General features: G+C 37.4%; 7 protein-coding genes and 2 long non-coding RNA genes across 16 annotated transcripts in view; 3 read left to right on the top strand and 6 right to left on the bottom strand.

Annotated features, from left to right (window-relative positions):
- LOC145988197 (uncharacterized) overlaps positions 1–15,977 on the bottom strand; it is a 33,202-nt gene extending 17,225 nt beyond the window's left edge. The window contains exons 1-6 of one of the 2 annotated variants that reach the window (XM_083123033.1): positions 15,837–15,977; positions 11,495–11,546; positions 7,994–8,050; positions 6,577–6,624; positions 3,517–3,579; positions 2,341–2,534 (exon numbers count right to left, since the gene is read on the bottom strand). In XM_083123033.1, the coding sequence (XP_082979159.1) occupies positions 2,524–2,534; positions 3,517–3,579; positions 6,577–6,624; positions 7,994–8,050; positions 11,495–11,546; positions 15,837–15,872 (267 nt within the window). In that variant the 5' untranslated portion in view covers positions 15,873–15,977 and the 3' untranslated portion in view covers positions 2,341–2,523. Of the gene's footprint in view, positions 1–2,340; positions 2,535–3,516; positions 3,580–6,576; positions 6,625–7,993; positions 8,051–11,494; positions 11,547–15,836 lie in introns of those variants that run through there. The other variant, XM_083123031.1, reaches the window with a different exon arrangement.
- An 8,856-nt stretch (positions 15,978–24,833) lies between these two features.
- Positions 24,834–35,958, top strand: LOC145988195 (uncharacterized). 3 transcript variants are annotated; one of them, XR_014441705.1, is made up of 7 exons: positions 24,834–24,974; positions 26,982–27,039; positions 27,640–27,687; positions 29,616–29,660; positions 31,013–31,066; positions 34,579–34,612; positions 35,854–35,958. It is a non-coding gene; the product is annotated as an uncharacterized LOC145988195 (long non-coding RNA). The 3 variants fall into 3 exon arrangements; XR_014441703.1 differs by having other exon boundaries at positions 29,607–29,660; XR_014441704.1 differs by lacking the exon at positions 34,579–34,612 and having other exon boundaries at positions 29,607–29,660.
- A 19,366-nt stretch (positions 35,959–55,324) lies between these two features.
- On the top strand, positions 55,325–76,008 carry LOC145988196 (uncharacterized). 2 transcript variants are annotated; one of them, XR_014441706.1, is made up of 7 exons: positions 55,325–55,416; positions 66,935–66,992; positions 68,068–68,106; positions 70,674–70,724; positions 71,032–71,085; positions 74,563–74,596; positions 75,895–76,008. It is a non-coding gene; the product is annotated as an uncharacterized LOC145988196 (long non-coding RNA). The 2 variants fall into 2 exon arrangements; XR_014441707.1 differs by lacking the exon at positions 71,032–71,085.
- Positions 76,009–77,911: 1,903 nt separating this feature from the next.
- Positions 77,912–96,647, bottom strand: LOC145987570 (uncharacterized). Its single transcript, XM_083121918.1, has 6 exons — positions 96,638–96,647; positions 92,951–93,060; positions 87,536–87,673; positions 81,003–81,105; positions 79,640–79,778; positions 77,912–77,927 (listed from the first exon to the last, which is right to left on the bottom strand). Exons 1-6 carry the CDS (start codon positions 96,645–96,647, stop codon positions 77,912–77,914), a joined length of 516 nt encoding a protein of 171 aa, XP_082978044.1.
- Positions 96,648–103,974: 7,327 nt separating this feature from the next.
- LOC145988194 (lactosylceramide 1,3-N-acetyl-beta-D-glucosaminyltransferase B-like) lies at positions 103,975–107,146 on the bottom strand. Of its 3 annotated transcripts, none has more exons than XM_083123030.1 (2): positions 107,083–107,146; positions 103,975–104,829 (listed from the first exon to the last, which is right to left on the bottom strand). In XM_083123030.1, the coding sequence occupies exon 2, from the start codon at positions 104,807–104,809 to the stop codon at positions 104,075–104,077; it is 735 nt and encodes a 244-aa protein (XP_082979156.1). In that variant the 5' UTR covers positions 104,810–104,829; positions 107,083–107,146; the 3' UTR covers positions 103,975–104,074. The 3 variants fall into 3 exon arrangements, with proteins under 3 accessions (XP_082979156.1, XP_082979153.1, XP_082979155.1); XM_083123027.1 differs by having other exon boundaries at positions 106,812–107,108; XM_083123029.1 differs by having other exon boundaries at positions 106,816–107,108.
- Positions 107,147–110,809: 3,663 nt separating this feature from the next.
- On the top strand, positions 110,810–147,622 carry LOC145988193 (uncharacterized). 2 transcript variants are annotated; one of them, XM_083123026.1, is made up of 5 exons: positions 110,810–111,087; positions 142,345–142,533; positions 143,156–143,323; positions 145,029–145,307; positions 147,089–147,622. In XM_083123026.1, exons 2-5 carry the CDS (start codon positions 142,414–142,416, stop codon positions 147,194–147,196), a joined length of 675 nt encoding a protein of 224 aa, XP_082979152.1. In that variant the 5' UTR covers positions 110,810–111,087; positions 142,345–142,413; the 3' UTR covers positions 147,197–147,622. The 2 variants fall into 2 exon arrangements, with proteins under 2 accessions (XP_082979152.1, XP_082979151.1); XM_083123025.1 differs by lacking the exon at positions 110,810–111,087 and adding an exon at positions 138,633–138,804.
- Positions 147,623–151,387: 3,765 nt separating this feature from the next.
- Positions 151,388–177,942, bottom strand: LOC145988192 (uncharacterized). Its single transcript, XM_083123024.1, has 5 exons — positions 177,760–177,942; positions 174,739–174,924; positions 173,376–173,546; positions 171,276–171,569; positions 151,388–152,252 (listed from the first exon to the last, which is right to left on the bottom strand). The coding sequence occupies exons 1-5, from the start codon at positions 177,805–177,807 to the stop codon at positions 152,094–152,096; spliced, it is 858 nt and encodes a 285-aa protein (XP_082979150.1). The 5' UTR covers positions 177,808–177,942; the 3' UTR covers positions 151,388–152,093.
- A 2,818-nt stretch (positions 177,943–180,760) lies between these two features.
- LOC145988190 (uncharacterized) lies at positions 180,761–194,948 on the bottom strand. Its single transcript, XM_083123023.1, has 5 exons — positions 194,783–194,948; positions 191,855–192,040; positions 186,652–186,822; positions 183,743–184,036; positions 180,761–181,247 (listed from the first exon to the last, which is right to left on the bottom strand). Exons 1-5 carry the CDS (start codon positions 194,828–194,830, stop codon positions 181,101–181,103), a joined length of 846 nt encoding a protein of 281 aa, XP_082979149.1. The 5' UTR covers positions 194,831–194,948; the 3' UTR covers positions 180,761–181,100.
- Positions 194,949–204,083: 9,135 nt separating this feature from the next.
- LOC145988189 (uncharacterized) lies at positions 204,084–220,409 on the bottom strand. The gene is made up of 5 exons (XM_083123022.1): positions 220,188–220,409; positions 217,168–217,356; positions 211,991–212,161; positions 207,220–207,489; positions 204,084–204,509 (listed from the first exon to the last, which is right to left on the bottom strand). The coding sequence occupies exons 1-5, from the start codon at positions 220,233–220,235 to the stop codon at positions 204,390–204,392; spliced, it is 798 nt and encodes a 265-aa protein (XP_082979148.1). The 5' UTR covers positions 220,236–220,409; the 3' UTR covers positions 204,084–204,389.
- Positions 220,410–240,717: the final 20,308 nt, after the last annotated feature.

Genomic DNA, 240,717 nt, shown 5'->3' with positions numbered 1-240,717 from the left:
AGATGAGTTATAACTGAGTGAATTACTCTCTCCACACTTATCATACCTGCCCGATGTTCTTGAATAATCCTGTCCTAGACGAATACGCAAGTCGTGTCCACAACTTGTCAGAGTCCGCGCTTCGATTCTGACATGCGCTCTTCCCGTTATCCCGTACTAAGTATATCGATCGTAGTTGTAAGTTGACTGAGAGCGATGTCCTTCCGGACCTTATGCTTTATACTCCTGCCGGACTAGAGGATATTACTCCTCCAGTCCTCTACCGGCGAGGTGTACTTTCGTCACCTCCCGTATAACTCCAGTACAGAGGCTTTATGAAATGCAGCGCATTCCTGGGATAACTTAGAGGCAGTCGACGTAGACGACAGGTTAATGAACAGTGTAAAGAGATCATGAAACGAGCCTCTTCTCTACTTCACTCATTATATCTCATCAATATATTAATTCAATGAATCAATGTAAAAAACTGATACGCCATGTTTCCCCCGCAGGGTTGGCAGCGTTCGGAGAAGTCACATGTTGTAGGAAAAACATTGCGGTTAGTGAATATGGAGCGCTAGATGACGAAGGAGCGAGTGACGATCATTAAAATTCGTTAAAAGTACGGAAACTGTGGGCAAATTACCTGACATTTTTGATAGGAGAAGCGCCCCAAATGAAACAACTGGGCGACCTCACACCGTGCGATCTTTCTCTTCTGGGGATTCATTAAGTCCAAAGTTTATGCTGCAAAGACAACAAGGATTCCTGAATTGAAAGCAGAAATTCAATGAGCTATCGACGGCATTGAGTCACAGTTATGCGAAAAGGTGATTCAGAATATTGTAAAAAGAATTTGTGGTCAAATGTGTCATGGAGGACATTTTGTCAGATATTCTCTTCCACATTTAATGGGAATGTTCACTCTTTCATATAATGTAATAACTTTGCCAACAAATACATATATGAAATGTTTTTTCCTTAAATTAAATCCTCAGTTACTTTTGGGACACCCTTATTATAATTATAATTATATATGAAAGTGAAGTGTTACTACAAAAATTACGATATTGTCAAATGCCCATTACCAGTCCTGTGCATTTTTTCATTGAAGCAAAATTCTTGTGTGCTAGTTTGGCCAGGTCTAGTATTTGAGCCAGATTGCTCTCACTCTGATCATTGTGCTTCTCAAGTAATTTTTAATGAATTTTAGCTTGGATAATCGACAAAGCCAATATCTTCCGCCATTTCGTCGAAGAAGATTTAAAAAAGAAAAAAACTTTTCTTTTTCGTTTGGTAGAAATTGTAAGTAGGGGCGGGCACCGGTGATGAAATTCAGCATTGCCAGCGCTATTCTTGCCTCTCGTCTACCCTTCGGCAACGTAAACCATTCACCTAATAGTTTTTTTTTTCTAATCTGGTAATCCACTTTCTACTTGTGATTAACATTTTCTGTTTGCAGTTGTATGGTCATAAAAATGGAATATGTTCGGTTGAAAATATATTTTAACGCCGAAAGGAAAACTTTGTAAACTATTGGTCCTTCTTAATGATTTATTTGAGAAGAAACAAACTTTTACCAATCTACACGTGGGACAGTTGTGAACGTTTCAGTATGGTTCAAACACACAAAAAATAATTAACTACTCTGTTAAAAAATTGAAAGAAAAAATGTCTGCAAATGGACGCACTTGCCCCTCCGGGCGGAGCAAATGAGACCAGACAGATACAGAAACTGAGCACTGAAAATGGCAAATAACTTTCACCAGACAAATGTTCTAAATCACTTAAATCGTGTGTTCAGATTAGTGGCAATATAACTGTCAAAAACCCTTACAGGAAGCTGATTTTATCTGCAACTATGACACAAAATTGTTTTGTCCAGTTTTCTCCTTTTCCATTTCAGCTCCCATATCTTGTACCCTTCCAAAAGTGCCTCGATTTATTCTAGAGATGGAAGTTGTATATCTATAAAATCGTATATTTTCAATGGAGCGTACAACTGCTTCACGCACAGCCTCTCCAGCTCCTATGACACCAACTATCTTCTTCCGGGGTCATTTCCTGTCGTGGTCTGCAATTTAGCTAGGGTAGACTCAATTGCCCAACCTGTCTCACTTTTCTCACCTCCTCTATTTTACTGAATTACATGTTAGTGTTGTAATAGTATTTTGTATTATTATTATTATTATTATTATTATTTCAATATAATGAGCATTAAATAGCATGAAAATAGTCATGGACAATGTTCCAAGCAATACATATGCATCGCACTGTACATTTAAACTTCAAACATTTCCTTTCACGCCATGTTGCGAGACTACACGTTTATCATGTTACTGTTTAAAAAATTGAGTGATATTTGCTGTTCAAAATATTCCTTTATTAGCACATTGTTGTACAACTCAAAATTAAGAAAAAAATTAATTTTTCTTTGGAATAGATTAATTTGTTTCTTTCCCGAAGAAATATAATTTATTTTCACATTATAATATCTTCATCATCATGCAGAGTAGCAGAAGTGTCCTCCACATTGCATCTGCACTATTTGTTATCTAAAATATAAAAATGTGTCAAGTGTTATGAAATATTGATTGATTGATTGATTGATTTGCTTCATTTTATTTCGCTTTTTGTGCCACTTTTGGCTGATTTGCGTAAATGGGGATGAGTGATGATATGATGAAATTGATGAATGGATACTCACAAACATCCATGCCCAGGCCAGGATTCGAGCCCGGGACCCCTGGCGTCGTAGCGCGATGTGCTAACCACTCCGCCACGGGGTCCGCGGTGTTATGAAATACCTATTATTGTATGTACACATTACATATTCAAGTTTTAAACACAAAATCTGTATTTTTGACAGAATAAAAGAAGATTTATAACTAATATTCTGTTGATATTTGTATTATTTATAATAATATGTCTTCTAAAATGATCTACTATAATTTTAAAGTATTCAGTTGAATTTAAGACGTTGCTTAATTATTGAATATCTGTACACAACTTCTAATTTCGCAATTATCTTTAATTAATGCATTAATGTGATTAAAAAAATAATTGTAACATACGTTGTGGTAATTATTAACTAAGTTAGCTTTTTAACTATTTCTGGAATAAAATTTTAATTTTAGAATATATTAATCGAATCACATACATGCGAAACATATAAAAATGGTTGTAAATATTGTATTTATTGATGGGAAATTTTTATATATCTCATGCTGGGTGGTTTCAATATTTTATTAAGCCATTTTCTTTTAAGGAATATATTCTATTACATTGTAAATAAACCTTAGAATCGAGAATTTATCAATATATAACTCAGTACTGTAATATCTTCATATTGCATAAAATCGTATCCGAATTTAGATAAAAATGATTTTATTATCTAAAGTAATTATGCTCAGTGGAGAGGCGAATTTTAATCTAAGTCAGTGATGAAAACTGTTCACTCATATAGTAGTAAAATATGTAAATTTAGATGATACTTTTACATGTAAAGAACATTAATATCTATTTATTAATACTTACTGTGTCCCATAACGTGTTGGTTTTTTTTAGGTGAATGAGGATCAGCAATAACAATAATAATATCTGCAAGTAAATATAAACATTATGAAATACGAGTACTATCAGATATTAAAGATAAACTAATCTACCCAAAATGATCCGTTTACTTTGTTACCTGAGACATTATTGTGAAAATTTTAGAAAAAGTGGGGTGTTGATCCTAAATTATTACTTCAGGTCTATAAACAGATGTTAAACTCAACACTAGAGTAAGGTTTCTTTATGTACAATGATAATCTAAGTTGGGCTTTTAACACGCTATCTTCTATCCAATATGTTTATGCAGGATTTATGGCCTTTGGAAAGGAACTCCAAAACAAGCAACTTTCGTAGAAGTGGGATATCCACCATACAAACTTAGAGTTAAATATCTTGCGAGCAAATTTTCACTTAAGAAAATTGTCAACACAACATCTCCAATCATACCAAAACTTTAACTGTTAGACGTCAACAGACGTAGAGTAAAATATAAATCCAGATTACCTATACTATATTATGCTTATAAGGACATTAATAAATTTCATGCTAATATTATTTGTTTCCCTAATGCACCATACTTCATGACAGATTACTTTAATTTGATATCATCTCCCACGAGAATTCATTTTCCTGCCTACCCAAGTAGAGATTTCAGGAAGATAATCCCTACAATTTCAAATAATATATATCAAGACTACATACAGTCAAAATTACAATGTGAATATCACATATATACAGATGCTTCAAAATCAACGTCTGGAAAAACAGGAGCAGCATTTTACTGTGATAATTCTGCAGAATTCAAACTTTTTTCCTTTGCCATCGTATCTGTCCATTTGCACTGCAGAACCTTTCGCAATAACGACAGGCATTGCTTTATGTACAAGAGAAAAAAGTTTAATTCTGTTATAATTGCAACCGATTTAGCCTCTGTGCTAAATTCTTTACAGTTTGCATCATAGTCATGTCATACGGAATGGTACATTGTTAACATAAGAAACCTCACACTGAAATTAACGAGATTGGGATATGATATCAACTTTATTTGGACACCTGGACATTCTTTAATAGAAGGGAACAATATAGCAGATACTTTGGCAAAATATGCAGCGAATCAAACAATCCAACGGCCGCTTTCAATAAAGTTTCCGTCCGTAGTTTTGGAATCACACTCTAAAGAAATACTATTTACTGACTGGCAAAGCTTGTGGATACATACTGGCACTCAATGCGGTAAGGCCTCTTATTCTATACAAGAAAGAATTCGAAAGGAATGTTGGTTTAAACAGATTCAACTCTCCCGAAGTTCCCTCACAACTATAATGCTCTGCAGCTGCAGCTCTCCTTTACAAGAAGAATTTAGTGACTTCACCAGTTTGTTTATACAATGTATATGCTGCAACTCCAAACCACATTATATTTCAATGCAAACTTTATGAAACTTACATAGAACCATTTTTACAGGAATTGTACAAGAGTGGACATCAAGCGGCACTGACACTGCCTTGTTTACTGACTTCACCTTCATCCTCGGTAATCTATAATCTTACAAAATAACTTAATAGGTCGAATATAATTCTGTAAAAGTGTAATGCAATTTGGTAACTATTTATTATGAAAGGAATAATTGTGAGTAAATATTATGTGCATACATGTATATAATACCAATTGATAAATTGTTAACTGGTGCATGGATTTTGTCCACAACCAATAAATATTTTATATATAAAAATATATACCTAGGTATATTGTGAAAATTTTACTCTCTCCAAATGTGTTATTTTCACTTAGTGTTATATTTAATGGTATATGTTTTTTTTAGTATACATGTTGCCTTCTGAAAATGTACTCTACTCGCTTTGACTTAACAACCAAATTATATCGATGGAGCTCTAGATTTGTATACAGGGCGACCTATAATTCAGTTGACATAACATTAAGGTAAAACAGTTCTGAAGTAAAGTAGGCGTGTATTGCCTCAAATGGAACTTTTTCTGCATCCTTTGCCGTCTTGTTCTAGGTATGTCATGCTCTAGGATACCTTTTTGGTGTTGATTTTCTTGGAGGTTGTAAGAACCTTGAGCTATAATCTGAGGATTTTCTTCTTCAGTGTAGATATAAGTCTACCTCAAGTATGAAGATCCGTTACCAATCCTGTCTGTTGTTCAAAACCTTTTGTTAAACTTGGGAGTACCTTGTAGATAAAGAGGTAGGTTCTTTGGGAAAACATTACAGAAATGAGTCACCATCATCATTGTAATTGTGGTCATTACTAACTTCTATTTTTTTGTAAATAATCAAATAAATCCTTTTAAATGAATAGAAAAAGATTCTCGTTACTTAAGAAATTGACTGACAACATTTTATATAGGTTGTGTTCAGTATATGATGAGACGCAACTAAGCTGTGTACATCTAAAGAAGATAAACATTAAAAATAAATATTAACCCTGCCTTATTCATGGCTAAGAAGAAACTTACTTAACTGACACTGGAGAGAGAGGAAAGGGAATTCGAGGCCACAATTATTTTTATCACTAAAATTCAATATACCATTTCGTTATTGTTTAAATGATTTCTTTGTTGTTTGTATAGAGCTACAGATACATAAAAGTTACAAAAACTTCCATAATTAAAAGAAAACAATAACTAATTATTCACAGTCACTTCCATCACTGCTTGTCGGAACACACATCCTTATCTTTATGATTTTATGAACAAAATTAATACAGGAACATCATAAACACCATAGGGAACCATGTAATTGATCCTCATTTTTTATACAAATATGTTGATAGTTGAAAATCGAAAATAACAAATCGGGTAAGAGAGGGTTAATGTTATCAAAGAGAAACTGGAAAAGTTGCCTACTTCCAAATTGTTGAACTTTTTAACACAAAATTTCAAGTGTCTCATCCTGCATAAGATAGTAGCTCGAGCAATACTGAACCTCATAATAATATAATTCTAATTTCATTTGTAGTCATACATTGAGAAAATAAGTCAAAGTATGATACTTTATATACGAGAAAGCGCTGCTTACCGTCATCTACAGGTATGACCCTATTTCCGATTCTCACAAAGCTGCGTCCTATAATGGAAAATTTACAACGTTTCAAGATTGAAAATTTGAAGAAATCTATCCAAAAAATAACAAAAGTTATTGTACTCAAAGCATCATCCACACTGATCGCATATTTATCTGGGATTTGATCCTTGTTGTGAATGAATGAAAAGGTGAGTTTTTCATAATATACAAATTCTAGGTGCCGGCATCGAAGGCACCCACCAGTATGTTCTATATTGTTATGTTTTGGAATGAAGAAAGCTTACAGCCTATAAAATTCTTTTTTCCATCCAGTGCCAATAATAACTCTATGGTAACAGATCGTTTATGTGTGTATAGGGAGGGGGAGCATATATGCTGCGATACTACACGTTTATCATATTACTGCTTCAAAAGTTGAGTGATATTTGCTGATCAAAAATATTCATTTTTTCAAACTTTTCTACATTATTGTACGTACAAGTGAAAAATCAAGAAAATATTGAATTTATCTTTAGAATACATTAGTTTGTTTCTTTCCTAAAGCAAAACAATTTGTTTTCATAGAATATCTTCAGCATCATGGAGAGTAGCAGATGTGGGCTACACATCGCATCTGCACTATTTCCCATCTAAAATACAAAAATACGATATGTCAAGTGTTGTGAAATATGTGTTTTTATGTACACATTACGTATTCATGTTTTATAAACACAAAATTTTTGGGAATGTTTTTCTGACAAAAAAAGAAGATAGTATATAATTATCATTGTGCTGATATTTGTATTGTTTAAAATAATAACTCTTCTAATATTATCAACTATAATTGTAAAGTATTAAGTTGAATTAAACATTTGATATGCTCCTTAATTTGTGTATATGTACACAACTTCTATGATGCAATTATCTTTAATTAACACATCAATGTGGTTAAAATAAGTATTGTAATACAAATATTTGTGTTATACATTAAGTGGGTTAGTGTTTTAAAATATTTCCGGATTTAAATTTCAATTTTAGAATGTATTATTCTAATCACATAAACGCAAGACGTGTGAAAACGCTTTCAAATATTGTTATTGATGGGAAAATCTTATAGGTATATCTGATGGTGTGTGACTTTTCTAATATTCTATTGAACCATTTTATTTAAAGTAATTTATTCTATTAAATGTCAACAAATCCTAGAATCGACAATTCATCAATATATCAGTGAGTACTGTAATATCTTCATATTGCATTAAATTGTAAATGAATTTAGATAAAATTGATCTTATCATCTAAATTAATTTTGCTCAATGTGAAAGGTGAGCTTAAATCTAAGTCATTGATGAAAACAGTTCACTCATATCGTTGTAAAATATATAATTTTAGATGATACTTTTATAGTTAATGTACATTTATTAATACTTACCGGACTCAAGGTAACGTCCACATTTCGTACATTTGTTTTGAATATCAATATCAACATCTACAAAGAATTATAAACATTGTAAAATACTATCAGATATTTAAGATAAAATAATTTCCCCAACATGCTCCATTTAGTATGTTACCTGACATATTACTGGTAAGAAACTTTACTTTCTCCAAATGTGTTAATTTCACTTAGTCTTATATTTAATGGTTTATAAATTTTTAAACATATTCATGTTGCTTTCTGAAAAACTGCTGCACTCACTGTGAGTTACAACCTAAGGTATATCGAAGGAGATGTAGATTTGTATACAGAATGATCAGTTGATATATCATTAACGTGAAACAGTTTTGAAGTAAAGTAGGAGTGTATATCCTCAAATTGAACTTTTTCTGCATCCTTTGCCGTCTTGTTCTGGGAATGTCATGTTCTCGGATAGCTTTTGGTGTTGATTTTCTTGGTGCTACAATCTCAGGATTTTCTTCTTCAGTGCAGATATAGGTCTACCTGAACGATGAAGATCCGTTACCAATCCTGTCTATTGTTCAAACCTTTTGTTCAACTTGGAATTACCTTGTAGATAACGAGCTAAGTTCTTTGGGAAAACATTCCACAAATAAGTCAACATCATCACAATCTTTGTGGCTATTACTAATGACTAATTTCTAAATGTTGCTAATTATTCAAATATATCGTTTTGGATTATTATAAACGAATCGTTTCTTTAAAATTAATTGACTTTAATGTAGGTTGTGATCAGTATCTGGGGACACAACCAACCTGTGTACAATTAAAAAAGAAAGAACATAAATAATAAATATTAACCTTGCTTTGTCCATGCCTAACATGGAGGAGGGTACGAGTCCATTCATTTTTATCACTAAATTATAAGAAACCATTTCGTTATTAATTCACAACTTTCTTCGTTGTTTATATAGAACTGCAGATATATTTAAAAAAATAAAAAAGTACTATGTAATTATTCACAGTCACTCACATCCTTACCTTTATGATTTTATGAACAAAAGTAATACAGGAAAATTAGAAACACCCTTTGGAACAATGTAATTGGTAAGGTAATTATAGACTATTTTGATAACTTATAACTACCGGGTGTCCCACGAACGGCGCAACTGGGAATTAAGAGTGGCGTTACTTTGTAACCGAAACCTGTACATACATAAGTCATACACCAAATGTTAGCCCTGTACAAGTAGATATTTTTAAACATAGAAACAACAAAGGGGTGCAGTGCTGTTCATGCACTATTGCCAAATGTAAGTGAAAGTGTAAATTTATTTTTCCACAAAGCATGGAAAATTGCATGTCAAACATTCGTACGGAAATTTGGACGTCAATTTCCACCTTGGGTAGGTGGACTATTTCGCCATCTATAGTTCAGAGAAGAAAACCGATCGTTTTCGCGTATAGCCAATCCTGAAATGCCTCGTAAAGGCGTACTGGTCCAAATGGGTGTTTTAAAAAAATTATGAGGTACAGTTGCAACACTGTTGATGTTTGAAGGCAACAAAAGGTGTGTTTAGTGATGGTCTATGACATGGAAATACTGGAAACAGGAAAAAAGAAAATGAAAATTATGGTGAAAAAGTTGCCAGGAGTAGGTAAGTAACAGCACTGCACCCCGTTTGTTGTTTCTATGTTTAAAAATATCTACTTGGACAGGGCTAACATTTGGTGTATGACTTATGTATGTACAGGTTTCGGTTACAAAGTAACGCCACTCTTAATTCCCAGTTGCGCCGTTCGTGGGACACCCTGTAGTAACATATAATAAAACAGCATTTCATTGAAACTCAACAATGGACACTTGCAGTGCATCGGGGATTTATTGTAATGAATTTGAACTTGTTGAAGCTATTTTATCGGTTAGTCAATCAAGAGTTTGCTGTGGAATGGTGGTCCCCTGCTTTTTTGCAGTCTTATCGAAATTTAAACTTAACTTAATTGCATATCAGAGATAAGGCACAATTTTAAAATATTAGTTTTGATTTTACAATTTGATGTCTATGACATTCCTGCACGTGAAGTTTGACATCCTAATCGCAGGATAGTGACTCGATTCACCACTGATTCTACCGTTACAGTTTACTGTATTCTACGATTACAGTTGCGTGCACAATAAATAATTTTCTAAAAACTGAATCATTAAAATTACTTTAATTAGGTTAATTATGTAATGGCCGATACCCAAAAAAACAGTCGGGTCCGTTTCGAAATCCTACAACCTCGATTTCGCAGGTGATTTTTTTAATGAAGATTATATGCTGCTAATTGTGAATAATAACATTTTGGAGCGCGGAAACAAGTATTTACGACTGTACAGCCGTTTGAATTTGAGATGTAGCTGTTTGAAGTTGTGAGGTGGTTGCTGTGTTCAAATTTCCCACCGATTCCGGGCTCCGCCCCTGGGGTAATTAACCTACCGCCTCCTACCGCTACCGCGGCCCCGCCTTTCTATATAGAGTCCCTTTTGAAGGTATGTTAGAAACTGGCAGGAGCCACCTGCCCCCAATACTATTTTTCGCACTGACACATTTAGGTACCAAAGAAATAAGGCTGAAATTAAACCTCAAATGTAACTTGCCTCTTTATCTCATGTACAGACTGAATTGCGGGTCGAAGTTAATTTGGAAGTCCAAAAGAGAAGTAAGTTGTATGTCAAAAGTCCTTGTTGTCCATTTCCACAGAATACTACCCTCCCCGACCCGTGCCGGGTCTCACTTATTGCACAACACATGAGCAACCTTGTGTACTGACGTCACGGGATAAATATATTTAATTGTAGGCTAGATGCCTACGTTGTCAGGTTAGGCTAGCTAGATTTAGTTCTCTTAGCCTAAATAATAATTTTTAATTGTATTTATGCTAATGGAACCTAACCTAACAGGCCTAACCTAACCTCGTATGCATTCCTCGTCTGACGTCAGAACACAAGGCTGCTCAAGTGTTGTGCAATAAGTGTGACCCTACCGTACCATCATACAAATAAGAAGTTGCAAATTATCCCATCCCATAAGTATCTATTATGGAAGCCCTGAAAAGCCGTATAGACGTTACGTACGTAAGGAACTTCAGTATCAAGAAACGTAAGTTTCGTAGCCGTAGATGTAAGAAAATACCTTCCGCGCTATTTAGAAACTCCCTTTGTTACAATTAACTTATTTATTTGACGAAAATATTTTAAATGTTTGTGAAATCGAGAGTGTAAGATATCGGCACGGAGCCAAACAGTCTTTACGGTAGTTGAAAAGCAGTGGAAATTGACGGCAGTAAGAAACCATTACTTCAATTTGACTGTTACATTGTAGGCTAGAGTAACATAATTCCAATAAGCTCACCACAATTAATGTATGCCAAATATTTATATAATCGATATAACATTCCATAGTTAATATTTTTTAAACGATTTAAAAAAATGAAAAGTTTAAAAATACACGAATAAAGAATTACGAAAATACTAAGAGACGTTTCACTAACTTCCTCCAATTTGTGCTTCAACATAGAAATGGCTTAGTCCAATCATGAAAACCTAAAATAGAGAAGATAGTAAAACACTTAACTTTCACAAAATATTATCATAAGGAGTTAATTTATTCAGTTGTTTGTATGGCAATGAATGAAGTACAAGATGTTTATGAATTTTTTAAAGTTATTGTAAGTAAGATGATCAGTAGCTTACAATATCTATTGTCGTGTCTGTTTAATGTCCTCTTATTGCAAGGCCAGTGAAGGGATGATTTACATGCAACACCGTTATTGGTAGGTCATGGATCGCAACACATCGGGGCCTCCCCGATGGCGCAATGGTAGTGGTAGCGATACCCGGTGGAGGCACAAGTGGTTCGGATCCCACTTTAAACTGTATGTCCAGTCCCTATTAGCCTTACTGTGCATAAAGTGGACTTAAAACACCAACTCAACAACAACAGCAGCAACACATCGTTATCATAGTCGCAAATATGTTGAATGGGCTGAAGATTGGCACTGTTTGAATGCGTGTGCGCAGATGAAATATATTGAAATATGGTGTTATCATCTGACTGTGGTGCTGATATAATGTTGTGATCCATGACCTACCAATGATGACGTCGGATGTAAACAGGCTCTCTACGGGCTATGTTAAGAGGTGGAACAGGTCTGGTTGATGAAAACGCAATGCAAGTTGTGCATTCAGAATCATATTTATCTAGTCATGGCAATACATTCCTCAGATTTACAGATTAGACTTCACTGGTCGACAATAAACGAATATTTTATCTATTTCTTATTCCTTGAGCCTGAATTAATGTGTAAACTCCAAGGACGGCGCAGAAGACTGATGCACGCGCATTTAGTGCTCCGAAATTTAAACTGTATTCGGGTTGTTTGCGTGCTATTATGTTTGTGTTATTTGTGACGTGGATTCGTTTTATTGCGAGACATGAAATACCGGATAACTGCAAGTGTGTGGAGGACTGCTCGTTTAGTTACAGGCGATTTTCTTTCTCGTCCATGAGTTCGGATCGGAGCCTCGTATGGACAGTTTCAGGAAGCCGCAAGAACAAGGCTTCCCGCCAGCCACGTGGTTCGGCCCAACACGGCCTCTTGGTAGCTGCGTTCACCCTTCTGCTAGCAGGCGACATTCATGTCAATTGTCAACCCCGGTCCCCAGGTGGCTTCCCGTGATGAGTCTGGTTTGAAAATATACTATCAAAATGTGCAAAGCCTAACTAAAAAGCTACCGACTCTACAAATGTTCTTTAGCGAGTTTAACGAGTACGATGGGATTGGTTTCAGTGAAGTGTGGTTCAGTGAAATGATCGGCGATAATGAAATACCCCTGACCGAATTTCAGGTATTCCGTAACGATAGAAGTTCACGTGGAGGCAGAGTTATGTTACTCGTAAACAACAAGTGGCCCTCCATCAGACGTCTGTATCTCGAAACGTCATGCAAGTTAATATGGACTCAGGTAAATATAGGCTCACAAAAACATTTAATCGGTTGTTTTTATAGACCCCCTAAATCTGGGACTGCAATCTTGTCAACATTATTGGACTCTGTGCTAAATGCTATGAAGGAAACGGACATTATTCTTATGGGTGATTTTAACCTTCATATAAAATGGTCATCATTGAACTCTGGCCTCTGCACAGACAATGACGACAGGTTGTTTCTCGACCATTACATCAAGGCGATCGGACTTCAACAATTTGTAGATTTTCACACAAGACGCACAGAAACACTCGACCTGTTGCTGTCCTCGCACACAAAGGTCAAGGCCACTCCCGGTGAGCAATTCATCACCTCGGACCACACCCCCGTGCATGCCGAATTCCAAGGCCCTGGAAAAGCCCCCAGGCCCTCCCCCTCCTCCAGACCTGTCTGCAACTGGAAAAGGGTCAACTGGGAGCAGCTTTCTCTTGTCACCAGCCTTCTACCGTGGACAATGATGGACCCTCTCCCAGCAGAAGAAGCAGTGGAGTTCCTCGTGGACTGTGTGCAGGCTGTAATTAAAGACCACGTGCCCCTAAGGAAAACAAGAACATCCCGATTACCAGTTTTGTATACTGAAGAGACTAATCTTACGCTGAAGAACAAAAAGAATGCGTGGATCCTGTGGAAACAAATTCCGAACGTTCATACACTGAACACTTTTACTTACTTAAGGAAGCATAATTCAAAGGGACTATAATAATTATATTCAAAGTGTAACAGAAAGTGCTGCTAAAAACCCTAAAACATTCTGGACGCTAATTAACTCATGCCGGCAACATGACCGTATTCCCCTTCAAGTCTCCTGGAACGGTAAGTCTTCTACAAAGGATGAGCATTCATCGCTTTTTAACTCGTACTTTCATAGTAACTTTACAAAGAACGCTGCTACCACACTACCGGAAGTCAGGTCCATAATTCTTTACACACTCTTTCAAATCTCAACTAATTGCAATGAAGTCCAAGAATTATTAAAATCTGTTTCAAGTTCCAAAGCTACCACTCCTCATGATATTCCTGCGATATTTCTGAAACATTTAGCCCATATTCTATCCAAACCAATAAGCACAATCTTTAATAAATGCTTTTCCGAAGGTGTGTTTCCTCGTACATGGAAGCAAGCAAATATAGTACCTATTCTCAAACACGGAAACAAAGCTCATGCTACTTCCTATCGCCCGATTTTGTTACTTCCTGCACTTGCACTGCTAGCCGAAAACATCATTTCTAATCGTATCCTTGCACATGTTTTTTCTTTCCTCTCTCCCACTCAACACGGATTTCTCCCTCATGCTTCCTGTGACACAAACCTTGCTTGCTTGCTTACCAAAGTGGTCAATTGCATGAATGCCAAGCAAGACATGGATGTCGTATACTTAGACTTTTCCAAAGCCTCTGACTCTATCTCTCACACGCAACTCATCCACAAATTATCAAATAGATTCAAACTACTTTCATCTTACTTGCACAATAGAAAGCAAAAGGTTATCATATCTGGTTGCTCTTCGTCGTTTACCTTAGGTTTACCCTAGAATCCAATAGCTCAGCGCCATCCTACCAGTTATGCAACCAGGTTATTCCGTTCGTACGACAGCACAAGGATCTTGGTGTCATTTTTGATAGCAAACTGACTTTCAACCATCACATAGACTACATGACTTCGAAAGCGATGAAAACACTTGGACTAATTTACAGATTTACAGACATAACACAAGTTTCTGCCCTCAAAACCTACTTTACAATGTGTGTTGTTCCTATTCTTGAATATGACTCCTGTATTTGGTCAATGGCATGTGAAAGCAATTTAAAGAAAACAAACAAAGTAGTCAGAATCAGATGCCCAACCCTTGCAAACTTCTCCAAGCAAGAAATTCTATCCCTACAAGTTCATGACGTTTCTCTTTGCCGTAAACTCTCAGATTTAACACTACTCTTCAGAATCATGAATGGACAAATTTTCACCAGCGAACTCTTGCCACTTCTTAATATCAGAATCCCACGTCCCAACAGTAAATGCAACAACTTCTTTTACATTAAATCTTCAAAGCTATCTTTAGAACAAAGATCACTTCTCTACAGGCTACAGTGGGCCTCCCCCATGGCGCAGTGGTAGCGTCATTGCCTTGTAATCGAGGGGTCCCGGGTTCGATACCCGGTGGAGGCACAAGTGGTTCGGATCCCACTTTAAACTGTAGGTCCAGTCCCGATTAGCCTTACTGTGCATAAAGTGGACTTAAAACACCAATTCAAACCAATTCTACAGGCTACAAACCATTTACAACTCATTAAAAGACGCTCCGGGCTTCCATTTATCAAAGCAGACTTACAGAACGGCGTGCATAAAGCAGCTGAAGTGTAAATAATATTATTTTTGCCCTAGTTGTTATTATTCTTGTTATATGTGTATGTGTGTGTGTGTATGTGAACATCTTATTATTTTGTTTATTTCTTTTCCGGTTGATGTCCTGACGTAAAACGGATTTTTCTGTATTCAGGACTTTTAAAATAAATAAATAAATCAGGATAATTTTACCCCATCAGGTTTGCATAAGTTGAGGCGGCATGCCTGATATGAAAACATTATTGTTGTTTTCTTGTATATTCTTACCACAATATTATCAGCAAATATTATTTGCACGTTATTAATTATTACAATTTATAAGTAATTTTGAAAAATATAAATCAGGCCTGATCAACCAATCTACCCAGGAGGCTTCCTGGGTCGGAAATAAAATATTAACCCAAGATTATGTTAATTCTAACAGTGCAATATGAATAGAAGCTATCACAATGTTGCTTCCTCTTATTAAGCAATAGACCAAGAATTATGAAGTCAGTACTTTACCGTTAGAATCAAGAATGAAACCATTAACTTCGACATGATGATCGTTCTACAACTCAGCACAAATCTGCACCAAACCTCAATCGAACGTGAGTGATACAGGCCTGGTTGTTATTATACTTATATGCTCAGGATAATTTCACTGTTTTCAGTTCCGCCTGTTTGCGTTTTATATCATGAAAAATTCTAATACACTGTTCATCCTAAGCAACTTTTTAAAATATAGAGTTCACGGTGTGTTTCTAACTAGATTAGACTCTAATATATTATTAGTTAATTATCGATCTGCTCTCAAAAGTTCATGTTCATTTGCAACAGCTAAAATGCATAAAGAAGGAATACCCGAAGAAATAGGCTATAACGCCTTGCCGAGATTCGTTCCGTAGTAAGAAATTTATGTTCTCACTTATTTAAAAAAATATTTTCACTGTTCACCCACATGCGTGGTTTAAGTAATATAATAGTATAGTAAGATTTCTTAACGTTATATTTTGCATATTATACAAGTTTTAACTTTTTTCTATCTAGCGTTACAAATTCATTGTGTGATTTGACCACTGAAAGAACTGTATATCTAAGGATTTGTTTTCTATGTGGTTTCTATATTTCAGTGACTTAGATAGAATTTTGGAGAAGCGATATTAATCTGATGGGGGTTGGGTCTCAATTTGTCAGTCACTATTAACATTTTCCATATTTTACTGTAATGTTCCTTTATTTATTTCATTTCAGGAAATCTATACCAATTGGGGACTTAACCCTCCCCACGTAGAGAGAGAAAACTAAGAAAGAGGGAGAAAGAACTACAGAGAAAGAGAATGAAATAGAAAAAATAGAAAAGAGGAAGATGAGTAACAGAGAAAGTGATAGAAATAAAGAAATAGGAAGTAAGTAAGAGGAAGAACGCAACAGAGAAGGAGAGAGAGAATGAAATATGAAGGAGGAAAAGAGAGTGAATGGAGCACAAAGAAAAAGGAATGAAGAGAAAAAATAATGATGGGATAGACGAAGAAACAGAACGATATAAAGGGGAGATAGGAAACGTTTTAGCGTAAATTACTTAATAATTATAAAGTCTTATTAAACATTTTGACTTTATAATTATAGATCGTTTTTACAACTTTACAACGGTGCCTGGATCTCTTCTCTACCATTTACCACATAGTTAATTTAGTGATTGTTTTAGCTGTTATACAGCACTAGGAGTGCGGTTGAAAGCAGGATTGTTAAAGGTGATGATGATGATAATAATAACAATAATAATACTTTGCCTAATTCATATACAAGAATTTAGAGTTACCAAGAGCGTTCCACACGTTTATTTTCTCCAACATTATTAATGAAAGTGACGATAACAGGATGGTATCGACTGTCTAGAATGTCCGTTAATATCTTCACGACCACTGTGCCAAATATCATAGCAATTGTTACATTCATAGAAATGCCTCATGTAAAATAATCAGATGTTGCAGCGGAAACTCCATTCACTTCCATTCACTGGTCAACAATGAAAAATTTTCAAGAATAGAAATGGGTGTTTCTTATGTATTTTCACCCCCTAAGCACGAAAATGTTATTAGTTTCTGTGTAGCACCCACAGTTTTAAAAATATTTCATTATATAAGAATTGTTATAATAAGCAATGCTATACATACATATTATGCTTGACAGGAAGATTGTGTCGTTTGTTCCCGCATGTTAAGTTCCCCCAACTGGTACTGTTTAATACTGCGGGCTCGAAACGAATGCACTGGAGTCTTAGGCTCACAGGATCAGCCAACCTCCCCCCCCCTCCTTTTCTTTTACTCGACAAATGTTAAACTTACATGAGAAATGTGATATGAGCCGGAGAATTGGTACAGAGTACCTTGAAAGAGCTTCGTGCAAGGCGTATCGATTGTACACAACATGGCAACAGTGCATCTGACTCATTGTCTATTGTTTCTGAACACCATGTTCTCAGTCGTGAGGAAATGCTTCCTTTGTTTGACTGTTCATTGACGAGTGTGATTAGTGCGATGTAAATATACCTTGTGCTGAGTGTTTCGTTGTCTATTTTTTATTGGTTTAGTTGTGTTAGTGTTTGTACAATGTCACGGGAATGTTTAAATCATCCAAATAACTTTTGCTACATCTGTGGGGAGTATACTATTAAATCATGCAGACGACATGTGACACCCGTACTTAAGAAATTGTATGATCTTTATTTCGGGTGCAAGTTAGGTGATCAGGATCCAAAATGGGCACCACATATTGTCTGTGTGAACTGTTCGTCTCGTCTGAATGGTTGGATGAAGAACAAAGGTAAAGTTGCAATGCCTTTTGCTATCCCGATGGTATGGAGGGAGCCGACTAATCACGTAGATGATTGCTATTTCTGCATGATTAAAATAGCAGGGATGAAGGGCAAGGATAGAAAGAAGATCAAGTATCCCAACATCAAGTCAGCTATTCGACCCGTAGTGCACAGTTCCTCCTTACCTGTCCCCGTTCCTCCAGAGACATGGTCATTGGAAGATGAAACCCAGGTCGATGCTAATACAGACACGGAGAATGAAAGCTCTGATTTCGATTACGAAGAAATGACGCCACATCTCCTGACACAAAACGATTTGAATGATCTTGTTAGGGACCTGAATCTTTCTAAAGCACAAGCTGAACTTCTGGGTTCGCGTCTGAAACAGTGGACTTTACTACAGAAAGATGCTAGGGTTTGTTTCTTTCCAAATCGTCAGGATGCCTTCACACCATTCTTTGTCATGGAAGACTCACTCTGTTACTGCAATGATGTGAATGGTCTATTTAATGCTATGGGACTGAAACATATACCAGTGGAATGGCGACTATTCCTTGATGCCTCCAAAACTAGCCTCAAAGCAGTAATCCTGCACAATAGCAATGTTTATCCTCCTATTCCCGTAGCTTATGCCACTAAAATGAAGGAAACTTACAGCAGTATGAAACTTTTGTTGAATAAAGTTCAATATAACATCCACAAGTGGCAAATCTGTGCAGACTTTAAAGTAATTGGGATACTTACAGGATTACAATCTGGGTATACAAAGCATTGCTGTTTCCTTTTGTGAGTAGGATAGCCGTGATCGAAAAGTCACTACGACACAAGGATTTGGCCTGCCCGTACACAAATGGAACCTGGTTGCAAGAACGTAGCAAACGTTCCATTGGTGAACTTGAAATACATTTTGTTACCACCACTTCACATAAAACTTGGACTTATGAAGTCATTCGTTGTTGCAATGGACAAAGATGGACCTGGTTTTATGTACTTACGTCAGAAATTCCCTGCGTTGAGTGAAGCCAAAGTAAAAGCTGGTGTGTTCGTTGGCCCTCAAATTAGACGGCTTCTTCACGATCCTGATTTTGTCACAGCTTTGAGCCCTCTTGAACTGGACTGCTGGAATTCTTTCAAAAAACTGTGTTCTGATTTTTTTGGAGACAAGAGAGCAGACAATAGTGATGTGTTTGTCAACGAACTACTACAGTCTTACAGTAATCTCGGTTGTAACATGTCTTTAAAAATGCACGTTCTCCACTCACACTTGAATTCTTTTCCTGCTGGTGCTCTTGGACAAGTCTCCGATGAAAATGGGGAACGATTTCATCAGACCATATCTACATTGGAGCAACGCTATCAGGGGCAATGTGCAACAAGTATGATGGCTGACTACTGTTGGACACTACTGCAGGATAGTAGTGGCACCCATAAGAGGTGCAGCAAATGTCCAAAAGTAATCTAGGTATGTATGAAAAATATTTCACTAGCATTTTATGGACTTTTGTGTTGATATATTAGTATTTAGAGACAAAATCATATTGTTTGAGCATCATAGAAACCTAATAGCATTACATAGCGAATAGTACACTTTACACAAAAACTGAGGGTGCTGTGGAGAAACCAATGCCAGATTCGTGTTCAGCAGGTCGAAATACATGGGGATAACCCATTTTGGTGCTCGAAAATTGTACAAAGTTGAATTTTGTAGACCAGTGTTATAAGCAGACGAATACCAAGTAGCGGGGCCGACATCAGCGCCTCTAGCGGATCATAACGCAGAGGAACCGCCAGAGACCGCAGAAACGTGCAGATTTCCACACTACGTATTCAAGGCGCTGTAAATAATTAGTGAAGCGTTCAAGAACCCTGGGTTTATTCTTAGAATGAGGAGGGATTTCAAGAGTATAGAGACACTAAACGTTTTGTATTATTCATATGTAAGACCAAAACTCGAATATGCATCTGTTATATGGAATACAGACGCAGCAAAGTACAAATTTCAGAAAGTTTACCCCACATTTGAACACTACGACTACTAATATATGAATGTCGGTTTACAAAGCTGTGTCACAGAAGAACGTTACATGAAATAGTATTTTTGTGGAAGTTCTTAAATCATGAAGTAGATGCTGAACATTTACTCTGCCAGATTAATTTTCGAATCCCGTCGTCGAAACCTAGACTCAAAAATGAAGTTTTTCTTATAAAGAAGGCTAGTTCCGAAATTAAAAAGAAATCTCCATTGTGGAGAATGTTCACCAGTTAAGTCAAGAATAACACCATTGACATCTTTTCATGAACCTAAGGGAGCTTAGTAAAGTCACTAATTAGACAATGGCTTAAGATTAAACACATTATTTACTAATGAAATGGTGTGATAAAGTGTGTATGTATATGTATATGTATATATTTATTATATGTGTGGATATATATATATATAGGTGCGTGAGGCACCTAAAAGTACCACCTGAAATAGCGTAGAAACCAGAAACAGTAGCGATGTGAGGTGTGAGGTTTGCGGGAAACAATAATATCAAATGGGGCTCGTAAATCGGAGGTATGGGGTGGGTCGAAAAATATCGACAAATGGGGCATCTGGAGCAAAGTCATATTTTTTTTAATGGAACGATATACAATAACATGCATAATATAAAAGAGCACACGCAGAGAAACACAACGCCGTTGGTCTCATGCATCTACTGCACATAGGAACGAAGATATGGCCATGTGAAAATATGTAAACAAACTAACAAGTGGCCCACTTGACCGTCAGTACCACGGCATGTACAAGTATGAGATGTCGGAAGCCATTGAACAAGATGAAGACAGAACGTGTTAAAGGAAGAAAAAATACAGTAGACATCGTCAGCACCATGTATTTGGCAGTGTTACAGCATAATGAAAATGACCATTGCAGTATGTCGAAGAACCACTGCGTAAGAAGCGAAAACCTGTCAAAGTGTGTGTTCAAAGTGGTGGCCGTCAGCTGCGATACAGGCAACGAGGCGCCCACGCAAAGATCGTTGCACAGAATGTACATTGTAGCATTTCGTAGGGAATGTCCCTACAGGCCGCAGTAATGCGGTGTTGCATATCCTCTGGAGTTGTTGGCACATCCCGGTAGACAATGTCCTTCAGCTTTCCCCACAGGAAAAAGTCTAACGGTGTCAAATCTGGGGAACGAGCCGGCCATTTGACAGGCCCTCCACGTCCAATCCAACGATTTGGAAATGTATTTTCCACACATGCTGTAGCGCGTCTTGCACTGTGAGCTGGGCACTCGTCATGTTGGTACCACATGTCCCTCCTTGTCTGAAGTGGTATGTCTTCCAATAGTACAGGCAGTTCATGTTGTAAAAACTGTATGTATCGGTCAGCATTCAGTGTCCCTTGTATAAAAAAAGGGCCAATGAGATGTTCACCCACTATACCACACCACACGTTCACACTCCATGGGCGCTGGCGTTCCACTTGGCGAAGCCAATATGGATTTGTCACCGACCAATAGTGCATGTTCCTTAGGTTCACATTTCCATGATTGGTAAAAGTTGCCTCGTCAGTGAAGAGGATACGTGACAAATCGGGTGTGTCGTGTCGTAACAACCATGTGCAAAACCGAACACGGTCCACAAAATCATTCCCGTGAAGTTCCTGATGGAGGGAGATATGATATGGGTGAAACTTGTGTGTGTGCAGAATGCGCAATACACTTCGCTGACTCATCCCAGCATCCCTGGCAATTTCACGGGAGCTAACGTGCGGATTCACAGCAACAGCGGCGAGAACATTTGTTGCACCTGCCTCACCTGTAGTTGGCTTGTTCCGCACACGTGCTCGTGGTGTTACACTTCCGGTGTCTCTTCATTTAATAAATAACTTCAGATGGCTGTCGTCTGTCCGGATATCTCTCTGCGTACACACAGTAGGCTTCTGAGGCATTCTTTCGGCATTCCCCATAAAACAGGATCATGTCCGCTTTTTCTATGTTTGTGAACACCATAATCTTCGCTCTTACCACTACGACTGCTTGCTATGAACTAACACGATCTCGTGGACCTGCTATCAAAACTTGCTCTGCGTAAAGGCAGTTCTGTCAGGCACCTGAGAAGTCTTACATGCCGTGGTACTGACGGTCAAGTGGACCACTTGTTAGTTTGTTTACATATTTTCACATGGCCATATCTTCGTTCCTATGTGCAGTAGATGCATGAGACCAACGGCGTTGTGTTTCTCTGCGTGTGCTCTTTTATATTATGCATGTTATTGTATATCGTTCCATTAAAAAAATATGACTTTGCTCCAGATGCCCCATTTGTCGATATTTTTCGACCCACCCCATACCTCCGATTTACGAACCCCATTTGATATTATTGTTTCCCGCAAACCTCACATCGCTACTGTTTCTGGTTTCTTCGCTATTTCAGGTGGTACTTTTAGGTGCCTCACGCGGTATATATATATATAAATTAATAATTTAAAATATATGATTTTGCATGTATATATTTTTCTTATTTCAATATTACAGAAATATATGTAACTGTATTCACTATGTATCCATTATATGGGCTCTGTAATTAGGTATGTACCTGTTGAATTCAATAAATAAATAATAAAAATACCAAAGCTAAAGTCACGAATATAGTCCAGTCAAGGTCACGCCGTCACCTACAGTGTTACCATATAAGCAACAATTTCATCAAACGAAATCAGCCGCATACATACAGTCACGGGCACTTCTGGGTTGTAACAATCTCATTGACTTTCAATGGGATCATTACAACCCAGAAGTGTCCGTGACTGTACAACTCGCGAAGTGTCGACTGAGCAACTCAGAGGAAGTGTGGCAACCCTGGAGGGACAGGGGTGTGGAGAAGGGAAGGGGAAGCTCCGACCTTGACTGGTCTATTTTCTTGCAGAGAGGAATACCATGGTATGAACTCACGCAAATTTTTCTTCTAGACCTTATAGTTATTGAGAAACAGGAGGATAAAGTTTCAAAATTTTGTACGGATCAGTAATTGCCGAGGCCATGGGAGTAGCCAGCAGTGCTTACCAGAAAAAGTTACATCTCAAAGACAAATCGACATATCACTTTTACTTTTTTGTCTAAAGCTCATAAATATGTGAGCACATTCCATTGAAAAAGTTTGTCACCAAGATTCCTTTGTACTAATAATTATATTGTATATAATCTTGATTATTTTTTGTCAACTTTGACGTTACTAAAATTGCATTATCACTAAAAGGCAGAGCAATTATCATGTTTTCTTTCAAATTGAATCTTAAAGTATATTTCCGAAAGGCTATAAAATAAAATTAGTGCAATTTTCACTGCTTCTATTAATAAATCTTCATTGAAACAAATTTCATATACATACATATACCAAATCATCACAGAAAATCAGAAACTTTTCAACTTGACCGTTTCAGATTTTCATGAAATTTGGTAGTATAGTAGAAGACATGAAGTACTCATAACTTACATATGTAAAATTTTAGCTCTCAGTGATACACGGTATTCATACAGCAGGGTTGCCAATATTATTAAAAAATGTAATATTTGTGTGCTTAATAGGTCAAGTAAAACAATTCATAAGTTTGCTTCCAATTATGGTATAATTTTCATCTTGGGCTTATTTTGAAGCTAAGGGAGCATAGTTTTCATAAAAAATGTCCTTAAATGAAAACATTGAAATTTTCACTTCCAGGTCACATGATGTAACCTTTGACCTTGCATAAATAAAAATTTGTATGTTCAATTTTGTGGCGAATGTAGTATGTTACACAGTTAAATGCAGTCTCTGTTTGGTGTAAGTTTGATTTTAGGATGACTTTGGAAACCGGAATGAAAAATAATCTGTCATAGTATATGCTTCATTCAATGAAACACCATATATCCCAGTCAATGAAGGGGAAATAACATGGAATGTGCGGAATACTTTCGTAAAAGCTGAATCTTTGTCCAATTACGCAAAACCACTGACATTAACAAGAAAATCAAACTGAACCTTTTTTTATAGTTCATCGAATGAGAATCATGACCAAAAAATTGTCTGTTTATTATCATTAGTTACGGGGATACAGGTCAGGAGCTGCGGTTTCAGGAAGAGAGGGATGGAAATTTGTAAGATTCCCGGTTCGAACCCCAATTTCTATTTTGAGATTCCGTTATGTCCCATATTCAATCCACTTCGTTCTAAGAAGGCTGAAAATATATTAAGAATTAGAAAAATGTACAAAACAGAAATGTTGGTCCTTTGTAAACATATTTTCACATTTTATGACAGATGTGTTTTTTGCATTACAAAAAAAGAAAATGAAGAAAGTATATGCTATTTTGAAAGATACGCATTTTATAATTAAAAGATCTATAATTTTAATGTTGGTTTTCCAACGTTGATAACGTTTTTGTTTTTTTGCATAACCGGTTACGGATAATTTTATAAAAAAAAATCAATTATTGTCGTTTATTGTGCGTCACAGTTCATTTAACAAAGGCGAAGATTTATTCTATCTTAGCTGAGTAAAATTTAAATATGGTATTAACAGACCACACAGTATATGTTCAATTAGTTGCAGAGCATAATTGTTGCCTGTTGCAAATCAATAACGTACAATATTGCAGCTTATATAATTACATAATATATAGATTATGTACTGTGCTTGTAGAATATAAATCGTGAACTTCTATTAACAATTGATTACGTAGATTACGAATTTTACTTTCCACGGTATATTATTAGTGCATATAAAACAATATTTAGACGCGAAAAGCAGTTTTGTCAAGACATTGTTCCCGGACTGTCGCAATGAAGAAGTTAATGTTTTTCATCTTCATTCTCGCGGTAAGTTTTGTTATAAATTATTATATAATTGCATTGTAATACATGTGTAACTTTTATGTATCTAATCAAATCATCTATTATATCTTCATCATAATAAATACTTTATTTTTAATAATAATATGTATACATTTGTTTGAGAGACAATTTTGTTGTGTCATTGCATTTTAAAATTGTTCAATGCTGATATTTTCCAATGCCTTTAATGGACGATATTCAGGTAACAATTTCCCCCACAATTCATTGCGCGAAATCGCCATATTTCGGGCAAAGAGATCAGATCCTGCTTTGGAAATATGCGAAGTAAGCATTGTGCGTGTGGTCTTTGCTGAAGTGATCCAAGATGTGGTTATGATGATCATATGAGGAATGTGTACTTATAAAATACCGCATTTTTTTCTGTAAGAAAGTCTCTCGTAGTGAATCTGTTTGCCATACTTCATGCAGTTCCTTCCCAAAGTGCACTGCATGATGATGACGTCATTGTGAATGTCGTAGAAAGCATGCTGAGCACTTGAATAAGTAGATGAAACTTATGTAAGTTTCATCAATTTTAACAATTACCCAATTTTTGTGATATGTCTATTCGGATAAAACATACATGAAAATTAAATGTTTCCTATTGGAATTTATTTTAAGTTAGGCTACTGATTATCTCATATTTTTCAGACATATTTGTTTCAGAGATTAATTTATATATTTTTATAATATTACTTTATAATTAAATGGTGGCCGCGGTGGCTCAGTCGGTAACGCATCTGACTACCATGCTCAAGGTCCCGGGTTCAATCCCCGGCCGGTTCAAATCCGGGAACTTTTCTAACGTTGGAAGCGGCCCTGGCATTCACCCAGCGTCGAATGACATGGGTACCTGGGGAAAGCCCTGTGGCCAGTAAAATTCTGTGTGTTACCCTGTTTTCTTTTAATTTTTTCTCTATTTTCCTTATGCATGCTAAGTATCGCTTTACAGCCACAACTATTAACCGAAGTCAGAATATTTTAAGATTTTAGTTATGCGACATTATAGTTAAGTTTGTTATGGTAAGAGGCTGGACCCCGTATAACGTGACGCGTGCAAAATAACCTAAGTGCTGACGCACCCAAAGAAGAACAAATTCAAATTCAAACAAAAGTATAAAAGCCAAGTTAATAAAATGTTAATAAAACAAATTTGATCGATAGTGATTCGAAATTTTAATTTTACTCTGATATGAAGTCATCTTACTTTAATTCCTCCTTGGCATGTTGGATATTTAGATAAAGGGTTCATTTTCCTGTACAGATGACCATATGTGCCGACAACCCCCTCCCCAATATTAATTCGTTCCTTCTTCAGTGTCGATATATATGGCTATATTTATGTACTAAAATTGAAAGATTTAAAAACTTCAAAACGTGATCATTTCTGCAAATAGGAAAAAGTTTACAAGCTCATATCAATTTGTGCATCGTGTAAAACCACCTCTCAATGTGTTTGTGTGCATCAGGAAAACTGTACACGTACAACCAACGGCAAAAGAAACAGTAGGCGAATTGTCCATCACCATTTTCATTCGGTCTATATTGTACAATATGATGATAATGAATTGAAATAAAGACGTCAATAAGCAAAGGCCAATGCCTGTTTCGCAACACAATTAAATTCCTTAAAACAACACAGAATGTAGAATAAAAAGTAATGAAAATAACGATGGACAATTTGCCTACCATTATCTTTGCCGTTGACTGTACCTGCTTTGCAATGCATGTTGTTTTCCTTGAATGATTGAAAACAAATTAGTTTTCTAATTTAGCAATGTTCATAGCTACTAGTTATGATTTTAAGGTAGTGAAATCTAGCGGAGTAACAATGAATTTCCATTCTCGACTTGGTACTTGACTGGTTTTTCAAGTCCAATTTATGACCAGAAAGGCTAATCGGGACTGGACCCACAGTTAATCCGAACCACTCTTGCAAAGGTTTGGCAACGGATGTAGAACTGAACAATCTTTCAATTATTCGCATTTCAGATTTCCCTGAGTGAACTGAAACAGTTTAATGTTCTGGCTCAGATTTTTCCAGAAGGAGGTAAGTTTGTTAATTACATATTATATTAATAATTATTATATATTTATATACATATATTATCCTTAACGAGTTATTTAACATATTATTCGATGCTCAATTAAATGGTCACCTATGCTGTATCTGAAATTTTCTCAATAAATAAATAAATTTATTGTCTGCTTCTACATTTTCAATTGCATTTACTTGCATTAGCCTATTTCTTCATTTGTTTACATATGCCACGTTTATTTACAAATCAGTATTTTTTATTATTTTCAGTGTTTCGCTGACGTATGTTCCTCTGTAATTACAAAACAGCCTCCGGCAATTGATATTTCAAATCATATTGTATTAATTTATCCTGTTTTTATGTAGACTACTTAAGATATATCAGTAAACTTGAATTCATTAGCCAAACTCTCATTAATACTATACGTATAATTGGCAATTTAGGGAAACGAGAATACAGTATCCTAAGAAATAATACAATATTTATTTTGTATACGTTTACTTTACAAATTATGTACAATATAAATTTATTTAAAAATTTCAAATTAATCTCTGTCTATGAAATGTCTTGTAATGTGATTATACTTAAAACGCACTCATTTATTTTTATAGATTATCCAGGTGACATCGAATTTCATGATAACAGAAACAGAGTAGCGGGTATGTGTAAATATGTGTATATTATCCTTATCTTGGCCAATGTAATTATAATTACTGTTAACATTTAATTGGAAGTTTCAGTAGCGAATTCTGGTAAGAGCTGAAAACATTTTGATGTTTACCAAGTATCGAAAATGAATTCCAAAGACTATTTGATTTTCGTTATTTTACTTAGCTTTTGTGCCAATTTTTGGCTAATTTGCGAAAATGGGGATGAGTGATAATTAGATCCCGGATTTGTATGTAATTACATATTCTATTTCTTTCTTGATACACACCTTCAACAGTAAAATGTCAACGAATTATATAACTGACATGATTTTGCCTAAGTTTTATGTTACATATTTTTACATATTTTCCAGGATATTACATGTTTTACATATTTGCTAATTTACTTTACATAAAACAACATATTTCGGTAATTTGTTTCCTATCTTCATCCTTTTTCTTATATTTTCGATCTCTGAAACATGATGAAGTAAATTTGTAGCTCATGTGATGTCATATTTTCTAATCAATGAGATTCTCCAGCCACATGTTGTTACACAAAATAATTTAGATATGAGTAACCACTGGCGTCATTCCAATACAGTATCGAGTTATATTTATTTTTCTATTGTACGAAGAAAGCCTGCACGACAAGTCGGTAAGTACAAAAACAGGCCCATTATTTGTAAAGTTTTATTGTTCAACACAAAAATAAGAGATATCAATTAATATTTGAATCAACTTTAAATCATTGAACCAATTTTTATGACATATAGCCTACACTCTAAAATTAATAAATATGCACACGTTTTCTGCAATATAAATTCACATTTCATTTATATAATCCAACAGATATTTGGTATGTGAATATAACACAAATCGCTTTCCTTACCTGTGAAGTGTTCAGGTGAATTTGTCTGGTAATGATTTAATAGTACGTGTGTACCTGTACTAATTGCATTGCCTCGCCAAATATGGTAGTTAAAGCACTTGGGTAGACTATGAAAATAGATAACTAACTCTTACTTGGATACAACTCAGAGTAAGAGGAGAAGCTAGGTGACCGAGGGATGCGCCAGCACTTATCTCATCTTCCTTCCGGCTTCACTGACTGCTACTGTCAGTTATGCGCTTAGTAAATTGGAACTGAAACAGATGACTGCCTCATGACAGCCTTTGCTTATGTAGTAGCCTTTTCGCCGTAATCTGTAATCTCCGTTTACTGTCGAATTCTCCTATGCAAATCGGTGCATTCCAGGAGACAGAGGAAACCGGATGTGACGTACACCAGGGACCAAAAGTTCTTCTCCAGCATCCCTGGTCATCTACAATATGAAAAATCTTCTTTTCAAAATGATACTGTAAGGACTATTTAATTAAAATTTTCCAAAAATGCGTATCACTACGTGTGTCTATATATATATATATATATATATACTATATATATATATATATATATATATATATATATATATATATATATATATATATACTGTATATAAAAGTTCACATTTGGAAGAGACACATGACTCGTTGAATGAAATTCATTTTGTAATGAATTTTCTAAAAGAGATTAAATTAAAACACCTTCGAGTTAGGTGATATTACAAAGAAGAGAACGTCACAATTGGCATCCATACTCAGAGAAACCGCCAAAATATACTTACATTACAAAATGAACTCCATTGTACCAAAAAGGAGAGGACGTCAGTAGGAAAGGGGTTCCTCCGAAAGTATTACCTACATGAATAAAGCTGAATTGCATCAATTTATACTAAGAGACAGTTATGAGAAGATTATTAAATTAATTCATAGTTATCTTGAATATACCTTATACTCCACTGCTGCTAAGTATGCACTATTTTACATATCTACATATTGTCTTGAATTCAACGTAATTGTGTTGTTTTCTTACAATTATCACTTTTCAAATGTTGCAGGAAGATCACTTCCTGTGAATGGGCCATTGGATTATAACTATGATGGTATGTTACAGTCTCCACACATCACGCTAAATATTTTAACCGAAACAAAAATATTATTTTACTTTAATGGTATCAATCTTGTTAGTGCACATCCTTCGTACATAATGAGGGATTTTAATCGAAACAGTGCACTAACGCCAAAGGACTAGTATGTGAATGTATTTTAGTGTGTTGGTCCTCTCGATGGACGTTGAGAGTTGGCCTTGCCATTTCGCTACAGGTCCCTGGTTCGAATCCTGGCGTGGGTATAATACAGGGTTGTTAAAGGATCAGGAACCAATAAATTCTAATGGGTTCTTTTGAGTTCCACTGGAGGAACAGAACCTTTTTTCTCGCACATTTTAAATATGTGGTCCAAGTTGCTCATTGTTTCATTGACAAACGGTTCCTGGACCGAATTGAAATAATGTACAGATAAAAAGTTTATTTAAGGTGCAGAGCCCGTTTATGCTTGCTGATTCTTTCTCCTTGGCCTGAGTTGAATTTATTTAAAATTCCTGGATCTTTAACAACTCTGGTATAATGTGTTTATCGGCAAATTACCGTTCATTCCTATCGCCACGCGTAGTCAAGGGTGTCAGAAAAGCCACTTAAATCAAGAATATAGAGAGAATACATTAATGCGTTAAGCAAAATTTAGCATAATTACTACGAGGAAATTAAACCAACATTTCTCGATTAAAGTAAATATCATTTAGTTTACCTGCACGTGTATTGCAAATAGAATTACAACATGAAAACGGAAATTATAAATTGAAGAATAGCGTTATATCCACAACTAATATAGTAGATAGATTAAACATCCGTTTAAACCAGTGGCTCTCCACCGAAATATTAATGAACACAGGTTGGTTTAAAACATATACAGGGCCTCCCCAATAGTGTAATTGAAACGTCGCAGCCTGGTAATCCGAAGGTGCTGGGTTTGATACACGGTGAGGTACATAGTGGTTCGGTTTGCAACTTAAACTATAGATCATGTCCCGATAAGCCTTTCTGTGTATGGTCTCAAATTATATTAGTTTAAATATGCAATTAGCTATATTATGAGAACTTGAGGCACTAAATATGTTCTTTCTCTCCACACATAATGTGTGTGTGTGTGTGTGTGTGTGTGTGTGTGTGTGTGTGTGTGTGGAGAGAGTGATAGAGAACGGGAGAGGGAGAAAGAGAGATGGAGGGAGAGAGATAATTAATCACGGAATTGTCTATAACAGAAATTAAATATATACAAGACGAACGAAGCATTTTGTGGTTACACATACTAGAGTTAAACAAAATAACGTTATCTAATACGTTTAACATTTTTAAACATGTAATTCGGTTGTTGTTGTTGTTGTTTTTCTTTTTAGGTATTAAATGGGAACAGGATCACGTTACCGCCCGTTCGATGAACGTTGGATATGGTACGTATAAAGGAGATAATATTAAGAATTTGAGACAACCTACAGAATTTTGAACTTTAAATAATAGTTGTTCTTGATATAATTGCACTTTGATGATAGGCATTCGTCATGAATCCAAACTTAAGTGTATATATTAGGTTTCAACCAACGCCATTTCATACCTTTGAAATTAATGCTATAATTGTACTTTTTATTCTAGAATAAGAATGTTCGTAAAATGACATTGGGGCATAGAATCAAATGGATCGGTTGATGATAGTGATCATAAGGCATACATTAGTTCTCATTGAGATCAAACTGCGATGAGGGTATGGACTAGATGGTGGAGAGATCAGAACGTATACTCTATCCCTAGAATCTGTGGAACAAGGGTACGCATAACGGTAGATAATGGGAGAAAACGAAGCAGCACACGCTGCTGCAAAATACTAGTAGCTGCAGTCGCTTTTTCCCCTCCACGTAATTCCGTTCCCTCTCACATGTTCATTGGTCGGGTCATCTGGAGTCACTACTTGCGCAGAGACTTGTATTCGTTCGCTCGCTCCAGAGGTTCCCGGAAGTGGCGTAGCAACGGTTGTCCTAATTGCGAACACATAAAAATGAGAAGTAATTCCATGTCCTAATTGCGAACACATGGAACTGAAAAACCTGTTTTCAAAAACAAATAAGGGCAGTGTCCCAGAGAGGCAGCTGGTTTGACAACAATCGTCAACCTGATTGACCTATCATGGTATTCTGCATTATAAAAGTCATTTCACCCTTTCAGTTCGATTGTCGTAGTCTGACTTTTATTCGTGTGTTAATATCTTGAAAATCCAGTGCCAAAAGAGACGTGGAACTGCTTCAACAGGAGGCAGCATAGCCGCCGACTACGGGTGGGGGATGGCAAAGCTTTTTCTGCCCCCCAAAATTCACGTAGAGGGACATATATTATATATATTTACATACATAAAAAAATGTTTATGCCAAACTTGCCCCCACCCCCCAAATTTATTTTAAGTTGACGTCTCTGGGCACCGGACAAATAATGATTCAGTGGAGGGATGGAACCACAAAATCAACATTAAGCTCGAAAGACTAGGGAGAAATGTGTAACGACATATTTCTTAATATGGTAATGAACCTAGAAGGTATAAAGCAGAAGAAAAAAAGGCATTTTGTTTTTTTTTGGAGGAAGGGAAGGTGAGGAGCACATATGTTTCGAATTTGAAATTTAGGTAAAGTTAATAATCTCTTTTCAGTTAAGAATTGTGCAGTATTTAGTCGTGTAAAAAATAGCCCACACTTTTATTATTAAATTACATAAAATTTAGCGACGGCTTTAATCATGTCGAATTTTCTGTTCCAACTGTGACAGGCACTGACCAGTTTCAAGTGTGGTACTGAGCTCCTTTTGAAAACTCGTTAAAAGAAGTTGTAGGTCCATATAGGCAGAAAAAATGTGTTCGCGATTAGAACAGAGCTTTTGAAGGTAATATGGTGTTATTCCTGTTAAGGAAGCAAGTGTTCGCAATTAGGACTGTTCGCATTTACGACGACACCGTAGCAACATATCGCGAGGCCCCCATCCGTTCTTTGAATTTAAAATATTCAGGGATACTTCATCAAATTATCATATTTCATTAATAATAATAAATTACTGAAGAAAACTATTTAATAATTTCATTCACGCTAAAAATAGTTTTTCTCTGTTTTCCGGGAACTCAAATCTCAAGCTGTAGGAAGGAAAGAAGAACAGCTAATATTTATTATCCATGCATTCCTTGAGTTGAAATCATCGCAAGCATTTAAATGCCTCACAATTGCTTCGTGGCAGTTTATTGTTAACATATTAAAATCGGGAGTCCAAGGTCGAGAGAAGGAAGAAAAGACAAGACAAAGTGCTTTTTATTTAATAAATGAATAAATGGGTAAAAATTTCCACGCAAGTTATTGTGGGCAAATGTTTCACATGAGAAATACGACAATAATTTTTTTCAGGTAAGTCTTGAAGCTTTCCTAGCGACGAATGATGAACAGATTCTCTCTGGCTTGGAATCTTTTCCACAACTCACCTGGTCGATAGCCCGACAGAATCTTTTCAACGATACTTCTTGGGGGGGGGGCTTAGGATTAGGGCTCGTTCACCTGATTACCTGTTATGCCTCTGATTTGATGTATTCATTCAAACTGTAACGATTAACTAGAATTTAAAGCCAGATAAAAACAAAGTGTTTTAATTTCACTGCCCACAAAAAATAGCATTTTCCATCTTTTTCTCACTTCTATTATTACATTTTTCGTATCAAACCCATGAGACGCGAGGCCCTGGACGGTTGCCCACTTCGCAGAAGTCAAATGAAAACTTCAGGTGTCGGACTGCTGGGTTCAAAAGGTTACATAGAAAATGATATAGGGATGGACAGACTTCATTAGTTCGTTTTCGCTCTATGCTTTCTGCATACATTAAAAATAAGCGTGTCTCGTGACAAGAATGTGAACATGGAAGGCAAAAACACACAACAACTGTCTATTTTAATATACGTTAATTAATCAATCCAGCAACATGGTAAGTAGTTGTTTTTAAGAAAACAAAATATCATTGCACGGTATTTACACGAATATTCATGTGGAAAATTTGGACATGGAATTTCTTTTCTTTAATTCATAGTTGAAGATAGAAAAGTCAAATCTTACATTCCTTCACTTGTAATTCTCTCTGGGTCTTCCCGATGAAGTGGAAATCAAGAGGTCCGGTGATGTACACAGTAGTTCGATCGCACATTAAACTGTAGATCCAGCCCGATTTGGCTATCTGTGCATGAGTGGACTTAAAACAGAAACTCAAATTTGTAATTCCCTTACTTGATTCTTCAAACAAGATCCTTTGAACCGAATATGTAGCTCCTTGAAATATAAGCTGCTGATCTATTAGAAGCACACACACAAAGCGAGAGTTTCCAGTTAATGCAGAATCTCCGTACAGAACCACGAAAACAGTGTCTTCCTACTTTTATCTCATTACAATATTTATACATATAAAGCAATTGTCATATTTGTAATAAAGCCTGTCACTCAATATAACATTCTCATTTTTCATTCATATATATTCGAATATTTGGTCAGTTCCATATTATTCTTTCATAAACATTTTTTGCATTTGTATTTTTTGCATAACAATACAATTTCGCTTATTTATATGTTCATTTTAACATTTCGCTTTTTACCTTGCGTCGAGATTAGGTCCAATATTTAATGATGATATTTTCTTTAATAATTTTGAACTTCATCTCCACTTACTAATACAAATGCTTATATTACTTCGAAAGGTGTTTCTATGAAACTAATCCATCACCAAACTATTTTTTTCACACATTTTCAATTCCTTCCTTTTTTAAAATTAATTTGTAGATTTTACACTCTCAACAAATATATTATGTTAAACAAGATATTTTACTTATCAGTAAGCACTGTTTTAAATCCAACACTATAATATTATTATATATCGTAGTATGTTTATTTTTCTATTGTAGGAAGAAGATAGAAATTGTAATGTAAGACATGCCAGTAAGTACATACAGCAGACCATTATTTAAACCTTTTCTAGTTAAGCACCATATATCAATTAACATTTGTTTAAACTTTAAATCATATCACATGAATTTGGTATGTAAATTTCACACCTGCCAGCGTATTGACTGTCCATGACCTCCTCGTTCGCCAGACCTTGCTTATTGTGATTCCTTACTATGGGGATACGTCAATATTACAATTATCAAGGGGACGTTGATCGTGAATAAACCGCACACACCAGTTGAAATGAAGTTTGCTAGTCATCAGTAAAATTACAGCAATATCTTAAGACATGGTGCGACGTGTATTAGAGAGCTTCTAAATTTAGTTTGAATAATGTGCGCGACAGAATTTGAAGCACTTGGATTATAAATGCCCAACAATCGACTCCATGATATCTGACTATATACACGATGCTTTATGCAAATATATTGTATGTGTAGTAGATGAAACTTTTTGAATGTGAGTACAACATAAGATCTTATCTGCTGGAATTATAGAAATTTTGTTGTTGCTTTTTTCACACGAAAATAATTAAAAACACTATTACAGATAAAAATTATATCAATATAGAAGTTAATAGGCCCTATGGTATGTAAAGAGGAATTAATATTAACGATCATTGCTTTTATACAGGGTGTCCCAGTTAAAAGTAGCCTCGCTATGATCAACAGTTGCATGCCAAGGATCATGAAAAGAAGTGAAGTGGTGCATGTAGTGATGAACTTGAGTACCTACCACGGTTCACGTTACAATTGACTATTCCATTTTATTGGTGCGATTTAGCCGTCATTTGCCTCATAGACAAATGTCTTCGAGCCAGGCTACTATTGACTGGGACACCCTGTAGAAACCGGCTCATGGTTTAAATTAACAAAATTTCTTCCAAAGTTGAGTGGAAGTTGTTATTGCTCTTGACACATCTCTTTCTATAATGGGGATGGTTTATGATTCATTTCTATCCAAAATGAGATAGTTACTCTGTCTGAAAGGTTATTATGTGGTTTTGACTGAACGTAAAAAGGACATTTGTCTGTAGAATGTCATGTTATGTTTACACAGAAGGCTTCAATTACTGTACTTGTGAAAGTTAATTCTGCTCTGATTCATTTGTCTGTGCTTGAGTTTATTATGACCAAGTTGTAGAATTATAATACAATGAATTCATAATCCTAATTTAAATATAATCATTCCTCGTCGATTTATCAAGTTGAGTTCTATTTGTCTATTTACAGGTTGACTGTACTATTGAGGATTCTATTGCTCTTACGTATGATTGTCATCGTTTCCAAAAACTTTTAAGTTGTAAGGAAATGCAAGAAGTTAATAAATACAATATTAAAAAGTGTGTTGTTAATTTTGCTTATTTTCATGACGTTTGTATTGGGAACCCAACCCATTAATACAAACAAATTATGATTATTTTGAAGATATGTTTAATATGCACCTGTTGAAAATATTCTACATAGTGAATACACAAACAGTAAACTATGTTATTGGCATATTTATTTAGCACTGAAACGTGCCATCCTAACCGTCGTTTATCCATCATTTCTCAGTTTTCTCGAGGGAAATACTGGTATGGTAACTTAAAAAACACTTCCGCAAATTCTATATAATTTAGTAGATGGTTGAATATTTAACTTGCCATATGTTCATATATTCACATAGTATATTCACATGCTATGTGAATTTCATCTGCAAATGCCTCAATTTATGACAGTTATCACTATATTTGATTCTAGCCTCCCTTTTCCATAGTCTCCTGGGTCCCAGAAAGGAGAGCGTAAATACAACAATGTGGCACCCCCACTCACCTCTGCCTTTGAAACAGAAACACACCCATTTCCAATAAAAATTACTATGATTAATTGAATCAATTAATAACAACCAGGTCATTATATAACTATATATATATATATATATATATATATATATATATATACAGTAAAACTACAGCATTTATAGTACAATTTGCCACGTCCCGGAGAGGGTGACACCAGTCCGGCTTAGGCCAGGGTAAAGCATGGGACACTCAGGGCTACCAAAACTGAATGATAACTTATTTGAGGAAAAAACGAAAGGAAACAACTTGTTTAACCTACTACAGAAGGTACAATGCACCGTATATTCTTAATTTTTCAGGCTACGTTAAATTTATATACATCATTGCATTTGAAGCTGTCTATTTGTTTATTTATCACATATATATTTCTTGTAAGTATATGGGAATGTATCTACTGGAAAGCTTCTTCTTCATCGCTATGGAGATGTGAAGGGCTTCTTCTTGACATCTGGTTATCGATAGGTGAAGACTTCTTCCTCTTCTAAATATATATGTATTTCTTCAAATTAGAAATCCACTGGCTTCTTCTATGGACTAATGGGCTTCTATTAGACTTTTTCTTCTATTGGCTAATAGACTTCTTCTTCTATATACTAATGAGCTTCTATTAGGCTTTTTGTTCTAAATATGTATATATATATATATATATATATATAATATATTTATTCTTTCGTACATGAGATTCAACAGGCTTCTTCTTCTATGGACTCATAGGTTATTTTCATATATATATATATATATATATATATATATATATATATATATATATACTTATTCTTCTAATGGATATATTTCTTATTTACAAACTTCTATATACGCGTACAATTCCTTCATCTATCCAACTTTCTTCATTGGACTGCCAGCCTCTTCTTCTTTTGGCTACTATGCTTCTAATGTAAGATAATAGTATTTCGGGTCGCTGCCTTGCTGCGCCACCGCCTAATACAAGCAGAAAAAGGGGTTAATCAAGGGGAACCGCCAGTCCCGCGCTCGACCTTGATCCGGGTCTGCAATATATGCGCCGCAACGGAAGTGGGAGCGAATTTACAATATAGAGAAAGTCTCCAATTTTTTTAATTTTCGGTTTACTAACTAATTTTGGCCTCCTAATCACGAATCTGTTGTTAGAAATCGGGGGCGAATTCGAAAATTTGAAAAAAAAATATTTTCTATCAATTTTTATGAAGGTTTAAATCCGTAGATTTACGAACGAAATTTTATAAGTTTTACAAACGAAATGTTATAACTATGCTTGCCTAACCTAACTTAACCTAACCGAACCTTCCGTGAATGGTTTTTGGGCGAATAATCACTTTGAATACGGAATTCGTAGTTTTGTAGCACGTAAATGACGAACAATGTTTCAAAAAACGCGCCATTTTTCCTGAAATCAGCGGTGGAGTATTTGCGTATTTTTACAAAAGAAATATTATAACTATGCTTGCCTAACATAACTAAAGCTAACCTAACATTACCTGAAATGGTTATCCGTGAATGATTTGTGGACCAATGATCACTTTCAATAAGAAATTTATAGTTTTGTAGCACGTAAGTAGTATAAAACTACCTATTACTATCTCGAGAAAGTATGAGCCCCCCTCAGGCAGATTTGGCTACACTTAAAACTAGCTCAAGATGTGCATATGAGCTTATTGCTCAAGTGTGGTACTCTGTCTAACCCAAGATTTTTGTAAAAATGCCCTCGGGAATTTCCCGGGAAAGTATGACCCCCCTCAGATTGATTTGCCTACACTTACAAAAGCTACATCTGTGAGATTGTTGTCCATAAGCTTGTTAAATATATGGCCTTCTTGATATTGTTTTTGCTACACTTAAAACTAAGCCAAAAATGCTCATAAGAGCCACCCACACCCACCCACATACACCCACACCCACCCACACACACTCATATTTACTTCCGGTCCACTTCCGGTTTAAGTTCAGAGAATTAATATGTTACCTGGAATATGCTCAATATTTTAATTGGACACCAGGCCCAACTTGCATATCTAGTACTAAGACAATGTAATATGCAGAGGCTTTCTAGAATTGCTCTGTGACTCTCTCATTTCTTACATCATAAACATATGATTTTTCACCTATAAGAATAACACTACATATAGTGTCATCAGGGAGTGTATCATGGAATTCACAGATAATTTTAATGTTTGTCCTGTCATTAACCACAACTTGTTTCCTTTTTGAAGTGTTGATTACAAACATGGATCTCTGTGCTTTGAATTCATCTGGTGTGTAATACATGTCAGTATTGCCAGTAGTGACCCTTTTGTATGCTGTAAATGCTTCATATAATTTAAGAAAATCATCCTTGGACATGTTTAAATTATAATTTTCTCTAGGGAACACCTCATTTCTGCCATTTTTAAGATATATGTTCTTGATGTTGCAGTTATCAAATTTACTTGAATTTTTTTCCTGATTCTTGTGTCTTCCACTCTGAAACAGTACCACCACAAAATCTGGCATGTCATATTGTATACTGGAGAATGAGTTTGTAGCATCAAATTCATAATAGCTACCAGTGGCAGGCTTCTGCACACATTGATATGTATAAAATTGTAAAGGCACCTGTGGATTTTTGAGGATATCTGCTTTATATTTAAGAGCATAACTGGCTTCATATTCAACAACTGGAATTCTTAGCTCCGTAGTCTGAATAAGGCACTTGCCTTCATCAGGTAGGGTATTAGGCAGAGCTGCCGCAAATTCCAGCAAAACATATTCAAATACAAAACTCAGTGGTACAAGAACAGGACACTGCCTGGAACACCTGTGGCAGTAACTAGGGAACATTGCAGTAGGTTTTTTCGAAAATATGACATACTCCAGCACCTGAAGGATGCAGATGAAGATGTCAAGGATAAGTTTGTGGAAGATCTGCTGTTAAAATCTGTAAGAGATTACATGGATGAGTGCAACATAGATGAAAGCAGGTTGCAGCTTTGAAGAGTTACATGAATACTTTCTTCAAGCTGCTTGCTGACAACAAGTGCCCTGTTAAGAATCAGGAGAAGAGAATTTTAAAGCACTGGAATATTGCCCATATACAGAATCCATATATTGATTAATATATATAACTCTGAGTACTCAGCATTGAACTTTACATGTTTTCTGAGCAGTTTTCCTGTATTCAGATACATGTGATCAATGTTTTCTAATTACATAGAGTGCATTACATGTCTTCAAATACAGAAAGCATTCATTTCCTAAGTACTTAATTACATAGAGTGCAAATGCATTTATAAAGTAAACATAGAGTGCCTTCAGATAGAGAAAGCATTGATTCCCTAAGTACTTAATTACATAAAGTGCCTTTAAATACAGAAAGCATCGATCTTCTTACATGGAGTGTATTACATGTTTTTAAATAGAGAAAGCATTGATTTTCCCAAGTACTATAGAAAAGCATTGCCTGTCTTCAGATACATGTACAAATAGAAGGCATTACATGTCTTCATAAAGTACTGAGTCACATTGAATAGAAAGCATTGACATTTGCATGTTATCCTGAATATTTAGAAAGCATGTAATCGAGTGAATAATACAGAGCTAGGGTTGTATGGATTCACTTTGCCACAATTTTACCTACCAGCTGCTATTGCCTTGTTGATCCTGAATCAGGAGAGTCTCAGTGCAGTTCTACAGTTTTGAAAGTTATGCTGATATTCTTCTCTGTGCTGTCACTGCTTCTAGGCCACTTGTATTTCTGGTGACTGGGCTTTGATTGTGCATACTTATGGGTTGCCCACATGCTTTTGAATTGCTGCATGATTGTAAATATTGCTTATTTACAGCCTATTCTGTTTAGGCAGGCAGACCCTGTCAGAATAGAAAGCAGTCAAACATGGCACAAAGTGAACAGCAGTTAAATTTATAGACAGTTGTCAGTATAAGCATTCATATTAGTTAAATTCTGTAAAAATATGTATGTATTACCTAATATAACATTTATTTTTGTTTAACAGGTATAGCAAGTTTCTGAGTGCATCGGCAGTTGCTGAGAAATATAAGGCAGCAGGTAAGATCACTGTCAAATATTTATATGCTAGAGTGTAAATAATATTATCTTAAGCAGTGACATATGCATCCTATCTAATTGCATGAATAATCCTGATACTGGATTTTTTGAGAGAAGATGCATTTCAAAGTACATAAAATCCAAGTCTCTTGTTGAGGATTTCAGGATCACATTCTCTGGCCTGTCTGAGTATGACCTGTTTGCCGTACAGAATGAAACTGAAATGCACTGGGTGCTTATCAGTGACAGGATTTTTAAATATTTGTGCTTGACGCTTCTTAGCAGGTTTGAAAGATTTGTATACAACAGGAGTATGAGGATTGTTGGGTTCTTTGTCAATTTTTATACAGACAAGTGTTATTATCATTGCGGGTTGAAATTGTTTGATAATTGGTGGTTCAACAATAGGCACAGGTGGTGTTTTGAGTACAGAATGCACATGATTGCATGTCATAGTTCAAATTGGATGCATTATAAATTTTTAAATAGAATACTTGGTTTTAAACTGGAGCACAGTGAATTTATCACCACAGATGAGGGGAATTTGTATAGTAGGGCAGATTTTGATCCTGACAGGGTTGAGTACTCAAAGCACACATACCTGAATGAGCTTGTTATGTATTTTCTGAGGCAAAAATTTAGAAATTGTAGCCATGAGTGTCTTGCCCTGTCACTAGAGGAGAATAATTGGAGTGATGTATGTAACTGTGGAAAACAATTATCTAACCTGCCAATAATACATACATAGGGTTGGAACAAAGATTTTTGAAGCCAATCAGACATCATGTATTTAGGGCACAAGGGTTTGGAAATAAACAGGGGGTATCAGCAGCAGAGGAATGATGTGCTCAAGCAGAGTATCCATCATGCCCTCAAAAAATTGCAGCATTGTATCTTTGAGTGTGTTGTTGTCTTGGAGGGATAGCTATATGTGCCTAAAACACAGAACAATTCTAGTCATGCACCTGTTTCTATAGATTTGTTACCCAGTACTGTTCACACTATACAATAATGTTTTTTGACAGGAGGAATCTTTCAAGATACATAAAATCAGAGTCACTATTGAGGGATTTCAGGCTTGTGTTCTCTGACTTGTCGGAATATGATCTGTTTGCTGTAAGAAATGAAACTGAGTTCAGGTGGATGCTTGACAGTGAGCATCAGTTTAGATACATGAACCTGGGGTGCCTTGGTGATTATGAAAAAATTGCATATCTTATACATAGGAGAATTGTTGCATTTTTTGTCGGTTTCTATAATTTCTTTAGGATCAATTACTGGTTCACAACCACAAATTTCACAGCACTGTACAATTTTTATATGCCCTTTGACCAGACTTCAAACTGGAAACATTTCAATTGTGATATTGTGATCCAGCATAGGATACAGAACAACATACTCAAATTCTGAAAAAAAAATCAATAATTTTGTTTCTCTGATATCTCTGAAACTATTGATGCTAGAGACATGGGGCTTGGTGATTTTTCATATGCATGCCAAAATGCAACTTTTTGATCTCTAATAATTTTTCAAAAAAATCTTGTTGTTCTCTAGATCCTGAATAACTTGCCTATTTTTCAAGATAGACTCATGGGAGTTGTGTATTTCAACTCTGTATGCTGTTTAGAAGTTTTGTGAAAAAATCGATAATTTTTTGATTTTGTGATTTCTCAAAAACCACAAGTGCTGGAGACCTGGAATCTTTTCAGGTGGATTCTGTGCATGATTCTCTATGTTTTAGGTCTCTATAATTTTTTTGATAGAAGCAATATTTAAGCTGCAAATGTCCAATTTATGTCTGTTCTATAAATAGAATTTTATGAAAAGTGCAGTATTAACAGTATTTTGAGAACTATGCATTCTGTGCCACTCCAGCAGGGAGATATCAACTTGTGGTACCCTACTGAACAACATACTCAAAATTTGAAAAAAATCGATAATTTTTTGAATTTGATTATCTTAGAAACTATAGGCGATAGAAACCTGGAATCTTTTCAGATGTAATACACATACAATTCTCTATATTTTGTGTCTCTATAATTTTTTCAAAAACTTGTAATTATACCTATCTTCTTGAATAACTCAAAAATGATGTATGTGACAAGCAAGGGGTTTAAGATATAAAGTTTCCTGGCTGTTATACATATTTTTGAAAAAATCGATAATTTTTTGAATTTGATTATCTCAGAAACTATAGGTGATAAAACCCTAGGATCTTTTCAGATGTCATACACATACAATTCTCTATGTTTTGTGTCTCTATAATTTTTTTCAAAAACTTGTAATTATACCTATCTTCTTGAATAACTCAAAAATGATGCATGTGATAAGCACGGGGGTTTGAGATTTGAACTCTTCTGGGTGTTATACATGTTTTTGAAAAATCGATAATTTTTTGAATTTGATTATCTCAGAAACTATAAGTGATAGACACCTGGAATCTTTTCAGATGTTATGCATATAAAATTCTCTATGTTTTATACCTCTATAATTTTTTCAAAAAACTTGTAATATCTATATTTTACAACTGTACAGGCATATGACTGCTTAAAACTGTACAGGCATATGACTGCTTAAAACTGTACAGGCATATGACTGCTTAAAACTGTACAGGTATATGACTGCTTAAAACTGTACAGTTATATTAGGTAATACATACATATTTTTACATAATTTAACTAATATGAATGCTTATACTGACAGAGGTTCAACTGTCTATAAATTTAACTGCTGTTCACTTTGTGCCATGTTTGACTGCTTTCTATTCTGACAAGGTCTGCCTGCCTAAACAGAATAGGCTGTAAATAAGCAATATTTACAATCATGCAGCAATTCAAAAGCATGTGGGCAACCCATAAGTATGCACAATCAAAGCCCAGTCACCAGAAATACAAGTGGCCTAGAATCAGTGACAGCACAGAGAAGAATATCAGCATAACTTTCAAAACTGTAGAACTGCACTGAGACTCTCCTGATTCAGGATCAACAAGGCAATAGCAGCTGGTAGGTAAAATTGTGGCAAAGTGAATCCATACAACCCTAGCTCTGTATTCTATATATTCAGGATAACATGCAAATGTCAATGCTTTCTATTCAATGTGACTCAGTACTTTATGAAGACATGTAATGCCTTCTATTTGTACATGTATCTGAAGACTGGCAATGCTTTTCTATAGTACTTGGGAAAATCAATGCTTTCTCTATTTAAAAACATGTAATACACTCCATGTAAGAAGATCGATGCTTTCTGTATTTAAAGGCACTTTATGTAATTAAGTACTTAGGGAATCAATGCTTTCTCTATCTGAAGGCACTCTATGTTTACTTTATAAATGCATTTGCACTCTATGTAATTAAGTACTTAGGAAATCAATGCTTTCTGTATTTGAAGACATGTAATGCACTCTATGTAATTAGAAAACATTGATCACATGTATCTGAACACAGGAAAACTGCTCAGAAAACATGTAAAGTTCAATGCTGAGTGCTCAGAGTTATATATATTAATCAATATATGGATTCTGTATATGGGCAATATTCCAGTGCTTTAAAATTATCTTCTCCTGATTCCTAACAGGGCACTTGTTGTCAGCAAGCAGCTTGAAGAAAGTATTCATGTAACTCTTCAAAGCTGCAACCTGGCTTGCATCTACAACCTTAGTGACAATGAAGTTCGACCAGTCACAAATATAGGAGTGCGTTGTGAAAGAAGGAGAACACATGCATATGCTGAACATATTTTATTCAGCAGGCTACATGGAACAAAGGAAAACATAAATTTCCGCTGCAACGCAGCAATGTATGGTGTCCACACAAAATAAAACATTTTCGTCCATCTACACGTGACATTGAAGTTCGACCACTGTTAGAGGGGATCCTGTTTACCATGGTGTGACGCCGCCCCGTCGGCGAATAACTGTGGCAATGCGTCGGGGCATGCTGCGGACGAGTCATTCAAGGTATTCCACATCGATGCGGTGGGTGGCTCTTATGAGCATTTTTGGCTTAGTTTTAAGTGTAGCAAAAACAATATCAAGAAGGCCATATTTTTAACAAGCTTATGGACAACAATCTTACAGATGTAGCTTTTGTAAGTGTAGGCAAATCAATCTGAGGGGGGTCATACTTTCCCGAGAAATTCCCGAGGGCATTTTTACAAAAATCTTGGGTTAGACAGAGTACCACACTTGAGCAATAAGCTCATATGCTCATCTTGAGCTAGTTTTAAGTGTAGCCAAATCTGCCTGAGGGGGGCTCATACTTTCTCGAGATAGTAATAGGTACTTTTATACTACTCACGTAACTGACCAACAACGTTTCATCAATACAGGAGACGCCATACTTTCCTGAAATCAACGTTAAAGCACTGTTGCCAAACTTACCTGTAATAAAAGCCCGCATTCCACATGTTCCTCTACCTCGGGGTTCTCAGGGTCAACATCGTCATCTTCATCTTGCAGGTTGCCGTTTGTAGGATTGTATAACATTCCGGCAAGCTTGAAGAATTCTAATGTACGGTCACATTGTAACTGAATGCACATTTTGATGAACATGTATTTGGCGAGGTAACCGGAGTAAAAAATTTTCTTTGTTCCACTAGCATTTAATGTGACTTTCGCTTGCCTCCACGTCGATTCTATACTGTTTGTATGTGCCCCTGTTTCCTCATCCACAAAGTTGATGCTGTGATTGACTTTGAGGTGTTGGTATCCTTCATCCTGAAGTTTATCATATGCCTTCCAAAAGTCGGATATGATAGTAGTACCTGGCAAAATCCATTCTTTAATCAAATTAATCAAACCTATCAACGTATCCGCATCCCTTTTTTCGACAGGTACTAGGAAACATCGTCCGCTTCCTCTCTCTATACCCCCGAAAACCCACTGTCCCTCCACACGATGCCCCCGGTGGTTCTTCCTCTTTCCAAATTTGGATTTATCGATCTCCACGATTTTACCAACACCTCCTATCTTCTGACGGTTGTTGTAGAAGGAATGTTCTAAAACTTCCCGACAGAATGAACCCCAATCAACTCCTGTCTTGTAAGAAATGCCAGAGCCTCATCGCAAATGATATTTAAACAACAATTGCTGACCCAAAGTCTTACGAAAATGCATACCTGTAAGATCGACAACTTCGATCTTGCAAAAAAAGTTCCTTTCCGTAGAGACACAGAGTAACCACATGGCTTTGATTTTTTCTTACCGCACTGAACACTTTTTCCACACTTCCATGAGAACTTATCGAGGGAGGTACAGTTTTTATACAATTTCAATGCGTGCCCGCGAGGACACATGTAAGTGCCTTCTTTTGGCAAGGCACCGACATCCATTAACTTGTTTATCAGACCGCGACCCTCTTCCTCCATACTCCACTGAAATAATTGTACGACATTAACAATCTTGTCACTCCTCTCTCCCGCCATTCTTCAAGAACCTTCTTTCTCCACACTCCACTGAAATAAGCACATACCACGTTAACAAACTTGTAACTTTTCAACGACTTTCCACTTTAATAATTTTCTCTCCCGCCTAAATTATCACTTTCAACGACCAATGCTCTGAACAGTGTGGCAACGCTGTAGACGGCGCAAGGAATTTCGAACGTCATTTGTTCTGACATGGAAGATGGTGCCCGTGTTTCTTTATGGATAATTATCCATATAAATAACAACGTTATTTTACAACTTCTACAAATAAATATACAATTTTAACACGCGACCCCCGTCTCGTAACTCGAGATACGTCTGTAGGAGTGCATAAGAAGTAAGTATAAGAAGTATGAAGTGAATTAGAGACTTTCTTTATATTGTACATTCTAGCCCGGAAGTGCTTGGGGGCTGTCACAGAATTGGCGCCACACCGGCGAAACAACCCAAAATGTTTAGCAGAAAAATTCGTTCCTACTAGAACAATACAGATATAAAATCGTAATCACTTTCTGACTTCATTAATCTCTGCATATAATCACATAGGCTATACATGGCGATCATTTCTTTCTATCGCCTTTATCCTTCTCCATTATTAAGCTAAGTTCAGAAGTTTAGCTAAACACAATTAGTTTCAGCATTCCTAAACAATTTCATTCAGTTCCCATTCCCATTGTTGCTTTAATCTGCGATCCTAATATTTCTTCCGCGTGCTGCCATCTATGATTCGTTATTTCATGCGGGCACGTAACAAAAGAAATGACACATGTATTTTAATCAAAGTGAACACACTCATATGAACGAACCAAACGGAACATTTCTAAGAAATTAAAATATTGATTTTTTTTATTCATTATTGTAGACGGTTAAAATATTTAATGAGTAATACCAAAACTGCTATGTGCTTCGAAATTCTTGCATGTGTTCTTCGTCCATTTTACAATACTTCTACAGCAGGAAAGTTGCATTTATATTCTACAAAAAGATAAAGGAATGAATAGTAATGATATTTTATTCAGTATAATACAAAGAAGCAATCACTTAAAATGTTTTCTATGAACTTAGAAAGTAAGAGTTCAGTTGTTGTTTTAAGTGCACTTTATGCACAGATAGGATAAACGGAACTGGTCCTACAGTTTAAAGTTGGATCCGAACCACCATGTGCCTCGAACCCTGGCAAACTTGATTACAAGGCGATGTTCGGAAGTAAAAATAAGACCAAGCGTTTGCCAGCTTGGGCTGCAAGTAGGTTCACCCTTCCAGCCTCCCTCGAGAATAACCGTGAGTCAACATCCACATTTGGAGGCGGGAAACAACGCATCACCTGGTTAGATTGTTTGATCCATCACACCCACAACTGTCGCAAAAGGATTTTCTGTTATCGCACTTGAAATTCGAAAGAAACAAATGGCCATTTTGAAGCTGGTTGCCAGCTTTGGCTGCAGTCGCTTCATCATTCTCGATAACGGCATATACAGCGTGTATCATAATAGATTAAACAACTTATCAGATTTATTAATTAAAAAATACAACAATAATAAAATCTTCAAGTTTTGTTTGCATGCCAAGACTTTTGTAAGCACTGTCATTGTGGTGCTGGTGTAGTGTTAAGGACCTTGCACCCCATAGACTTCTGCATTTGGATGTATGTACCACCTATGCCGCAGAATGTGAAACAACTAAAGGAGAGAATAAGAAACGCCCTTGCTTTGGTGGACAAGGAGTTTTTGGGAAAAGTGTGGAAGCCACATTGAACATTTGTAGACATTCATAGAAAATTGAAGTGTTACTTATTGATGCACAACAAATATCATTGATGTATTCCATATAGTTTAGTCGTAAAGTTCTTTATTGTATTATGATACACCCTGTATATGCAAGCGCACTTTAAAAAAACTAGAACTTATAGTATCTTCGCGTCTATCTTGTATCTTTCCTCATGAGTTATTAATCTGTGCAGAGATAGAACGCATTATCCAGTTTGAAAATTAAAAATGGTCCCTGCGCTGCTATGAAACAAATAATTGATATTCCATATATAAGTGCATACCGCACGGAGACCCAACAAGGTACACCGCATCGCCACACTTTTCGGCAGATGGGGCTGGTGCAAGGAGAATGAAAAGATTCGTGTAATTCCTATCGTTCACTCGGTACTGCGAATATCCCCATCCAATTTCTCTCGTTGTGGCAAATAGCAGCTTGTAGAATAAGAGTATGTCGTCTTCGAAACTGTAAGAAATCGAAAAAATATTTTCTTGAATGTAGCGGTAATTGTAATCACAATTGCAAATCGCTCACTTCCACGAGAGTGTGTGTGTGTGTGTGTGTGTGTGTGTGTGTGTGTGTGTGTGTGTTTGTTTGTTTGTTTGTTTGTTTGTTTGTTTATTTGTTTTTTATATTGTGTAGTAGTTGTGGTGTGTGTGTGTTTATATTGTGTTATAGTTGTGATGTGTTTGTGTGTGTCTTGTGTAGTAGTTGTGATGTGTTTGTGTGTGTCTTGTGTAGTAGTTATGCTGTCTAATGTGTTTGTGTTCGTCTTGTGTAGTAGTTCCTCCATTCATATCGGGGGTTAGGTGTAGAGCTGACAACTCTGCACTGTAAAAAGACATGTCAAGAAACAGAAATATAAGGCCATGGATGCTCCCAAGGTAAAATATTCCGGAGGTAAAATAGTCCCCCGTTCGGATCTCCGGGTGGGGACTACTTCGGGAGGTCCCTGGACTAAGGATAAGATCTACGTTAGGAATAAGGATATTAAATTAGGCACCTGGAATGTTCTGAGCCTTTACCGGCCTGGGGCATTTCAGTGTACAGTTAATGAGATAGTCAAGTATAAATTAGATGTAGTAGCTGTCCAGGAAGTTAGGTGGCCAGGAGAAGGGAATTGTAAAACTAAAAATTATACTTTTTTCTATGGTGGTACTGAAAATCATAATTTTGGAACAGGCTTTTTCATAAATAATAGAATTATCGCGGCTCTTAAAACAGTAGAATTTATTAATGATAGGATATCATATGCAGTTTTACAGGGTAGGTGGTGTAAAATTATTTTAATAAACATACATGCACCAACGGAAGATAAAGATGATAATACTAAAGATGATTTTTATACAGAGTTAGAACAGGTCTTTGATAAATTTTCTCAGTATGATATGAAAATTCTGTTAGGTGACTGTAATGCACAGATTGGCAAAGAAGATACATTTAAACCCACGATTGGTAAAGAAAGTCTTCATGAATTAAGTAATGATAATGGTATAAGATTGATTACTTTTGCAACCTCAAAGAATTTAATTGTGAAAAGTACCACTTTTAAACATAAAGATATCCATAAATATACCTGGTCTTCTCCAGATGGTAAAACTCATAATCAGATAGATCATATTCTCATTGATAAGAGAAGGCATACTAGTATAATTGACGTTCGTACACATAGAGGTGTTGACTCTGCCAGTGACCATTATTTAGTAATTGCTAAATTAAGAGAAAGACTCTCAGTGATAAATCATAAGCAACAAAATCTAAAAGTTATAAAATTTAATACAGGAAAGTTTGCTGATGAAAGAATTAAGAAAGATTACCAAATTAAACTGTCAAATAGATTTGATGTTTTGCAGGATTTAAATGATGATGAAAATATAAATGAAACAGACGTAAATAAGAATTGGGAGCACATACGTAATGCAATAGAATCAGCAGCTAAAGAAAGTATAGGATACCATAAACCGAGAAAAAGTAAGCCATGGTTTGATAATGAATGTCATAATCTAATAGAAATAAGAAATCAGGCTAGACTTAGGTGATTAAATAACTCGGATGATACAAATCTAAGCAATTGTAATAGAATAAAGCGAGAGTTAACCGCACGTTTAGAAGTAAAAAAAGAGATTACTTGAAAAGCAAAATTAACGAAATTGAAACAAACAGCAAAAATAAAAATATCAGAGATTTATATAAAGGTGTAAATGAGTTTAGAAAGGGGTGGCAACCTAAAGTAAACTTGATAAAAGATAAAGACGGTGATTTTCTAGCTGACCCAAGCGATATTCTAAATAGATGGAAGAACTACTTTAATGACCTTTTAAATGTCCATGTAGGAGATAAATCAGAAATAAATGAAGTACACACAGCAGAACCTTTAGTTCCAGAACCAAACTTGACTGAAGTTAAAGATGCTATTAAAAGGCTAAAGAATAACAAAGCACCTGGCATTGATTTAATACCAGCTGAGTTAATTAAATATGGTGGAAATTCATTAATATGTCAAATTCATAAATTAATTTGTTTAATATGGAATAAAGAAGAAATCCCTCAACAGTGGAAAGAATCCATAATTGTTCCTGTGTTTAAAAAAGGTGATAAAATGAACTGCAATAATTACCGTGGAATTTCTCTACTCTCAACAACATACAAAATATTGTCTAACATTCTTTTAACAAGACTAACCCCATATGCTAATGAAATTATAGGTGATTATCAATGTGGATTTAAACGTAACAGATCAACTACAGATCAAATTTTTCACATCAGACAGACACTTGAAAAAAAGTGGGAATATAATCAAAATGTCCATCAGCTATTCATTGATTTCAAAAAAGCATATGATTCGGTCAAAAGAGATAAATTATATAATATATTAGTAGAGTTTGGAATACCTAAGAAGCTTGTTAGTATGATAAAAATATGCACCAGTGAAACAGAAAGTAAAATTCGTGTGGGTAATAATATGTCTGACAAATTTATAATTCATGATGGGTTAAAAGAAGGAGATGCATTATCTCCATTGCTCTTTAATTTTGCCTTAGAATATGCTGTAAGGAAGGTAAAAGAAACTAAAGAAGGACTAAAATTAAATGGTGTGACTCAGTTGTTAGCATATGCAGATGATGTAGACTTACTGGGGGATGATATAAATACGATTAAGAATAATGCTAAAATATTTTTCAAAACTGCTAAAGAGATAGGTTTGGAAGTTAACAAAGAGAAAACTAAATATATGCTTACAGGCCGAAACCAAGTGTTAGGTAATAATCAAAATCTAATTATTGATAACAACTCGTTTGAACCAGTTTCCAAATTCAAATACTTAGGAGTAATATTAACAAATGAAAATTATATTAGAGAGGAAATAAAAAGTAGGCTTAATTCAGGAAATGCATGTTATTTTTCTCTTCATAAACTTTTGTCTTCTCGTTTTATATCTATAGAAACTAAAAGTTAAAATATACAAAACAGTAATTTTGCCTGTAGTATTATATGGATGTGAAACTTGGTCCCTTACATTGAGAGAGGAACATAAATTGAGAGTATTTAAAAATAAGATCCTTAGGAAAATATTTGGACCTAAAAGGGATGAGGAGACAGGTGAGTGGAGAAGGTTACATAATTTAGAACTACATAATTTGTATTCATGTCCAGATATTATTAGAATAATTAAATCAAGAAGACTTAGGTGGGCAGGCCATGTGGCACGAATGGGAGAGGAAAGAGGAGTTTACAGGATTCTTGTTGGGAAACCAGATGGTAAGAGATCTGTAGGAAGGCCAAGACGAAGATGGAGGGACAACGTTGAGATGGACCTAAAGGAAATCGGTAGGGATGGAAGAGAGTATATAGATCTTGCTCAAGATAGGGACAGATGGAAGGCCTGTGTTGCTGCAGCCATGAACCTTCGGGTTTAAGAAGGCTAGAGAGTTAGTTAGTTAGTAGCGGTAATTGAAATTATGGAAATCTATCTTAAGATTATGAATGGGAAATACATTACATTTCTCTAGATAACACCATCTGCGCTCAAAAGTCTTGCTCCTTTAGGAAAAGTTATTCCCCTGTCTATTTTCTCCTTAGTTCTTGCTTTGCTATATTCCTTCTCTTTTAGTGTCTTCAGGTATTTCTCCTCCTCTTCCTGTCTGTATTTCTCTCCTATTTTCTTTTACCTTTCTTACTTACTTATCTTCTCCTACTTTAACGTCTCTTCCCTCTCTTCTTTCGCCTTTCACTTCACATCTCTCATTCTTTCCTTCTCTTTTCTTCTTTCTTCTACTCTATTTTCTTCTCCTCTCTATCTTCCTTCTTTGTTCTCTCCTCTTCTTTGTTCTCTCTTCGCTTTTCATGAACTTCTTTCTCAGTGTTCTTCCACTCTCTTTGTTCTCATCTTTCTCTCCGTTTTGTGTCCTCGCATTTACGGGTTGGTCGTGGTAATGTGAGTAACAATTTGCTCTTATTCTGTTGTATACGTACATTTTTTTGCCTGAACCTGCTCCCCAAATAGCGTTCCACTTCTACCCGTCACCCCCAATTTTGCTGTACGGTCCAGGAACGTTTTTTTTGTTTTTTTCAATGAAAGACTACGCAACTTGTACCGAATTTAAATTATGCGAGAAAAAAGATTCCAATCCTGCAGGGGAACCCCATAGAACCGATTAGATTTTTTTTGTTCCTGAACCGTTAACAACCCTGTATAATAGCTTAAATAAACAAAACTTAACCTGCCTCGCTATTATCATGCTTATTTCTGCAATTATACGCTTACGTGGAAATTAGGTTGGTGCTCTTAGCACTATCTTCCGAGTTGGCAAGGCTGCCCCTAGCCGCTCGTTGGATTAACAGTTTAAAGTGTCATTCGAACCACTATGTAGCTTCATCGGGATTCGAACCAGAGACCCCTTTATCCCACTCTTCAACGAAACTCGATTGAGTTTGAAGCTCACGTCTTCCAGCAGATAGTAAACTTAACGAACTAGAAACTCAAATCACCCATCAAAATTTCAGAATGACATCCACCGATTCAGATTTCAATGAAACTTGGTGTATTTAATAATAGTAAAGCTAAAGTCATGAAAATAGTCCAGTCAAGGTCACGCCGTCACCTACAGTGTTGCCAATAAGCAACAATTTCAACCAACGAAATCAACAGCATACGTACAACGGGCGAAATGTCGACTGAGCAACTTAGAAGAAGTGTGGCATCCCTGGAGGGCCAGGTCTGTAGACGTCCTGAGAAACAGGAGGATAAAGTTTCAGAATTTTGCACGGATCGGTCATTGCCGAGGCCATTGGGGTAGCCTGCATGCACTGCTGTACAGAAAAAGTTACATCTCGGAGTCAAGTCGACATATCACTTTGACTTTCTTTTCTAAAGTTCATAGATATATGTGCATATTACATTGAAAAGTTTGTCACCAATATTCCGTTCTACGAGGGCCGCACTGAAAGTTTCAGGAATCAGGTACTGGCGAGTATGCAATCCTTTAGATTTTGATATATTTATAAACTGTGATATTTGTCGACTGTAAATACAAGGACTGATGTAACACGGATTCTTCTTAGTTTCAGGATAGAAGTTTGAAGTGAGGTGTTTGTAAAAAAAATGGAATTAACAAGAGAGAACTTACGTGCCATGATTTATTATGATTTTCGGCAAGGTTTAACACAACAACAGTGTGTTACTCGAATGATCAAAACTTTTCACGAAGATCAAAGACGACAATTTATCGCTGGTTTCAAGAATTCAGATGTGGCCGGGTTAGCCTTAGTGATGAAATTCGTGAAGGCCGCCCATCGACAGCCATTGTGCCAGAAAACATTGATGCAGTTCGTGAACTAATGAACAGTGATCGACACGTGACTTATCGCGAAATTCAGGGTTCTTTAGGTATTCACATGAGTCAAGTACAAACAATTTTGCACAATCATTTAGGTGTGAAAAAGCTTTGTGCCCGTTGGATGCCACACAATTTAACAAAAGCACAAAAAGACGACCGTGTGAAGTGGTGCAAGGCTATGATCAAACGGTTCAAGTCGGGATCATCAAATCTTGTGTTTAACATCGTCACAGCCGATGAATCATGGATTTACTCTTTACAATGCCAGCTCGCCCACAGCATCTGAAACAAGTAACTTTCTGGATCATGAACAAGTTGAACTCATGACTAATCCAGCTTATTCACCTGACTTAGCCCCATGTGATTCTTGTTTGTTCCCAACAATCAAGAACAAGTTCCGTGGTCAGCGATTTTTCACTCCCGAAGAGGCTATCGAAGCATACGAAATGCATGTCTCGCAGGTACCAACTTCAGACTGGCATAACTGTTTCAACAATTGGTTCCATCGCATAAAACAATGCATTGCTGTAAAGGGTGAATATTTTGAAAAGGAATAAAAAATTTATGTACTTTCATTCTTCTTCTTTATGTCATTTTCCCGAAACTTTCAGTGCGACCCTCGTATTATTACCAAGATCATTACGCTGTTTACCAATATGTAATCAGATTTTGCTCATCACTTCTGAGTACTTTAACATTCTCACATTTTATTAATAGCTATTCTCATAGATTCAACACTTCTTAGTTTCCATGATTATACCTACTGCCTCGTCACTTTTCTCATCTAATTTATTGTTTGTTAATGTTTCAGTGTTCAGAAACAGAAATAATGATTTGTTGCCATATTTCATACGCACAGATTCTGATATCTGTGATGTAAATGCCCTGATGTCAAGATTAATTTTCACATATAATACTGAACAATAGCGATTCTTTATTGATGCTTCTGAAATGAGTTGAAAAACTGTTTTCTTACACAATGCAATACCTGTGGCATATTCTGTAGCAAAGAAGGAAACTTGTGAAAATATGTGTCATTTTCCAGAAGCCATTAAATATGAAAACTATAGTTGACATATTTGCTGAGACATTAAGGTAATTGGTCTTGTGCATGGTATGCAGAGTGGATTCATGAAACATCCTTGATTTCTGTGCCTATGGAACAGCCGGTTCGAGTCCCGATTTCGTCCTTGAATTTCCTTTGCGTCCCATATTCACTCAACTTCGTACTAAGAAGGCTGAAACTATATTTTTAAAATAAGAAAAATGTACAATACACAAATATTGGTCCTATAGAAACAATTATTAACATTTTATGACAAATTTCATTTTTTTTTTTCATTTCAAGAAAATAAAATGAAGGAAGTATGTGCTATTTTATACTAAACATATTTTTAAATTAAAGGGTCTGCAATTGTAATGTTTGTTCTTTCAACGTTGATAATGCTGTTTAGCATAACCGGTTACGAATAATTTTATCAATTATTGTCGTTCGAACAAACAATTATCGTCACAGTTCATTTGGTCAAAAGCAAAGATTTTTTCCCTTTTCACTGAGTAAAATTTAAATATGGTATTAACAGACCACACAGTAAATGTTCAATTAGTTGCAGAGCATATTTCTTGCCTGTTGCAAATCAATAACATACAACATTGCAGATTATAATTATAAAATAAATATGTAGAGTGTGTACTGTGCGTGTAATATATAAACCGTGAATTTATATTAAAAATTCAATACGTACATGGCGAATTTTAGTTTCCACGGTATATTATTTGTGCATATAAAACAATATTTAGACTTAGAAAGCAGTTTATTCAAGACATTGTTCCCAGACTGTCGCAATGAAGAAGTTAATGTTTTTCATCTTGATTCTCGTGGTAAGTTTTGTTACAAATTCTTCTTTAAATTGTATTCTAATTCGTTAATATCTTTTATATGTCGAATCAAATCATATATTACTTCCTTATTACAATGAATACTTTACTTTCAATAATTATATACACACTATTATTCGAGAGACAACTTTGTTGTGTCATTGCATATTTAAATTTTTTAATGCTGAGATTTTCCAATTCGTTAAATGGATGATATTCAGCTAACAACTTTCCCCAAAATTCATTGCGCGAAATCACTATACTTTTTGCAAACAGATCAGATGCTGCTTTGAAAACATGCCATGTAAGCATTGCGCGTATGGTCTTTGCTGAAGTGATCCAAGGTGTGGTTATCATATTGATGTGAGGAATGTGTAGGGGAAGGTGGGGAAAAGTGAAATAGCTAACAAATAATAATATTTGAAACGCATGTAATTACAGAAATAACAAATCTAAATACACAGTGTAATACCTACATATGTTGACTACATGTAATAAAAACAATGAGATGTAGCCATCTTTACTTTAGGAAAGACATGCAATATTTATAAACACTGCAAAAATTTCACTTTGCCCCATATACAATTCACCAATTGTGAAACATTACAATTAATTATGTGTTACAATTGTCACAAATGTAATGGTTTTCATCATCAATCTCATTATCAAATGTTGTGCATTCCTCATGAGCCCATTTCTTGCACTTGGAGCACGTGATCCATCCCTCACCTGGCTTCGATCTTGAAAAGGGCTCACTACAAAACATGCACTCTTCTTCGTCACTCTCATCGGAAGATTCATCATCTAGGCCTACTGGTAGTTTTGGTTTTTTGTTCTTACCCTTGCTTAGAGCTCGACCCCCAAACAATTGTTTACGCGCTGGCCTCTTCTTACATGATGAATCTTTGCTGTTTCCTGTAGCTGAAGAGTTATGAACCTTCAGCTCTGTCAAGTAAGGACTAGAAGTCAAAACTGCTGTCACTCCTGTCTTTCTCGATGTTTTTCGGATACTGTTGTCTCTTATCATAGCAGGCAAAGGCAGGATGTCCTTAGGGCTCACCTGTTTACACACTTTTGATGAAGTGCTAAGTTGTGGCTGTACCGTTAGGACGTCAAATGGACGAACTTTTGGCTCATCGCGAACTATTTGTACTCCTACTCCTGATGGACCAGCTGATGCCTCTCCTGGAACTGCCGATTGGTTTGGAATTACATCGTCCTCACCTGGAGGTGGTCTGTTCGTCGTTTCTGCAGCTACAAAAGCCTCTTCCGGAAAGATGTTGGGGTCGCAAGGACAGATTCCAGTTGACCTGAATCCATTTACTGCGGTCACTGTGGTGGCTGCCTTCATGTACGCTTTCCCAAATAGTTCACCAACTTCAGTTATAGAGACTACCTTTCCTGGGTGATTACGTAGCCACGTTGCACATTCCTGAGAATAAAATGTGCTTAATGGGCCCATGAAGGCAACATCTAGAGGTTGGAGTTTATGACTCGTGTGAGGAGGGATACACAAGATATGCACGTGGTTGTCGCGTGCCTTTAGGACCAATTGAAGGTTCTTTGTGTGGGTCGCGTGGCCATCGAGATAAGGAGTGCAGGATCATGAACGGAAGGTTTGGTACAATGGATGAAATGATCAAACCACTTTGTAAAAATATCTGTCTGCATCCAGCCTGAAGGGTGGCAATGAACAATCGTATCTGGAGGTGTTCCATGGGAAAAGGCTGGATTATTTCTAACACGTGGAAAAATAAGAAGAGGTGGAATGTAGTATCCTGCTGCACTAAAGCAGATCACAGCAGTTGTTGTTGTTCCTCTTTCTGCTGATGAAATTTGTCCAAATTGTCTCCTACCCTTTAAACTGATAACCTTGGAAGTTTTATTGGGAACAGTGCTCATACCCGTCTCGTCGACATTATAAATGCGACTAGGAGAAAACTTGTGGGTGTCGATCAGTGCTGTAAGGAGATCGAAATATTTAGCTACAGTTACCTTGTTGAAAGATGAGGCTCTAGCTTGAGAAGTAGACTCTGGAGTTAGAAGTGTTAAAGCAGGATGACGTTTCAAAAATCCATACAGCCGGTCTACACCAGCCATTCCAGACTGCTTAGAGAATGAATGTGCAATATTATTATATTACACTCAGCATACTGAAACGCCAGGCAGCGAAGATCCTTCGTCGTGAGTCCGAATAGTCGTGATTCCATAAGAATGACATGTTCCTCTAATTCTGCCTCCTGAGATTCTGTGAAAATCGTCCTGAATCTTCCTAGTCGTTTCTCACATGACTGGTCAACGTCCACTGCAATAAAGAAAAAAAAGTGTTAATGCAATTAGTATCAGCCTATTGTATGTAATTACGTTTGTCACTCGAACCTTCAAATATGTCTATTTTGGTTTACTTTATTTCTCTTTATACTCATAACAATTCAATTTTCACAACAAGACTGAAAAGTTTCCAAACATTATCCTGTGTTACAGTGTAGGTCCACACGTCTAGGTCCTTTCAAATACGGATGGAATGTTTATAGCCTACTGACCATTCATGAATCAATTTATACAATGTTAAGAGCTAATTTTTAATCAAAAACTAACAGTCCAATCAGCTGGGATTTATGAGCTGCACAGCAGGCTTCATGGCACAGTGGTTAGGAAACTAGTCTCTAAATCCGACAGTCTTGGGTGCGGTCCCCACGCTGGGTTTCTGATGTCAAAAATGGGGGGAAAAATATAAGTTTTATTAGCTACAGTATTCATCACATGTAGGCCTTTTATCAATAATTTGTTTAATAATGTTAATTAATAGCAGATAAAGTAATAAAAATAAAGTTAATATATTCATTATTTCTTTTTTCAATCCAATACTGTTTCAAATTAGGTCACACCTTTAATGTTTTCAAGTTGGTATCACAGTGAGGATAAATGTCTTCATAATTGCTTAAGCCTACTTAGGCCTTCTGCTCATTCACAATACGATTTGATTTAAATTAAACAATGAGAAACTTATTAGCCTACACACTAAAATGCACTAGGCTATATCCATAAGCTGCAGTTCTACAAAAATAAAATGTATTAAATAATACAAATTGAAACTCTTACCATCTCGTTTTACTCGACCGTACAGCGTGGCAACAGGAACGGCGAATGAGTCAGCAGCCTTCTGAAAACTCATAATATTATCTTTTACAGCTGTTACAGCTAGAGCCATAGACTCCTCTGTCGAGGATTGCTGATTAGTTGTGCGTTTGTAATTACGTACCATCTTGCCTGAAACAAGAAGATGTAACATAAATAATACACAATTTTATTGGAATTGTATTAAAATCTAACCATTACTATTTAGATACTTCGAGAAACTGTAGCCCGGGGCAAAGTGGAATAACATTTCTCTTTGCCCCTTTCATTTTGTCCCTGGCACACAGTACAGGTTTATAAATTATTTGCATTTAATTTATTTCGTCTTTACACATTTTGCCATTGCCACATGATGCATGATTTTATAAGTAATGATAAAAATATCAAGAGAATAATGTTAACAAAATACATACCTCTCAGTGTGCAACGAAGCAGGGCGCCAATATTACAAAACCATGTGCTCCAAACACTTTCTTTGTTACTGAAGCCGGAGGAAAAGTTGTCGCGTGCTACCACCTATGAGGGAGATGCACCTGTACGTGATGGTGACAATATATCGACAAACCAAAAGGTGGCGCTGCGTGTGTGCTTGGCAATTCGATCATTTCACTTTGCCCCTTATTTCGCTTTGCCCCACTTTCCCCTACGTATAAAATATCGTAAATCTTCTCCCTGGAAGGTCTCTCATAGCGAATGTTTCCCAGACTTCATTCGGTTTCTTCCCATAGTGCGTTGAATGTTGACGTCATTGTGAATGCCGTAGAAAGCATGCAGAGTACATGAATAAATAGATAAAACTTATCTAGAATGTAAGTTTCGTAAATTTTAAGAATTACATGATTTTTTGTGATACTTGTATTCACATAAATAGCATACATGAAGATCAAATGTTTCTCATTGCAACATTACTGATTGATTCATATTTTTCAGCCATATTCGTATTACACACTAATTTATATTTATTATAATATTAGTTTACAAGTAAATTAAAACATAATTCTGAGCAATTTTGCAATAGTTCCACCAAATAATTACTCGGCACAAAAGTATAAAAGCCAATATATTATAATGTTAATAAAACAAATTTGATCCATAATAACGAGAAATTTTACTTTTGCTCTGACATGAACTCATCTTACTTTAAATCCTCCTTAGCGTGTTGGATTTTTAGATATTTTCTTGGTCTTACGTCATCCTTATGTCGCTTCAACCTGTCTTTCAGTCTCTTTTTTTGTTTCCACTATGTACACGCTACCACAAGAAAGAGACTGGAATGGGGGACTGAAAATCAACAAAGAATGGAAAGGAGTGTAAGAAAGAATGGAAAAGATGGTAGAAAAGAAGGAGGAAAGAAGAAGGCAGAAAGAAAAGAGGAGTGAAGGAGTCCAGGAGATAAGGAATCTGTCCACATCCAGATGTGGAGGAATTGATAAGACACAGACTCTCACCAGTGTCAATTACCTGTCAGGAGATTCCACACTCAGGAATTCTGGACAGAAAAAATCTGTACCCGTGGCCGTAAAATGGCAAATAATTGGTATGTACAGATGCAATAGGTCTCACAGAGAAATTGCAGTCGCATTGAATGTGAGTAAAACCTGCGTGGCGACCACAATAAACAAATTTGACCAGCAAGGTACAGTGGTTGATAAACCACGTTGCGGCCGCCCCAGGGTAACTTCTGTACGCGAGGACCGGATTATCGCGAGACTTGACACACGTCAGCAGCAACAATGACTTGGATTCAAGCGAGGGAAATCCCATTGTTGCCTTGGCCAGCACAAAGTCCGGACCTGATTCCTATAGAAAACCTATGGAATACCATTGGTCTTCGTGTAGCCAGACGCCAGCCAAGGAATGTCCAGGAACTTCGTGAACAGATCTCCGAAGTATGGAATGAGATTACGCCCCAAGAATGCCAGAAATTGGTCCGCAGCATGAGAAAACGTGTGCAAATGTGCATGAAACTTAAAGGTGGACCTATTGACTATTAAAATTTCACACTTCGTTCATCTAATTTCAGGAGAAATGTTTGTTTCCAAGTATATTTTCAAAGTTCAGATTTAATGATTTTACAAATTGTACCTTTAGTTGCATCTATTAGTTATAAGTGCATTAATACGCCCTTACACTTTCTTGATCTTGATGTACCTTTCAATAACATTACATAATAATTCTTATTTTGCATTCAAGTGTTTATTTCATGAAAAGCACTCGCACGTTTTCTGTTTGTCTGAAAAACACATGACAAGGTGGTCTTAAACTTTTGGTAGGTACTTTACAATACATTTTGCCTTTGTCAGCATTTGAAAGTTTTATTAACATGGAAACAAGAACTAAATATGCTGACCAAGGCAGTAATTTATTTTATTATAAAACATAAACTAACGTAACGTTTCAACCTTCTAGCAAGGTCTTCTTCAGACTCTGTATCAAGTACAAAAGTAACCAGATACAACGAGAAGGGTAATATATATACACAAACATTACTCCCTCCAGACTATTTAGAAAGTTGTTAGGAACTTTCTAGCAGATGACTTTCACTTTCCAACTTTACTTTCACCTAAAAGGCTAAACACAATTACTTCCATATAGAATGTGGTTGGACTTTTTAATCTCACGCTCTTTTCCCTTCATTTTTCTTCCTTTTCCTCTCCTCTTTTTCTCTTGTCCTTTCCACTCTTTCCAACATCTTCTTCCATTCTTTGTTTAACTTCAGTCCCCCATTCCAGTTCATTGTGTCTTCTTCGCCTTTCTTCTCTATTTCCTTGGCTTCCTTCCATTTTTTCACTAGCATTCTCTTCTCCCTTCCTATCTGCTTAGCCTCATCCCACTCTATGTCATGTCCTGTTTCTCTCGTGTGTTTAAATATTGCATTTCTCTCTCTCTTAAGTCGTACATCATCCCTATGTTGTTTCAACCTGTCTTTCAGCCTTTTTTTCGTTTCTCCTATCTACACACTCTGACATTCTTTACATTTTACTTCGTAGATAATCCCTTCTTCTTCCTCTTCTCTGTTTTCCTTTTTCTTGTTAGCATTCCTCGCTATTCCTAAGATGCTTCTCCCTCCCTTCCTGTAAGTTTTAATTCCTGCTTTTCTAAGCACTTTGCATATCTTTTCTGTGGTCTTCCCCATACTCCTTATTCCAAACCTTCTCTCCTCTTTTTCTTTCTCTTCTAATTCTCCCCTGCCCGTTTTCTTACTTCTTCTGTTTATGTCCAGTCTATCCTGCTTCTCATAGCCATTCTTTTCCAGCTGTTTCCATAGGCTATTTATTTTGCCTTCTTTTTCACATTCTTTCATGCATATTTTCTTGATTCTGTCCTCCATATTCTTTATAAAATTTATTTTTGTCACCTCACTTACATCACTTCTTTTGTGGCAGAATACCCCTGCTGCACACTTCTTCTGATACCAAGCGGTTTCAATTTCTTGTCCTCTTTCCCTTTTCATCAATATATCTAGATAGCTTAACTTGTCTTCTTCTTCTATTTCAAGTTCCAATAATATCCCTCTTTCTTCATCTTGAATTTCTTTGGCAAAAATGTCAAGCTGCCTCTTCGTTCCCTTCCAAATGCCAAAACAGTCGTCCACATATCTGCAAAACAGAACCAGGAGGTGACAAAATGGTTCTGTTTTGCAGATATGTGGACGACTGTTTTGGCATTTGGAAGGGAACGAAGAGGCAGCTTGACATTTTTGCCAAAGAAATTCAAGATGAAGAAAGAGGGATATTATTGGAACTTGAAATAGAAGAAGAAGACAAGTTAAGCTATCTAGATATATTGATGAAAAGGGAAAGAGGACAAGAAATTGAAACCGCTTGGTATCAGAAGAAGTGTGCAGCAGGGGTATTCTGCCACAAAAGAAGTGATGTAAGTGAGGTGACAAAAATAAATTTTATAAAGAATATGGAGGACAGAATCAAGAAAATATGCATGAAAGAATGTGAAAAAGAAGGCAAAATAAATAGCCTATGGAAACAGCTGGAAAAGAATGGCTATGAGAAGCAGGATAGACTGGACATAAACAGAAGAAGTAAGAAAACGGGCAGGGGAGAATTAGAAGAGAAAGAAAAAGAGGAGAGAAGGTTTGGAATAAGGAGTATGGGGAAGACCACAGAAAAGATATGCAAAGTGCTTAGAAAAGCAGGAATTAAAACTTACAGGAAGGGAGGGAGAAGCATCTTAGGAATAGCGAGGAATGCTAACAAGAAAAAGGAAAACAGAGAAGAGGAAGAAGAAGGGATTATCTACGAAGTAAAATGTAAAGAATGTCAGAGTGTGTAGATAGGAGAAACGAAAAAAAGGCTGAAAGACAGGTTGAAACAACATAGGGATGATGTACGACTTAAGAGAGAGAGAAATGCAATATTTAAACACACGAGAGAAACAGGACATGACATAGAGTGGGATGAGGCTAAGCAGATAGGAAGGGAGAAGAGAATGCTAGTGAAAAAATGGAAGGAAGCCAAGGAAATAGAGAAGAAAGGCGAAGAAGACACAATGAACTGGAATGGGGGACTGAAGTTAAACAAAGAATGGAAGAAGATGTTGGAAAGAGTGGAAAGGACAAGAGAAAAAGAGGAGAGGAAAAGGAAGAAAAATGAAGGGAAAAGAGCGTGAGATTAAAAAGTCCAACCACATTCTATATGGAAGTAATTGTGTTTAGCCTTTTAGGTGAAAGTAAAGTTGGAAAGTGAAAGTCATCTGCTAGAAAGTTCCTAACAACTTTCTAAATAGTCTGGAGGGAGTAATGTTTGTGTATATATATTACCCTTCTCGTTGTATCTGGTTACTTTTGTACTTGATACAGAGTCTGAAGAAGACCTTGCTAGAAGGTTGAAACGTTACGTTAGTTTATGTTTTATAATAAAATAAATTACTGCCTTGGTCAGCATATTTAGTTTTTCATAATCATGGAAACAAGGCTTAATGGAGTTATAAATGGAAACAAGGCTTAACAGTGTTATGATTGAAAACAAAATAAGAGTTTCTAATTTGCCAACCTGGCGTTGTATTATTGGTAATAATCATTATTTCAAGATAGCTAAATTACAGTAACAATGGTCGTGCATTCTTATGCAAATATATCAGTGTACCCCCTAAATCCGTAAATCAAGTTATACACCCTGTACCCTCCCCCCCTTTAAATAAATTTACATAGGCTAGGTTCTACTGTTAGAAGAACCTATTTCTAATTCACTCAAAAAAAAGTTTATATTGTTTATAACTTACAAGCATTATATTCTTTATCACAGAAATTCAAACTATTGTAAACTTATTTTACTACATTGTGCTTGCTACTAGTTAGTCCATTAACCTGTGTTCGAGGTTTGGAAAGCTCTCTAAGATGAAATGGTTTAAAATATGTGTGGAACGATGGAATCGGGTAAAGTTTACTCTCAGAAAATCACACTCCAGGCGACTGCTCTTTTGCATAAGAGGGATACACTTTTCTATAGAAGTGGTCGCATCAATTCGAAGATAAGATACAAATCTTCTTCAGAGTAGTAAACTGACATCGTATTCCTTTGAGTTTTTCAAATGGAATTTTCCGAAACAAGATACTTACACAAACGAGACAAAACACGACAGACCAACTTGCAGGGTACAATGTACTCCTGTACCTCACCGATAATTTTCACACCCTTGTAAGAGAGAACTATACTTGTTAAATATTGAGAGCTTTTTGAAAATAGAGATGGTACTGAGACAAGAAAAGTCTGTGTTTCCTCTCAATTTTCTAGACGAGACTGAAATAAATCTCTGCAAAGGTAAAGCGAGACGATCCTTGATGTTCGAAACTCTGATATCATATTTTAAGAAATCACCTACAATTAATTTAAATTACTATGTGTCTTATACAGACATGCCAAGCTTATATCTTATTGATTTTTTTCAAATAAGTCGTATATTTTGTTTACTGTAATTGCAAAGTTAATCCATTAGTGACAATTACGAACCTGTGCTGCCGGTTTAATCTATTCAGGATAAAATTCCCTATTTCAACGGTTCGCAGCGTCAAAACAAAATGTAAAGCAGAAAATCGTTATAAAGAAAAGTTTTTGCTTTAATGACATCTTGTACGTTGTGAAAGTTAGAGTGGTGACACAATGTACGTGTTGCTTATACTAAACATTTCGTGGGTCAGGACGAGATACCAAGCCTTGTAATTAAGGGGTCCCACATGCACAGTGCTTTGGATTCCACTTTAATTAAACTGTAGATCCAGTCCCGATTAGCCTATCGGAGCATGTAGTGAATCTAGAATAAGTTTTAATAACTTCTGAATGGAAACCGAAACAAAAATAAACACAAGCGAGAATGAGAAAGACCTCACCACGCAGAAGACGAGATGAGGCTGTGACAATTCTCGACTCTTCACATCGCGATATCATTCCTACGTGAAATTAAATGTTTCGTAGACAATAAAACAGGGATCAATTTGTGATTTTATAAAAATGGGGGGCGGAATTTAGTTTTACCTATGTGTTAGGTATACTTAGAATTGGACATTAATTGCTTCAAATCTAATTTTGATATTGAATACAACACAAACACAACGCCATTTTAAGTTAAACTCTAAAGTCAAATGTGAGAAAATTACAGTAGTCAGATGAAGATAAAGGAGTCTGACTGCAGGTTCTATGGTTTGCCAGTTGGCTTGTCAAGGGTACTGTGATACTTAGACTTGATCTAATTTCTTGGATTTTTTTCAGCACGAAAACAATGCACTGGGGATCTAAGGAAAGGAAAAATAGGTTTAAAACTTCTAAATGATTTCTCTAATCAGTTAAGTTTAGATTTGTGGCATTGAACCCACTTTCACATTCCGCTATGGATATTGGTAGTTTTTGGATTGGATTCACAAGATCTTTGAATGAGATGGGATGGTTTGATTGATTCATTTGGTTTATTTTACTTCGCACCTTCCACTTTTGGCTAATCGCGAAGATGAGGAGGAGTGATGATATGGTGAAGGGACACTCACAAATAACACCCATCCCAGGCCGGGATTCGAACCCTGGACCTCTGGCGTCGTAGCGCGTTATGTTAGTCACTCCGTAACGGAGGCCGGCGAGGTGGGAATGTGTATTGGATTTTCTTTGTAGATGCCAAAAACCTTTAACTGTGACGCGCACATGCTTTTGCTTACAATAAAGTTCACGTTTTCACATAAACGAGGAATTGACATATCACGCTAAAGCACACGCATGTATCTGCTTTTAATAACACTACACACGAAAATAAATCTTGGTCGGCTCTTCAAATTGGCCACCAAAGATTGAAAAGAAAATAAAACTTTCGAGCGTATGGTTTTCCTTGCTTGCTCTGAGATCTAAAGGATTTCGGTTTTGTACATGAAATGAATGATACTGTATTACTTTCAGTGCTTGAAAAACGTCAATACGTAGAGCTAATTACCGTATATTTGCCGGCTTATAAGACGCACTTTTTTCCTTTAAAAATAGGCCTTATACGACGATACTCAATTTTTGATTGCCTTCATTTCTGGAAATTTTCTCTATTCTGAGTTAGACGATTTCTTTCTTGATTTCTTACGGTGTTTGACAAAGAAGATTAAAATATATTCCATCCTTGTTAGAATAGGTAAGTTATTTGTTGAAGATATACCGATAGGCTATATTACTTTATATTGGAAAGACTGTAAATTAAATATTAATACAGTGATAAAGTTTTTTCCTCAAATGTGTTCTTATACGTCGGTGCATCTTATACGCCGGGAAATACGGTATCCGAGTATTACAAATAACTGCTTTCTCAAATGTTTTACAAATATTCCAAAGTTAGACCTCTTACGAGTTAATCGGGTACCATCTCAACTATTTTTTTGTTATATAATACAACGTCCTCTAGATGTCTTAGAAAATACAGGTTTCTAAAAGGCATTGGATGTGGTACACATCGGTCAAAAATTGTTTAAATATATTTTTATGTGTAGCTATGGGACATTAAAATTAAAATAAACTGAACTGAATGGAATTCTGTAAGTGTGATATATTCAATAATATTGTTTCTATATCCAGTGGGTTGGAGATGATTATTCCTGGTTGGGATGGGTCAAGATAGAGGAGACGAAAATCCTCCATACCCCCTTTAATCTCACCATGCATTAAAATGAATGGATGTATCTTTGTTCGCAATTTTCACATTTCGAACTCTTGATTTTCCGTTCCGTTAAATTCAAAATGAGCCCAGAACAAGGTCCAGAGCTTTATACGTTTTGGAATTGCTATCTGGTCTTAGAAGCTGTTTTTAAATAACCATACATTCTAAGAAGAACAAAGAAATCCCATACCACCGAAAGGTATGGTAACGGGTGTTGAACTGTACAATCTTTCAATTACTCACATTTCAGGTTTCCCTGAGTGAACTGAAACAGTTCAATGTTCTGGCACAGGTTTACCATACAGGCGGTAAGTTTAGTAAATATGTATTATCCTTAACGATTTATTTAATATGTTATCCAATGCTCAATTATGTCAATAATATTTCTGAACTGACATGTACGGTTGGGAACCCAACTATCACAATTGATCTCGTTACAGGATTCCCTCATTATATAGTTTTCATCTCTTGTATTTTCTAAACTTACAGACTGCATACCAGCGCCGTTTGCAGAATAATTTCAATTATTTATACAAAATTGTTAATGGCAAATCCGCTGCGACACACTTCTTAAGGAATTTCACTTTCGAGTACCTGTGCAAACAACACGGAACACAAGCTTATTTTGCATAAGAAAACCATGACTAGAAAATTCAGAAAAGATCCCTCTTCTACAGACTTCCCACACAATGTAATGACCTCCCATCAAGTATTGACATATTTTCCTCCAAGAATGTCTTTCCATCTTCCATCAGAATAAATGTTTGTAAATAATATCAAATAGTAACATCTTTTACATTTTCTTTGTTAATTTGCTATTAATTTTTGTTATATTTTGTAATTTTTATTGTTTTACTTCTTCTTATTGTTGAAAACTTTAGTGTAAAATGCACATCTGTGATATATCTGTAATTTTCTCAATAAATAAATAAATAAATTGCGTGTTTCTACATTTGCAATTGCATTTCCTTGCATTATTTCTTCATTTGTCTACATATTTACAAATGAGTAGTTTTACTCTTTTGAATGTTTCGCTGGCGTGTCTCTCTTCGTAATTACAAAAAACCTACGCCAGTTGTTATTTCAAATCATATTTAGTGAATTTATCCTGTTTCTATGAACACTACTTAAATATACTTCACTAAATTTGCATTCATTTGGCAAACTTACATTAATACTGAACCTTTAATTAGCAATTTTTTAAAACGAGAATGCAGTATCATAAGCAATAAGGCAACATTTTTTTGTGTATATGTTTACTTTACAAACTACATACATTTTATATTTATTTTAAAATTCCAAAATAATCTCTATGAAATGTCTTGTAATGTAAGTGATTATACTTAAAACGTATAATATAGTATTATTTACTTATTTTTATAGATTATCCAGGTAACAACGGGCACGATAACAAGAAAGAAGGTGTGTGTACTGTTGTGTGTGTGTGATAATGTAGTATAAATGCTTGTCTTGGCCAATGCAATTATAATTACTGGCAGCATTTGATTGGTGGTGATTTCAGTAGTGATTTCCGGTAAGAGCTGCAAAAATGTTGGTGTTGACCAATTATCGAAAATGAATCCCATAGAATATTCGTGTACAGATGTTTGTGATGTCAACGTTTTCGTCTTGGTGAAAAATTTTCAGAACATTTTTCTTGCCATTTCGAAAAATGTGTCCGAAGCTCCAAAATGCTAGATTCTAAATATTTTCCACATTACAACGTTTCCATTTTATCTCCTAAAGCACAGGACGAGCAGAACACGTATTTAAACAAAAATAAACATTCCACATGCAATTCTCTACATAAAGGTTATTTGACTCATTTGATTATCTTATCGTTTAACTGATATAACATAAATGTAAGTATTTGTTTCTCTTGAGGAAGTTTAATTTCGAAATTGAAAAATAGATCTTGAATGTCAGTAATTGAAGTATTATTACAAAATGGACAACATAATGCATTATCAATAACATTAATATTTGTTTCAAATTTAAATCATTGAATCATTTTTTTCACATAGTGAGAATAATACATGTGCACGCGTTTGCCGTAATATAAATTCACAATTAATTTATCTAATCCAAACAGATATTTGGTACGTGAATATGACACAAATTGCTTTCCTTACTTATGAAGTGTTCACGTGAATTTGTCCGGTATGATTTAATAGTGCGCGTGTATATTTAATACTTTACTCTCATCTTAATGTTACAATTTAGATGAAAGTTTTCTTGATAAAGTTCATGATGGACGCAATTTAAACAACTGTGAATGATCCAAAATTCCATTCACAACCATTAGGTTTCCCAACCATATAGTCGAGTGGATATCTTAAATGTGTAGCACCTCCTTCCATCCACACTTCCACCACTTAAATTGCCTAGCCGGCTATGGTAGTTAGAGTACTTGGGAAAAATAAAAAGATAGATAACTTTAACCCTTACTTGGATAGAACCCCGAGTAGGAGGGAAAATGTAGGTGGACGAGGAATGCGCCAGCAATTACTTGTGGTTCCTGGTGGCGGCACTGGCTGCTACTGTCAATGAAGAAAAGTGAAGTTATTACTGAATAGGAGATCTTCTTCAGAGCACCCTTCGCTAATGTAATATGCGTATACCCTTCTAACTGCGTTTCCTGTCGAATTCTCCTGTGCAAATCGGAGCATTCCAGGGTAAAGTACGCCATGAAGCAAACGTTCTGCTCCCACATCCCTGGCCATCTACAATGTGAAGAATCTCCTTTGCTAAATGATACTATAAGGACTACTTTATTAAGATTTCCGTGAAATTTCTTTTGTAGAGAATTCAAGCATGGATAGGAATTAAAATTTTCCAAATATGCGTATCATTACGTGTATATATACAGGGTGATTCATAATTCCTATTACACACTTCTATGGGTTGTAGAGGGGACTTAGTAGAACAAGTTTTGACAATAAACCCACGTCCGGAAACGTACCGTTTTGGTACTACAGAGATGATAGGATCACATAATTTCACATCTCCCGCTCTGCATACAGACGTTGCACAGCTCTACCATTACGTCCAGCTTCGTAAATTAACAACATGTCGATGTTCTCGGCAAATGTGTATTCAACCATACTGTACTGTCTTCCGCAACGACTGAATAGAAACTGACGTGAAGGTCGAAACACACCTGATTGTAAACAGATGATGTTGGAAGCAGCACACATGACATCAGGTGACAAGACGTCGTCCTTCGTCAATGTGGATTGCCTACCGTGAAGCGGGAGATGTGAAATTGTAATCTTGTCATCTGTGTAGTACCAAGACGGTACGTTTCCGGACATATGTTCCTTATCCAAACTTGATCTACTAAGTCCCCTCTACAACCTCTAGAAATATGTAATAGGAATTCTGAATCACCTTGTGTATATATAAATATATATACTGAATCATTAATAGTATGATAATATTAATTATACTAAGAATCAGCAGTTAACGCCTTAAATATGGCCATGCTAATTTTTAGTATATTAGGGTCATATCTTGAATCAACGTCTTATGTGGTGCAAAAGTTCACATTTCGAATAGACACATGACTTGTTGAAGGAAACTCATTTTGCAATGGATATTTCAAAAGAGATTTAGTTAAAACACCTTCGAGTTAGGTGATATTACAAACAAGAGAACGTCGCCATTGTTTAGCATCAGAATTCGGTGTGTATATATACACAGAGAAACCGCCAAAATATACTTACATAACAAAATGAATTCGATTGTACCAAAAAGGATACCGAATTTTAACCTACATGAAAATAGCTGATTTGCATCAATTTATACTAAGATGCAGTTATTATAAGATTATTAAATTATTTCATAAAAAAATAGCATTAACAAAGGAATAGTAATCTCGAATATACCTTTTACTCCACTTCTGCTCTAAGTGTACACTATTTCATACATACCTACATATTGTCTTGAATTCAACGTAATTGTGTTTTCTTACAATTATAACTTTTCAGTTGCAGGAAGATCACTTCCTGTGCATGGTCCAATGGATTATGACTATTATGGTATGTTGTGCATAATTATTTCTCTAATATTATATTAGTTTGAATATGCAATTAGCTATTTTATAAGCACTTAAAGCATGTGTGCTTGCGTGCGTGTGTGTGTGTGTGTGTGTGTGTGTGTGTGTGTGTGGAGAGAGAGAGGGAGAGAGAATGAACCAAGGAATTTTCTATAACAAAAATTAAATATGTACAAGAAGAACGAATCATTTTGTGGTTACACATACTAGAGTTAATCAAAATAACATGTTATCTAATACTTCAAATATTTTCAGTACAAGAACATGTTTTTTTTTTTGTTTTTTTTTAGGTGTTCATGATGAACAGGATCGCGTTACTGCTCGTGCGATGCCCGTTGGGTATAGTACGTAGAAAGGAGATAATATTAAGAATTTGAGGCAACCTACAAAATTTTGAACTTTAAATAAATCTTGATTTAATTGTATTTTAATGATAGGCATTGGTCGTGATTTAAAACTTAAGTGTATATATTACGTATCAACCAACGCCATTTCATAAGTTTCAAATTAATGTTTTAATTTCAGTTTAGAAAGATTTGATTTTACGAAAGATCAATTAAATTGTTAGTTTAGATATGTCACTTTTTATTCTAGAATAAGAATGTTCGTAAAATGAGAAAAGGGACATAAAATCAAATGGATCAGTTGATGATACCCATAAGGCATAGATTAGTTCTCATTGAAATGTCACCGCGAAGAGGTTATGGACTAGATGGTGGAGATATCCGAGAGGAAAGTGATCAAGTCGGGCCCCCAATTGGTTTTTCTATTATACATTTCTTAATATTAAAGTTAACAATGGTTTTTCATTGTTAAAATACTCTCTATTAAGTTGCCGAAGGGCTCCCTCTGTTAGAGTCCACTTTAGAAACACTGCCAAGAGAATTCTCAATTATAGCATAAGGTTGCAAAAATGAGCGTTTGGAAAAAATACTCCAAATTCCAACCCCCTACTAATATTTGTAAAACAAATATTATAAATGGCAATTTAATAGTAATTTAAAGTAGAAAATCTAAATAAACTGAGGTTATGTTATACGTATTATGATGATATTTTTAAAAAGAGTTATATTTGAGTATTTACATGTAAATTCATAGTGGAGTGGATAACCTACAAAACCATGTTTAGTAGTCGTCTGCCGATGTACAGACAGTATCTTTTAAAAGGATGGTCAATATTGTTCCGTTCCGTTGATATGCCATGCGTCTTAAATCTGAACGCGTTAGACCAAACAGCGTTCCCTCCATCGCTAAAATCGGACGACCCTTTTTTGTCTGGGACCTTCAGGGTTCCAATGTCTGTCACTGGATAAGACGTTGTTTTAGGGGAAACAAACTATTAGCAGCTTTCTTCCAGCCAATTTTCTTTGTTCTCATTGCATCTATATCGCTCTGGCCATCGACTCAAGGAACCAGGGCCTTTTCATGTTGCTTCTGCCTTTTCCTTCCAACCTATAAGTGACCGAAGATAATCAGCCTTCCTCAAAATATAACGGGAAACATGGGGGTCCGACTTATTAGCAAAAGCCTATTGTCTCGAAATATCGCCATAGCCACTTCATACCTTTATGAAACTATTATATAACCACATAGTTGTTAGATCTACTCTATATTTACATATTAGTAATGAGTAGAGGATTTTCATGATTTAGCAAATTTTCTTTGGTAAGGGTGCTGTGTTCCCTAAATATATGTACATAGAAATTCACACTGTGAAGACACTAATTGAATTGAGGAGCTTTTTAAGGACATGCTTTAGCATATTTGGCCATTTCTACCTGATAGAGCATATTCTGATGGATTTTTGGTCATATTCAGCATATTTTTGCTTTTTCAAGAAATATAGCCTACAGTCGTTTTCGAAGTGGATTCGTTCTTACTTCCAGGTTCTCTGGAGTTTTTTTTTTAAAACTGCAGCAAGATCTTTTCAATTTTATTTGAAATTTTACAGAAAGTATTCATTGTCCATTGCAACTCAGGGCCCATAAAGTGAACTAAAAATAGTACCTATGTGAAAATAAGTTAGATATTCATGTTTGAAAACAGTTCAGTTAGAAGAGCATATTTTTCAAATTATAGTGCATATTTTGTAAAATTTTAGGTCATAAGAGCATATTTTATTTAGCATATTTTGGTGATTTTAAGGTCATAAAAAGCCTAGCCCTAGTGATGAGACACAAATTCTTAGAAGTCGAAATATGATGAAATTGCTGACAGTCGAAACATTTTCACTTCAGCAGGTAAAGAGAAATCTATGCACCACACGCTCCAACTAAAAACGAAATAAAAATTGACTAGGCCACTGGCTCGCTACGTCATTCAGAATAATTATTCCTACACGTCGCTTGTCTGCGGTGCTTCCTTGAAAATAAATGCTGGGGGTCCGCGGAGGTGGGGTCCGCCTTTGGTCACTTTACTCTACCCTATCGCGGGAATCTGTGGAGCAAGGGAGATGTGGGGAAAGCGAATCGACGAAGCGAAGCAGTACACGCTGCTGCATGTTCTTTGATAGAGCCGTCTCGAGTCACTACTTGCAGATATATTTCTTTACGTTCGCTCGCTTCAAAGATTCCTGGGACAGGGTATATATACTTGCAATTCTTGTTCTGCTCGACTCAAGTGTCAAATGAAATCTTCAGGTGTCGGACTGCTGGGTTCAGCAATGTAAATGCATGATGCAGAAATGGACAGACTTCATCAGTTCGTTTTCGCTCTTTGCTTTCTGGGTACATGTATAAATAACTGTGTCCCATGACAAGACTGTGAACTTCGAATGCCAAGACACACAACAACTGTCTTATTTTAATATACGTTAATTAATCAATCCAGCAACATGGTAAGTTATTATTGGTAAGAAAACAAAATATCATTGCACGGTATATATACGAAAGTTTGGATATGTAACTTCAATACTTTAATTTGTAATTAAAGATATAAAAAACAAATCTCACATTATTTCACTTGTAATTCACTCTGAGCCTTCCCGATGTAGCGTAGTGATGATCAACAAGTCTGGATACCCGGTGGATGCACATAGTAGTTCGGATCTTACGTTAAACTGTAGATCCAGTCCGATTGCCCTATCTGTTCATATTTCGACATAAAACAGCAACTCAAATTAGTAATTCTCTGACTTGACTCAATAAAAAAGATCCTTTGAACAGAATATCTAGCTCCTTGAAATTTGAACCGCTGATCTAACATTTATTGGAGTATAGCTATACACAAAGCGAGAGTCTCCAAGTTAATGCTAAATCTGCGCACAGAACCACGAGAACAAGGTCTTCCTACCTTTTTTTCTCTTTACAATTTTTTATAAACATTACGCAATTTTCATATTTGTGATAAAGCCTGTCACTCAAAATAACATGCTCGATTTTGATTCGTATATATTGAACCATTTGTTCAGTTTCATATTACTCTTTGATAAACATTTTTTGCATTTGTATTTTATGCATAACAATACACTTTTACTTATTTATGTGTTGATATTAACTTTGCGCTTTTCATCTTCCTTCGAAATTAGATCGAATATTTACAGATGATGTTTTCTATAATAATTTTGAACATCATCTCCACTTACTAATACAAATGCTTATATTACTTCAAAAGTTGTTCCTGTGAAACTAATCCATCATCAAACTACATTTTTCAGACATTTTCAATTCCTTCCTTATATCAAAATTAATTTGAAGATTTTACACTCTCAACAAATATATTATGTTAAACAAGATATTTTACTTATCAGTAAGTAAGCACTGTTTTAAATCCAACACTATGATATTGTTATATATCGTAGTATGTTTATTTTTCTGTTGTAGGATGAAGATAGAAATTGTGGCATAAGACATGCCAGTAAGTACACAGAGCAGACCATTATTAAACTTTTTCTTTTTCAGCACCAAGATATATAAATTAACATTTGTTTAAACTTTAAATCATATCTCATCAATATGTGAATATCACATTTCCCAGCCTGTTGACTGTCCATGGCCTACTCGTTCACCAGATCCTTCTGATTGTGGTTCCTTCCTATAGGGATACCTCAAGGGGAAATTGCCCGTGAATAAACCGCACACGCCAGTCGTCAGAAAAATTACAGCAATATCTTAAGACATGGTGCGACGTGTATTACCAGGGACAACCCGTTCAATCGCTCGTTCCTGGAATTACACAGCTTTTTAGAAAAATGTGCACGATAAAGTGGGAAGAATTTGGATGACGTTTTCTCTAAAACAGAGCAAACGGCAGACATTATTCTGTAGATTTAATGTATTAATGTGCAACAATCGTCTCCATGATATTTGTTTATAAGTCTTTAGGTTTCGCTACCGGACCATAGACATAATGCTTTAAGTAAATGTATTTTATGTGTAGTAATAGTAACTTTGTGAACGTGAGCACAATATAACATCTTATGTGCTGGAATTATAGAAATGTTATGGTTGCTTTTCTTTCGCACGATAAGATATTAAAACACTATTACAGATTTAAGTTATTCGAAAATAGAAATAAATAGATCATGTGGTATGTAAAGAGGAATTTATATTAACGATCATTGCTTTTATACAGGGTGTCCCAGTTAAAAGTAGCCTGGCCCTGATCAACAGTTGCATGCCAAGGATCATGAAAAGAAATGAAGATTGTGTACTGATGACCTTCAGTACCTACCACGGTTCACGTTACAATGGACTATTCCATTTTATTGATGCGATTTAGCCGTCATTTGCCTCATAGACAAATGTCTTCGAGCCGGTACTATTGACTGGGACAGCCAGTAGAAACCGGCTCATAGTTTAAATTAACAAAATTTCTTCCAAAGTTGAGTGAAAGTCGTTACTGCTCTTGACACATCTCTTTCTATAATGGGGATGGTTTATGATTAATTTCTATCCAAAATGAGATAGTTACTCTGTCTGAGAGGTATATTGTGTTGTTTAGAGATTCATTTTACTAAACGTAGGAGTACATTTGTCTGTAGAATGTCATGTTATGTTTACACAGAAGGCTTGAATTACTGTGCTGGTAAAAGTTAATTCTGTTCTGATTTCTTGTCTGTGCTTGAGTTTATTATGACCAAATTGTAGAATTAAGGAATTCATAATCCTAATTTATCCTCGATTTATCAAGTTGTCTTATTTGTCTATTTACAGGTTGACTGTACTATTGAGGACTCTAATGCTCTTACGTATGATTGTCATTGTTTCCAAAAACTTTTAATTTGTAACGAAATGCCAAAAGTTAATAAATGAAAGTATTAAAAAGTGTGTTGTTAATTTTGCTTATTTTCATGATATTTGTATTGGGAACCCAATCCATTAATACAGCCAAATTATGATTATTTTGAAGATATGTTTAATATGCACCTGTAGAAAATATTCTACACAGTGAATACACAAACAGTAAGTCATGTCATTGGCATATTCAATTAAGACTGAAACTTACCATCTGTTTTTTGTCCTTTATTCCTCAGTTTTCTCAAGGCAAATGCTGGTATGGTAACTTGAAAATCACTTCCGAAAATATATATAGGTACCTAATTCAGTAGATGATTGAATCTATGAATATGTTCACATCGTACCTAGGTGCTATGTGAATTTCAGCTTTGAATGCCTCAATTTATGACAGTTATCGCGATCACTATATTTAATACTAACCAAAGGAGATAGCAAATCCACCAATGTGCCTTCCCCCACTCACCTCCACCCTTGAATCAGAAACAAAGCCATATTTATAATTAAAATTACTACCACTTATCTGTTGAATCAATTAATAACAACCAGGTCATTATAAAACTATATATACAGTAAAACTACAGCAATTATATCACATATAAATGGTAACATCAAATGGAAAAATACATTGCACAAGTCACATTATTTATAAGCAGACACATGTCTTTTAATCGAAGCGAACACACTGATGTTGACGAACCAAACGGCACAAAATTATATAATTTCTAAGCATTTTTTTTTTTTTTTTTTTTTTTTTTTTTTTGCCTATTATTGAAGCCGGTAGAAATATTTAATTAGTAATGCCAGAACTGCTGTGCGCTTCGAAATTCTTGCATGTGCTCTTCGTGCATTTGACAATATTTCTTCAGGAGGTAAGTTGCATTTATATCCTAGAAAAAGATAAAGGAATGAATAGCATTGTTTTGCATAATAATGTGAATTTATTCAGTATAGTACAAAAACAATCACTTAAAATGTTTTCAATGAACTTAGGAAGTAAGAGTTAAGTTGTTGTTTTAAGTGCACTTTATGCACAGGTAGGACAAACGGGACTGGTCCTACAGTTTAAAGTTGAATCCGAACCACCATGTGCCTCGAAACCGGAAACCCTTGATTACAAGGCTGATGTTAGGAAGTAAAAATGAGAAAAGGCGTGCCAGCTTGGGCTGCAAGTAGGTTCACCCTTCCAGCCTCCCTCGAGAATAACCGTGAGTCAACATCCACATTTGGAGGCGGGAAGCAACGCATGCCCTGGTTAGATTGTTTGAGCCATCACACCCACAACTGTCGCAAAATGATTTTCTGTTATCGCAGTTGAAACTAGAACGAAAAGAAAGGCCATTTTTCAAGCTGGTTGCCAGCTTTGACTGCAGACGCTTCATCTTCCGGCACCGACTCTGTGTGCAGATAGTACACACAGAACCCAAAACGTGTCAATTGACACATATATTTTGACTTCAATAACACGTTAACGTGCATAAACTGCAAATGATGCACCTTTTAGTGTCTCAAAATAGGCTACACAAAGGAATGTATTAAACGGTATTTTTATGAGATGAAGTTTCGTGTGATGCACTAAAATGCATCAATTTGGGAGATCCAAGAAGATCATTTCGAAGATGACAAAATTACACATTTAGCTGTGTCAATTGATGCATTAAAGGTGAAAGTTTGTTATCCTCTAAATGATCTTGTCTGATCTTCCAAATTGGTGCATTTTACTGCATCACATGGAACTTCATCTGATAAAAATACCCTTTAATACATTCCTATGTGTATTTTGATACACTAAAAGGTGCATCATTTGCAGTTTATGCACGTTAACGTGTTATTGAAATCAAAATATATGTGTCAATTGACACGTTTTGGGTTCTGTGAGAAGGCATTAACCAATTTGACAAGAGTAGCATTCATAATCTTAATGAAAATAGTGCTCTTACTTTGACGCTGCTCTGAAATAAACAATAATATATCAATTAATAAATATAAGTGCATACCGCAGATGTTTCCAATGCAATTTTTTCTTCCAGTGGGGCATCTGCTACATGGAGGCCCGACAAGGTACACCGCATCGCCGCACTTTTCGGCAGTTGGGGCTGGTGCAAGGAGAATGAAAAGATTCGTGTAATTCCTATCGTTCACTCGATACTGAGAATATCCCCATCCAATTTCTCTCGTTGTGGCAAATAGCAGCTTGTAGAATATGTCTTCTTCGACGCTAAAAAAATCGCCAAATCATTTTCTTAAATATAGGATTAAATGATATTATAAAATGAAGACCCAGGGGGAAAAACGATGAATGTCGATTTTTCGCCCATTTTGAGATCGCAGCGCCATCTGATAGCTCAAAAGCTGTACTATAAGAATGAGAACGGCCTTGGTTGGGAAACGGTGAGAAGTGCCTGAAAAACGCATTATTATTTTGGCATATATTAACGTATTTATGAAAGAGAAATATTTGTTTTTCATTTCCTGGCAAATCGTCTCGAATGAACATTCATCGTTTCTCCCCCTGGCCCTTCAAATGTATTTTAAGATTGTGAACGGAAAATACATTACAGAAGTGAATACATTTCTCTAGACTGTGATCGATGCCTTGTAATCAAGGGATTCCAGGTTCGAACCCGGTGAAGGCACATAGTGGTTCGGATACCACTTTAGACTGTAGGTCCAGTCCCAATTAGCCTTACTGTGCATAAAGTGGACTTTAAACAGCAAGTCAATCAATCAATCTAGACTGTGCTCGAAGTAGGTATAGTGCCGCCACATTACAGAAAGTTATTTTCCCCAATTGAATTTCTGCTTAGTTCTGGTTTTCCTATACATTTCTTCTCTTTTCGTGTCTTCCCTTCCCTCGTACATTTTCTTTTCTTCTCTTCTCTTTCTGTCTTTGCTACTTTAAGGATTGCTACGCATCTATACTAGAAAACTTGGAAAGCAGAGAAATGTCAATGAATTTGGCTTGTAAGGGAAAAGTCAGGTAAACGTCAGGAAATTTTGCAGATCATCTTTGCATTTATGTGCATCTTGAACTCTTAAGCAAAAATGTTGCAAATTTAACAAGAGGTTCATTTACACTTCCGGTTTCGCTTCTTGTGATTCCACTCCCCGAAAAAGATTCAGTTTACAAACCTGTTCCTCTCGTCCTTACGATTCTCAGTCTGGTACAAAAATTATCGTTACCTTGAATTTCGGTCCTAAATGCACTCGTAGATAATTTATTTAATTACAACTTTTTATACTAGGTTTTAGAAAGAATATCAAAGTAAAAGTTCTAGTCCAGCTATATTGATAACTAAAGTAGGTTGGCAATATGATCGTAATTATCGGAAAAGTGTGTGAAGAAGAGGTTATCGTCAAGTGTTTTATAGATCTTGGTCTCGTTGGTATTTAAATTTTGATGTAGCTAGAAATGAAATTTTGTTAGCAAGATTATAACACTAGTACAATTTTACGTTTGATGCCGATTGTAATTTTATTCTTCAAATTTTCACGTGTTTTTTTGTGCGTTTAGAATGAAATTTGCTTTAAAATTAAATTTGTCTTTAAATATTGATAATGCTTGTGAAACAATAATAATGTTGGCTGATATACCAACGTTTGACGTGAAATATGTGGAGGTTGTGTCTAGTAGTATTGTTGTTTTATTTTTCTAAAAACTTACCTTGGATTTTTCTGGTATCTTCCATCCTTCAAGCAAGGAGACAGCCTACTGTAGATTGGGTGGAACATATCATACAGTAATCTGTAATCGTCGTTTAAGCCATTCACCGTCTTGTGTATGATTGAAAATGGCATTCCATCTGAAATGTGGTGTAAGGTATACATAAATTTCCATCTCTTTGTACTCATGTTTGTACGCCTTATTGAGTCAAGGGCCCCGGGTTCAAATCCCGCTTGGGCATGGTTGTTTGTGAATGTCCATTCATCAATTTCATCATTTCATCACTCATCCCCATCTTCGCAAATTAGCCAAGAGGCACACAACGCAAAGTAAAATAAAATAAATCAAATCAAAACTTTTAGGATGATCGCCGGCTTAAACTTCTTGGCTGCAAGAGGAATGGAATAAATTACCCTCATTGCCCTTTACAAATATTTAATAGAATCCGCACAAGTGAGGGAGGATGATCACACACGAGCCAGCAAGATCTCTAAACATTGATAATGAGAAACCCAAAGTGTCACCACTGTACCTGGTTTCCTTCGTTGTTCCTCGGCTGAATCACTGTATCGGTCCATCGAAGTTGTTCTCAGTGGGTTCGCCCAAACCTTTTAAACGGACCGATTTAACACAGTCATTCGCAACACACTTCACGCTTCGCTCTCTCGATCAAGACTCCCCCGGCGACCTTTCGTCATCCGGGGACTTCTGGCGTTTTTGATTACACAGCATTTTATTCGGCTCGTGACACAGATACCAAATACACTACAACTACAATATTATTATATATACACTGTAAAAACTCCAGGGGTCCCGGGTTCAAATCCCGGCCTGGACATGAATGTTTTGGATGTTTGTGAGTATCCATTCATCAAGTTCATCATATCATCCCTCATCCCCATCTTCGCAAATTAGCCAAAAGTGGCACAAGAAGCGAAGTAAAATAAAGCCAATCAATCTATTGTGAACCCGTAGTGTGCTCGGGTGTGTTTTGCGAGTTTCCTGGAAATATAGAGCTTTGACTGTGTAAGAAAATAAGCTTTCCTCCAGTTTATTTCAAATTCCAAGAAATTTTACTGACCTAGAAGCAGTTATGGAAGGTGTTAGTCATCCCCCCCCCCCCTTAGATCATCTCCAGGCGTTCCGGGTTCGACACACAGTAGAAGCACATGGTAGTTCGGATCCCACTTTAAAGTTTAGGTCCAGTCCCATTTAGCTTTTCTGTGCATTAATTGGACTTGCTTCAAGCAAACGGGCATTATTTTCTACCGCCTGTCTATCACAAACGTCCGCTTGCATAACAAATCTATACGTGCCTGTTATAGACATTAAAAGTATGCTAATTGTTATTGTGCTAATTTACCTCTTCTTTTTAAGCATATTTCTGCAAGTTTATGTTCTTCTCCTGGTAAGAAACACTGGTTTGAAATCGTCTGTGCTATCGTGTTCAGTTCGAAGTCAAATTCCTAAAGAACAAGCGACACTTATTATATTGCCCAAAAGATATGAAACCCAAAACAAAATACTTTCGAAAGTATTTGAGAAGGTTTTACTAATAGAATAAGCATAATGGGAGTCACTAATGGTAAATACGGTCATTTTGTGAATCGTACAGTTGGATGCACAAATATTGCTGGGTAAATTGTCCATGATCATTTTCGTAAACTTTTTCTTGCATCCTTATTTTTTTAATTAATGATATTTTTTGGATGCTGGTGTAAAAGTTGTTGGTAGCTTGTTAGCCGTTTCGTTTCAATCCTTGAACGTGTCAGTGTAAAAAGCAAATCGAATTGCGATTGACAATTTGCTTGTGCATCTCACTTTACGTACACTCACATGCAACTTGACAACTGAGGCAATCCACCTTTACGTGTGTGACATGAATAGCATTTATAGCCCCTTCTAGTTGGCTGCACTTTTTGACTCTCTTTGCACGGTGCAACACCAAGTCGTCTGGTTCGTTGATTTTGAGTCAAGTAGTGTATTTGGTGTCTGCACTACCTTCCGGACCGGTGTATGTTTGGTGTATGGTCACGTGGTGCGTGCCAACTAATCAAATGGCCGTTCAAAGCAGCAGACAGGCATTTGTTGAATCATCTTAACTCGAACACCGGTTTCGTGACACCTGCACTGCACCGAGTGTCAAAACCTGCAGCCAACTAGCCGGGGGTGACACTTTAAGAATATAGAGAAGCTTGACTTCAATTGTCTGTGAAGCATATAGGCTACAGATGAAATATACAAATTATATTCATTCACAAACATTTAAGCCATAATGCAACAAAGAAAACTAATAATTTTCAGATTAATTCATTTTGTTACGTACATGCAGTAGGACCACCAATTTCGTGGAATGTCCCGCTGAGCTCATTAAACACAACACGAGTCAACCAATGCAAATTGTCACCATAGAAGACTGGCGAGCTCATGGGGCTACAGCCCCTCCCGAAATTTAGACAGAATAAAGTTTTTAACATGAAAGCCGTTAAGAGGGAGGTGGAGTTTGGCGAAGGTCGCCGTGGAAAGCGCTTAAATTTAACATGGGCTTTTTTGCATTTTGTTGAATATAACGTTTTAGGGCAAAAATTTGCCGGAAAACACGCAGTGGATGTGAACTTAGTTTATGAAACTTTGAGTACATGACACATTTATGCAATTTCAGTTCGTTAAATGTGCACAAATTCCATTATTTTTTTTCAATTTCCCATAAGGAAATACGTAAATAAGCACAGAATGGTTATAGGATTTGTGGGTAGCACCAACGAAAATGGCCATTATGATGCATACTAACGTAATGCTCAGTCCTTTTATGACTGAGCTAGGGAGGGCTTTTCTTTCAAAAGTCACTTGCACGGCCCAAAATGATTGTTTAAAAATGTCATGTATTATCGACGGCGAAAGATACGGCCGCTTCAGCCGAATTTCATTCATCATAGTTCGCCACTTGGCCACTAGATGTCTCTGTTCGAAAATTGCCCCAGGGTGACGGGAGGGCTATTTCGCGCGGGTGTTTGAATCCTCTGCACAGATGGGTTCCGTCCCCTCCTCAGAAGGTCCCGTAGCTGTCACAGCTTGATTTATTGCCTCCTTCCCAGGCAAGAAACCAAGAAAGCAGGAAGGCCATGAGTTTGTGTATGTTTGAGTGTAGAGAAGCAGAGCATATTTACCGTGAATTGGAACCAGTGACAGTAAATTTATCTCGATCCCTACCGCGAAGGACGTATTCAGGGGGGTCCAGGAGTCCTAACCTCCCCCCGAAAGACTTACCAAGTACAAAAATTAATGAGATCATAAAATAACTTCAATTAAGTAATGAAAATAAGGTTGTTGTCTAATCGCAATTTGTTTATTTCCGCAAAAATATTGGAAAGCAATACGACTTTGAATGACAGTACCAAAGAAGATTTATGCAAGAATTATTACTACTTATGATAACATGCAAAATATTACCAGGAATTTTACTTTCGTCAACTGGATCTAACATCATTTTTTCATACTCAACAAATATTATATTCTTTATCTATTTGGCATTAATTTCCTTGCCAGGGCAGTTTCTATTTATTTACAAATTTTGCCGACCTTAACTACACGTAAGCTAGATAATGAATACGTGATGTTATACTGTATCACTGTTGTTATATCGCCTTCTTATCTATTAATGTAATAAAAATACGTATATTAATTAATTTAATATAATTATACTTATTTTAATTTAACATTATTAATATTATTATTTTGAGACATTACGTTAGGACGCCCCTCCGAAATATATATCTCGATACGTGCCTGGTGTTCGATTTGAATAAAATGTAGAAAAGGCGGGGAGGGTGGTAGCGCTTCCTCTTTTTACATTTCGATAGTTTTACCTCACATGTAGTACTTTGTGAGTCAACGGTGCAGATAGGAAATACGTGTACACACACACACATAATTGATGATTCGCAAAGGAACTTCGTTAAATTCCCATGCTTGTTCCGCTCACAAATCATATCCTCTCCAAATTACAATAGCCTACTATCGTTGTTGCTTACATATGTGTGTGTGTGTGTGTGTGGTTCCTAGAACTTCACTATTCCCAAACATAAACTTGATGTGACTCTTACAAAACATTTGTTTTTGGAGTGGAAGGATCATGAAAAGGTCTACTGTTTCTTTGCAAATCTTCAATTAATCTAAAATTTAGTATAAAAACATAATTTTGGCTGACTTGCTAACTTGAGATTTAAAGACAAATTATTAATTTGAATTCTCCATAACAATAACAAAAGTGACATAAAATGTAGAAGGACAAGACTAGTGTTGCCCACGGGACGAGACGGGACAGGCTTTTAAAAATTCGAGACGAGATGAGATTGATCATGTGTCCCGAGACAAACGAATATTTTCGAGACGAGACAGCATTTCACAGCATTTCCACGAGACGAGACAGGCCAAAGTCTCGTCTCGTGGGCAACACTAGACAAGACTCTTGGCTTGGTTGAGAATTACATTAAGATGGGTAATACATAAACTGTAAGTTCAATGTTTACCTATTCGTTACCTTACATCATTGCTACTACTGTAGTTGTACATTTTGTTCCATTGGTTTGTCTTTCGCCTCTTCTGATTATCTTTAGGTCATTCCACATATCCGAGACTTTTTCCTTTAAATTCGAAATAGTCTCGCTCCCGTCCATCTCGAATTATTATCAGCACTGTTCGTAGTAGTTAAAATAATAACTGTTACTATTTTTTGTACTTATTACTATTAGATACAAATTTTGTATCAACACGAAACCCCCTACAAAAGAAAAAAGAAAATGGCGACTAGTATGCCTCTGCCTTGTTATCACTGCCACTGGTATGCTATACATTTACACAGCGTACTTTCAATTAGTTATTCTTACTTGATTCGTCGTTACTTTCAACTGATAATCTCTACCTCCTTCTTTACTATCAATTTATAATCTCAACCGCACAAAGAGAAATTCCACATAATTATAGCAGCCACTGTAATCAACAACATTTATTCAATCCAAATCTCATTTGTGAAGGTCCTGACTGTTTGCCGTTGCCACTTCCCTTGCAGTGAATATTTTGCCAGTGGAGAAATCTTGAAAGAAGCTTGTAATATACTGAGAAATTCATTTTCAGGGGTTCTATTCCCCACTTTTTCGCCCTTAGATGGCAGCTGCTGATAAGGGATGAGCCTTCCCCCCGAAATAAAATTCTGGCTACGGCCCTGCTGTTCTGCATCGTGACTGTATGGTCCGATGCATCATGGTTTGAGCTCCGTCTACGGGACGCGCGCAGGTTCGAGTCTCTTAGGGGAAACGTATCAACTTTTCTCCTGAGATTTCGGCCTGTGTATAGGGCCGGTTGCCACCCACCATCGTGAGGAGATTGGGAAGCTATGAATGAGTCACGGAAACGTACAACAAAGATTAGGGGTTCGTCGTGCTGACCGCACATAACTGGTTGGACTGGAAGTGAGGCCTACAGTCGGTAGGTGGGCTCTGGCCCTCAGGGGCTGTAGCACCACGGGTTTACTTACGTATATTGGCGTAACCAAGTGTGGGTCCACAGAGGCTCGGCCTCTCCTCGAAATTCTGTCACTTTATTTTGACCAATTCACTGGGATTTTTTTAAGAGTACTTTGTAACACGTATAGTGCTGATCTTGAAGATCATACTATAATTAGTTGGACTGAAATTTCACTTGGCAAGCAATCAAGAATAACACCATTGACATCTTTTCTATGAACCTAAGGGACTTCAGTAAAGCCAGTATTAACACAATGGCCTAAGCTTAAACACATAAGTTCGTATTTAAATTGTGTGATAAAGTGTATATATATATAAATATTTTTAATATATATATATATATATATATATATATATATAATTTCTATATCTATATTACAGAAATATATGTAATTGTAATGACTATGTATCCTTCATATGGGCTCTGTAATTAGGTATGTACCTGTTGAGTTCAATAAATAAATAAATAAATAAATAAATAAATTAACATTGGGAAAAATCACAATAGGAGAGAGCAACTAATGTGATGCAGGAACTGGTCATATGTTTCCACAGGGGATTCCCATCATCACTGAGAGTTTGTCCCCACCCTTGGCCGATTAGCCGGCCCCGTGGCGGAGTATTTATCTCATTTCGCTACGACGCCAGTGGTCCCGGGTTCGAATCCGGTCTGGGCATACGTGTCCTTCGTGAGCGTCTCTTCATCGATTACATCATATCATCATTAGCCAAGAGTGGCAGAAAGGCGAAGTAAAATAAACAAAATCAATCAATCTTGGCCGATTAAAGCTGCTGTGAACTCCAACGATGAGAACTGTGCAAAGGGACTTAATTCAGATCATAACAAAGAAAACTACTTCATCAAAGTGTATGTTCAATATTATACTATTGTTTCCTGACATCTTTGTTACTACTGTACATTTTGTTACATTGTTTTGTCCGTCTTTCTCCTTTTCAGTTTTTCCATATGTTATTACGCATGTCCACGTTTCCCCTTTTTAAATTCCAGGTAGTTTCGCTCCTGCCCATCTCTAATAGGGACTCGATTCGTTAATAGTTGAAATAATAATTGTTACTAATTCTTGCCTTATTATTATTATTATTATATTGATTTTGTATAAAAAAACACCCCCTTCAAAGAAAAATACTTTCTTTCAACTGATATTCTCTACCGCCTTCTTTACTCTCATTTGATAAAATTCCAACCTCAACAAGAAAATTCAACATAATTATAGTAGCCACTGTAATCAACCACATTTATTCAATCAAAACTTCAGTGATGAACATTCTGTCTCTGGAGCCTGCCACTCGTCTCGCTCCATGCAAGAGTCAGCCAGCAAGCAGAGAAATGCGAATTGCTTTGCCAGTGGAGAAATTTTACCCTCCGAAACCAGAATTAAAAGAAACAGGTGGGTGTCCTTTTCCTGGAAACCTCGCTGCGGGAGTCACGCGGAGGGGAGGGGGTGGTGAAGGAAGGAAGGTTCTCTGGCCTCAGGCTTAGGACAGCCGAAAAGAATTCCTAGTCCTCTGATATGTCGCTAGGTGTCTCTGTATCGCATCGGGCCAGGAAACTACTTTCATGCCAACCTCCAGCCCACTCTTAAGAACTCAGGAGAAAATCAAAGTAATAATGCAAACCTCCTAAAAATGGGCCCCCAATTACCATTGTTGTCTCTGAATAACTTGTAAAACGAAAAGTCAAAATGGTCATTACAAAATACGTTATTGTGTATCCCGCTCCTATAAAATTCAAGCCCTTTTCTGCGTACGCAAGTGTCCTAGAAATAAAAGAAACAAGTGTAGCAACCCACATATTTGATCTCTCTGCTATACACATCTTTATAATCTCTGAACTAATAGAGTTGCAACAATGCATAACTAACACCATACAAGATATTGCTATAATTAAACGCTACACACACATACACCCACATCTCACATGCGCATACTCACACACATCTATATATATATATGTATATATAGACGTGTGTGAGTGCGGCTTGTAATCACACATTCGCGATTATCTCGAAAACGGCTCGTTTGCAGACCCATGTTTACTGAGACTTTTTTGCTTCAATTATCGTGTACTTTACCTGTGTCAGTTTGCGCTATTACTTATGAGACACCCTGTATACATCGTCAATACATTCGTAGTCTCTGGTGAATGTAATTTTCCTTTTAAAGGAGAAATATCTTTAAAGAAAATACTCCTGCATAAACAGCGACCGTACTATTTTTCGGATTAATAACTTTTAAACACAGTAAAGGAATTAATGTGTAACACAGTTCAAAGATATTTATCATCGCAAGGAAAACTTAATAAAATAAACGATATTAATGAGTTCTCTTGCTCTAGTATGACAAAATGACTCACCACAAAATTCATGTTTGAAACGTTACACAAGCTTGCGTATTTTCTTCTCATGTCTTGGAAGAACAAGGTAAGAGTGAACCTGAAGCTTCCGTTAGGATCCTGTAATCTGTACAGGGGGTAACATCTTGGTCCTCTGTACTGCAAACAAAAGTGTACTGGATTTAAAAAAAAAGCTGTTTGATTGTCGTAACGTTTCTATCTTAGGAATAAATATGTGATTTGTACACTTACTTTTATAGTTTTTTTTTCCCTGGCACGTATTTTGTGTCAACCCAATGTTTCACAGTCTTCATTTAATTAATAAATTAAGCTTATAAACAGTGCATTTTTCCGTCGCTTGTGCCTCCTGTCACCGGTCGCTTAGCGCCCGTCCCGAAGGCAACTCCCGCCAAATCGCGTGTGATATAGTATCTCCGCTATGGAAACCGTTGGCTTCGAAATGACTTCAAGTTCTCCGAATTACAGTTACAATTACATTCAAAATAAGCACGTTAATTGTCGTGGGGATGTTGGAAACGTTGCCCTCGTGCATCCATATATTTCTGGCATCGTTTTAGGAAATTTCGCTTGCTTTGGTAACAAGACACGCTAGGTCACTAAAGTTTCCTAACAGTTCGCTGTGCCAGAGGGGCAATTGAAACACATGGCTTTGCGCATAACTTGCGAATTTCTTAACTCCATTCCATATCAGTAACTTCCCGATTTCATTCCAGTTGAATTTTTAACGTGTTTACGTGTTGCAAGTGTTCTTGTGATTTTCTATTGTTTTTAAAAGTGTTTATTAAGTATTTAGTGATCCAAGTGTTATTTGTGTTTTGCTATAGTTTTAATAGTGTTACATACGTACACATTACAACAAAATAAAGTATATGCAACACACCCCCACACGTTACAAAAACTGAAGGAGAATATCAGGAGAGAAACTGAAGCAATTTCAGAAGTTGAACTGTTGCGTGTAAATGGAAATTTTCTGGAAAGATGCCCGAAATGTTTGGATGCAGGAGGACACCATTTCCAGCATATCTTGTGACAAGGTATGTGCTTATTTTCATTGTAATTGTTTGAATTTGAATTAAAACCTTTTGGGTGCGTCAGCAATGAGGCTATTTTGCACCTATCACACTATACGGGGTCCAGCCCATTATCATAACAAAAATAAAAGCGTTTCTGAAAACTAAAATTTCCTTACCTTGATTAAAAGCTGAGGCTAAAAAGGGCGCTCAGCACAAATAAGGACAAAACACAGGACGACACAGAATTATACTGGCCATGGGGCCAGTCGCCAGAACCTCGTTAGTCTCCAGTCCAGGGTGTACTACGTGGAAGTGAGGTTGACTAGTGGGTGCACTAGGTGAAAGGAGCACCCCTTACACCCCTCATTGCAATTGTAACTGTAATTCTGAGAACCTGAAGTCATTTTGAATCTATCGGTTTCCATAGCGGAGATATCAAACGCGATTTGACGGGAGTTGCCGTCTGGCCAAGCGGGCCGGCGACAGGCGGCACAAGCGACGGGAAAACGCACTGTGTTTTATACCTTCATTTTTCTTCTATTTGTATAGATTCTGTTCTACCAAGAGAAGAAAACCCCCTGTGAACTGCCGTCGAATTATCAACCCTAAGCGAGCGAAGACAGCGTCGGTGATGCAATCAGCTGCTTGCCGTGTAATCCTGCCCTTGCATTGCCAAAAGGTACAGCGTTCTTCAACACATAGTCGTCACGTTTAATCAGAGTCAAGTGTTTGTATCATTATGAAGGAGAAACTATACGCAGTGAAGCAGAGGCCTAATATTTAACGTTGTCGAGTTTCTTGATGGCGAAGCTAAGGAGGGTAGTTGTACAAATGGCAACACGGGGACACTGCAAGAAGAGTAACAAATAACTGTCTACTTTAGTTTAGGCCGCTATCTTTCTCTTATTGGTACGACTGTATTATCTTGAGTATATTATTTACATTTCTGTCAGTCATAAAACTTAGGACTAACAATAAGAGTTTATTATTTATTAAGGGGAAGAGTGACAATTTCGAACCCATTGTGCATTTATTTCAGTATCGTCGGAATGGGAACTACTACTAACAGAACTTTCCCTATACAAGAGAGTATGAATATCTCTCCATGTTGCAACTGGAAGCTGTTTTTTAAGCGATTATTAAGCTAGACACGATGTTTGAAAAATATGATGAATAAGTATTAACAGAATCCCATGTATTCCTTATGGGGAATCAACTTCAACATCTAGTTACGGCTAATCAAATGGGAGTTTGACTTTTCCTATGACTGATGGCCGTGTGCACGAACGAAGATCAAATTTTAAACTCGGATCGGGAAAGGATCACTGGAAAATTCCATTGCACGAAGACGGTTCAACACTTGATCGCGATCTAGGAACATCAAAACGAGTTTATCTTCTGATCGGCCATTCGCCACCGTTTTGGTGTCTGATCCTGGTTCACGATACTGACGCTTCGACTGCAGGCAGTTGTTTTTTAATATAAAAAGAGCGGAAAGTGATATCGAGGGCGTGCAAACGCTAGAGATGTTGGATGTACAATGCTGATAAATCGAGAAATGTGTAAAGTAAACTAAAAACTGCCAAAATAATAATAATAATTTGTGGTTCTGTGGTGCAAAGTCGAAATGTTTCTAAATACTGTACTTTCTACCCCAGACACAAAACATGTGCAAGTGCAAGGTAAATTAGAACAGAGCAATGTTACGATATTGCTACATGGTGTTGGAAATATGATTGTATAAATTTACGAAAATACATGTTACTGGCTATTTACACGACACGACAATATAAATATATAAGAATTAAGAAATGAGAACTTCAAATACTTACCACAATACAGTAATAATAATAATAAAATATCTTTATTGAGCGGGCAAGGTTCAGCGTACGCTGTTCTCGCGCGAATGCATTTTGTAAGGCATTGAAGTCCCGTAGAAGAAGGTTCCATGCTTTCTCCTTATCCTTTTGTCTTGTGCCGTCAGTTCTTTTTTAAGATTATTATTTCTTTACACCCTACTACATCCTTGTACTCGTCGACAAGGTTCATCAGTACATTTCTCAAATTCAGATAAATTTGCGACCCGAATTACTTTCCTCTCCTACACGTTGATACTTTAACACATCACACTACTCTGTGGGGTTCTTGATTGTCATTTGTTTTAGCCAACCAATCAAGTATAGCCTTATAAATTAATCTCGGATCAGTTGAACGGAATCTTGTGAACGGCGTTTTTCGTTGGTGCAATGCAAATCTTTAAACCAAGTTCGTATAGAGTGGATTACAATTGATCTCGTTCATCTGAACTTCGAAATAATCGGCGTTGGTGCACGCGGCCATGAGACATTGTTCAACGTGTCCTTTTTCCGTCCATGTACTTCTACGTCATTGGATGCTTGATATTTCCGAGAGAACGAATAAAGTAATGCTCCAATAAGCGTAATGTATTTCTTCTTGCCTCCTACGGCCATCCTAGCAGTGTTGCCAAATCTGATACGCATAAAAGAGCTAAATTTAAATTTCACCTTAAATGGAGCTAAAGTTGACTTTCAAGGAGCCAGATTTAGGAGAGCTGGATAAAGTGCCTCCTAGGGAAATTTTAGTTGTCAAGGCGGTGGGGGCGCTGCTATTACCGTCAACTTTAAAGTGATGATAATGTATTCTTAGTTTTCACCGTCTAGATCCGGCAAAATCACCCATCTAAATAATCTACTCACGGCCGTATGAAATCGAAAATTAAGGATTCCCGGATAACAATATTGTCATCTTCAGCTCAGCCATACATGTAGCTCGGAAAGTAAGAGGGGGGGGGGGCGACGCAGCCAATAAAATAATATCACGTCACGTGCTAAATGTATACTCATGGCAAAAGTTGGTCTATGTGGGCCGGAGGCGTATTTCACATGTGCACATTTAAATAGATATTGGGGGCGTGGTTTGTAATTGAGAAGTTTCTGGTTGGCTGGAGTGACTTTTTTTTATTTTGTTGAGTATTTCTATGGCGTGCCTTACAATTTGACTATAGTCTTGAACTTGTTGAAAGCTTAAAACCACTTATATTTTCCTTTCCCATCTATCATCTACTTTTAATACATTGCTTTCATCTTTTCTACGTGTTTCTATTACAGCTTTACTTTCAGTAAATCGATAATTATCCTCCAACGATTTATTTACATTCTATCATCCTGTGCTGCCATCTTCATTTCTTTATCGAAACTCCCTTCTTTTCATTTTGTGTTGTTATATCTGGTTTGTAACAACTCTTTTTAAAACAAATAGGCGCGCGCTTATACAGTCAAAATTAAGGTTTTGGCGCTAAACAAGGGTTTGATAGATTTTTTAAGTAATAATTCAAAATGTTTCTTGCTTGCATCTGACGAAAACAGGAAAATGTAAGAATTGTGTAAGAATTTTTAAAATTATTTCCAAAAAGAAAGTCTATTCGCTTTCCGAGTATTGATTACTATTCGAGTTCGTGTCTTCCCCGACCACATGGTTCTGCTTGTGCTGGGGTATAGTAGTCTGTGGTTTACAAAAAGTGTTCGCACTAGTCAATGAAAAAAAATGCCAGTTTCCTATCATATAATAGATTATCATTGAGACAGTCTGCTAGCCAATAGGGAGCATTCATGCACAAACCACGCCCCCAATCTCTATTTCAATGTGCACATGTGAAATACGCGGGCCGGAGTCAGTGATGGCATCATAGTGGGGAAAGGAGGCTGGTGCCGCAGTTCACAGACAAACGAGTGCACAAAAGAGCCAGATCTGGCACCAAGGGAGCTAAGTTGGCAACAATGCTCCTCCCCAGCTGCCTCAGAGAGAAGGACCTCGGGAAAATTGTCCCTCTTCCCCTTAAGATTCAGTTTCATGTAATGGATTTCTCCATTTCTTTTGTTAGTAAAATACTGAAAGACTTGTTTATCTTCGGTTCTATGATTCTATTGCAAAATTTATAAAATTACATTCTCTTTGATTACTTTGGCATACAATTTGGTTCACGAGGATGAACTCTTCAGTGACTCTAGATATCTAGCGACCTCTTAATGATCTACACCCTGTCTCAGGAACCTGTGGAGCAAGGCCACGCAGAGCGGCAGAGAAGAGGAGAAAGCGAGTGGACGGTGCAAAAGAAACGACTGGATGCAGAAGCCACGTTTTCCCGTCCATGCACTCACTTCCCTTCTTGTGCGTGCATTGGTCGAGCCATCTCGAGTCATGCGCAGAGACTTGTTTTCGTTCGCTCTGCACCCAGACTCCTATGGGACAGAGTGTAAGTATTCTGGTTACATGACAGTAAATAAATCAGTTTTCATGTTATTGCCACAGAGCACCAAAGATTAGCTATATTTCACAAACAGCAGCGTAGTACAATCTAATTTGAAATAATTCGTGCAGGTACCTTAGAAAAGTAGCACATTGGTGTTTTCTTCCCACATTCACTCCAATCACAGTAACTGTCATATCTATGGATTTTCACCCCAATCACTGTAGCAAATAGAAAAAATAATTCTGAAAAATAAGCACAAGCGAAATGGTTGGAGGATTGTCACTATCATATATTAACTAATATCTTGATTATAAAAATATATACAGGGTGACTGGTAATTAGATGTATTCCCTGAAAGGTGTTAAAGTAGAGACAATTTGCAATAAATTTGACCATATGATACCCCGTCCGAAAATTAGTAGTTTTCGAGATAATCGAATTTCAATTGTTTTTTTTAAAAAATGACAATTTTCCACATAAAAAGATGAATTGAGAAAAAACTGAAAAAACTTATTTCAGCGTTTTCTGATAGCTAACAAATAAGTGGTTCGTTGGAAAAAAAAAGTTTTTCCCAAATAACAATCACATGTAAGTAACGGGTGGGTCTAAACTTACAAGTGATGATTAGGGCCTCTCCGATGGCGCAGTGGTAGCGTCGTCGCCTTGTAATCAAGGGGTCCCGGGTTCGATACCCGGTGGAGGCACAAGTGGTTCGGATCCCACTTTAAACTGTAGGTCCAGTCCCGATTAGCCTTACTGTGCATAAAGTGGACTTAAAACACCAAATCAATCCAATTACAAGTGATGATAAAAAAATGCACTCTTAGTTTACTTGGCAACGTATTAATAACAAAATTGGTATGACACGATGCGTACAAATTACTTAAATTACTTCCTTGTGACATCTGCTATCCAACAAGGTACAAATGTTGCTAACATTCACATTTGTGTACGAGAAATAATACTTCATTCATCTTCATGTGAAAGGAATCAATGAACAATACAATTAAAGAACATTACACGTCTTGATCAAATTGGGCACCTCCGTTACGAATGCTGGCACGCAGGTTTTTACGGACATTTGGTCTCGTTACTCGTGATGTGATGGTGTCCTTGATGTGTTGACCAGCTGTTAAGATCCTCTTCCTGAGCTCTTCTTGCGAGTTTACCGGTGTTTTGTCATGTGGCTCCAAATGTAAAAGTCGCAAGGCTTCAAATCGGGGGATCGAGCCGGCCAGGAAATCGAGCCGCCTCGGCCAATCCATTTCTTTGGGTAATTTTCATCCTGCAACAGTCGCACGCCCAGGCAGAAGTATGGATGGGCGTAATCAACAATCATTTAATCGAGCCATCTTTCCTGCCCCAAATCTTAAAAGGCATCACTTATGAACATTTCTTGAGGAACGGGATGGCAATGTTGTTGGAGGATGTGCCTCTAGCTACAAAACGTGACATGATTTATCAGCATGATGACTGCCCAGCTTGATCCCCCGATCGATTTGAAGCCTTGCGACTTTTACATTTGGAGCCACATGACAAAACACCGGTAAACTCGCAAGAAGAGCTCATGGAGAGGATCTTAACAGCTGGTCAACACATCAAGGACACCATCACATCACGAGTTAAGAGACCAAATGTCCGTAAAAACCTGCGTTCCTGCATTTGTAACGGAGGTGCCCAATTTGATCAAGACGTGTAATGTTCTTTAGTTGTAATGTTCATTGATTCCATTCACATGAAGATGAATGAAGTATTATTTCTTGTACACAAATGTGAATGTTAGCAACATTTGTACCTTGTTGGATAGCAGATGTCACAAGGAAGTAATTTAAGTAATTTGTACGCTTCGTGTCATACCATTTTTGTTATTAATACGTTGCCAAGTAAACTAAGAGTGCATTTTTTTATCATCACTTGTAAGTTTAGACCCACCCGGTACTTACATGTGATTTTTATTTGGGAAAAACTTTCTTTTCAACGAACCACTTATTTGTTAGCTATCAGAAAACGCTGAAATAAGTTCCATACAATGATCAGTTTTTTCTCAATTCATCTTTTTATGTGGAAAATTGTCATTTTTTAAAAAACAATCGAAATTCGATTATCTCGAAAACTACTGATTTTCGGACGGGGTATCATATGGTCAAATTTATTGCAAATTGTCTCTACTTTAACCCCTTTCAGTGAATACATCTAATTACCAGTCACCCTGTATATACGTAAAATTACCGTATAGGTAAATTGTAGATTTTGGTCACCTGTCCAATCAGTTGCATGACTGACTTTCACTCGGATTAGATTTTCAGGAGGAATTTGTTGGCAATCTACCACAACAAATAAGTTGAATTTCACCTACTCCCTCAATAATAGGAAACTGGAGGCAATCCCACGCACCAAGATTCTGCAATTCGTGTCGAAGCCCTAATGGCTCGGCACTCGCTCGCTCATGTCCCCCCAAAGGACTGAGTTGAGGTACAAACCTGACGAGATTAAATGACGAAATGAAATATGTCTTGTATGCCCTTAACCGTCGTGATTGAGAATGGCAGGCACAAGGGAAGATGGAACTTACCCTGTTCGGGCACCCAGAGCCTCGAACCACTCTCTCTCAAGACCTCCAGCTCTTTTCTCAAAGCGATCTGACCCTTTTCCAATCACTGCCGCCCCATTTTGTCCTCTCGTTTTTTGCAATTGCATTCCGTTCACCCCGGTAGTGACCGGACATTTATCTCAGAAACTCCTGTCTCATCATCTTTGAGTTGCGATACTCATGCCTGCACCGACATACATTCCACGAATTTGATGCTGATCACATCACCTACGTTATGCTGAAATCGAAAATGTGTAAGGCACTTCTACAACAGTCCCCTCCCCCACATTTAGCTTCTTGGAATGGTGCAAAGCAAGCTTCATTCTCATTCCTTCTTTTTCTATATTGGACTTTCGTTTTGCACAATTGAAAGAAAAGAGCAAAATAAAACTTTTCGCAGGAGACCAGGGATGAGAAATGTTCTATTCCATACCCTTCTTAGTTTCAAACAAACATTGTCCGTATCACTGATTTGAGCAAAGATTTATAATTTGAGTTTTCATTTGTTTAGTTTGTGTACGCTTCATCTAATCAATACTCACCGTCGTGGTTAACCCAAAGTGGCAGAAAAGACACAGTATATATTTTTTCACATCGGTTTAAAAATACTTAATCTGTATGTAACAATTTTTTCTCTGAAATTCAAAAAAATATTAGGTACTACTTTACTATACCAGAGACACCTATCAATGATTTATTTCGCAATTTTTTACATTGCTAACGTACTATTCTGCATTGTGGAACATTTATTTGGTGAAATAATCAATTTATAACGAAAATAATGTATATTTCTTACATTAACGAGTACTTACTGTTGTTCCTTATTTCCCACAAAACCATCCACGGGTAGCCCCAAAAACCATTGACATTAGTCCAAATATTCACTATAGCCCCACGAATCATCACGGGGACGAGGTATGCCTACTAGGTTAGGTTAGGCCTGTTAGGTTAGGTTCCATTAGCACTCCTTTCGTTCAATTTAGCATATACGGACATACGAGAGCGTATTGTGCTCTCGTGCAGAAAGCAAATGGCGGCAGCAGCAATAGCGCGTCGGAAATAGATTTTCGTAGAAAACCACATGCATTCGCATTAAAATGGATCAAAATTACATTCCCGAACATCAACAACGCTACAGAAAATGATTTGCGTAAGTACTTTCTCCTGTAAAATTGAAGAAATCCGTCTCTGGTATAGTAAAGTGTTACCAAATATTATACTTGACTTACCTTTAATCATATTGAATGATAAGAACAGATCTCAGGAAATAAAAACATCATTGCACTTCAACGAAGTGAAATTGATAATCCCATTATTCAGTAAATCTTGACCAAGTTGTAATGTTTAGAGGTGGACCCGTCGGCGACATTTGTGTTCCGTAATTTGCTTGGAGAGACTAAAACAAATTTGTACAAATAGTGAAAAGACTCCTTTCCAATAAAGACTTTCCGAGTATGCTTCTTAATGCATACGTTGGAAATTAATTGCATCAAACTATAAAGTTCTACTCCCATTCTACATAAATAACTCCACGTGATGACGTCATCTATACTCCAACAACCTGTATGCCGTAATATTTATCAACACAGGAATAATATTTACTTAGATTTTTGTTTAGTTATGCCAAAATATCTTTTAATTTTGTGCATGTAATTCCATATATATTAATTAAGATTCTATTAGATAGTGATTGTATTTGTTATGATACAATTGAACTAAACTATGAAGCCCTATGTAAGGCTTACGATTGTGCTTTCATACTTTATTCTTTTCTACTTGTACTTCAAATTGCTTTCGCAAGACTACAGAGATGAATCTCGTCCAGGTAATTTCAGGTTATTAATTGGTGAATATTTCATTTGTCATCGTTCAGTTATTTTTTTATGAGCAGTTTGTAATGTTGTGCAGGTTTAAATATGAAAATAAGCTTTGCGTATCTTAACATTACTTTTAAAAAAAAAATATTAGTTTTTTGCATACAATGTGTCGTTTTATAAGTAATAGATAATCTGAACTCCATGATCCACGATGCAAGTGGCATAAAATTCTGTACTAAAGTGCTTATTATATCTTGCCTATCTCGGATTCAAAGCCATGTGTATACGAGTGTACCAGGTTCCAATTTGAAGTATAGTACAATAGACTAATCTCCAAATATTCTACTCCACATAAAAATTAACACTATTTACAATCTATATTTTATGCAAATGATACTTAATCTACCTCGTGCGGCTTAACAAACAGAGAACAAATTAACTAAGTTGGACTATTTAATGCAGGAAGCATGTTCTTTTTATTATGAATACCTTATCCAGAATTATCTAACTGTAAATGGAACTTAGAGTTACTTTAACATAACGGTAGCAGTAACTAAGTTATTTTGCAAAATTATTAATGCACATGCACCATAGTTACTTACAAGTTAATTCGGTTACATTAAAAAGTTTACTTATACTCAATGATACAAGTGTTTTTCTACTTATTCCTTTGAGACTCTCCTACAACAGAACACACTGTTGTACTAAATGTCAACCTCATAGAAGAATAAATATCATTATTATATCTGATTTCCTGGAGATATTCCTATCTTATAACATATGGGTAAGATTTCATGCTCTAAAGATAACAAAATTACAGTAATTTCAATATTGTTTTATTTTATTAGACACACATTAATATAAGGAAAACCTTCGGAGGGCGAAGTAACACTTGATCGAACCCACAATTGGGTTACATTTTGAAATATGACAACAAAACTATTTTTTGGTTGATTTACCTGACCTTTCGTATTTATTTGAGTTTAGATTTTGAGGTTTTGAGTTGATAGGATTCAGCACTGTTGCTTCTTTTTGGATGAAAAAGGAGTATGGATATTGGATTACATGTATTTTAGGAATGGCTGGATGCATGAAGTTTTAAAGCACGTTGAGCTTTATTGTAACTAAAATCATCAATGAACACACATGCTTTAAGCGTTAGATAATAAAATACTCGTATAACTATACCTTGTCCCAGCTAACTCTAGAGCAGGGATGCACATAGCAGGAGAGAAGAAGGAGGGAAACGAGTGGGCAAAAGCGCTGCAAGGAAATCCTGTAACTCCAGTCACACCCATTATGCAATCCCGTTCCTATCACTGTTCATTGGTGAAGCTGTCTCTACTTGGCCAGAGACTTGTTCTTGTTCGCCTGCTCCACAAATAGCTTGGATAGAGTATAGCACAATATGACAACTTCAAAACGACACAAGATAAACACCCTGGGTAGTACAACAAACGAGACAAATAACAAAACAATAGTTTGACAGATCTTTCAGATCTGATGTAGGAAGTTACTGAATACTACAATTATCATATTCTTTGGAATTGAACTTTCTTATCTTCTTCCAGTATATAGTCCAGCACCGACACCACAGAAGCTGTGTCCAAACAACGGCAAGGACCTGAAAATCATCATCCTCATTAAATCGGCTCCAAAGAACATCGAGCGACGGAAAAGCATTAGGGAAACGTGGGCCAACGTGCAGAGGATACCAGAATTCGTCAGAGTTGCTTTCGTCTTAGGACTGGGAGACAACTTTCTAGACACCACCACGCAAGAGTCGGTGACTCACGGTGACATCATCCAAGGGTACTTTATTGACACTTACTACAACCTAACTCTTAAAGGATTCCATGCCTTTTCTTGGCTGAATATCGTCTGTCGAGAGGTTCCGTATGTTCTGTATTGCCACGATGACATGTATGTGAATGTGTCGTCATTGTTGGAATTTCTTGACCGGCGTGGACAAACTCAGAATACATTTTTTGGGTACGTTGTCTCAAACGCAATTCCAGTGAGAGATACACACTCAAAGTACTTTGTGACGATGGAAGATTACCCTGCTTCAATATACCCAAATTATACGATGGGCAGTGGGTATGTATTAACAGGTGATCTCATATTCAAATTGTATTTCGCCGCCGCTATGTCAAAGTTGTTCAAACTTGATGATGTTTTCTACACTGGACTCATTGCAAGTTCTTTGAACAGCAGTTTAGTGCATGTACCCGAGTTTTGCATTGTTTATGAAAAGCTTAATAACAGTAATTGCATTATACGTTCCACATTTAATCAGCCGGCCAAACAATATGAGTTTCACTTTCACTAATAATGTAACCTTCGGATCAAAGTAGGTTTGATATATATCAGAAAAGTTAGATTAATAATTTTGGTTGCATGGTGGCAACACTATAGGTGTTGCAAATATTAGACGTATAAGATGTAAATTTAGAAACGAACTGTCTCATTGTATATATTTATCTTGTTTGATTCGAGACCAATAATTAATACTTATATGTTTATACCTTATTCATATGTTTATATGAATTGTACCCAATTCATGTGTTCATGATTTGTTTAGTAAACTCAGCATGTATGAATATAATAAAGCAAACAGTACATGAGTATTTTTTTGTGAATGCATAAAAGATTGAGGAGTAGCATTTGATAGAAAGTTCATATTTGGTAAACATGTAAATGACTTGTGTTTATTGCAAATTTTTAATATACTTCCAATTTCTTATTTTACGTCGCTTTCCTCCTTCTATTGGCTAATCGCTATGTTTATCCCCTGTGGAAACTAATGCTTAGGGAATTTCCAGGTTTTCCAGAGTACATAAGTGAATGGAAAGATCCCTTTCTCTATTAATGTACTTTTACTTCTTTTTAACTCGTTATTTCTTACTAGTTACTATCTTAGAGTATGCAATATTTCTATTAGTACTGATTTTCACTCCCAGTAACTATGTTTAAAATTTTAATGTGAATATGTTTAGCATGAATAGCAAAATGTTCGGAATAAATTTAATATATACTGCTGGACAAAAAAAACCGGACACTTGCATTTTTTGTGATAACGCAATGGGTCGATAAAAGCTCTGGTACAAGGGCTAACTAAATGTTGCAGAAACTGAATTAAGTACGAATGCATAAACAAAGTCCGAGCCTATGAATGGTGCATATGGTACTACATGACCTGCCGAACATTCTGTAATATACCTGCGAGCTGTTTTTGCAATTCAGATGTCAAATATTAAAGTGTCCGGTTTTCATTGTCCAGCAGTATATTAATATTAATTTCATATAGAAATAAACTGATTTGTAACGTTCCTACGACAAACAATTTAGGAGATATGACCCCCTGTTTGGAGAAAAATCTGAATTAAAGACCCACGAACCTTCATGAGTTCGCCAATGCGTATATAACAAACAGAAGTGAATTAATAAACGTTTAACGATCAATATATATTGGTCGTTTGTAACGCCTATTGGTAACGCCGTCGATTTGTACATAAATTCTCCGCTGCCGCGTGCAAGATGTCTTCTTCAATCTTGATCTGGTTTGAATGCTGGTCGTCAGGACATGCAAATTTGGATGATACAGTTGTGCCCTTTGAATTTGTCACCCATTCCCTAGTGGTGGTAGCGTGGCAGCATGAACTGACTCACGATTTGGCGATGTTTAAAAAGTGGGGCAGATTTATAGTGAAGATGTTGATCTTAATTCTCCATTTGGTATACTCATTAATATGGACGTGTATTGATCGCCAGTTTATTTTAAGTCCACTTCATGCTCAGATAAGCTAATCGGACTGGACCTACAGTTTCAAGTGGGTTCCAAGCCACTGTGCGGCAATATGCCCCCACCGGGGATCGAACTAGGAGCCTCTTGATTGCAAGGCGATGACGTTACAACTACGCCATCTTCAATGCGTTGTATACTTATCGTAAAAGTTTCTCTCCCTCTCGTGTCCAGTATTTTCCTGCATTTGAGTCAAATGCAGGAAATTTAGTGTGAGTTTTGTTGGAAGGCCCATTTTCTAATAAGTATATGCAACTATAGATCTGATTTTCTTTCTATTTCCTCGTTTCCTCCCTACTTGCTCTTCACCCTTCAACCAGCCGCCGTTGCACTTGACACATTTAGATAACACCCGAATGTCCCACGAACCTTCCTTTGTTAGCCACTGTGCACATAATACCAAAAAGTGAATGATGATGGGAGGGTTTTGTGGGTGAGGGGGGAAACATAATTATATGTTTGGTGTTTCTCAGCTTAAACGCAAATAACCATGTTACAGTGCCATTACTCTCCCGAACAAATATGACAACAAGTTTGGGGCCCACAAATAAGTTCCTTGCTGGCGATTTTTGAGTGATGAGTCATGACATGACAAATGCTTGCCAATAATGTGACGCCATCGGCGAGAGGATTCTATGGGAGAGTTGCAGTACAGAAGCCAATGATTACTACCCAGAACGCGGCACTTTGAGTACTACGGTGATGCAAAGAACGTCGCTAGTGGTAAAATGGAAAACATTCTGTGGAGTGGCTAGTCACGCTAGTGGTGACATCTGATGGAAGTGTGTGGAAGTGGCGAATGCCCGGGGAGCGGTTGTTACCGGAGTGTATTGTCCCCACCAGTGTTGCCAACAGCACGAGAGAAAAACGGGCTAAATCGCACCCAAAATGGAGCTAAAATTCACATCCAAGGGGCTAGATTTACAAAGGTGCGTCTGCGCACTGAAAAAAAAAACTGGTTCTTAATTCTTGGGTGTTTTGGTGCAAACTTTCTGAAACTCAAGAACCACAACTAATCAACTGTCAAGATGAGGGGCATACGCTCAACTAAATTAAATTTTCTTAACTTAAATAATGTATTTCCCCCTTAAATTGTGGTGCAGTATATTACACAAAAGCATTACACATTTTCGGCATATTCCTCCTTCATATATATGCACACGTACACTCACACACACGCACGGCCGCTAAACACGAACTAGTCTCTGGGTGAGCCTCACTGTTACGAACGATTCGTCGATTCCACACCGCACTCCTGTGAACTTTCAAGGACCAGATGCAATGCAACTGAACAAAGATTCGCATTTTCTGGAATCGATGTTATCCGTAATTCGCCTCGGGCTACACAGCATACCAAAACCAGAAACAAGGGGATAAAGTGACAATGTGCACTTGCTACCGGCTCCCCAGGAGGGGTCGCAGGACGAGCTTGCAGGTGCAGAGGAGAGTCGGTTAAGTGAATTCTTCTTTGCAGTTTACTGAAATACCAATAAACATTTCATTACTGAAAGGGCTAGATTTGTAGCAAGATTTCTCTCTGTAGGGCTAAAAAGCCCCTTGGGGCTTTTGCTGAATTTTGGGGCTGAGTACGTACTCAAAAGGGCCAGTTCTGGCCCCAAAAGGGCCAACTTGGCAACACTGGTCCCCACCGTCAAATTCAGCGGGGTGGAATCATGGTTTAGACTGTTTTTCGGGGTACGCTGTAAGTTCTCTGATTTTGTTGCCTGAAGCCATGAATACCGATGCCTGTCGTACAATATTAGACAACCCCGTGTTCCCCCTCACCTTGTGGCAACAGTTTCAAAGTGGCCCTTTTCATTTCCAGTATGACGACGCGCCCGTCCATAAACCAAGGACATGGGAGTGAATGTACTCGACCGGCCACCTCAGAGCCCTGATCTCAAACGCCATTGAACATCTGTGGCATGAGTTAGAGAGCTGGTTGCGATCCAGACAAAACCGCTCAAACACCACCATGAAGCTGTTCGCCATTTTGCAGGAGGAATGGAAGCGACTACCGACCGACATTTACCGCAAAGAGGCTGTGACAGCGGCGAATGGCGGTCCTACCCCGTACTGACACCAGACCAACTCCAGGTAGAGTCGAATTACTTTCGGAACATCTCCAGCGGACTGTGCGAGCCTAGTGGGCGTGTAGAACCTGAGCAAGGGGCTTAGCGATAGGTTCTGGGTTGAGTTGACGTCAGCGGCTCTAATTTTTAGTATTAAACAGCAAAAGGCGTTACACATTGGTATGTACAATTTACATATACCATTCTTCTTCTGTTAAGTTAGTATTTAATTTCTTATTTGATTGATTGTATATAACTTATCAGTTTTTCCTTTGTACCATACTCTATATATAAGAATAGCAACAAGTGTGCGTGCGTGTGTGTAGGGGGGGGGGGGGTATGTACACAGCGCTGGGAAGAAAAGTTCCGGTACTCTTCAAGTTCGTTTGTTTCTTATAGTTTTCGTCACAAGTACTACTCAAAGTACTGTGGTTTGTTCATAATTGATCATGCATCCATGTAGTTATATATATACACACACATACAAACATAATTTCTTTCCATATAATAAACTTTTATTAGTTTTACTCTTAACTTTAAAAAGGTGCCAATTCTGCGTACCGTTGCGTACCGCCGCAAAGGAAAAGAGCACTGTGTGTCTGTGTGTAAATGTATACATTTAACTTATATTTAGTATATATTTTCATTGATATCATTGCCATTCTTATTAGAGATTTTATTTCTCTGTAGATGTCAAATAAACAAAATTCATTATATTTACATAGATAATCTATTCACAAAGTGCATATAATATAGAACATAGATTATTGATTTCGAAATATTGCTTTCGAACATAGTCTTGCAGGAAGGGCAAAATTCACTTCATATGCATATTGTACGTATATTCAACATCTATTCAGCTAATCGTAGTGATGGAATAAAAAAAAACATATTAGCCTCCGTTTCCTGCTTCCCATTTGAGAACAGTATGAATAAGTAAAATATAATAAGCCTAGTGATCTGAAGGTTAGATTACTTTATGGAATGAAACTCATATTGTTTGGACGGTCTATTAAAGGTGGAACGTATGATACACTCGCCCTCATTAAGCCTATCATAAAGAATGCAAAACTCTTGTACATGCAACAACCGTATGTTCAAAGACCTTGCCAGGAGTCCCGTGAAGAAAATATCATCAATTTTGAAGAACTTCGACATAGCGGCGGCATAATATATCTTTGGTATGAGATCTCCCGTTAGAACATACCCACTGCCTGTGGTATAACTTGGGTATTTGGAATCGGCGTATTCCTCCTTGGTAACATGATGCCTGGACTCTTTGAGTCTCGCTGGAGGTTTGTTTGAGAAGACATACCCAAAAATCGTATTCCGAGTGTGTCCACACTGGTCAAGAAATGTCAGCAATGACGTCACGTTCACGTACATGTCATCGGCTATGTACAGAACGTACGGGACCTTTCGACAGAAGAAATTGAGCCAAGAAAAGATGTGGAATCCTTTGAAAGTTAAGTTGTATGAAATGTCAATGAAGAACCCTAGGATGATGTCACCGTAAGTTTCTGATTCTTTCATGATAGAGTCTAGCAACTTCTGTCTAATCCCCAGGACGAAAAAAACTTTGACCGATTTGGGTAGGCTCTGCACGTTATCCCATGTTTCTCTTATGCTTCTCCTTCGTCTAACGTTCTTCGGAGCTGATTTAATGAGGATGATGATTTTCAGGTCCTTGCCATCGTTTGGGCACATAGTTGGTAGAAGATTATGTTCTGAAAAAGAAGAAATAAATTATAGTCGCAATCAAGTGATACCGAAACTCATCAACTCTACAAATTCAAAGAGCGAAACTACAAAAGAATATGATAGTTCATGCCACCAAATCCTACATTTGAAGCATTCCACCGAATAATGCTGTATGGCATATTTCAGTGAATGCGAGAACAACGGATAAAACCTGTTGTATGTTACTAGACTATAGTAGAAAAAACATAAAACCTTATGCAAACACAGTATCAATCTTTGAGCAACATCCGACCTTATGACTGGCCAGCTTGTAGCTTGTAGAAGCAAGACCCCAGCACGATTTCACTGGTAACTCAGCACATTCCCAAAAGTGCCATACAGCGTTATTCGGTGGAATGCTTCATTTGTTGAATTGTAAAATAAATTTCTAATTATGGTTTTAGCGGTCGGGCATGTTGGTCCAGTTAGGACATGGTCCATTCAGTATGTTCAATAAATTTAATGTTTAGCTCAAGATTTTAACACAAAAATCTATTGTAAGATCTTTATATTCTAAGCTTGTAATCATCTAGTTTTGTCATTAATCACGTTATAAAATACGAAATATATTAATCAGATACATGCTAATTTTATTACATTCACCTATGTGTCTATTTTAACTATCTCAAAGAAGTTCTTCTTCGTAGGAGATTCTCTGAATAGCTAGTGTAAGCACTAGTATTATTCAGGGGAGAGTTATGATAAGCAGTAACTTTTTTAAAGTAATAGAATTACAGTTACTGAGCTCAAATCAAATTGTGTTGTTGTTGTTAGTAACTTTTAAATATAGGCTCAGTTGCAGATTCCGTTAAATTAAGAGTAAAATGTGTTACTTTCATAGTTATATTATTCTAAATATGATATATTTAGAATGAAACATGTTTTATGTAACAGCCATTAAATGTTACTTTTTTTGTTCTCTGTCGTTACGCGAGATAAGATCTTACGATATACATGAGAGATCATGAATGTGTTAAATATTATATTTATATTGTAGAGTACACTTAAAATTGCCTACTTATACATCGTGTATAGGTCTATTAGTATATGCCGGACCCCGTGGCTGAGTGGTTAGAACATCGCGCTGCGACGCCAGGGGTCCCAGGTTCGAATTCCGCTCGGGCATGGTTGTTTGTAAAATGTCCATTCATCAATTTCATAATTTCATCATTCATCCCCATCTTCGCAAATTAGCCAAGAGGCACAAACCGCGAAGTAAAATAAAACAAATCAATCAATCAATCAAACTATTAGTATTATGTTCGTATTTAGCGTGATAGGGAAGAGCTCGCAAGGATTTTTGAACAAAACATGATGTCACATGGATCGTAGCTATTTAGTTTGGAATACAAAGATTTTTGACTTCTCGATGATACCTCTTGTAATGTTTATATTATTATAATATCTGGAAACTTGAATATATAACCACTTAAATGTTAAGGTTATATTCTTTACAACTTTATTTTTTTGGTTCAAGTTGACATACTGTTAAATATTCTTGTTAACAATCTCAAATTCCAGTGTGTGGTTATAACATATATGAACTATACAGTACATAATTTTTACTATCTACAATGTGATTTGATTTTTTTGATTTGATTTGATTTATTTTTATTTTACTTCGCGTTTTGTGCCTCTTGGCTAATTTGCGAAGATGGGGATGAGTGATGAAATGATGAAATTGATGAATGGACATTCACAAACAACCAAGCCCGACCGGGATTCGAACCCGGGACCCTTGGCGTCGCGCGCGATGTGCTAACCACTCGGCCACAGGGTCGGGCTATCTACAATGTGAGTTTAATATAAAATCAATATTTTTAAAATTACGTTCTAATACTCAATGTTTGTTTTGATGTAGATAAATCTGTATAACATTACTTATAATGAAGATTTCTTTAAATATTTCTTCTCAAGAAGTGAATATATTATGATAAAAGAAATATTCAACAAGTAATAGCATATTTACCTACACGCAATTCATTTTTGTTGTCTGGTGACCGTAGGTTTAAATACAGGCATAAAATAATGATATATGGAATCACAATCATAAGTTTTCCAAAGATCTTCATATTTCCGTTCAGTTTAATACACCTACAGTTCAACACACACACGCACAATGTAATGACGTTTTAGTTAAATGTGTCCAATTGTATAACTACATTAATTTCAATTAAAATGTCTTAAATGGCCAAAAAAAACATTCCAGAACGTTTGTGTAAATTTGTAAGAGCTCCAACCTATATAACCTTGCAACCTATGTTATACGATTCTCAGACACAAAGTTACCCACTGCCAACTTCCATTTATGTCAACTCAAATCAACAATGTTTTATTGGACTTACAGCTTAACATATGGCTGTTTGTGACCAGCATATTCCATTTATGTCACCTTTTGATATTTTGTACTAAATATACACAAGTTTTGTTTGTGCTTGCAGGAGCATACTTGTTCGCTGTTACAACGACGTCACTGCATGCAACAATTACGTCATCAACAACTGTGTTACACTTGGTACGTAAAAGAGCTTTACATTCACAATTAAGTCCCACCTTCACTTCTCGTCACAGTACAATCTAACATGGTAATAATTTATCACAGTCCATCTATTGATGTTGATTGGAAAAAGTTAAAGCTGTATTTCAGAATTATATTGTGAAGAAACCGACAAATTACACCGCCCCCCCCCCACACACACATACACACATGTTATCTTCTTGACCTTGATCTTACTTTCCACCCTACCACGCTCGCAACTTTCTACCCTGATCTCCCTACTTTAAACCTTCCTTCAATAATAACATGGCCATGTTACACGTATATTTACTGTTTAAAAAAACATATTTTATTATAAAACATAAACTAAACGTAACGTTTCAACCTTCTAGCAAGGTCTTCTTCAGACTCTGCAGCAAGTACACATGTAACAAGGTACAAAAGCAGGACGATATATATACACAAACATTACTCCCCTCCAGACTATTAGAAAGTTGTTCTGGAACATTCTAGCAGGTGGCTATATATCGTCCTGCTTTTCTACCTTGTTACATTTGTACTTGCTGCAGAGTCTGAAGAAGACCTTGCTAGAAGGTTGAAACGTTACGTTTAGTTTATGTTTTATAATAAAATAAATTTCTGCCTTGGTCAGCATATTGTTTTTCATAACATGGAAACAAGGCTTAATGGTGTTATTACTGTTTAAATGAAAAATAATAGTCTTATTTTTTTTAAATACTTTAAGTGTTACTCTTAAAAAACACGGTTTTTGAAGGGTTTATATGATACCTACAGCCGACCTCCTTTGCCGAGTGGTTATCGCAGTGGCGTTACGACACCAGGGCTCTCGGGTTCGAATCCCGGCCTGGGCATGGATGGTCTTTGTGAGTGTTCTTGCATAATTTTCATCACTCATTCGCATCTTCGCGATTAGCCAAAAATAGCAAAATTCGAAGTAAAATAAAGCGAATCAATCAATCAATAATACCTACATATTAACTTCAAAGTAACAGCAATCTTAAATTGCTTTATGATTTTGCAATTAACTTATTATGTTGTGCAACGTAAACTTCAATTATTTATTGTCTACTCAAATCCAACTCTTTTCAAAACCAGCAGACGCGTTATTATAATAAGAAATAAGGTTTTGGGGCCACCCGATTTGGGTCCCGAGAGTGGGACCCTGGGAGTCGCTTGGCTCTTAAGCCGCCCCTGTTGTCAGGAATATTAGACTTTATTGATTGAGTGAAAATAAGTGATAATATCGATGGCAAGTTATAAACATTGCGAAGAAAATGGGGGGAAATTCTTAAAACCGAGGTTTATACCAGCCATAAATTTTAAAAGTTAGTTAATAAGTGGAATCCTGCTAAATTTAAAAGTTCAGTTAGAGGTCATTTTGGAGGGGGATAAATTATGCGACGAAAGAAAAGAGAGTGCATTGCACACTCAAATGAACATCAATTTAATGTGTGAAAAGGATATCTACAAATTTCCCCACATGAAATGTCTCCCTTCAACTATGATTACACCCTCGTGCGCAGTAAATTTCATTTGATGTGGCAACACTGGCCACAAGTATGACTGTTCACTTCTGTGGATCACTTCATAGGCGAAACGGCAAGGAAAATAACGCCGCACTTACCGCCTCCAAGATTTTCAGCTTAAATAATATGTAGAAGTTAAGGAAACTTTTGTTAACCTCCTGAGGAGCGAAGTAATAAAGAGTACTTTTTTATGATTACTCAAATATAACAGTTATTTAGCAAAATAGTAGTGGGTTTTTCGATTCTACTCCCCGCCCTCCAAAATTAGGCCCAGTTATACGTATCTGGAACTATATTTCTGGATGGTGCGAACCAATTGTGTTACATGTGATAACAAGAAGATTGATTGATTGATTGAGTTGGTATTTTAAGTCCACTTTGTGCACAGTAAGGCTAATCGGGACTGGACCTACAGTTTTAAAGTGGGATCCGAACCACTATATGTGGCCTCCACCGGGAATCGGACCCGGGACCCCTTGATTACAAGGCGACGACGCTACCACTGCGCCACCGGGGAGGCCCTTCATAACAAGAAGAAGAATTGCGTTCATAATAAATACATTAATAAGATTAGAATGTTATTTTTAAAATAGGTAAATTTATTATTATAATTATTAATTATTATTATTCCATGGACAGATAAGAAGAAGCATATATGAAGGGTAAGGGGAAAAAATAAGAAATATCCATTTTTTTCGATTTTGTGATTTGCAGCTCATTCTGTTGGTTGGAATTTGTAGTAAACAACTGTACGCTACCCACTGGAATGAAATGAAGACTAAAATTGGTAAACGCTGTAAGTGCCACAATAATTCCAACACCGTTTCCCACGTTAAACTGTGAAATGTGCCATGCTTTATAATGTGGTAAACGTGAAAAGTGGCTGGTAGCCTTCTAAGTAGTTTAAAGGGCCTGTAAAGAGGTCACTAGTTTGAACGTTCTTACGGGTTGATGTGCGGAACAATGCGATATCCTAACACTTTCGGTTTTGGCACTTACAACGTTTCCCACTTTTAGTCCTCAAATGAGAAATGTGCGTGTAAGAGACGATCGAATATTTGAGGTACTGGAAAAGAACATAGGAAAGATTACTACTAAAATGTCGTTTTCTCCGAAAATTGTGACATTCCTTGTTTTTTCCCCTTACCCTTCATATTCATTATCTGGTTTTTGAGTAGTTAAGATCACTAACATAACAGCTGTTCTAACAAAGAAATTAATGTCGATTTTTTTTAAAAAAAATTGAATAACAAAAAACTTCTTACTCTTAGGTCCAGCTGATGAAAAATAAAGTTATTTATCGATATTGTTATGTGTATTATTATTAGTAGTAGTAATATGCATACATTTTCACAGGCACTGCTAACGCAAGGCTAACAATGTAATCCTTGGTCTGTGTAAGTTCTGCGGAAATAGATCAGTTTGGTATTATACAGCAGCAACAGGTAGTTTTCCTATTGAACTTTGTACTTGGTTAGTCTTTCGGTGGGATCCGTACCCCTTTGACCCTCCTAAAATAGTCCTTGCCATGATTACTTAGAAAGTAACCTGATAATGACGGGGTCTCACTTTTCGCACAGTTCCCGAGCTCCGCCCGGTCGACTTGTGACGTCAAACAAAATTGCAGTGTGGCTAACATACCAACGAATGCACTTGACCCTGACGTGAGAACCCGCAGGGCAGGGCTTGACCAGGTGATTGGGAACTGTGCGATGAGTTACACCCTTACCGCTGTGGAGGGGAGACAGGTAATGTTCAAGTGAGCACGGGAGTTCTTAGTGAAAGAATGGAGTTACTGACGTTTAAGGTTTCCAGTGTCTTGATGACGTGTTTGTGCACCTTTATTCACACCGACACACCGTGCTTTGTGCTATGTTTTGTAACATTTGTGTGCTTTTAGTGTAGTTTTCAACCGGGCATGTTTCATTGATGTAAAGCGATAATAATCGGTGTTGCTAGCAAGACTGAAGTTGTGCATCGCGGGGGAAAAATACCTTAAACGACCATTTCAGATCTCGGCAATCTTCTAGTGGTAGAATCTCGAGTGTATAAATTAATGATACAGGAAATTTTATTTGGACATTTGTGTGCATTCTTTCATAAGAATGCAATGCTTTGACGTATCGGTTTTACTAAATTTTTGATGGAACTTTCTTCCCTTTTGGGCGGATGACCTCGTAGGCCATTGAAACTAGATTAAGGTAGGTGCAGAATTTATTTATTCTAGAGCTGAGTCGAAACCACGCTGAACCGATAACGATATCGATTCCCACCGATATCGATGCTGGAAAATTGTAACAATTTGTTCAAAATAATGATGAATATTAGTTGCATATTTTAAGCATCAATTTACCAGAGTTATGCTTTAAAATAACACAAAAATGACATCAGAATATAAAAATGAATTATCTAATCGCAAAATACAGTTTCTTCACATAATATCGGTATCGGCTCGGCCCTAAATGATTTATTTATTTATTTTGCATGTGTTAAGAGCATCCACATCAGGTTCATGTAGTTATGTAATATTCGAAATTGTTGAGTTGGGTGAGGGGGATGTTTATATGAGCATTGAAGCAGAAGTGGATAGGTGAGTGGATATATTATGCACGTGTTTGTGGATGAGAGGAGGGGGACATATCCCATAGACTATCTCTCACTATTTGAGCGCTGGTCTCGTCAATCCGTGCCCAAACTTATCTTGACTTACTTACGTCGATCACGTGATGATTTTGTGTCATTTATGAAGATTATGTTCTATACGAACGATTTGCGTTGTTTTTAGCTTTAGGAGATGGATTATAGTGGATTAATGAGAGTTTTTTGATGGGACTATTTATGACGTCATTTTCATCATTGCCATCTGCATGTGATATGAAGGAACATGTTGTTACGTTATTTGTGTTCTGTAGCTTGGGGCCGTGTTGGAAATATCTGAGATTGAAGGTTGGCAATCCTGGTTTTACGTCAGGCCGCGCGAGATTTACTGTAGACGATGTTTCGGTTTATGTCGCATGGTACTGGGATTTTGTTTGCAAGGTGGGCGTGCGTTTTTAGTGTGGTAAGTGCTATTCATTGAAAACGCGCATTGGGGAGTGTATCGACATTTTCAGTATCGTGGCATTCTTCGGCCGGGAGCTGGAGGTGTATATCCGTGAGTTGCAGGAGGATGGTTTAGTGACCGGAAAAAAATAAACGTGTTAAATGCAGTGGACGATATCGCAGGAATGTGTGGATGAAGTTAAAAATACGGCACCGAGCATAAAAAAAATCGACGTAATTCTCGAGGGGGTACAGTGGGTCGACGGCGCCGTTAAAATTTGGCGCTGACGTCATGCACGGGTGGCCCACAAACCATTTACAGATAGCCCCACGAACCATGCACGGTAAGGTTAGGTTAGGTAAACATAGTTAAAATTTGGGGCCGTAGTATTGTCAGGATACGCCAGGAGTGTTAGTTTTGCTGCAGTTTGGGAATTTTTTACGGGAAAAATGAGCGTTAGTAGTACGAAATAGGAGTTTCTTGTGCTTACGCGGGTCATACTTTGCTATCAAATATATCCATTATTTGTGGTTTCCTAACGCTGGAACCACTTTTATATTACGTAGAAGGTTTAAATCTGTCGATTAAAAAGAATCGACGTAATTCTCGAACGCGGAACAGTGGGTCGACGGCCCCGAATTGACTTCAGTCGTGACGTAGATACAGGAATCGTGCCCTGCAATTTTATAATGTAGTGGACACGGTACTCTTACCCTCTGTACACCTGATAGAAAATGAAATATTTTTGCGTAATTTTTGAAGATTTCTGTTGCTTTTAGATCGCGGAGATGTATTACAGCGGAGTAATTTAATTTTTTTGTGGTAATATCTATTACATCATTTTCATCGTCACGATCGCCTTGTGATATGAACTTAATGAGTGGAATTTTGTATTATTAATAATATATATGTGTAATATATGGAAATAATTATATGTGAAAAGAAGTTGAGATGCAGTTATGTTATGTTTGTGGTATATATTCTGGAGCGGTATTGGAAGTACCGGATATTGAAAGTTGAAAATGTTGGTGTGACATCAGTGGGTCCGTGCATTGATGCAGACGATGTTTTGGCGATTTTCTTGCTTTACAAACGTTCGGATTGATGCTAGTGGCATTTTACTGCGTTCTTTCGTTTCATGGATGTCTTACGAACGGAATTTTTTTACGGAAAACTGAGTAACTGTAGTCCGGAGAAGGGGTTTTGTTTCTACTCGCTCTGTCGACAGTTTCCGATCAAATCTCAGTTGAGTGTGGTTTCGGAGGCTAAAACCAAAAGCATCGAAGTCTGTCAATTAAAAAAATAATCCACGTAATTCTCGACGGGTCATCCTTTTCTTTATTTAATACCCATTCATTCTTTAAGGCAAGTTAGGCCAAAAGTGGAAGAGGTTATAAGCCACAAAATCCAATTAGGTACGTACGGCATGTAAGCCCATAGTGTACGATAGCTCATGGATGACGTATTGAAGACTCAATATACATGTGACTAAGGTGGGGTATGCCATTGGCTGAGCTGAAATTTATCGTGGACCACTACTTTTCATGTTTGCAAAAACATGCCTCTAGACTTAGTGCTTGGTGTGAGATTTCAAAAACAGTGCCACATGGTGATTAACTATTTACGGAAACTATGGTTTTTACGGAAGTGATGAGAAAATTCCTATTAAATGGACATCTGAAAGCTTATGCAAAGATTTTCGTGTTATACAGAATATAGGTCAAAGACAAGATCGTCCTTCATTTCCTGGAAGTTCTTCTGCCCAGGGTTCCGCCAGCACGGGCCGAGGAGTCAGAGCTCGGTCTTATCAGCGCACGAGAACTGACCAAGGTCAACACGCAGCTTTCCAGCAGGCAGCAGGTGCGAACCAGGAAAACTTCGTCAGAAATGTAAACATTGGTGAGAACTCCTTTCGTATCCAGTCTAGGACTTCGTGGAGGCCACAAGTGAGAAGGCGTGGACTCGAATCCAGATCTTCTGATGTTTTTGGCGCATCTTTTGGACAGTTTGCGTTAGAGGATACTGAACAACAGTTATGTAAGTTGAAAAGTGAATTTTCTGATGTTATTACTTCTAAGCTAGGATGTTTAAAGAACTTTTCGTATAAAATCAAATTATATGACAATTTTCCTGTACATCGGAGTCCATATTTTGTTTCACCATCTAAACAACAGGAACTAGATGGAGTGATTACTGAATTATTAGAATAAAACATTATTGAAGCATCTTCGTCACCGTATGCAGCACCTTGCTTTGTAATTCCTTCTTCAGGGGGGGACTAAAAGACTTATTTGTGATTATTCTGCAGTGAATAAGAAAATAATGTATGATGCACATCCAGTGGCTAATATGGAAGAAACTATGGCTCAATTGAGTCAGGGGAGAGTATTTTCTGTTATTGATTTGAAAAGAGCGTTCAACCAAGTAAATTTGGATGAATCTAGTAGATGTAACAGCCTTTGTAACTCCTAATAATCAGTACAGATATAAGATCATTCCATTTGGCATTAGTATTGGGCCAAGTTGCATGTCACGAGTCATGAACAAAGTTTTTCATGATTATAATGGAAGGTTTTTACATTTGTTTTGTGATGACATAATTGTTCATAGTGCTAATGAGAAAGAACATCTGGAACATTTACGTTTAGTACTGCAGAGATTACGAGAATATGGGTTAACGATTTCCCCCAATAAAAGTTGTTTTTTGAAAAGGAGAATAAAATTCTTGGGATTTATTGTGGGGCAAGGAAATTGTGAAATGGATCCAGACAGAATTGAAGCTATTCAAAATCTCCCTTCTCCAAGAAATTTAAAAGGATTATTAAGATTGTTGGGTACATTAAATTTTATTCTAAATTTATTCCAGAGTATTCTACTGTACTAGCACCCTTAAATGAAATCCGAACACCCAAAATAAAGTTTCATTGGGGTTCTAGGCAACAAGAGGCACTAGAAAAAATTAAAACTTTATTTAGAGAACATGTAATTTTGAAATTGCCTGACTTAAATAAACCAATGTGATGGGTCCTTGAGAGGATTCGGCTCTTGTCTTTTGCAAGCTGATGAAAATAATAATCTGAGACCAGTGGCGTTCTTTTCTAAAAGATTAAAGGAAGTTGATAGAAAAAGAACAATTTATGAGATTGAACTTATAAGTTTAATGCAAGCCATATCACGTTTTGAATACCGTTTGAAAATTCAGCCTTTTATTATTCAATTAGATAATATGAGCCTGAGTTATATGGTTAAACAATCCAGGAAATATTCCAAATATGCGAGATGGATGGAAAAACTCTCTTGTTATAAGTTTGAAGTGGTGCACATACCCTCTAAGCAAAATGTAACTTCTGATTTATTATCTCGTATGTATGATTGGAGAGAATATCAGACGAAAGAATTAGATTCTGATTATGTTAGTAATGTTAATTTGGCCATGTTGGTGAACCCATTTCATGCCGATACCTTGAAGAAAGAAATGTTGAACGATCAGGAATTGGCTAATATTATACGACAAATGGAGCAAGGTATAAATTTACCAGATTATAGATTACATCGAGGTTTCTTGTACAAAAGAACTAAAGCCAAGAATTTTCCTTATAGGATATGTGTACCAGATAATTTGAAACATCCTTTAATATTATATTATCACACTAATATGCGAACAGGATCTCATGGTAATTGGTTGAAAACACTTAAGCGTCTACAGAGACACTTTACTTGGGAACATATGTCTCAGGATGTTAAGGATTTAGTTCAATCTTGTGATGTATGTCAACGAGCTAAGTGTAAAAACACAACCCCTGAAAATATATTAACGACTGAAATTGTAACAATTCCTATGAAAAGGTTGTACATAGATATTTGTGGACCATTACCTGTATCTAATGGTTATAAATATATTTTTGTTCTGGTAGATGGAGCATCAAAATTTTGTATATTTGAGCCAATTAGGAAATTGAGTTCAAAGGTATTGATTGATAAATTAGATCATATTTTTATGACTTATGTCTATTGTTATGAGATTGTATCAGACAATGCTTCATATTTTGTATCAGATGCATTTGCCAGTTATTTATTTAGCCATGGAATTCAGCATATTAGATTATCTGTTGGCAATCCTCAGGCCAATTCAAGTGAAAGATATATACGTACCTTGAAAACTGCCTTGAGATGTTATTATTCAGCAGATCAAACTAAATGGCATGAAGGTTTGAGAAAGATACAGTATAGTTTAAATTGTTCATACAATCATACATTGAAGTATACTCCATCGGAATTGTTTTTGGGAAGACAATTGTGGGATCCATTGGAGGTCCAATGGCAATTGTCTGATTTGGATTTTAATGTATCAGATGGTAATTTGCAAGATAAATGGAAAAACGCTATCAGAAATATGCAAAGGGAATGGGAAAAGAGAAAACAATTGTATAAGAAGCGATATGCTCCCATAACGTTTCAAGTCAATGACAAAGTATTGGTTAGGACTAAGATTAAATCTTCCTTGGAGGACAAGATAACTAAAAGTCTTTCTAATACGTACGAAGGTCCATATTTCATAAGCAAATTTCTAACAGAGAATTCAGTTCTGGTTAAGAAAGTTGATGATGAAAATGTATGTTCCAAAGTACATGTGAATAAATTGAAAATATATTTGGAGCCCAGGAGAGGCAATAATAGGTAATTTTACTACATGGATCGGCAAGATCTCAGAATTTATGTAAGGTTAATTAAGAATTCTCCCAATATATGAATGTAAATTATTGTGGATTTTGTGTATGTTGTCTGTTAGTGAGAATGAATGGTTTGTTTGTAAACTTGTACTGGTACCAGTTTGTTTTCTTTTTCTTTTTGAATATTTACAGGCGATGGAGTTGGAGGGATGACATGCGCAAACGCCTATAACTATTACGAAACCTCGCTCTAAAGCTTGAATCTTTGTTGTATATGAAGAGTATGTTCGAAATGTGAATTCTGAGAAGATATCTGTAACTAGGAGTACACTATATGCTGGAAAATTGTATTTTGGGGGGAGAGGTTGTTTTGTAAGCCCATAGTGTACGATAGCTCATGGATAACGTATTGAAGACTCAATATACATGTGAGTAAGGTGGGGTATGCCACTGGCTGAGCTTCTGTGCGGGTTGAGCGAGGAGTTTGGCGTGGCAGATCCTTGCCGACTGGGGGAGACGGAGGACTAACTGGACACAGGCTGAGTATACTGTATTTCCGTGTATCACTCTTTTGGGCCTGCATGGCCAGGTGTAATTTGCCTAACGTTAATATAGTTATTTCGACTTCTTAAAAGTGCTAGAGAAGGAATTTTTTTTTTTTTTTTAAGGTAGATTGCTCCGGGTCATGTTGGCTGTGGGGGTTTTGGGCGGGGCTGCAGATGACTCGGACTCGTATAGCCGTTACGTACTGACTTATGACAATCTAATTGGACGGACTGTTATAGTTTAATTGGGAGATAATACATAGTTATTTTTGTTGAGTTAACTAAAATGTGGTTCTTAGGTGTTTTGATTGGGTATGAATGAACCATGTGATGCATATATAAATTTGGTAAGTATAATTAATTATATGATTTGTTAATAAAGATTATGGTTGAAAGAATATTAAGTTTAAATTAAATAGTTTAATTACCTACTAAATGATAATTGATTTGATTTGATTTAGTTTATTTTACTTCGCGTTTTGTGCCTCTTGGCTAATTTGCGAAGATGGGGATGAGTGATGAAATGATGAAATTGATGAATGGACATTCACAAACAACCAAGCCCGACCGTGATTCGAACCCGGGACCCTTGGCGTCGCAGCGCGATGTTACTAAATGATAATTAACTTCCACTGCGCAGATAATATAATCCTTGTGTCACTTCTTTATTATTTATAAAGGGGAAATAAGAGACGTATAGGATTATAAGAGCAGAGCATGGCTACATGGTTGTTCTGTCTCTGGTACTTGTGTACAATTGGCTATCAATATTTCTAGTTTGGTTAGACTGTAAAATTGTGCGGTAATATGGCTACCTCTCGGAATTATTATACAGTAGATATTACGGGAACAGTGGATGGGAGGAATTTAGTTCCGCCTTTTCCCCCACTTTCATCAACTCGTAAAGAACAGTTGTTAAATGAATTCGTTGGACCCTTTCAACACACTCCAGAAAATGCCCACGGACGACAAAGGGAGGTGGAAGATGCAGAAACGTACGTAAAGGTACCTTGTAAACTCCGGTGGGTGAATAAACGCCCAAGTAAGCCTTTGGAAAGTTCGTCTGATGAAGACGAACGAGTATTATATAATAGGTCCGATTTGAGAAAGTTAAACATGGAAATGGCTAAAGAAAATTTGACTTAATTAATAGCTACTGTACCTATAGTTAAGGAAAAATTATTCTGAAAGCCTGTATCGATTTCTGTATGTATTGCAGGGTATTAAAGACAGAAAAATGTTTCCTTGTCACGAGATTAAGCTCGCAGTATTACCAAAATTAAATGCTGAAATGGGTAAATTATGGATGAAATGTATAATTGAAAATATCCCTTGGAATGATGTAGTTCAAATGATCTTAAATAAGTATGCAACTTCTATTGGGAGGCAGTATTTATGTAATAAGTATGTAATGGGTAATCAAAGAGACAATGAAACTACCTTAGAGTATTTCGAAAGTAGAGTTCGAGCTGTTAAGATTTTGCAGTATGATATTGATGAAAGTACATTTGTAAGTTATCTTGTGGATAGTGTTCCGAAAAATTGTATCTAAAGGGGATACCTAATACTTTAAATGAATTGCAGAACGAGTTGAAAGTTTTAGAAAAACTTTCTTATTTGTCCAAGGATTTTTTGGGATTGCAAAATATCGAACGACAATTCAAGGCTAAAGGTCATGCATTCAAAGACTATACTCCCAAATATTGTCGTAAATGTTCAGCAAGTGATCATTTTGAGCGATGGTGTCCGATGCAGGTGAGAGGTGCTCAATTTGCTTTGCAAGGATCGCGTAGTGACATAGGACCCAGACAAGGTGGTGAAACTAATGTGACTGCTGTGTTTGTTGACTGTAAAATCAATAATCTGAATTTACTGGCATGTTTACATTCTGCGTCAACATATAGTTTAATTAGTGAAAGTCTATTGGAACGAATAAAGACTAGGGGAACTGTTCGAGAATGGGATCTTGATATGCGAGTGATAGTTGGTGACAATAACCTTATGAATATTAAGAAAGGAGTTATGTTACATGTTATTCTTGGAAATTTATCGTGGACCACTACTTTTCATGTTTGCAAAAACATGCCTCTAGACTTAGTGCTTGGTGTGAGATTTCAAAAACAGTGCCACATGGTGATTAACTATTTACGGAAACTATGGTTTTTACGGAAGTGATGAGAAAATTCCTATTAAATGGACATCTGAAAGCTTATGCAAAGATTTTCGTGTTATACAGAATATAGGTCAAAGACAAGATCGTCCTTCATTTCCTGGAAGTTCTTCTGCCCAGGGTTCCGCCAGCACGGGCCGAGGAGTCAGAGCTCGGTCTTATCAGCGCACGAGAACTGACCAAGGTCAACACGCAGCTTTCCAGCAGGCAGCAGGTGCGAACCAGGAAAACTTCGTCAGAAATGTAAACATTGGTGAGAACTCCTTTCGTATCCAGTCTAGGACTTCGTGGAGGCCACAAGTGAGAAGGCGTGGACTCGAATCCAGATCTTCTGATGTTTTTGGCGCATCTTTTGGACAGTTTGCGTTAGAGGATACTGAACAACAGTTATGTAAGTTGAATAGTGAATTTTCTGATGTTATTACTTCTAAGCTAGGATGTTTAAAGAACTTTTCGTATAAAATCAAATTATATGACAATTTTCCTGTACATCGGAGTCCATATTTTGTTTCACCATCTAAACAACAGGAACTAGATGGAGTGATTACTGAATTATTAGAATAAAACATTATTGAAGCATCTTCGTCACCGTATGCAGCACCTTGCTTTGTAATTCCTTCTTCAGGGGGGGACTAAAAGACTTATTTGTGATTATTCTGCAGTGAATAAGAAAATAATGTATGATGCACATCCAGTGGCTAATATGGAAGAAACTATGGCTCAATTGAGTCAGGGGAGAGTATTTTCTGTTATTGATTTGAAAAGAGCGTTCAACCAAGTAAATTTGGATGAATCTAGTAGATGTAACAGCCTTTGTAACTCCTAATAATCAGTACAGATATAAGATCATTCCATTTGGCATTAGTATTGGGCCAAGTTGCATGTCACGAGTCATGAACAAAGTTTTTCATGATTATAATGGAAGGTTTTTACATTTGTTTTGTGATGACATAATTGTTCATAGTGCTAATGAGAAAGAACATCTGGAACATTTACGTTTAGTACTGCAGAGATTACGAGAATATGGGTTAACGATTTCCCCCAATAAAAGTTGTTTTTTGAAAAGGAGAATAAAATTCTTGGGATTTATTGTGGGGCAAGGAAATTGTGAAATGGATCCAGACAGAATTGAAGCTATTCAAAATCTCCCTTCTCCAAGAAATTTAAAAGGATTATTAAGATTGTTGGGTACATTAAATTTTTATTCTAAATTTATTCCAGAGTATTCTACTGTACTAGCACCCTTAAATGAAATCCGAACACCCAAAATAAAGTTTCATTGGGGTTCTAGGCAACAAGAGGCACTAGAAAAAATTAAAACTTTATTTAGAGAACATGTAATTTTGAAATTGCCTGACTTAAATAAACCAATGTGATGGGTCCTTGAGAGGATTCGGCTCTTGTCTTTTGCAAGCTGATGAAAATAATAATCTGAGACCAGTGGCGTTCTTTTCTAAAAGATTAAAGGAAGTTGATAGAAAAAGAACAATTTATGAGATTGAACTTATAAGTTTAATGCAAGCCATATCACGTTTTGAATACCGTTTGAAAATTCAGCCTTTTATTATTCAATTAGATAATATGAGCCTGAGTTATATGGTTAAACAATCCAGGAAATATTCCAAATATGCGAGATGGATGGAAAAACTCTCTTGTTATAAGTTTGAAGTGGTGCACATACCCTCTAAGCAAAATGTAACTTCTGATTTATTATCTCGTATGTATGATTGGAGAGAATATCAGACGAAAGAATTAGATTCTGATTATGTTAGTAATGTTAATTTGGCCATGTTGGTGAACCCATTTCATGCCGATACCTTGAAGAAAGAAATGTTGAACGATCAGGAATTGGCTAATATTATACGACAAATGGAGCAAGGTATAAATTTACCAGATTATAGATTACATCGAGGTTTCTTGTACAAAAGAACTAAAGCCAAGAATTTTCCTTATAGGATATGTGTACCAGATAATTTGAAACATCCTTTAATATTATATTATCACACTAATATGCGAACAGGATCTCATGGTAATTGGTTGAAAACACTTAAGCGTCTACAGAGACACTTTACTTGGGAACATATGTCTCAGGATGTTAAGGATTTAGTTCAATCTTGTGATGTATGTCAACGAGCTAAGTGTAAAAACACAACCCCTGAAAATATATTAACGACTGAAATTGTAACAATTCCTATGAAAAGGTTGTACATAGATATTTGTGGACCATTACCTGTATCTAATGGTTATAAATATATTTTTGTTCTGGTAGATGGAGCATCAAAATTTTGTATATTTGAGCCAATTAGGAAATTGAGTTCAAAGGTATTGATTGATAAATTAGATCATATTTTTATGACTTATGGCTATTGTTATGAGATTGTATCAGACAATGCTTCATATTTTGTATCAGATGCATTTGCCAGTTATTTATTTAGCCATGGAATTCAGCATATTAGATTATCTGTTGGCAATCCTCAGGCCAATTCAAGTGAAAGATATATACGTACCTTGAAAACTGCCTTGAGATGTTATTATTCAGCAGATCAAACTAAATGGCATGAAGGTTTGAGAAAGATACAGTATAGTTTAAATTGTTCATACAATCATACATTGAAGTATACTCCATCGGAATTGTTTTTGGGAAGACAATTGTGGGATCCATTGGAGGTCCAATGGCAATTGTCTGATTTGGATTTTAATGTATCAGATGGTAATTTGCAAGATAAATGGAAAAACGCTATCAGAAATATGCAAAGGGAATGGGAAAAGAGAAAACAATTGTATAAGAAGCGATATGCTCCCATAACGTTTCAAGTCAATGACAAAGTATTGGTTAGGACTAAGATTAAATCTTCCTTGGAGGACAAGATAACTAAAAGTCTTTCTAATACGTACGAAGGTCCATATTTCATAAGCAAATTTCTAACAGAGAATTCAGTTCTGGTTAAGAAAGTTGATGATGAAAATGTATGTTCCAAAGTACATGTGAATAAATTGAAAATATATTTGGAGCCCAGGAGAGGCAATAATAGGTAATTTTACTACATGGATCGGCAAGATCTCAGAATTTATGTAAGGTTAATTAAGAATTCTCCCAATATATGAATGTAAATTATTGTGGATTTTGTGTATGTTGTCTGTTAGTGAGAATGAATGGTTTGTTTGTAAACTTGTACTGGTACCAGTTTGTTTTCTTTTTCTTTTTGAATATTTACAGGCGATGGAGTTGGAGGGATGACATGCGCAAACGCCTATAACTATTACGAAACCTCGCTCTAAAGCTTGAATCTTTGTTGTATATGAAGAGTATGTTCGAAATGTGAATTCTGAGAAGATATCTGTAACTAGGAGTACACTATATGCTGGAAAATTGTATTTTGGGGGGAGAGGTTGTTTTGTAAGCCCATAGTGTACGATAGCTCATGGATAACGTATTGAAGACTCAATATACATGTGAGTAAGGTGGGGTATGCCACTGGCTGAGCTTCTGTGCGGGTTGAGCGAGGAGTTTGGCGTGGCAGATCCTTGCCGACTGGGGGAGACGGAGGACTAACTGGACACAGGCTGAGTATACTGTATTTCCGTGTATCACTCTTTTGGGCCTGCATGGCCAGGTGTAATTTGCCTAACGTTAATATAGTTATTTCGACTTCTTAAAAGTGCTAGAGAAGGAATTTTTTTTTTTTTTAAGGTAGATTGCTCCGGGTCATGTTGGCTGTGGGGGTTTTGGGCGGGGCTGCAGATGACTCGGACTCGTATAGCCGTTACGTACTGACTTATGACAATCTAATTGGACGGACTGTTATAGTTTAATTGGGAGATAATACATAGTTATTTTTGTTGAGTTAACTAAAATGTGGTTCTTAGGTGTTTTGATTGGGTATGAATGAACCATGTGATGCATATATAAATTTGGTAAGTATAATTAATTATATGATTTGTTAATAAAGATTATGGTTGAAAGAATATTAAGTTTAAATTAAATAGTTTAATTACCTACTAAATGATAATTGATTTGATTTGATTTAGTTTATTTTACTTCGCGTTTTGTGCCTCTTGGCTAATTTGCGAAGATGGGGATGAGTGATGAAATGATGAAATTGATGAATGGACATTCACAAACAACCAAGCCCGACCGTGATTCGAACCCGGGACCCTTGGCGTCGCAGCGCGATGTTACTAAATGATAATTAACTTCCACTGCGCAGATAATATAATCCTTGTGTCACTTCTTTATTATTTATAAAGGGGAAATAAGAGACGTATAGGATTATAAGAGCAGAGCATGGCTACATGGTTGTTCTGTCTCTGGTACTTGTGTACAATTGGCTATCAATATTTCTAGTTTGGTTAGACTGTAAAATTGTGCGGTAATATGGCTACCTCTCGGAATTATTATACAGTAGATATTACGGGAACAGTGGATGGGAGGAATTTAGTTCCGCCTTTTCCCCCACTTTCATCAACTCGTAAAGAACAGTTGTTAAATGAATTCGTTGGACCCTTTCAACACACTCCAGAAAATGCCCACGGACGACAAAGGGAGGTGGAAGATGCAGAAACGTACGTAAAGGTACCTTGTAAACTCCGGTGGGTGAATAAACGCCCAAGTAAGCCTTTGGAAAGTTCGTCTGATGAAGACGAACGAGTATTATATAATAGGTCCGATTTGAGAAAGTTAAACATGGAAATGGCTAAAGAAAATTTGACTTAATTAATAGCTACTGTACCTATAGTTAAGGAAAAATTATTCTGAAAGCCTGTATCGATTTCTGTATGTATTGCAGGGTATTAAAGACAGAAAAATGTTTCCTTGTCACGAGATTAAGCTCGCAGTATTACCAAAATTAAATGCTGAAATGGGTAAATTATGGATGAAATGTATAATTGAAAATATCCCTTGGAATGATGTAGTTCAAATGATCTTAAATAAGTATGCAACTTCTATTGGGAGGCAGTATTTATGTAATAAGTATGTAATGGGTAATCAAAGAGACAATGAAACTACCTTAGAGTATTTCGAAAGTAGAGTTCGAGCTGTTAAGATTTTGCAGTATGATATTGATGAAAGTACATTTGTAAGTTATCTTGTGGATAGTGTTCCGAAAAATTGTATCTAAAGGGGATACCTAATACTTTAAATGAATTGCAGAACGAGTTGAAAGTTTTAGAAAAACTTTCTTATTTGTCCAAGGATTTTTTGGGATTGCAAAATATCGAACGACAATTCAAGGCTAAAGGTCATGCATTCAAAGACTATACTCCCAAATATTGTCGTAAATGTTCAGCAAGTGATCATTTTGAGCGATGGTGTCCGATGCAGGTGAGAGGTGCTCAATTTGCTTTGCAAGGATCGCGTAGTGACATAGGACCCAGACAAGGTGGTGAAACTAATGTGACTGCTGTGTTTGTTGACTGTAAAATCAATAATCTGAATTTACTGGCATGTTTACATTCTGCGTCAACATATAGTTTAATTAGTGAAAGTCTATTGGAACGAATAAAGACTAGGGGAACTGTTCGAGAATGGGATCTTGATATGCGAGTGATAGTTGGTGACAATAACCTTATGAATATTAAGAAAGGAGTTATGTTACATGTTATTCTTGGAAATTTATCGTGGACCACTACTTTTCATGTTTGCAAAAACATGCCTCTAGACTTAGTGCTTGGTGTGAGATTTCAAAAACAGTGCCACATGGTGATTAACTATTTACGGAAACTATGGTTTTTACGGAAGTGATGAGAAAATTCCTATTAAATGGACATCTGAAAGCTTATGCAAAGATTTTCGTGTTATACAGAATATAGGTCAAAGACAAGATCGTCCTTCATTTCCTGGAAGTTCTTCTGCCCAGGGTTCCGCCAGCACGGGCCGAGGAGTCAGAGCTCGGTCTTATCAGCGCACGAGAACTGACCAAGGTCAACACGCAGCTTTCCAGCAGGCAGCAGGTGCGAACCAGGAAAACTTCGTCAGAAATGTAAACATTGGTGAGAACTCCTTTCGTATCCAGTCTAGGACTTCGTGGAGGCCACAAGTGAGAAGGCGTGGACTCGAATCCAGATCTTCTGATGTTTTTGGCGCATCTTTTGGACAGTTTGCGTTAGAGGATACTGAACAACAGTTATGTAAGTTGAATAGTGAATTTTCTGATGTTATTACTTCTAAGCTAGGATGTTTAAAGAACTTTTCGTATAAAATCAAATTATATGACAATTTTCCTGTACATCGGAGTCCATATTTTGTTTCACCATCTAAACAACAGGAACTAGATGGAGTGATTACTGAATTATTAGAATAAAACATTATTGAAGCATCTTCGTCACCGTATGCAGCACCTTGCTTTGTAATTCCTTCTTCAGGGGGGACTAAAAGACTTATTTGTGATTATTCTGCAGTGAATAAGAAAATAATGTATGATGCACATCCAGTGGCTAATATGGAAGAAACTATGGCTCAATTGAGTCAGGGGAGAGTATTTTCTGTTATTGATTTGAAAAGAGCGTTCAACCAAGTAAATTTGGATGAATCTAGTAGATGTAACAGCCTTTGTAACTCCTAATAATCAGTACAGATATAAGATCATTCCATTTGGCATTAGTATTGGGCCAAGTTGCATGTCACGAGTCATGAACAAAGTTTTTCATGATTATAATGGAAGGTTTTTACATTTGTTTTGTGATGACATAATTGTTCATAGTGCTAATGAGAAAGAACATCTGGAACATTTACGTTTAGTACTGCAGAGATTACGAGAATATGGGTTAACGATTTCCCCCAATAAAAGTTGTTTTTTGAAAAGGAGAATAAAATTCTTGGGATTTATTGTGGGGCAAGGAAATTGTGAAATGGATCCAGACAGAATTGAAGCTATTCAAAATCTCCCTTCTCCAAGAAATTTAAAAGGATTATTAAGATTGTTGGGTACATTAAATTTTTATTCTAAATTTATTCCAGAGTATTCTACTGTACTAGCACCCTTAAATGAAATCCGAACACCCAAAATAAAGTTTCATTGGGGTTCTAGGCAACAAGAGGCACTAGAAAAAATTAAAACTTTATTTAGAGAACATGTAATTTTGAAATTGCCTGACTTAAATAAACCAATGTGATGGGTCCTTGAGAGGATTCGGCTCTTGTCTTTTGCAAGCTGATGAAAATAATAATCTGAGACCAGTGGCGTTCTTTTCTAAAAGATTAAAGGAAGTTGATAGAAAAAGAACAATTTATGAGATTGAACTTATAAGTTTAATGCAAGCCATATCACGTTTTGAATACCGTTTGAAAATTCAGCCTTTTATTATTCAATTAGATAATATGAGCCTGAGTTATATGGTTAAACAATCCAGGAAATATTCCAAATATGCGAGATGGATGGAAAAACTCTCTTGTTATAAGTTTGAAGTGGTGCACATACCCTCTAAGCAAAATGTAACTTCTGATTTATTATCTCGTATGTATGATTGGAGAGAATATCAGACGAAAGAATTAGATTCTGATTATGTTAGTAATGTTAATTTGGCCATGTTGGTGAACCCATTTCATGCCGATACCTTGAAGAAAGAAATGTTGAACGATCAGGAATTGGCTAATATTATACGACAAATGGAGCAAGGTATAAATTTACCAGATTATAGATTACATCGAGGTTTCTTGTACAAAAGAACTAAAGCCAAGAATTTTCCTTATAGGATATGTGTACCAGATAATTTGAAACATCCTTTAATATTATATTATCACACTAATATGCGAACAGGATCTCATGGTAATTGGTTGAAAACACTTAAGCGTCTACAGAGACACTTTACTTGGGAACATATGTCTCAGGATGTTAAGGATTTAGTTCAATCTTGTGATGTATGTCAACGAGCTAAGTGTAAAAACACAACCCCTGAAAATATATTAACGACTGAAATTGTAACAATTCCTATGAAAAGGTTGTACATAGATATTTGTGGACCATTACCTGTATCTAATGGTTATAAATATATTTTTGTTCTGGTAGATGGAGCATCAAAATTTTGTATATTTGAGCCAATTAGGAAATTGAGTTCAAAGGTATTGATTGATAAATTAGATCATATTTTTATGACTTATGGCTATTGTTATGAGATTGTATCAGACAATGCTTCATATTTTGTATCAGATGCATTTGCCAGTTATTTATTTAGCCATGGAATTCAGCATATTAGATTATCTGTTGGCAATCCTCAGGCCAATTCAAGTGAAAGATATATACGTACCTTGAAAACTGCCTTGAGATGTTATTATTCAGCAGATCAAACTAAATGGCATGAAGGTTTGAGAAAGATACAGTATAGTTTAAATTGTTCATACAATCATACATTGAAGTATACTCCATCGGAATTGTTTTTGGGAAGACAATTGTGGGATCCATTGGAGGTCCAATGGCAATTGTCTGATTTGGATTTTAATGTATCAGATGGTAATTTGCAAGATAAATGGAAAAACGCTATCAGAAATATGCAAAGGGAATGGGAAAAGAGAAAACAATTGTATAAGAAGCGATATGCTCCCATAACGTTTCAAGTCAATGACAAAGTATTGGTTAGGACTAAGATTAAATCTTCCTTGGAGGACAAGATAACTAAAAGTCTTTCTAATACGTACGAAGGTCCATATTTCATAAGCAAATTTCTAACAGAGAATTCAGTTCTGGTTAAGAAAGTTGATGATGAAAATGTATGTTCCAAAGTACATGTGAATAAATTGAAAATATATTTGGAGCCCAGGAGAGGCAATAATAGGTAATTTTACTACATGGATCGGCAAGATCTCAGAATTTATGTAAGGTTAATTAAGAATTCTCCCAATATATGAATGTAAATTATTGTGGATTTTGTGTATGTTGTCTGTTAGTGAGAATGAATGGTTTGTTTGTAAACTTGTACTGGTACCAGTTTGTTTTCTTTTTCTTTTTGAATATTTACAGGCGATGGAGTTGGAGGGATGACATGCGCAAACGCCTATAACTATTACGAAACCTCGCTCTAAAGCTTGAATCTTTGTTGTATATGAAGAGTATGTTCGAAATGTGAATTCTGAGAAGATATCTGTAACTAGGAGTACACTATATGCTGGAAAATTGTATTTTGGGGGGAGAGGTTGTTTTGTAAGCCCATAGTGTACGATAGCTCGTGGATAACGTATTGAAGACTCAATATACATGTGAGTAAGGTGGGGTATGCCACTGGCTGAGCTTCTGTGCGGGTTGAGCGAGGAGTTTGGCGTGGCAGATCCTTGCCGACTGGGGGAGACGGAGGACTAACTGGACACAGGCTGAGTATACTGTATTTCCGTGTATCACTCTTTTGGGCCTGCATGGCCAGGTGTAATTTGCCTAACGTTAATATAGTTATTTCGACTTCTTAAAAGTGCTAGAGAAGGATTTTTTTTTTTTTTTTAAGGTAGATTGCTCCGGGTCATGTTGGCTGTGGGGGTTTTGGGCGGGGCTGCAGTTGACTCGGACTCGTATAGTCGTTACGTACTGACTTATGACAATCTAATTGGACGGACTGTTATAATTTAATTGGGAGATAATACATAGTTATTTTTGTTGAGTTAACTAAAATGTGGTTCTTAGGTGTTTTGATTGGGTATGAATGAACCATGTGATGCATATATAAATTTGGTAAGTATAATTAATTATATGATTTGTTAATAAAGATTATGGTTGAAAGAATATTAAGTTTAAATTAAATAGTTTAATTACCTACTAAATGATAATTAACTTCCACTGCGCAGATAATATAATCCTCGTCTCACTTCTTTATTATTTATAAAGGGGAAGTAAGAGACGTACAGGATTATGGTCACTATCCGCAAAACGTACGAAGCATGTTCGTAATCTTTATCAAAAACCTATTTTTTAACTAATTTTGGAGCTAAATTTCCAACTCCCAATCCGTGTAATCTTTCCTGTAGAGGAAGATTACTTCCGTAACATCTTTGGCTCTTATGCATTTGAAGCATCGAAACGAGTCGCAACTCTCGAAGCAGCCAATTAACCAAGAAAGCCGCTGACGTCATGTTAACCCAGAACCTATCGCTAAGCCCGTCGCTCAGGTTCTACACGCCCACTAGGTTCGCTAGACAGATTCGCGCAGTCCGCTGGAGCTGTTCCGATAGTAATTGGACTCAAGAGAGCACAAAGCGACATAAAGTAACAAAATTCAAATGAATTTAATTCGACCTCAGATTGAATACTCTTTGTAATAGTCATTGATCAATGGTACATGAGAATTTTGCACACATTTTTATTCGTTTCAATGTTCCAATAATAATACAAGAATATCCTGGGTTTGATATCCGGTGGAGGGACATAGTACTTCGGATCCCAATTTAAACTGTAGGTCCAGTCTCGATTAGCCTTTCTGTGCATAAAGTGAACTTAAAACAGTCCACTTTATCGTCGCTACGTCCTTCCAGGAAATTGTAAAACGAAACTAAATACGATGAGAGCAGTGTTTTGTAAACACAGACTTTGTGACCTTAGCCTGACGTCACGTGTTGCTTTCGTGAATGTGTACGCTTGTTCCAAGTTGTGGTATCTGGCAAGCGTTCTTTCGATGTGCAAAACATGTTCTCAGTGTGAGTCGCGTATACTCTTTGCCTACCTGAAACTCGCGGAGGTCTGACCTTGACTCATGCCGAATACAAAACTATGCTCTACCCATGCAATCTGACATCGCAATGTTGGTTTATAACCCACATAGAAAAAAGCATTTGCGTAGCACCATATCGCGGGACCCTGGGCGAGAGTAGAATGCGAGGCCCCAATCCATTCTTCAAATTTTAAATAATAATTTTGAATTGATCCAAAATCTTCAGACATACGTCAGCAGAAGTATTATCAAATTTAAATAATAAAAATAATAAAACAAAAATTAATGATTACAATTATATTTAATAATTTCACTCACCCTAAAAACAGACCAAAGTCTCGTCTCGTCAACAACACTAATTTGAGATAAGTTGTAGAAAGCATTTTCACTGATTCAATTATTCAATTATATAAGAGCCGGCCCCTGTAGCGGAGTGGTTAGCACATGGCGCTACGACGCTAGGGGTTCTGGGTTCGAATCCTGGCCTGGACATTGGTGTTTGTGAGTGTCCATTCATCAATTTCATCACTCATTCCCATCTTCGCAAATTAGCCAAAAGTGGCACAAAAAGCGAAGTAAAATAAACTAAATCAAATCAAAATTATATGAGAAATTAGAGTTTATAGTAAAAATATTTCAAAACGTATAAGTGTAAGAAACGGAAGAAATCCGAATAACAGAATATTTTTTTTAATCAAGAAGATAGGATCGTCCTATTCCATAATATCTGGACCTTAAACATCAAAGGGTTGTTTATAGTTTATACTTTATTTGAATTAACATGAATCGACAGGCGGAAGAAAACTTATTATGTTGTATTGTGCTGTGAAGAGAAAGTGAAAAAATATTGTATGAATCAAGAACGCACAGCTGTGATCGATTCTAACGATTACTTATTTATGACGTAATTTCCGCGTTTAGCGACACAAGAGTAACAGCTATTGAAGGCTCTTCTACACGCTGGGATCTACCCTTTTAAACAAATCTTATGAATTGTATAGTCTTGTTATATTCGAAGTATGCTGGGCATAAACAGCCACATGTAAAGCTGTAAGTCCAATAAAATGTTGTTGAGTTGAGTTATATTCGTAAAATCCAAGGTGAAAATTTTGAATTTGAATTTTGATTTTAAAATTTTGGGTGCGTCAGCACTTAGGCTATTTTGAACCCGTCACATTACACGGGTCCAGCTCCTTACCGTTCCAAATAACAACTCTAACGTTGCTTAACTAAAATCTTAAAATCTTCTGACTTCTGTTAAAAGCTGAGGCTGTAAACGGGCACTCAGCACAAATAAGGACAACACACACAAAATTATACTGGTCATAGTGCCAGTCGCCAGAGCCTCGTTCTTGTGCGGTGTACTACGTGGACGTGAGGTTTACAGTTGAATGTACAGTGGAATCCATGAGTATTACAGTGCAAATTGTCCATGACTATTTTCATTAATTTTTCTCTTGCAACCTATGTGTTTTAAGCGATGGATTTTTATGTATGCTTGTGAAGAAGTTGTCAACAGCTTGTTTTGAGTTTTCTTTTAATTCTTGAAGCTGTTATTGGGTCAAATAAAGTGCACGAACATGGTGATGGACAATTTGCAAGTTAATACTCATGGATCCCACTGTACTATGTGGAAAATCACCCCTTACACCCCTCCAAGGTGAAAATCACACAGATCGAACCGTCAGACATTTTCCTATACTTGGGAATTGTCGTGCAGCATACGTTAAAGGTCTTCGCATAACAGCAATTCGGGAGTGACTTGTTTTTCAATTAAGTCTGAACGATAATTTATAATATATATTTGCGTATGTACCAAATTGATTACATATAACTGGTATTCCACAAATAGTGAATGGCCTCTGCATGACGTCAATTGTGTTCATTGAATATCCTCGACTGGTCCACCTTTATGCTAATGGAAGAAATATCAACGTTCAGTTTAGTTACGTAAAGGCTCACCAAGCAAATACGGGAAATGAACGTGTGGACGTATATGCCAAAGCTGCCCGATCATCGGAATCTTGCGAGACTTTCATACACGGATCTTCTCCCAAGAGTTAAACATAAACTTCAAGATAAATGGAAACAGTGGTGTATAGAACAATTCCAATACGCGGGCAATACATATAAATGGTTTGCAGAACATTCACAAAATAAACCTTGGTACTACTCATATAATCTTCCAAGATCAGTTATTGTTTTTATAATACGTCTACGTACAGGTCATGTTCGCACTAAGGAACATTCAGCACGATTACATATTACAACAAAACAAGCCTGCACATGTGGAGAAGTTAATCAAGATGCCGCACATCTTTTTTACAATGTCCTAATGTCGACAGAGAACGAGATAAATTATATAATGGTTTGCGTCGCCATGGAGTTCCATTCCCTACATCTCTAATTGCCCTGCTCACGGATCCTATTCCTCCCACTATATGGCTTCTTTTATGGATATGCAAGAAGATGTAATTTGACGATCTAGCAAACAGTATATATAATTTTTTTGTGTGAAAAATAAGTGCATAGTGAACTAAATATATTTTGCAAAAAACTCAGAAAGATGACTAAAATCGACTAACAGTTGTTAGGTCAGAAAAAAGAAGAAGAAGAATGGTCCATCTTTATTTTACATGTACAGTGGGATCCATGAGTATTACCGTCCAAATTGTCCATGACTATTTTCACTAATTTTTCTCTCACATCCTGTGTGTTTTAAGCGATGGATTTTTATGTATGCTGGTGTAGACGTTGCAACTGCTTGTTTTGAGTTTTCTCTTAATTCTTCAAGCTCTTATTAGGTTAAATAAAGTGCACGAATATGGTGATGGACAATTTGCACGATAATACTCATGGATCCCATTGTACAATGCGTTAACCATACACATTTACATGCCGTAATATGCATGTTAGAAAATGAATAATATTAATATTGAGTTTAATTTAGATATTTCAAAGCCTATTATTTTATGTGCATGCACTTGGATGTATTTAGGCTTTATTATATTGTGTGTATGTGACTGAATGAAAATATGAAATTCTGTGAGAGACTTACGATCGTGTTTTTGTCGTTTATTGTTTTTTTCTTATATTTAAAATTGCTTACGCAAAACTACAGGAATGAATCGTGTGGAGGTAATTTTATGTTATTACTTTATTCAATTACTTTCTAGCACAATTCTGTTCAGTTTTTGACAACCTGAATTAATTTCTTTATTATGTTACACAGATTCAACAATGTAAGAACATACTTCCACTTTCGTAACGTACTCTATATTTGCACAAAACATGCACCAGTATCTAAATTGTCGTCCATGAAGCCTTGAAGTGGAAATAGGATGCTTTAACCGTGGATCAATTTGAAACCAAAAAAAGAAATTGTAGACCAATTTGCTATGGCTCACTTCGGTGACATCACATCCAATTGTCACCGAATTCTGTACCAGGTCACAATTTAAAATATTTTGGATTAACTAACTAACTAACACTCTAGCCTTCTTAAACCCGAAGGTTCATGGCTGCAGCAACACAGGCTTTCCATCTGTCCCTATCCTGAGCAAGAACTTTATACTCTATTCCATCACTACCGATTTCCATTAAATCCATCTCAACGTTATCCCTCCATCTTCGTCTTGGCCTTCCTACAGGTCTCTTACCATCAGGTTTCCCAACAAGAAAAATAATATTTTGGATTTGATTAAATAATATAATTATTTGTATACATGATAGGCTGGCTATAAGTTGTACTGATGTCTCTCATATATAATTATATTGATTAATCCAAATAATCTCGCGATTTGATTTACTAACACAAAAGAAAATAACTAACTTATACTAGTAAATACATTAATTAAGCACGTTATATTTGAGTTATGTATGATCCCAATTATTCTGCTAAAGTAACTTTCAAACTTGAAAATCAAGGCAACTGTTACTGAATTACTGTTCAGAATTAGTAACTGTTAATTTAGCAGATTAGCTTTGATCTAAGCAACTGCAACTTGGTTACTTTTAAAAATAATTTTCTGAAGACTGTTGATCACCTTACTTTAGCCCTGAATAATATTACTGCTATTCTTCTATTAATTTCCCCTCAAACCAGAGCTCTATAGCAATAGTTAAAATAGTCACATAGACGAAAGTAGTACAATTACCATTTATTTGTTTCAATTTGAGTATACTTCGTATTTTATAATATACGGTTACGGAAATTTACTATATGACTACAAGCTTTAAAAACACGCTTAAAAATGTTTACATTAACTTTAATTTTTTTTTTTAAATTGTGAGACACAGCTAAAGAAGTGCCACTAGATTGTCATTTAAAATAGGATAATAAAATATTATTTGTTTGCATGACGTTCACATTCATTGCATACGTAGAGTTGTCTTTTATTTTATTTTTATTTATTTTCTTTTATTTGGGATTACCGCTTAGCAGTTTTTCCCATATCTATCTATGTACTGTACATAAACTTACATTTTTTAGTACATTATTATGAAAGAAACACTATCAATAAAAGTATTTTCTACTGAATTGTTAAGTCATATTCTAAAAAAGATAACAATATATATCCAACTGTAAGGTTAGGTTCACAAACCAAAGTTTCCAAACACTGAGGAAAGGAATTGCGTATATTGTAAGAGCTTTGTAGAATGTCTCTCTTTCTTGAGTGTATTGCACTCATATGATATGGTGTATATCTTCCTTATTGTAACATTTACAGTTTGGGTTTTGTACAATACGAATCATTTGAAAATGACTTTTAGTAGTTGAATGACCTGACCTAATACGATTTAGCAATACTAAATTTAGAGTTGTCACTTGTTTGAGATTGTAATTCCTTTTTCTTTTTAAGGGTATAGTCCATCACCAAAACCGTGTCCAAACAACGGTAAAGAAATCAAAATCATCATCCTCATCAAATCAGCACCGAAGAACATCGAACGACGGAAAAGCATAAGGGAAACGTGGGCCAACGTTGAGAGGCTACCGAATCCAGTCAGAGTTGCTTTCGTGTTAGGGGTTAGAAAGAATTTTCTTTACGCTGTAATGCAAGAATCGAAAACTTATGGTGACATCATCCTAGGATTCTTTATCGACACTTATCAAAACTTAACTCTTAAAGGATTCCACACCTTTTCTTGGCTGAATTTCTTCTGTCGACAGGTCCCGTATGTTCTCTACTGCGACGATGATGTGTATGTGAATGTGTCGTCGTTAGTGACATATCTTGACCAACGTGGACCAACCAGGAACACAATTTTTGGGTATGTTTACGTAAACACACCTCCTTCGAGGAATGTACGGTCAAAGCACTATGTTACCAAGGAGGAATACCCTGCTTCCGTGTACCCTAATTATACCATAGGTGCTGGGTATGTTCTAACCGGGGATCTCATAACCAAGTTATATTACTCTGCAGCCATGTCAAAGTTGTTTAGAATTGATGATATTTTCTTCACGGGACTCCTTGCAAGGTCGTTGAATATCCGGGTGTTGCATGTACCAGAGTTTTGCAGAAATTATGATTACGGTGAATGCATTATACGGTCCACAGACAATCAGCCGTCTAAACAATATGAGTTTCATTCCATGAATTAACCTAACCTTCGGGACAGAAAGGCTTGATGTTTTTACTCACTTATTCTAGCTTGTTCGCAAAGTGAATTGAAGAAAAGTGAGGTTAATAATCGATTTTATTCCCGCACCATGCTTGGTGTGGTTATTGTTGAATATGCAAAATGGAAATTAATTGAATTCCTACCTCCACTGTATATATTGATCTTGCTCGTTTCAAAACCCAAATTCCTGAATACTATTTATGTTCTGTATTTATACTTTGTTTTGTAAACACTGAATCTATGTTAATATAATGAATATACAAACGAACCGTTGCACGTGATTATTTTATTACGAATAATATACCTGTACTGCAACAAAAAATACACTTTCTAGAAACTACTTTTGATACCTTTTGGTACACTTTTCACACCTGGAACACATTTTGAACAGTTTGAAAAACATGCTTAGAACACTTTAAGGACATATTGAAAATACCTTTTGCACATAATGAGAGATGATAATCATTTTTCATGCTGAGAAAAAAATAAGAAAATTGATTTTCCTTCCGACTTCATCAACAACTTTCAATTATCAAGAAAAATTGAGTAATGCAAGACTAAACCGTAAAAATTCAATATCCTGTAAATTATAACACCATTAAGCCTTGTTTCCATGATATGAAAAACTCAATATGCTGACCAAGGCAGTAATTTATTTTATTATAAAACATAAACTAAACATAACGTTTCAACCTTCTAGCAAGGTTTCGTATCCTGTAAACTTAAATTAACATAAGCAACATAAAACAGAAAAACTACTAATACCATTTTCAATAATGACTCATGTTGTCAGTGAACAATAAGAGAAATTTAGGTACAATTCATAGTAACAAATGATACAGAGGATCCTGCGACAGAATATTTATTGTTTGATACAGATACACTGGCGCTTACTGCATATTCTGCTTTAAACTCTTGAACTTCTCACATTATATAAATGATTCAGGGCGACAGTCTGTATTTATGGCCGAATAGTATATATTCGACTATTGCCATAAATGTAGCACATCTATTGGGGTAGTCAAGTTCAAAAATATTGTGTACGCCAAGTGCATAAATAAATGTTTGTAAATTGGCACATTGTTCACGTTCAAGCATCCAGTTACCAGGACAGCATTCCTTCCACTAATTCCTTGCTTCATTAAATGGTAATTCATCCTGAAAATAAATGTATAAAGCACTCATAAATATCACATTCCTTGAATTTTATTACAAAATATCACATCTATTTCTGATCAAGTAATATCCCATTAAAACAAGCTAAAATTGGTGGAAAGAAATCCTTTCAGTTGCACCACCCCCCCACCCCCACCCACACACACACTTTTTGCTACTTTTGTCCCCCGCACTATGGCCTATTAATGCTAAGCTTTTTCTACCAAGGAAGAGGAAACTGTTTTGCCCCTCCCCCCCCCCCCACCAACTCCACCCAAATTTTGGCACCCGATCATCGCCACTGTCTATTATATATGGTTGCTTGTTTTATTTGGTGTTTTAAGTCCACTTTGTGCACAGTGAGGTTAATTGGGACTGGACCTACAGTTTAAAGTGCGATCCGAACCACTAGCCCCGTCTTTGACTCTCTTTGCACCGAGGCGTCTAGTTCGTTGATTTGGAGTCGAGTAGTGTATTTGGTGTCTGCACTACCTTCCGGATCGGTGCATGTATGGTGTATGGTCACGTGGTGCGTGCTAACTAATCAAATGACCGTTGAAAGCAGCAGACAGGCATTTCTTAAATCTTCTGAAGTCGAACACCGCTTTCCGTCTAGTTGGTTGAACGTCATTTTCTTGCACCACCCTGCCACTGGATACACCTGCACTGCACCGAGTGTCATAAAGTGCAGCCAACTAGACGGGGCTATTACGTGCCTCCACCGTGAATGGATCCCGGGATTACAAGACAACGAGAATACCACTTTGCAATAGAGGAGGCCCATATATATGTTCCTGCCAGCGGCGGCAATTACAGTGGCTGTGGGGGCTGTTGCTTCCACATTTTGTATCCTTTTGTCCTGTTACTCTTAGATTCTGCTAGTCTTACATTCTTTTACCTCAATGTTTGTCCCAAAGAAAATGGTTTGCCCCTTCTAGAATTGATTTCCGTCCAAGGTTGGGGATGGGCAATGCCCATTGCACCCTCCTGTGGTTGCGCCACTGCACCCCCTTCCCCCGTAGTTGCTTTGAACTTTAATCGCTTGAAAACACTTGATTATCTTTAAGGGTATAATGTCGTTTTATACCGGCGATAAGATGCCTCTACACTAAATTTCTAGGTGAAAGTATAATAATGTAGGGACATGGACGTCTGGAAGGGGGAGGGGGACAAGAATGGTCACCACCCCCTTAGAAATCGAATGTCACCCTAAAAGGATATATTTAACATATATAATTTGATTTCAGTCGTAGTAATTTAAATTGAGGGGGCAACACCATTATCGGGGTAATAGGGCGTCATGAAAAAAATCCTTGTTTGTCCCTCCGTGGAAAAAGATCTGCAGACGTCCATGATTAGGGGGGCCAATTGCGCCCCCCTGTGCGCACGCCTATGGTCAGCAGTCTGTTTGGCGTTTTATTTTAATTCTTGAAGTTTCCACTGTATAAAACAAGGAAAATAAACATGCTGATGGACAATTTGCTTGGTAATACTACTCTACAACCCCCTTCCATTTGGCCTGGTCCAATGGCCAAACCTAAGTTTCTGAAAGCATCGTTAGTAAAAGTTTTAATATGCTTATTAAATTTGAGTTTAGTATCGAAAGTCACTCCGAGGTCTTGAATTTTATTTTAAAGTAATAAAAATATCACTCCATCACGCCTCTGTTTGATGTAAATAAACTTTGACAGTATGTTTCTGAGAAATACCACACGAATTAAATACTTTCAGAATATTGATATTGATTCTAACAGAAAATAGAAATCTTTGCATTACCCTAATTTGATTTTGATTTTAATTCTTCTTACTATCGCTACTATTACCCATTTCACAACATCATGGTAATGCCGTCATCGCTTGCTATCTGAGTCTACCTGTTATGTGCGCTTCTTGGAACGTGAAAAACTTCACAATGTTATCGGACTATGAAACATGCCTCTGTATTTCTCAGCGTGGTAAATAAATAAATACCAATTGTGAAGAAACGAAGGTTTGAATAAGTTATTAAATAGTGAACATTATTTAAGATGGTTACGCCAACCAGTAAGCAAGCTTTTGTAGCCACCAACTACATATTAGGGGTAAGTTTGTGTTGTATTTTCCATTATACATTTATGAACAATCGGGTTTGAGTGTGGAATTTTAATAATATCCTTTACTCAGATCATAAAATTATCAGTTCTTTTTTCATTGTTCTGTTCCTAATTACGTTAATTACTGATGATAAAATAATTAAAATGAACGAAACAAATTATAAGAAGTTGAAAAAGAAGATGCTTATTCTTGTTAGGGCTATGATGTCCTCCATGAAACTATTACGATTTATAGAGGACTGTAACATATACGACGTTCCCTCATTTTACCAACTTCATCGACATTTATACTAAAAATAACTATTGTTTATTACTTAGTAAAAACACGAGAAGTACTCTGATTTATAGTAAAGTGCTTTAAAATATATAATTTCTGTTCTTCAGCGAAGTTTTAACATATTATAGTAAATTGCTTTAAAAAATATATTTTCTGTAATTTCCTCAGCCAAGTTTTAACATATTTTTCTATAGTCGTTTCTCGCTGATATGAATTAACTAAATAGGTCTCAGAATTCGTGTGTAATATTTTTATGGCGTGAGGTGATTGTAAAGACGAGTGCAAACTGCAGGCTCAACCAGAACTCGATCACGTGTGCCGGCCCCCGTGGCAGAGTGGTTAGCACATTGCGCTATGACGCCAGGGGTCCCGGGTTCGAATCCAGGCCTGGGCATGGCTGTTTGTGATGTTTTTTGTCCATTCATCGATTTCATCATATCATCACTCACCCCCATCTACGCAAATTATCCAAAATTGGCACAAAGAAGCGAAGTAAACTAAAGCAAATCAATCAACCCATAAATCAATAAACGAGTCTGGCATGCCATGCCATTGTAATATTTCTTTCATAAGCCATAGGGGCAGTTACATTCATCACTACGGTGATCCAACAGATGAAGTAGGGGGGGGGGGCAGAGAATCGCCCTTGGATTTTTTTTCTGAATTCTACATTCTCAGTAGAGAAATTAAAATGTCATCCCCTTTAAAATAATTTGTTCTGTCATATTTATTTAATACTCGAAGTATCCATCAACCCACCCACCATCGTGAGGAAATTGGAGATCTACGCATAAGTAGGGTAACCCCGTCATGGGAAGACTACAATAGTAACTTGGGGTTCGCCGTGCTGACCACACGTCACTCCGTAACTGGTTTGATGATCACCCACCTCTGCATGTGGGGATGAGGCTTGCAGTCGATGTAGGCCTTGGGCCTCACAGGCTGTTGCGTCACGGGTTATGTTATGATAGTAACAGTTTTCAGGATTAAAATATAATTTAAATGTGGTAAAGTGATTATTGATCTAGAGTTGTGTCAAATCTTTATTGAAGATTAAAATCCTTGAACAGCAAATTAATGCAAAATTCACACAAAATACGTATAATGACGCAATTTTAAAATTCTCACTGCTATTACGTGTGTTATAACTAGAACCCGGATTTGAATGTAATTACATATTCTATTTCTTTCTAGATGCATACCTTAAACAGGAAAAGGACAACGAATTATATAACTGACATGATTTTGCATAAGTTTTATGTTACATATTTTACATATTTGAAAGGATATTACATATTTTGCATATTTGCTAATTTACTTTACATAAAACAACATATTTCGGTAATTGTTTTCTTATCTTGATCCTTTTTCCTATATTTTCGATCTCTGAAATATGAAGAAAATTTGTAGCAAATGTCATGTCATATTTTCTAATCAATGAAATGCTTAGTGCTTGCTTACGGTCACTTAAAATTGACTTCCAAGCCGAAAGACAGGCTGAAGATATATATACACACTAAACTGTTGTTTATCGAAAGATGCTGGAGTCTCTCCCCCCACCCTCATCCCTCTGGTTATATATATTCGTTTCGCTTTTAGGTTTAGGCAAAGCAGCTAGAAACTTGCATCGGTGGACAAGAAAGCTACTTTCCTGTACGTAACGAGTAACACAATATGTTTCCTTCTATGTATTTTCATTCGATTTTTCTGTCTATAGATTATTCTTTTTACAATTTGTTTCGAAAGTTTCAAAGAGCTCTCTTACATATTCACATATTGTACAATAATTTGCGATGTGAAAAGTAATTAATAGTTGAAAAAATTGATTTCTTAAATATGTACAAGTTCCTGTGCTTTATTGAGTTTACTAATTTGACACAAATTTTAATTTGAACAATTTATATCATTAAAATGATCTTGAATATGTTCAAAAAAAAATATCTAGCATAATTCTTGAAATTGTTTGGATACTCGATTGTTATTAATATTACATTAGCCTTGATACTACATATTTTTTTGATCATACATATCTATATTTCATCAATTATTGTTACATATTTATGTTTATATTTTGTACTTTGATATCACATAAAATCCGTGGTCTAGGTTTAACACTTAGGCCTTAACAATATATTTATATGAAAATAAATTATGTACACCCACCGGCGAAAGAAACAATAGGCGAATTGTCCATCTCCATTTTTATTCAGTTTGTTTTCCACACATTGATGATAATGGAATAAAGACATTAGTAAGTAGAGGCGAGGCCAACACCTGCTTCGACAGAATTTCATTCCCTCAAACAACACAGGATGTAAATTAAAAATAATGAGAATATCGGTGGACAATTCCAGTACTATTATCTTTGTCGTTGGCTGTACTTTCCTCATCCAACTACATTTAAATTCTAATTGGATTACTTCAAAAAGTAATTTTCTGAATAGTGTAAATTTGCGAAATCCCCTTGAAATATGAACGCATCCTGTGACCACCAATTTGAAGGTTGGAAAATGTTAACAATTTTTCCATTGAGAATGCAAATGTTATATCGTCAAATTGTAAACAAATTGAGATATTTTAGTTCTGGTCTATTTAGGATGCAATTGTTTCATCTTTGGTTTCGTCTGATGCCTACATGCAACCAATATTGATGTACTGATAGTGTTTGGAAACAATTTGGAAAATTTGGGAACAGCCACGAAAATGGAAACTTCAACACCCAATGAAACCTTAACGACAATTTACCTCAACCAACAACAAGCGCCATCTGAGTATCAGATAAACCACTTGCATTGTAACCTAAGTCACTTGTGGGAGCTGCTTAGAAGTAGCAGTGGACTTTGGTTCTTACTTTTCTTGTTAACAAACAAAAATTTTGGGTAAGAGTGCAGTCAAATTAGGTGAATGATTGAATTCATTTATTTTACTCTGCTACCAAATGACAAATTTATGATGATGGAACACGCACTCTCAAATCAATCTTAGCGTTGCCTGCGATTGTTCTATTTGAAATTTCAAGAATTAATTACAGCATAAATATCTAACCAAAGAACTATTTCCTCTTAGAGAGGTTTCAATCCATGAGCCTGTGCAATGATACAGGCTCTCAGCGCATTGGCGACAAAGGTCCAATAAGTATACCTTGTCAAACTTTAAAGGTCTTTACTGAAGAAATGAAAAATTGGGACACACAACATTCACATTCTTAGTGGACGAATAATATTCCGTTGTTTGTTGAATTTCCTTTCCAGGGGGGAGGCGTTGCGTATTTTGTCTTCGCTGTCTACGTCCAAGCGTACTATGGGAGCGATCTCCAGTTCATGATGTGGGGAAGCGGGTTCCCCTCCAAGATGCTCATGATACTCGGAGTTGGTATGATGCTTGTAATGGTCCTTGGGATATACACGTTCTACAAACAGAACTACTACATGTATGAAGTTGTAAGTATTCGATTTCATTCAGAGTGAATGATTTATTTTACTTCACGTTTCTACCACTTTTGGCTAATTGCGAAGATGAGGATGAATTGGGATAAAATGAAATGGATGAAGGGACTGTGACAAGACACAAGTCCCATAGAGGATTATACTGTCCTTAGATCCAGACGCCAGAGCCTCGTTAGTCTGCAAAATGCAGTCCAGGGTGTGCTACGTGGAAGTGAGGTTGGCATTTGTGTGTCTTGAAAAAGGGTCACCCCTTACACCTCTAGTTTCAAAGTGACGTTAGCCATAGGAACTATAGTTTGAGAAGGGTTTACTTTTTACATTATGGTTTCCAATAAAGCCTTCTGTAATATGTTTCATTAGGAACGTAAATTCATTTTATTTAGTTATTAAGAGGTTCCTAGGCGAGAAGTTTGGTTCTTCTATTAATCTTTTCAGTTTGATTTAAGTCCACCCTATGTGCAAAAAAAAGGCTAATCGGGACTGGATCTAAAGTCGGATCCGAACAGTGTGCGTAAAGTAGTTTATTGTTTGTGTGCGCGCGTTCTGTAAAAAAAATCCTATTGCTAGAACTCGAGATATTGTATTATTATAATTACATTCCCTTTACTTTTTTCAGTTCATTGCTTTCCTTGTGGTGGTATTGATATTTCAAATATCCGTTACCGCTATTGCATTCCATCGCAGGATCAGATTCACAGAATATAGTGGGAAACTAATGAGAAATATGCAAGAAAGGTTTAAGGACCCTGGGAATCTTGAACATGTTTTCGCAATGGAAAATTTGGTGAGTGTATAGACACAACATAATTGTGTATTAATATATTTCAGTATTAAAAGCACTTAAGCACATGCGCATAACAGACACAAACAAAATACTTATTTTCCAATAACGCTTCTGCATATTATTAAATTGTTTTTCGACTTTTGTGTTAAATACTGGGTAATTCAAAATTATGCATAAAATTTAAAACTTGCCATATATTTTTTTTGTGTTTACAAGCCTATCCTGGCAAAACAAACAATAAGAAAACTCATAAAATTTCATGTCGCGACGTGAGATACAGCCACTGACACAATTAGCAGTGCAAAGAAAATGGCGACAAACAACTAAATGCTTTCCGTGTGATCCAGTAGGCTCTCCATCCAGGTCACCCAATATTCCGATATTTGATTTTTACCTGTGGGGCTACATTAAAGGTGATTTATACGTGTCACCATTGTCCACAGTTATGGAGCTTATACTGTAAAATTCCCAAAATTTCCCGCTAAGGAAAATTCAGGCGTCTTTAAGACATGTCAGCCATATTGTATTTTGTTAATTCGTTCAGGGTTTCTTTCATATTGGATGTAATGCAATGCAAGAAAGATTTTTCTTTTCAAAAAAGAAGGGCGAGATAAATTGCCTGTGTTGAATAGAGAAAGTTATGGTTTAAAACCTGAGGTGATGCTCCAGCATGGCTGAAGTTTTTGTTTAAAAAAATAGCAGATTTTCCATCAGCGGGAAATGTTGGGAATTTTCAGGATAAGTTCAGGGATATTCATGGACGTTCACAATTTTTTGTTTCCAGGTATGAATACACATTTTCCCCCATCATAGTGTTGCCTTTTACCCCCAAAAGACCCTTTTTTTTAAAAAAAAAAAAAAAGGTTATCATGTTCCTGCAACACCCATCCAAATTAATATACATTACTGTGACTGAAATGGATGTATACCCTGTCTCAGATATATCTGAAGTAAGGCAGCACATAACGGCAGAGAAGGGAAGGCAATTGGGTGGGCAGAGCGAAGCAGTACACGCTGCTGGGAAGGCTGGTAACTGCAGTCGCTTTTCCCCTCCACGAGATCCCGTTCCATCGCACGTGTTCATTGGTGGAGCCGTCTCGCGTCACTACTTGCGCAGAGACTTGTTTCCGGTATGCTGCTCCAAAGATACTTGGGACAGAGTGTATATAATTGTAAGGTAACAATCATTTTCCAGAGGGACAAAGGGCCCCTTCACCGCCTTAAATTGACAACCGTAGATGAATCAATGGGTTTCGGGTTCTTCACCCAGTAGAGGCAATAGTGGTTCGTATCTCACTTTAAACTGTAGGTCCAGTCCAGATTAACATATCTGTGCATAAAGTGGGCTTAAAACCATTGTTGTTAAAGGTCCAGGACCGAAACCTTTTTTTTTTAGCACAATTTAAATTCGGTACAAGTTGTGTATTGTTCCATTGAAAAAAGGTTCCTGGACCGAATTGAAATACTTTACAGATAAAACTATTCTTTATGGTCCAGAACCCATTTATGCTTGCTGATTTTGTCTCCTGGACCGGAATTGAATTTACTTAAAATTCCCCGACCTTTAACAACCGTGATTGCAACAGCTGGACCATAAGTGAAGGTCAACTGGTGCATATGATGAGGCGAAACGGGAAGTCACGCTTGCTTGTGTTAAAATCGTCATCATGACAATGCAAAAGCCTCATTACATCTTCCTTTGCAGAACAAATGTTGTGCGGTGTTGGGAGGCCGTGATTACCTGCTTCTCGGAGGACTCCTGGGCGACTTCTGGGGAAAGGTAGACGCCATATTTGGAAAAGGGTGGTTCACGGACTCCATCAAGCAAATCGTCGGTGGCAACGTGTCCGAGACTTGTGAGGAAGCTGGAGGTACCCTCCACGACGTCACCACAGCACGGGGATGCTTCACGGTGGCGCGCCGTCTGCTGAACCAGTATTGCTTCTTCGGTCAGGTGGTGGGATTAATTATGACTGTTAATGTGGTAAGTTTTAGACTCCCTTTAGACTTAGGACAATTTCTATTTCTGTTTGTTTTTTGTTGTTTTTTCAATTGGGGAGACGGGCATTTACATATCCTCAAAGGGTGGTATTTTGTAGGGTTGGACGATAACGGAAATTAAATTGATTGAGTGATTGATTTGGTGCTTTAAGTCCACTTTATGCACAGTAAGGCTAAGTAGGATCCGAACCACTTGTACCTCCACCGGGTATCGAACCCGGGACCCCTTGATTACAAGGCGACGACGCTACCCGGAAATTAGATATCGCGACATATCGTCAAGAAAGTATTGTCATAGATGATACGATCATATATTTTTCCGTATCAGATATCGCCGATATATCGTCTCCATGATATATATCGCCAAATATCGTGACCATACATTCCTGACAAAATTTATGTCGCTAAAATATCGTGAAGATATATCGCCGAAATATAGCGATATATCGTATGGACGATATATCGCCCAGCATTAGTCTATTGTCATGCTTCCCTCCAAATTTGGTCCACCCAACGTCCATTGGACCGACTCTAGAAGCTAAATTCCGGATTTTCTTTCGAAAGCTGGCAACACTGCCTCTTATATTGTTGTTATATTTTTCCCAAACAGTGTCAATCTGTTTTCTACGAAATTTTGCACAGTTGTAGGAATGTACCACTGCTACATACAGTTCCTAGTGACTTTGGTCTATTATGGTGGTCACAGTGGCGTGTCGGATACCAATTTTGATTTTTTCCCTTCTTATCCACATCGTCGCGATTAGCCAAAACTGGCAGAAAAGCGAAGTGAAATTAACCAAGTCAATCACTCGATCATGAACAAATCGTAGTTGAGCGGGCAATATTTTTTTTTCGTTTCATTCTGTTGCAAACTGGGGTGTAATGGGTGGCCTTGTGGTGAAGCACCCAAATGTCAATCTCAGGTAAGAAAAAAATAATTAGGCTGTACAATGCCTGTTTATTACTATCCTCGAAACTATACAATTAAGCGAAAATAACTATATAGTTTATAAATAACTTAAAAGTATTAAAATTATGAAAGGAACTACTTTTGCTTCCCGAAATGATCACAGATAAGGTATAAAACAACAAATAATGAAATATAGAATTTTGGTAGTTGTACACCTGTACAAGGTCCGCTCCGCTCACGCTACGGTCAAATATTCTTTCCAGTTGATCAAGAGCTGAGCGGACCTTGACCTGAGCGCTAGGTATGAGTGCTTTTATTTAATAATCACTCAACAGTATTCGAGAGGACCTTGACCTGAGCGTTAGTTGAGCACTAATGTGAATCAAGCCTTAAGCTTAACGCCCACTGAGAAGCCACCCCGAACCTCCGAGTGGAAAATTCCATGTGCCTTTCCGAGGTTAGTTCGTCCATGTACCGCGCAGAACCACGGCGCCACGCGACACATTTCCATGCCCGTCTACAGCGGGGCCGAGCATGACGCTTGCCGGACCTAAACGAAGAGACGCGGAATTACACGAGAGGCCATCTGGAGATGCGACCAACGGAAAATTTCCACCCTAGAAGCACGCAGACTTCTGGCACGGAAATTCCGCTCGTTTAGCTGTAGTGGACGTTACACCATTTGATTTCAATAGAAGCAGACAACAGAAGTTCTGTTACCGCGTCTCAATGGGCGATATGCTTAACACTTTTCTATTTTTTTTCTGTTTTTGCTTGTTTTTCAACCGCCCCACAGGCCCCACCGTGGCTACGATTCTGTGAAGGGGTTGATGAAGTTTTCTTGGTCTTTGCAGATCGCTGAGATTGTGTCGATATGCGGCATCTTAAGCGGGTGGTGGCCAGTCCCCATGCTGGCACCCACGTACAACGCGCCACCTGATGATGATGATGAAGAAGAATGACATGGCATTCCGCATAAACAGCCGTTAGAAAAGATAGACATTAATTTTAGTATCTATTGAAAAGTTATTTTTAAAAATAAGACATTTGTTGAATGTTATTCAATTAAATACTGCTGTCGTATTTAAATATCCTTAACGATATTTGTGTTGCGATGACTTTAATTTTAGTAACATTGTGTAAATTTTGGGAGATTTGAAACAAGCTTTACTTAATGCGTAAAAATCAGGAAAAAATTACCATTGTATAAGTTGTCTAGCTGTGAAAGTATCTTTAAGTTTCTGTTTCATATGAACCATTCGGAATCTATCAATATAGCATTGTACGAAACAGTACAATCAGGTTAAAAATCGTTTCACAGCGTTGTAAAACATGTAGAAATTTTAATTAGGTTCTGGAATATGTAATTTGGAAAATAATAAATTGCTTTAAAATTATATTCAGGAATGTGTTTCGCAGAATAGAAATATTATTATGTTTATTTTTCATATTAATAGACCCAAGCAGTTGAATACAGCCGAGCTTCGTGGCGGAGTGGTTAGCACAGCGTTCTACGGCGCCAGGTGTCCCGGGTTCTAATCCCAGGCTGGACGTGGGTGGCCTATGTGAGTGTCTCTTCCTCATATCATCATTCATCCTTTTCGTCGCGATTAGCCAAAAGTGGCAGAAAGGCGATGCTAATTAACGAAAATCAAAGCGAACAGTTGAATAGATACATACTGTGATTTATCTCCTACCCATCCCAACACTCCCCCAAAATTTCCTCAACACCCCTACCGCAAAACATTTTCACAAGGTGCCAATTTATTGTTCTTTTGGCTCTAAATTTACCCTTACACCCTCTAAATACAAACTTACGCCCCTGCAATGTTAAATTCTGGACAAACCTCTAGATTTGTAAATAAAAGTGTTTTTACTGGAGGTTTTGTACAATGAAACCGTATGATCTTTCTTCTGTAACACATGGTTAAAGATTTCAACAAGAGAAAAATAAACATTGCATCATGCTGTGTATAGTCGGAACAGTTATTTGATAAGGTACATTATTGCTACTAAATATTCGTCCTGGACGATATGTGGGTATTGGCTAAACAGCTTTGCCACTTGGTAGATGGATTCTGTTGTTGACCCGAAATAGATTGTTAAGGATTGTCATGACTGAGTTTGTCCACGGAAGAGGTTGATTCGGTGCTTGTTTTGCTGTGATTAATAAGCCCTCGGGTTTAGGAGTGACGGAGAACTAAACGCACGCCCATGAAAATAGGCGGCTGGGCAGAATTGCGCTGTTGCCACATATGGGAAAAGCAAAGCGAGAGCGGGACAAAAGTCGCTGCTTCCCGCGCACAGTGTGGCAATGCCAACCGGGCTGCGTTGCCAACCTATCTCCCGGGTACTTTTGTCTCATCCCTGACCTTTCGATGAAATACGGTCAGTTTGTATCACATGGATTACAAAGACCAACTCTACAACGAGATCTTTCATTCACTTAAATCTAGGGTGACCAGACGTCCTATTTTGTCGCAGGACAGTCCTTTTTTTGAGGGTCATGTCCTGCGGTCTGCGATGATACTCCAAACAACCAAATATGTCCTATTCTTCAACAGCGTCCTGCAGAATGTCCTGCCAAACATCCAGAAGTATTGTTTACCTCTGTGAAACTGTTAGTGCCTTTTAAATTAACAGTACTGTTAGTTTGCAAATAAATACTTGTAGATTCAAAAGTTTTCGCGGTTGTTTCGCTCGCGACCTTAGTCTTGCTGTAAAGCTTATATTTATTGCTTAGAAGCAGATATTGCATGCAGTCTCTTCGTGATATGATATGAAAGGTACCGAGTGATGACTTAAAGTACGCGTATGTGCAACTTCGTTTTGAAAATTAAAAATAGCCCAATTCTGGGGATTTTCATGTTTGATACATTGATGAGATGATTACTACAGCTGCGGAAAGAGACAAATATATTCTCAGTGTTGATTAATATTTAAATATTATTTCACAATGTATATATGGAAGTTGTATGGTAAGAAAGTAAAGAAACATTTAAAAAAAAACAGTAAGAACGAGAGATAGGAAGGTTAATCATTAAAATTAAAAAGAAGCAAAAGGAGCAACGAAAAAGAGAAATGAAAAGCCGTGGCGGAGTGGTTGAACGCTAGGACGCCAAGAGTCCTCTGGTCGAATCCCAGCCTGGGCATAAATGTTCTTTTTGAATGTCCATTCATGAAAATAATCATATCATCACTCATATTCTTTGTTGCAATTAGCCAAAAGTGACAAAGGCGACGTTAGTTTTTAAAAAAATGAAATGAAATCAAGAAGAAAACGGATTATAGAGAATTATGTAACATGTAAGCGGTATCATCTAAATAATAAGCTAATCCAGCTGAAGCGTTGGAAAAAAAAAAGCTTCCTAAAAGCAAATCACGTCAGCGACCGCCAGTGGAGTTTAAAACTCCGTTGACGCTGCACTAGACCGGACGAATATGAAATACAGTAAATCAGCATTCTCCACAGAAATCACCGTTGGCGAGGGACGCGCTCAAGTCAACGGATTTACCGATCAAATGTTCAAACTCCAAATAAATAGCTTGAGAGAATATTTCTCGCCCCAGTTGTTATTCAGAATCTATCGCGAGAACAGTTCTTGTTTTCCCCAGGTATTGGGAGCGGGCGCTAGCGAAGTTTTATTTCAGGACCGTTTCGTCACTCGTCACTTTTGGATCTGCCGATTCCACGAGATCTTCAAGCTACAGGAAACCAGAGGTAACGAACGTTCCTTTATCCCCCATTCTTACATTCTCATAACCCTGCCAGACCAGTCAACCATCGGAGTGTTAAACTCTAAAGTTTAAGTAGTGTTCTTATTTATTACTCCCCCTTTACTTGGTTACCTGCTTACGTTGTTTCCTTACGTGTACGTCTCGCTGCTAATCCCCCTAGCCCCAGGCTCTCACGTAGCCTGAGATTTGATCCCCTATATCTCTTTAGAGAGATTAGACGTTATGATTTTCTCTTTGCCAAAGATAGGGGAGGGGTTCACTTCACCCTGTACTGCAAATCCCCCGTACGCATCCATGAATGTCCTGCTTTTCGTTTCAGAAAATCTGGTCACCCTACTTAAACCCCGGACACGGGGTTGTGCTCCCACGTGGCAGCGGCGCCAACTTCTGCCACCCGCCTATTTCCCATGGCCGCGCATTACTTAATTTTTTAGAGTACTATGCAGCTGTCTCCTCCGTCTGTGTAACCCTCCGTGCAAACTGTCGGTATCTCAAAACTACACAAACTATTGACTGACTAATAGACATAGCAACTAGAACTTCAACGCAACATAAGCAATCTCTGTCTGGCCGTAAAAAACAACAATCAATAAAAAGCGACTTGTCGATAGATCTGTTTAATATTTAACAAATTAAGAAGTTAGCAAATGTTAGTTAAACCCGACAATTGCCAGCCCATCTACGGAGGTCAGCCGAGACGGTCCCTTTTTTGAGTCTTGGTTTCATTTTTTCTTTCTTTGGAAAGAAAAACGAGACGCCAAAATGCCCTTTTTGTGACTGACTTATCGGCATATAATTACTGTAACAATACGCCTTCTCTACTATTTATACATAACAATGGCATTGTTGGGCAGAAATAATTTCACATGTCATTGTCAACAATGTGCCATATTCCAATATTCTTCAAATTTGGAGTTCCTTCTCTGTTCTTCTGGTACTAATGCCGCCGGTTTGTTTTCGAACACTCACCTCAATTACTACTCCGGTAGTTTTTTTCTTTATACAGTATATTTGCAGAAGATACAATTCAATCTATAGGTGTATCAACATACGCTGTATAAAACACACCGTATTACTAACTTCGTTGACCCTGTAAATGAATGGTTTGTAGACAAGTGACGAACGCTCTTTCAGCACAAACTTTGAAAGCTATGTTGATTAATAATGGGAACTTTAATCTTACATGTGCAAACTTTTACAAAATGTTATTTGAAAGAAGGATGTTATGAAGAAGATCCATTCATCGGCAAGATATTAAAGAATGACTTCTAAGTTAATTACACAGCATTTATGACGAAAGAGTTTTTATTCAAATGTGTACATTTTGCTGTCCCCTTTGGTTCGTTTTAATAATATCGTCACCACTCACCTTAAGCAATTGACATCTAACAACACACACATTTTTAATGTTGCAATATCTTTGAAACCATTTAACACTTGCATACTCAATCTGGCGAATTGAAGGAACTGCGAAATGTCTACTTGATCTGATTTTCATCTTTTCCATCTGTCCATTCAATTCTTAGTTAACGGTGGAAACCAGTCGATTCTAGAGTTGATGAGCTGTATCTTTGCGGGCGCACTCTGACTGAACCCTGCTGCGCTATGGCAGACGCGCGTGACAGTGTTGTTATGTGGGCACGAGTCACGGGCATTGAAAGCTTTGAAGGGGAGGAGAAAGGTGACAAGCAGAGAAATAATATTATTAGAGGGGTTTGCACCCCTTAAATCATCCCTTACGTACGGCAATGCTTCACAGTATAAAATTCCAAAGATGCAAAATTAATATATTAGGCTTACATTAACAAGATTACCTCTGAATACATTTATTGCAAAACGGACACTTGCAGATTTTGCACAGGTTATTGCCCATGCGCCAAACATATTTTCTTTTCAGATCTACTTTAAAAAAAATCTAAAAGTATTATCTTAAAATAAATGATCGCCTAACTTGGATCCAAAGAAGGACATGCCACTTTCTCTAAGAAACAAATCTTAATTTGTTTATTGTTCGGTAACACACCAGTATGTCCTGTACGAAGTTGCGTACAGGTATTTGCATACTCAACAAACATATCTTAAGTAGCAGCTATTGACTGTTTTTTCTTCAACCACTGATCATTAAGCTTCAGCTTCTTCACTTTCATCTTCTTCTTCTGCCGCTGCCACCGCCGCCGCATTTGCTTCTGCTTCTTCAATGTCACGGATATCCTTTGCCACGAATTCTCCTGACAATTCGATTTCGCGTAGCATGTACGCGCTTAGGCCAAGCAGCGTTCCCTGAAACATTCATGAAAACAAAATAAATATCACACATTTTTCCATCAAAAATAAAAATAGCTCACACATTTATTCTTCATTTCCGTTATTTTTGTCAGAAATCCAATTCTAATCCCTATTTCTAGACTCACTATCTTAAAACTACAAAGGGGAATCAAGAAGCTTTAATTTGTATTTGTTCCTTATCTAGTAGATTTCTTTATGTAGGGTTCCACAAGTTTGCTGCATTTTAGCACAGACTTATTGCTGGTCTACATATATTTTCATGTTTGAGTTAGTGCCTGTATACCTTAAGAAGATTAAGTCTTTCTAGTTCACGGTCAGTTACTTATGAGCCGCCCATCTGTCTGTCGATCTTCCTCTTTCATTAGTAAACTTGCTGGTGTGGCAAGCATGTACAAAGATATTGAATTTTTATTTGCCGAGAAATATCTGTAAGTTTTAGGATATCAGAGGGCAAATAACCACTCCAACTCACTGATGCAAGTGTATATAGAGGAGGCGGCGCCATCTTTAAAATGACGTTTTGAGGCTCACTTGATCAGTGTTGCAGTATTGAGGTCGTTTTGTATAACAGTTGATGTCTCAAATAAAGTTGAGCCGAATACAGTCTACCCTACAATTTTTATTTGCCTTTAAGGTTATAATTTCACTCTCCTAGTAGAAAATCATGTGTCACGTGCCGAGGTTGTGTAGATTTTTATATAACTCAAAAGTTTTCTTTAAGTTCAAGATAACGATAATAATAATAATAGTTTGTGCTGAGCGCAGTATAAAACCTATTACAGCATTAAGTCAAGTAAAAGAAGTACACGGATAAAATCTAGGGTGCTCGGGGAAAAGGTACATAAGTCACAACCTGCAATTTTCTGTAATTTTCATATAAATCACTATGAATCATTTTAGAAAAAGGTTAGTATAATTTTATATTGGGCAGGTGTAAGGATTCTAAACTGTAATGACCAACATTAAAACAATAAACTTATACAAACCTGTCTGCTTTAAAATTACACTTGTTTAAGTGTTTTTCCCGAACAGCTTAGATATGTAAGATGTAAAATGATGTAGAGAGAATACCATATTTATATTAAGGTATAGTTTTCAACAAAATTTTCTACTATACCTCTAATTGTAATACTCGTTTATTGCTATTTCATGCCGAGTACAATTACAGTGTATCGTTACCGGCCATACCTGGAAAACCAATCCTCAGCATTTCCCAACTCCCGAGAGCAACTGCCTCAGGAGAAGCCAAAGAGACCGCCAAGGGATCGAGATTGTTCGCGAGAGCGCCGGACGGGGAGAATGTCTACAGGCCGCCCAGAAGCCGTGGGGAACAAGACAGGGTAGTCCAGAGGCGAGACACTTCAGGCCAGCCAGCGGGACCAGCGTTCAGGCGATCCCGAGATACATTCCGGCCAAGGAAGACGAAACTACCTGGTAAGGACGATTCCAAACGCGAGAGGGGAGTAGGGAGAAGCACTCGCCGAACTACCCTGTGGTATTTCGCTTGCGTGGGTTCGCTTGTTGTGTTTATTACCGCTTTCTGTGTTGTGTTTGTGATTTGTGATGGCTCTTACAATTGGCAACAAACCGTTTCGAAGTTGAGTGAGGAAAATTGGGAGGTTTTGGCCCCTGTTGCACATTTTACATTACACCCTCGTTTTCTAGGAAATGGCACAAGCCATTCAGTTACTACATTTATACTTATAATACCATATACAACAATATTATTATTATTATTAAATACTATCCTGATTAATGTTGTGTACATTTGTGCTAATTATAATATTTACTAAGAAGATCAATTTAATTGAATTATCTAAAATAAAGCTACTGCTTTACAAACAAGTTTATCTACTAATGTGACGATATGAATACTTTCCTGATATGTTCTGTTTGCTGATATAGTATATGACTGGCTTACATAACCCTTAGATAATTCGTAAACATCTCTGTATGTATTTTGGCGGCGATGGTACTACGTTGAAACTTCATTGTTGTTTCTACAGCAGACGATTTTCAAGGAACCCGCTTCTTGTCCAAAGCTCCGTCACCCCTATTTAGCCACTGGACGCGTCCGGTTGGCGCATGCGCACTTCCGTCCATGGTCCCGGCTAAGGCAGCCAGACAGTAAGTACCTGCCCCTTTATGGTGCTAATCCTTTCGCCCCTAACTTCTCCCTTCCATTATTCTATTGAAGTGCTATAGCTTACTAAATAAACTCAGTCAAATAGCTACTCAATGTGCATTGTTAATTACCTGCTCTACCTCTGTCTGACCCGTCGCCCGTGGGTCAACGGGTCGTACCCTCCAATGCAGAGGGTGAAATCGGGTACGGCTAAGGTGTTAACGCCTCCAATTGTGTCTCCAGGGACCAGCCCTGGGACAGAACCTTAGCTCGTAACGGTATTACAATGGCCAGATACACCACCACGGCCCGTTTCTACAATCAATTCACAACAAATCATAGTTTAAATTATTTATAACGGTGGTATTTTTAAACTTCCGAGTAGTGGGATTTACGGTAGGGACAGCGCGAGAAAGTACGAACCCCTCTCCAGCAGCTTTGGCCATACTTAAAACAGGCTCAACATGCCCATATGAGCTTTTTGCTCAAGTGTGGAACTCTTGCATAATCCAAGATTTTTGTAAAAATGCCCTCGGGAATTTTTCACAAAGGAAGAGAATTTTTCAGAAAGGAAGAGAATTTTTCAGAAAAGAAGTGCCCCTCAGATTGATTTGTCTACACTTACAGAAGGCACTTCTGTGAGATTGTTGTCCATAAACTTGTCAAAAATATGCCCCTCTTGGCCACACTTAAAACTAGGCTACCCACACCCATACACACCTACACCCACCCACACCCACCCATACCCACCCACACATATTTACTTCCGGTTCACTTCCGGTCTACTTCCGGTTCACTTCCGGTCTACTTCCGGTTTACTTCCGGTCTACTTCCGGTTTACTTCCGGTCCACTTCCGGTCCACTTCCGGTTTACTTCCGGTTCAAGTTCAATTGGACACCAGGCTCATGCATATCTAGTACTAAGACTCTCTAGAATTGCTCCGTGACTCGCTCATTTCTTACATCATAAACATATGATTTTTCACCTATGAGAATGACACTGCATATGGTGTCATCTGGTAAAGCCTCGTGGAATTCACAGATAATTTTAATGTTTGTCCTGTCATTTACCACAACTTGTTTTCTTTTTGAAGTGTTAATTACAAACATGGGTCTCTGTGTCTTGAATTCATCTGGTGTGTAATACATGTCAGTATTGCCAGTAGTGACCCGCTTGAAGGAAGAAAAAGCTTCATATAATTTGAGGAAATCATTCTTGGAAATGTCTAAATTGTAATTTTCTCTAGGAAAGACCTCATTTCTCCCATTTTTAAGATATATGTTCTTGATGTTGCAGTTATCAAATTTGCTTGAATTTTTTTCCTGATTATTGTGTCTCCCAGTCTGAAACAGTACCACCACAAAATCAGGCATGTCAAATTGAATACTGGAGAATGAATTTGTGGCATCAAACTCATAATAAGTACCAGTGGCAACCTTCTGTACGCATTGATATGTGTAAAATTGCAGAGGAATTTGCGGATTTTTTAGAATATCTGCTTTGTATTTAAGAGCGTAACTGGCCTCATATTCAACAACAGGGATTCTTAACTCCATAGTCTGAATAATGCACTTGCCTTCATCAGGTAGGGTATTGGGCAGAGCTTCCCCTGTGGGGTTTATCGCACTGTACCTCATCAAAGCATTATTATCATTTGCAGCTCTTCTAAATGTAATTCTTAACCCACCCTTCCACATAATTTCTTTGTAATCCGAGAAGAATCCTGGCAACAGGCGCATAGGAAACAGCACTGTGTGGTTTTTAGATAATATCTTATCACCAGCCTCAAATCCACCTATTTTGTAGTATGAAGCCTCGGTTTTGGATAATTTTAGTGTGGCCAAAGCTGTGGAGGTAATGCCGGGATAATCTACTCTGTTTATAACAACGCCATGCTTTCTGATCTCGATTTCAGAAAACAGATGCGGCACAAAATTGTCTACAAGTCTTATATTTGTATTTGCCGGATAATCTGTACCATCGAGCTTTACGACATCAAATTTGATGTATAGATCTGCTCTGTGAGGGTGTATAAAGCCATCCCCTACATCAAGATCCACCTCTATCTCTGTGTTGGGTTGATTTAAATTTGCAAATGTCCTCCTGTTTGGGGGGAATGATTGCAGCTCATAACTCTCAATATTTTCCATTGTATGTATTTTTATTTAAATGTTAATCTCTATGATTGCAGTTGTTGTGGCTCCAGCAAAATCAACTAATTCTTCTTTTTCATTAGTGACCATCAATTCAATGTAATCTATTCTGTTATGGCACACAGGAAAATATAATGTTGGGGATGGATTGTAGATGATTGGCTCCATGAATTCGGAATTAGGTTTGAATGTTGCAATGATGCCGGTTTGTTTGTGAGTGCCTATGCCATTTGATTTGGTGATCATACCCTCGGCCACATTACAGTGAATATTCAGAGTCTCTATGGCTAAGAATTTAGGTATATTCATAGCAGTGTGTTTGATGGCCGCTTCGAGTTTTGTGTTGTTCTCAAAGCCTAGCAGCTCTCCTATAGTACCCAGATCCACTGGTTCCGTAGCAGATACAATCTCTACTCTGTGAGTGACAGAATTTTGACTTAACACTACACCTCTGGGTAATTGAGCATTTAGAGTGGACAGATTATACTGCCCTGGAGTGATGACAATTTTTTGATCCCCTACTGCAATTGTGTTGTTGTGGTGCGTAATATTTGGGATCAGGTACATGCCGTAAAATGCTCTGAGAGCTATTGTTTTGGGATACACTATGTCATCATGTAATTTGAGTTTCAATATTGAATTTTGGCTGGTGAGATGGAATACCCCCATGATGTTTTAAATACCACAAGGCTTTTTGAAAATTTTCAATTGATGGTTTATTTATTTGAGACATATATCTGAGAACAGATAAACACAAATGTCCGCAATTAACATCTTTGAAGTTTTGAACACGGGCATTATTGTAATAAAGATTAGCTGAATTTAGATATTTTATTAAATTTTCAGGTGGAACACCTCCAAATGAATCAAACACAAATGCCTCATTGTTTAAATATTTAAGATAACAGATCCAGTGAGTGCCCTGATTTTTGTACTCATCCAAATTAACAATGCCACACTCTTTGTTGAGTGGTTGTTCCGGTAAAGAATCAGACATGTACACACCTCTAAAATGTTTGATGCCCAATGGCTTGATTAAAGCTTCAATATCTTGGTTTGTAAGCGGCTCTTGTTTTTTTTAAACTTATTCATGGCTCTCTTAACACCTTTGCCTTTTTTCTCCATTGCCAGGTTATGGCGCCTCTGCTCATCTAATTCTGCCTTATTCTTCTTGGCATCTATTACTGTTTTTGCTATGGCAGCTGATCCCCCAGCCAAGCTCCCAACAGCCCCGAGAGCAGCTAAGATGGCAGGGATGGTAAATATGAACCCCCCCACATGTGATTTTTTTCTTGATTGCTGTAATTTTTTTAATTGGGGGGTACTAAGCAACAATTTCATACCATGGCCCTTGGCAATACAAGAGCTTTTTTTCTTGCGCTGCTTTTTGGTTAAAAGACTATCAATAGTTTTAAGAGATTTGAGACCTGCATAAGGTATTTGATACATAACACCCTTGGCCTTCATTGTAGGTTTATTATATACATATTCACAGCCCCCACCCCAGTTTTTGTTTGGTGCTCATAGCTATGGTGGTTCCCAATGCCGCTATTTTTTCACTCAAAGAAGCATCTTTGCTTACAAATCTACCAAATGCAGCCTCTTCTAATTTCTTGTCTGCAACATGTCTCTTGTCAAGATCGGAATGTGTGTTGTATGCTATGTCATGGTCTCTACAAGCAGCATCTAGGGGATTTACACCAGGGTCCCCTCTGTTTAATCTATGGTCCAATTTTGTGCCTGGACCACAATACTGATAGCCTGGAATGTGTAGTTCAAATGGCAGCTTGTTTATGATGTCATTAACCAGGCCCCGACCCTCAGAAATATTCCAAAATTTGGGTGGTAGAGTATTAATAATTTTTATAAGATATCCAATCCCCTTAGGGTCATTCACTATAAAATTAGACAATTTTGTGCTTATCATGTCCATAATTCCAACCTTTTCATTGTAAAAATTGTGGTTGCCAGCATTTTCCTCCCCAGCTATCACCAATAACCTATCTACAAGTTTCCTGACATCATCAACCCAGACAAATTCTTTAGGCAGGGTGTTGTATTGTTTGATTCCACTGCCAGTCTTGATTTGTGACCATATGGGCTTGATTAAATTGTTGTATTTTGCTCCACTGCTAGACTTGACTCTTTTTTGTGTGGGATCATTGTTCTGGTATAGAGCATCTGATTTTATTAATATTTCTTTGTAATATTCATAATCTTGATCTGTATAGCTGCCAGGCCTCTTCCTAGTCATCAGTTCCCACAACCCAGGTGTGCCGGGGTACTTAACAAAAGCACCTTTTTCTCCGAGACGAGATTCTGAATATACAATCAGATCATCCCCCATAAAAGTTACTCTGAAATTGCCAATTCTGTGTATGATACTGCCATCAAGCTCTGTGTCAGCATATAAGCCAAACACCTCATCTTTGTTGTCTTTAGGTGTGCTTAAATATTTTTGAGCAAGAAGACCCAATTCAATAGGATCCTGACTAGCCTCAATTCTTCTAGGAGCAACAGGACTAGGTGTATGAATACTGGAAAGTGGGGTGAATGGATAATCTAATATGTTCCTTGCAGCTACAGGCACAAGCTCTGTGATCAAATCTTGATTTTGCTCTGTAACAGTTTTGATATTCTTACCTAAATTATTAATAGCATCAATGACAGGCTGTTCTGTTTGTTTGTGTTTTTCATAAATTCCACGGTTCTCTGATTTCCATCCCTTAAATCTTTTTACAAGATAATCTCTTAACTTAAGATCATCAATGACTGGTCGTTTCATGGTTATTTATATACGTCTCAACGTCTAGAAAATCGTTGATTTTATTTCTGTATTTGCCAGTATTGGGTGTTCTTGTCATATCAATTGTGACAAACCCATAACTGTCCTGGTTCCAGCACTTGCTGCAAAACTTGGAAAAATCATTGTAGCTCAAGTCCCCACCTACATATTCATCGTGTATGTGTTTGAGGTTGGTATGGTCTTGATGAAACACACATATAAAATTGCTGTTGTCTCGGATCAGTTGCTTCGGTATTTTAGAAAAAGTCTGTGCCAGGTAGAAGCAATCAATGTTTTTGTGCCGGCCCTGTGTAAAGAAATTTCTAACCTTGTTTTGATTATCCAGTATAATGTCATCAAACACAACAACAGAATTATCGAGACATTCATCTAATGGCTTAACATCTGATTCAAAAGTGGCTATATCCAATCCATCATATAGCTTCATCAGCTGCTGATATTTTAATTGTTCCAAGCTCTTAGAGAAGACATACAAGTGCCTGTTTTTCCAGTCTAACCAGTTGGGTGCCAATAAAAAATTATCGATCATTAGTGTAGTTTTACCACAAGCAGATGGCCCAACAATAAGACATCTAATATTATCAGGCAGCAGCACTCCATTTCTCTTATTCTGTTGTTCAGGTTCTGGCAGCCTTTTTATAACATCCCAGGTGCTCATATTATCACTTTGTCTGCATCGATCCAGCTGTTTTCCGGATGACCCAGCCATTTGACAAATAACTTGTTGCCTTTTCTGCGGATGATTTTTTCTATGAGATATGTGTCAGGCTGTTTAGTTTTGCTGAGTTCTTGTTCATAGAACCTGCCTTTGAGAATTTCTCCTCGGTGATCTTTTATTATATATGTGTTAAGGGTCCCGGGTTTAACTTGAACCACTGTAAATAATTCGGTGCTCCAGTTTCTCGTAAAGCCTCTCTTGAATAAGTGCTTATATTTGCTGATTCTTACTTGGTCACCCACCCTGTATTTGGCCCTTCTTGTTGTTGGCTGGTATCTAGGATAATAAACAGTCCTGATCAATTTTTGCTCATCAGATGAAGTTACTTCAGAGGGTTTCATGTTGATTGTGGAATGGACCGAGTTGTTATATTTATGTAGAAGTTCTGGAAGAATATTAAGCCATTTATAATTACCTTGGAGTGTAAATTGTTTATACATAAGATTTTTTAAGGTTCTGTTGAATCTCTCTACAATCGAGGCCTTGAGATCACTGTAACTCGAGTAATGTTTTATTGACTGGCTTTTAATAAATTGTTGGAACACAGAATTATAAAATTCTTTGCCATTATCTGTTTGCAAATAGCGCGGTGATCTTCCTGAATGATTGATGATTGTCCTGAGGGCTTCTGTAACACATTTTCCAGTCTTGGATTTGAGTGGCACAGCCCAGGCAAATTTTGAAAATGTGTCTATGACAGTGAGTAGATACTTGTAGCCCTTGTTGATTTTGTCTAAGTTTTTCAACTGCCCACTTGACAACTCAATCAAGTCGCTCTGCCATAAATCATCTATGCCCTTTGTGACTACGGGGAGTCTCTTATAATTATGTCGGGCTTGTCTGTGTAATTCATCAACAATAATTTGTCTAGACATAATATGTAAACAAGAATATTGCAACTATAGGATGTTCAGCAGCTGATACTGCAGGATTTTCTAAATATAATTTGTCTCCAATATGTATTTTAAATTCCAAAGAGCCATCATCTTCAGTATAGGCTGTTTCTAATGTATTGGGATCTGTAAAATCCTCTAACTCTACACTGGTGATTTTTGGTTTGTTGTCAGCATTTGTTATTGATAAGGTGGGGTAGTGGTGTGCCTGTGGCTGATGCCAATATTTGATCTTGATTGGTCTCAGTGTGCCCCCAACAAAAAATTGGTAATAAAATTGTGCAGGGGACAGCATATATATTTTGCCACCTGGTGTAAATGGTGAATCATATTCTTTGTTGGGGATGCTGTACAATTCAAGAATTACTGTATGTTTTGGATTCTCGATTATGCCTGTTATTTCTTTTTCTGCTGTAAGCAATCTACTCGTTACAGATTCAAGGTGCTCATTGATGGTCCTAACAACATCATCATGGCCTGGCTTGATCTTTACGTCCACAACAAGTTTCTTGTATTGTTGCACAATTTCTTGAAGCTGGGTGGCAAAAACAGACAGAGCATTTGCTTGATTGGATTCCATGGTTCCTAGCTGTTGCTTGATATTAGCTACAATTTGTTGCAAATTTTCAACAACTGCCAATTTTGAATTTTGAGCAGTAAGATCATGGACCTGTCTTCTGATATCCTCAAACAAGGCATGCAGTTCATTAATATGTTGATTGGTTGGTAGAGTGGCCACTGTCTGTGTGAGTTGTTTGATCTCTGCTTGGATATTCTTGATATCTTCTGATTTCAATATCCTATTCACTGCCCTCTTAATATTTTTAAGTTCCTGTGATGTGGGAAGATTTGATACTGTATTCTGCAAAAATTCAAGTGCCAATTTTACATTGTTTAATTCAGAAGCATCAGCCACATTTTGCATAGCATTTTGGAGCAGGGCTATATCTGCCTGAGAGGGTGTGGATTGTTGTAAAATTTCAAGCTTTGTTTGGATATCATCTATCAAGTGATGAAAATGAGACAGTTCAGATTCAGTGTTGAGGTTTTCAAGCTTTGTGATTTGTTGCTGGACACTGACAAGTGTGTCTACAATCCCAGGCAATCGGGATTCTAGTACATTTGCCAAATTACTTTGCACTGCTGCTATTGTACCTTCAAGATGGGTTATGGAACTTTGAATTTTTCCAAAATCTTCATATGTTTCAAGTTGCAGCTTAATGTTGGCAACACTCCGAGTTATTGCATTCAAAGCATCAGAAGATGGCAAGTTGTTCATAAAATTTTCAAGTGTCTCAATTTTTTCTTTAACCTCGGCTATGGCATTGTTCAGAGGGTCCAGATTAGGTATCTGGAGTGACTGAATCTGTTTTTTTAGAGTGGAAATCACTAGATCAAAATCTTCTTGTGATTTTATGCTTTTGACAATTGTTTGGAGCTGTGCCTGGACATTATTTATTTGCTCTTCCAATTGCTGTTTCAATTGCTCAGAGTTGGTGGCCTGGGTCTTAAATTTGGCTTGAAGAGTTGCTACAGCTTCTTCTAAACTTTGAAAATTATCCAATGTTGCCAAATCAGTATATTTCTGAAGCAGCACTTTGAGTTCAGAATCAATTTTAAGAAGAGGGTCCATGCATTGTGATTGTAAATTTGTAATTTCTAATTGAAGACTGGCATTGAGTGTGGTCTGTAAAGCTTGTAAATCACTTCTCAATTTCTTGACTCTGACATCAAGCATCAGAATCTCATCACTGTGATCTTCATGTCTTGTATGGCCAAATATATCATTAGGCATTTTTGCTTTATTGGTTATTTATTATAGAGTATCTGATTCTTAATTCTATAAAAAAAGGGTATAAGCTTGTCATATGACCCAGGGACCTCAATATATAAGCAGTCACCAGCAGAAACAGTATATACAGTGCCGGAAACCATGTTTGAGTGCTTCATTCTATAAATATTTCTCCCTACTGAAATCTTGACATCGCCCTCAGGGGTTGTAATAAATTGCAATTGCCCACCTACAGGTAATTGGTAATGATTTAAATTATTGTTAAATATGTACAATATTTTGCCTGTTTCATCATCATTATCTGTAAGTATGCTGTTCAGATGAATAATTAACAAGCCACTCAGTTTAGACAGCATATCAGGAGAGGCTTGTGGTGTTGGCAGGTCCATAATAGCCTGTTTTTTGAACCCAAATAAGTTCATAGGCATGTTTATTTATTTCAAATCATGCTCTGTAATTGGGCATTGTTTCCCATTTTTCAAATCACAATGCCCCCATGGTAGAGTATGTATGCAACATGATAAAATGCATCTCTTATCATCATGTGGGTCCAGGGCCACTTTTCTTACAACATTTGAAGTCAATAAGTGATCCTCACTCTGAATTCTATTTTCTGATGTTCTGATTGAACTCTGGGATTTGATGCAATTTTTATAATCTTCAAATACAAGATCTTTTTCCACAGTAACTCTGCCAATACCCTTGGCCTTTTTGACAACAGCACTACATGTTTTAAAACTATACACCTTGGCACTTAACCCAGCAAATTCCACAATAACATCACCAAGTGTCTCATCTTTTAACTTGCCAGGCACCTTTTTGTTGTGGGGTTGAATTCTTGTATGTTCACTGGTATCAAAGTATTCAAGCAATGCAGGCTGTGACATATCTTGATAAACATCTTCTGTTTGAATATCAAGAATAAAACTATCCGTGTCCATGTACAATAATTTTACACGATCACCATAAAAAGGTTTCAGCACATCATAATACAATGTTAACATATGTAATTTGGACAATTCCAATATCGCAGCCCCTACATAAATAGGTTTATCAAACTTGATCTTTGTTTTCATCATGTTGAAAAGAGCCATGTGCTCATCATAAATTCTTCTGTAATTGAAGTTGGGCTTTGCAACCAATTTTTTACTCAGGCTGGGGTCAGTAATTATTTTAACATCGGTATGTTTTCTGACATTTTCAATTGTTTTGCCATACACTGAATTCACCATCAATTTAAACAAGCCCTTATCAAATTGGCTCTTTGCAGATGTTCGAAGCTCCGTGTTTGTATCAATGTATGGTTTCAACCATCTTGAGTGCCTGAACCTCAAAACTTTTCCAATTTTGGTCACTTGGACACCATGTTTCATCAGGAACTGGAGGTTTTTGTAATATATGACATAGCCTTGTTTCGGCTCCAGAGTCATCATGAGCTTCTTCTGTTTAGAGCCAGGTGAGCACTGAACCTCGGGAATTGGGGGCAGATCAGAAAATTTATTGTGCAAATCATCAGGAATTGTCAGATCAACCTCTAAGAAGAGGCCATGGTTACTGTCATCATAATTATGAAGATTCTCAATGTTAAAATCTTCAACCCATTCAAGCCCTGCATATGGCAATTTATCCATCATAGCATGACCATAGAGGTTGTTTGCATCTACATACAGTATATAATTTGATGGCCGTGCTGGATCATAATCAGGCATATGCTTGTTATTTGCTCTGGCATATCTCTGGGAACATTGCACCATCCCACCTCTTATACATTGCTCCATAAACAGATACGTATCTTGATCGTGGATCAGATCCAATTGCTTTTTGGTGTTGAAAAACATTGCAGACCATGCTAGGCCCGGGGCACTGTAAAAATACACTGGGTCCAGTTTATAATTTTGCATGGAAGATTTTCTGAATGCTTGCAATATATCAGCTAAGAGGGCGACATCAAGTTTCAAATATGCCATGTGATAATCACCAAATGTCTTGCATTTTAAATTGTTCCACATCAACTGAGCATGGTGATAATCATCATCACTGATTCCAGATCCTCTGATTTTGCTGTAAAACGCTTCTTGTGGTGGCAGGGAACACTCATCAAATTTAGAAAAACCTGTAACATAGTCATATGGATATACACCCTTCCGCCTAATTAATTTCAGGTCCTGATTTGGAAACAATGCACGTGTGATTTTGAATTGATCATCAGATAATTGAGTGGCCAGTGTATCCAGGCTAGCAGATAAAAATCTGTAAGAATCAAGAAATCTTATGTGAATAGGAACACCATCAACTTTAATTATCTTGCTAATAGATATATATTTCTCATCATTTTCAGCTAAAATATTTAAATTCTGCTTCTCAAACCCCTCGTACCTGATCAGATGATGGAAATCATAATTGGATGCTCCATGGCAAAATATGGGGATAAATCTTGGTCTCTTGATCTGAATATTACAGCTATTACACAGGGCCTGTTTATATCGACCATCTGTATGAGAATGGTGTCTCACCTTGATATTTGTATCTGAAAATTCACAATCACATACCGGGCATTTTTCTGCATTGTTGAAATCTTCAATCTGTTCCTCTGTTAAAGGCAACATAGGCTTTGATATTAATAAGATGTTAGATGCTATGTCACGGCACTCATTTTCTATTCTATGTGCAAATATTTTGATGGCATCTGGTCCCTTGTATGAATATTCTTTAGTAACAATACCATCCTGTACAACCACATAACAAAAGCTGGAAGGTTTATGTTGCTGGTATGGTGTAGCTGAAGATTCTTCGGGATCTGGATTGCAGGATGCAAGAGATTTGAGATTTGATTCAGAATCCCAGACAATATATGCTGGGTGTTCCAACAAGGCTTCAGACTTTTTGAATTTGCAATTTTCACTTGGATTAGGCATCACCATATGAACAGGTTTATGGTTGCCACAGTATTTCAGATGCTCAATTAACTTGTTTTTAGCAATTTCTGCACTCTCTTCCCGAACCCCCTTCACCATTTTTTGACCATCAAATACAGTTAAGCATCTTCTGCACAACTTGAATATTGTATTGGATTTGTCTATTTGCTTTCTCACTAAAGCTTCAAGATTTTTTATCAGAGTGTAATGATATGTGCCATCCCCTTCAATTAAGAGCAGATCAATCGGAATTGCAGATTCATCATCAAGTGTACTGATTCTGAGAGGTGCTATCGGGCAATTGCCAGTGGAACAAGTAAATACATTAATAGATAATTGCTTGCCATTGATGTGCCTGGCCCTTTTTTCGAATTTGTCAATATTCTGGACAGACATTGGATATTCCAAACCCTCCATTGCCTCGTCAAAATCATGTTCATGCTGTTTGTAATAACTTATTCTCTGAGGATCCCTTGAAACTGGATACAAAGCAGCTAATATACACCACAAAAAGCATTTCGCGTCATTATTTTTTATATTGACCACGGCTCTTTTGTTTTTGATATTGGCAGGTAATGGCAGATATGTAGAACCTTTTAATGGGCTGAATTCAGAAATATTAACATATAACTTGTGCGAAGAGCCACATAGGCTCCATCCGGACTCTTTTGCCGCAAATTCAGAGTGTTTGATATTCAGTTGATTTATCAACCTGCTTATTATTGTGTCTAAATTTGCGTTTGAATATACCGGTACAGTTTCTGTTACGTGGGGGTGTGTAAATTTTGTGTCATTTGGTTTCTTATATTGTACAAACAATTTGAGAAAGAGCTTATAAGAGCCATTTTGTGCATTTAGAATTGCCTGCACTTTAGGATTTACACTGTTCAAGAAATTCTCAATGCCGCATCTTGGCTCTGATACAAAACGGTGATCCCTTAATTGGCCGTTAAAACTGCTACGGATGGGTTCATAGCGTGGCTGTTTTGCTGCTCTGGCATTAACAGGTGCTTCGTACTTTCTTTTCAAACCAGAAGTGGATGGTTGTGCAGAGCAAGTATTTTTATGCGTATATGTGAAGTATCGCATGTTATATTTTCTATGGCATTTGGGGCAAATTATTGTGGGAGTTTTGTATTTGTCTGGATTACAAATTTTTTGGTGTCTGGCCCAATTAGAGCTAAATATATTTTTATTGCACTGATTACAATATTTTTGATTCGGCATTTTTGTTGTTGTTTATTATATACAATTTCCTGGGATTCAAATCAAAACTTTATACTGAATAAAAATATCAGTTGGGTTCAGCTGTGTGATTTGTATGTGTGTATATGTATGTATGTGTATATACACTTAATATTTTTGGCTTTGGTATTTATATACAATTTCTTGGGATTCAAATCAAAACTTTATGCTGGATAAAAAAAGCAGAAATAGGCCACAACTTGGCTACAAGTAGACCGGAAGTAGGCAAACCGGAAGTAAACCGGAAGTGGACCGGAAGTGGACCGGAAGTAAACCGGAAGTAGACCGGAAGTAAACCGGAAGTAGACCGGAAGTGAACCGGAAGTAGACCGGAAGTGAACCGGAAGTAAATATGTGTGGGTGGGTATGGGTGGGTGTGGGTGGGTGTAGGTGTGTATGGGTGTGGGTAGCCTAGTTTTAAGTGTGGCCAAGAGGGGCATATTTTTGACAAGTTTATGGACAACAATCTCACAGAAGTGCCTTCTGTAAGTGTAGACAAATCAATCTGAGGGGCACTTCTTTTCTGAAAAATTCTCTTCCTTTGTGAAAAATTCCCGAGGGCATTTTTACAAAAATCTTGGATTATGCAAGAGTTCCACACTTGAGCAAAAAGCTCATATGGGCATGTTGAGCCTGTTTTAAGTATGGCCAAAGCTGCTGGAGAGGGGTTCGTACTTTCTCGCGCTGTCCCTACCGTAAATCCCACTACTCTTCCGAAAAAAATATTTCTTTTTTTCTGAAAATTAAAAATGTGTTTAAAAATATCAATATTATTGCAACTCACGTTGGTTGTCTATGGCAAATGTCATCTCCTGTGTTTTGAACTGAGACAGAAACTGCACTGGTACTTTGTAGAAGACCATGCCTATGCTGAAAACTTTACTGATAATGCTTTTGTACAGAAATTGGCATTCTGATATTTTTCCCAAACTGAATTCTCTGTGTATCTCGACGAGGTATAAGGGAATCCTGCACCTAGTCAAGGTGTCAACCTTCAAAAGGGAGTTGCTGCTTTATAAGATAAAGATGAAAGCATTGGTGACTGCTTTCGTACATTGAGCATGTTGTTTGAAGAAACAGAACTACGGTCAGTGACGTGCATATAATGTAAGGTACCAAAGCATTGCTTCGGAATGCAATATGAAATAACGTAACAATATATTATGTCATTATAATCACGCGATTATTCAATAATATCTAGATGAAACCGCTCCATTTCTTCGCTACGCATAGAACAAATACCAGCCCTGCAAGCCTGCACTGAGAAGCCGAAGCGATCTCCCTCTAGCATCGGTTCAGCAGTGGCAGACAGTTGCGCGCGCACCTCAAGGTCACGGGCCGTGTGCGCGTATTTCTGCTGCAAAGGAAAATAATGTCGCTCTCGAAACCTAGTATGCCAGTAGTACAGGCACCAAGGGTAAAATACTCGTATTACGTTCACAAGACAGAAATCTTAGTTTTAAAGCTTATTCTTACTTCAAGGAATTGACGTTCGCTGAAACAGTGTTTTCTCAGAGTCGAGAACTTACGGCTAAAGCGTATGGTGCATGTGTGCATACTGTGTTGCTCATTATAAAACAGGGTAAAGTATCTAAGACAGAAATCGGAGAATCCCTATTCAAATCTCCTGGAAAACATGCCAGAAAACAGAAACGAGAGCGATGATGATGACCTTGCAGTTCCTCTACAATAAATGCCTTCAAACTTCTTTGAGGTACGAGTTTCTCTTATATGCTGCAGTGATATGATATAATCCTGTGTAGAATTCTTCACTATATATTTCATTTTACTCAAATATCACGTGCATGCAATATACCCATAAAAAGCTGAATATTGGACACAGCGAATTATCTGTGTTTCCCTTCCGCTAGCAGTTAGTTTGGCAACAGCGCGACAGCACTGACTGCGCATTGGCTGAACTCATGTTCCTTCTTAAAGCGTACGCCGTATAGTAATATAGAACAATGTGTACTATAAATAATAATTATATGTTCAGTGCTTCGGCTATCTATATGGTCACCGCACGCCACTGCCTACGGTAGAAGAAATTCAAACATTGTGATTGCTGTTTGCCTATTTTTAACATCAATTATCAGCTTACTTACATATGTATCCTTTTTATCTCATTAATATAGTATCGCTAAATGAATTGACACCAGATTATAAGCATTAAAACAAATGTAAACCACCTGTATTAATCACATACACATTATATTGATATTACATGTATGTATACCAACAGTAAATAAACACACCTAGATATTTTGTGTTGGTCTTTCATGATCACAACACTCGTATTTATCCAATATTATTGAGAGGAGGCGCGTGCACATTTTGGCACTGGAAGGGAGCCATGACAGCAAAAAGTTTGAAAACTCCTGATCTATAAGAGTTTTTATCAGTTCCCCTCCATTGTTATTACTTACTGAAATCAGAGAATTGTGTCTAGTGCTATAGTTTGGAACCTTGTAAGCAATAGCTCTTATAAAATGAACACTATTAATATTCGAGATGAGAGTATATTATGTACAAATACACTTTATTTTACTTGATGGTGGCTGTTTTAGAATAAACTCCAATCAAGACATTGATCAAAATTTACATTCTATCACCACTACTAATTAAATAGTTGATACTGAAAACTACATCATTTGAATATGCTCTTACGGTGGCGCAGTGGTAGCGTCGTCGCCTTGTAATCAAGGGGTCCGAGGTTCGATACCCGGTGAAGGCACATAGTGGTTCGGATCCCACTTTAAACTGTAGGTCCAGTACCGATTAGCCTTACTGTGAATAAAGTGGACTTAAAACACCAAATCAATCAATCATAATATGCTCTTACTTGTGCTAACTAAACATTTTAGTTATTCAAGGTTTTGAAACATATCACGTGAATCTTTCATAAGAGCTACAAACAATGAAATATAACAACATGGTAATAAATGGTCATGCATCGATTGAAAAAACAAAGTTTTTAAACTTCAATCTTTGCAAATGGCCAATGTCTTATTAGAAACAAATAAAAATATCCCATTTCTTTGGTGGCTAAAATTTTTAATCTGCACGTACAAGCATACAACAGTCAGTGTTCACTGGCTGCTTCAGAAATATATTGTCTTATTCTTCAAATGTGTAAAATAGCATTATGTTTTGTCAGTGACATTAGATTTCGTTATGTTCCTGCATTTGGTGTATGTTTAATACATAGAAACATTGTGTAGTTCAAAAGATATTAACCCCTAAAGAAACAAAAGTTCTTATTGATAATATTATTTACATATATCCATATTTTAAAAAAAATAGATATAACGGAAAAAGAAAATTGCTTAAGTTTGATTCTTGCCACTTTTATGGATAGTTGGCTAATTTAATAATGATAATATTAAAATACTAGAACACGATTTTACCGTCATCCCAAAAAAGGGTTAAGAACACATTATGCTCACACAGACTAATAAGGGTACTTGGGATTCGGATCACTGTGCAATGTGCCTTGACCGTGAATCAAACCCATGACCTTCGATTACAAAGCGACATAATTATTTATCACACTTGAACATAAATATCTTTTTAAAAACTGAATCATTAGAATAACATTAATTTGGTAAACTACGTGATACCCGTCAATACCATTAAAACGGTCATTGCGATTTTTTACGGTAACTGGATGATATCAGCAATTGACGGTTGCACACCGTAATTACTCTGCTTTTTAAATTGTTCAAAAAGTAACGTGGCCGAGATTTTGAACGTACATAACTTTTGTACAAAAATAAAAAAAGACAGGAGAGATAAGTAGGTTAGTATTAGGTGAGATAATTTTCATATCTTTTCTTTCATTTGGGTACTGATTGAATAACATAGCCAAATGTCTGGCACACCTGGCACTGTCCTCTGACACCACCAATGTTGCCAGTACACCTCGTAATTTTGAAAAAACATGCATTTTTATGAACGTGCCATAATTAACACCTTAAATCGTCGATTAATGAACAATATGAGTAATCATTTATAGTTCTTTCATTAATGCTATTAATACCCACTGATACCATTGATACACATCGAAAACTATTGCAATCTACGCCATAGTTATCTTTCATTCATGTTTGTTTTTACTCAGTACAATAACTTTTTTTTACACCTTAGTAACTTTCCTCCCATACTGAACGTTCATGTAGAGAATAATTATCTTCCTTGATGTTTTGAAAAACGTACACATAGACAAAGTTAATACCCAGTGCAAGTCTCCATTGCTTTTTGTACAAAACTTACGTGAGTTTAAAATCTCGGTTGCGTGACTTTTTTGACACCCTGTAGATGAAGCAAATACCTGTAATGGAAAAGTTAGTATAAAAAAGTGTTAACTTACCGAGGCAATGGTTAATATTCCAGAGAGTGCCAGAAGAACCACAAGAGATATTTCAATCAGCTCCTTCAAAGTGGCTCCACACGCCTTCCTGTACTTCACGTCGTTGGAATCGAAGCAAGAAGCCGGGGAGCCCAAATGCCAGCCTTCAGCCCATTTGGAAAGGGCGTCGCCTACCCCGAGATCTGGCAACCAGTTAGGTAGAGCATTTTTTATAGACTTTATAATTGACGGTACATCAAATGCTCCGAATATTATACTGTAATCGTTGTTAGTTCTAACTCCACAACACTTGTTCTAGAATATCAATAAAAGTTATCTGATATTACCGATTATGATTTGAAATTCAAGGTTAACATAGTACTCATTTATGTGTTCGCAATGAATGTTAACATACTACGAACAGAACAAAAAGTATAAATTATACAGTGTGCTCATAAAGTTCTGAGCAAATATTATAAATTATACAGGGTGCTCATAATGTTTGGAACAAATACGTATTAATAATTAAACGGTGCGCTCATCAAGTTTGGAAGAAATATTATAAATTATATAAGGCGCTCATAATGTTTGGAACAAATAATAATAATTATACAGGGTGCTCATAAAGTTTGTAACCCATGTCCGCAACTAGTCTCAACACACTCACTCGAACGTTTCAGCATGTTTCCTTGAATTCTCTTCAAAATATGAGGATCCAGTGGCTATCCTTCCCCGGTGGATGATCCAGATCAACTGTTTTAACAGCATACACCACAGATTTCAAAACTCCCCATATTGTGGACATGGGGTTGAGGTAGGGTGACCGTGCCTGCCCATTCCAGATGAGCCCTTCTCCCAATCCAGCGTCAAGGAAAGTTGTCGTGCAGCCAGTCCCACCCTTTCTTCATAATGAGATGGCTCACATTGGTTACAAACTTTATGATCACCCTGTATTTATACTAGTAAAACACTCATAAATACATCTAGTTTCTTCATTTCTCTCTCCTTCGATTATTTTACATTGCTTTCCTAACTTTCGAAACCATATTCATTCCTTGAACTGCTAACCAGTAATCTGATTTTCGGGATTTGAATAAATGCTCATGTCATTCACTACGTATTAATCAGAATATGTTAAATATTCTAGAAACTTCTGCACTCAACTTGTGCAAGTATGAACTGAATCCGATATCTTTGAAATGACAAAACCATCGGCCAAGGGCGTATCCAGGGTGTGGGTACAGGGGGTCTCGACCCGCTCCAAAATTCCTTTCTTCCTTTTGAAAATACTGTGCTAGATTCAGCATACTTTCCGATGAGACATTTGATGTGGCAGGTATAGAAAATTCCCTCTGTGTGCACGGTTTATGGATTCTGAAAATAGTTTCACTCTGGGTAATAATATATCAGCTGAAAATCTGACTTCAATGAGAAACTGCTTTGGTACAGTAAGTGAAGTCTGTGTTCTTTAGAAATAATACATGCTGAGGTGAAATACTAAAAACAAATATATTGCATTATGTAGCACAGTACCAGATAGTACAAACAAACTATTGTCAGGGTGTGAAACTCGATTTCTACAAAAACATGATTCACTTCATGTTTTTGTTACATTTCTTCAACCTTGTCAGTTGAGCTGTCCGTGTGAACCATCCCAAGCAAGTGATCTTCTTGCCGCAGTTGAATCAGGCGACTTTCTTAATTATACTCTTTATCTGAGAAAAGTTTTTCAGTTTTATTGTAGTACAATTGTGAAAGTATTTAGAGCCCTCATCACAATTTAGCCTCTGCTCTTTCTTACCCAAGAGACATCACGTATCTGCTTCCCAGACTTTGGGAGATTTCAGACAGAGAACTCAGCCAGATATTTCAAACTGCTTCTGAAACGTGTCAACATTCATTCAATTCTGATATTGAGATTCCAACCATAACCAAACACAAAAAGAAAGAACGAGATAACTATCCTCGTACTATTATAGAAGGGGAAGCGCCATTGGCCCTAGCTGGAACCCCCAATTTTATTTCTGAAGACCCCCCTTATTATTTACTTCTTTCTCTACTCTCTCTATTTATCCCTCTCTCCCTATCTTCCCGCCTTCATCCCCATTCATCGCTACGTACCTTAGACTGCATATCATCAAATAATTTAATCAAGGCCTCGTCCTGCCGTATTTCTCCGTACATTTCATCCTTGATTCTGTTTATCTTCTTTATCTTGCTGGTGGTAAAGTTGATGGTTCCTATGAGAATCACGAACTGGCACACCAGAAATATTACCATGATGCCTCCTTCCTGAAACAAAACAGAGAATATATCGATTCTTGTTGAGAATTTAGTTTCAACTTCGAAGCAATGAGAAACTCTACTGACATCGTACATTATGTTAGCGTAGGCTGTTTTTATTTTGGAAACCACTAACTAGTGCTTTGCGGTTCGGATACAAATTTCGAGGCTTGATTTCGGTGTTCTTATGCTTAATTACGAACTTCCTTGCTCACCTAGAGAAAAGCGCTAAACATATTACTAATGAAACTATTTCCCCTGTTTCTTATCTAATTAAATTTCATATTCTATGCTTCAAAATGAAGATTATACCTAGTCTGACCATAAATACTGTTACAAACTTTCGGCTTGGACTGTACATCCGGTAGTCAGTCTCATGAACCATGCTTGTGCTGAAGTTCACTCCTGATCATTGTGTGTTCAGCTGTGAAAGAGCAAGCGTGTATCTTCTTGTGCTTAGCATGGAGTGGGGCAAATATGAAAACAGAGTAGCTGTAATTGCTCTGCATATGGTTGGGAAGTCACTCACTGAGATTTTCCAGCCCATAAAAATCCCGAAGATCAGCAAAAGGTTTGGTGTATCAGACAATCCAGATATTCACTTATACTGGTAGCATGAAAGATCGCCCAAGACTTGGTCGACTTCACACCGTTATTATTTTTAAATACCGATTTTGCTAGCTCTAATGTTTTTTTTAGATATTAAGATATCTGTTACATGAGCAGAAAAAAGCCATGCGCCATGTTGGAAAAATTGCTGCCCCAGGAGATCTAAAGACAATATATTTTTTTTACATTGGTTTTGATATCTAGAAGCATGTACAAACATATGTACTAAATACGATTTTTTTCTAAAATGGTCATGCAACCAATTATATTATAATTGGTTGATTTGAAATGGAATGACACTTTTGCCAATATACAAATTTGTTGTTTTTCATACACACAGAAAAATGAATGCATCAGCTGAGACAAAAAATGCATCAAGTCTGTAGCTCAGAGCAAATGTTTAAGTGCATCATCGAGAAAGATGCATAAAGGATGCATCAACTGATGAATTAAAGTACAACTTGACATGGAAAAAAATACTTCCTTGCACCATAGAAAAATATTTGATGCATCTAGTTTTCTGGGCGTATGCCAACTTCTAGTAAAACTAAGAATCTACTGCTATTGATTAACAATTCTGAATTTTACTTACAATTTGCAAAAAGGTTTTGTCCAGTTTCATGCCAACGAAGAAACTGAATGCCGAAATTAATAAGCAAACGATGCCAATAATTAGGAAATGTATACATTTGTTCTGTCCGAAGGCTAATATTTCGATAGCTTCTCCATACCTTCCCCATATGTAGGCAGAGAGTGCAATGTAGGTAAAGGACGCAGCCTACAGTAGAAGATAATCTGATAATTATTATTTGTATTTATAATTTATGTAATCATAATTTATACTAAGATGCACAGTTACTTAAATCACTATCTTAGTCATTCATATATATAAGGGGTTATACATATATACGTATATGGTTCGGATCCCAGTCCCGATTAGCCTTACTGCGCATAAAGTGGACTTGAAACCCCAATTTAATCAATCAATCAAAACCACTTATCGCACGCTTCTTTTTTGGTCAAGCCTTGCCCTTCGTCTTCTAAGGTCTGCCTAAATAGGTTAGGTTACACTGCATTTTTTCTGGGCTTGACCAAAAAGGTGTTAACACACTAAAACCTAACATGCCTAACCTAACAACGAAAGCATTTTAGCCTGACGTCAGAAGACTAAGGGCGGGGCTGGACCAGAAGAAGGTGCTAGAGAATTGTGAGATAAGTGACACCCTAATAGGACATTTCAGGCTGCATACAGGCTCCAGATGCCAGTAACTCTTATTGGTGAAATGTGTAAATTATATGCATTCACAAACATCTACGCCTTAATGCAGTTAAGAGCTAATAATTGCCATAGTAATTCATTTTGTTATCTGCATTGAGCAGGACCACTTTTTGTGCAATGCCCCTCATATGTATATATAAGGGTCACCATTTGGAATCACGGAACCATGACCAAACTGTCCTCTTGATTTCTACGTGACGGTGTTATAGGTATGTTGTGTATGTGTATGTGTGTGTGTGTGTATACCTATGTAGGTAAAGGTGCGGGTATGTATATTTAATGGGGGTGGTTTAACTTCGAATACTCCAAGCATAGTAAAATTATAATGTAATAATAATAAAATATGATAATACTAACTATTGATTATTCCTGTAATTGGTTATTTGTAAACGAGTTACTAATTATTCGTACCATTGATTAGTTTAAAATTAATTTTTATTTTCAAACCATGAAAATGTGTATACAATATTCACTTGCCTGTATAAAAGAGAGACGTCGTCAACTAGATACGTTTTACAGTTTTTTAGGGTAGATTTATAAAGTCGATCTTCAAATGCGTTCTGCGTGATACGAAATCAGGGGTCTCTGGTTCGAATCCTGACGTTGTCGTGGGTATTCTTTGTGGGTGTCGCTTCATCAATTTCATCAAATCGTTACTTATTATCTTTGCGATTACTCAAAAGTGACAGAAAAGCGAAGTTAAATAAACCAAATCAACCAATCAAATGCGTTCATCGATTTGACTTGAATTCAATACCACACAAGCAGTGGCGTGCCCAGGAGTTTCGACAGGAGGGTGGGTTACGTGTACTATTTTTTAGTCGTCATCCCTCATTTTACCATTTTTTCCTGCCATTAACTTTCATTTCAGGAATATTTTGCCAAATGCCGGGGGATTGACCTCCACCATCGCCCCCTTGGGCACGCCATTGCACACAAGTCACCTTACGTGTCTATACTCCTTTTCCGGAATGTCTGGTAAGAGAACGCGAACGCGTCCTTGGCGCACGTTGCGGGTTTGTGCCTCGTCCAATGAACGCGCGGCGGGGAGGTGTCGCGCGAGAGGGGGCGACTTGACTGGTCCAGTAGTTCTGTAGAAAACATAACAGCTCGAAAGCCTACTAGGGGAATTCTGCATTCTGCACCCTTCTCCACCTAGTCTGGCCCCGCCTACAAGCTTTCGCCTCTGCGCGTCGCTACTCCAGACATTCCGGAAAATAAGTATAGCGCCAATGATGCATTCAGCAGTTATGTAATGAAGGGATCCAGGGTTCAATACCAGGTGGAGGCACATAGTGGTTCGGATCCCCTTTAAACTGTAGGTCCAGTCCCGATTAGCCTATCTGTGTATACATTGGACTTACAAACAAAAGACTGAAACTTAACGTCAGTTAGTGTAATCGAATATTCGTGTGATACCTTTCTTACCTCCTCTCCTTATCTTTTCCAACTACGCAAAGGTAAAAAGTCATGTACAGTCGCGGACACTTGTGAGTTGGAACGATTTCATTGAAAATTAATGCGATTGTTAGAACACACAAGTGTCCGTGACTGTACACTACCAAAACTTTTTAATATTGAAATGCATTCACTTGAATGAAAATATAGACTTAAACAATTGCCTGATTGAACCTAACCTGACCACTGTTTCTATAGCATCTTACGCGAAAGAATGTTGCAGTCTACAATAAAATTGAACTATCAAGAAAATTGAAAAGTACATATTTCTTACTTCCGTGCACCGATTTTTTACTCTAAACGAAGCATATTTACAGATTCATCTATTGCGGCATTTTAGCGTTACGTGTGTGACATTCATGCATGTAAGGTTCTAGACATGAGATTGGATTAAAATATTCATAATGAACTGAGTTCATAGAATTATTAAGTAATTTGTGATGTCTGCTAACAAATGAAAAATCTGACAATGATAGCATAGCCTGAATGCATAAAAAGCAACAACGAAAATGTGTTAGGTGTGGACGTTTTTAAAAATGTAGCAAAGTTTGTGTGTGAAGCTAGTAATTTTTGTTAGTAAAATATGTAAATTATAGCCATGCATTCACAAACATTTAAACCTTAATGCAATTATAAAGAATAATAATTTACAGATTGACTCCACTTTTTGTGTAATGCCTATTCGATGGCTAAGCCAGTGGTGATAGAATCAGCTTAGGTTAGGTTTTCAAGTGGTAAGGTTATTTTGTACAAGATATTAGCAAATTATGTAAATCAACCTACATTTTAACGTAGTAAATATATTAAATTTGCTTAAAATAACACAAACATTGAAAAACTGTGCAGCAGGTATGGTTGAAACGAAAATATACTCACGGCCAATACTATGTTGCATATTTGAAATGTATATTTGATTATTCCCATGTTTTAAGACTTGTTAAGTTTTGCGTTTTCAAAGTAGCTCTACAAGCCTGGAGATAACAGGCTTTGACTTTGGTCTAAAATCGTGTTCACGATTATTCAGTGCTGTTTATCCACAACACGTACCACAGACGTGTAGTTACCATACCGGGGAAATTGGGATTTTTAGTTGAAATTGCGCGCTTTCACATGCTCAGCAAGTGGTGACACAGAAATGGGCGTGAATCCAAACGAGGCCTTCGAGTTATTACAGGCCTCACTAATAAGGCTGATGACGTCAAAAGACTGGTCCTACGTTTTAGGGAAATACAAACTGGAATTTCGTTTACAAAGTTTGAAAGCTTATATAATATTAAATTTCAATCTTACGCTTTCCTTATCCTCCTGTACAGAGGGGTGCACAAGTATTGGCAGGAAAATTGTCCATCACCATGTTTATTCTCTTTCTTTTTACACAATGAATACTCAAGAATTGAAACAAAACCTCAAACAATCTGCTGACAACTTCTACACCGCCAGTAGGAAATTTATATTCCTTAAAAACACGTAGGGTGCAAGATAAGGATTAACGGAAATAGTCGTGGACAATTTGCTGAGAAATACTTGTGCATCCCACTGTACGTAAAACGTAGGTTATTAACAGCAACGAAATATATATGAAGCTAAAGCTGAGAATTCTTCACGAATTTAGAGTAAGTTTCAAACTTAGCGTAAAGCATTACTTATATCGAATAAAAGAAGTAAGATATTAAGCGTCGACGAATATGAATTTTTCCATTCCTTTTCTGTCGTTACGTTTGTGTATTAACACCAGTATCATTAGTTATCTGTCCACGGAGAAACACAAAAAAATTGTAAATTTACATTAACTTATATCAACCTTTAAGTTTATTATTACAATTAACCTAACATTCCAATTTATTCTATTAAACTAGAAGAAAATGGAAAGTACTTACGTATCTATAACACAGGTCTACAAAAAAATATTATTTTTTAGTTGCCAAAGATTTTTGAACGAATATATAGTATTTTGGTTGTGCTGAATCTAAAATGAACAACAGTTGTGCCAAGTTGACTCTAGTTCTTCAGATACGTGATATTCTTCGATTTTAAGGTTACCTCAATAAGAGCTGTAGGTGATGACATGAAATAGGGCATGGCTTTGATTTACAATATAAAAATATTTATCTAGTCCGCCAAATGCACAGAACAGATATATTAAAATTTCGATTTTCTTTATTTGTTTTTTTATTTTTTTTATTTCCATTATTATTATTATTATTTCAATAAACGTTAGTTTCTCACGAGTAGGTCGCGTAAATGATCCTGATGGATTGTGCTGCATTGTGGTGAATATTCTTTGCAGAAACAAAGAAAAACATTACTGACTTTATAAAGAAAGCATATCTTGCATATTGAAGTAGTTTGTTAAGTCTTGGATAAAGGTGGCGAGTGTTTAATTACATGCAGTGGCGGCGATTGGGTTCCAAAACCGGGGAGCAAGGTGCCAAAACTGGGGGGGACAGTATATATCCCTTTATAGATGAGATTTAGCATAGTGCGGGGGCAAAAGTGACGAAAAGTTGGGGGCAACGCCCCCCTAATTGCCGCCACTGATTACATCCATAGATCCTTTCATGGACTGAGTATTGAGAAACTAAAAACGGGGATCTTTGATGGGCCCCAAGCTCGTAAACTCATTAATGATTCAAATATCTTAAATTTTAAGAATGATATTGAAGCTTCTACACGATTCAGTTATGGCTGAGTTGTCAAGAATTTCTTCAGCAATAACAAACACGAAAACTGTGAAGAACTGGTGCAAAACTTGCTCACAAACTTCAAAAAATTTGGTATTAATATGAGCATAAAGATAAATATCCTCCATATCCACTTTGACAGTTTTCCATATAATCTTGCTGATTTTAATGGAAAACAATGGAAGAGGTCCCACCAAGACATAAAAGAGACGATGGAGAAAATATTTGAAAGCAGATGGGACAGATACAAGATAGCAGATCAATGGTGGCGATTAGAAAGGGTGTAGAGGACATTTACCACCCACTTTTTTCCTCCGCACTATGGTCTCTTAAGAGTGGCCTGGAGGAAAGAGATTTCCTGCCCCGGCGCGATACAGAGACACCTAGCGACATATCAGGGAACTAGGAATTCTTCTCGGTTGTGTCCTAAACTAGAGGAAGAGCACAGGCCGGGGGGCAGAGGACCTCCCCCCCCCCCCCCATGGTGGAAAGACTTGCCACGATGTCTCCCCCCTGCCTTCACCACTCAACTACCCTTGCACCTCCCCCTCCACCCTACCCGTTTTGGTACCCAATCGTCGCTAGTATGGCAGATTATTGCTGGGATTTTCAACGTAATTGATCCGACACCCTACACACAAGAAAATCTCAGAAACAACGTTATTCTCATCATTAAGAGTGATTAACAATTATATTTCATGCATTTTTATGTTTTCTTAAAGGACAACCATTACTCAAAAACTAGAGCCAATGTTGAAAAACTGATGTCATGTTCGAAATCACAATTGCAAAGATATCCTAACATAACTATAATTTCGTTGGCAATAAAATGTGGTTTACTTGTGTAATAATTATCAATGTTTTCGGCAATATCACCAAGCTATTATTTTCATACATACACTAGAGCATAGGTTATTTAGACAGATTATTGTGATTTTCTAGTCAGTATGCGCTCAACTCCAATCATGGTTGAAGTTATTACGAACTTCATCGATCAATCCTTGTATGAAATCACTGCTTGATAGTAAAAATGTACTATTTTTATTTTTAAGAAAGTTTAGTGTAGTACGTTACCTGGAACCTGATTTTTAGTATTCTTGTTAATGCAAAACGGAAAGCACTTTTTGAATTTTCAGTATCAGCAGTTTGGAATACAAAAATATTAAAGATGCACAATGAATATATTAGGCTTTATTAACAAGATTACACTTCAGAATAGATTTATTGCAAAATTACAGAAACTTACAGATTTTGCACAGGTTACTTTCTATGCACCGGAAATAATTTCTTTTCAGAAGTATTTTTTTCAAAAATTCTAAAAGAATTCATTATCACCTAACTTGATTTCCAAATAAGGACATACCACCTTTTCTAAGAAACAAATCTACGTTGTTTACCACTCGGTAATACACTATTATTTCCTCTACGGAGGACAGTAAATGAATTGGGTTTGAAGATGTATACAGCTGCTGTGCATAATTAACTATAATATATCTTAAGTAGCAGCTATTGGGTGATTTTTTCAGCCAATCATCATTAAGCATCCTCTTCATCAGCTTCTTCAGCTGCCAATGCTGCTGCTGTAGCTTCGGCATCTTCAATATAACGAATTTCCTGAGCCACGTCTTCTCCCGACAGTTCGATCTCGCGAAGGAGGTACGCGCTTAGGCCAAGCAGGAGTGCCTGAAACGGACATAAAAATAGCTCAAACGTTTTTTCAGTGGCGTATTCCCTACGTTTTACCGCCGGTAGAAGTTAGATTATTTCCATAACATCCCTGACTGTTGTGCATTTGCAGCTTGGGAGCGAGTCACAACTTCCGAAGCAGCCAATCAACAAGCGAGCTACTGAAGTCATTCCAAGCCGGCACCAATCGCGGACCCTCTTCCTCACGCTCCTCGCAGTCGGTAGGCTCACTAGCTAGACTCGCGCAATCAGCCAGAACTGTTTCGAAAATAATCTGACTTCTACACCAACTTTTACCATATGTTTTTAGCTCTAATACAGGGTAAGTTCCATAAAATTACCACCGGAAATATTTCGTGAATATTGAAAAACTACTTTAGCACATGTAAAGTTATGAGAGGGGTTCATGAAATTAAGGAACACATTTCGTTCAACTACGTAAGGAAGTACGATATTCGACACGAATTTATGTTTTCTTTCATAAACTCCGTATTATTTTTAGTGCAATTGAAAGTAGAAAAAAATACATTAATAATTACATTGTAATACGTCAAGTAGTTCTCAAGTAATTGTAACGTGAAGTTGACGCTTTAAACAAACATCTCAGAAGTTGATACGTGTGTCGTAACAAGCATGTTTGCTCACGAAATATTTCCGGTGGTAATTTTAGGTGACTCACCCTGCATATCTGAAATCGCTTATTACATGCGATGCAAACTATTAAACCAAGAATTTAAACCCGATTTTAAGTTAATTATTTAAAGAATCTTAACGATTGGTTTACGTACTCCACTGATCGTTCTCTATCAGATATCAGAATGTTAGTCACTAAAGAAACAGAACTTCTTAGTTACAAAGAGACAACGGGGAAAATAAATTTGCGAGAGATGTTTTATTGCTATTTTAGGAGCAGCTGGCTAATTTAATGGTGGTTATCAACAAACCTCATCCCACTAAAAAATTGGCAAAACATTGTTTTAGTCCACTTTATGGTCAATACAGGGTGGCTGCATATTGTATCTACCAATATCAGTTGGCAACCCTGTAAGAGCGCAGATGCGCAGAAGCCTCTTGTGCTAAGGCAAATGCAAGTCTCGCAATCAGTCTTGTCATGGAACGTTCGCCTGTTCAGACACAAATTGTGGCAGTGGCGCTCATCCGAACGGGTTCCATTCAGGAGACGCAGGAGACACTGCACTGAGAAGCATCTGGACGCCAGAGACTACATCTCCTCCGTCCTGGAGACTTCTGTTTCTGCACGCTGCGATGCCTGACCCATCGTATCATATTGAGACGCTCTGGCACGGGTTGATGGCGACCCTCATTGGACCGTCCTCGCAGTGCCTGCTGCATCTCCTGAATTGAATCCCTTCGGATGAACGCCTCCACTGTCACGATTCGTGTCTGAACAGGCGAACATTTCATGACAGACTGATTCCGAGACTTCCATTTGCTTTAGCACAAGAGGCTTCTGCGCATGCGCACCTGCGTTCCTGCCAAACTGATATTGGTAGATACAATATGCGCCACCCTGTAGTATGACGGTACCTCGAAAATAGCCGCCTCAAATCATGAATTACTCGCAAACTCTACTTCACAATCCTATCAACATTAGCGCCTAGAAATGTAGGCAACTTCTTGCAAGCAACCATAGAGAAATAACGGTCTCACACCGTTATTAATCCATTCAACTTTCTACAGTGTATAAGAAACAAATTCCCGTAATAGCAGGGCTCGAAATGGAGCGGAGCAGACCGGAACGGCGTTCTGATTCGTGAATATCTGAAACCTTCTCGCTCCGTCTCGTCAAAAATGGCAACGGACCGTTCAGGTTCCTTTATTATTATTTTTTTTTACATATTTCACTACATTTTCCATTTAAGTGTGAACTAAAGTGTTTATACTCTTTCATAGTACATATTGTAGCATTTGTATGAGCTTACCTACTACGTGGAGATGCGTTGTTTCTCCGAGATGGCTTAGCAGAATATGATGGTCGATGTTCCCTTTGTCTTTTATGTATTTTGGTTCTATATTTACTTTATTATTTGTTGTGTCTTGTGGAATCGATTTTTGTGACAAATTAACCCAGCAGTCAAATTTCTAGTTAGTCAAAAAAATCCAGTCCCTGATCATTCGCGAAATAACAATATAGAAATATCTTTCACTTCCACGAATTGATCTTTTAATAAGTACCGAAGTAATATTAGGGCAGAATTGAGGGTATGCATATTTAATTAATTTTTCCCTGTTGGGACATGTTTACTTTTTCATTAAACAAATTAAATAATAAAAATTAAAAATTAAATTAAAAAATAATTATGTAAATATTATTAATCGTAACACAGCGTACCATTTCACTAGTCGTAATTTCGTCGTTCTAGTAAACAGACACGAAAAGAAAAAAAACAGGGCGTTCCGTTTCGTGCAAATTTCTATTTCGAGCCCTGCGTAACAGAGAAGCAAGTTAAAATAAAACAATATTAACTTACGGAAATAATGGTTAATAATCCAGAGATTGCCAGAAGAACCAGAAGGGTCATTTCCAGCATCTCCTTCAAAGTGGCTCCACACGGCTTCTTGAACTTCACGTCGTGGGAATCGAAGCAAGAAGCCGGGGAACCCAAATGCCAGCCTTCAGCCCACTTCGAAAGTGCGTCGCCTACCCCGAGATCTGGTAACCAGTTAGGTAGAGCATTTTTTATAGATTTTATAATTGACGGTACATCAAATGCTCCGAATATTACACTGTAATCATCGATGGATCTAACTCCGCAACACTTGTTCTGGAATATTAAGAAAAAGACTGACATTACAAATATTTTTAAACAACTTTCTTTATGTCTTTGCTGATTTACTTTGGGTCGTTGAGAATTGATTGAGACTGTGGCCCGTGTGCCTATATGCTGTTACCAAGAACCGAGGTGAGGGTGGTGTGTAAGAGCGGTGACCTTGGACTGTGCGCCGCAGAGTTTTATTTCTCTAGTTGCACACAGCGACACGTGACGGTGTTTCTCACAATGTAGTCGGAGATGTGGACAAGTAAGCTGCTGCCTAGTGGAGGTGTACGATTTCAACATGGAAGGTCAAAGGTGTACCACGTGGTTCTTGTGGAAAGAAGGTGTACCTGCAACTATGATTCATAATCCGCTACAAGCAGTGTGTGGTGAATCTGCTCCAAGTCGTGCAACTGTGTCCCGCTGCGTGGCAATTTTCACAGCCAAGATAGGAACTAGCCCTGTATGTCGTCGCTCATCTCCAACCCCTGGCACCATTCAGCAAGTGTCTGACACAGATATGAACGACAGGCATGTGACTGTGGAGGTTTCTTTCTTGGCACGTGCACTTCCGGCTGTGAAACCTGCCACGTAGCGGAACACAGTTGCACGACTTGGAGCAGATTCACTCCTTGTAGCGGATTATGAATCATAGTTGCAGGTACACCTTCTTTCCACAAGAACCACGTGGTACACCTTGACCTTCCATGTTGAAATCGTACACCTCCACTAGGCAGCAGCTTACTTGTCCACATCTCCGACTACATTGTGAGAAACACCATCACGTGTCGCTGTGTGCAACTAGAGAAATAAAACTCTGGCGGCGCACAGTCCAAGGTCACCGCTCTTACACACCACCCTCACCTCGGTTCTTGGATGCGGCATGTAGACACACGGGGGATAGTCTGAATCAATTCTGAACGGCCTAAATACATGCCTATTTTACCTCTTGGTTAAATCGTGACGATGGGGATTAATGATGAACTAAAGAAAATTGGCAAGCACAATGATACATCCATACCTGACCAGGGTTCGAAACCAGACCGATCTGTAGAATTACTAGTATTGTACTTATAGACAGATGGATATTGAATTTTACTTTGCAGAGAAATTTCTATGGGTTGTAGGCTTTCGGAGTGCAGAAAAACGACTGCTCTTCACTGATGCAAGTGTGTAGTGGAGCCGTCAGCTTTGAAATGACAAAGAGGCGATTTGAAGTTGACTATATCAGTGTTGCAGCCTTGAAAGCGTTGACTAAATTACAGCTGATATCGTGATATGTAAATCTGAACTGGGTAGAGTCTGTCCTATGTTTATTGTCGGACTTCTTAAGATTTTCATTTGATTCATTCTTGCAGCTTCTCTCAGCTGATTCGTGCTGTCGCGCCGACTGGTGTAGTCGTCCTGGGTTCGAATCTCGGTTAAAACAAAGATGTTTGTAGTCTCCATGATGCAAACAGAGTAGAAAGTAAGAAAACGGAAAAATATAACAAATCAGTGATTATACTTTCAATTGACTTTTAATTTTTTTCAAAGAAAAGTAGTAAGCATTCGACTGCAGATCGAAAAGTTCCCAGATCAAATCCGCGTGTCCCCTTTGCGTTTTACAAGAGTTGGTTGAGAAATTGCACGGTACACCAAAGACCCGCGTTCCAATATTAGTCGACTCTGCTGTTTAAATATATATACAAAGTTAATTCATATGTAGCAGTGGAACACTTTTGGAACGTTTACTTGTAACTGGATGCTTCTAAAAATATGTGTGTTTAGTATGTTGTGTGTAATTGATTAATTAAATCATGTTCATTATTGGGTTCAAACTCATTGTGCGTGATGGTTCTGGAGAAAGAGGCATGTAAGTTAAGGCATTGGAAGTGCAGTTTTATTGTATTAGTTTCTCTCTCCATCTCTCTTTAATGGGTCTCGGGTTCGATACCCAGTGGAGGTACTTTAAACTGAAGGTTCGGTTCCGATTAGCCTATCAGTGAGTAAAGTGGAGTTAAAACGTATACAACAGAAATTCTCTCCCTCTCTCTCTCTCTCTCTCTCTCTCTCTCTCTCTCTCTCTCGTTCACTCTCTTTCTTTCTCTTCCTCACCCTCTATCTATCCCTCCCTCTCTCTCTCTCTCTCCTCTCCTCTCTCTCTCTCTCTCTCTCTCTCTCGTTCACTCTCTTTCTCTCTCTTCCTCACCCTCTATCTATCCCCTCTCTCTCTTTCTTTCTCTCTCTCTCTCTATCGTTCACTCTCTTTCTCTCTCTTCCTCACCCTCTATCTATCCCTCTCTCTCTCTCTCTCTCGTTCACTCTCTTTCTCTCTCTTCCTCACCCTCTATCTATCCCTCTCTCTCCTCTCCTCTCTCTCTCTCTCTCTCTCTCTCGCTCTCGTTCACTCCCTTTCTCTCTCTTCCTCACCCTCTATATATCCCCCTATCTCTCTCTCCCTCTCTCCCTCTCTCTCTCTCTCTCTTTCGTTTTCTTTCACTTTCTCTCTCTCGTTCTTTTTCCATCTCTCCCTCTCTCTCTCTTTCTTACCTTTTCTCTCTCACTCCCTTTCTTTCTTTTTTCTCTTCTCTCTCATTTCTCTCTCTCAAACCCCCAATTAGTGTCCATTCATCGCTACGTACCTTAGACTGCATATCATCAAATAATTTAATCAAGTCTTCGTCCTGCCGTATTTCTCCGTACATTTCATCCTTGATTCTGTTTATCTTCTTCATCCTGTTGGTGGTGAAGTTGATGGTTCCTATGAGAACCACGAACTGGCATATCAGAAACACCACCAAGATGCCTGCTTCCTAAAACAAAACAGAGAATACATATTGATTAATGTTGAGAACTTATCAACTTTGAAACCATGACATGCAATGGCTCTACAGAAATCTACTTTGTGCTAGCGTTGGTTGCATGTAGGTCATGTTAGAGTTACTAACTAGAGTTAGTAATAGTGAGTGCGGGCTTATATCTGGGAACGAATTTATATGCACTAAAAATGCTAAAATATACACCTAAAGACTGAATATTTATTCAATTTTTTATTGAAATTTCCAGTCCAGCAGAAGCCGTTTTAACCCGGAATGAAACAGTAGTAAAACAGTACACTAGTGTTAAAAAAACACACACACGAAACAAGATAAAATAAAAAAGAAGCCCCAAAACAGTTCCAAGGTAAACAGATTATTTTCACAATACATAACTTATGTACATTTTTTTCTAAGTTGGTGATAAAAAAATGAATTGAATATATGTACTTGGTTTGAGATGATGTTGAGGTTCGGTAGCCTATGAAATATTGAACGTTGTACGAGTGAGAGCCTGGGAGTTGCAGTGTGGAAAGTCTCCTTGCTCCGTGTTTTATGTCTATGCACTCTGAGAGAGAGTTCGTGTAGTGGGATGCTACATCTTAGGTTTCCATTTATGATATTATGTAGTAATTTCATAGCTGCAACGTATCTACGTGATTCTTGAGTATTTATTTATTTATTTATTTTACCTAAAGTTTCAGATACAGTACTGAATGACCATTTTACACTGAAACATTAACAGCAGGAAAATAACAATAACAACAACAACAAAATATAATACAAGATGGCACTGAAAACAAATCAAAATTATGCATATATCGTTAACAATTTTCTAAAACTTTGTTCTGGCAAGAATATGTCCACATTTGGAGGTAGGTTATTATATAAGTGAGGAAGCCTGTAGAAAAGAGACCGCTGTAGAAGGGAGAGTCTTGTGGTGGGATTGTGAAATAGCTTAACGTTGCGAGTTGGCCGTGTGGAAACGCGTAGATGAAATTTGTTGAGCAGAAATTCGGATTTAATTTTACCATTCATGATTTTGTGCAAGAATTTCATGTCTGCTAATTCGCGACGAGTATGTGGTGGTTGGATATTAAAGACAGACATAATATCTGTTTTGTGAAGGTGCCTCAGAGAAGGTATTCTGTGGCGAGCTATGGCGAGGAAAAGTTGAGAACAGAATCAATCCGGGAAAGATTTGTTTTTGAAGCCATGGTCCAGATAGAAGAGCAGTATTCAAGAATTGGGGAGATAAGGGATTTGTAAAATATGCTGATTGATTATTGGTTTTGGATTTCAGTGAATCTGTACAGAAGACCGAGAAGACTCATTGCTCTTTTAGTAGTGTTCGTAATGTGCTCATTAAAGTTTAGTTTTTCATCGATGATAACTCCGAGATCTTTTTGAGAGGTAACTTTTTTGATGGGATTGTTTTCAAGATAGTAAGCAGAATCGAGTTTGTTCCTTCTTAGGGAAATGGTGAGGCAGGAGCATTTCTTAGGATTCAATTGAAGTTTCCACTGGCGACACCACACAAGTAGCTCTGTAAGAGCTTGCTGTAATATTAAAGCATCGTGTTCTGATGAGATTTCTGTGAAGAGTTTACAGTCATCGGCAAACAGAAGTATATTTATAGGGAGAGAGGACAGCCTGTCAGGGAGATCATCCATGTAAAGAAGAAACAAAAGTGGGCCTAAGACGCTCCCTTGGGGAACTCCAGATAAAACAGGAAGAAAGCTGGAAGAGGTGCCAGGAAGGATAACACGCTGCTCTCGTGCACTCAGATAGTCTTGTAGTAAGGATTGAAATTTCCCATGGATGTTAAATGTGGATTGTAATTTATGAAGAAGGAGATTAGGATTTATTTTACCGAAGGCTTTTGAAATGTCCAAATATATAACGTCAAGCTGGGAATTATTTGAGATAGACTGAGTAGCATGTGAAAGTAATACCGATAGATTGGTCAAGCAAGAGCTGCCTGGAAGGAAACCATGCTGAGCAATATTTATAAGGGGAGATGTAAACTTTAGCAACCTGTCTAATTATTTTCTCACAGACAATGGAAAGAGGTGACAAAAGAGAGATCGGTCTGTACGAATTAGTGGAATTTTTGACTCCAGATTTGTAGATAGGTACAATATTGGCACGTTTGAACAAGCCGGGAAACACACCTGTAGAAAAACAGTTATTAAGTAAAAGACACAGAGGGTGAGTCAGCCGTTTTACGAAGAAAAATTGTCGGAATTCCATCTGGGGCTAAGGACCGGCGCAACGGCAAAGAGGAGAGGAGAGATTTTACTTCTTCAGGGGAGGTTTTAATCGAATAGAGAGTGTGTGAACTGACAGACTTGACTGTAGGAAGAGGTTCAGAAATTGTCTCTGAGTAGAAATTTTCATGAAAAAACACATTAAAAAGTTGAGCTCTTTCATCTCCTACAGCGGTGGTAGAATTATGCACACTTTCCATTACTTTTGCAAGCAGATCTCTCTTAGATAGGTGTCAGGGCACTCTACGATGAAGAGGAAAAAGCTGAGAACACTGTCGATCTTGGAGGTATAAGAAGGGGCAGCCAGTGAGACATGTTATAGATGGGAGAACAGTAAATGGGGGACACAAATGTTTTGAAGTAAATGGAAAGTGCTTTCGGGTTATGGATTTCGGTGAATCTGTACAGTAGGCCTAGCATACGCATTGCCCTATTTGTGATGGTTGAGATGTGGTTTTCGTAAGTAAGTTTTAAATCTATGAGGATACCTAGATCTCGGTGTTTGTTCTTTTGCTAGAGGGATGTCGGTGAGTGTGTAATTACCTTCAAGATATTATACATTTTATTACCTCACCAACTCTTCGGGACATCCCACTTCACACTAATATAATTTCTGTACATGAATTGCAAAATACTATTGTATTAGGTTAGTCAAAAAGTAAATGCAATGTTTTTCTTTTCTTCCGTAGGTTGGCTGTACAGCTTTCTGCTCTCGCAAGCCGATAGATAGTATCGTTGTCTTCGCCTGTGGCAGGTTACAGCGTCATCACTTCAGTTCGCTCTGCAGTGTTGCCAAGTAAACATGGCTGCGCCACTGTCCGTGTGCACCACAGAAGAAGAGCGTTCTGTAATCCGTTTTTTGTAGTCTGAAGGTGTGCCAGGAGCTGAAATCCATAGAAGACTTTCAGCACAATACGGTGACAATGCTGCGAAGTGTTTACCAATGGATTGAAAAGTTCAAAAGCGGTCGAACAAGTGTGAAGGACGAGGAAAGAGCAGGTCGTCCAGCCACATCCACTACTGATGACAACATTGAGCAAGTCCGTGAGCTGGTTCTGAATAACCAACGAGTGACTGTTGATGAAGTGGCAAACCATGTGCACGTTATTCATGGTTCTGCATATGAAATTATCCATAACAGGCTCAACTTTCATAAAGTCTGTGAGAGATGGGTCCCTAAAGAACTCACTGACGAGAACAAGCGAAATCGTGTGAGAATCTGTCAGCAATTATTGGACAGACATGCTAACGAAGGTGAAGCCTTTTTGAAACGAATCATCACTGGAGATGAAACATGGATCCATCACTTCGAACCTGAGAGCAAACGCTAGAGCATGGAATGGAAACACCCTGAATTTCCAGTGGAAATAAAAGTCAAGCGTCAACACTCTGCAGGAAAAGTGATGCTCACACTTTTTTTGGGACTCAGAAGGGGTAATTATGAAACATTGTGTGGAAAAGGAGACAACAATAAACAGTGAACGTTACAGTGATATGCTTTCGAACAAGTTGAAGCCTGCGATTCGAAGCAAACTACGAGGTCGATTATCGGAAGGCATTCTTTTGTTGCATGACAACGCGCGTCCCCATACCGCCGCCAACACCCCTCAAACTCTTCAGAATCTGGGCTTCGAGGTGTTAGAGCATCCTGCATACAGTCCCGATGTCGCCCCATCGGATTACCATCTGTTCGGTCTACTTAAAGATGCTTTAAGAGGCCGTCGATTCGACACAGATCAACAGGTGAAGGAAGCGGTGCATACGTGGCTTGCTGCTCAACCGAAAACCTTTTTTTCTCAGGGTATAGGAAGCTTGTGGAACGTTGGACCAAGTGTATTGAAGTGCAGGGGGACTATGTTGGAAAATTATATCATTGTAAGTTTTCTATTGTTGCTGTGAAAAATAAAAAAAATGATTGCATTTACTCTTTGACTGACCTAATATTTCGTTTTCTGTTGCAAGCGCGGAATGCTTTCGTCGTTAGGTGAGCCTTGTTAGGTTTAAATCTCTCAGCATAAATACACTACATTTAGCTTAATAACGAAAGCATTTACCCTGATGTCAGAAGACGAAATACGGCGCTTAACCAAGAAGGTGTTTGAGTTTGGTCCGATTAGCGAGACCGAACTATATCCACTCACATCAGCCATGGCGTAACAACTGACATACAAAATTCGGGAGACCGTTCCATGTGAAATTCGGGTCTCACTTATTGCACAACACTTGAGCAACCTTGTGTTCTGACGTCACGGGAGAAAGCTCTTTAATTTTAGGCTAGATGCCTACTTTGTCAGGTTAGGCTAGCTAAATTTAGTTCTCTTAGCCTAAATAATAATTTTTCATTGTATTAATGCTAATGGAATCTAACCTAACAGGTCCAACCTAACCTCGTACGCATTCCTCGTCTGACGTCAGAACACAAGGTAGCAAAACTGTTGTGCGGAGAGGAAGACCCGTGAAATTCAGGGCAGGGATACCAACCGCGAAAACGTAATTATTCCCAAGCAACCTAATACCAGCCAATTATCAACACGATCGCAACAGGATACATGCAAGTAGGGGTGCGGGGACTTCTAGGACATACTGTATAACTGATTCCCTTTCGAGCTTTTCAAAACGAGATTCAAATTTATAAATTGCCCTTTGTAAAAGAACATGTACTCTTTTTGCACAAACTCCGTTACTTTTTATAATATGTCCAAGAACGTATCGTAAAAGTAATAATCTAATGTTGTTAAATAATAAATATAAGTACTTACAATTTGCAGGTACATTTTGTTTAGTTTTGTGCCAATGTAGAAACCTACTCCTGAAATTATGAAGGAGATGATGCCAATAACTATGAAATCAATGGATTTGTTTCGACCAAAGGCTAGTATTAGGATAGAATCTCCATATCGAAACCATATGTAGCCACCGATTCCAATGTAGCCCAGGGATGCAACCTACAGTAGAAATTAATCTTATAATTCATTGCAATAATTTTTATTTGGATGCATAGTTACTTGGATCAGCATTGGAAATAAAAGATTGGAAATCACGTGACCATGAGCGCGCTGAATGATCCGTCTTTCGATCATCACTGGAATTCCAGGATTCGAATCCCGATCTAGGCATTGGTGTGCTCAGTGTCCCTTCATCAATTTCACCTAATCATCGCTTATCTTTATCGTCGCGATTAGCCAAGAGTGGCAGAAAAGTATTACCAAAGTTTAAAAAAATCGGTAAATTTTCCGTATCCGGAAAACGCATGAAACTCGCTATTTCTGTCAATTTCCATATTCCTACTTACGTATTCTGCATTGAGAAACATTGCTGAAGTTGGCATTTCTCTTTTTACACGGAAATAATCTATATTTTCGACGTATGCAGTAAGTTTTGTTCGTTTCTCTTTCCCTTCGGTAACACGTTAAATGGCGGTCACAGTTTCACTACCGTAGTCGCGGCATGCAGTGTTTCCACCCCACTCCACCTAAAAATACCTACGTAGCCTCACAAACCATTGACGCATAGCCCCACGAACCATTTCCGGTAAGGTTAGGTTAGGTAGGGTCACGTCAAGGTTACAATACTTAAAAATTGGTTTCGAAAAAAATATGTGTAGTGCCACACACCATTCTCGCATAGCCTCACGAACCATTGACACTTGACACATAGCCCCACAAACTATTTGCGGAAACGTACCTTCTTCAGTTACAAAAACACGTGTTTGGAAACACTGACCGGGATTGATTGGGATTACGTCATCACACACAGGCTACATTTACCTGAAAGTAAATGGATGCAAGAGATTTCGTGCATCGGTCACATTTATATCGAAAAATAGATGATTTACCGGCAAAATTGAATGAACGATGCGAGAAAACACTTCCCCGAACTTCCACAATTCTAAAGAAACTGCATTCGGTAAGTAATTTCTCCTGTACATTTGAAGAAATCCGTTTTCCGGATACAAAAAATTTACAAAAAAATCATATCAAGAAAAATAGAATGAAAAGTACGAAATCATGGGCGAAGTATATTTGCAAGATTTTTATGTGATTATGCTAAACGGACTTGAGTATGTATGTATGTGTGTGTGTGATTGGGTGGCTCAAATTGCAATAGTTCAAGAATAGTGAAATTCTAATACTTGAAGTTATGATAATAATAGCCATTAACAATTTGGAAGCTAGATATTATCCCTTATTATCATTTTACAATTCATTAATGAAATATTTATTTACTAAGCTCTCTTCCACATAGCATACCCCGGTAATTTAATCTTGCAGGTTATCGAGTCTCTGGCGTCACAGTCACTATGATACTCAAATTTGGATTTGATTGGTTTGGTTTGTTTTACTTCGCTTTTCTGCCACTTTGACTAATCGCGACGATGAGGATGAGTGATGATATTGTGAAGTTGATGAAGGGACAGTTACAAAAACACCCGTGCCCAGGCCAATCCGCCACGAATGTCTGCTCTCGTGGATTTGGGTGTTGTCCGCCACAAGTGTTCTTTTATTGCAGAAGTAGCTCAAACTATGAACTAAATCAATGTGAAGAAGTTGAACTCGTTAAACGTTTCCGTTATACAGAGTGGCCACAAAATGGGTATGGAGCCCTTCCTTTCCGTAGCACGGACGAATTCTGTCCCCTTTTCTGGCGCACTTCGCATTACAAAGTGTATAAGAAGACCTTCCCTGGGCGATGGATTGGAAGAGGTTCTGAAGATTACCCAGCTCCCTTAGCCTCGCCTCCAAGAAGTCCTGACCTCACCTCTGGGGATTCATCAATGACAGAGTCAGAAATAACCGGTATTGCACAACGGAAGTGTTACGAGCAGCTGTGGAAGATGCCTTCGACCCGGATTATCTCCGCAAGACGCCAGCAGAACATGGCACAGAATTCGATTGTGCTACGAAAATGACGGTCTCTATACCGATGTTCTGGACTCTTAAACCATCGGCTGTGTCTCCACATCAAGCATTCAACCATAACCATCGCAGTGTCAAAAAAGGGGGTACGGCCACTTTGTGGTCACTCTGTATACACCCACTCATGTCCTCCCTCTTCTACATCCTCCACCGTCTTGTTACCCCTTTTCAAGTAAAGAAAGGCGAGACGACATGTTTCACCATCATAACATATTACAATTAAGATGTTTTCACTCGGATGAAAATTATGACACAAACAATTAAATAAAATGAATTTAATATGAACCTAATCTGATTACTTGCACCTCCTTGATGGTGCATTGATAACTGCAGGTGTAGTCCCGATTAGCCTATTTGAGCATAAATTCTTCTCAAAACAAACTTTGTTCTAACCTGACTACGGTTTTAATTTCACCTTGCGAAGAAAAATGTTGTCGACTACAACATATTTGAACTATCAAGAACATTAATGAATACATATTTTTGCCGATTTTTGAATGAAAAAGTTTATTCAGAGGTTCATCTATACGGTGGCAAAACCAAATGCTGATAACATTATGTTTGGATTAAGGTTTCGGATGATAAAGTTATTGTGATAATGTTTATACAAGATATGAACAGCTTATGCAAATTAACCAACATTATAACGTTATAAATATATTAAATTTGCTTAAAATAACAAAATTATTTCACTTCCAAACGCGATATAGATTACTTGGTTATGAACATTCGAAAATTGTACATCGGTATGGTTGAAGCATAAGTACTTACGGCCATTATTAAGTTGCATATTTGAAAACAAGCTTTGTACATTCCCATGTTTCAAGACTTGTTTAGCCTTACTCCGTTTTCAAAGTAACTATATACAGAAAACTTTAAAGGTCACACGCTCTGACTTTTGTTTCACATCGTATTCACGATTATTCAATGCTGTTTATCTGCACGTACCACAGACGTGTAGTTACCAGAACGGAAACATTCTGTTGAAACTGTGCACTTTTGCATGCGCTTAGGTAGTGGTGATACAGAAATGGATGGAATCCAATCGGGGCCCTAAAATATCTAATAGCGTCAAAAGATTGGTCCTACGTTTTGTGGCAATGCAAATAAGAATTGGTTTTCCGAAGTTTGAAAGCTTAATACAAAATTTTAATCTTTTTTCATTCTACTGTACGTAAAATGTTTAAACATTATCTTTAATAGCGAAATCGGGCCTGTAAGACATCAATTGAATATATGTATATAAACGCTGAGAGATCTTTACGAATTTAAAGTTAGTTTCAAACGTAGGGTAAAATTTTATCTATATCGCTTTTCCTCCCTTGGTAATTTGAAAAATAAAAGTAGTTTATTTTTATTTGTCGATATTATTTATATATTTTCTAATCTTTTATAATTTTCGAAATGTTCTTGGAGGTGAAAGCAACATTCTGAATGAATAATGAAAAACGATTCAGTCAGAAACCTAAATATTATGCTTTAATAATGTGTTGTGTTAAATGTTGCAAATGAGTTATACCGAACCAGTCCTGTGACGTCACATAAGCTGTGTGAGGTCCGTAGTACCTGGAAGAATTAAAATTAAAATCATGGACAAGAAACGGCTTAAAAGCTGTTAGGTCGGAAACAAAAGAATGAAAGCATCTCGAAAGCCCCGATTCAATGTGCGTAATAATCATAACCGGGGGGGGGGGGGCGAGTGGGTGCTTGTGCACCCCTTAATTTTCTTCCGCACCCCCTACGTTCAACTGAAAACACTAACTCTTAATAGTGTATATTATGTCATTGTCACATTGAGCGCCGAATGTTAGGTACTGAAGTAAGACCGTTATTATTATAAGCATCGGACGAGCACTGAAAGAGGTGCCGATATACAGGGTGGCTCAATAAGTCACTTAACACCCTCAGTACAAGGCCACTGCGGCATGTAATGTGAAAATGGCGATGACCAATCATTGCCTAGCTAAGGGGGAACCACAATGACGCCACCCACACGGTCGGCGGCCATCTTGATGTCCGCCATCTTGAATTCAACTTCAGAATTTTAAATGGGAAGGGGGTCGTGTGACATATCAAACTGGGCTAGAATTTCACGAGAAATGCAATGGTGAAGGTTTTTTCGACGTATCTTTAACCAGTAAAAAGTTATGACTGAATTCTTGTACCAATTTGCTTCTTTTCGAGGTGTTAGAAATATGCCTTAAAATTTGTTTAGCGCATCGGTAATGCATAGAGATCAAAGTGACGTCTAGGGATAGACGTTCGCATGCCATTGCACACGATTTTAAGCGGATACATCCATGAAGAGCTGCGCATTATAAATGGTTGTCGCGAACAATTTACAGTGTGATGCTTCCATTGAATTAAAAGTCCTTCACAGTGACAAGGCTAATGTTTATGTTCAGAAGGAAGTTTATAAACAGAATATTCGACGCTTTTTATCTGATAACCCATTTTTTCGACAGATCGAAGCTGAATGGTTAGTGCGGGTAAGTTAATGGTGTGGCGTGCTGTGTGGAATACCATTGGTTAGTCAATTTTCCATCAACGGAACCTTAAATGCTTATCGCTACTTGGATTTGTTAAATAAACGTTTATTTCATCCTTGCTTATGGAAGAAGGTACTTTTTACAGTTTTTTAATAGGGAAGAACACCAGAACACTTATGGGAACGTTATGAACCAGTTTTTGTCCAAAGTTAGTTATCAGATAACAAGGGTCGCATATTCTGTTTATGAACTTCCTTATGAACATAAACATTAGCCTTGTCACTGTGAAGGACTTTTAATTCAATGGAAGCGTCACACTGTAAATTGTTCGCGACAACAATTCATAATGCGCAGCTCTTCATGGATGTAGCCGATTAAAATCGTGTGCAATGGCATACGAACTTCTCTCCCTAGACGTCACTTTGATCTCGATGCATTACCGATGCGCTAAACAAATTTTAAGGCATTTTTCTAACACCTCGAAAAGGAGCAAATTGGTACAAGAATTCAGTCATAACTTTTTACTGGTTAAAGATACGTCGAAAAAACCTTCACCATTGCATTTCTCGTGAAATTCTAGCCGATTTTGATATGTCGCACGACCCCCTTCCTATTTAAAATTCTGAAGTTGAATTCAAGATGGCGGACATCAAGATGGCCGCCGACCGTGTGGGTGGCGTCAATGTGGTTCCCCCTTGGCCTGATAACTATTGGTCATCACCATTTCCATGTTGCGTGCTGCAGTGGCCTTGTACTGGGGGTGTTAAGTGACTTATTGAGCCACCCTGTACATACTTTTCCGTACTGGCAGCAGCCTCTATAAAGATCAGCGGCCGTTTTTTTTTTCTTCCGTCAGCATTGTTGTTATGATCGTTTTCTTCTTTTGTTTCATTAAGTGCTCTTTTTGTGGTTTTCGATAATTGCCTATAGCAGGGGTTCCCAAAATTTTTCGTTTCACGGCGCCGTTAGTAACGATTTTTCCGCTGTGTCCAAGTCAGAATGTAGGCCTATCTAACAATTACAACGCTCAGTTAAGCCCCTATCACACGGAACTGGATTTCTAGTAGGAACATAGGCGCCGACTCCATGGGGCTTGGGGGGCTCGATGTATTATTTTGCTTCTCTTGTAAAGTTTACTCTGAATTGTGCCACATGAACTTAACTTTAAATACACATTTAAAATGATCTAGACCATCAACTTTGGGGGCTGAGACCGCTAAACCATCAACTTTGGGGGGGGGGGGGGCTATGACCAGAGACAGCAAAACACATGACCTATTACTATATACTAAGTATGTAGTTGTGAGTATTGTTAAAAGTTTTACTAAAAAGAGTTTCAAAAGACGATGTGCATGAACTAGGGTAGTGGATGGGACGTTCGGGCTATAAATGGCTCTCACATGACATTCTGAACGAGATCGTTGATATATTAGGGAGATCTGTTTTGCACTCCGTGGTAGCAGATTATAAAAGTCGGGATTATTTTGCTATTATGGTTGACGAAACTTATGACATATCCATCCGTGGACAATTAATATTCTGGATTCGAACTGTGAATAAAAAAAATGATATTTTTCAGGAATTCATGGGCTTTTATTAGGGGTGGGATCGGGATGGGAAAAATTTTCAATTTCCCGAATAAGTCTGGAAATTTTCGGGACGGGAAATGTTCGAAATCTACCGAAGCTCTGAAAATCTCGAATTCTACGTCATTTTCACTTTAAGTGATTTCTGGATTAAAAACTAACAATTTACGATAAGTTCCAGAAATCGACAATGCAGAAAACGTTGAGAAATAACGACATTTTAAAATGAGCATTCGATATTTCCCGACTGCTCGGGATCCCGAAAAGTCGGGATCGGGACGGGAAAATTTGGCACTGAGGCCAAAACTTAAAAAAGGGAGAGAGTAAGTCATTCATTAATTTATTTCAGGGATCAGAGCCCCCCCCAATAATTTTGACAAGTCGCCGCCCCTGAGTAGGAATGCCCTAGTTGGCGCTGAACTAACTTTCTAGGTAGCAATCTGGCCGCCTGGCTGACTGCCTGACTGGTTTGGAGGAATAGGACATGTTCCAATTGCTACTTGCTTTCCTCGACTGGATTCTGTGAAACAGCCAATCAGAGCAAAGTTTCGCCATGTGAAGATAATCCGTGAGTGTAAAGGAGCGCTTTTGTCTGTGTTTTCTGAGTGTTACTCCAGCAATGTATAACGTATACAGCATGAAAGGCGCGTTGAGTTACACCATCTATGCTGAGTGCACGGTGTTTACATTTGAAACAACTAAAATATGCTTCCATACGTGTACAATACACGTTGTAAAGTACGTATTTAAGCAGCGCCATTGTTTTGTACCTAATAACGTTTTATACGAAACGTTATTCCTCTCGGTTGAATAGTTATCGGCTTTTAAAAATGTGATGTGATACATTATTTACATCTCACGCGGCCGCCATTACAAATTCCCTCGTATGGGAACAAAAGTCTATCGACAAGTACGCTGATAAGTAGTGAGGTGAAAACTAGCAAATTGGAAGCCAGTCCAGCGCCAACTAGGGCATACCTACTGGAATCCAGTTCCGTGTGATGCGGGCTTTAGTGTGGTTAGGTTGCTGGCCTTAACTTAAAAAAATAAACAGATATTTCAAATTCAGAAATATTTTACACATAATAAAAAGTACTAAATAAGCACATACATTGGAATAAGTGACATTTCAGTAAAATAACATTTCGCATCGCGCCTGTAAGCCATCCACGGCGCCCCACACTTCGGGAGCCACTTGCCTATAGCTTGATGTGAGTTATGGTTTTTTTTGTTTTGATTTTTTTTCTTTTTTGCATTGTTGATAAACGGTTTATTTTCCGCCTAGTTGTTCTTCCTCGTACTGGAACAAAAATTTCAGCTCCTTTCAAGGTATGATCAAGTCGTGCTCGGGAAATGATTTAATGTGAGTTGTAACGTGAAGGCTAGTTTTCTTGTTAATACGTTCTATGTATTTGTTCCACGTTACATGTCTAGTGAACGTACAATTTCAGGCTTTTTGAGAAACTGTTAGGAAGAGGGCCAATGTTCACGAAAAAGAATTAGAGTGCGTTATTGGCGATGTTGCTGTGCACTTCGCGTTTTGTCCTGAAGTGGCAAACGGAAGGTACAATGTATACTATGTATTTCTAAGGTAGTGTCTGCTGCCACGTTGTTTTTCTGCTGGAACCTCAAGAGAGACATGCGCGTGGCAGCAGACTCGGTCTTTGTTTTATCGTGATTTCATCATGCTATGTAACAATTACGTCTGTAACACATACTGTGAAGTTTTAGCGATTACTTACAGAAAAATGTTTCAAGATTCGGTCCCATAGCATTCTTCTAATAATAAACCTAAGTGCTTTCGTAGTTAGGTTAGATTCTGTTAGCATTAAAATAATATCGCTAAATGCATTCTAAAAAAAAAAGTTCTAAATTACCTGTACATTCATTCGCACTAGTCATAACTTGCATTTTTCTCGTCTTCATCTGTTCTTAAGATTTGTAACATCCTCTTAGCAGACGAATTACGTGGCAGGAGCAAATTTGACGCTTATTCTTACTCCTGACACGCGCGTGGCAGCAAACTCGGCCTCCATTGGTTACCTTGAAACGTTTCAAAAATTGTGTTTTGAAAGGCCAGAATAATTTCATTTTGTATTTCACAACATAGTGCAATGGGACTGCAACATGTATCTGAATGTTTACACTATATGACAAATTTCTTGGAGTAGAAGAATGAATACATATTATCATGGACGTCCAGGCGGAGTGCAGGCCGGGACGGGCACACAGCTTCTCTTGAAAATGGATGTCAATCTAAAGTTATATAATTTCATTTCAGTCAATAATTTATGTTAATCAGTGAAGGTGATTAGGGTCTAGTTGCCCCCCGCTTTTTGTTATTTATGCTACGCACTATACTAAACCTTATCTACCAACAGAAAGTAAACTGGCCTTGCCACCCCTCCCCCACGTTTTGAAAGGTTGCATGCATGTTTATTTATTTTCAGCATCGCACCCCTTAAATTTCTTTCCGCACCCCCTCAGCACCCCTAGATGGTTCATCCTGGCGTCGCCGCTAATCATAACACACGAAATTTTATCCAAGAAGTAGTATATAAAACATCTTTCACGTGACAGTAATTCCTTTAACTTTTCATTACTTTCATTACTAACACATAATGATATTATCCCGAATTTACACATGAAACAATGTTTTATTCCAAAACTAGCAGGTTTCTAAGTTACAAAAGACCTCAGGTAATCTAATACTCCCTCTGTCCCATAATTATAGTCCGGTATGCCAAAATGGTAGTACAGGAATGACAGACGAAGAGGCAGATGGAACGCACAATTTGTACTGATCCTCGAGTAATAAAGTTGTATGACTCATTCCCGTGTTTCATGTTCTTCTTCTGTATACACCAATGTCACAGTTTGAATATCGGACAATTATTATGCCACAACAAACAAAAATGTACCGGACAATAATTATGGGACAGAGGGAGTATTTGTTATTGATTATTATTTTTCCGGTTACTAATGGTCAGTATAGAAATATTCAACATAATTTCTTAATGTATGCATTAAAAACGTTTCAATTGTGGTATTGATGTTCATAATGACTAGTTTTATAAGGTCCTCAATTCATTTATAAACGAAAAGAGTTAGTTGGTTATATTGTTAGAAAAATATACCTCGTGCAATAAAGCTGCCACGATTAATTTGAATATTTGTTATTTGCCCTTGTACTAACGCTTAGCATTCACCATCTACAAACTTTACACAAAACGTAAATCTCGTTATATTTTCTTTGCACATGCAGGTATACGTTTTGCTTTTGTTCTTGCACGAATCATTACAAAAATACTATATCATTACCGGTTACATAATCTTTTATTCTGTTTCATCATATCGCTAAATGCATTCTAAAAAAAAGTTCTAAATTACCTGTACATTCATTCGCACTAGTCATCAAACAGTACATATCATGCTGACTTGCTCGAAGCCAATGGCGCTTATCCATGAAATTCGTAATGGTAATGTATGGTCGTAGGCAGACCCGTACCCAGGGGGCCATGCCCCCCCCCCCTCGAACCATGAAATTTTTAAATATAAACATATAAAAACCTACGAAAATAACAAATTTGTAAAAGAACAAAAAAATGTTTTGTCCTTGCATAAATGACTGTGTTGTGTAGAGAGGTAGGCTCCAGAATATTTGGTAGTTTTAGTTTTATAACCATTGATGCAAGCCTACCAGAAGTGGCGGCGATTAAGGGACATGGGAGCAGTTGCCCCCACATTTTTCCACTTTTGGCCCTGCACAATGCTACGTCTTGTCTACCAAGACTCGGTGAAGGCATATAATGGTTCGGATCCCACTTGAAAATATATGTCCAGACCCGATTACCCTAATTGTACCTAAACCAAAAACTCAAACTCGTCTACCTAGAGAAAGAAAATTGTCCTTGTCTTAAGCCCTCTTTTAAAACATCCCAGGTAGCCGCCTTAATAACATATACAAAAATAAAGAAAAAATCGAATGCAAGACCGTAAATATGGAATTTTAATTATTATATATATATTCATATATATATATATATATATCATTATTAATAGAAAGCAAGAATTAATTGTCTTAAGACTTAATAAATCATTACAAGTATTTCGTAACCTCTTTACATTATATATATATATATATATATATATACATACATACACACACACACACACACACAAGCACATACATACAAACATACACACACATTTTTTGGATCTGGCCCCTCCCTCGAAAAAGTCCTGGGTACGGCACCGATTGAAGGAGCTATGGATTTTTGCCTTCTGTTTGTAGCAATCAGCAGCAAATGGCTGTCTCCCACCTGCCCCTCCTCCTTTACAGGCACTCTACACAGACTGCCAGCTGTGTATATCGTCATATTTTCCTAAGTCTTACGTTGTTTCTATAAGGAGAATCGTGCCAGAACGTAACATGCTATTTTGTAAACTCTGTCGACGGAATCTACAGAGCAAGCAAACGAAAACAAGTCTCTGCGCAAGTAGTGACTCTAGAGGGCTCGACCAATGAATGCGTGAGAGGGAAGTGAGTGCACGGAGGGGAAAACGCCACTTCAGATACCAGCCGTTTGCAGCAGCGCGCAATACTTTGCTCCGCCAAGTCGCTTTCTACCATTCTCTACGGTAATGTGCGATCAGATTCCCGGAACAGTCTAGAACAGACTTGGGCAACTCGCTTGCTGTTATGGAAGAAAGCGAGCGCTTCGTGCAGTGCGAGATTCCCGACTGCACCTCGAGGCCAGCAAGGTGCAGAGCAGGAGTTGGGGAACAGTTTGCGTCGAGAGTTAAGAAATAATGTGAGGGGTAGACCACCTCCTGTTTCCTCTACCATCCTTACAATGTTACACTGCACAGTTACTAGAAGTCTCCCGCTGAACGAACACGACCGGCGAAGCCTCCTGCCCTTTGCAACGCTACAGTACCGCTGCTCGCTATCTCCCCCCCCCTCTCTCTCTCTCTCTCTCTCTGCAGCTTTTTCACAAATATGGATTGTCCAAGCCTGGATCAGGAACGAGGGAACCGTTTGAAGACAAATATAACTTCAACTCGTAAGTGGAAGATATAGTCGGTATCAACTAAACTGAACAAAAATTATTGTCATATCAAGACTAAGGCCGTGTCCCAAAGGTGCAAGACCGTACTTGAAGCGAGCATCCTCCGATAATGATCTTGGAGTGCGGTCTTCAAGTCGTGGACTGGAAGTGAAAGTCTTTCGAATTGCACTTCGACTGCAGCGCCAAATACGATCAGTAGATAAAACTGAGAACTCGTTGTTTTCCCCGCGTTTTAAACACTTGTTCTCACCATAGGAATCACGTTGCATTTTCAAATGTTCGTACACATACATTTCCACACATTAGAAGCACTTTAACCAACAACTTGCTGACCCATAACGTATATTTAACCTGTCTTGCTGGCTTTCTATCTCCGCGATTTTTAAACAAACGAACAACGTGTGTGGAAATCACGTGACCGAGTCAGCTTCCATCTGCACTGCGAGCTATGCACTTGCGTACTCCTGTTCTTGGCGCTTTCGAACTGTACTAGGTAACGTCACTTCCGCCAAAACCATGCTTCAAGTACGTACTTCGTACCTTTCGGACAGAGCCTAAGTGTCATCTACTGCGCGTTGTTTTGCAATACGAAACTAGTCGTTGAAGTTTCAAGTTTGTGGAGATAATCTTCTACTCAGCATTATACACACACATACATAAGACAGTAAAATCTAGTGTTAAAAATGTCTCATGTAAGCATAGGGACTGGCAACATTGACTTAAGTGTTTTGTCAACATATAATTGACCATTTTAGGATTGATTCAAGAAACGATATAATTTATATTTTTTTTTCTTCTGACACCATAGGGTCTCTTGACTCAAACATGAAATTTGCTACACATTAATGTAAAAAATAACCAAAGGGCTGTTTAAAAATAACAGTGAATCATAAATATACATTTCTTTAATTGAATAATTTATTAGTTTAGTAACAACCTACAGCATTTTGATAGTGAAAGGGTACATAAACATTGATTTGCAAAAAGCGATTAAGAACAAAACAGTTGAGAAAAACGTAAATCAGTTACGTTATTTTCCTAACTAAATTATCTAATTAAGCTCAAATCTGCATCCTACAATTTCACATTTGTAACTTGTATCAGAGACCGGTACACTCTGATACACCATGTTTCCTGGCGTCCTACAGTTTTGACACTGAATCAGTGCGTTTCATAATTTTCGATATAAAATATGAACTCTAAAAAGAATTTATATAATTGTTATCTTGTATTAACCTTCTACCTCTTCATCTACTACTTCTACTTGTTCCTCAACTATTTCGGCTCCGGGTTGCCCATGCTCTATATCCATTCCTTTAATTAGGAAATATAAACAAGTAGCCGACAATGCCTGAAATGGTAATTGTGAGTGAGTGAGAAAACAACATTGAAAGTATATGCTTTGCTTCGATTTCAGACAAAATAAGCTTTAACTACTATCAGATACTCGAGTTAGGACACCAATTAAAAATTAACCAGTAGACCTTCATAAAAACGAGTTACATCAAAATTTAACTTGCTCATTTTTGCGTTAATCTATGGAAACCATTTTTTTAGGATGCCTTCAATTTTTATCGCCGTAAGAAAAAAGTGCCGATTTTTTTGTGTTTTCCAAACGAACCCTCTCTTTGAAATTCTATAAATAAAAAACGTGTGACCCGATCATGATGAAATTTAAATACAGTGCAGGTAGACATGTTTAATGTACAAATTCTTAATTTTCAGATTTTTTTAATCGGCCAAAAGAGAGTTCTTGTCGATTTTGTGAAACAACTTTTTCTTAGTATTGGGTAGTCCTACAAATATGATCTTGGTCTTGTTTGAAAGCTCTTCGCAGCGGTGTTTAAAACACATTACCACTGCAAACTCACATTGCGAAACCGATTTTATACAGATTAATATTCAACGGAGTAGCTGTGCGCGTTGAACATGGCAATACCGCATGCCCTGTAGCTGCCCGACTCAATAGTGATATGCTTTGAACGTGGCAGCGTCGCAGGCGCTATCGCCACTAGACTCAACAGTTATGTGCGTTGAACCGTTGAATATACTGGTTGTATGGATTATGATTTAGTGTTGAAAAAACTTGTTAAGTTGAATTGTTAGAAGTTATAATTGAGTACAAACAGTTGGCATTATACTAGTATTCAGTGGCGGCAACTAGGGGTGCTTGTGAGCTGCTGCCCCCACTATGCCCTCTTAATGCTAAGCCTTTTTTGCCAAGAGAAAGTAAACTGTCCTTGCTCTCCTAGTTGTGACACTCAATCGCCACTATGTTAGTATTTCACAACGCAAGAAGTGAAATATACTTATTTAAATTCTTCAAAACTTAGATTTCATTTAATTTAGCAATGAACATAGGAGAATGTTTCTGTATCTTAATTGATTGATTGATTTGCATTATTTTACTTCGTTTCTTGTGCAGCTTTTGACTAATTTGCGAAGATGGGGATGAATGATCATATGATGAAATTAATGAATCGACACTCGCAAACATCCATGTCCAGGCCAGGATTCGAACCCGGGACTCCTGGTGTCCATATCTGAAGTAGCACGTAGTGAATGCTAATGATTCTCATGTGAACATTTATCTTTATACAGGGTGAACAGAAACTATAGGGACAAACATCAGGAGGTAATTCCTGACAGGTAGAGGAACAAAAACGTTCCTCTCAACATATGTCCGGAAATGGACGGTGAGTCTGCAATAAAGCAATTAGTACCGGTACACATTACATGGCATAACTTTCATGCATTGTACGACAGGTGTTCAAAGTGGCCTCCATGGGATGCAATGCAAGCGTCCACACGTCGTATTATGTATTGCCTCACTTGTTCAAATGTTCCAGCCTGTACCCGAATAGTGTCACAGGCTACACGAACACACTATTCAAGGGTCTGTACACCAGGAACCGGCTAGCATACACAACACTTTTCAGATGCACCCACAAGTACAAATCAAGGAGGTTTAAGTCCGGTGATCGAGCGGGCCATGCCAGTGATGGTGTTGTTGAGGTGTTGACGAACAATAATGCGAAAGTGGGCTGGCGCTCCATCATGCATCAGCCACATCACCTGTCGTATTGCCAAAGGCACATTCTGAAGCAAAAGAGAGTGTTCTGCAGGAAATCCAGATACGTCTGTCCGTTAAGACGTTGTGGAAGAACAAATGGTCAAAGTAGGTGGTCGCCAATAATCCCTGCCCAAGCATTGATTCTGAACAGTTGCTGATGAGACGATTCAACCATTCCCCGAGGATTGGCTGTAGCATACAGATGACGATTGTGTAGGTTGACAATGCCATCTCTACCAAATGTCGCTTCATCGGTGAAGAGGACTGACGACAGAAATCCCAATATGGTGGTGGCCTGTTGCAAAAACCAGCGACAAAATTGTTCCCTTTGAGGAAAACCCGCTGGTGATAATACCTGTACACGTTGTAGGTGATAGGGATAGTAGCGGTTTTCATGCAGGATACACAATACCGTCGCTTGGCTTACACCATGCTGGCGGGCCACTTGCCATTATACTCAATATGTGCAGCACATGTTCCTCTAGATCTGGTATACCCACATGCCGCAGCCGCCCTCCATGTTCACCTGTATGAAAGCATCCATGCTCACACAAACGCTCATAAATGGCTGCAAAGGTTTTGTGGCTTTGGTGGAACCGTTGGGTACGTGGCTCGATAAATCCGTGCTGCCTCTCGACCGTTTCCATCTGCTTGACCGTATACGAAGATCATCTCGGCTTGTTCCTGGTATGAATAACGGACCATGATGCTTCGACGTAGCTCCAATCACACAATCTGCAGCACAAAAAAGCACACTGTGAGTGTTGTTATGAGAGGATGATGTCGTTCTTCAGTGCCATCTACCTTGGGAAATATGCGTTTCCGGACATATGTTGATATGAACTTTCTTGTTCCCTTACCTGTCAGGAATCACCTCCTGAAGTTTGACCCTATAGTTTCTGTTCACCCTGTATATAAAAATAGTGTCTTATTTCTATGACAGCAATGTTTCAAAATCTATGATGTAGAAATTAGTGGAACCACTAACCAGAAATAGGCAAGTCAGCATTGCGGCGCCTCCTATGAATAGACCAGCAAACTTTATCGCCTCTTGTATTCGTCTCCCGCAGCCGATCTCCTTATAGGCTCCACAAGATGGCGGACTGCCTAGCTTCACCTCGGCCAACCACTTCTCGATAGCATCAGTCAGTGAATCCAACCAAGGAAGAAACCATTTTACCCATTCCAGGGCCGCGCTGGAATCGAAAGTAGAGAATATCGAATAGTCTACTTTTCCGTGGCCTCCACAACATTTGGCCTGAAATGAAAATATAGGGGCATTACACGAAAGTGGTCCTCCACCATGTAAATAACAAGATGAGTTAATTTGGAATTATTATTCTTTTTAATTAGATTAAGGTTTAAATGATTGTTAATGAATTCAACTGGCATATATTATGAACAAGAGTTATTAGCATCTGTAGCCTATGCGCTTGACAGACAAGTCAAACTTTGCTACATTTTTATAGCGTCACACACGTAGAGTGAGATTACTGTCGTAACATCTCTGGAATTTCAACATTTTCAGTTTGGCAACGAGTCGTAACTTCTGAAGCAACCAATCCGCAAGCGAGCCGATGACGTCATCTCAACCCAGCACCTATCGCTATCCATCTTACTCAGGCTTTAGACTGTTGGTAGGCTCACTAACTGGATCGCGCTGTCAGCTGGAGTTATTATGAAAATAATCTGGCTCTAACACATTTTCGTTGATGCTTTTCATGCATTCGGGCTATGTCATTATACTCAAGTATTTACATGTGCTGGCACACACCACAAAGTGTTTAATTATGAATATTTTAATGCAATCTCATGTTTAGAACCTTACAATTAATGTGTGCATGAATGTTACATACATAACGCTAGAATACGCCTTCCACGATTACACTCTATTCCGGTAATCTCTGGAGCAAACGAACGAAATCAAGTAGTGACTCGAGAGGGCTCGACGAATGAACACGTGAGAGGTGAAGTGACTGCATGGAGGAGAAAACGCGGCTGCAGCTACCAGCCGTTTCGCAGCAACGCGAACTGCTTCGCTCCGCCCAACTCGCTTTCCCTACCATTATGCGCGACCTTGCTCCACAGATTACCGAGACTGGGTGTAGATGCAGAGCCTCTGTCATTCTGAGAAAAAAACACTTGACAAGTACTGACTGTCAACAGACTCTTATGCTAAAAGTTAAAATTATTTTACATGTGACAACAATGTACACTTTTGCATACGACCAAAAGCACATGTCCACCTGGTGGTGAAAATTCGAACTATTATTTTTCTTTCCTCTCAGCATTTCTTTTCCCGTGGTCTCCATAGTCTGTCTATATACCAAGTTTCAGCTCAATCCGCCGCTTCGAACGGGCTCCAGAGTGGAACTGTAATTCTAACCACCTGTTACTTGAAAGTCATATTACTCAGAAATTACGTATTTCCGGACCCATCTTGATATGAACTTTTTCCTTCTCAATGCTGTGTGCGTGTGTAAAATATGTATATATTGGACATTCCATTGTCACGGATGTGACACGCTGACTACATTTTTTATATTAAACTAACTAAAGTACTGATACTTAAGCAACATTTTTCTTACAGTCCCTGTGCAATGAAATATAAAACTTAACACTGTTGATTAAAATACTTCTCCACATTTGTAGCTAGAAGTGAACAATTTTGTGTCACGGGTTGGACAGACAAAATACTGCCACTTTACTTAACCCATTGACGTTATGTTTAAATACCTTTGGAGGTGACCAAGAAATCATATTTAAATTCCGTAGTGCGGCAGTTTGGAGTGCAAAAATAAATTAAAATAAATTGCCTATATAAAAGTTTTCTAAGTTTTCCATAAGAAACAAACTTCGGATCAAAGGGTTGAAATGTGAGAATATATAAGCTTTATTGGCTCAAGTTTCAAAGGAATATTAGCATTGAACACCAGACTCCACGAAAAATCGAGTTTTAACAGATTATATAGGCTAAATATGCATAAAAACTCGAAAATGACTTATAAATTTAAATTGGTCACTAAGCTGGGAAAAATGCAAAATTTTGATGCCATAATGGCAGCTGAGGAGAGCGACATACGATAAAGAAATGTTTATTTTCTTACTCCACACAAACACATCGAGTGACTCCACACAGAAGGAATTTCAAACATCAAATATCTGGACTTCGTTTTAGAATGAATACAAGTGACATCCATGAGCTACACACTGAACTACGTGCATTTCTATCGAGCAGTGTAGCATTGCGAGCTGAGCTTGTCATACGACTTATGTGTCATAACAGGTTCATGCGAGTCCTGCTCGTCATATGACGCGAATAGGTTAATTAGAAATTTATTTTAATTTCTGTGAATTGTCAAATTATGAAAATTAAATTATTTAAGATAAAAACAAAAGTAATTGACCTTTGAATATTCTAGTGGAGCTGAAGGGGAAATCAATTGTTTCTTGGTGTCACGCATGGGAGACAGTAGAAAAAACAAGTAAATGAAAAAGTTAAAATAAACTAATAACATGTAACGTAGCTTCTACTTTTTAAGTTGATCATGTGTAATAATTCAATTTTTACCCAAGAGACAATTTTCAATTTTAGATTGTTTACTCACAAGATAGGATAAAGATACAACATTGCAATTAATCTTAATATGTTCAAGGCCACTTTCACATGGAATGCCCATTATACGAGGAGGAGTGAAATAAAAGCCTTAGAAGTGTCATAAAATGTTTAATATTCATGCTATAGTGATGAGATTTGGTGATGCTGTTGCTCGTACTTTACTTTCTCTCCAATAGATGGCAGAAGAATGTTGGTGACCAGTCGTCATTGTTGGAGCAGTTTCAAGATGGCGCCCCACTAACAACATGCACCAAGGAAGAACAGCGTTCTGTGATCAGATTTTTGACGATTCAGGGTATTAAATCTATGGATATTAATCGTAGAATAAAGACGCAGTATGGTGAAGCTTGTGTGTCACAGCAACAGGTATATGAGTGGGGTAGGACATTTAGAAGTGGTGTGACATGCTCCTCGCACAGGCCAAGCATCTGACCCTTTTCTGGGACCAAAACGGCGTTATTCTGGAGCACTACACGCCTAGGAGACACACAGTAACTAGTGCTTCATATTGTGATCTCGTGAAGAACCATCTGAAACCTGCAATAAGGTCAAAACGACGCGGACTGCTGTCGTCAGGTGTCATTTTGCAGCATGACAATGCTAAGCCACATACTGCCCGAATGACTATTGCGATAGTTAACGACTTGCATTTTGAGTGCCTACCCCACCTTCCTTACTCCCCAGATTTGGACCCAAGTGATTAGAACCACTTAAAGAGGCCCTAGAAAAAGACAGAAGTTGCATACGTGTCACGCAGCCAACCTAAATACTTTTTTCCCTTGGCATACAAGCACTTTGTAAACGATGGGAAACTTATTCAACGTGGAGGGGATTATGTAGAAATATGGTAACCCCTTGTTTCACTTCTACTGAATACATATATTTTTACAGCACTTTTAAGGTTTTCAATTGACTCACCCTCGTACATGTATACGTATTTATATATACATACATATATATTTATATCGTGCGTTCATTTCGATCTTCAGCCGAGAGATCGGGAGAAGCGTGGCGGGCGGCACTGGTGGAGATGCCGACATTTGCGGCCTGTAATGCCCGCTTATTTTTATGGACATATGCAGACAATTATATAAATATTGCAAAACGAGCACTAACCTGTGTTATAAGAGTAAGGATTTAATTTTAGTAGCTTAGTGGCTGTATGTGCTGATGATTTTGACACGCCCATCTCCTGTGAAACACGGCGTAGAGGTTTGTTTGGAGAACGTTCTAACGCTGCACCAATTTCATCGAGTTTTGCTTCGGTTACAATCCGTCGTTTTTGCTTAGGTGTTTTAAAATTTAACGATCCAGTTTCTCGTAATTTAAGGACAAGATGTCTAACCGTATCTCTGTGTGGAGGTGAAACGCCTGGGAAATTCTGTACAAATTGCCTACACACGTCTCGACACGAGTCTGTTTTCACGTAAGTGTCATACATAAGAATTCTTTGTTCTAACGTGAACCTTGCGTCTGTCATTCCAATCGTCTCACTGACACAACACACATACACACTGCAATAACACAAACAAGTAACCAAGAATAACACTCTTGCGCACAGTACGAAATTAACATGCTCTTTGTTTACATCTGCTTGCCACTATATTCACAGCTCTGTCTTCATCTAGTCGCGAAGGAACAAAAAACTCGAGCTCGGAGATTTCGGATTGCAAGGAAGCTCCCGAACACCATTGACTTTTGACGGTTTCGTCTGCAGCATAATCTTGATACAGTGTTACACATTCGAAACCTCCAAACGATCCCCATCGACACAAAACTCTTTCAAGGATATCAACTTAAGCAGGGCGTTACTGGTCAAAACTATGATTAAGATGTTTTAGGGTATTATCTGTGGCTCTTAACATCGTTTCTAAAGCGTATTTATTTGTGTATATAAGGGCAGAACTTGGATGAATTACAGAAGAACTTTTGCGTGTTATAACACAGGTTAGTGCTCGTTTTGCAATATTTATATAAATGTCTGCATATGTCCATAAAAATAAGCGGGCATTACAGGCCGCAAATGTCGGCATCTCCATCAGCGCCACCCGCCACGCTTCTCCCGATCTCTCTGCTGAAGATCGAATTGAACGCACGGTATATACTCATATGTACATGAGTATTTAGTAAAAGTAATTACCTTTCTATGCATATGATCAAATAAAGCAATAGTGCTAGTATCCTTTGCTATCAGGTCCGCTAGTTTCCCGGCTTTCTCTTGGCCAATCCTCTGCCTATGCTTATAGTTGTAGAAGGCAAAGGAACCAAGGAAAATCTGAGCCACTGCCAGAAGCACAACCAATCCCAATGCCTGTAAAACATGTACTCAGATGTCTTATGTTATCTCATAGAACATGTATTAAAAATTATGAGATTTATTTAGTATGTACTGAATAAGTCTTCACTAATATGGCTTAAAATTAATATTGAGCAAAAGTTGGAGCTTCGTTGAGTGTACGATCGGAATATGATTCCATTGGTACTAATCAGACTGACAAATAGATCATTTATCTAGAAATAAGATCGCATAGATACCTGTACCATACTTTGAAATCTGCAATAGTTGCTCCACTTATTGACACGTGGCTGGAGAAATGGGATGAGGAAACTGAGAACAAGCTTCGCGCTATCGAGCCCAGTGCATATCGTTCCGCGCACCGTCATTTTTATCTCGACTTCGAATTGGACACAGCCGTCTCATCCAGAGTCATTTGCTGCAAGGACTGGGCCTGACATTTGTCTTCTTATGTAATGTAATTCTAAGTGTTCGGCACTTATTCTTATTGAATGTGCCGATTTTACATTCCTCGGAGAAAGTTTAAATCTTCCCAACTGTTTATCATACATGTTGTGAGATCATGACAGTGTTTTAAACATGTTTTTAGCTTTTCGAGTAGAACAAGCCTCTTACACTGTTCTTGGGAAGTTTTTAGTTCCTCCTAACCTTTTGAATGTGTTGTGTATGTCCTATGCAACTACCTTCACAACATTGCCCTTTCAACGTATCTCAAGGAGCCCTTTACTCCCTTTTTTAACACTAAGGCAATGGTTTTAACATTAACATGTTTCCCTCGTATATTTTGAAGAGTGCAAAATGACCATGTGTGCCAACCCACCTAAAAAGTAATAATTCTTCACTCATTCATTTTATATAAGCTGAAACATGAAGCTATGTGAAGCCATATGACGAGATATGCAGGTAGGACCCAACACATTCCAAACCTCGGACATTTATGGAGATTGTGTGATAAGCAGCATGCTCCTGCCATCTTCGTCCCGGTAGGTGGCCATTTATTAGAGGATGGGTGGACCTCAGAGCCGCATGGAATCAGAACCGATCTTGAATCAGGCGTCCTTCCAACTGGACCACTGCGAGTCATCCTTATACGAGGTGTGGCAAACAAGTAATGAGACTGATTTTCTTTTAACCATGAATATCATTCTTTTTACGAATCAAGCTTATCGCCTTCTAAATAGCTCCCTTGGACAGCTACACGGTGACGAAAGCCTTGTTTCCATTGTTCGTAGCAGAGCTGGAAGGCATCTGCTGGAATACCCTTCAGCTCGTTGGTCACGCTCTTCTGAATATTATCCAAAGTACCAAATGGCGCCCTTTCAAGTGGTTTTTGAGCCGGGGGAATAAAAAGAAGCCACAGTGAGTGACCGGCGAATACGGGTCCTGATGAACAACAGGATTGCTCTTTTCTGCCAAAAAATCATTGCTGGAGACTGCCGTGTCATGGGGCATTGTCGTGGTGCATCATCCAAGTGCAAAAATTTGATGGACGGTAAACTGGTTTAAATTTATCTCATTACTGATCATTCTCAACGTCAATCGACGATCTCACCTAACAAGACACCTCGCTCTTTTCACATTGTCGTCCGTTTTTTGAGGTTGAAGGTCTTCCCGCACGAGGTTCTTCTTCACTATGTTCTCGGCCTTCAAAAAAGGACTTGTGCGTCTGAACACTTGTGCCCTGGATAGGGAATGTTCTCCATAAGCTCTTTGTAACTGTTTATAAGTCACAGTAGCGGATTCGCCAAGCTTTACACAAAATTTGATGGCAAAACGTTGCTCAAACTTTTTGCCAGTCCATTTTCGTAACGCACCTCACAAACACAACTTCGCCTCATTCGCTCTCAACAATCGCGTAGCAACTGTAGCAAGTTCAAAGTTGTACTAATGGTCGAATCACACGGAACTGGATTTCCAGTTAGTTGGCGCTCAACTGGCTGGCTACCTGCCCGGATCTGATGGCTGCCTGGCTGGCTGCTTGACTGGTCATGAGGAATAGGACATGTTCTAATTGCTACTGGCTTTCCTCTGTTGGATTCTGTGGAACAGCCGATCAGAGCATGGCCACGTGAAGATAATCTGCGAGTTTGCAGAAGAGAGTTTTTTGTCTGTGGTTTCCGAACGTTGGCTAAAAGGAAAGAAGTAGAGATGACGTGCAGTGCATTCGTGTTCAGTTCATTAATATTTATGTATTTATGCAAAGCGATGAGATGTGTACGTGACAAATATGATTAGCCGAAAATATAAACCCTTATTATTACAAGGTGTTTTTTTTTTTATGTTCTTTTTAATCCTGCGAATTTCATGCATGGATATTACGGGACAGAATTTTTCCTGTCGGAACGGGGAAATTTTTAAATCGCGACATTCGGAACGGGAAAAATTCGCAATTTCCCGATGTTCGAAATTTCCCGAAGCTCGATAAATCTCGATTTCTACACGTCATATTCACCTAAAGTGATTGTTTTTGCCTTTCTGTACTAAAAACTAACAATTACCGATAAGTTTCAGACACTTACAATGCAGAAAACGTCGAGAATTAACGACTTTTTAAAGTGACCATTCGGTATTTCCCGACTGCTCGGGATCCTGAAAAGTCTGGAAGTCATTTCCCGAAGTCGGGATACCGCACAACCCTAATCGATATGCATACTCGAGTTCATTAAAAAGATTTTTCGACGCATTGATTACCATATTGTTTTCGAGCCAATTTCTAGTCCATACTTTTGTTTCTTAATTTTTAATAAAAACACAAAGCGTTCTGCAACATTCTTCAAGTTTCTCGTCCATCTTTAGAGATTGTCAGCTCCGCGCAATGTCTTATGGGAACAAAAGTCTATCGACAAGTAAGATAACAAGTATCGTGTGAGGCGAAAACTAGCAAATGGGTAGCCAGTCCAGTGCAACTAGGGCATTCCTACTGGAAATCGAGTTCCGTGTGAAGGGGAAGGCAGCAGCGTCGTCGATTCGTGCGCAGTCTTGCCAGTCCCATTACTTTTCTGCCACGCCTCGTATATATGTATGTGTATTTACATCTATATGTATAATTTGTCCGTTTATTCGTCCTTCTCTCCCCTTCCCCGGTCCCCAAATTAAGACAATTTTTGTAGGATAGAAATGACCTTGGCATTGAAGAAGTGAATGAATATGCAATACATATCGGAAATACGTAATTTATTGTTTTATACGCGCTAACTTTACAATACATGTAATCTCGCAATTATTTAGCTATTCGTTTGTTATACTTTACAAAATTTGGAAAAGGGGGGGGGGGTAAATACACTGCTGTTTGTGAAAATTGCAACACCCAGAAATAATGGCCCAAATGAATCCAAACTCGGAGGATGTGTAGAACAGTGTACCAGCAATAAGTGATTAGGATTGCAGAGAGATGGCGTGCATGTAGGCCCAGCAGCGCCCTCTCTTGTGTGACCGGAAAGATCACTGTTACGCCAAGCTCAGTTAGTGAAGAGCCGTCAAACGAAGTGGAAACGTGAAAACAAGTGCTGGTATGCCTCGTCGACGTCAAAGGGTGCAATATCTGCATGTGAGTGAGTTCGAACGGGGCAGAATGAGCGGTCTCCGGGAAGATGGTTTGTCATACCGTGACATTTCGGTTTGTACAGCGCATGCTGCTACGACAGTGATGCGTGTGTGGAACCAGTGGATAGAAGAGGGTCGTACACAGCGACGAGCAGGTACTGGACCACGCAATGTGACCACAGCACGGGATGACCGCCATCTTGTCCGCGAGGCTGTAACGCACCGTACAGCTTCGTCCACAGTGTTGGCTTGACGCTGGAGCACTACAACGGTTGTGGACCTGTCTGCGTCGACGGTACGACGATGTCTGCTGTGGGTTGGGCTGGTGGCACGCATGCCATTGCGTCGGCTTCCATTGTCCAGAAACCACAAACGCCTCAGACTGCAATGGACACGTGAATGCCGTCGCTGGCATGCTAAGTAGCAAACTGTAGTGTTTTCGGACGAGTCCCGCTTAAATTTGTCCTACAGTGATGGCCGCATAGGTGTTAGATGCTACCGTGGTGAACGCAATGTGGCAACCTGCATTGTTGAGCGGCATAGCGGACAAACGCCAAGTGTGAAGGTTTGGGGCGCCATTGGACACAACATGCCATCTCCCCTCCTACGTATTGAAGGCAATCTGAACAGCAACCGCTACGTCAAGGAGGTTTTAGAGCCCGAGGCACTGCCCCTCCTTCTCCTTCAGGCAACTTCACATGCCATATTTGAGCAGGTCAATGCTCGGCCACATGTGGCGAGGAATGTGCAAGCCGTCTTCGAAGAACGACAGTTACCACTGCTTCACTGGCCTGACATGTCGCCCATCGAACATGTCCGGGATATGGTTGGTCGGCAACTTGTTCGTCATGGTCCTCCAGCAACCACTGTTGACGCTTTGTGGACTCGCATACAAACCGCGTGGAGGGAGCATATCCAGGAACATATCCAGGCCCTCTTTGATTCCATGCCACGACGTGTAGAGGCTCTGTTTGCAGCACATGGGGGCTTCACACCATACTGAATTCTCAAGCTCAGAGATCATATACAGGTCTGTAAATCTAATCATTTGTGTATTGGCATGTACCTAATCTGTGGTATAAAGTTCATTTCAATCATACGTTTCCTTCTTGGTGTTGCAATTTTCACAAACAGCAGTGTATAAGAGCCGACTGTATAACGTTTACCGCGTGGGGTTAAGGCGGGTATACTTACTCAAAAATTTGGATTTGCACTCAATGTTAATTGGGCGTTACAGCTTTTAACTATACTTATTTTATCACTACGTTTCGAAAGAGAACCTCTCGTTCTCAAGTGAGCACATTTATTTTTGCTTGTGGGGAGGATTAAACCTATGATACACCTGTGATTCTACTACCGTAACTTCCTACTCCACGGCGCCCCTCGCAAGAATTCTCTACTAATTTTGCTCTTAATTCAAGCAAATAAGATCCCCTCTCCACTTGTTCATTTAACCATGTGTTATACTAATTACTTACACACTTCAACCACACTTCATCCTTCTTAAGTATTATTGCAACAGACGAAACGCTAGGTGGAATAAAGGTAAGTACACCAATCGCAATCAGCCAGGCTCCTGGTTGGTTATCATAGGCTAATTCCATGATGGCCGTCCCATACTTACCAATTAGAAAGGCACCAATGCCTATGTATACGGCTCCTCCAGCCTAGAAGAAACATGCAATTAAAAATAGAACTGAATTATTAGAAATTCCAGCCCGTATTCATGTAAATTTGCTCTAAGCATCAAAACGGTAATTAATATACGCGTGTACGTAAATTATTTATACACTTTCGGGGTACAAATCCAAAAACTACAAAGCATATCAACATAAGAGCGCAAAGCTGAACTCTCAGGGGTTTTAAAATTGGCGGTAAGTCTATAGAGTTCGCGTTTTCGCCGCCAGGCTCCGCCACTTTCAACGTTAACGCGCCTCGCGGAGAACAGCTTGTTCGTTATTGAGTACGCAGAACAAATTCGTACATCAGTGTTTAGCGGACCTTCAGAAAACTGAATCACTCGATATTGATGAACTGAAGTTGATAATTACCGATTTCCCAATGAACAAATTGATATCACATTGAGGATCTTTTGTAAACGTGTTAGGAAGTATATCTCCCAGGTGGCACTAGCTAAAACTGTAATGCGAACTTTGGTATCACAAGTTAAAATTATATGATTTATGGTCCAACATGTAGGTATTAGGTTCTGATGAGTACACATACTGTTTTGATATTACTTAATAGCGTTGTTGCTGATGGTTGATTTAAATACAGGTTCGTTTTACAGTAAAAATATAAATGAACTTAATACGTCAGATCAAATGTTTGCAAATGTCAACCTCTTCATGTGACAAAATCTTCTGTCGCGTTTCAAAAAATAGGGTCCATCCTCCACCCTCGATTTTGGTAGTGATTTTTCTTTTTAGAAAAATTGTGTGTTGCAAATTGTTAAAATCAAAATTCTGGAGCGCAGAAACTAATATTTACGAGTGTACATCCGTTTAAAGTGGAGATACAGCCGTTTAAAGTTGCGAGGTGGAAGTCTACTTGCGGCCATGTCAGTTTCGTAGCAGCCACCCGCACCCGTACCGATAGATATATAACAGTCGCTTTTTCAGGTCTAAACCAAAAAAATTGACCTACCGCTGCCGCGGCCCCGCCTTTTTCTATAGTCCCTTTAAAGGCATGTTAGAACCTGCGCAACACTATTTTTCGACAATTCACTCAAACATAAGGAAATTAAACATTCACAATCCACAAGTCACTCAAAAGAAGAAAAAGAAAATGTGCAGACGTGCTCCTGTGACATGAATTCATGATGGAAGCCCTGAAAAACCGTAGTGACGTTACGTAGGCATGGAATTTTAATATTACAAAAATGTACGTTTCGTAGCACGTAGGTCTCTAAAAAATTTCCTTCCGCGCTAGTTAAAAACACCCTTCCTTAGAAGAAACTTCATTTTGGACGAAAAGATTTGAAATGTGGTAGAAATCGAGGGTGGAGGATTTCCGGACGGAGCCAAAAAATATATCATTTTTATACTTTTGATTGTAATCAACATATTACCATTGACTTCTATTGGCAGATAAAGAAACTTCAGAACATTTCATCTTCAATAATAACTTTTCTTGTATGTACACATTGCTTGCATCGTAGAATTATTTCTCTTGTGCCTAAGTTTATTACAAGCATAAAAGCACAGTTTTTCGTTGTGACGTTTGAGGAGAACACACGCTCCTTTCACAGACATTCATATTTTGTTTGCTTAAAGAAACAGTTATAACAATGGTTAAAATTTTTTAAACAAAAAAAATCAGTTATGCAATGGATGTTGTCAATGTTACATTGTTGTAATATAGCAACTTAACTGTGAAAACAAGCAGTCTGTTATATTTTTATTCCCGATAAAAATGTTGATAACATTATTTTTTATTTAAAAATTATAAATTCCAAATATCATCAGGGAGCGGGTGTTCTCCTGAAACGTCACAACGAAAACATGTGTTTTTATGCTTGTAATAACCATAAACTACAAGAGAAATAAATCATTTCATCTTCAAAAAATGTACAAAAAACACCCAGACAATTTATCTCTCCGTGGTGGATAACTTTGTCAACTGGTAATCAAGTGTTCCCTGATTCGAGGAACATTTCACAATAGTTCAGATGCCTGTGTAAACTGTAGGTTTAGTTCCGATTAAACTATCCGAGCATAGAGCCTACTTAAAACTAATTTTGTTTTTGTCAAATTTAAAATAAGATCCTTAGGAAAATATTTGGACCTAAAAGGGATGAGGAGACAGGTGAGTGCAGAATGTTACATAATTTAGAACTGCATAATTTGTATTCATGTCCAGATATTATTAGAATGATTAAATCAAGAAGACTTAGGTGGGAAGGCCATGTGGCACGAATGGGAGAGGAAAGAAGAGTTTACAGGATTCTTGTTGGGAAACCTGATGGTAAGAGACCAGTAGGAAGACCAAGACGAAGATGGAGGGATAATGTTGAGATGGACCTAAAGGAAATCTGTAGGGATGGAAAAGAGTATATAGATCTTGCTCAGGATAGGGACAGATGGAAGGCCTGTGTTGCTGCAGCCATGAACCTTCAGGTTCAAGAAGGCTAGATAGTTAGTTAGTTAGTTTCAAATTTCTTACTTCTAGTTGTGCTTAGGTCATGCATGTTCCGTTGTGTTAGTATTTTCACCTATTTTCCTGCAATCATTCTTCACCTCATCATCGAAATAAACCTAAGGATTCAGAGTGAAATTAATTGCCCAAAAATGCAATGTAATACTTTGGTATTTCGTTCATATAATAATTGATAATGCATACATACATATTTTAAATAAGACTTTTCTTGCAGTACTGCATATAGAAATAATTCTCAAAGCTTCACTTGAACAAATAAACACATAAGATGATAATAAGGGATATATAAATCCAATATACTTAAATTCACTTACGTGTGCATTTTAAATTAAATACTTACAACAATAGCTATGTTGCAAATCATAAGACCTAATTTATAGAACCCCATCTTTCTTAGATCACTTCACTTTTCACTAGATTAAAAAATCTAATAACTCAAATTATATCCTCAGACCAAAATTCCCATTTCAGTCTGCGAGAGTAACGAGTTCTGTTACCTACAATTTGTTAAAACTCAAGATTCGTAAAAGTAACAACGACAAAGATGGTTTTCATTGCCACAGGCACATAGTGTCAGAACAGATGTGTTGATATATCTCTTGTAGGCGTTACGTTTCTCTTTCTCTGTTGTGAATTGAAAACCCACCACTAGGTGGCAGAATGAACATTTCAAATGGAAAAATTGACAATATTTTGCATTTTTTTTTACTTGAAGGGTATAATTGCTTTTCCTACCCAGTTATTTTTAATAAGACATAATATTAGATGTAATATTCTTCAAACTAAAAAGTTTTTATGTCATTAGTAATCATCCTGCTTTTGACAAATTGATAAAAACAGCATGCGACTAAATTCAGTCAATATTAGAAAACCATTAACCTCCAAAAAATAATATTTCTACACTTGTAAGTCTAGAAACTGTAAGGCTATGTGTGACGTAAAATTAATGTAATTATAAAAATGTGGTTCAGCGGCAATAAAAATACTCGCTTCCCTGCAAGGTTTTATGTGTGTTATCTAATGCTACGGCGGTAAGTGAATTTTAATAGTACATTTTCAATGGCAACATCTACCACCGCAATGTAGGTCACAGTTGGACGGATCAACCTCTGTGAATTTTGATTTTCACATATCCTCATGACGTTACAGGTTTTGTCACATCCGTAACTGCATGATACTCTTTAAAAGTAAACAAACGCCTTTGGTAGTGTTCTTAGTAAGAATGAAGCAGCTTCTCGTTGTCATAATTGTCTTCAGCATTCTTAATCACAGTTGTAACTGTACGTACTACATTTCAGAATATTTTGACATAATATTCATCGTTTACAGCCATCTTTTCATGCAAACACATTTCACTGTTAACGAAATGAGCCTTCAAAGCGATTTTTGTTATTGTTTTATATTACATTCTTTTATTATATTTCGCTTCCTTTTCATAAGATTTAAGTTAATTACGCAGCTGAAATGATAAGATGAATTGCTTATGTGAATCGTCTATGACTAATCCTGGATTCGAACCCAAGAACTCTGGTATTACAGTTCCAGTAATTATTTTATATGCAAAGTAGCTGCTAGCGATACAAAAGAGCAGTTATTTTCATTTGCTACATTTTCACCACCAACCATGTAGTATAATTTTACTTTTCCAGTAAATATTGTAAGTTTGCCTCATAGTGAATTTATTTGAAACGAACCTGATATGTACGGACTTTCCACCCTGCATTAATATTTTTTGTGGACTTTACATTCTATGTTAAGAGAAAACACTTCATTCATTAGAGAAATAACTATTTTGAGCATATTTTTATTAATTTGTGAGCAAGAATAGGTGTCTTAAATTTATCTTGTGCATAATTAAAATGTTTCATCATCAACATGATTTGTCAAACTTTAAAATCCAATATCCTAAACAAATTGTCATGATTGATTGAATTAGATTATTTTACATAGCTTTTTTGTCACTTTTGTCTAATCGCGACAGAAGGATGAGTGATGATATGATGAAATAGATGAAGGGAAACTCATAAACAACACCAGTGTCGAGTCCGGGATTCGAACCCTAGACCCCTGTCGTCGTATCGCGCTGTGCTAACCACTTCGCCACGGCTGAAAGCTGTGATTATTGGGAGGAGTTCGTTGCGCATGGAGACATGATGGAGTAAATGGGTGAGCCTAAAAGAGAGGTTGTATACTTTGTAACGCTCGTGGGGGGGATAGAGACGTTACATGGAGTGCGTAGCTCAGTTCTTTAGACATTTGAAAATACAATTTATTTCTTACAATTTATTCACCAAAGCTTATACATATAATATTTCTAAGTTCTATCCCTAAACTAGTTAAGTCTAAGATATCTGTAGGAGACTATCAAATATTTAGTGTAAGTTAGTAAAAAAGATGTCCATTACCGTTCAATATTTGGGGGAGGGGGGATTTATAGCAAAATGTCTCCCTGTCCCCTTGTTTACCAGTGACCCTTCAAAGTCGTTCCGATCTTAGTGGCTGTTTATACATATGTCCATTTCCTCAAGTTGCTCATGATGGATAATCATCAGATTCCCATATTTAGTCCTAGAGCAATTATCCATATTTGGGAAATCATAAGTTCACTGTTTTCTTTGTTTTCAGAGAACCTTGAAGTTGTTTATAACTTTGAAAATAGTTCACCCATTTATGGGATAGCCATTCCATTTTCATGCTGCTGGTTCGCAAAGAGACAGAGACTGCATGCTTTAGTGTTGCACTCTGATATGCGTAAAATAAAGTAGATTCCCAATATTGTTTAGACTAGCACCAAGTCAATGCCCATGAGTTCTAATATTTAATAAAGATAAATGCATTCTATTAATTGGTCCGTTGTAAAGGATGTTGTAAAATCCATCCGTTGCAACTTTTAGAATGTTCCATTCTTCTTCTGTCGCCGACCTACGTGGCGGAGTGAATAGCGCAACGCACTACGACGCCAGGGATCCCTAGTTCGAATCTCTACCTGGATATAACTGTTCTTGTGACTATCCAGATTCCATCTATAACTAATCCTCATCGTCGCGGTTGGCAAGAAGTGGCAGAAAAGCGATGATAAGTATAAATCAAATATTTTTTGTGTCTGTGGGCATAATTTTGAGGCATTAATTTTTAACGGTTCCATAGATCCCTTGTACGTAAGCTGCAGCTCCCCATGGTTTCGCGGTGTATACTTTGGGAAACACTGTTTTTGCTAAACTTACATAGTGCAGTATAAATAAACTTGATGTACGTGATGCACGTATCAAAACATATTTATAGTAACATTATGAAAGACCCAAGTTCAGAGTAAATCGTACAAAAACTGTAAAATTACTTTTAAAGTGATGAAAATTTTAATAAGAAAACCTGTTTCCTTTAAAAATCGAACAAGATTTATCTCTCTGTAGTATCCTGCTTCTTCTGCACATATCCAGAAGATAAGATGTGTCTCGAAAACCCAGACCGTTATGGTTTTGAGTGTCCAGGTGACGTTCAATGTTTGTTGGTTCGAATGGAACGTAAAAAGAATAATGGTAAGTTACTTTAAATGCCCATGTATTCTTGACTTTCATATTAATTAAAGTTATATACGAGGCGTGTCCGGAAAGTAAATATACAAAGATTGTGAAAATTCCTCAAAATGTTCAGTGATACAACCATGTCCAAATACAGCTTGTGTCATAATGATTCATTGTATTTCAGGTCCTATATTTGGAGTATATAAAGTCAGTCTGAAGAAAACTCATCACAATCCATATCATACGTTATGCGAGCTCTATTCGGCCTCCTTTAGCGTCACTAGCAATGTCAAAGTGACAGAGACTCGCTGCAGCATGTCCGTTGTCACGGTTAAGATTCGATTTTTCAGCTCATCGAGAATTTTGGGCAAGGGTTGTTACGTACGCAGCAACAGTATTTGCTTATCTGCAGACGAAGAACTCGCACGGCGTTAGATCAGGTGACCTAGGAGGTCACCTGCGAACTAAATTCCGACCAGCGGCCAAACAATAATCTTCAGGAAACCCAGAAGTTTCGCCTCAACGTGTGGGAGTTTCAAGGTGTTGCTACACAACTGATTTCTGTCCAGTCGTACACGCTACCTTTTGCTGTCAACATGCACCCTTCGCTTGCATTTCAGGGAGAGGCAGGTAATCGGAGATCCAGTTGCTTGCCCTAGTTATAACATTCATAATGTTCATTTTTATATGTACGGTCACCGGCAATAAATATGAGACGTGTCTGAAATAGTGTCTTCCCTGCAATGCGTTTTCTGTGTTGCCTAACTCTACGGCAATGTGTCAGCTTCAATCAGGGTTCTTAAAGGTCCTGGAATTTTAAATAAATTCAATTCCGGTCCAGGAGAGAAGCGTAAATGGGTTCTGGACCGTAAAGAACCTTTTTATCTGTAAAGTATTTCAATTCGGTCCAGGAACCATTTTTCCAGATGAATTTAAATACGGTCGAGGAATATTTTTTCCGGATCAATTTAAATAGCGTCCAAGATCCGTATTGAAATGAAACAATACGCAACTTGTACCAAATTTAAATTGTGCGAGATAAAAGTATCCGGTCCTGTTACCGAACCCAATGGAACCCATTGGAATGTACAACAATCCCAGAGTTGTTCGAGGTCCAGGAATTGTAAATAAATTCAATTCCCGTCCGGGAGAGAAAATCAGCAAGTGTAAATGTGTTCTAAACCACAAGGGAACCTTTTTGTGTTTAAAATGTTTCAATTCGGTCCAGGGACCTTTTTCCCCAGATTAATTGAAACATGGTTCAGGAATTTTTTTTCTGGATCAATTTGAATACGGTCCAGCAATGTTTTTTTTCAATGAAACAATACGCAACTTGGACCTGCAGCGGAACACAATAGAACCCATTAGAATTTATGGATTCCTGTACCTTTTTAACAACCCTGGCTTCAATAGCAAATTTTCAATAGGGAATTCTGCTATCGACTCATCTTAGGCAACGCACACGAAGCATTCCAGGGAAGGCAGTATTTCAGTTGTTGTTTTTTGCCAGTGACTGTACGTCTCTACAGATTTTGAAGGTGTAGATAGACCATCTATCTCTTGTTTTCTAGAATTGTATACTGTTCGTCGCAGTTGTACGTCTATCTTCCATGATAATCTTCAAGGAGGTTTGCAAAACGACACGTTTAGAAAATATATTATAACCTGCTCAATAGACCTCTGCAATGACGGAGATGGTTTGCTTCCTGGTATTTTCTCCAGTGGCAGGCTAACGAGGCTCGACTTCAAGATCTTGCTCACAGCATTCCCCTTTGCCTTTATTCTCACGTAATTACTATTAATAGCCCTCAAGCTATTGCTGTACACAGTGTCAACGAAAGCATATTAAAGTGACTTGTTAACCTGTAAGTTATGCATCTACGTCCTTCATTGTACAGGATTATATTTCAGTGATATCCAATAAACTGTATGTGTATGAGTTGTTGTTTTTTCTTACTCATTAACAGTAGATCGGTGTTGTCCCCCACCGTGTACTTGGATCCAACATGGCGGCCAAGACATTTTTCTAATATTTGCCAAGTAGGTGTTGGCAACACTTCTTCGAGTGCGCATCAAGTATGGCTACATGACGTCGTTTGTGTATGCAGAATTTTCCTTTGGCATCTGTTCGACAGGAAATCTGTTGTGTATCTAGACATGTGTGTGTGTGTTATTAAATATGTATTTTACATAAGGTGAGTGTTCTTTTCAAACTCACACCTACCCAACCACCGAAAATATTTGGATACAAATCGGAACGGGGCTCGCTCCCCGGCAATCGGACTTCCGTGTCGAAGTGGTTAGCACAGCGCGATACGACGCTAGGGGTTCCCAGGTTCGAATCCCGGTCTGGGCATCACTCATCCTCACCTGGCCAAGCCCAAGCTGGCCTTTACAGCAGTATACCCTGTCCCAATTTTCTCCGGAGCAAGATCACCCATAGCAGCAGGAAAATGGGGGGAAAATAGAGTGGGCAAAGCGAAGCAGTACGCGCTGCAGGGAAGCTGGACACTGCAGTCCCGCCCCTCCCCCTTCCACGCAATCCTATTCCTCTCACCTGTTCATTGGTGCAGCCGTCTCGCGTCACCACGTGCTCAGAGATTTGTTTCCGTTCGCCTACTCCAGAGATAGCTGGGACAGAATGTAGAGTATTCCTCGCAAAAAATTGTAGTATGGAAAGGTGATATAGTTCCTGTCCTTTCTCGAACATTCAATAATCGATTTGATTTGATTTGATATTTTTTTATCTAGCATCGCTTATGCCACTTTTGGCTATTCGCGACGATGAAAATGAGTGATAACATGATGAAATTGATGAAGCAACAACAATGAACACCCATGCTCAGACCGGGATGATTCGAACCCGGGACCTCTGCCGCTAACCATTTCGCCACAGAGGTGGTCGAAGAATCGATACGAGAAAACGACCAAATACTACAGTAAAGCGTACAAGGCAAGATAATGTACAATAACTGTAGACTCAACCAAACGTCTAGATTCATAAGACATTGAGTATTCTTCTGATATTTTTATTTTAAATATTATTCATCATATAATATTCGTCCCGTTAGAATGAACCAAATAATTAAAATACATACTTTCTTAAAAAGCTAACAAGGAAGGATACCAAAGTGTTCGATTCCTATGTATCGTGTTGGATATCGCTGTACATACCACAAGATTTATAGCTGCTCTGGACAATGGCATGTTGGTAGGAGCTTTGAGCCTTGAAATATAATATACCCTCTAATGGATTTGGTATCATTTGTTTACCCTTTGGAATGCATGGCGTGTGAAGTTGCAATCAACCTTTGTGGACACCCTGTATATATTTAACCAAAATCCGAATTTCTTCTTTGAGTCTGGTGCGGGGCACATCCAGCGGCTACTAAATGCTAAGAGCTCCAAACCTGGCCCTCCTAACCTAACCACACATGCATCATTAGAACTAGGCGGAATTGTAGGTTAGGCACACTGGCGTACGCAGGGAGGGGGCTGAAGGGGCTACAGCCGACTCCGAAATTTTAAAAAATCAGAATTTTCAAATAAAAATACCAAAAACTCTGGAAAACCCAGAGTGGTAAATGCAAGCCCCATAAATTGATCCCCAGTTGCCATTTTTGAAAGTGGAACGTTCTAAATATATGAAATATATAAGTCTAAAAAAATCTCAAATTCTCCCTTCCGTGTATCATGATATTAATGCACCATACTCGCTATTCTAAATCTGTTATATATTTGTGTATTGAAATCAGTAAATAACAATAACAAATATAATGATACTAATAATAGGACATATTCAATATGAATTTCTTCCCTTTATAGATTACCGCCATTATCGTTACTGCCTGCATGTTAGTTTCTAATTCTTCAGAAAATGTGTGCCCCTCTATGTATTGTCAGTTCCATGTATTTTTCACATGTACAATGTTCTGTATTGTCATAAAAATGTTATGGACACACCGCCACATTAAAGCTTTCCATTCTGATCGTATTAAGGCTCGTATATTTCATAATACATTATTAATAAGACAGACTATAAAATACAGCAGATACATGGGCTTAATCTTCGTTTGATTGTTGTTGTTACTGTTGCACTTATTTATCGTGCACGCAGTTTTATGATACTCCTGTGTCTTTCCCACAAGTACACCGTAGTACCCTTCGTCATCGCAAGCACGCTGCTTGACAACGATTTCTGCAATAAATGAAATTGGGTTTAGGATTCATGAAATAAGAAACTATTGTTACCGGTATATTGAATCTCTTATTGCACAGACTGAATGAATCTGGTTATGCACAATTTGGGTCACTATTAGGCACATATCTAGAAATACATTTCGGGGGGGTCCGACCAAGTGTCTCATTAATTAATAATTTGAATAATAATTTGAATAATATTAATGAAATATGTAAATTAATATTGTATTGTTATTATTACATAAATAGGTAAAAAGATGGCAAAAGAAATTAGATATAGCAGCACGTATTCAGTATCTAGTTTACGTGTAGTTAAGATCACCAAAATTTGTATAAAATCAACTTTCCTGGCAAGGAAATTAATGTCACACAGATAAAGAAATGAATATTTATTGAATAACAAAAAAGGAGTTTTGACGAAAACTTCCTGATTAATATTTTATGCATATTGTCATGAGTAGTAGTGTGCATAAATCTTTGGAACTGCCCTTCAAAGCCATATGATCCCAGTTCCTTGCCTTCCAATAAGTTCGGCGTACAGCACCTTGAATAACGTAGTGTGGAAAACGGCACGTTTCTGCGCTCTCTGGCTGGTTCCACTCGAAAATGATACCGCTAGAGGCGCTGGTGTTGAACCCGGTGCTTAGTATTCGTCTGCTTATAATGGAAGTAAATGGGCGCCTCCAGGATCACTCAGCAACCCAACATTGTTGAGTAGCAAGAACCCTGGAGGCGCTTGCTATCTGGTTGTTGAGAAGGAGCGACCGCGGCTTCACTCAACATAAAATTCTCTCGCTGCCTGCGGCCAACTGTCGTCTGCAAGTCTGTGTTAGTCTGCTTTGCAACATGGCGCGGCGGAACTCAGATGCGTGGAGTGAAAAGTATGTACTTGCAAGTTTGATTATGTAGCCCAAGTGCACCTGTAGGTCGCGCATCCGATAGATTTAAATAGTAATAACTTTTTTCGCCACTATATTCTCGGAGAATGAATCATCTGTCAACAGATAATTATGCACTGGCTTCACCTGAGGTATATTTAAAAATTCCAACCGAATGACGCAGTTAAAAAAAAGTAATGAACCCAAGTACCTTTTATATCGCTACCTAAGTTCAGGATTCGAGTTCCGGTATAAACATGGATGTTATTTGATTGATTTAATTCATTTTACTTTGCATTTTTGCCACTTTTGGCTAATCGCGAAGATGAGGATGAGTGATGATATGGTGAAGGAACACTCACAAGGAACAGCATGCCCAGGCCGGGTTTCGAATGGGACCTCTGGCGTCGTAGCGCGATGTGTTAATCACTCCGGGATGTTATTTGTGAATGTCGAGTACGTGTCCAGCTTCTTTTTGCAAGAAAAATTGGCAACAAGTATCGAGGCTATTTCCTATGTGAAATATATCTATACTTTTTAAGGAAGCGTGATATCAAGAAATGCATCGTTTAGGAAGTGTGATATTTGAAAATCCATTGGAAGGAGGGTGGTATTACAATAACTTAAACGATGATCATGCAAAGTTAATCACCAAGACAACTAAACATATTGTGGCATATTCATGTATAAACGCCAGTTCGTACCTGTTTATTTATATTGCTTTAATTTACATTTTCTTTTGCAGCTACGAAAGCATAATCAGTAATTCATAATTTAAACTATATCAAACATTATTGCGTGAAAACAACGTGATTTCTTATGGACACAACATCGTTATACAATTTTGCACACATTTTGCAACTTATACTCACTGTTTAACATTTCTGTTCGTAAGTCGACCTCCGTGGCTACCACGCCAGGGTCACCGGTTTGAATCACAGCCTGGGCGTTCTTTGTGAATGTCCTTTCATCAATTTCATCATATCATCACTCGTCCTCATCGCGATTAGCCAAAAGAGGCAGAAAAACGACGATAAAAAACAAAATTACTGTTCTTAAATCATATTTATTATTGTCCTATTAACAATGGCAGATTGATTGATTTGTTTTATTTTACTTTGCTTTTGTGATAGTTTTGGTTAATTTGCAAAGATGGGAATGAGTGATGATATGATGAAATTGATGAAAGGACACTCACAAACATTCATGCCCACCACGGGGGCCTATTAACATTGGTATGAAACTATTTAAGGAATAATGATCTCATTTCAAAGCACATTCTCGAAATTAATCAACGTATGTTATAAGTGTTTTAACAAAGGTGTACAACCAATAAGGTCACACGAACACAAAAAAAGCAGAGTATTGTGTTGAACTTGCGCTCCTATACGAAAATAATCCTTAATTTAAACATACTTATATATCCTTAAATAAAACTGGCCACAACCTTTCTACACTCAATGTCACTCCACCATGGTCATTACGTATTATTTTGGTCGGATAAAGAGAATTGTAACCACAGAGAATCTGTTGTAGCTAACCAAGTTCTCAAATCAGGAATATCAAATTTCCCCCCAATTGTATCTCTAGTCACAGATCTAGATCTACTCATGCTTTACTTCGAGATTAACCACACACGTTCATTTGGAAAATAGCATCCGATATACAAGGGTCGTTCAAGGTTGACCGGGACTTTTATTTCTGCAGAGGAAATAGGTACCAGAAGAAACACCAAACTATGTCAGTTTTTCAAAGTATTCTCCGTGCGCGCCGAGGCACCGTTGCCATCGTTCTGGCAGCTCCCAAATTCCTTTGGCGTAAAAAGAACTTGGTTGTTGTCTTAGCCACTGGAGGACATCGCTCCGCAGTGCTTCGTCTGTTGTGAATTTCTTCCCTCCCAGATGGTCTTTAAGGGGTGCAAACAAATGATAATCACTGGGGGCTAAATCCGGACTGTAGGGGGGATGGGGCAGAACTTCCCAGCGCATGTCGGCCAGAGTTGTTGTTGTCACATTGGCCGTGTGAGGGCGGGCATTGCCATGGAGAAGAATGACATTTCCAAACAACATCCCAGGTCTTTTCTTGCGAATGGACTTTCGTACAGCACCACTCAACAATGTGGAGTAATACTGGGCATTAATCGTGCTCCCTTTGTCCAGAAAATCCACATGGATAACGCCCTTCATGTCCCAGAAGACACTTGCCATGATCTTTCCAGCGGACGGCTGCGTTTTGCTTTTCTTGGGGGTGGGGGGGAACCTTTATACCCCCACTCCATGCTGCGTCATTTGGTATCGGGGGTTGAATTGTGCAACCATGTTTCATCACACGTGATGATGGATTGCAACAATTCATCACCTTATGCTCGAAACCGATTCAGAAGCTGTTCACAGACCGTCCTGCGTGTCCACTTCTGATCGAATGTCAGCTGGCGGGGAACAGATTTTGCGGAAGCGTAAGTGGTCGTGAATGATTGTCTCAACACTCCCGACACTGATATTCACCTCGGCAGCAATATCCCGCACTGTTACTTGCCGGTTCTCAAGAATCATTTGCTCAACACGTGCGATATTCACTGGTGTGACTGCAGTCGGGCGAATGTGTCCATGTGCTTCATTTGTCACCAGCTCCCGTCCTTCGCGAAACTGCTCACACCATTCGTACACTCTTGTCCGCGACATCGTTTGTTCACCATACTGTGCTTGCAATCGTCTGAAAATCTCAGCTGGTTTCACTTTCTCCTTCACGAGAAATTTGATTACACGCCGCTGCTCCACAGCCACAGACACACTGCTTGCCGCTATGTTCGCTGCAACTGCTGCGCATGCGCGAAATACGTCATGCCGGGCGCTAGTTACTCGCGAAGGAATACATTACGTCACCAGCACGTTTCATCATGATCCGGCTATTCATCGATTTTTTACGTACGAAAATCCCGGTCAACCTTGAACGACCCTTGTATATATATCATCATCCATTCATAATCCATGAATAGTGGCACTGTATTCGACAGCCCAATACGTCCTGCCATTTTCACTGCAGACGCCACAAGGCAACGCAATGCGATTTTCAATTGTTTTTGGCTGGAACGTCGCTATTTCTCAACTCTGCATCCAGGAAAGGACATAAAACTGTGTGACGTAGCAGGTCAACATCTGCTACCATGTTGAGCGATCCTGGAGGCGCCCAATGGATTTTTCGCTGCAACGTCTGATTCTTTTACATGAAACATTTCTATGAATGTGATAATTGCTATGATATTTGGTACAGTGGTTGCGAAGATATTAACGAACATTCTAAATAGTCGACCACGTCCTGTTTTCGTCATACTTTTGTTAATAATACGGGAGAAAAAATACGCGTGGAATGCTCTTGGCAACTAATTATTTGTGTATGAATTAGGTTCATTATTATCATCATCATCATCATTTCTTTTAAAGATATACACACTGAAGCATTTGTATGTTTGATATTTACTGTCTCTTTTCTTCCGCTTTAAACTAATCGCTACGATGTGAAATGTTGCTCTTGATTGGCTCCTTTCCAAGCAACATATGTCGCTTCAATATGAAAGTTGCCTTGGACCGAATTACCCGTGTCGCTTTGGTGTGAAATCCTCGTATCGTTTGCCGCGTGTCGCTTTGGTCTAAAATCTCCTTGAGGAAACGGTGCAGTCAGAGCTTGTGTCCCTACGGTTCGAAAGGCTGCATTGATTTCAGACTGCTCGTTTCAAGCGACACTTGTGGTTTGTCTCCTCGGTATGCAATATCTCTCAGGATACTATTTATATTCTAATAACATAGAAAATAAACTCTAATACACAGTCCAAGACCTGACATCCGGAATAACATTGCGATGTTTCTTCTTGTGTTACGCACGCATGCTATTTATTTATTAATTTTATTTTACTTTTCTTTCCAAATTAATGCCATTTCGTGACTGCAAATCACTCCACAAATATAACTGTTTCAATCAATTCACGTACCGCCTTTCAAGACAAACAAATCTACACAATATATTCCAAAAACTAACAAAGCCGCATTACTTTCATAAGAAAATTAGCACCGACACTGATCGCACTGCCATCTATGTTCTCATCCGTCGCGGGAACCAGTTTCTTGGGTCGTTTTCCACACTACGTTATTCAAGGCGCTGTAGTTCGGCGTAATTACATAATCATCGATTATAATGCTAAACAAGCATATTTTGATTATTTAATTTTACTAATTGGTAAGACCCCGCCTAAATACGTCCTTAGTCACTATTTTTGAACTTCCTACATTTTCGTCATGATTCTACCCTAAAAAGTTGAGTGGATAAACAACGGTATTTGACCGTCAATTCCAGATGCCATCCAACTACCGTAATAATAACGAGAAAGACCTTTTTTTTTTAAGTATTAAAGCTATTGCATAGTTAACCTTAAAGTAATTTTAATGATTCAAATTTCAAAAATTTGAAGAAGTTTTGCTTTTCAAGATGAAAGACTTGTAAAGACAAGTATACTTGTAAATTTTCTGAGTTATATTTTTTCATTATATGTTTCATGAATCATATACAAATAAATAATACATAACTCAAACTGCTTCCAAAGTGTCAGACTGTTACCTCTGGAATTGCTCTAGATACATGTGTGAGTGTGTATAACCCTATTCGCCTATTTGATTCACTTAACTTGAAATCCGCCACGGAAAAATATCGAAAACTAACCAAGATGTTGATGTTCTGTTTTGGCAAAATTACCCAGACAATAGTGGCATTTGTTTGTACATCCTAGTGAACGCTTTGGTGTACAATTTGCACAGTCAGCATAATCCATTAACTTGTCAACCATGGCATCGCTGGAAAGGCGAATTTGGTGAACTTTCGTGACAATGATTTGGTTGTCTATAAACATTTGCTAAGTTCCTAAGTGGCGGGAGAAAAGCTGTGGGTAGGTTGAGTGTTTTTGAATCATTCCCTTCCATCACAAGCTAGGAATTTTCCTGCTAGCGTTAAGCACGGTATTAGAGTCTTAAAATATATAAGTAACGGTTAAATGTCGTGCACGTGGAACATTTAGTATACAGCTTTCCGCAGAGAGCAACACTGCAAGAGACAGACATGTAACGTAGCCACTTTACCTTGAAGGAGCTTCAATAGATTGAGCGCAGATTGGCTGTTGCAGTCACGTGACACTCCACTGTTTACTGCGCATACGGGCTAACCGGCCATCATGTTTGGCGAGGTGTATAAAATAACAGCAATTTTAAGTGAACAAATTGTTGGCATACAAAATCAAGGACAAAATGTGAACTAGCATTAGTACAAAACCAAATAGAGTACCTTGAGTTTCTATATCCTTAGTATATATCTTTATGCAATATATATATATTTGCGTGGGCATTTAACAACTTCAATCTTCTTTAAATCATCGCACTTTGTACCTTTATGTGCGAAGCATCGGTAACATCTCAATTCTGTTTAATGAGAAAATATATAATATTAAAATTATTTTCCACGGTAGTGTAAAATAATACGACGCAACAAATGTTTGAACCATGCAAAAGGGAAAAAGACGAATAACTTTTTTAAACCATTTTGTGTTTGTTCGTTGCGGCCTCGTTTTCACGCTACGAATACTCAAAAAACGTTACTTTTTATCTTGAATGTATGAAACCACGCTGTACACACACTGTCATTTATTTTTTTCTGTTGTAAAATGCAAGATAGCACCCTAGACACATTTACGTTGCAGTTGATACTTTCTGTCACATAATTTGTATTTTTTATGTCGCATGTCCGTCACTTTTGGCTGACCGCGACCTGTATTTTCCGTAGACTATTCGACATTTTAATTAAACATAAAAAAAAACCGTAACGCAACAGTCCTTGAGGGCGAAGGCCTACCTATCGACTGCCGGCCTCACTTTCACATGCCTCAGCATAGGTGGACGATCATCCAATTAGTTACGAGGTGACGTGTGGTCAGCACGACGAACACACAGTCCTTGTTGTAGGTTTCCGACTGTCCCCAATTTCCTCACAATGGTGAGGTTGAAATCTCAGGAGAAAAGTTGTTACGCTACACCCAGGAGACTCGAACCTGCACGCTTTCCATAGCCAGTACGAGACCTTTCTTTAGGTAAATATGTAAACCATAACTTTGGCGGGGCGTATAGAAACTCTAGAAGATCGCGCTTAGTTTGATTGGTTAAAGATTATAGAACATTCTGAGGCAAAGATTTAGCTGATTGACAACTATGTAACTGCGCATGTGGTTGCATATGTAGTGTGTTCAAAATGTTTTTTCTCGGCTAGTTGCAGCATCGAAACGAGGCCTCGGCTAGCAAAATGTTATAAAAATCAGTTGTTTGTGTTGCATTACAGAACTCTCTCTCTCTCTCTCTCTCTCTCTCTCTCTCCCCTCTCTCTCTCTCTCTATCTGTATGTCTCTCTCTATTTCTCTATCTCTCTCTCCCTCCCTCCCACTCTCTCTCTCTCTCTCTCTCTCTCTCTCTCTCTCTCTCTATGTCCTCCTCTCCCCTCCTTGCGTGTGTGTGTATGTGTGCGTTTGTAAACTTTCCCTATGACTTGGATTCTCCTGTACTTACCAGAAGTTTATTTATTTATTTATTTACATTTTACTTGGGATTACCGCTAAGCAGTTTTTCCCATATCTATATATGTACTGTACATAAACTTACATTTTTAGTACATTCTTATTAAAAGATACTATGAACAATTTTTTTCTATTAAATAGTTAAGCCACATTTTCTAAAAAAAGATAACAATATATATCCAACTGTAAGGTTAGGTTCACAAATCAAAGATTCCAAACACTGAGGAAAAGGAATTTCACAGTTTATAAGAGTTTTATAGAATGTCTCTCTTTCTTGTGTGTATCTATTACACTCAAATAGGATATGGTGTATATCTTCCTTGTTGCCACATGTACAGTTTGGGTTTTGTAGAATCCGGATCTTTTGTAAATGACTTTTAGTAGTTGTATGTCCTGACCTAATACGATTTAGTAATACTATCACATTCCGTGAACCTTGAACTTTTGTAAACCAAGGCCTCATTCTATTGAAATTAGCTATCCTCTGATAAAAGCTGCCTGCAATTTGAAATTCACCTTTGCACCATTCCGTCCAGTTTTCCTTCAACTTTTTCTTCACCCTCGGCAGAAGGTCTGTGTACCAGGTTTTCAGCTCCAGTACAGGTTGAATTACCCTAGCTTGTTTTGCATACAAATCTGCCATATCATTTCCTAAATTTTGACAATGTGCTTTAACCCAGGTTAAATGAATTATCTTTCCCCTGCTCCTTAAATTTTGTAAAGTTTTTACACAGTTTATAATGTATGGGGAGCATTTAAATAATAAATCATAATTGGCCTGAATTGAATATAATACACTTTTGGAATCCGTTAATATTAATATATGTTTTTCTTGCAATTTATATGTATAAATTAGTGCTTGGTAAATTGCATAAGCTTCAGATGTAAAAATGGAAAAATCTTCCGGTAAATGTATCATAATTGATTCCTTCTTCTGTACATCATAAACAGCACATCCTACATTTTGACTACTTTTTGAACCGTCTGTATATATAAAGTAATAATCTTTCCATCTTTCCATGTAATCATATTTTGTATATTGTTCAGGAAAATAAATATATCTATATTCACAAACAGGAAAATCTAGAGTATATATGGGCTTACTCCTTACTTTCAATAATTTTTGATGATCCTCATAGTACTCATTATATAATTGCACCCATCCTATATCTTCGCAGTTATTAATTTTGCCTGTATCATATAATTCAACCAAGTCGAATAGAATGTCGTTAAACGGATGATTAACTTCTGACATTGTTTTTAACAGATATTTAATAGACATTTCTCTTTTCCTATAACTTAAGTTCCATTCGCATGCTTCCATGTATACAGCAACATTGGGAGTACTCTTCATCAGTCCTAGACACTTTCGTAGAACTTTCCTCTGCATTACTTGCAAAGGTCGAAATACACGTTCCGAAATTGTATTAAAGACTATAATCCCGTATTCTATTGTTGGTTTGTAATAGTTTTTGTAAAAATTCATCATGGTACTAGGATGACTTCCCCATTTTGTTGTAGCCATAGAACGAAATACATTGTAAATTACTTCTGCCTTTTTCACTAACATTTTTACATGAGGTTTCCATGTTAATTTACTATCAAATATAACGCCTAAATATTTCACTGAATTTTCTATGGGAATGTGTAACTTTTTTGTGTATTGATTCACATTTTTCGGAGCTCGGTCTATAAGATTCTCCTTTATGTGGACTTTTGCCAAGTTTCAATATTGGTAAAATCATTTGAGTGTACCACGATTGCGGTACATTTCCTGAATTCATTATATAGTTGTAGATGTTACAAAGATATATTATACCACATTCCGGCAAGTTTTGAATCATCGAGTATGTTATTCCATCTTTTCCTGGAGTTGTGTCCTTGGCTCTAATTATTATGTCTTTTATTTCATCGATCATGATATTGGTGTATAATCCTTGTGAATGTCTATCTTTAGGACTGAAAGAGAAAATTTCATCAGGGGCATCTGCAGGTTCGTGTTTATTATTACATGTTACCTTCATAATAAATTCATCTTTCCAGGTTTCTTTGAGTGGTATTAATCGAGGGGTATGTGGTTTGCGGATTGATTTAAATTTAGCCCACACGGTACTGATACTCTGTTATTTATGTCTTCACAATACTTTGCCCACGATTGTCTTTTTGCACTGATATAACTTTTCTTGGCCTGCGCTATTGCTTTCTTATAATTAATCCAAGTTTCCTGATTTGGTATTGTTTTATAAACTTTAGTAGCTTCAATTCTCTGTATTTTAAAATTTTGGCAATCTTTATTCCACCAGTGTACTATTGGATACTTTTTTACAACTTCCTCTTTTGCCCTTGTACATGATCTGTCCATAACAATACTAACACAATCTACAAAATAATAATATGTACTCTTATCAATATTATTTAAATCTGTATTTTTAAATAAGATTGTAAGTAATTTAGAATATTTATTCCAATCAGCTTCGTTAACTTTCCATTTTCTGAGCGGAATAGTGAAAGATCTCACTGAATTAGTATCAGTATAAAAGAAACATGGATAATGGCCACTGGTTCTTTGATCACTGTCTGTTTCCCACTGAAATTGACCACATATATCATCTGACATTAACGTTAAATCTATAGCTGTTGGCCGAGTACCTAATCTTCCTATATACGTAGCAGACCCGTCATTAATTACAGTAAAGTTGTACAAATCCATACATTCTAATAACACTTTCCCCAACTTATCTTCATCCTGATCTCCCCATATTGTGTGATGGCAATTGAAATCCCCTGCTATAATAAAAGGCTTTTCTATGCATTGAAACATTTGCGATAATGTATTTGTCGTTAATTTCTGTGACTCTGCACCTGTAGGAATATATATAGATATAATACTAACCTTTTGGTTCATAAAAGCAATTTTAATTCCTACGACTTCAATTTTGTATGTGTCGTATATAGACAATGTATAATCAAAAGATATAGGTTCAAATGGAATGCTTTCATGAATCATAATTGCAACTCCTTTACTATCATCTTTAATCTTTTCATAAATTATGTGATAATGATTTACTTTAAAATAATTTATGTTTGATGGATTCACAGAGATTTCCGATAAACATAAAAGTTCAGGTCTATATTCATCTATTAATTTCACCAGATTTTGCTTTCTTGCTTTCAGTGATCTTACATTCCAGTGTACCCCCACGAATGTTTTCCATTATTTTTCCTTCCACACCCTAAGGTGTGTCTCCAAAAATTTCCAAATCCTCAATAATTTTCTGCACCTGGCCATTTATTTGTGAGCATTCTGTTAGTATTTCTTTTATGCTTAATAAGTCAGAATTTTTAGTTAATGTCGCCATAAGTTTCGCCATTAATTGTAACAAATTATACATAAGATCCTTCTGAGATGTTATGTGAGGAAAGTACACGATTTTTTTCTGTTCTTCATTGTTGTAGATTCCGATGTTCACCTCCTGCATGCTTCTATTTGTACTATCCACGTCTTCCTCATTATTCCTTGTCTTAATAACAGTTCCTGTAGACTTTCCATTTAATTGTTTTTGATTACTTTGTAATTTCTTTAGAGAACCTTTACTTGATTCTCCTTCAGAATTTCCATTATAATTCTTTGTTTGTGAATAGGAATTTAGTCTGAAATTTTTTCCATATTTATTTTCAAATTTGGAATAGTCTCTATGATGCTCTGGAGGAACTCTTTTCCATGAAACATTTTCCAAGTATGTATCTGATTTTCTTTCACCCCAATCACTTAAGGCTTCAAATCTGTTTTGTATTGTTATGCTATTTCCTACAACACCAGTCTTTCTTGTGTTAATTTCACTTATTTGACTTTTGTTTATATGGTTTTTTATTTGATCAGCATATGAGTTGCCTTGAACAACATAATTGCTTGGAACATTACCTGTTATTACTTTCTCTCTTGCATCTTGCCGGGATAAATTATCATATGCCATAACTCTCATGATTTCTCTTTCCATTTCCCATTTTACACATGACTTATCAGTAGCAACATGTTCTCCTCCGCAATTTAAACACTTCGGAGTTTCATTACAATTTTCATGTTCCTCTCTTCCACATCTAGCACACTTAGCGTTATCCTTGTATATGGCTGCTGAATGTGCGAACCTGTAACATTTCTTACATTGCATCACATTTCTAACTTTAGGAGTAACATCGAAAATGTGACTAACCACTATAATCTTTTTAGGCATTTCTTGAGATCTAAACGTGATTGATATTAGCTTAGTAGGAACAAAATAATATGAACCATCATCTTTTCGAATTCTCTTTTTCATTCTTTCCACTGATATTACTGTCGGGTCTTCAATACTTTCCTTAATTTCCTCCTCTTCAAATTCAGTGGGTACACCATATATCAATCCTTCCTTCACCAATAAGGATTCTGGAATGAACACATCAATATTATTTTCTTTATGAAAATGCATATTTTTCATGAAATTGTTAGCTTCATTCCTGGTGTAAAAATAAATCTTTGCTCTATATAAACCACTTGGTTGGATATATCTGACCCTTATATCTTTCTTTCGCAATTCATTGCCTATTTTCATAGAGTTAAATTTCTTTTCTGCACCTTTAGTACTAGTCATTATTACTATATATGGCCCATTATGTGTATCATAATACATTTTACACTTGTCTACATTATTTTCTCTTCGACCTTCTCCAAACGTGTTTACTTTATCTCTATTATCTAACCTGTCTATCCTTACCGCTTTCGCTGGAACTTGATCCTCTTCAGAAGATCTGACTCTTTTAGCTTGTTTTCTAGATGTTTCTTCTATAATGTTATCTTCTATAACAATTTCATTGTCTTCTACCAAGTTCGTTATAATTTCTACTTGATTATTAAGTTCCATATAACCTATGGCATCCGCCATGACGTTAACAAGAACTGCCTTACGCAAATCACATTAATGAGTATAATTCCTTTTACCGTAGTTTTAAACTCCAACTTAAATAAGTATATGGGTTTAACTCAATTCCAGTCACAAAATTCTCTCTTTATAAACAGTACTCACTTAATTAACAACTATTAATATTACCACAATATTACACAAACAGCTCAGTTTCCATCAACCACAGGCTATCCATCTCGATACCTAAACTCAAGTCTCGTTATGGTCTACGGAAGTTTTAAATCTCGTCTTTAGATAATTGATACAAAAAGTTCAAAAAAATGAAAACAAACTAGAATCGTGAGTTTTTGCCCAGTAAACTTCTTCTTCTTTATTTTATGGCTCACGCCGCGTTTGCAGTTTCTAGCCAAAGTTGCTGAGTTCAGGTTCTATTGTTAACATCTATGTTCCAAACTGTTGTTTAATATCATTCACTTTCTTAGAAACACTAATGAATTCCTGTTCCAGTCAACAACACACGAAAAATAGCTATAAAACAAAGTTTTAATTTAGGTAAAACTGCCTTAACTTCACATTCTAATTGTACAAGATCTAGATATGACAACCAAGAGCGTCCGCAAGGGGAGTGCACTTGCCCCCCTTGAGATTTCTGGAGCAGAAGTACCATAAAGGACAGAAGGTTAAGTGGTATCTGACTCTGATTCATTACTGTGCCATTGTGAAAAACTATAAAAAGAAAAAGAACTGTTCATCAACAAAGTGATAGGTTACA

The sequence above is a fragment of the Lepisma saccharinum genome, chromosome 5, assembly GCF_977018435.1.
Source record: "Lepisma saccharinum chromosome 5, izLepSacc3.1, whole genome shotgun sequence".
Lineage (NCBI taxonomy): Eukaryota > Metazoa > Arthropoda > Insecta > Zygentoma > Lepismatidae > Lepisma > Lepisma saccharinum.
Note: the sequence above shows the minus strand (reverse complement) of the source record. Positions and strands in the feature narration are given on the sequence as shown.

Bases quoted from the DNA above. Each gene is read 5' to 3' on its own strand.
- LOC145987570 (XM_083121918.1), bottom strand. The intron at 81,106-87,535 runs GTGAGTCATTTT...CTTGTTCTTTAG, and splicing joins TTTCAAACATGAATTTTGTG to GAATTTGACTTCGAACTGAA. The intron at 79,779-81,002 runs GTAAATTAGCAC...ACCACATTTCAG, and splicing joins AATATGCTTAAAAAGAAGAG to ATGGAATGCCATTTTCAATC.
- LOC145988194 (XM_083123027.1), bottom strand. From the start codon at position 106,914: ATGAAGATCTTTGGAAAACTTATGATTGTGATTCCATATATCATTATT. The intron at 104,830-106,811 runs GTAAATATGCTA...CTTCTTTTTCAG, and splicing joins CAAAAATGAATTGCGTGTAG to AACATAATCTTCTACCAACT.
- LOC145988193 (XM_083123025.1), top strand. From the start codon at position 138,751: ATGGTTACGCCAACCAGTAAGCAAGCTTTTGTAGCCACCAACTACATA. The intron at 138,805-142,344 runs GTAAGTTTGTGT...TTTCCTTTCCAG, and splicing joins CCACCAACTACATATTAGGG to GGGGGAGGCGTTGCGTATTT. The intron at 145,308-147,088 runs GTAAGTTTTAGA...TGGTCTTTGCAG, and splicing joins TAATTATGACTGTTAATGTG to ATCGCTGAGATTGTGTCGAT.
- LOC145988192 (XM_083123024.1), bottom strand. From the start codon at position 177,807: ATGGGAATAATCAAATATACATTTCAAATATGCAACATAGTATTGGCC. The intron at 174,925-177,759 runs GTGAGTATATTT...CTTCTACTGTAG, and splicing joins TATGCAACATAGTATTGGCC to GCTGCGTCCTTTACCTACAT. The intron at 173,547-174,738 runs GTAAGTAAAATT...GTTTTGTTTCAG, and splicing joins ACAAAACCTTTTTGCAAATT to GAAGGAGGCATCATGGTAAT.
- LOC145988190 (XM_083123023.1), bottom strand. From the start codon at position 194,830: ATGGGAATGTACAAAGCTTGTTTTCAAATATGCAACTTAATAATGGCC. The intron at 186,823-191,854 runs GTAAGTACTTAT...GTTTTGTTTTAG, and splicing joins ACAAAATGTACCTGCAAATT to GAAGCAGGCATCTTGGTGGT. The intron at 181,248-183,742 runs GTAAGTTAATAT...TGTCCGTTTCAG, and splicing joins GATTATTAACCATTATTTCC to GCACTCCTGCTTGGCCTAAG.
- LOC145988189 (XM_083123022.1), bottom strand. From the start codon at position 220,235: ATGGGGTTCTATAAATTAGGTCTTATGATTTGCAACATAGCTATTGTT. The intron at 212,162-217,167 runs GTAAGTAATTAG...CATGTTTTACAG, and splicing joins ATGAAGTGTGGTTGAAGTGT to GCATTGGGATTGGTTGTGCT. The intron at 207,490-211,990 runs GTAATTACTTTT...TTTTCATTTCAG, and splicing joins TTGATCATATGCATAGAAAG to GCCAAATGTTGTGGAGGCCA.